This window comes from Oreochromis niloticus, linkage group LG20 (assembly GCF_001858045.2).
Source record: "Oreochromis niloticus isolate F11D_XX linkage group LG20, O_niloticus_UMD_NMBU, whole genome shotgun sequence".
Lineage (NCBI taxonomy): Eukaryota > Metazoa > Chordata > Actinopteri > Cichliformes > Cichlidae > Oreochromis > Oreochromis niloticus.
In genome coordinates, this window is record NC_031984.2 from 25,603,714 (window position 1) to 25,892,071 (window position 288,358).

Genomic DNA, 288,358 nt, shown 5'->3' on the forward strand with positions numbered 1-288,358 from the left:
AGGGGCTGAATAGGGCTCTTTTCTGTCTCATTCAAATACCGCCAGAAAGCACTTTCATTCTGCTGATAAAGTAGAGTGTGTGTGTGTGCTGGAGCAAGAGAATGTGTGAATATGTGGGTTTGCATCTCCGTGTGTTTGCCCTCTCTCTCTCTCCCTCTGTCTCTTTCACTGCCATTTACACTGCGAACAGCCAGACAAACAGACAGATGAGTGTACAGCTCGACTGACGCCTGATAAACAGAAGCCCCCAAACTCAGACTTCACATGGAAGATATATATATGTATATATCTGTAAAATGAAAGTACAAAGGTACAAAGGACAATCAAAGCTATAGCAAACTGTAAGGCAAAAGATGAGGGAAGAGACACATTACTGAGCAGACAGGGAGAGACCGATCAGTAAAGGAGGAGTCCTTGGCACCTGCTTTCCTGAAATTAAGCGGGAAGCGAAAGGGAAGAAAAATAGTATGTCTACAGACGAGACACATTTAGAGAATAAAAAACAAAAAAACAGGGCAATAAAGGTCAAGAAGAAACGAAAAAGAAAGAAAAAAGAACTGGAGGAACAGTGCATGGGGATAAAGTAGAAATACTTGCTCTCGACCTCTTCCCTCCTCCTCCTCCTCCTCCTGTTCTCAGGGACTCGGCTGGAGTTGCATTCCAACGCGTCGCTCTCAATCCCTGTTACTCCCGGCAACACAGTTCCTTGATCTGGTCCCACGTCATGCCGGGCAGAGGAGGAGGAGGAGGAGGAAGAGGGAGTAGGATGTGAAGGTGGGTGCCTCAGAGAGGGAGGGTAAGACAGGATGGATGAGAAAATGAGTGTACGCAATGGGAGGAAGAAAAGGAGGAAGATGAAGAAAGACACAAGAGAAAAGCAAAGAGAGGAGAAGGTAAAGGAAGAAAGGAAGGAGAAGAGGGTAACAAATGAAGGGGCTGGGGGTGTTAGGGATAGTCACAGATGAGGGAAAAGGTGTGAGGAAGCAAAAGAGGTGGCAGAGGATATGAGAAGAGGACAGAAGAAAAAAAAAGAAGTAGAGATAAGATCAAAATTTAAAGGGAAACGGAAGCTGGTGAGAGGAGTGAAAGTCGGACAGGTGAGAAAAAATAGGAGCGAGTAAAAAAGAAACATTACCACCCTCCCCATGGCATTCCTTCCTAATTCTGAAATTAAAAAGGACAATCACTGTTAAGGCTCATTTGCTCCTCTTGAGGCCATTAAAGTCAGATGGGTTTGCTCTGGGCTGCCTGCTTTATTAAGGTTCAATAAACTCGTGTTAAGGAGAAGAGAAAAGTGGAGACAAGGGTAGAGTAATAAAGAAGACGGAGCGGTGACACGAGCGCACATGGCTGACGTAACATCTGGAAAGTTGTGGCGTTAGTTTTAAAATGCTTGCACCAGCAGACAGGTGGGATCCTGCCCCATCAAAATCACACGTAAAGTTCACACGGTTAAAGGCAGCTCTAATCCTTTTATTTTTTTAAAACTTTTTTGGACACTGTCTGGCAGAATATTGTGCTTCGGTTGAATACCCAAGACGAAAAGATGTCTTAATCGCTTTTTAAACCACTTTGAAAATGTTTTGAATCACATAGATCACAGCACAGCTGCCTGACAACTAATATATAGCTAATATATACAGTATCATTTAATAAACGAGCTCTAGAATAGAGTTTGTGGCCACTGGACGGCAGTGGAAATAAGCTGTGCGTGCAACACTGACAGTTAATCACTTTTTAAAAATGCGGACTCGTTGCAAACAGTTGCTGTTTGCACATCCGGCAGATGGGGAGGAACATCGTCTTTCATCCATCCCATTTACCAGGAAGGCTGGTGTAAATAATGGGAACGCTGCAGTGCAGTTTGGCAGCACCACAAACATGACCTAAACCAAAACAACGAGCTGAAAGACACTAAAAAGTTCCACAGAGCTAAAGGGCAGTATTTAGCCCATTCGTAGCTGTGGAGCCGTAACCTGTGGAGCAGACCAGCAAGACGCCATCCTATTACAGTGACCTGAACGTAGCAGTAACACATCAAGACATGCAACAGGTCTCTGAGAAGGGTGGGAAAGACGACTGTGAGCTAGAAAGCACTGAGGTAAACAAAGCAAGTGTCAAAGCCTTTAGGAGAAAAGGACCAGAAATGCATACTTTTTGCTAGAGCTCAAGGATACACACCAAGGATGTGTTTTGGTGGGAGTAAAGATAGCTGTTGTTTCTTTTAAGGCGGCACCTTTAAAATAACAATACAGACTGCAGCGGCTTTAAAAACAGACTTCATAGAAATGCCAATTTCCACATGGCAGTCTAAGCAGCAAGGGTTTGCTCATAGGGGTCTATAGGTTGGCTCGCCACGCGTCACAGACAGTTAGTCTTTTTTTTCTGTCCAAAGACTCCCAACAATCCTTTAAGCAGGGCAGAAGAAGCAAGCAGGAAAATCATCTGCAGATGAAAATGTGAAGATTGGTGGTACGTTTGACCTGCTGTGCCCCAAACACGAAACATATAGGTCTCTTAAAAATAGCATTACATGGAAGTAAGTCTGCTTTAATGGCTAATAATCTGGCACAAAGACATGACAACATGAAAATGTCCCCAAAGATGTGCCCTGATTACATGTTAAGCAGGAATCAAAGGCAAATAATCTCATGCAATGAGGTAGACCAGTTGTTTTTGGTGGAAGTAAATATGAGATTGTGTGAAAGTGTCCATCTGCAGTAAAATACTCTGCACATAAGTAGACGTGAACCATAATGAGACCAATTTTGGGCTGCACAATGGCCACAATGGGCAGACTATTCAACAGTAATGGCTGCTGTGTGCTTCTTCCGAGGATCCTAAAATAGTAAACCATCTATCCAACACACCAGGAAGGGTTATAGCAAACAGGATTATTGCAAATGTATTATTGATCCACGTGTGTGGGTGTTGGGGGGGGGGGGGGGGGGGGGGGTATGGAATGGATTATACAAGGGGAGGACTAAGGTTAAAGGGCAACTCATCTGGGCTTTCACTCATTTATCTTTATCGTGATTACGCCACAAACAGTGACGGGTATTCAGGCATTTGCTAGAAATCGTTTCTTTTCTCAGCTTAAAAGCTTAAAAAAAAAAAGAGCAGAGAAAATACAAGAGAGTAAATCCTCAGAGAAAAAGGAGCAGAGTTAAAAAAAAAAAAAAAAACCCGGGGAAGCAGGTGTGACAGGAGAATCAGATTCCTCCTGTTGACGACAACCAGTCAGCTCCAAATGTCAAATGATGTCACTACCCAGTTCTTATTTTAAACCTCAAACACTCGCATTGGTTCGTGCATCTTAAGGAGCCGTGTAAATACCAACGTTATCTCAAATAAAATGATAACTTCACATGTATGCAGACCTGAATTGGTGAGCACGCTTTTTAAACTTCACAGCTGCTCGGAAATATTCATGCATGCTTCACCGAGAGTATATTCTGCATCACTGAAAGGCCACAGACAGACTTCTCTCACATTTTGACCATCTTTTCAGAGCAGTAATGGACACCTTAAAGTGGCCTCTGCTTGGATTCATCACAACAAATAGCTCAGTCGCCCCTTCATAGATCAAGTGCAAATTGAAGAAACCGTCAGAGATAAGAGATGAGGGACTATAACAGTCCACTGATATTCAGGGGAGTCCATTATGATCATTTGTAGCATCAAACAGGCAGTTTGTAGTGATAACAGTTGCCATTTTGCTACGGGCTATTCACAGCATCACTAATTTAAGCTTTCACAGCTGAAGTCCTGAGGCCTGTAGTTCAGGATACCCCAGGTATCTTTTTGTTGTCTTGCTTCACTAAGCCTAATAACTGCAATGCCTCTTGGCAGTAGATATCAACTCAATGAGTCGGCTCAGGTTTTTTGAAATAACTAAGAGGGAATTCATTTGAAAAAGGGCGGTGTTTGCTGCATGTGACCAATCACAAACATGCGCACGTCTAGCTTTAGGGCAGCATATGTCACAAATGAAATGCATAATCCAGACCCAAAGCAAAGAAAAAAAAAGTCAGGAGGTAAAGCTGGCTAAAACTGGTCTATCACTAGGATACAAGTCCATGTGAATATAATTACAGCTGTGTTTCCATTAAATTGGATGTGTTCTGATGTCACAGTTTTTCTGAAGTAGTTTTAATGTCATTCACCTTGCTGCATGCATGGTAGTGTTAGCAGGTAGCAAACAAGTATACAGTACTGTGCAAAGGTCTTGACCCCTCCCTCATGTGCAAATATATATAAGACAAAAACAGAGTTTGTTCAATTCTAACAAGTTTTACAGTCAATAACTGGTCAACTGAAGGGCGAGATGCTTCTCTCAGGTCCTGTGTCGTGTCTGTTTTTTAAGGACATGACTTTTAGACACTGTTCATTCATTCTAGATGTTTTTTTTTATGCCTGCCACTTCTTTGTCTTCAAATTTTTTAAAGACACACTGCACACCACGCTGAGATATTGCTGTTTATGAATCACCTTTTTGGTGCAAAAATATAATTCTATGCCTGTTAAACTGTGTTATGTTTGGCTTTTTTTTTAATAGATTCAACAAAAGAAATGGGGAAAATTCTGCATTTTGTAACAGGCTGTTAGTAACAAAGTGCCTGAAGACACAATTTAAAACTGATTGAGCTGCCTCTTATGTGTACACATAACATTAGTTTGTGCCTTTAGTTAGTTTCTTTTTGTATGCCTGAATAATTCATAGGACATCGTTGAGTACCTTAGCATACAAAATGGTGTGAATGGACGAAAAGAACTGGACTGGACGTTTTCAGTCTAGTATAAGGAAAAGCCACCAATGTTGAGAAGAATTCTTTGACAGACCTCCATAAAGTCTGGCGAACTGTTGCCGAAGAACACTTTAAAAAAATTACAAGTCTAAAGAAAAGAGGGGTCACTCACGATTTTTGCAAAGAACTCTAAAGGGACAATTTTAATCATTATGTAAGCATCATCTTATGGGATCAACAGAAACCTTTAGCAGTTGACAAAGAAAAAGTCTCCTCCATCTCTCATTTTTAGACAGTAAAGAAAAGTCAAAGTATTTAAACAGCCTCAAACCTTTCCTTTGTATTCGAGGCATCTAGTGTCCTTTGTCTGTGTGTTGTGTGAGTTTCTGGGCATTATTTTGTCTCTAGCAGACTGGGTTGTTAGCGACACCAGCACCCAGCACATAGGTCTGACTAGGGCAGGGGTCTGCAACCTTTAACACCCAAAGAGCCACTTGGACCCGGTTTCCACGCAAAAGAAAACACTGGGAGCCGCAAATACTTTTTGAAATCTAAAATGAAGATAACACTGTATATGCTGTTTTTTACTTTTGTGCTTTGTGCGAACATCTAAAGTAAGTAAGTAAAGTTTATTTATTAAGCGCTTTTCGCAGACAGGCAGTCACAAAGCGCTGTACACAAATATTAAAATAAATAATACAATCAATTGACATTATACACAATGTAAAAGATCAAATGTAAATAATGTAAAGAATATAAAATACGTAGATCAACAAAAGGCTTGTTTGAACAGAAAAGTTTTTAACTGCTTTTTAAAAGAATCCACAGAGCAACTAAGGTGTGTTGCTTATGTAATCCATGAAGTGCTACAGAGAAAATTACATTTTATTTATGTAATTAACACATTTTGAACTCTTAAAGAAATATAACAAAAGGAAAGACACCCAGCTGAACTAAAATGATCCATGTAGCAAACAAAAACTGTTGTGAGCTGCCACCCTTTTCAGGTCAAGGCTTTTGGAGTCTTTACCTGACTTTTAAAAAGTAATTGGAAAAAAAGCACTATGCCACTAAAAATAAATAAATAGATATTTGCAAAATTCTGCCTAAATATCTATTTTACCTTGTTAATGTGTGTGGCGGGGCGTGGTCTGCAGTGCCGCTGCATGGGAGTCGGACGCACCTGAGCGGCACCCGCAATCACGCCTCGCCGCCTTAAAGTCTGTGCTCTCTCTGCTGTTGTGTTGTCGGGCTGTGAGCTGAAAAGCAACCGTGTGTGAAAAGTGGTCAATAAAGAGATGCTGAAAAGCATGTCCATGCAAACATCGTCGGGTCTGCCGTGATATGTTTACAATGAGACTTCTGGTCCCGAACCTCGGCGCACAGCGTCTGCAAATCGGGGCTTTCATCTTTACGCAGGACTGTAAGCTGTCATCTGTGATGCGTGAGCGGTGTTTGTTTTTAACATAGTTCATGGTGGAGAACAGCTGCCGATATAATGTGGATCCGAAGATCCATAATTGGCCTATCTGGGGTTGAAAGTCTCGATAAATGCATGGCGTTTCGGCGGGTACACCGGCTTCCGCGAGTGTGACGCTTATTTTGAGCGATGAAAAAAGTATTTAAAAGTAGAATGGGAGGCAGAGCCTTCAGTTTTCAGGCCCCTCTTCTGTGGAACCAGCTTCCAGTTTGGATTCGGGAGACAGACACTATTTCTACTTTCAAGATTAGGCTTAAAACTTTCCTTTTTGCTAAAGCATATAGTTAGGGCTGGACCAGGTGACCCTGAATCCTCCCTTAGTTATGCTGCAATAGACGTAGGCTGCCGGGGATTCCCATGATGCATTGAGTTTTTCCCTTCCAGTCACCTTTCTCACTCACTATGTGTTAATAGACCTCTCTGCATCGAATCATATCTGTTATTAATCTCTGTCTCTCTTCCACAGCATGTCTTTCATCCTGTTTTCCTTCTTTCACCCCAACCGGTCGCAGCAGATGGCCGCCCCTCCCTGAGCCTGGTTCTGCCGGAGGTTTCTTCCTGTTAAAAGGGAGTTTTTCCTTCCCACTGTCGCCAAAGTGCTTGCTCATAGGGGGTCATATGATTGTTGGGTTTTTCTCTGTATTTATTATTGTGCTATCTACTGTACAATATAAAGCGCCTTGAGGCGACTTTTGTTGTGATTTGGCGCTATATAAATAAAATTGAATTGAATTGAATTGAATTGAATGAAAAAAATAATAAGATATAATTTTATTTTTATATTTCAAAATTACAATAATCTTCCAATTTAGAACTACAAGTTAAAAAAAGAACTAAACACAAATAAAATGCACTTCAGCGAAATACTTCTTCTATTTTCCCAAACCACCCGGAGCCGCAAAATAAGGACTAAAGAGCCGCGGGTTGCCGACCCCTGGACTAGGGGATGGAAATAAAACAGAAACAAGGAAAATCCCAGGAAGTAGGTCACAGATACACATCACAACACAAGCTGCTTAAATTTAAAGGAGACACATGAAAATTCTGGGGTTTACCAGCAGTGCTAACATGAGGATGCTCAAGTGAAACTGAGGATGATGCAGGACTTGTCACCAGTATAATGCTGATCAATTATATTACTGAATCAAAAGATGATTTTACATCTGCTTAAAATTTACTGAGACATTCCACTCAAAACTAAAAAACACTCACATATGTGATGGTCAGCAACTCAACCACTTCATGGCTGATTTGCTGTCATTTCCAATCACCTCCACTTTGTTATAATACCACTAACAGTTGACTTTGGCATATTTAGAAGTGAGGAAATTAGTGGCATGCTATCATGGCACCACTCTGGAGTTAGCTGAGCTCCTGAGAGCGACTCATTCTGTTTGCATGCCCAGGTGCTCGATTTGATACATCTGTGGCCACTGAAGTAATTGGAACTCCAGAATTCAAAGATCTGGATGGGCGAGTGAATATTTTTGCTAATATAATGTATATTGCATGTATATGTCTCTAAACAAAACTTGGACACACACATCCATGAAGGAAACATAAAAAACAGCTATACTAGCCTGAGGGCTGTGTTTCATTGTTAATATGCATTTGCAGATGATGCGACAAGCAGCAACAAAACATAGCTGAGCTCTACAGCTGTGATCAAACACAAAGCCATCAACTGGGAAATTTCAGAGTTTCAGTTTCTCTGCAAAGGAAAACACCCTCTTGTCTTACCAGAGTTGAACAATAATATTTTATGGTGTATAGATTTTTCTCGGTAAGTAGTCCTGCAAAAGTCTTCCTAGCGAGAGTCTGCTCACCTCATTAGAAGGATGTATTTTGAAGAAGCTAACTATGACGGTGTTATTTTAACCTTCCCCTCAATGCCCTTATCTAACAGGTGAGGTTATGAACTGAGAATAAACATCTTTAGGTGGTGAGGCTGTGTGCTTTCATATATTACTTTCACATCTACTGTTGCAAAAGATCATTAGTGGAAGAGCAGAATAATGCAAAGAAAAAAACACAGTGAAGAAAAAATAAAAGGATGCATCCTTTGATCACAGCTTTAGGCTTTTGATCCTTTGGAGAGAGAGAAAAAAGAACTTGGAGAATTAGGTTTTAACGTTCCTCACAAACTCTGGGTGCTTCTGCGTGACTGCGTGCTCTGTAATTATACACAAAACATTAGTGGGGTAAAAGAAGGTAAGGCGGGAGAGGAGGAGAAGTGAGAAAAGACTGAAATAGGTAATGGAGGGGGGGGGGAAACAGGACAGAAAATGAATAGTGCAAGGCAGAATTGAACACAACAGAAGAGAATAAACTGCAATAGAAAAACATGAAATATGAATAGGCCCTTGATGATATTCCCACTCTATCTGCCTGTCAGTGGGACTTCATTGATATTCAGGGGAGAGCTCCCCTTCTAGCAGCACATATCAAAAGGCAGTGTTATGATCAATAAACATGCCATGGGAATCAAAGCTTTTTTCTTTGATAGCATTGGTCATTTGCCCAGAAACTGTTTGGAAGTGGGAGCCGGCTTTGAAGGCAGTGGGGTATGAGTCATTGGTTACATTTACAAGAGAGCAGAAAATCAGATTTTTAACCTTTTGTGGGTCAGCTGAGCCGGTGATCCTCTCGTCGCTGTCTCAACAGCAGAGAATCAGATGCCAGGAAGTCTCATCTCTGCTTACACAGCCTTGAAAAGAACAGCTGTAAAAAAAGAAAGTTGGGATTGACTGTAAAAAATGTCCATAAACAGCTTCTACCCTTCGGCGTTTTGATTGATAATACTGCAGTAATAACAAATTGTGTGACATTTCTAAGTTAACCTGTGGGTTTAGGATTGATTGAATGTTTGGAACTGCATGAAAATTATGTATATAAAATCTGTAAGGAAATACTGCACAGTGGAACCATTTCCCGAAGTTGTGCTGTGTCATTCCCAGGAAAAAAAAAATCATTTATTGAAACGTTTTATCAGGTTTTGGGGGTCCAAAGACTCATGAAATTAATCTCACTGACACGTAACATCACATTTTTGATTAAAGAAAGATATTGGGTTAAATGCTCAGTATGGCAAGAAAATCAACTTCCACAGACTTCCGAATGTCCTTGAGACATCACTCTGAACATGTAGCCTGTCTCGTTTTCTGTAACCCAGCGGCATCGCTCTAGGGGTGGCAATATCTGTCTGTCAGTCCACCAATGTGGTTCTGACTGAAATAGCTAATGAATGCTGGATGGGTGTCCTGAATGATCTAGATCTGCAATAAGATAACGGTTAGTCGTAACAACTAAGAGTGATGGGAATTTATGTGCAGCTCAGTAAAGCCACTACAGTCAGTGCAAAACTGTTATTTCCTTGCATAAATAGGAAGTCAAAGACAGCGAGCAGAAGAAAGACCCTCCCTGGAGAACACACAGGGCATCAGTGACAACAGATATGACACGATTACATCAAAATCAGCATAAATAGGAGGAGCGGGGGAGAAGGTGGGTTGCAAAGGGCCTTGCAGCCAGGCGGTAACTGTAATAAGGTTTCAGCAGACTAACACGCATTCTCTAGATTACGCCCAATTAAATTTCTTTTTCAAATCCGTGAGCATCTGCATCGACTTTGAATGTAAGTAGTTCATGTGGATTTCTGTTAAATGTGAATTTCCATTTACTGAAAACTGCTGACTGTAGTTTTCAGATGCAAGATTCAGAACAAATTTGTGGTTTCCACTGATTTATCACAGTTAATCACCATATAATGACAGACAGATTGGACACATTTACCACCTTGACCTCATTCAGACAGACTTTGCTCTATCCAGTTTATAAGTTGATCCAGTTTTATCTTGATGCAGTAGAGCTGGTCTGAATATGGCAACTGACTGTGGGTATTCACAGACCTATCAAATGGAACAAGATCACAAGTTCATTACACACGGTTGCAATAATTTTGGTTGTGTCGTGGCCTCCGAGCACTCTTTTCTGTAGTCTTACTGTGGTATAAAAGCAAAAAGGAACTTGTTGTAGCACGTTTGATGATATTCCACCTTAGCGAACCAAGAGCTGACCATGAAAAGCAAATCAAGGCACTAAATTACTCCCAGTGCACCTTCACAATGCTTTGTTATGCTGTTCAAGCTGCTAGCCATCAAGACTTTCACGCACAAAGCCGACCTGAACCTGGAGTTAGAAGAGCCAAAATCTCTCCACAGAAAAATGTGCATTAACACATTTGCTAGACATAAAAGTTTAAGATTCACTGAAATGCTTTACATCAAAATTTGGGTTCTTAGCAGCCTACTGTTTTCTTTGATTGATGCCCAACTCTGAGCACATTTCAGTTTGAGTGCCTTTGAATGTCTAGCTTCTCTTCAAGCTGAGTAATTTTAAATGTAACTTTGACAAGCCTGTAGAAGTTGGAGGCAGTCCTGAAAATATCGAAGATTTATAATCAGGAAAAACTCTGCGGCCACAGAGCGTGCAAAGAGAGGTCAAAACATTTACTGAGGTGGTATTCTGAGCACTTTTAGTTTATACAAAACTTCAATCATCTCCCGGGACGTCGAGTTAGAAAAGAAATGGGGCTTCCTGCAGGTTGTTTAGTATCAGTGCAGGTCTACGTGTCTGTGTGTTGGCGTCAGATTGTGAATGCACAAAAACTGATTTTGAGAGTGTAATGAAATTAATTAAAACAAATGACTACCTCCAAAGTAGATCAGCACCTGTGCTTTGAGAAATTGTTGTCAGCGATGTGGTTAATACCTGATTTCTAGTTAATGAGCTAAAAGATGCAAAACCACAGGAATCATCCTGCATTACACCTACTCCATTTCCTATCATTAACATAGACTAGGCCACAATATCAGGAAACGGAGCAAACTACTGCAGACATCCATCTCTCCAAAGAGTTTCACCATCTTTTCCTCAAAGGATTCTCAGAGATTCACACATCAGATCTGATCAATAATTAAACAGTAAATGCTTCTTTTCAGTTACACTCCTAGTCCATCATCTCATCCTTATGATCAGTTAAAGCTCAAAGTAACTAAATAAGTAAGCCTATGGATGACTCACATTGAGTCTGTACTGTATACACTTCCTAACTCAGCTTTGTAGTCTCCTTGTTCTTCTCTGCTTCTTTCATGCACAACTTTCACTCAAACAAGAAAAATCAAAGATCAAAACTACAATCCCTTTTTTTAAAAACACTCTGCTCAGCCTTATTAAAGATCTCTTATTAAAGTCGGCTTCTGAAGAGGCGATCAGTCCCACAGTCTGCCCGGCTGCTCATCACACTTCTATTACCGCTGCAGCCAAATGTTGCTGCAATTACTATCGCTGTCATGGCTAACACAAGTGGCACAATCCTGGTGATTAGAGTCAGGTTTTCACACACTCTCATGGAAATGCAGACACACACACACACACACACACACACACACACAGTTGGTAGCAGTAACTTGGCTTAGCGGACGCTCCATCGATGTGCTCCACTCAGCCACCTGCTGCCGTCTCCGTACCTTCGTTTCAGGCTGGAAGATAACAGTGCCGGAGACATTAGACATTAGTCATTAATTGAGCTTAATAGTCTCATTGTTAAATTGTCTGAAACCAACCTAATGATTATGCCAAGCTCAAGAGCACTAAACACCTGGCTGCTATAAACCTGAAGCCAAGAGTTTCTTAATCTAAGGGAGGGGACTAGAAATGGGTCACAGGCTCTCCTCTGCCTGGTCCATGTGTGGTGAGAGCAGGTAACTTTTAATGAGCCAGCGACAAGGCTGAAGTTGAATTCACAGTTTAAAACTTTATAAACACATATTCAGAGTCGATGGAAGGTTAGTGAGAGCGTGCTACGGTCCTCAAATTTGATACAGATGACACTTGTGCAAAGTTCTGGTCATTTAAACCCAGTTGAGATTTAGAACTTGGGCTCAACTTGGCTAAAATCAGAATTAGGAGTAGGATTAATGAAACTATAAAACTGCTGTAATTTTTCTCACAGCCACAGTAACACAAAGACATATGACCATGTGTGCCTGGAGCAAAACTCCAATTACTACAGCTGTGACATTGTTGCTTGGCAGGACGGTGACAGATGTCACAGATGAGAGTGTGCACATACATTAATGCATGTATTCCCCGTGTCAGCCGGACGGCTACTGATTCTGCAAGCTGAAATGCGACCAGTGATAGTAGATTGGATGAACGGCCATGTGGATGGAGCGAGGGGGGCAATGCGAGGAGGGATGCATGTGACTGAGTGATGGTGGGGAGGGTTATGGAGGGTTACTGGGTGGACGACTGCCCACTCTTTGTGCTCCAAATCCGGGGGAATCTGCTAGCCATTGTGGCTCTCTGCTTGTTCACCAGCCAGAAAGCTGAGAGCGGGGATTTCAGCTCCACAGAGCCGATGACTAGCAGGCTTTTTTTTTTTTTAAATCGTCCTCTGTGGGCTTCTCACTTGCTCTTTTATCCTCTCTGTCCTTCTTTTTCTTTTTTTTTAACTGTCTGCCTGCTTTGTTCTGGATACAGTGCATAGTCAGCCCCAGCCAGCTAAAGTATAATCTGTGAGTGACTGAGGTTAGTGATCCGGGTTTTTCAGCGTGATTTAGGTTTTTGGTGTATTATTTGGTGATAGTTTATGCCAGGCAGTATAGTGCCATGTTTTTACATTTGCCCCTGTTTAACCAGCAACACAGAAACAGCCTGTGTGCATTTAGACCAGGCTATTTAATTGAGTAAAAAATCCAGGCCACATCCTCTTAGTACCTGCACAGCATTCTTCTCCCCAAAATTCAGCATGGAGTAGCCTCTAAAACACTGTGAGTGTCAGATGTAAGGCGTGTCTCAGCTCAAACAATATAAATAAAGTTCTTTAGGGTGGTCATATAGAAGTATAGAGGCCTTCTATAAGAATATATATTATACATATGTAAATTAAATTCTAAATTCCAATTTTTATATCTCCTTAACAATATTTGAAGGTTCTGATCTTTATTTTAAAATGTCGGGGAGGGTCACAAGCTATTGCACTCCTAATGAGCCAGTTGATGGTCTGCATGACAGTTTGATATGGGAGGTGCCAGCAGCAGAAAATCACTACAGAGTGTGGTAGAGAGCATCATTACCAAGAGCTTTCCTGCCATTAAGAATCTCCACCTCCAGCAGAGCCTGTGTAAGCCCTCCACCTGACTGCTGCCACAACTGTTAGATTTGTCATGTACAATAATGTCGCACACATCTCCCTTACCCCATGTAACAGGAACATTTGTTTGTTCATTTGCTGAAATTTGAACAAACTGCTTTAATAAATTAAAAAAAATTGTAATTCAGAGTTGGATTTGCAGGACGGATGTGGTGGCTGTAGCTCAGGTGGTAGAGCAGGTCACCTACTGATTGGAAGGTTGGTGGTTCAATTCCTGGCTTCCCCTAGTCTGCATGCCAAATATCCTTGGGCAAAATACTAACCCCAAATTGCTCTCCGATGCATCCATCGGAGTATGAATGTGTGTGAATGTTAGCTAAAAGAAGCACTTAGACAAATGTGCTTGTGTGAATGGGTGAATGCACAAGTTGTGTAAAGTGCTTTGAGTGCTCAGAAGAGTAGAAAAGTGCTTTATAAGAACCAGTCCCTTTACCATGTATACTTGTAAATTCAAGAATATCTATTTATTAATCCCTTATCTTTATATTTCTTAGAGGATGTTTATGAATGCCCCATGTCTGTATAAATAGGAGGGTTACATCAGGGAGGGCATCTGGTGTAAATCTGTGCCAAATCAAACATGCAGATCAATCTGCTGGAGTGACCACTTGGGAAATAAAGGAGCAGCCAGAATTACCTTCCAGTTTTTAAATAACTTACCCATCTGGATTTGCTTCAGTCTACACAGCCTGTGTTTGTGGTGTTGCTGGAACTTTGGAGCAATATGTTTTGCTCCTGAGGCAAAGAAGTTGGTGCTTTAGTTTTGGTGTGTTTTAGGACTCCACATTCTCAAATCATCCACATCCTGGTTCCAAAAACATACCTGGCAGTGCCCACAATGGGGAGGACTATCAAAAATGAGGACTTAAAAACCGGAAGATGATGGCAAAGTGGCTACATCCATCTTTTGTATACAGTCTGTGGCTACATCCATCTATAAATTGTTTTCTTTGTAAAAAAAAAAAAGCTGACCATAAATAACAGGTCAGATCCGACATGAAACAGTCTTTAATTCGCTAACTCCCCAGTGCAAAGTCTGAGTAAAGTCTCATTGTACCTGTGTGAGAACAGCCAAGGATACCAACTGACGAATTCACAGAGATGGAGTAGGCATCATGCGCCCTCCCCCCTTCCTGCCTGCTCTGTGCAGGCAGCACCCTCACATCACCATTCAGAGTGCTTTAAGAAGTCAGGAGCAGCTGAAGGAGACTACCGCTGCGTCCTACACGTCACACGACCTGATTTTCTACACACTTTCTAAAACTCGTGTTTAAATAACTCAAAAAAAAGCAAAAATAATTTCATTATTTATCAGTTGAGATTGTACCCACTGTCAGGGATTGACAACAGCCAGTTGTGCAACTGCCTAATGCATCAGAAGCACATCTATATAAGCATACATACACTTTAGTCAATTGAGTAAATAATTATGCTAAAATTAGAAAAAGACTTGCGCTCAAGTCGAAAACAAGCAGATGTATCGTTTAGGTTCACTTCAAGTGGAGTTCAAGTTTAACACATAAAAGCTTGTAGCTTGTGCAAAGATAATGGAGTTTGTGCAGTCAGAGGTCAAAATATTTACTCATGTGGGATTCAAAGCATTTCCGGCTCTGCATGACAGACATGTGGGGAATAATCAGTTGTGAGTAATCGAGGAAAGCATCTCCGGGGGCAACGAGTTAGAAAACAAATGGGGCTTCTCGGTGGTTTTGTCACATCGGTGCAGATGTGTGTGCTTGCGCGTGCGGGTTTGGTTCCAGTCTCGTGCTGGGCTGTCGCGTCGCTCTGCTCCATTTCCTGCCTTGCTGCTCTGCGGCCTTTCACCGGCCCAGAGGAGGGGGGATGCAGACGTGAAGGGAGGTGGGATGGATGCCCATTCTCCCTAAAAAAGTAAAAGAGACGTAAAAGTGAAGCGGTGGTTCACCATGATGTGGAGAGGGAGGGCCTGAATTACTCCAGTAATTGCAGAGATTAAGGTCTATGAGTGCAGTCTTTAGGTGATGTTGCAATCCATTGACAAAATAGAGGCAGTTTAAGTTTAAGTGAGTCCAGCAAGACTGAAGAAGGGAGGTAAGGACAAAAGGAGGGAAAGTTCAGAGTGAGATTAGAAATCACTTTAGCAGATTAATGCAACTGTGAGATTAGAGCAGTTCTCCAGTTTTAATGACCAAATATGTACAATAAGACCATATATAGTATATGGAGAGTGGGTGTTAGCAAGTGATAACATAGCTTGTTTAAAGCAGACATGCAAAACAAAGTAGGAAATAAAAGTGCGAATATAACGTAGCAGAGAAAAGCAGCAAAGTAACAACATGACTTATCTATAAGATGTCAAAAGCATGAAAATAGTGAAGTTAATACAAATAAGGAATGAAAAGCTAAAAGTTAGAGAGACAGAATCGATGAAATTCAATGAACAGGAAAGCAAACAGGCTGAACAAAAAAGTCTCAAACAGTGAATCTCAAAGTGAGTGTGGTAGGAATGAATTTAAAGAAAGACACTGTGAAGCAGCACGAGACGCAGAGGGAAAAAAAAATCAAGTGTAGCAGAGAGATGAGCATGCCGCTGAGGAGAGGGAGACAACAAGTGGCGATACATTACACATGGAGCTTTTAACTGGAAACCGAAGGAGCCTACGCAGCGCGGTGTAAAGAAAAAAAAAAGGTTAAAAATTGGAGGCATGAAAGACGCAAAGCTGAATGCGTGCATGTATGAGTGCATGTGTGTGTGTGTGTGTGTGAGATCCTGCATGAGCCGTGTGGAGTGTCGGCTGCATGGCTGAGCAATTTTTGTCCAGTTGACTGGTTGTGTGAGTGTGTACGGCAGGGGGTCCCAGGGAGAGCTTTGATCATTACCGAGTGTGACAGAAGTGTTCTGACAGAGAGGTAACCCCCCAACCCATCACACACACACACACGCGCACACACACACACACGCACACACTACCAGTAACAGCATCACCATGACCACCACTAATGTTACTCCTATACATGGGCAGAGACGCTGTGGTGAACCTAAACTGAGTTTATGACCCTTTTCGCTGATTGTTAGTCCCGCTCTTTGAAAATGCACTCAGCTAATAAAGTATAAGCTTTTTCATTAGAACTAAAATCATTAAAGAAATGTACTAATTTTCTTTGATTTGTCTGAACACTCAAGTGTGACAATGGCTTTGCTTTTATAGACGAAAACATTTTAACACATACTTACAAACTATGAGTGGCGAGGTGTGACCATAAAGCTAACTTTAGAAATGTCAAACAACATACCTGATTGGACAAATAAGCCTTTAAAGGCAGTCTCCTTGGCCAGCCCTGCAAACTTCCAGCACAGCTGCTGTTTCTGGACTGGATGGTAAGTCCCATTTTTTTTCCTGTTAGACTTTCACCTCTGGTTTATCCAAACTGCAGCCCCTCATAATTAATTTTATTATAAATTAGGCCAAAAGAACTTTAACAAATTTTGGCTTAAAGGAGAGGGCAGTCATCCTAAAAGGTAATGATGGAGTCATTTTCACTTCTTCTCTAATTACCAACAACCCACTAAATGAGTTTTCAGCCTTATCTGGTGCACTAATTTTGTATCCATTATACGTGTTAAACAGAAAATCCCCTGTATGTGGGGCCAAGCAACATCAGCAACACTGGGGTGTAGTGCTATGGCCACACTATGTAATGCTGTAGGGCCTAAAGGGACTTTTGCTAATAGTGGATCACTAATAAACACAGGATTGTCTTCTTCCACTTATCCAGATCAGGGTGGAGAGAGGGTCTGTAAGCATAACTCTATTTTTTTTTCCTGATATTAGCACGAGTATAATTTCAGCATGATATCCATGTTTCATGCTTATACATCATTACAGTTATCATCTCTGTCGGTATACTTTGTCAGACGTAATTCACACACACACATGCATGAGGCTGGACAGTAACGTACCCATGTTGCACACACTTGTACAACAATACGCTATGTAAAAAACAAGATGCCCAGACTTCTGTCTGTTCTACCTGTGGGACTCCACCCAGCTGGACATGCCTGAAACACCTTAGAGGTGTCTAGGAGGCAACTAGTCAGATGCACCAAACTCGCTTTACTAGCCTCCTTTTAAGTGTGGAAGAGTAATGACTCTACTCTGAGTCCTTCCCAGATGACTGAGCTCTCTAACCAGTCTCTAAAGAAGAGTCCAGACATTTGAAAGGAAGCTCATTTCAGATCTTATTTGGGTAGGAACATAAATTGATCAGTAAATCGAAAGGCTTGCTTTCATACTCAGCTACAGCGTCTGCAGTTCTGCAGACATCGCACGTATTGACACGTCCTTTGCTGAGAACCGTGGCCTCGGACTTCATCCCAGTGGTTTCACACTCAGCTGCAAACCGCCCCATTGCAAGCTGGAGGTCATCGCTCGATGAACCCAGTAAAACACAACTGATGTGTAACATGTACATGTCTTTTGAATGGCATCACCAAAATCTTCATCTCTAATCACACCTATCACCACTCTGGCTTAACCGACCTTTCTTTCAGCAGCTCAGAAACCCTACTCACCACATATACAGTTTCTCACACACATATAGAAGCAGATAAACACACACACATAGCTCTGCACTCTTTAATTGTACTGTAAAGAAAGGCAGAGATAGGAACTTGAGACCACTGGACCTAAGCGTGCTCCGTATCTTGGCTGCACCTAGGTAACTGATTATGAACTTAATCAGTAATAACCCGAGTTATTGTTAGCAATACATGTCAAGTTCTCGCTACTGTTGGGTGAGGATCGAATAGTCCTCAACAACAGACCCTATGCCCCATATTCTAAAAAAAACCTTCCAACAAGGGATGTCTGATCGCATCCTCAAATACCCTCAAGAAGATAAAGAGCTGGTCTAGTGTTCCACAACCAAACAAGATGAAGACGTTATTCTATTGGATCTGATGTCTGACTAATGGAGAGACTTTCCTCTCCAGTACTCCGGTGTAGACTTTCCCTGTGAAGGTGGAACACAGCCTCCTGTCCCTGTCCTAAACAGGTGGATCACCCCGCCGTCAACACAATATTGCAGAGGTACATCAACCAGGACAGCCTCACAACAATTAAAGCCTTAAGTGACTCAGGGGCACCCCATCCACCCCACACCAGAGCCCCGGCTATTGAAGTTTTTTTTAACTACCTGCAGTGAGCTCAGCCATAGTTATGGATGAGTCCTCCCACTAGTCTTCAGACTCTGCTTCCTCCACAGAGGATGTGTCAGTGGGGTTCAGGAGACCCTGGAAGTATTCCTTGCACTGCCTGACGTTATCCTCAGCTGAGGTCAGCAGCACTCCATCCCTACTGTATACAGCATGAGCAAGGGTGGTTTTCCTGATTCACTTCACTGCTGTCCGAAATTCTTGCTTCATGGCCTCATGGAACTCCTCCCACGCCTAAGTTTTGCTTCGACTACTGCAAAAGTAGTACAAGCTGTATCTCGTATAACTCAGAAACATTGTTAAAGCAAAAATGAAAATCAAAGTGACGGCACAATTCTGTTTAAAGTTAAGAAAATCCTAGACGAGTTAAAAAATGTTCCCGCACTGCCTGAAGTGCCAGAATAATCATTTGCACAGTGCTGTTTACAGCTTGCTGTACAGTAACAGTGTTAACTGTATTAATTTTCATAGTTCAATAAAACTGCCCCCCGAAAAGGATCAAAAGTGACGATAAAGAGGATCAAATCATCAGACTCTGTGAAAATCCCAGCCCACACATGCTTTCACTCCAATAATAGAACATTAATTTCCCAATTTATTTTGTCTCTAGTTGCCAGCCTGCCAGTCCTTCAGGTGTTTTCATTGAGGTTCAGGTTTCTCAGACACTCTGTGAACTGGTAATTAGTTTCTCCTGGCGTTCAGTCCCATAGCTTCTGTGTGTGTGTGTGCACGCGCATGCGTGTGTGTGTGAGTCACATCCAGACAGAAATCAATTTCAGGCGGAGATCTATCAGCTTTTGTAGCCAGCGATCCAATCATCAAATAATGCATCTGATATCACGCTGTCGAGGTGGTCTGTTCAGGGAATGATTCACTCTCTCTCCCCCTCTCTTTTTCTTTTCTCCTTCTCTCTTGTTCACTTTCTCATTCCCTATCTCGCTGTCCAATTCTTGTCTCCGTCACCCACACACCTGCACTATCTCACACAATCTGTCTCTTTCTCTCTCTTACACACAGCAAGATGGATAGTGTTTGGAAAAATGACTTCACCTGTGTATTATCAGGGGAAAAGCCCTCCCTCAGATTCTTTTACGCTGTTAGATATCATCAGCCTGAAATGTTTACAGCATGCCAAAAGATATTTTCACATCAGGTGTTGCGATTCATTTTTTTCCCCCTCCCTCCTAAACCTGATTTGTCTAACTGTAATTCACTTAGCAATTTTCTACATTTCACAAAAAGCAGTGACAATGCTCCTGACTGTGTTGCCAACAGGTTGAAATCGCAGTGATAATACAGAAGAAAAGCAAAAGCAAGTATGGCTTTTGGAGCGCCCGTCTTAGGACACCGGTGCAGAAGTGTTTGTAATAAATGTTGGTGCTGAACTAAAAAAAGCTAACGACAGCGCTAATAGCTCTCTCCAGTATTCCTATCTATAATAATAAGGTTGTGCTGAGTTAGTCACTGAGGTCAAATGATCTGAAATGCTTTTATTTCTCAATTTATACATTTTAAATAGTTATCATAATTTCTATTTTTTATCAGCCATAGTAGACATGTCCAACTGGGACAATCTCTTAACCCACATATGGTTGCTGGAGTCTATCCCAGCTATCACAGGGTGAGAAGCACCATACAATCTTAGCAGTTGCAGGTTTAACCATTCATGCTCACATTCACACCTACGGCCAGTTTAGAACCACAATATAACCTATTATGTCAGCACTGAGGGCAGGCTGGGGGGTTTGTACCAATTTCTCTACAGGAGGCTTTGGGAGGTCCCTTCTGGTGGACCTACCTTCCCGGGTTCTCAGTTCCCTGCATCTGGAAGTAATGAGTCATCAGAGACCTCCATATTTAAGGACCGGTTGTGGCTGTGATTCTCTGCCAAACTGTTCTACCTACCTTCATGAATCCACGTGCTCAACCACCAGAAGAACTCTCCTGTTTCTCTTTTTTCACTTTCCCGCTCTCAACTCGCCCTACTTTCTGCACCTTTCACATTGCTCCCCACCTCTGTGAGACTCAATATGCTCTGGACTCAAACCACCATGCTCTTTACCCGACTCCAGAACCCAGCCTGCCCACAGACTTACCTCCTCTCTTCCTCCACTCTGGGAGCCATAAATCCTCCCAGACCCCCGCATCCGACTCCACTCCCTTCACTACTGCACCTCTTGAAAAACTAAAATAGCTCCAACAGAGAGAATCAAACAGGGTGATGTGGCATGGAAAGCTTCCAAAGGTTGCGTCAAAACTGGGTAAATTAGAATAATTTACTGCAGTCCTAACTGTTAAAAAAAAGTCTTTTTGACCATCAGTAGAAAAAACACAACTCTGCTAAATGTTCTTAAGATTAACACACATCTATATAAAGCAGGGTGAACATCTGTGAATCATTTTTATCTTTCAATAAGGGGATGGGAAAGTCTAACATTAGGATGCGCTAGTTACTGTTTTCTATTGAATACATTTTTAGAAATTGTGACCTGAATATTATTTTTCTGAATGTCTTTAACTGAATGACTGACTTTCCTGTCTTTTTCTTTCGTTTCTTTCCTCGCCTCAGCTCTCACACCAAAAGAAACCAATGATCATTTTATGACAGTTAAAAATAGAATAATGGTTCACACAGATTGCAACGTGATTGGAGAATAATGTGTTCAATTATTTGTGTGTGTGTGTTTTAAAATAGATGAACACAAAAAGTGGGTAAGGCACATCTTTTCTGAGAGTGCACCTTTCAAAGGTCTCTAGAAAACATCAGTGGGTACTTCTAGATTAAGGTGGTTATCCTTCAACTAAAGGGTATTTCCCAACTGTTAAACATCACGGTGTTAAGGTTAGGACAATGCACTTGATTCCAGGTAAGTGTATTTAATGGTTGTTGACCTCTTAGACTAAGCAATTCCTATGCTGTGTTCTGTAGAGCTTTCTCACCCCTCTCCTACCAGTCGGTAGAAAGACTGTACTAAATGCAAAAGAAAAAACTGAGATGCATTGACTGTGAACAATATTTTACCAAGAATTGTAGAATTAATCAAATCAGGCCCTAAAAAATCAACACTATAATTGTGTGATTTAGTGCAGTGGACCAGCACTTTACACAAAATACCACATTATTACTAGACAGATTAGCATAACATTTCCTACAGATAGCTATTGCCCGAAGAAGATGAATCTTAGTGACTTTGTTGATCTCATGACTTTATAACACAGACAGCCCTTAATTTCAGCATCTGAGGCAAGATTAGATGCCCTAAAAATTCTACTGGTATCTATTTTGTGATTAAGACAAATACACTGTTCCTTTATCTCAGCATTAGTGTATGAAATTAACCCATTAAAGCTGATTGTGTATTTAAGCCTCTTCTGTTTTTAATTAATTTTTTTTCATATTTGTATTGTATTTGCTATATCTTTGCTACATCATTTTTTTTTTTTTTTTGCAATTTATAGCTTAATAATGTATTGTACAACCCATTAAAAATTATTTATGTATTTATTTATTAATGGGGGGGGGGGGGGGGTCAAAAACCTGTCAAAAGCTCATGTATCAAATATGATACACTTGTGCGGGGGTCGAGGGCGGTCGAGGGGTTCACAAAACAAATATGAAAAATAAGACATTTGCATTTCATGCCTGTTAAATGATAAGCGGATATCTGAATATTTTCAGATGCAGATCAATTGAACATTTTTTGTAATTAAATCAAACCTGAGAGCTGACATTAAACTGCTGACATTAAACACTCCCCACACCACATCTACTTAAATAAATACAACACACAAAAACACACACACACACATTTACAGCATTACCACTCTATGATACATTTTCAGTGTACTTCAGAGACTAGCATTCCTCTGAGTGTTAACAGGTTTTCTTCCACTTGAATGTGCATGCTTCATGTCTGTGTGTGTGTGTCTAACTCAGGCTGAAGGGGCATACACGTGCAGATTGGCATCATGTGTGCATTTTTGTGTAAATGCATGGTGTATGTGTGTGTTTACCATCTGTATATTCAATGCAGTGTTTGTAGCAAATGTGTATGTGCGTGTACATGTGTGGCTGTTATGAGGGTTAAACATTGATGTCATAATGCATTGAGACAGATAGCCTTTCCCACTGTGATGTCGTCATGGTTACCACATGAAGACAAATGCTGTAAATATCTCTATTTACCATCAGTTCAGCACACACACACACACACACGTGGACAAATGTTGATGTATGCAGCCGCACGCACAACCCCCCCCCCTTTTCTTCCTCACTCTCACATTTTGCTAGTGTCACACGCGAAACATGTAACAGCACATATAAACACGTAAAGGACTTTGGCACATACACAAATTCACCTTTCGCTTCAGCAGCCATCCCAACACACTCTGTCCTACGACACACAATAATCTTTGGATCCCAGTGAATTATTATTCACTCATTTCTACACATCACTCCTTCTCTCGCTTCATTTCCCTCCTCACTGGGAGACCGGCCTGTCAGACAGAGAGAGACAGAAATGATGGAACACAGTTCACGCTCAGACGACTGAATGTATAAGCGAATGACGTGCAACAGCTAAACAATGGGGAAAATGGCCCGATGTCCTCTTTCATATATTTGATTGCAAAGCGTAAAAAGTGTGCATCAGAGCCAAACCACTCTACCACACCTCTGCTAGAAAAACCTCGGCTCTGCATGCTGGTTTGTTTGTTGTTGTTTTTTTTTTACATATGCCTGAATTCACAATTAAGTAGTTCTCACTTTTGCGTTTGTTTTGATCATGGTGAGTCATGGATATTACTTATTAAACAGGCAAACGCAAGTTGCTGCTGCACATCAACCTAATGGCTCCTGTATGAAGATGAATGGTTAAATAAAATGAACATAAAAGCAGGTTAATCAAGCAAGCATCCTGCTTGATCACAGAGGATGCGAGGGGAGATGCAATATTTTCTTCTTGCTGTAACATTTTTTTATTGCATGTATTAAATGCTATTTTTTTTCCTTGAGCCTCCCTCTGCTGTGGCTGTAATGGTTGTTTTTATCTTAGGCTGGTCTCTCGCTGGATCGAGTTGTTGTTTTTGAAAAACGGAAGGACAACAGAGTTGGAAATAGACTGCTGACGTTTCAGTGATTGTGACTATACAATGGCAGAAGGTCACTCGTGTTAATCTCAGTTTGGGGTATTTCAGTTCATTTCCACATTTTTCTAAGTTTATTTAGATTATTCGTTCCATGTAGGGGTTTATACATAGTCATGTGGCACTCTGACATTTCATATAGGACGTGAACTGGTTTAGACGGGAATGGTTTAGACATTTGAGACAAACTGGGAATCTGCTTCTTCTGTGTAATTTTTTTGTCACATTATTCAGCTTGGATGAAAGGTGTGAAGCAGTTGTTTCAAATATATTTTCCAGAAAACATCAGCTTTGGGGTGTAAAAATGACTCGCTATAGTGGTAAATTTAACTGGTGTGGTGTGTTAGTCACAGAACGAGAGCTCAGAGCATCAAGATTTTCGATCTAGCAGTGAATGCAAAAATAAATCCCAAACAAATGCCCGGGTCTAGAGTTGCCATCCTACATACAATTGTTATTAACTGCCCTTCTCATAACTGTATAGTTGCTCAGCAAAATGTGTGACTCTCCGCATCCAATATATATCTGATCAACGATATAGAAATACAACACAGAGGAGCTCGATTTTGATGCGATTTATATCCTTTAAAGCCAAATTTAAAGTCAAATTTTATGAAAATGGAGAGTTTACTCACCTATCACCAATCATTTTGATTTCCATATATGACTTTTAATTTCTATCCTATTTGCAACATCTGGCTTTTTTTAATTGCTTAAAAACATGATGTGCAATTTATTAACATATTTCAGGCAGAACATCAACATCACACTGATGATGTAGAAGTCTTAAAAGCTCACAAAAACAGTATGCATCAAATATGATACACTAGGCATAAAGGGGATATGTGGCAGTATGAGTTCATCCCTTTCATGTGCATACGTGGAAAGACAGAAGCAGGGAGAGAACCAGCGAGACCCCCGATAACATCACAGAACAGGCATCAGTGACAACAGATATGACACTGATTAAGTCTGACAAAGGATGTAAAGGAGGAACTGGGCTGGAGGTGGTTTGCAAAGTGACTTGATGTAAAGCAACTCTAAGTCAAATATTGTGCCCTGCAGTATGTGAGGATGGGCAAATGGATTCAAAGCAGGGTATCAGCTGAGCCATCAGCGCTGATAGAGACAGACTGATCTGCTGGGATTGTGGCTAAGCTTGACTTTGTGGCTCCATATCCGAGCTAACGCTCTGACGTTGGATGACTGTTAGCTGGCATTTTTTTCTTGACGTCTAGCCACAGTCAAAAATACCACAACGTACTTCGACGTCAATTCAAGGTGCATATCGAGCATCGCCTGAACATCTCTGTTAGACTTTCTAGCAAGAGAAAGTTTGTGTTCAAGGATTGCTTTTTACTATTCACTGAAGGATTACAATAAAAGGAATCTAAAACCTTCTTGATTGAGAAAATAAAAAGCAAAACAAGCTTGGACTTCAAAAGTAACTGAAACTCACAGTCTCGTGATTTGATGCTTTTGAGGGCATTCCTCAACATATTGAGTTGGGTTTAAGAGAGAAGAGAGGCACCATGTTCACCTAGCAACAAATGACACAGAATTTAAATGCATATAAAATTAAATAACATAAAAGTGCATGTATACATATTAAACTTACGCACCCAATCCTTGTTTTGTAAAGTCACTAAAAATGTGTGCACCCTGGAAAAAGAAGAGTTAAAGATCCGACCACAAATGTATACATAACGACCACCTGCTAACCCAATTAGTTATTTTTTAAAAAGAACAACGACAGACTCATTATGTTCCTTCATTGCAATAATCTAGTTGATATTCTGCAAGGGAGCAAAGCCAATGCTTGTCCATCTACGAGTCACTTTTTGCTGTTTTGCCATTAACAGGAAGTGATGTCAGGGTCAACCATGTTTGCTACGATGTTGCCCCTTTGCTATTCAGGCTAATCCACTCAAACCAAAAGTTCATTATGTCCTATGCTTAACACTGTTAAAGCATTTTTAACAACTTCTATACTTACCGCATGCAAAAACTTTGATGCATGTTAGTCCTCACTGATTTAAGGGGTGACTCATATGTGGCACTTTCCCAGCTCCATTTTAAAGTCTGAGACAATCTGCTGGGTGTCACGCTGTAACTGGTGAGCACCAAGAAAAACAAAGCAGGAGAAAGCAGTGATACACCCACTAATTTTATGCAAAACAAGTTAAATGAAAGCGAGACATGTGGCACCATAGTTTTGCTTGAAAAGACTTTAAAAAATGTCAAACAGCAAACTCTTTCTCTACAGAAAACCGTAGTTATCGGCTACAGTAACTACATTTTCCTCCTCCGTGTAGAGTGCAATCAAAGGCTCATACAGAGAATTGACATCTGCATATTTAAGAAACCCGCAGCTTTACCAAGCATCATAATGATTCTCAGCTCATTCTTTTTAGCTGTTTTGGTTTATTGTGACAAACCCAAATCAATCAACCAATAACCAAAAAGTCATTGATATGAAACAAAATGAGACATTTCCATTACACTTCTCTTGACTACTGCTTTGAACGTGGAAGTGCATTTTTGTAACTGCAGGGGTAAAAAGAAAAAGAGGCCTATAAAAGAATAATGGCACCAAAAAGCATCACCCTTGGACCGAGACAGTGGTTATGCTTCACTATCACCGTGAGGTTAAAAAACATTTTCCAAGTCATATATGATCTCCACTTTAAGTTTTGTTTTCTTGCTTCTAGGAGTAATATGTGACAGCGCCTTTTCATAGGACGCGAACAATCAAAAAACACTGCTGTTATCTTTTAAAGCTCAAAGCATCCTTGACTGTCCTCGACAGAGACAAGACAGATTTTTTCCATCCTGCTTTTCTCTTTGATTTTTCACTGTCCTTGCCTTTAGTTTGGTGAGATGGTCACATAAGCAGCTCAGTGTGATTGTGAATGCAAATGTCGGTGCTCTATAAACACTATTTATGTTGCGCTTTTGTGTGCGTGCGCGCGTGTGCAATCAACAAAAATCTCAAGTATATATATGCACAGATCATTACATTTACTCACACGGCAGGCGCGGCATAGGAGAAGAATAGAGAAAAGAATAAGACCTTGAGTCAGAGAGGGAATAAGAAAGAATAAAAAGATGAATTTTGAAGGTGGATTTGATTCCCTCAGACAACTCCAAGGAGACTGACACAGGTGGAATATGAATGAGCGACTGTGTGTAAAGGTGTGCGCACATAAGTGTGTGCGAGGAGCGGGGAGGCAAGCAGAGCCAGTGGTGGTAGAGAGACTCAGAGAGTGAAAGGAGGAGACGCTGAGAGAGAAATGTCAGTGAGTAAGAGAGCGAGGAGAAAAAGAACATGGTGAGGGGGGAAAAAAGAGGACGAAGAGGTAAAGAGCCTGAAAGGAAAAAAACATCCTGATGGAAGCCGGGAGAGATTGCTAAGCTAATCACAGAAGACAATAAGGAAATGATAGATAAGAGGTAAAGAAAGAGTGACATTAAAGAGAAGGGAGAATTACGAGAAAGAATTAGACGCTATAAGACCAAAAAAAAAATAGACCAACAGGAAGGTTGTAGAAGAAAAATCAGACACTGGAGACCTAAAGATGGAATAATTAATACACCTCAAAACAACTTATTAAACTAGCAATGATGTTCTCCAACAGTGCTGGTTGTTTGGGCAGGAATCCTTAAAATAGATTGACCATAAACGGCCTTTGTAGCCTTTCTTTCAGGCTGGTTAGGTTAAGAAGTCAAGTTTCTGTCATCTCTGAATAGAAATGTAAAATGTAAAACAGCATAATGGAGATCAAATCTGATATAATTGCATCAGATGAAGAGGATGAGCCACAGCTAAATGGAGCGGACGAAAGGTAAAACCGGTCGCTTAATGGAGAAACGATGAGGGAGAAAGGGGAGAGGATGGTGAAAGGCGAGGAAAACACGAGGAGGGTCAAAAAAGAAGAGAAACGTGTGGGAAGGTGACAAGAGGACAAAACAGAAAGACGGTGTGAGAAAAGGCAGCCAGATGAGCACAAGAACAGGAGGTAGATAGAGAGAGAGGGAGTGAAATACTAGGCAGACAATCAGGAATAAGGCGAGACTGACAGATCGACGGGAGGGAAGATGGTCTGGGGATAAAACCGGTCTCAGAGATCATTTGACGGGAGATCAAAAAAGTAGGTGATGAGGAGCGAAACGGCGCAGATGAACAGACGGGGAAGATGAATGCAGGCGAGAAGTAAAGATGATGAGATAAAAGAAAGACGGGATGGGGGGGCAGCGATGGAAGACTTAAGTACCTGTGGTGTCACCTTTGTTCGTGCATGACGCCACCTCTCTGCAATAATATGATTGGAGACAGAGCAGGCTGATTCAAATCCCCAAATTTCACCTGTACTATATATAGCTGCACGATGTTTTGTTTTTCACAGCATTTCAGCTTCATTAAAGGCTCAGCTTTGCCGTGCAGGAGACAAAGTGAGACAGAAACAGGATGCGCAAGAAAGCTTACACTACTCAGGACTGAGTGGAGGCAAAATTTTTCACCTTATATAACAAATTTATGGGCCATAAATTTGTGATAAAACTTTAAACAACTCAGTTGAAATCTTCTCAGAGACAGACAACCATCCTCGCTCACATCCTCACTCTTGCGGCCAGTTCAGGATCGCCAATTAAATTAAACTAACGTGGGTGTCTTTGGGCCGTGGGAGGAAGCCAGAGTGCCTGGAGGGAGCCCATGCAGGCACAGGGAGAACATCCGTTTCAACCGATAGGACATTTTTTGTGTGAAGTTTGGATTACCATATCAAATGTTTGGAGGTAGAGCATCTGCATTCTGGGTACTACAGAGTAAGACTTGGCAGAACTGAGGAGAAAGAATCAAGCAGCTACCACTGAGAGTATGACTAAGACACCTCACTCAATCTACAACATGGCTGTTCAATTCAAATTTAAGGAGGTCTAGTTAGAGAAAATGTCCTAAAAGAAAGGTCTGGAATTTCTGGAGCCCATCATAGCTGTCACAGGGTGAGAGAGACATAGTACGCCCTGGACAGGTCTGTCGAAGGAGTAACACAGAGACAGAAAACCATTTGCATTCACAATTACGGTTAATTTAGAATCACCATTTAACCTAAACCTCATTCATGTGCATGGACTGTGGCAGGAAACCAGACAACCCACCAGACACGGGCAAACTCCACAGAAAGGCCCACTCGGAGAGGGCGGTGCAGCCTCGGGATTCAAACCCAGAACCTTACTGTGAGGTGACAGTGCTAAAGACTGCATCACCGCGGCAACCTTCTTAACTACATATCACGTGTACGCCTCTTTTCCCTGACTTCTTTGAAGCCCTACATCTCGACTGCTTGCTGAGTCTTCTGTTTTCACACGTGCTCTGAAAAAATGATTTGATTGGCAAAGTACAGTCACATGGGATGAATTACAACGCAATGTGTGTTTCCTGTGGTCTGGGTCCGGATCCAGACCATGATCTGATGACTGAGGATCTACAGCAGGGATGTTTGCTTAAATGGAATAGATACGAATAAATAAAATTGGAAGTGACATTTTGGCACAATGATTACAAAATGTGACAAATATCTGCTGTTACTGCCTATTTTGTCAGAAATCTAATGTTTATTTGGTCCTGTAGATACTGGATCATAATTAGTTTTACACTATTTAGCTTTCCATACTCTTTAACATATAGTAACTTGACTTAGGGATACATGTACTCTGTGCATAATTTTGATTTTTCAGAGAAGAAAAATGTAACAAAGAAAGTCAGCTGGAATTACATATGCTGCGTTGACATGGCAGTGGCCAAGTCTTTGACACATTACTTTCACGCCATCGTGAAGGTGTGAAGAACATGCCAATACCAGCAGATATCAACACGTGTTTGCAAAAGCTGTAGAGCCCAGGCAAAATGGATATTCATATTTATTAGGGAGCATAAATCCTCTGTGGTTCAGATCTGGCTTCTGTTAACGGCAGCATTTTATACAAAAACATAAACAACAGGAAGTTTAGTGCTGATTAGTTTGTCTGCCTTTAGAGGAAAAAAGGGTCTGCTGCTATAAAACGTACAATTTGAGATTTTTCAGGATTTTCTTCGATCCAGAGATTTTTCTTTTTTATGTGATGTTTTATAGGAGGCAAGTTTTCTGACCCGGAGGCCTGCAAAATCCATTCAGTATCCTTAATAAGATTTCAAAGATCCATGGTCATCAATCTTAAAATGAGCCTGCCTTTATAAATTTTAGAAAAATTGACTTTTTGAAAGTGCAGCGAACAGCAGGTGAAGAGAGAAGGTGTTCACCTCTGCAGACACACAAAGGAGTGGTTCATCACTCTTCTTGCAGATTCAATTTAGAGGACAGCTGAGGAAAGACTTCTCTTACTTCCCATTTATTTAACATTTGCTGAGGACGATTTCTGCTGATAACTATATGATTATGAGCCACTCCTGACAGTCTGGCCTGTCTGCGCAGTAACAGACCTCCAGGACATCCTGTCTGAAGGTACTGAGTGAAGGTCACATATTACAACCTACAAAACTCGGCTCAGTCACATTAATGTGTTGAAGCCAGGAAGTAGTGACTCAAGAAGTGGTGACAGCTGTGTGGGCGGAAGAGCTGTGTACGAGCTCAGGCAAAATAGTAACATAAATCCCCAAAATGCCCTTTAGCAGCGTGCCTGATATTTGCCGCTGACATCGAGTTAATGTTTACAGTGTTGTTTGCCTGTCAGTTATAAGGACATCTCAAAAACTTGTTTATAGATTACTGCTGGGAACTCTGGGAATGTGCCGCACAACAGTTTGTTCAGATGAAGGAACAGTTGAAGGGATTTTGTTGAGTTTTCTCATTATCTCATGAACAGCTGGATTACACAAAAATGAGCCTGAAAATTAAAAATAAATATTATAAAATTAGTCATGTGTTACTTCAAGTAGCAGATTAAGCTCATTAAGCACCCTTGGAAGTGGTTCGGGTTAGTTTTCAAATCCATTATAACATCCAGTAACTATTTTTCAGCTACTGCTAATCGCCTCATCTGCTACAGCAGTTTATCTACAATCTCTCAAACGTCCTCAATGCCTCGTCTAGCTTCAAGTCCCACGTTCAAGGTGAAGTAGAAAAAAGGTCTGTTATTGTGCCTTTAAAATGAAAAATTTATTTAAATGTGCCCCCTATCGAGATTATACCTGTAGGCCTTGGTCACAGGGGCCTAGAGACCGGTTTGTGGGTGCCTGGCAACCAGCAGTCACAGCAGAAAAATGAGCTTTCCCAAATCAGTGTCAAGCAGTTTTTAGTGGTTGTTGGAAGCTGTTAAATCTGTTATTAAAGCCCCAATCACACAGGCCTCGAGACCGGTCTGTGAGCTGCTAGCTACCAGTCACTAGGGAAAAATGTCTTTCCCACCTGGTTGGCAAACGGTTGCAGTAGGTTGTTTGCTGTCTCTAGCTGAAGGTGGTTGCAAAGATGAGGATAAAGCAGCACCAAAATCTTCCATGAGATGATGCTCATGCTTTAGTTGCTCATAGTTGTAAGACCCAGCTAGTCTACAAACACTCGCTAAGTGGTGGACAAACTGTTTAAACCGCAAATAGAAACTGGTCACCTCCAAAGTAAAAGCCCCATAGTTTGAATCGCACTGCTTTCAGTGGTAAAGGCTTTTACTTTAAAGGTGAATGTTTTTCATTTTTGGTTTGTGTTGCATTTTTTCAACGTTGAGATGACTCTGTGGTTAGCTAGTGAGTGTTTGCACGCAACTTGGCATCTTCCATGCAAACTACCGCCGCACCCGGCAACACCCTCCTTAAGACTTTTACCTAGCGACACTCAGCAACTGTAGTCAACCCACAGGGTAATATACATTTTTCCCTGGTGACCAAGGGTTGCCAGGTGGTCACCAGCTGATCTCTGCACCTGTGTGCTATAACGCTTTGTGGCTCCTGCTATGTTTGGATCACTCCCAGTGGATCTCCGATCCTTTCCTTCAACTTGAGCTACATTTTTAGGGACGACAACAAAGTCACGTGGCAATGAGCAACACTTATGTTAGTGTGGGCAAAAAAACCAGAAACGTTTCTATGTTGTCACTGTGCTTTGATGGTGTGCATAGCAGCATGTGCCACAGTTGTTATTTACACAAGATACCTTTCCTCAGATATCTGAAGATTGTGTTACTTGGGGGAGGTGGTATTAAAATATGTAACCCAGCCTTTAATGCTGTCCTCTTATTAGTCAGTCAGTTTAGCCCACTCTGTAGAGAAAATTGTTTCTGCAGTCCCCTGCAGCCGGTGCTGGTACTTGCAAGCCATGATTTTTTTTAAAATCCTTCTTTGGTATTTTTTTTTCTTTTACACTTCTTCTACTTTGTGATGAACTCCAAAGTGGTTCAGTTTCCCGTTCAAGCCAACTTTTAAGCCAATCAGCTTACTGTACGTGAAGGATTCTCTGTAACCTCCACACTGTTTGAATTCCTATAATCCTTCAGCATAGCCAAAGAGCAGCAGGACCAGAAAAAAATGCATAAGCATGAATTTGACTTATTCTGGAGAAAAAACTCGTCGTGTAAAGCCCAGTAAATGTCTCACAAAAAAATAAAAATCTGATGAGCATGCTCCTGATCAGTTTGTGCCTCCTCCACATTGCAACAGTACACACATTTCACTGCCTGTATCAAGAACTGCAGCTGCAAAACAGAACAGCCTGCTCACATTAATTGTCATTAAGAAGCTGTAATCTAAATGCCGTCTATGATCGGTAGCGGCGAAACGTGTTGACTCACATAAAGTGACAAAGCAGTGTTTTTAATGAAAAAGGAAGCTGCACTCATGTCAGTCTCTTTCCTTAAAGGGAGTCCCTTTGTTCCCTTTATAGCAAAGAATCGCAGACCAGCCACACAGATTAACATCAAGGTGTTGTTGTGGCTTAAAAATGTCACCTCCAGCTGTTATCTAATGCTGCCCTTTGGCGCTGCCAATGCTTAGAACCCACTTTAAATTTGAACAAACTATGCAGACCTCTTCCACTCATTAAAGTTCGCCAGTTTTTTCGATAACAGTGAGAAACCTGGTGGTCTGGGTGGGACTGAGATACATCATCGTTCCCTGTAGTGACAAAACATTTTTAACAATTTACCTTTTACTAGGTGGATGAATTAATTTTAGCTGGAAGTCGGATCCCTGAAAACAAACTATTATAGTCTCAGAGTGAACTGAGCACACAAGACTCAAAGAAAAAAAAGTGGAGGGACACAGATAGGAAGCAGAATGCAAGAGAGACAGAGGAAGAGAAGAAGAAAGGAGGAGAAGTGAGTGAAAGTGAGTGCTGCACAGTGTTAAAGAGCACACCTGGTTTGTGTTTTGGTGATCGACTCGTATCATTGGTGTGTAGGAACAGAAAAAACATGAGGAAGGAGAGCACGGTGGGGTGGGGGTGTAGGGACCGAGGGTGGAGGGGGGAAGCAAGAGAGGAGGGCGAGTAAAGGGAGTAACGGTCGTCTCCATGGTGAAGTACTGGTCACCATGGTTACCCACAGAGCCCGGGTCAGCGGCTCCAGGAATGTGCATGCTGTTTGCACACACACACACACACACCATTATTTTCTCCCCTTATGTCTTCTGTGTGACTTATATGTTTGCGTGTGTTCGCGTGTGTGTGCATTAGTGTGTGTGTGTGTGTGTGTGATGACGGATGAGTCCTGTTGTCAGAGTCACAGAGGGGTGTGAATGTCTACACTTCAGGGGGTAGGAGAGGAGGTGTGTGTTTTCAGTGTGTGCTAAAATGAGACAGGGGCGCCGAGTGTGTGTGATATTTTATCTGTTTAGCTTCCTGTCGGGGATACTGATACATGTTTGCATCTTATGTGTTGTCGTGCGTGTGGTTTGTTTGTGTAGGTGTGTGTGGCTGGGTCAGATAAGTTCATAGCAAGGAGGGGTGACGAGACATCTCTGACTCAACTGATGCTGCCACATGCAGATGCCTGTGTGTGTGTGTGTGTGTGTGTGTGTAACACAGCAAGGAGCGTGAGTTAACCAACGTGCACTGCTGGGCTGCCATTTCTGTATCAAAAAACATCCCCATCTTCTTGCAAGCAGAGGTTTAGCACACACAGAAACACACACACACGCACAAATGTTTCCGCCTCCAGACACGCTCACCCGAGCACAAAATCAGAAGTTCAAGCAAGAAATTCACTCACTATTTTCCCAGCGTCCTTCCACTACATTTAGGCAATTCACGTGGTTACCACGACACGCAGGCATGCCACAAACATGCTCTTACATGCTTTAATGTATTTAGATGCATGGGGCTGTTTCTGTGTCTCCTATTGGAACCAGTGTGCCACCAGTTTTAGGAAAACTAAAATATATTCCAGCAGACTGAGTATTTGTACCTTACTTGTGGCTGCTAGCCCACTTGTTCTCAGGTAGGCTAGCAGCCAATGTAGGAGAAGAGCTAAACGAATGGACCTCTTTCTTCTCAGTTACAGTATTTTAATGTGAGCTTGCTTGGGTTTGAGATCAAATCTTTTGATTTTCCACATTTTCTTCTTCTCTTGTTTTAGAACATGCAGGTTTTACTTCTTTTACATATAGCATGAATTATACTTTTAGAATTCATTACACAGAGACTTTCAAAAATGCTGAGTTTTAGTTTGAAAACTGCAGGATTGTGTTTAAATTTGGAGAGACAGAAACACAGTGATGTATCAGCCTTTTGTGATTTTTCTATCTCGTTATGTAGGTATCCCCTTCCCATTGCCATGGTTTTCTTTTGTCAGTTCCCCTATAGATTAATATATTCCTGCTTTTTCTTTGTGACAACCTTGAACTCCTTTGTGGTACTGTCTTGCTGTTTGCCATTGTTCTTTTTGTACTACTGTTGCAAGCAACATCTTCCTCTTTGTTATGGCACATTCATGTATCTGTTTACCAGCGTGTTAGCGGCCTATAGATGGAGATTATTTCTGAAAATGTGCTAAAACACTTGTCTCTTGCAATGACAACAATCTTGCGAAATTGTTTTCATCTTGGATGTGACATTAGGTAAGAACATGGCCTTTCCTCTAACACTCAGGCCAAACCATTTTAATGATCTGTATGACTAAATTTACCATCCATGCAGCTGTTTTGTTCTGTAAGTAAGGTTTATTTATAAAGTGCTATTCAGACACATACAGCTACAAAGCGCTGTACAAGCAAAATAACAAAAGCTTGGAATAATTTCAATGAAATATCTGTATTTGTACTGATTTATTGTGTCCTAAAAGCCTGAGCAAGTTATCTGTGGCTAGTAGTTCTATACACATTGCATTAATTGAGTTTTGTTTAAAAGCAGCAACATTAATATGTATCACCCTGTTGTACAAATAAATAAAATACAATATAACAGATAATTAAGATATCGTTAATAGTGTTACAAAACCCAGTGAAAATACAAAATAAATATAGAATAAAATAAAACATAATTGTTTATCCTCCTGAAAACTGAAGAAAAAAAGGGATTTTTTTCAGTTTAACTTTTTTGTCCACTACAGAGGACACAATGAATAGGCTGCTTCTCAGGAGGATATAATAGTAATTGTATAATTAGCTAGCCAAGAGCTAACGATTTTAGACCATTAGTCTTAGTTTTATATGGTGGTCATGGTGGCAAATTAGCAGCAGTTGATTATTTTTGTAATTTCCACTCATTACATTGAATGTTTACCATGCATTGAGAATTAATTGCTCAGCTTAAGCATGTATGGTAAAGGATTATCAGTTGAGTGGTCAATGGACAATTTGACCCAGAGGAATCAATCAAATGTGTGCAGTGTGATGTTTTTCATGGGAACATCACTGGAACCACATTTTCTGGACAACAGCGTCCATCAAGAATTTTTTTTTTAAGTGAGCATTGAATGGAAATATTTCTTTATAAAAAGTTTTGTGTTTCCATAATCCGTTTCCGTGGCCTGAATATAACCTGAGTTTTCTCCGTCACTGCTGTCGCTGATTGAATTCTGTCTGAACTCAGTTTGAATGAATCAGCACACTGTGTGGATTTCTCCATCAGCTGACACAGAGGTCACACAGAGTTGACTTTGGATAACAAACGGATAACACTTCTGCTTCACTTGCTGGATGGCCAGTGGAATATTTTAACTAACTACTGCTTCAGCTCTGCTGCCACGAGGACAAATACAGGAAATCTTCCTTTCCTCGTGTGAGAATGCTTGTATTTATATGAGATTTTCACTTATTAACCGCCTTTAAACACTCTGTCTTTCCACCCTACTTCAGTGAAGCTATTTTGTTTTAGGTCCTAACTTTCAGAATGAGTACATCACATCTTTAGGAGTTTTTAAACAATGTAAGGGCAGTCATGTGCTGTTAAAATTCACCATATGATGGTAAAAAGCTGCATTTTGTAGGTCTGAAAAGAAACGATGATAAGCAGTAGGACGTAGTAAGCATGCAAAAATGTTACAAAGACATCCACCCAGCTGAAGAGTGCCTGATGAGCACTTTACTGCCTCACAGAGGAGACTGTCCCTTTAATAAATGATTTTGCTATGTTCTGTCCATGCACTGAAAACTAACAAGTTTCATGACCTGGGGGGAAAGCAGACCTATTGAAAACGCTCTTTAAAAGGTCATACATTTACAGACATCAGCAGAGGGAGTGGGGCAGGTTCCCTGGTTCTGCGATAGTCTTATGTGGGTCTGAGGTATTTTGAAGGTCATTGACAATGCACAGCATGCCTCGTTGAGCCAGCCAGAGTAGTACGAGTTCTCAACCCGCTACCCTTTACCACTCTGACAGAAGATTCAGGAGGGATTTCGACTCCAGTAAGTGTTGCATTGTTCAGGCACTTTCACCCCCATTTTCACACATCAAAACCTCAGATTTATTTGAGCACTAAAATGTTTCAAAAGAAACCAAAGATAGAAAAGAAATGTGTTCCCAGTGAACAATTTAACTCCCGTTGCTTGTTTGAGGAAGAGCTAAGATTTTTTTTCTGTTCCTGTATGTTTTCCACTTTATGTGTAGTAATAGCTCTGGCTTCAATTTTGCCATTTTATTGTTCAGTTCATATGTTAGCTTTTCACTGTGTAAAGTCCTATATGCAGGTACCACATTGCAGAAAGGCACCGAAAACAAGAAATTGTGGAGACAAATAGGTGGACTTAGATTCTTCATATTATATTTAAGCCTATAAATATTCATACCCCTAGCAAATTTTGACTTAAAGTTACTTTTATTCAATCAGCAAGTTGTTTTTTTTACTGGAAATGACATAAGTGCCATAGGTGTCTCCCAAAAGATAATAAGACGATGTACGAGAGGCATTATTGTTATAATTGGTATTATTCACATTTGAGCAAAAAGTGTCACGTCCAGAATTATTCATACCCTTCACAAACTGTCACAATCTCTGGGAAAATCCAAAGTTCTGTACCATTCAAAATAGTCCAAGCTTTTCTAAAGCATCCTAATTACCCTGATTAATTGGGAACAGCTGTTTTAATCAACTCAACAGGCGAAAAACAGCAGCTCTCTGCTGTTGGTTTGTGGACAGTCATGGTTAAGACAAAGGAGCTCAGTGAGGACCTGCGGCTGCTCACAAGTCAGGAAAGGCCCTATGCAAATGTTTTCAAGTTCCAGTGGCTACAGTGCAAAGTATTATTCAAAAATACAAGATGTTCTGCACTGTGGAAAATCTCAGAGGACGCGGTCGAAAGCCAAAAGTGACACCTGTGCTGGCCAGGGGATAGTGAGAGAGGTGAAAAAGTATCCAAGGATCACCACCAAGGCCATCCTGGTGAATCTGGGCTCTGCTGTTGGCAATGTCTCAAGGCAGACAGTCCAACGGACACTGCACACTGCTGGGTTCCACAGATGCGGACCAAGGAGGACGCCACTTCTCCAGATCAGGCACACAAAAGCTCGCTTGGCCTCTGCAGATGCTCATCTGGACAAAGAAGAAGACTTCTGGTCTCTTGTGTTATGGTCAGATGAAACAAAAATTGAATTGTTTGGTCACAATTACGTTTCCTTCATTTGGCGTATAAAAGGAGAAGCCTTCAACCCAAAGAACACCATCCCCACTGTCAAACACAGTGGTGGGAACCTAATGCTGTGGGGGTGTTTTTCAGCCAATGGACCAGAGAACCCAAACACAGTAAATGGCACCGTGACACAAGAGCAACACATGAAGATTCTCAACACCAACATCAGGCAGTCTGCAGAGAATTTTGGCCTTGTGCACCAGTGGACATTTCAGCACGACAATGACCCAAAACACACAGCAAAAGTGGTGAAGAAATGGTTAGCAGACAACAACATTAACATTTTGCAGTGGTCCAGCCAGAGTCCTAGAATCCAATTGAGAATCTGTGGCGGGAGCTAAAGATCAGGGTGATGGCAAGAAGATCCTCCAACCTGAAAGATTTGGAGCTCATTGCTAAAGATGAATGGGCAAAAATGCCTGTGGAGACATGCAAAAAGCTGGTCTGCAATTATAGGAAGCGTTTGCTGTAATAGCCAATAGAGGCTTTTCTATTGATTATTGAGAAGTGTATGAATATTTCTGGACATGACACTTTTTGTTCAAATGTAAATAAAAGCTGAGAAATATTTTTTTTTTTTTTCCACAATGATGCCTCTTGTACATCTTTTGGGAGACGCCTGTGTCATTTCCGGTCAAAAAAAACTTGCTGGCTGAATAAAAGTAACTTTAAGTCAGAATTTTTCACTTGAATTCTTAGCTCTGTTATTGTTTTATACTTAAAAAAATATATATATTTGACAAAATAGTTTGATCAGTTGAAAATCAGTAAGTCCCATGAGCTACCTCAATTGATGCTGACCACAGCTCCATTAAAACATCTGAATCCTTGATTGGAAAGTTAGTGTAACTTCAGATGAGATCAGAATTTGTTCAGGTTTTTATGGAAATATACAGGGTGTACAAAAAAGAAACGTTTGATTTCAAAAGGCTATATTTTTCTAAAGTAGAAGGTTGTGGTAAATTTTAAAATACATGACTGAATATAGGTTTTACATACAAAACTTGCAATTTTCACAAGTGCTCGTTGTGTCCTCCTCTGGATGCATGGCGTAAGTACGTACCATAGTCAAAGTCATCCCATACTTCTGTGAGTATTTCTGGAGTCACTGCAGCCAAGGCTCTTGTTATGCTACCTACTGGCAACCAAGTGAAACTCACAAATCCGCTGTTTCTAACTGCACGTGTTTCGATCATAAACGGCTGCAGAATTAAAGCGCTTTGAAATCACATCATCCTTTATGACTCACCCTTTATTTCACATTTACCTGAAATTGCTCAGTCCTATTTCTGTTTATGTATTAAATGCATTATTAGGTAAGCTGACAGCAATGCACATGGCACGCTTTACCTCGCTGATTATCATTTCAAACAGTAAAACTGCATCTAATTAGTTACTGTGCAGATTTACAGCACAGGGTTGCTGCTACTGACATTGTTTTTTTTAAAAACGGCTTGTCTTGATCTTGACCTTGGCCCAGCTGTGACACGCGACTCTGTGGCCCTGCGAATGACCTTTGACCTTTCTGACATCATTCATTATAAGACTCTACCCGTTGTGCGTTTTGTGAAAGGCCTTTGAAAAGGATCTGAATGGACCTCCTACTTCACCTTTATTGTCACTCTATTCAGTCTTGATGTGGGCCCTCAATGGTGCATCGGGCGCCATCTGTGAATACAGTAGCTCACTCTGCATGATAGACACTGGAAAGCGTTAAATACATCAACGTGGACAACAACAGTATTCCCGAAAAAGCTTCGGTGAGGGTACAATGCCACGTGAGGCCCCTTCAATTAAATCTCAGACAAGAAACTGAAATATAATGTCTCTTGTGGCGCCAAGATGGCCCCTCTGTCAGTATTTTTTTGTTCCTGTGTGCGTGTGTGGGGGGGGTCACATTGCCTGCCTTCAACGACAAAGTCAGGAATTTAAGTAGCATTTCATTGATGGCCATTACCTGCTCTGAAAGAAAGAAAGAAAAAATGTCACAATTAGTTTCAGTCGATCAAAAGTTTTATCGTTAACGCCGCTCGAGGAGTCACCGTCATCTGGATTGTTTGCCTTCATGGGGGCGACGCTTTTAGCTGTATGCACAGTGGTACAAAAGAGCAAAATGGCCGTGTTAATTTAGTCTATTTATTCTCACGGTGTTTGGCTGAGCTGATGATGACAACGCTGAGTGCCCAGAGTTAGCTCTTTTCTGTTTCTGTCACACTTGGTTTGCCTTTGTTTTGACTGTAAAAAGCTGGCACAGAGTGATATATTTGATCAATGAGATTGTTTTACTTCAGCGTGTCTCACCTTTCTAAAAAAATTATACTTCAGATGAAAGAGTGTGTATTTTGATCCTTTTTTTCCCCCTGTGCAGCAGCCTGCTGTGTTTGAGGTAAACAACATTCCAGTCCATTTTCAGCCCTGGGAGGAGGGCATGAACCATTAGCTTCCAGAAGCCAGCCCGTTCCCTACTGTCTGTTGTCCTGAGAGGAGAGAGCTGGCTGGCAGGCAGGCAGGATAGCTGGCTTCCTGGTTCATTGGCTGGATGGCTGGCTGTTACACTCTGATGGGCAAAGATGCCAAAAAAGTGGGCATGAAAAAGCCTGCAGGGGCTTGAGAATAACAGATGATACAAAACAGATACAAAAAAAAGAAAGAGAGCGAGAAAGAGAGAGAGACTACTAATTTAGATGCAATTGTGAGTTTTAGGTTTTGTGTGAAATTTAAAGCTGCATACATAAACAAGACAGAGTGAAGAGTGTCTTCAGGAAGCAATGACTCATGAATCTGAGCTCCACAAATCAACCCAAGATGCAAAGAGGGTCTGAAAGCTGTGATATATGCTTTGAAAATAGCAGTGTCATTTGTATCTGCGCCTTAATGAAAACAAGATTGCGCTGTATTACAAGGCCATTTTGTTTTCTTTTTGTCACACATCACTTGTCCTTGGCTGCATTAATGTAGAGTCTCATAAATTGCACTTTTTAAACAACTGGCAGAGGAAGCTTAAGATTTCAAGGTAATGCGTTAGAGGGAGGTGGGGATGAGCTGAATTTAAGCGGGCAAAGCAAGCATGATTTTCCGTGCATCACAGATCCGAACATTTCATCTTGGTTTTAATTCCTATCAAAATCTTTTTCTATATATTTTGACATTCAGCTCTACTGTTTGTTTCCCTGCTAACGCAGTCACACTTTGTGAGTCGGTGATCTAATTTTTTTGGTCTCTTATTTGGAGGAATCGTGCCAGAGCACCTGTGATATTTCCAATACAACTGCAAGAGCAGTTTCAGCTAAAGCACCGGGAGAATTACACCGTAGCGGAAGCACAGAGACCAATTAGCCCCTTGACCACACACAACAAACACACACTTCTGGAGTCAGCCAGGTCTGATGCAGCGTCCTCTCCGGACCCAGCTAGGTTTGGCTGCAGACACGCAGTATTTTGCTCCTTACTGTTGAGTACTCCTAACGCCTTACTCCTAACTCCTTACATTGTGTTGTTCCAGCCAGCTGGCACAGAGACGCAAGTTACCGAGCAACATGCGGGGCATAACTCGGGAGCTAAAATGGCTGCAGTGTAATGCTATAAAGGCCAAAGTGTGGGTAAATGAGTGCCACTCTGCATTCTGGCATGAAACTGCTCTGTTTGTAATTACAGAATTGTGGGACTCTGTGCGCTCTGGTCTAACCAGTAAAGAGCAACAAAGCATTTGAACACTGCCAAAGTCCCAGGCAGACGTTTGCTGCCTGTGCACCCCAGTGGAACTGACTCTTCTTCATGTCTGCAGTTTTTATGTTTACGTGCCAATTAAACCCATTCCAGCTGAATACGACTCCACATCTTTCCAAGTTGTTCATAAAGGGTTCTCTTTCTTAAACTTAACATTTAAATTGCTCGTCTGATATTACAAGCATCCCCTCGCTACTGTTAAACAGCTCTGACCTGTCAGCATGGGGACACGGATCTAATGTGAGTTGTTTCTGTGGATGCTTGATTAGACTGGAATACGGTTAGTTTGATGTGATATTGTAAGGTTTTAATGTTTTGTAATTTACCTCAAGATGTTTCTAAGTAGGTTTTGCTGTGTGGCACGGCACATACTGTTTTTTCCCATGGGAGGCTGCAGCTGCCGGGGAGTGAAGTTCTACATCGATGTTAAGTTCTCTGCTACACATGCCATGCGTGTGAATGTCTGGACTTGAGGTTTCCCAGCAAAATGTTGCATTGTAGCATGTTGATCAGTTATGCGCTTAATCTGTGATTTTTAATATTGTGGCTGGATGTCCACGACGGGTGAGAGTGCATCCAGGATGTGTCAGTGATTCAAGTTCTTTTGGAATAACTGCAGCAGGTGATAGTACAAACCGCTTCCCTTGTGTGACCTTTTGGTACTTTAAACCGAATAAAACACTGCTGTATTGTTCACAGATAAGTGCTTCCTGTCTGACAACAGAGATGGGCACTGTGGCCAAAATAGCAGATAGCAGCAGGGTAAGGTAAAGTGGCCAAACAGGCACTTTGGAGTTGAGTGCTGCTCGGGCTTCCTACTCGCTGTAAGCGGAGCTTAAGATTGTTTATTCCACTGCAGAGGGAAAGACTTTCTGCTCAATATGATTACCTGCTGAAAATCACAAATTTACTGTGGCTGCCTTTAATGAAAACTCTTATCTTTAAGTTAGAAGACCTACAGGAATCCACCATGCTACTTGGTATTCCTTATTATAAATTAGCTAGCAAGACAGAGAGACACAGACAGTCCCCGCTACCTTTCTTTTTAAATTTGTCATCCACTCAGCATACATCAGTATAAGAACACTTCAGCAAATTACTTAAAACTGCTGCCAGCGAGCAGCATCTGTCAGAAAGTTGCGTCGTGTCTGGTTTCAGTGTGCTGCTGCTGAGCCTTCTCCATCAAACACACAGATGGGGCATCACTCGCCTCCTTCTTCGAGTGCTGGTTTCTCAAAAGCTGAACTGCCTCTCTAAAGTCCCAAAGATGAGCTTCTATCGAAACTGTTGCTCTCTTCAGAGCGTCTCATCTTCTCTCATCAAACAGCTTTTCAGTGTTTGCTGTGAATAAATGACTAAGCACGGTTCATCTCACCCCAAAGTATTGATTGGACCTGCGACGTTAACGTGGGATGTTCGATCTAAAAAGTAAAAAAAAAATAATTGAAGAGTGAATTTCTTTGTTTTTTGCTCTTCTTGCAGTGCAATCACGACACAGCCAGAGAGTTTGTCTTGTTTGGTCACTACAGCAACGGGTCGGGTTACTTTATTGCATTTGCCTTTGTTTATGCCCAGTTACACAATTACCAGCCAGCCAGTGTGTATTCACTGTGAAAATATTTTTCCAGTGGAGTGCTTTTCCCTCAGTGGTACACACCATTTTGCAGCAGTTTATTTGCTCCCATTCAATGGGAATGTCAAACTAACACAAGCCATGTGAAACCCAAATGAGCAGTGGAGTACGGAAACACTACAAAGTTCCCAACAGCAGCTTAAACACCAGAGACTGACCTCCACCACCAAATGACGCCATAAGTCACTAATGCAACCTACTACTACAACGTTTTAAGCAACCTCTAGTTGCCTTGTGGATCATATGATCAATGCTGAATGTGTGTCTGTCTGTTGCCTTTAAATAGGCTGACTTTCTAATGCATTTCTGTGCAAAATGCTAGACCCATACCCCCATTTCTTTATGTTTTGAAATATCTGTTATTTACTGAAATGTGCAAACTTACATGCAAGTATATAAGGGAAAAAACTGAGTTTGTTCAATTCTAACCATCTTGAAAGTCAATATGTGGTAGGACCACCTTTATTCTTCATCACAGTCCGAACTCTTATGCAGCTTTCCTGTCGTTTCTTTAAGTAGTCTTCAGGAATAGTTCTCCAGGCTTCTTGAAAGATGTTCAAAGCTCCTCTTTGGATGTTTGCTCCTTTTGTTCTGTTCTCTCTTGAGATGATCCCATAATTGTTCAGTAATGTTGAGGTCCAGGCTCTGGGGAGGCCCATCCATGACTGATAGTGCTCCACAAGTATGCTTTTACTGCATTGGCAGTGTTTGGGATCATTGGCGTGCTGAAAAATGAAGCTGTAGTACAATCAATTAGACTTTCTATATAGTTTTGGATGGTGAACCAAAATCTGATCCTATTTTTCTGCGTTTGGTAATAGTAACAGAAACCATGACAGAGCCTTCACTGTGTTTTACAGATGGTGTCACGTCCGGTGTGGCAGACGTGTGGAGAAATAGGGAGGACCCAAGATGCGGCAGCTCTGGTGCAGGTGAGTTTATTTAACAGAAGGAAATACAAACAGCAGTGGCAAGGGTGAACTAAAAACTAAGAAAACCTAAACTGGAAAAACTAACAGAAACTAACCGTAAACAGATATGCAGGGAGGCACAGGGAAATCCATAGGAAGCCGGAGAGACGTAGGGAGACCGAGGGAAACAACACAGACGAACCAGCAACGAGGACGAGGTAACACACACTATAAATACACACGCCAGGAATCAGGGGAAGGGAAACAGGAGGGGAACACACCTGGAAGACATCACAACTGACGAGGCAGGGGAAAACGTAAACAGAACACACTGACATAAGACACAGACCTTCACAATAAAACAGGAACTACACATACAAGGACACACACGGGCCGAACAGAGTAAACAGTAAACAGAGGAAGAACAGAACCAAAATCACACTAAATAGAAAAACACAAAACGCTGGGTCAAACGGACCCAGGATCATGACAGTACCCCCCTCCAAGGGCTGGCTCCCGACAGCCCAAACAAAAAGGCACAACAAGACAAAGCACCAGGCCAGGGCGGGCGGAGGGGGCCCAGGAAGGAGGGTCCGAAAAAAAACAAAAAACAAAACAGAAAACAAGGAGCAAAAGAGCCCAAACCAGTCCAAAAACACAAGAAAACAGTCCAAGAACACAGGAAAACAGATCAAAACACAAAACCAAACCATAGGTCAACAAGAGTCCATAGAACGTTCAGGGGGTCGACCTGGAGGTTGACAACACAGGAGCCAAAATAGGTCAGGGGGCCGGCCGTGAGGACGGCAACGGCGGCGACGTGGACGCAGTTCAGGGGGCCGGCCGTGAGGACGGCAGCGACCCAGGCGAAGGAGGTCAGGGGCCGGCCGTGAGGACGGCAACGGCGGCGACGTGGACGCAGTTCAGGGGGCCGGCCGTGAGGACGGCAGCGACCCAGGCGAAGGAGGTCCGGGGGCCGGCCGTGCGGAAGGCAACGGTGGGGACTGAGGCGGAGGGAGTCTGGGGGCCGCCCACGATGGCGATGGCGCCTGGCCAGCGGCCTGGAAAGTGGCCGGTTAGCTGAAGGCGAAGACACGGAGGCTGGGCCAGACGGGGCTGAAGACACGGAGGCTGGGCCAGACGGGGCTGAAGACACGGAGGCTGGGCCAGACGGGGCTGAAGACACGGAGGCTGGGCCAGACGGGGCTGAAGACACGGAGGCTGGGCCAGACGGGGCTGAAGACACGGAGGCTGGGCCAGACGGGGCTGAAGACACGGAGGCTGGGCCAGACGGGGCTGAAGACACGGAGGCTGGGCCAGACGGGGCTGAAGACACGGAGGCTGGGCCAGACGGGGCTGAAGACACGGAGGCTGCAGCTGGCGTAGCTGATGAGGCTGCAGGCGGCGGCGTGGAAGCCGGAGACGAAGGCGCTGCAGGCGGCGGCGTGGAAGCCGGAGGCGAAGGCGCTGCAGGCGGCGGCGTGGAAGCCGGAGGCGAAGGCGCTGCAGGCGGCGGCGTGGAAGCCGGAGGCGAAGGCGCTGCAGGCGGCGGCGTGGAAGCCGGAGGCGGTGGCGCTGCAGGCGGCGGCGTAGATGGTGAGGCTGCCGCTGGCGTGGATGGTGAGGCTGCAGCTGGCGGCGACGTGGAAGCCGGAGGCAGTGGCGCTGCAGGCGGCGGCGTGGAAGCCGGAGCCGGAGGCGCTGCAGGCGGCGTGAATGAAGAGGCTGCAGCTGGCGTGGAAGCCGGAGACGGAGGCGCTGCAGCTGGCGTGAATGAAGAGGCTGCAGCTGGCGTGGAAGCCGGCGACGGAGGCGTTGCAACAGGCTGGACGGATCCCTCGGACCCTCCAGCGGAGACAGGAGACGAAGGCCGGAGCGGTCCTCGGACCCTCCAGCGGAGACAGGAGACGAAGGCCGGAGCGGTCCCTCGGACCCTCCAGCGGAGACAGGAGACGAAGGCCGGAGCGGTCCCTCGGACCCTCCAGCGGAGACACGAGACGAAGGCCGGAGCGGTCCCACGGACCCTCCAACAGAAGCCATAACTAAGCCAGCAGTCATGGAGGCTACTAGCTGACACAAAGGCGACTGGCAATGCACTGAGCACTGGCTCTGCCCAGGCAACGCCGACATGGTGTGGTTCTCAGGGGGCTGCTTAAACTTCAGGGGTCCAGAATCAGCTGGGGACTGAGACCTAGCCTCTGGGGAAGCCCTGGAGTGGCAAACTGTGCCAATGGCGGTTAAACCGTGAAACGCACCCTGAGTAGATATAAGACTTTCTCCCTGCATGGAGTGAATGGGTGAATCTGGTAATACTGGAATCTGAACTGCAAGTAACGGTGACACTGGAGGCACAGGGGCCTGACCCACAGGTGGCACTGGAGACTGAGCTACGGGTGACACTGGGGGCACTGGAGACTGAGCTACGGGTGGCACTGGAGGCACTGGGGCCTGGACGACAGGCGGCACTGGGGCCTGCACTGAGGGTAAAGCTGGGAGCACTGGAGACTGCACTACAGGTGGCCCTGGAAGCACTGGAGACTGCACTACAGGTGGCCCTGGAAGCACTGGAGACTGCACTACAGGTGGCCCTGGAAGCACTGGAGACTGCACTACAGGTGGCCCTGGAAGCACTGGAGACTGCACTACAGGTGGCCCTGGAAGCACTGGAGACTGCACTACAGGTGGCCCTGGAAGCACTGGAGACTGCACTACAGGTGGCACTGGAAGCACTGGAGACTGCACTACAGGTGGCACTGGAAGCACTGGAGACTGCACTACAGGTGGCACTGGAAGCACTGGAGACTGCACTACAGGTGGCACTGGAAGCACTGGAAACTGAGCTGAGAGTGGCTGCGGGGCAGCTAACTGAGCTGAGAGTGGCTGCGGGGCAGCTAACTGAGCTGAGAGTGGCTGCGGGGCAGCTAACTGAGCTGAGAGTGGCTGCGGGGCAGCTAACTGAGCTGAGAGTGGCTGCGGGGCAGCTAACTGAGCAGACGGTGGCTTCTGGGCAGCTAGCTGGGCTTGAGGCCACTGAGCGGGCGAATCGCTGTTCATTTTAGTATCAGACACACCAAACACAGCCCCAGAATAAATAGTCCCACAGTCCAAAAAAGAGTCCTCACTCACCACAGCCGGCGATTTAAAAGTCCGAACGTCTGGCTGTGGGGTGGCGCGCCGGCGGCGCGATCGTCGTTTTTTCCCGCTGACGGCTCCGACGGACCGGGCAAAACCACATCCGGCGGGTTGGGCAGCGAGGAAGTCGTGGCAGAGAGAAGGTGTGGTGTGAGGTGGAGAAAAGCCTGCATGGTCGGGGGAAGCGACTCCAATAGCCAGGGCAGGCCGGAAAAGAGCCGTTGTAGCCGGCTTTCCACTGCGTGGCGAAGCTCCTCCGGGGGGTGTTCTAACCACAGCCCGAGGAGAATCTCCACATTGTAGACAATGTCGTCCCGGAGCTCCTCGGACGGGTTGACTGCTGCTGGGTCCATGGTGGCTGGTTCGTTCTGTCACGTCCGGTGTGGCAGACGTGTGGAGAAATAGGGAGGACCCAAGGTGCGGCAGCTCTGGTGCAGGTGAGTTTATTTAACAGAAGGAAATACAAACAGCAGTGGCGAGGGTGAACTAAAAACTAAGAAAACCTAAACTGGAAAAACTAACAGAAACTAACCGTAAACAGATATGCAGGGAGGCACAGGGAAATCCATAGGAAGCCGGAGAGACGTAGGGAGACCGAGGGAAACAACACAGACGAACCAGCAACGAGGACGAGGTAACACACACTATAAATACACACGCCAGGAATCAGGGGAAGGGAAACAGGAGGGGAACACACCTGGAAGACATCACAACTGACGAGGCAGGGGAAAACGTAAACAGAACACACTGACATAAGACACAGACCTTCACAATAAAACAGGAACTACACATACAAGGACACACACGGGCCGAACAGAGTAAACAGTAAACAGAGGAAGAACAGAACCAAAATCACACTAAATAGAAAAACACAAAACGCTGGGTCAAACGGACCCAGGATCATGACAGATGGCTGCAGACACTCACTGTTGTACCACCTTCCTGACCTTCTCTGTACATGTTGGCAACAGTTTGAACCAAAACTTTCCCATTTGGATTCATCACTTCATAAGACCCGTTGTCATTGATTATCAGTCCATTTGTTGTGTAATTTGACTAACCTCAGCCTTTTCTCTTTTCCATACAGAATAACTTATACACAAGTTACATTTAAAAATTGGGTCATTGCTAATTTGTATGTTATGTATAGACACAAGACTGGTTTGCCCTTTGAATGATTCCTAGGTCAGTGTAAGCAGAAGTAAGCTGCTTAGAAACAAAATATAAAGAAATCAAACTGCACCATTTGAACACTGAGAGCACAAAGAAATAAAAGCCAAAACTTGTTTTGTTTTTTCCTATCAATCCTTACAGCTACACTTTTAACACGATCAGTTTAGGTTGCCATAACGACTGAGCCCCGCTGAACTGCTTGGCCCCCTTTATCGCCGTGTGCAGCTATATTTAAATCAATTAGTACTGACTCATAACATGGTGGTGGTTATCAGGCCATATCAAAAAAATCGGTGGGGAAGCATGTCACAGTATTTTATTATCCCTGAAATCAGCACTGGAGTGCATCTGTGGCGGTGACACTTTTCTTATGCTGTCACACAAACCAAAGCGAAATTCAAACAGCGTGCGCCGCGCCTGCTTTAACGAAACAAATGATGTAAACAGTCCAAACAAACCACTGCACATTCGCTCGTAACATGCTTGGTGTAACCAGCGTTAATCCTTTTGTACTTCTCCTTCTGTGTGTGTGTGTTTGCGTCTCTGTCTGCCACTTTCTCGATTCAATTTCTCAGCTTGAGTCTCCGCGCTGGCACGACTGTTAGCCAGACGAACCACCGCCAAAGTGGTTTACTAAAAGTAACATTTCTTCCAGCATTTTTCCCCCATCGCCGTTCCTCCCTCCTGTTTACCCCTGCCAGCCCCCCACCACCACCCCTCCAAGCCCCCTGCCGTCCCATCTTGAAGACAGAGTTGCGTTGCAGGCTCTGTGCTCCTAAAGAGCTGAAACTGTCGACTGGGGAAGCGGTGAAATGGAAAAATTTAATCGCATTAAGAGAAAAACCTTCTCTTTTCATTTGTAAATTCCTCGGACACGCTTTTTTTTCTCTCCACGCTCCCCCCTTCCCCCTTACAACTACCTCTCTCTCTCTCTCTCTCCCTCTCTCGCTCCCTCTCTCTTTCTGTCCTTAGCCCGACACGGCTGCTGGGCTCAGAAAACATCCGCCTAGACTTCAACACACACACACTTATACATACACACATATTCAGTGCATGTAGGAACACACATTCAAACACTCAAGTCCTCACTTTACTTCAGCCGAGGATTTGACAAAGTAGGATGGAGGCCTATTGGATGGTTGCACACACACACACACACACACACACACACACACACACACACACACACATTGTAATTCCTTTCCTTTTCCCCCTTAAACGAGACAGAGATCAAAGACCATTTCAATGGCTCCTCCTTTACCCCTCCCTCCATCTCGCTTTCCCTCATTCAAATCATTTAATGTACTTCAGCAGTCTTTCTTTCCTGCTTTCCTCTCATTCTTACTTCCTTCTGTGTACTTTTCTTTTCCTCTGCCTCCCTCCTTCTTCCTCTCTTCCAATAATCTTCCCTGAATTTTCCCTCTTTTCTTTCCATTCTTCTGCTTCCTTATTTCTTTATGTGGAGCCATGTTCCGGTTGCATGTCGTGTTCACATCCGCCTTCATTGTCATTCAGCTCCACAGCAGCCCTACCTCTGTGACACACACACACACACACACACACACACACACACACACACACACACAATCTTCATTCCAACACTACCCACATTCCCCTCCTCTCCCCTCTCCGATTATTGACCTCTTTCCCCTTAACGCACACAGAAATCCACACACTGCTTCCATGGGGACGAGCCACCTGAAGAGTGCTGAGGATTAACAGACCAGTTCAAACAGTGTCAAGAGCTTTTTCTCTCTCTTAACTCCACGGAAGAAACCCCATCACCACACAGACGCACACGCACGCACGCATGCACACAAACCACAGACAGCATCTTGGGAGTTTGCTTCCAAAACGAAACACGAACGAAGTGAGGCTTTTCTGTTACCGAATTATCTCCGACGGAAAATTAAACTCATCGGGGATTAAGAGTTGAAAGTGTTTGCCTCTGTGAACTATCACCTTTAAGGCTGCAATCAGGCGTGTTTTTTTCCTTCTCCCTCTTGCAATTACAGTTTAATTTAAGTTCAACTGAAAGAAAAGCTTTCTTTTCCAACTCCAAGCCATCCTTGAATTAATGAAGATTTTATTTAAAAGCATGGCAGAAGCGCCCTCGGAGCAAAATATATTCAGCAGCGTGTGTCTCGTTCTGAAACGAAGCATGTTTTACGACTATCAATGCACTGGTCATTTTGTCACGTCTTGATTCTTTAGTTCGAGATAACAATACACAACGTGCCCCCCCGTCCCTCTTTTCTCTCGCTCCCTCTATTTTCTCTTTGTACATTAGCTTTAAACTCTGCTGCTGGTGTCCCCGCTGAACTCGATGGTATCTATTGTGTGTTAAAAAGACCGGTTAGCTTCACATTCCTGCTGGATACTGTCACACTAAAAAGCACAATGGAGGTGCTTTCACACTGCAAATCTTTTAGTTAGGAGCTGCAACGTCAGCCAATCTGTAATACCACTCACTCTGATGTGTGTGTGTGTATACATGTGTGCACGTGTGTGTCCCTGCTCATCTATTTGCTCCCTCTGCCTTGTTCTCTCTCTCTCTCTCTCTCTCTCTCTCTTTCTCTGGCCATCAGAGGGAGCTCCCAGGCAATAAGATCCACAACAGTCCACCTTCAAGTCATTTCGATAACAGAAATAATCTGTTTACACTTCAAGATGTTTGCCTTTACTGTCAGATGCCTATTATATATATAACATTTGTGGATTTTGATGCTGAAGCAATAGCATTCAAACTGCCACAAATGCCCAGTAATGGCTTCTATTTAGTAACGAAAGGACCGTTATGGACAGAGCTGCAGCGTTCACACTGTGTGGCACCTGATGCACAAAAGCACAAAAATGCTGACAGTGTTCTGTCCTTGTTCACAGCTTATCTCAACAATGGTGCCATTGCTATATATATATATATATATATATATATATATATATATATATATATATATATATATATATATGGAAGAAGGACGGTAGTATATGTAGTTTATTGTTTTCCTTGATCATTTTGATGCAATTCACACATTGGGAATGTCACTCTCACTGCTGATAATGAGGTTCTCAAATCATAAAGACAATAGAACAATACAAAAACAAAAGCAGTGTGTACAAACACAATGACACGGCTTAATGTGGATGGGGAAATGCGTTCCTGATTTGAACTGAATTGCATCAAGAGTGGTGACAAAAACATTCATTTTGTGAGAATTGCATGAAAGTGGCTGAGAAAAACCTAAAACCCCACACCCAACCTGAGTTATGTTAGTGACCATGTCCATCCCTTTATGACCACAGTGCACCCATCTTCTGATGACTACTTCCAGCAGGATAACAAACCATGTCATGTGGCTGAGATCATCTCAAACTGGTGTTGTTGTCTGTACTCGAATGGCCAATAATCACCAGATCTCGTGCCAATATCATGTCAGTATGGGTCAAAATCTCTGAGGAATGTTTCCAGCCCCTTGTTGAATCTATGCCACGAAAAATGGCTAATAGAACGATGTCATAGCCTCTATGACTGTTTGAAGGTGGTATTCAGGTACAAAACAATACCCAGAGAGGAGCATCTCAAAAAAGGTCTATACAGTGAGAAGAACACTTAATTTTTTATACATGGAAATGATATATTAAACTAATATGAAATAACAACACTTCATATTAAATAACTTGCTGTTCTTGAGGAAATAAACACCACCTATCAGTCTGTATCATATTTTGCACAATGCGAGCAGTAAAAAGCTGCACCAACATCCAATAATGGGCTAGCCGGGGAGGTCTAACAGCTCAATTCATGCCCTGCACGCACCTCTCAACTACAGTCACCACACTTGAAATGTCTGCATGACATTGAATGCACTCACACAGCTACCACACTGAGTGCCAGTATGGAAGTGAGTGTCTGTAGTGAATAGATGTTTCAAAGAGAATCCCCACTGAGTGAAAATCCCAGTCAAACCATTCAAATTTACAACATAATTCTCAGAGCCTGCCACACAGTACATGTTTCCTGCTTTCACTAAAAGATCCAGCCTCTGATTTCTGATGTTTTTTCATATATTGTACTTTCTATGCACTATACTGTTGCCATTTTAAAGTCTATGCCAGTTTGAATAACCACTGAGATTTTATCAGCTGATCAGGCCCCAGGAGAACTTTGACAAGAGCAAAAAGGAAGGTTCACACATTTCAGAAGACCCTCATTAAGACAGTTTCATGCAGCTGATCTTGATATCCCAGGAGCATTACTCTGTGAAATGCACCGAGACACCATTGTCCATTGTTGTTCATTTAAAAAGCAAATCAAACCCTGCACTGATTTCACGCCAGCACTGAGAAGAGAATCGTTTCTGTCTGAGCTGGTACATTCTGGAAATTACCATATTTTGCAAATGTCTAAGTAAAATGTTCCCCCTCAAAGCCATCCATGACCGTGATGGGTGCAGTACTGAACGGCACTGTGGTGCTGTGACAATAAGTGTGACAGCCTTGAATTTACTGGAACATAGAAAAATGTTAAATATGTTGGACTTTGGTAAAAGGTGACATGTACTGCAAGCAAGCTACCAAACTAGCAGCTGTCACCTTGGTAATGATGTACACAAATCCTGGATTGCACTACAACATTTTTTAACATGTGTTTTCATGATCAGCACACTGTGGGATGACCATCTCATGATGTCATCAACTGATTTATGGACGTCATCATTTTGGCCATTGTCATCTTTCTTTCTTTTTAAAAAAAAAAAAAAGAAGAAGTTAATTCTGCATCCCTGAATAAGTCACAAGTTGGAAATTCCGAGTTCCCAGTCAGAAATTTTTGTGGAACACCAACTTAAACCTGTGCTGTCAGTGTTGTGTATCACTAAATAAGCCACCCACAGAGCACTGATCAGGCTCCAAAACAAATCCCGTTTTTCCTCAGTTTTTCCGGACCACGCTAACTCAGACGTGACATCATTCCTGAGTTCCAACATTCAAGAGTTATTTGGAAGACAGCATAATTACTGTGGATGCAACATATCTGTATGAGAGGGTGGAAGTCTGAGTAATCACCTAACAGTAGGATTGCACCAATTCAGATCTTTCTATTTCCTTGACTGTGGGTATCAGCGAGTAGCCCACAACTATAAGACCAAATCACATTCAACCCATATGAGAAATAAACACTATACATCCAAGAACAAATATTTACTGACTTGGACTTGAATACATTAACTGTATAGGTGTTTTACAGTGAAACGGAAACATATAAATAAAATGCAAAGTCCCTCCTATGTGCAAACCATATTATATACATGATAAATGCATTAAAATGCTCCAAATGACACCCTGACCACAAATACTGAAGAGAGTTTCAGTTGTTTCATTTAGACAAAGAGATGAGGAGCAGACATCTAACAGCCCAGAAAGCACCCAGCTGTTAAAAAACCCACTTCACAGAGCCTTAACAACAGGTGGATTCACCTTTTTTTCTTCTAAATTGACTCCTGTCAGGTACAGCCGTTATGAAAGAGGAAATTAGCACTAGAAACAAAAATTTTTTTTTTTGCACTCGGCTGTAAATGTGTTTTTTTTCTGCTCCATTCCTGTTCTGGGCTCATTTTTCAGATGTTATTGCTTGCATAAAACCCTTCTAACACAATTTCCATCCCATGATTCAACATGTCTTTACAGGACCCAACCCAGCATCCCTCTCTGTTATATGGGCAGACGCTTAATGACATAAGTGTTTTATCAATGACTCCCACTGTGCAAACTAGAATTCGGGGTAGCGTCTGCATCCTGGAGATGTTCAAATACCACAGAAAGACACAAATTATTTGATATTATTGTATATCATTTGTAAAAATCTTTGCATTGACAAGAATCTTATCCACTGCTTCTGACAGCCGTTGAGCTTGGGATCTTGGGGTTCTTCCAGCTGTCAAATCCCAATTTAACCCCAGCGTGCTCAGCAGTTTGAGAAACACTGGTTTAACCTTAAGGTATTGCTGGTGAACTGCACATAAGCTGTGTCCTCCGAATGCTCCATCTGCTTCACTTTAGAGAGGGCAGAAGAACTCGTCACGCCAGCATAATACATAGTACAACACGCCGTACGTGTAAACACGTCTACCTGCGATATACATGAAACCAGACGAGCAATGAAAGGAATCAAAAGAAGCACTGGCATAATATAATAGAGTCTAAAAACTTTATTAAAAAACCCACAGATGTGTTATGGCCGCAGGCATGCATACTGTACATATAAATTCACACCTACAGTTTAACATTGGCACACGCAGTATCACATAAGTAGAGCTGCAGCTATGATGGTTGCTGCTAAAGTTTCCTTATTTTCCCCCACATGTTCATCATAGTCGGATCACTGTTTTAAATCAAATACATGCAAGCTTTATCAAAACACTTCATATGTAACTAATTCAACTGTAGGTATATGTGGTTTTTAGAATACTTAATGTGTACCTGAGGGACACATTAAGTATGTTAGTAGCTTTGATAGCCACCGAATGAGGATGAGCTCACTGATCAATAATGGAACTCATCAGCTATGACAGCATGCAAAATATAATGAATAGACGAGTAGATATAAACTATAATTAATGATTCGTAAACATTATTAATGAGTATTAAAGTTTAATCAAATCATAGAAATTTAATTTCAAACATTTTTTTGACAAAAACCCCACATCTGGACTCAAGAAGCTAAACTCAGGATCACGTGGTTCCCCCTCCTTCCTATTCAAACTCAGAATCAATTTCCTAAAACACACAATTTTTGAAGAGTTAAAATTAAATGCTAATTTTGCTCAAGTTGGCTACCCCTGATTCTCAAATATGAATATTTTCACATCAGGGTGGTACAACCAAAACAGTAATCAATTTACTCTTAGGCTCTCATATAAAGAATCATATTTTTGGCTCAGGGTTAGCCTTTTGGTTGGAGGTAATGGCACTTTTCATTTTAATGTCCCCCAGCAGAGCTCTGAAGATTGGCTTTGAAACAATCGGCACTTATTCGTTCATGCAGCTGCAGACTAAAACAATATTTCAGGCTCCCACGTCACTCTGTCACCAAACCACAATATCAGAATTCACTACACAGAAAATGAGTCAGTGAAATACTTCCCACTTCCTGTATCAGTACTGGTATGTTGATTCAATGAGTACCCAACTACTGTACTCATTTGTTCATAGACTTTTTAAAATTAAAATTAACAAAAAAGTGCGACTGACCAACAAGTCAGTCTGAATAGTGATTTTTCAACTTACACTAAGGCTATGGCTACTTAAGCAAAAGCTTAATATTCTCAGCACATGAAAAGAACTACATACACAAAACAATTAGCCTAAGTTTTCTCATCCAGGTGATCCAAATGATTATCTTTATATTAAAGCATTATGAAAAGCTGCAACAATGTAAACAGGCTAAGTATGTAGTTTTGCTGTTTTATTTTTCTGATATGTTCACTGGTGTGGTCCCTGACTGTCACGTTTTTCAGCTTTAAGCAGTGTTTCTCTTTTCATTTTTGTCTGACAGTGAATTTTACCATAAAATTTAAATATTATTGGTGGAGAAGTAAGGAGATGCTGCATGTCTTGCCGAGATAGAGATTGCGCGAATGCAGTTTGCGCCTTTGGCACGCACCCTGCAGCGAAAGAAGACGATCCATTTGAATCAGCAGGTAAAAATGATCCTCAGGCCACCGGTTCTCTGTTGCACAGTGAAAGTCTGAGGAGCACAAGTGTATGTTTTAAAATATATAAAAAATCTTCAGTTTTTCAGGTGTATTTTTAACATTAATTTATTATTTCTTCTCAAATGAGGAAGTGACTTATTTCGAGCTAAGTATTCACGAAAGGTATGATGTGTATAGCACAAATATTAGGTAGCTGACATGCTGCTGTGATAGCTACCATTTCCCAGCATGCATTTAGCTTTGGGGTCATTACCTCATGTGTTATAATATTTTTTTTTTTAATGAAACAAAAGTATAGATGTGAGTATATATGTGTAACTTTTCAAGTGTTTTATGCAGGTTATTAATAAAAAAAAAAAGAGCATTGACAACAGCATCCCTATGAGCACAGAGATTTAAGTGATCTATCAGGACTGGAATGGAACAAAACCTCAGAAGCATGCAGAAGAGATACAACAACCGGAGAACTGAGAAAGTCAGGAGCACGTGACACAGATACAGCGCAGATACTGAGATAAAGATACACAGCATGGCATGTGGTGGATGCTTTTATCCTTAGCTCCCCACAGCGCGATGCGGGAATTTTTAGTGCAGAAGGCCTCAGTGGGAATTAGCAAAAGAGGTTATAAGATGTAGGATCAGCTATGTATCAGATACTGTAAGCAATGCACTGAACTCCACAAAAGTACGCCTTCACAATCAAGATGCAGAATGAACGCTCATACATAAAAGATTATTCGATATATGGTATTTTCAGAGTTGTAACTCGGTGGTAAATTATTGATATGTTTAGAATGTATTCATCATAAATGGGGTTGCATTTAAATTGTATGAATTATATAACAATAACAACTAAAAAACATTAAAACTGTTGAAGAATTCCCTACTAATCCAATAATTTTATAGTTGAATTTCCCAGATTGGCTTACCCAGCAAAACTAAGACCTAATATTTAAGGGCTACCAATTCCTATCCTATACAAATAAACAAAGAGAGAGGTAAACTAGGAGCGGGGGAGGATGACACAACCTGAATTGCAAAAGAAAGCTTCAAATATTCTAAGAACGCTTCGTGCAGCATGAAAAGATACAGAGCCTTGGACTACACAAATCTATAGACCAACAGCAAGAAGAAAGGGGAATTTACAGAAGGAGTAAGAGAGAACAGGTGGTATTCTTTGACCAGGTTATTAGCTATTATGTGCAGTGACAGCCCTAATGGAAAAAAATGACAGGTAGCTAAAAAGAGAGAGATGGAATGTGAAAGGTATGGCGCCTAAATAAAGGGCTGGGATAGAAACATATAAGCGATAAAATGGAAAAAGAAAAAACGACAAAGACAATGAAGAAAAAGATGATGGGGAGAGGACTAAACAAAGGAACGAGAGTGGAAAATTGGAGGATATAAATGCACATTTTTTTTCATGCAAGTGTAATCAGCCTCAAATACAAGACGGGCCAGTCCACTGATCCATGATTTATCCCAAGTTAGATTGAAAGTGGCTTTTCATATGTGTTCATATAATCACGTTGCTACTATCAGTCGAGGATTAGTGTTGTTGACAGGGTCCGTACATACCTGCCCACCTCGGGTACTTGAATGATGTTTATCTACTTTCTGCTCACTGTTTCACACGTGAGCACAGGAAGAAACATAGAGAAAGAGGACACAGTAGTTTATTTCTGCATCACACCAAGCCAGACAAAGCTGGTGTCTCCCTGTGAACCCTAGATAAACAGGGATCAACAGAGGTAAGCGTAGAACAACAGAGTCAAATGTGGAAGAATCAAGATTAGGGAGAGAGGGATTTTGGTGGGAGGGAGTGAGCTGGAGCAGAGGGATGGCTAAAGGAGGAGAGGGGAAGTTAAAAGGAAGTTAAACAAAACAAATCGTGTTTAGGGTAGGTTAGAGGACAAAAGGTGACTGAGGGGAAGAGGAAGAGGAGAAGATAGGAAGGATGAAGAGGGAGGACGAAAAGACGGAAGACAGGTGTGATCCTCCACAGCTCGGGTGTTTATTCAGCCAAGAGCAGCAGCGGTAGAGCAGGGGATTATGGGATTACAGTCGGTGTCACTGGTCATGTGAGTCGACATGGACGCCATTGACCCCGCTTACTTTTAGTAAGGAAGCTTAAGTTGGCTGTGAAGGCGAGGTCAAACATGCACGCACATGCGTGCGCACACACACACATTCACACACACACTCTTGCCCACGCATCTTTCTATCTGGCGAATGCACCGTCAATGTCTAGCCTCTCTTTCTGACAATTTTTTTTAACACTTTTATTTTCTTTTTTCCTTTCTTTTAGATTTTCCAACCCTCTATTTCCTCATCCTGATACATATTCCCTCTCTTTTCAAATGTGCTGTGGAATTTTGTAATTTTGCTCCCTTCCTCGCACTCTCCCTTCTGGATGTCAGACTTTTTTGCTGCATGTTATACATGCACAGCTCATCCATGCCATCGCAAATCCAGTGGGATTCCATGTTTTTTCTATATGGGAGATTAAGGAGTAAAACTGAAGACAGAGGAATCAAACATTTTTGTGCAGGAAGAAACTCTCACATTGTCCAGTGTGTGAGGACTAAACACGGGAACAATGTTGGTCTTGGTAAGTTTGTTTGGTAAGTTTATTTATTTAACATGAAAAAAAAAAAGAATGATTTAAACCAAAATGCAAATACATTTAGCAAAAGCATGTATTTGAGGTGCGGGCAACAATATTTTAGCCTCAAGTTACTATATCAACAAGTTGATGGTATCAGGTAAAAAGTTACGTGTAGTTTAGCAGTAGTTGGTTTCACCGCAGTAGTGTCTGTGCAGAAACTGTACAACATTATGATAATTTTTTACAATTTATTAAACAAAATCTGCAGATCTGAGTTGCATGCCATTCACTTAGAGATTCCAGGATAATGTGCATAATATTTTGTCATTTTACACACTAGAACTTTGAGTAAATGTAGAGTAGCCATCACTGTTACATTAAGAAAAACTTCTGTGATGTAGTTTAAAAGTCCTACAACAAATATGACAAATATGTAAGCACAAAAAATGTATTAAAAGTTTATAACACTGTAAATAGTCGGGAGCAGATTTGGGCATTTATTAATGTATTTGAAATTCTAAAGTTTTATTTAGAGACCCATAATTGAATGCCGCATATCAGTAGTCACTAAAAATACTGGTAAATACTGATACAATTTAACGATGTACAAGGTCGTCACTGGAGAACTTTCAATTGTTAAAGAGTATTTTAACAATAAATGTCCTGATAGCTGATCAATAACTCGTTTTCATTAATCAATTTAATCTTGTATTTTTTTATATCCAACGTGTGATTCACATGTGTGGTATCTTATTATATATAACAAAAATATATGTGTCTCTATACATTACTATTTTGTATTGGGCCCCTGTAGTGCATCAAAGTATGTCTACAAATTCAGAACTGCATTAGACAGTTTGCATTTCAATAATAATAATAATAAGGGCCAGCGATCTTTTTTTCTATGTAAATATATAGATATTGCTATAATATTTTAAAAAAGGTCTTTGAGGAACATTAACTGCTTAACAATAATCTTTTTCTTTATTTTGAGTGTTGTATTGCATTAATAAGTAGCACGACTCCTGAACAAAAGCCTTCTCAGTCGGTAGTCATTAGTTCAGGCAATTTTTGACCAGCTGTTAAACTAAAATGTATTCATTTAAAGATTTGTTTGTTTGTTTTTAGTGCATAATAAAGCACCTTGAGCTGCAAGGGAATGAATGTTATAAGTAACAGAGGTAAACCTGAGTAAACACAAATATGTGGGGCGATCGTGGCTCAAGAGTTGGGAGTTTGCCTTGTAATTGGAAGGTTGCCGGTTCGAGCCCCGGCTTGGACAGTCTCGGTCGTTGTGTCCTTGGGCAAAACACTTCACCCGTTGCCTACTGGTGGTGGTCAGGGGGCTCGGTGGCGCCAGTGTCCGGCAGCCTCGCCTCTGTCAGTGTGCCCCAGGGTGGCTGTGGCTACAATGTAGCTTGCCATCACCTGTGTGTGAATGGGTGGATGACTGGTTGTGTAAAGTGCTTTGGGGTCCTTAGCGACTAGTAAAGCGCTATACAAATACAGACCATTTACAAAAGAACACCATTTATAATTAACAGACTGCTGTTTGGACACCAGGAATGCCAATGCATCTTTGGGTCACCTTCTGCTGTTTTAAATGTGCCATGTAAATAAAAGTGACTTGACCTTTAGAATAAAAGTTGTATTTTTTGTACACACAAACAAGCTGCCTCTCAGTGACACCAACAAAAGCAGCAGTCATTCTGAATGTTTACCAATGTCTACCAGGAAGGACTCACATTAGAGTGAGTCCCCACACTAAGTGGCTAACGTTAGGCAACATCCGTGGTTAATGATAAGTGGGGAAAATGCTCACCTTCAGAGATTGCGTGTCACCTTCTTGAGGTCGTTGCCTGCTCTCTAACCTCTAATGTGGAAGGCCGGATCCATAAGCTTAGAAAGAGACCAAATTAGTATTGAGCAGAATTGAGTTGAGCTTATTAGTGCGGCTTTCCATAACATGATAACCTGTGCCCCCCACCAGGGGCCACAGGTTATCATGTGGCCCCATGGGGAAATATATTGCCCACCCCTGCTCTAACCCTTTAGAGTTCCTGCCCAACGTGTGTCATTACTATCATCATATAAATAATTGAGTGCTTCGTATGAATGGGTTTTTTAATTGTTACTGTGGTTTTGGCTGATTTCCTGTCCGAAGTGAACACTGTCAGTATTTGTCTTCATTGAGCAAAAGTACATCAGGACAGACTGGACAGTGCAACCATAAAAGATGAAAAGGAACTAGTTCCTAAATATGTAAAAAAATATGTCCAGTATTTTATTGTTATTGAAGTATTCAGCCACTGCACAGCTGAATGAGATTTGGTTGCATTAGCTCACGATGGTGAAACTGTAAAACTGTTTTTCAACTACAGTGCAACAAAAGAGGAACTGACCCACGAATACAGCAATAAAAATAATGCACATGTGGCCTAACTATTTTTTGCACAGCTACAGTATTCTTATTTCAGTAGCATATTGCACTTATGGGCAATAGAAAAGTATTACAGCTGCAGTGGGGTCATTGTAAGTGCAGTATGCAAGAAAATAAAACTGTTCCCACCATTAAAGGTAAAAAGGACAGCGAGTTTCTAATATGCAGACAGTCTGTTGTCCTGAACTGTAGCCAACTTGAAGTAGTCAGTGCCAAAGATAGATATCAAGTTACAGTTGCCAGGTTTTTAAATGACAACTAAATTTAATATTTTACTCTGTGTCTTGTTCTAATTAACTTTTTATTAATCAAGTGCATTTTTTAATTGTTTTTTTTTTTTTTTTTACCTTATTTGATGATGACAAGATCAAATCTGAGTCTCAGCAGGTAAAAATAACAGATTTCCTTGTGTGATTGGCACAGCATGATAGCGTTCACGGGACACGAGCAGACAAATTAAGTGTGAGATAAAAAAAAAAACTCAAGAAACACATCAGAAAATCACGGACAATGATGGATTTATAATAAATTCATTAACTCCATTGTGGCTGAAAGACCCAGTAAAGAAAGGAAACATTTTATGAATAAAACAGCAGTGTAAGTAAACTATAACAATCAACTAAAAGGAAATCAACCTCCCCTACACACAAAGCATTAATTTTCTTTTTTTTTTCTGTGCAAATCTTTTGTGTAATATAAAGCCGACACAGGAAATGTAACCCTTACAGCTGCAGTGCTTTTACTTGCTTGTAGAGGTGGAGGGTTCAGCATCGCAGACAGCAGAAGAGTTAACATAAACAAAGGCTTATTGACGACAGATTAGCTGGATAACACATTTACCAGTCACTACTAGCAGACAGACAGGGATTATATAGAGTATTATGGGATTATGGTTATGGTAAAAATAAATGAATAAATCAGAGACCAGCTTTGTAGTACCAAAATACCTTGAAACAATAACGTGTGATTGGGAGTCCATGGTGTAAAATATACATTACATCACTTAATGCAAATGCTTTCAGTTTTTCACCACTGACACACCTTTTGAAAGACCTTTGGTTGCATTTTAGAGTGAAGCCCACAAATTGTTATGAAAATATTTGGATTATATGAGGTTCCAGGAAATTTTACTGGGTGTCTGCTGTTAGAAGCTAAGATGCATCAAAAACAGCTGGAGGAAAAAGTGCATTAAAAAAGGTTTCGGAGAACAATAATAGTTACTTCTTATTGTCTTAACTGCAGGGCACTGCACTGTGTAACCTTTGACCTCCTTGGAATTATGCATTGATATCTTATAGTTTGTTTAGCATTTGTATCGTATAGTTTATACATCTTATTTACTCTGGCAGGCCAAAAATGGGTCGCACACTCCAATATTTTGTTGGATTGTATTGGATAATGCATTTATTTGTTGGTTGCAGTTGCAGATCATCTATAGTTTGATGACTTTGATGGCAGACATTGAACATGGCATTGTTTTTAAAAACTAATGCTGTGTCACATTCACGTCTGTACAGAGCTGCGTTAATTTTGCTTCAAGATCTTGTTTTGATGATGGGAGAGTCGGACCATTGAGTAAAGTCTTCTCTAGTTCATCCCAAAGATTTTTCCAGATTAAGATCTGGATTCTGTGATGGCCAGAACATGATGATTCATGCTCCTAAAGCACTCTTTCACAATTTGAGACCAATGAATCCAGCTATTGTCATCTTGGATCATGCAGAAGCCATCAGGGCACTGATGGACACACCTGTAGAATAGGTATTCAGAGTCAGCTAACTTACTTTTTGAGCATCACCTTTTCCCGCTGCACCCTATCAAATTCAGAATAGGCTGACTGATACGTGGTTTTCTTAAGGCAACACAGCTGTTAAGGTCCAATCCCTTGATATGTTTTCCAACATGACTCTTGCTAACTGCATCACTTAGAGTTAAATGATCTGTAGCCAGCGGAAATGTATTCATCTCTGCAGTAACTATCCATTTCCCTGTTTGGTTTCTCAAAACCAAGTGGTGATTTCTATTTTTTATTTTTTGGTCACGCAGTTTAGTTTACCTTAAATCAATGAAATGCCTTGAATACCTTGTACTAAAGCAGGAATATGATGAATTAATATAAATGATTCATTCTGTCTCAAGTGAACCAAGCCTTCTGCACGGCTGTAATGACTTCTGTGAAACTGTCCAAACCTTGGATCATAAAGAGGTAAATCAAAGATGGTTTAACAAAAAAATATTTAAAAAATGTAATGGTTCAAGATGGAACGACCATCTTGAAAGTTGAATGAGAATGGCATTTTCTTCTTTTTTATCACAACGAAAGTAATCTATAAGCTTTATTATTTCTTTATATATCATTAGAAGTTCGTCACTATTGCAACTTTAATTATGTGCGCTCAAGTACTGTATGTGACTTTGCATGAGTGCTGGATTTTTTATTTTTATTTTAATCAGGCAGGCATTTTCTGATTCATATTGATGGTAAGAAAGATAGCTGAAATTTTCAGGCTTTTACCTTTAACACTTTTGAGGTATTCAAATTCAAACTTTCAGATTTCAATGTACAGAGAAAGGCTTGAATCTTTTAAATAATTTGATATGAATCTAAAATTCCACAGCAATCTTTATCAATGTTAACATTTATCAACATTACATTTTTATGCAAATCTGAGATAGTTCAGCAGGAAATGTTCTCCAAATTGGCTCATCTGAGATGGGATAAGATGTTAAGTTGCTGTTTAAAAATAAATTGGTGAACTACTGGAGTCTGTTTTCTCTGTTTTTCACAAATGCACATAGTGTAGCTTTCTATCATAGCTGTGCAAACACTGTACTTTGTGTTATTTGTTAAAACGGGGGTGTGTGCAGACATCACTCACGCTCCAGTTTTGTTATGTTAATTTCACATTTCTTACTCGCTAAGTCGATCAAATGTATCGAAAATTAAAAACGCCAGATGTATAGAAGTATTGAGGGCAGTGGATGCTGTGACATCCTTATGCATTTATTTGCAAGCAGCATATTAAATGTTGCGGGAAGCTGGTGGCATTTAAAATTCTACTTAGTCCCCAGCAGGCACTCAAATAGTGGGACATTTCCCTTTTTAATGGCTTGTTAGAGAGTATGCAGCTATCTGTGCTCCCGAGAAGAGTTGCCACTGCTAACAAGCAATTGTTGGAACATTTTTCACCAAAATGTGACAAGCACCTGGTGAACAAAAAAAAAAAGAAAACGTCTGGAAAACACAAGAATGCAGCAAGCCCTTGTTAACACAGAGGAATGGGACACAATTTGATAAAGTGAAGTAAAACTGACAAACTTCCTTTAACTTATTGCAGATTTCTCTTGTTAATTTAGATTTAAACTGTAAAAGGATGGCACTCGTTTGGAGAGGATTACCTCTTACAAAAGGCCTAACATCCAGCTAAATGACACGCTTACCTTTGTTATACATACTAATAGGCTCCTGAAGGCTTTTATGTTTGTTTAAGAGCCGTCGTACTCTTAAGATTAGAAAGATTAGCCCTTTTCGTTATTATTTATGTGCACACAGTCTGTCAGGTTGCTTTGCAGTTTTTAACTGTACAGCTGCCAGAACATGTTACTGTGTATCAGTACAATTCACTGCTCCGAAAGACCAGACAGTATTTTTGTTTTATTCCAAAAGCTCCACTGGATAAATGGTTTTCACCCTACCTTGAAACAACCCCTGGCAGAAGAGGTGCTGCATCTCAGTAGGATCAGCATAAATGCATAAAAAGAAAACAATTGAGTGCAGAGACATGCACTAAATAGACAAAAAGTATCTCCTAATTCTTGAATTCACGTGTTTTCAGTCTCATGGCAACAGGTTTATAAAAATCATCTAGCCATGCAGTCTGCCTTTACCAACATTTGTGTAGTAATGGGTCATTCCTAAGTGCTACTAGATATTCCATAATCAACTGTAAGCGGTATTAATGCAAATTAGAGGCGTTTAGGAATTACAGTAAGTCACCCACAAAGTGAGGGTCCATGTAAAGTTACAGCGTGGGGGTCACTGAGTGCTGAGGTGCATAATGCATAAAAGTCACGAGTGCTCTGCTGACTCAATAACTGCATCGCTCAAGATGTCCTTTGGCATTAACATCAGTACAAAAACTTTATAGCATGGGTTTCCACAGACAAACAGTTGCTGTAGGTGTAATGTGTAGGTGCCCCAGTACTGGCTAATAAATACACATGCTTCAAAATATGGCACCAGCATCACTTAATATTTTGATACATATAAAAAAGTGAGGACTGCAATCAGTGAAACCAGCTTCTCACAGTGCTTTCTTTGGGTGTCCTGCATTGATATTGGAAATCCCAAGTTCCCAGTATCCATGGGACCATTTCAATGCCCTGTATATACGCACTGTATATAAAAGATGAGCATTGCTTCTTGGTGTGACGAGTGTGCTAATGTGTAAGAAACCCCTGGCTCCAAGAAATCTATGAGGAAAAAATGACTCCACTTCTTAATTTATTTAATACTGTAACAGCCTCAAGTCTTGTTGAACACAGCATCATTTTAATTTAGTAAATTATACTCCAATTTATGGTAAAATAGACCATAAAGCAGGGTATGCTTTAGGGTATGGCTACCTTGTGTGAAGTCTCTGAGTGCGCATAGATTCACAGACAAATCCACCGCTGGCATGTCAGTCCTGGTCCAAGACGAGGGTTTGGAGGCAAAAATTTTATGACTTAAAATGTCAAAAAAAACCAACGTGTAATATATCCACTCCTTATGCCAGAGCACAGATGCAGTGATGTTGTCTAAAGTCACATATCTCTGCATGCTACCAATTTAATAGACAGTTTGCCTGGCATCTTTACCCCCATTAAAAATTTATATTTTGGATTTATATCGTGAGCAGATCTTGGTGCATATCTGTGTCAGTTCACACGGATAATGATGCTATGGTGTCACGGCAGAAGTATTCCTCTGCCACTTTTAGCAATGCAGAGTCTCCCTCCATTATCAGTTTTTCTGCCTACACAAAAAAGCAACACAAGTGCTGTTTTCAGTTCTTATTAGCTCATATCTTGCGCTGCCTGCTGAACAAGAACACTCCTTCAGAGTACGACAACAGTGTCTCTCCCTCCCAATTGGACAAATGTTTCCATGGACAGTTCTCTATTTTCCAGGTTTTGTGTGTGTGTTTTGTTTTTGTTTTAACAAGAAGCTGCAAGAGATCTTGCTCTCCCCTCCTTTTCTACAGAAATGTAAAAGGATACCCGGGCATTCATAGTTCATTATTCCTGAGCAAGCCACTCACCCACACCAGTTTAGACTTTTAATCACTATATTCTTATAGCAACTACTCAAATAATTCAAAACTTCATGCACATTCACTGGCAGGAAGCAAAAGTAGCACCCCTTGTGCCGCTTCGAATTGTGTTAATCTAAAACAATAAAGCGTCCCACAATAAAACAAGTGAATCTTTAAAGGCTGGGGTTCAAACGTGTGCTTAAATGTGGTCCTAGACTAACTAGACTTGAATTTTCTCCCATATCCCCCCTCAGTTTCCTCTAGCTATCTGAACTGACAGGATAATTTGGTGCATATATTAGCACTTCATTACGATCCAAATTAGCTGAGTGAGTCACACAGTGGTCACACTGAATAGAAATTAAAATGTGACTCATAAAGTTACTTTAAAGAGTGTTAAAAATGAAAAAAAAGTATTTTACTCCATGTTAAAGATAGCAAAAGTATTTAAAAGTGTTTATAGCATCAATGAATTTAAGGGTGAAATAAATATTTGAAACTTCTTATCTACTCTCTCAGAACCAAACACTCTTGTAACCTAACAAGATTCTCAACTACTCAGCGTAAGCTGCTGGTGCCATGTGTGTTTGTGTGTTCAGCATTTCAGTGAGTTAATCAGAAAAAGACTGTATTAAGCTTGCAGCAGACATATCCAAAGATGCTACGGGTTTGATTGTGGTCTCTTTCTGAGAGCAACAGTGAGTTACAGATGTGACCTGTTGGTCTCAAGATCTCGTGCCTGCTTGTTGCAATGGTTTTTGAGAGCTCCAGCAAGCAGTGACCTCCAGCTTGCACTGGGGTGGTTTGCAGCTGAGCATGAAGCGGATGAGATGAGAATTAGCACCTCCATATCAGAGGCCATGGTTTTCAGCCAGAAAAAGGTGGAGTCCCCCCTCTGGGTTGATTGAGTTGCTGGCTCTAGTGGAAGAGTTGAAGTACCTTGGGGTGTTGTTCACAAGGGAGTAAAGAAGGTTGTGGGAGACTGATAACAGATTGGTGCGACGTCTGCAGTAGTGCTGCACTGGGAAGAACTGAATGTGAAGCGAAGTTATCCATTTACTGTTGACCTATACGTTCCTTTCCACACCAGTGACCAATATAATACAGACACAACCGGTGAAAACGAGGTTCTTCCTGGGTCTCCCTTGGAGGTAGGGTGAGAAGCTCAGTCATTCAGGAGAACTCAAACCAATAGTAGGCAGTTGAGGTGGTCCAGACATCTGATTAAGATGCCTCCTGGGCACCTCCTTAGTGTGTGTGTTTTTGGGAATCCTACTGGCAGGAAACCCCAAGGCAGAGCCGGGAGACATGATTATGCAAATTCCTCGGTGTCGTTCCAGTCGAAATGGAGTAGGTTGCAAAAGAGAGGGGCATCTAGACATCTCTGCGTAGACTGCTTGAAACCCTGCGACCCAGAAAATGCATCTATGAAAACATGTATTTTACATTCTAAGTGCTGTTAGTGAATGGGCATTTTGTCAGTGTAAAAGAAGAAGAGCAGGTTTTGTACAATGTGACTGATACATGAAGACTGAATTTTACCATTTAGACCTTCAAAAAGCCTTTTCAGCATTTCTGACTGATCATAATTAGTACTGGTTATTAAGTGCAGTCAGCAAAGCTTATGTATTAACAAATAAGATCAAAGTTTCCCATCCTAACTGTTGCAACAAAATGAATACAACTGTGAAAAAGATGGCCATCAAGCCAGTTACAGTCCTGAGAAGATGCAGTGTCAGTGAACACATCTGGTGAGGGGCGGTGGGTTTCTTTCCATCTGGACTTTCCTTGTAAAAAAGAAGTTATATCAGTGTTTAGCGTCTCTCACCAACATGTGGTGAGTGTTCATGAGCTCTAGCAGATGGGTAAAGTGCACCATGAGGGCATCATCAAACAAGTGGAAAGCCAATTCAAATGTTTACATTCATGTTTAGGATCCACAGATATCTGGGAGAGGTTATTCCACAGTGACAATTCTTAATGTTTCAAGTGGCTCTAATGAGCTCAAATTACCAACAACAACTAACTGACAACAAATAACTTGTTCATCACTTGCTGCATACAACTTGATGGTGACTTTGTTTAGCAACTGCATCTCTTTATAGACTAAAGTTTAACTCCTGCTTTGTGTTTTCCAGGAACATGATTGGCTGTGAGGGGCTCAAGGAGACGAGAACCTGAGAGGGAACTGCTTCAATGGCGTGGACCGAGCCACGGTCTCATCATGACCCACAGCCAAAACCAAAACTGAAACTTTACCATCTCAGAACTCACTCTGCTTCTTCATCAGCTTTCTTTTTCCTCATGATTGCTGCCTTTGCTGGCATCTGTACAGCTGCTCCACCCCGGCCAGCTTTCCCCCCTCTCCTGTCTGGACAGCCTTTTATTATCTTCTGGGGTATCCCTGATTCTTCCTGCTCTGGTCGGCCAGATCCCGGCTCTTTCGGGATGGAACGGGACGGCCGTGTCGCTGTCTTTTATGAAGATACATTGGGGAACTACCCTTACTTTGTAGATATAGACACGCCAATAAATGGGGGACTACCACAGCACACACGGCTGGATACTCACCTCCAGAAGATGAAGCAGGACTTAGAGGAAGCTTTACCTGCCCCAAGGTACCTTGGTCTGGGGGTACTGCGTTGGGCTGAGTGGGTCCCTCAGTGGTCGAGGAGTCGAGAGAAGCAAGCGTTATATGTGGAGGCATCAAAGAAACTGCTTAAGGGTTTTTTTCCTAACTGGACCCCTGCAGAAGTGGAGAAGTGGTCAAAGGTAAGGAAAATCCAGGGTGGTACAAGTAAAGAGCCACTATGTCCAGAAGAAAAGAGGATGAAAAAGTAAAAATGCTAAGACGAGTTCATTTTAAAGTTCAGGGCAAACCGGCAAGAAGCCAACTTTGTTTTAAAAAAAAATGTTTGATGAAAAATGCAAAAGAAATGCTGCTACTAACAGCCCCACTATGGTCTATTTTGCTTTTGGTCATCACACCAAAGTTGCATCATTAAGCTGGCAAGATTTTAAAGTAACAGTGTAATAAGCTATAAAGAGAAAGACGATGAGGAAATGTGAGGAAGGAAAATGTAGAAGAAAGTCAGACTGAAAATTTGGTACTTATCTCGTGAGTGTATTTTATGTGATGACTCACTTGGACAAAGTGATCCTTGGCATCATTTTGTAGCAAAGAGATTATCATTTAATCCTCAGCGTGGCCTTAGAAAATGCACGAGTTGCATTAATTTAGACAATTTGTGTAAACATAAATATGTGTAAATAAGATATTTTTATTATACTATATGATTTTTAACCACATATTCACAGTTAGCAACTCTAAGCAGTTGTATTTATGCTAAAATGATTTCAGATGTATTTGGTGTGATATCAAGGCCAGCATGAAAGAGGCGTTTTAGTAAAGGCAGGGAATATTGCTAATAAAATGTCGATAAAACTATAGTTTACCAACTATTTGTAGTAATTTCTTAATAAATTATTTTTAGGTAATGTATTTTTTAAAAAAGAAAAAAATATTGCTTTTGTTCTGTCGTAGGTCTCTTCCTGTAACATTATAGTTCTACTGGGTAAACAGTGGCTGGAGACTGCAGCACAACCAAAACTATACACCCAAACTATCTCTTACAATGTACATACAAAGAAATTCATATTAAACAGACATTTACATTAACTACTTACATTCAGTCCAGACAGAACCTCATAGATTTGAAACAGAAATTCAGAAATTCATAGTTGCTCCAGGAAAGTCATTTAAATTGCAAAATGACAGAGGCACTCTGTGACCTAGCTTTTACACAGGAATATAACCAGGATGCAACCAGCTGGGTCGAATCCCCTATTGCAAAGAAATGTGTCACAGATGAGTTGTGTTTATCAGTGCATTGGCCTCTTCTGGGGAGGCCAGTCTATCACCTATAGTGTTCCATTGTGTGGTTTTCTATCCAGCCAAGCTTTTACTGTATTGGCAGTGTGTTTGGAATCATTATCACACTCAAAAACAAACCTGATGCCAATTAGATGCTTTCTAGATGATACTGTGTGGCTAAAAAAAACCAAAAAACCCAAATCCTCAAATTTGTTAAGGACACACTGCACACAAGGCTAACATATGCCAAGTTTTCTTCCAATAGCAGTTTAGGAATCACCTTGTAGGTGCAAAAATACAATGTCATGTCTTGCAAACTGTGTTATATTTGGCATTTTTCATAGATACTAAGAAATAAATGATGTGCTTTTGTAACAGACTGCTAGTAACAAAATGCCAAAAAATACTGCTGATACTCCCAAGAAGTCCTGTTCATTCATCTGATAACAGCTGCTTGTACATTTCTGTCATCTTGTGGTATATTTTGTTGTTTATCATGAAATAAAATATGTCGGGATGATGATGTGCCCAAAGTTTTTTTAGACAACAAAACAGAAATTTCGCTCAAAATACATAAAAGATCTGCTCATGTTTTCACAGGTGGACTTCGAGGCAGCAGCCCAGTCAGTAATGATGGAGACTCTACGGGAGGTCAAAAGGATAAGACCCAAAGCATTATGGGGCTTTTCCCCTTACCCTAGCTGTTACAATAGCGACCCAACTCAAACCATGTTAGCCAATTACACCGGCCAGTGCCCCCCTGCAGAGATGGCTCTTAATGACGAGCTTTCGTGGCTATGGAAACGAAGCTCTGCCCTCTACCCTCTCCTCACCCTGGAGAAGCTGCAGGTCAGTAACTTTTCCACGTGTATGTTTTAGGTGAACAGTTTTTGTTTGCTTGTAATTGCTATTATGTATTGCTATTATGGCCCACCTTTAATTCTATGATAAAAACTATGATAACAGAAAACATTGTGTTTAGGGAGCACTGAAAACCTAATCACTGTCATGTGTACTTCAGCTTGTCTGTTAGACAAGCAGAGGGAAAACTAGGGAGAAGAGAACAAGTCCCAAAAACTGTTCTCCAGCTCAGTCTCACTTCTTGGGCTGTCAAAATCTACCCGACTGTAGAAAGGCAGCTCCTAGTGTAAAACCAAAAAAAGAAGAAGGTCACGTCTGGTTTGAAACCTTTTACCTGTCAGAGTTAATGCATGCCAACATCTCTGTGAGCTCAGAGATACAGTACCGAGAAGAGCCAAAAAAAACCTGAGTGTTTTTGTATTTGACAAAGACCATCCAGTTTCAATTCTAAAACGCTGCGCCGTAAACACATGTCCACGTCAAGAAGAAAACTGGAAAAGGAGCTTTGATCACCACAAGATGACACAGTTTATTTCTGTTAAAAGTGTGTGCATTATGTTTGCTTTTTTATAGAGTGGGACACCTGGAGCCAGGCTTTTTTTATCCAGTCAAATAAAGGAAGCACTACGAATATCTTCTGCGAGCGGGGCAGAGTTTGACCTTCCAGTATTTCCTCTTGTTAAGAGTGTTTATGCCTCAACTAACACTTTTTTATCACCGGTAAGACAAAAGATACGAGGACATACGCTTGTAGTGCACAGCAAACATATTTTACTTAAATAGTCAAGCAAAACATAAATAGATGAGGTGCAGAAAATAATTCCAGTAACATATTCCAGTTTAAAATGTAATCTCAGAAAATGTGTTTTTCTGTTGTTCCACAGCTTCCTTATGGGATTATGATTCATGGTGTAATAAACAGATACTTCCACTGTAATATGCACTATATATTACAAAGCTGGAATGGGGGGGAGCCATTGTATTGACCTTTCATATCTTAATTTATTGCACATTTTCTTCTTCTTTTTGTTACAGGCTGATCTGGTCAGCAGCATAGGAGAAAGTGCTGCCATGGGAACAGCAGGAGTTGTCATCTGGGAGAGAAGTGAGACTAAAACAGAGGTACACACTGTGCATAAAGACCACAGTATGCTCTGCACCCTTATTACTTCTGAAAAAGATGGGACACTGTGTGAAATATAAATAAACAGAAAACGATGATTTGCAAATCTCATAAACCCATATTTTACTTACAGTAGAACATAAAAATATGTAAAACTGTGGAAATTTAAGAAAAATATTGGCTCAATTTGAATGTGATGGCAGGGGTGAGGGCAGCAAACGTCTAGAAAAGGGAAACATTAGGTTAATTAGGTTAATTGGCAACAGGTCAGTAACGTGATTGGGTATAAAAAGAGCATCTTAGATCTTAGAGAGGTGGAAAAACATTCCACAGCGTAAAACTGTGAAGACTTTTAGTATCGAATCATCTACAGTACATAATATCATCAAAAAGAGTCCAAAATCTGGAGAAATGTGTGGGTGCAAGGGACAAGACCAAACATCAGTATTGGATGGTCATGATCTTTGGGCCCTCCCACTACCCTGAATTACAAACAGGCTCGATTCTGTCATGGAAATCAGTGCATGGGCTCACGAACACTTCCAGAAATCATCGTCCGTGAACACAGCTCACACTGCCATCCACAAATCCAGGTTAAAGAGATATGTGAACACGATCCGCATGTCCTCTCCGGGCCAAAGCTTATTTAAAATGGACTGAGGGAAAGTGAAAAACTGTTCTGTGGTCAGAGGAATCTAAATTTGAAAATCTGTGTGGAAGAAATGGTCCCGTGTCCTCGGGACTGAAAAGAAGCAGAACAATCCAGCTTGTTATCAGCACTCAGTTCAAAAGCCTGCATCCCTGATGGTATGGGGGTGCATTAGTGATGGGAGCTACAACCCTAAATCAGACACGAATAGGACAACAGTCCTCTCTCAAAAGTCCAGCAACTGGTCTCCTCACCTCCCAGACTTTTGTGCATATATTTTTATCTCTGCATTTCAACTTTTGTGGTGTGCTACACCGCTTTACTTCATAAAGGAAACTTTCAGAGAGTTTCTTCCATTTTCCTGCTTACATCAGACTGCCTCTCTTTTCCCAGAGAGAGTGCCAGGAACTGGCTGAGTTTGTCCGTAAGGTCCTGGGACCCTACTCCATCAACGTTACCACAGCAGCTCGACTCTGCTCAGCCTCCCTTTGTCAAGGAAGAGGTAGATGTGTCCGTCAAAATCCAGAAAGCTCTGCCTATCTCCATCTCCCACCGCCATCCACAGTGGCTGAAAAGGTGAGAAAATGCTACTTAAAGCCATTTAAACTTCGGCTTCCTGCATGTTCAGAAATGAACTATGTAGTAATCGCAGTGAAATCATGCTTGTGGAATAGCTGACAAACACATTGTGGTACCGGAGGCTATACAATAAAACCTAGATTTCTACAACTGATTCACAAAGTCTGCTTACTGTAGTTTACAGGGACGCAGTGATGCACGTTCCTAACCTGCTGCATGTTTGAAAAGTTGTAAACATAAAAGCTAATTTTGAAAAAAAAATGAAAGAAAACCAGGTATGCTTTATCAGGGGGAATATAAACTAATCTCAGAGGGAACAAAAACAGCAGGGAGTTTGACCGCTTGAGGATATTCTGTGTTCAACAGACAAGAAGACGGCAGCTAAGATGCAAAAGAGGTGGATCCAGTGGAGTCTGATCCTCCACAATAGGAACACCGTGTTATTTCTCTGTAAATGACTAGATCAGGATTTCACAACACTCACTACACACAGTTAGGTGCATACACCTCATGGCAATGATGCTTTTTTGTAGTTTTGCCTCTGCTCACCATAACACTGGATTTTAAATCAAACAATCAACACGTGATTGAAGTGTAGACTTTCAGCTTTAGTTCAGCTTTAGTTTTCGAAAAATTTTGCATTAACTATTTATGTATAGCCCCCATATTAGAGGCTCTATTATCAAAAAGGCAGACTAATGTAATTTTAAATATTATATTAATGATTGTTTTTAACACTTGGATGAAAATCAATTGGAGTTTGAATACTAAAATCCATGTACATTACCCAGCGCTGTGATTCCTCCCTTGAGATGCTCTGTTATCTTTTTACTGCAGTCATCTTCAGCTGCTGCTTGTTTTAGACTGTCTGTATTCAGTTTATTCCTCCGTCGCTGATAATCACGCTCTGTTGGGTTGAGATCAGTTGACTGACTTGTTGCTTAAAGAATCTCCCATTTCTTTGCCTTGAGAAGCTCTTGGCTTGATTTTGCAGGACGCTATGGGTCATTGTCTATTTGCACTATGAAGCGCTGTCTGATCAGTTTCTCTCCTTCTCCACACTTTTCTCTTTCCATCATTGGGAAGAGAAAAGTGTGGAGAAGGTGTCATGGTTGGTTAGCTTCATCTCAGTCTGCGTGCTTCTGGGGGGGGAAAGAAGTAGGCAAACTCTTTTAGATGTTTCCTGGCAAAGTCTGACCTGAGCCTTCTGGTTTTGAGTGCAATCAGTGATTTGTGCACATTTACATTCGGGAAGGTGTCTCTTGAGTGGGCCTTCACAATGATGTATCTACCTCCTCAAGAGTGTCCCTTACTTCATTAGGTATTGTGAAGGAGTCTTGCTTAACCTGGGAAGTAATTCTGGCATCATCTTCTTCAGTTGGCTTCATGATTTTTAAGCTGAGCTGGCCTGGGCATGGGCTTCTTTTTAAAAATGTAGCAAATCGTTGATTTGGTCATTGCTTAAATATTTGTTAGCTCTTCTTTGTTTGTCTCATATTGACAGTTTCAGTCAAAAGCTATCAAGTAAAAGGTTGAGACTTGGAAATGCCTTCAGATCTATTGTCTGATCTATTGAGTAGTTCTTAAAGTGCAGAAAACTTTAGACCAATACTCCCAATAAACTGCAATATTTCCTGTGAGAGTAAATACAGTAGTGTTTGTTACTGATAACATAATTTTCTGCCATCAGTCTCAGGTGGAGGCAGCGAAAGCCACGGATCTGCCGGACACAGACACTAAGACAGCTGAACCGGATCCAGCTGAAATCTGGAAGAAAGACTTCCAGTGCCAGTGGTATAAGACAGAAGACCAGGATGTCTTAGACCTGCAGTCTCCCAAAGATGGAGTGTCTCTTGGAGGAACACTGGAAGCAAACGCTGGAGGTGCAACAGAGACTACAACTGCCACAACAAAACGTGCCTCTGTGACAGAATTTAGTGGGAGTAGCACAGCTGGTACTGGAATTCCAGCACCTTCACTGGAAGCATCGACAGATAAGGGTACCAATCCCCCGAGTGCCCCAAACATCACCGTTTTGCTGTTGCTGGTGCTTGGAAGCCTAAACCTGGAACCTTAAATTTTGAACTGAACAGCCTTCCTCTTGGAGGACTGCACCAAAACCACATGTGTGAGCCCTTCTGAAGTGCCCTTGAGCAAAACATCCAAACCCTGTCAGGTGCAGATGATTAACCAAGTGTGTGATCTGAATGGTGCATCATTAAGAAAAGGACAAACTATGACCAGAGTTGAGGGTGAAGACCTACCACTGGTTGTACCAGCAGATTCAGGTTACACTGACTGGTTGGATTTAAAGAGAAAGGAGAAATGACTAATAAGCCAGAAAGTTATCCAACCTCGCTACGCACTGGTAACGTTTGTAAGCAGTAAAACTGCTTTGAGGTTTGTCTGTGCATGTGTGTATGGCCAGAGAAGACCCCAAATACTCTGGCTCCCCTTGTATTTCAAGAAATGCGTCAGGTTAAAGGGGCGGTTCAAAAAGAAATGTTTTATTTTATCATGAAATAAAAGAACAGAAGAAAACACACAAGCAAAAATGTCAGTGACTGATTTCATATGCATGTAACGAAGGCTGCTGTTAGTTACGAGTGTAGGTGATCCATGGTAAGGGTAAGAGCAGAAGCCTGGGCAATAAAACCAGAACTATTCACATCCCTGAGTCATGGTCCGGGTAAGTGAAATGTCACGTTCTTTTCTTATTTTGGGAAGCTCAACTTTGAATCTGCTTTTAACAGGGAGTTTATTTAAAGCTTCACATGAAGAATTTAAATGCAAATTTCCTACACAATGAATGTGTATCATCCTTGGGCTACATATTTACCATATTAACACACACACACACACAAAAAACTCACTTAAGCTTTACATATCATAAATGTTAATACTGCTGAGATGCAGCACATATTTTCTGAGTGCTTTGGCCTCCTCTGCCTGAGTTCTGCAGGAACTACACTCCTCCACACTGGGAAACCATCACTGTAGGAAAAGCTCAGTTGTAAAGAATAAAATGAGTGAAGGCACAATTGGTTTGCCATTTCACATTCAGGGTCACTGCATTTCAAATCTGGGCTACGTCCACACGTACACGGGTATTTTTGAAAACGGAGATTTTCCGTTTTCGTTTAAAAAAATAATCCCGCCCACACGTAAACGCAGAAATGAAGGAAAACGCTGCTAGGAACATGCCAAAGCAACAGGTGGCGATATATTCCTAACCGTGTAGAAATGTTGGCCAATCAGAAGTCTAGAAGCCTCGGTAGGAAATAGTAAACAAAGATGGGGCATAGAAACAGAACCGAGTCATATGTGTGGAGGGACAGTAACTATGTGTGTATATGTAAGCATTTAAACACTGCAGAGAGTACAATTAACAGTAACAGTATTGTAGAAATTCATTTCACCGAAACAATAACGTGGCGCACAGTGTGACGTCAAAAAAGGCGCACACCTTTGACGCTGCGTTTTCTCCGTTTTTCTTGTCCACACGTAAATGCAAAAACGGAGTTTTCGAAAATATCCACCCTGGCAGGCGTTTTTAGAAATCTCCGTTTTCAGTGACTGAAAACGCCGTTTACGTGTGGACGAAAGGTGCAAACGCATAGAAAAGTCTGCGTTTTCAAAAATACCCGGGTACGTGTGGACGTAGCACTGGGCTCAACGCCACATTTTCATGGTTTACAAAGTAAGCAGTAAACGCAGTACTCCAGACAAGCTGCAAATTTATACACAGTCTTGTGAAAAAGACTCTGTGCTGTCCTGTGAAACCGAAGTACACTTGATGATCCAAGAGCTTGTACAACCATCTTTAGATAGTCTACAGTAATCGTTTTCTGCATGACTCTCACATAGAGGAATTTTGTTCCACTCTTCAATACAACCTCGCTTCAGTTCACCAATGGTTTGGTTTTATGCACAGCTCTCTCAAGGTCCTGCTAAAGCATTTCGAAATCTGCAACACTCTCATCAATGGATGGCCGGGTTGTTTGGGTTTTTTTTCAGTATTTCTTTCACATGTTTGTTGCTGTGCTTCAGATCATTGTCTGTGCATGACCCAATTCTAACATTTGACTCTAGAATACTTTGGTATACAGACGATTTCATGGTGGACTGCAAAACAAGCCCAAATCACCACCCCTCCACCACTGTGCTTGGCAGTAGGTATGGGTAGGCTGTGGTTGGATTTCACCAAACGTGGTGCTGTGTATTATAGCCAAACATGTCCACTTCGATCTGGTCTCTCCAAAGGACATTGTTCCTCAAGTCTGATTGGTCTTTTTTAGTCATGAACTTTAACATTAACATGTTAACTGAGGCCTGTAGAGTCTGAGTCAGAACATGGCAAGTGGCTTTTTAACCCTTCACAGACTGATAAACAGCAACAATTGCTTCTTTAAGATTACTGCTGATGTCTTTCCTCTTCCTCATTATATCATGCTTATTCGTGACCATGTGTGTTTTCTTAGCAGCACATGACTGCTACTTACACTCCTAAGTCCTCTTGCAGCAGTAAAGATGCATTTTTAGTCACAGGACTGTTTTAAACAGGACAGTAACAGAATACTGGAGGTGGTGTTCTAAAAAAAAAAAAGAAGCTCCAAATGTTTGGGGTTTTTTGCAGCTTCTGTAAATTTATTTTTCAATAAAATATACAGTCAAGACAAAGGGTATCTAAATCATTTTAGTTACAGAAAGAGATCATATGTACACAGGTGCCTCTGATTGTAAGACAGAATTTAAAAAACAAAACAAGAAAATGACATTTCCTCTCTTACATCACAGCTCTATGTCTCTCTTGCCTCAAATATCTATCAAGTCTTCCAGTAACATTTTTTTTTTTTTTTTTTTTTTTTACACTCTCCTACAAAACAGCATTTACATCTTTACACACATGTACTGGTATACGTCAGTATAACTGAGGGAACCTGGATGAATATTAACTTTACTATAAAGCTTGAAATTTTAATAACATTTCCTGGCTAAAACCCTTTCCAACAAGGTTCGAGGGACGTAAGAAACCAAAGAGCAGTTTTACACAAACAGCCATCATAACCAATTGAATGTATTTTTTGGCTTGATCTTTACCGCACTGATGAAAACAAGTGCAGAGCGGCATAGAGGGGCACGTTTTGCAGAGTTAATGCACTGCTCCGAGTTCCACATCCACATATGACACTTCGTAAAGATGTTTAAAAGTGATTTAATGGCTGAATTAAGCTTCAATATGATGTTCAAGATTAAAATGTATACTTACCTTGCTTACAGTATTGCTCAGGCAACATTTTAGATTAAAAATGACTTCAGTATTTGGTTTAGATCAATCTTGAAGCACTACTGACAGAAATGTATGCAGAGTCCAGTGTAAGACAACCAAAACAAGACTCCTCATTCCAAATGACATCTATAATAAGGTTCGCTCTTAGAATGAAGATCTTGAACACATACTCTGATCTAGATTAATCCTACAAGTGCAATTACAGCAGACTTTTCATTAAATTAAGAAAGGCTGGGAACAACAGCCAGGCGACGCTGGCTTCATCGTTCGGTAAATTAATAAATGCTTAAGTAAACCACCTTAGCTCACATCCACAGGCCGTAGCTCTTTTTTGTTGTAACACTGTGTCCACTGTTCCTATGCTGACATTATAAAAAGTTGCACAACAGTTTATCTGCTGTCTGAGTAATTTCTCTCCGACCCTTCGATGCAATCAAAAGCCAGAACTGTGAATCCAAAATTCAATTTTAGCATTTGATTTTCCAGGTTTCAAACACATTTATTAAATGCAAAAGTAAAACAGAAAACTACAAAACCTCCAACTTTAGTCATTCACCACGTTCAGCAGCTGATTTAAGTCCATAGCTGGCAAAGCCCCCACAATCATTCTTCAAGAGAAGTTTAATGGATTTAAAATGTGTTTTTGAATGGAGCTATTCTAATGCATAAATCATTTCTTTAAATTGAGTGAACAGGAACCTAACCAAACACGATACAATTAATGACACCGAGCAGTGTTTTCGTAGTTACTCGCCTGGAAATAAAAAGACTTTCAACAGCTTCAGATTTCACTGGAAATCAATCTTCGCTTTTTGTTTTTTCTCGTTAGTCTCAGTTTTGTTTGGCTGCAGTGGTTAATTTTTCTAAGTGGTTTCAGTCAGAGCTGCATAGAGTGTAAAGTGTTTAAACCTTGGAAATCGAGTTGTCACAATGTGCACATGAATCTTGTTTTATAAAATCACAGCCACATTGAGTCACGACTATAATCATGAGGGGGACAGACTGAAAAAAAGAAGACTGCACACTGATCTGAGCCCTTGGTTTGTGTTTGATGACAAGATGAGATGTTATCTCTGGCTACAAGTTATGGAAGCATGTAAGTCATGAATTTTACTTAATCCAGTCAGTCTCTTGGGTTGCTAATGTAAGCTAGCCAGCTGTCTTCAGATATCAGGCTGATGCCGTCTCTGCACAAACAGTGCTAACGAGAATGAGATCAGACATTCAGCCCTGCGTGTGCTCAAAGTTAGAATGCTTCTATTTTTAATTTACGCACAATAATGCTGCCCCTTGATTGTGTTTTACAATTTAGCCTATCAGATGCACTTTACTTAGTTTTACAGTTTTATAGGATGTAAGAATTTAGGTTCTCAAGCTCTGATGCAGCTGAATAATGAAGAATTAAAATCAGGAGATCAACGTCACTATCCAGCCCCATAAATGGCATCTAAAAGTCAAAGGAAATTAAATACCTGAAGCTGTTAATCTTATATGTAATATTTAAAGCCACTGCAAAGGCTGCACAACATACGTTTCCAGTTATGTACTCAACATCATCTTGGACTGCACTGACAGAGTACGGACTGTACTGGTTCCCAGTGACACAAAATTTCAGTGTTTTTGAACAAGCACGCATGCTGAGGAAACTGAAAACACAAAACACGTAAGGACAAACAGACATGACACAACTGTAATTTAGCTTGCAGTGAAAGAATCTGATCCTTGTTGCATAAGATTAAAAAATAGACTTTCTGTTCCTGTGCAAAAGTCACCGCCTGCTGAGCAGTTTTTATTGCCTCTCCAGTGGCAGAGAGACGGAGAACGAAACATCACCTCCATGTGGGGAACAGAGGTTAGTGCAATCTGAACCAAGCAGGCTGGACGGAGACCAACTCACTCCTTTTAAACGGTGAAGTAAAAAAAGAAAAAAAAAAAAAAAAGAGCCCATTTATCCCACCTTCTTTAAGGATCTGTCCATGTGCATGTGTCCAAGGTACAAGTGTCTCTAAAACTGGTTAATTTGTGAGATTTTGTTTCTTGACAACTTGGATAGCGTAAATGTTGTGAAAGGGAAAAAGCTCAGCCTGAAGAGCGAAATAAGCACAGTTCATCTGAGATCTCACAACACAAACATGAGGAACGTGTAAGCCAGTCCAGAGGAACTAGGAGTGCCGATAATCCAACATGCCGAGCAGCAACGGTTCCCGGACTCCACGGGTGTCTTCGCTGCAGTATGTGTGTGTGTGCTACCTGCACATGGGTGGGTTGGTTGCACACATGCGCCTGATGCTTGACCTTTGCATCTGAGATGTTGGTTTATGGTGTTACTTGCAAATTGCCTCTAGAGTGTCAAGGGTGCGTTTGATATCGCGTATCTGCGTAGCCAGGTTGTGTATGGGCTGCATGGAACGATCCAACTCCTCGCAGCGAGCCATTAGTGTATACATGCCCTGTGGAGGCAAAAACATGGACGACAGAATTTATCAGAAAAAGGAATAATTTGTACTTAACAAAAATAATGTGAGGGGGTTGCCCACTGTGGTCCTGATTTAAGGTTTTTCCTCATTAACAGTTTTTTTTCAGGTTCACAAGTTAGGAATGCCGTCTGTTAAATCATATTTCTGTAAAGTGACCTATCATGTAGCGACTACAATACAACATCCAACCCATAAATGCAACTCGTGTCCAAGGAAAATCCAGCAAAATGACATGATCTGGGCTATCACTATTATTTAGCTAATAGTATTAAAGGTTGCTTGCTCTGGTGGACCCAGCAAACAGCAATCTTTACTTGTCAGGTTATGTGAAAGGAACAGACACAAAAACACAAACTACATTTCACCTTTATACTCATATCTACAGACTCTCCCAGGCTGTCCACGGAGTCTCTGTAGGTCTGGATATATCCCACACTCAGAGCTGTCATCTGCATAAAAGAGCGGGTTAAGAGAGAGATTAAAGAATAGCACAAAAACAAAAGGGGAGAAATAAAATAGTAACATAAAACATGAGGACCCTGTAATATATCTACATATACCCTCAGCAGTGCTTTTACAGGGTTAGACCCCTTTTTGCCTTAAGAGCTGCCTTAACTCTTAATGGCATAGATTCAACAAGGTGCTGGGAACATTCATGTCAACATAAAAGCATCACAAAGTCGCTGCAGATTTGTTGGCTGCACATCCATGATGTGAAAGATGCTCTTTGGATTGATATCTGGTGACTACAGTGAACTTGTGATCTGAGGTGTTGATGGAAGGCAGGAAGCTTTCATGTTGTTTATGCCAAATTCTGACCCTACCGTCTGAATCCAAAGCAGAAATCGAGACTCATCACCAGGCAATGCTGTTCTCAGCTGACATCTGTGACACCCATACACACCTTAAACTACTACGTAATACATAGACTGCAATGACGTGTACGTGTTACACTTCTGACTACTAACACTCACATTTTGGATGGTTCCATTGAGGCTCCGCATCATCACCTCCACACTGTGTGCCACTTCCTGGGTGTGTCTCTGAAGGTCCAGAAGGACGGTGGGATCAATGGGTGGTATATCCGCTGGTCGCCGTGTCAACCCTCGACTTCGGTAAATAGGACCCGAACAGTCCGCTAGTGAGAGTCATCATAAATTAGATATACAATATAGAATAGCTAATATAGAATATACTTTTTTAGATAACCCATTAGCAGAATTATCTATAAAGTGTAAAGTTATGGACACTGGTGGAGGAGATAAGCATATGCCTTCTGGCTGAAATGCAGTGAACCAAATTCTAGTCAGGGTGCAAAATTAAACTATAACTACAGTGAAGAAGGAAAAAAAAAAGAAACACTGAATAAAATGAAACATTTGTATTTGGTAGTTGTTTTAAAAAGACTGTTTCTCAGAAATTGAAACAAATTATACACTTAGCCAAGAGTGCCATGAGTAATTAAACCTTGGATTAAACAAACCCCAGTCAATAAATTGGAATTTAAAAACAAAAACAGTTTCAACCTCTGAAAAGTTTCTGTCGGGCTGCGGCAGGACCTTTAACAAATCCCTTCAGTCTAAACAAGGTCTGTGCGTCATCAATCTTAATTGAATCAGCAGGTAGAGAGAATGAGCTGCCACAGAGGACATATTGACTGTGGCCCTGTGTTTAAATTGAGAGGCCAGTTTAGCTGACACTCTCATCCAGGAGGGTTTCTGAGTGAAGGGCAGGGGTTCTGTGTCTTACTCCAGCAAAATCTGACAAGACGGATGGCTGCTAATGCACAAGCTCTGCTTGGGCGACCTGCTGAACCTACAGAGAAGATTTAATTTCTGAGACAGCGGCACACGTGTGGCATTTTGAGGAAAAAGAAACAAAACTTTTCCTCCTGGGGTTGGGTCTCCATCGTCTCCCCACAGCTCAGACTTAGGCTAATTTAATCACACAGGAAAATTGGAAGATGAGGAGAGGGGAAGAACAAAATCACCTTTAATTATTACGCTTATAAAATCTTATGCAGAGAGGACTCTGAAGGGAAACAAGCACTGGTGGAGGGTTTCACTAACCAAAAGTGTAACTTTTAGAGATTTTCCACACTGTTCTCAATGATATGAGCATAAAGCTTCATGCAGAAACATTTCCTGAGCATGTAAGAGAATCACTAAGACAGGCTAAACCTGATAGTGTTCACACACAGTGTAGAGTATCTACATGTTAGAATGGCTTGTTGCTTCATGTTGACACCATTACTGGCATTATTCACGTTTTTAGCTTTGCTGTATTTCATCATTTGCTGCAGTAAATGCAAAATATTTCTGTGGTAACTGAATATGATGAACAATTTCTGTCTCAGAACTGAAAACTTTCAATTTTGACTGTTATATTTTTTAAAGTGTTGTTTCAACACTTAACTACTCTTCAACTGTAACGATCTGTATATATGGCGCACTTCCTAACTGAATGAACACATCATCCTTCCTTGAGTCAGTCACATGATTTTTCACTCAATCTATTGAGACAGAAAGTAAAATAAATAACTAAAAAAAAATAGCGACTACATGAATTGCTTAGCTTGTACCACATTAACATTGTATGATAACAGCGAACCAGTCAACTTCAGCTACTGCACGCTCGGAGGAAAAATTATACATTTATTAGAAATGTGCCGATCGATAGGCCAGGGACCAGAAAAGGATGATTTTCAGCCTTCTCTGCTCTGACGAGTGCCAGCTGGTGAGACTCGGGAATGTCCCATGCATGAGTCGGTCTGGTTTATGCATGGGCAACACATGCACAGCGACGCACACGAATAGTCCTGAGCACATTGACAGCCATATGCTACCATGTTGTGGAGCATGGAAGCTCTTCACTGTGAGTGAAGACACAAAGTTTGCTAAAGTAAACTGTAAGGGGGATCAAACCTAACCAGACACTTATATCAACCACACCCAGCTGAACATGGGCATTATAAAGTAGCTAAGAAAGGAAAAGTCACCAAAGCTAAAACTACTCAGAGCTCTGACCCAGCAACCTCAACATGAGCAATGCCTCAAACCAGTAAAACCTGTAAAAAAAAGATAAAATGGAATTTGTCTGACAGTTATTCTTGTTACATAAATCTGTTGCACCTGCCTTTGTTTGCCTGAGGTAAAATCTACTATCAGAGATCTAACAGCCAAATATTTTAGTGAAATCAAGCAATCATCATTATATGTTAACTGTGCCCACGCACAGAGCTGTAAACTATACAGCTTAGAGTCCACACTCATACATCTATCACCACATCTGTCTTTACTGTGGAATTCTTTTCTCAAGCAAATCTGAGTTGCAAAGATCAGATTGTATGCATTTGATCAACTGACATTGAATGACCCCACAGGCCATTAAGGGATTCATGTAAGCCGGTTCATAATAGGATAACCAATCATGGCAATTAATTTGCTTAAATTAGTACCTCAATTCCAATTTACTTATTATGGTCTAAGCTATGCATTAATGATGACTAGTCGCTGACTGGGCGTGTTTGCCTCTGCAAGGAGGAGCAGGCTGTAAATCTTAAAGAAGACAACTGTCACTGCAGTTCAGTCCCACCAGCTATACAAATACCAATAACCAGTTGAAATGCCACATTCTACAGCGGGAGAGTACAAGCAGTCATGAAAGAGCTCTATCTACATGTCCTCTACACCAGCACAAACTGTATGCAGTCCACACATACAGTATGCATGTTTCTTCTGTTTGCACTTAGAATAAAAAACTAATACAGAAATACAAAATGTTTTCATAATTTACAAAAAAAAGGGGAAAAAATGTGTTTGAATAATGTCAATTATTCCTCTGACTCTTTACTCACAGTCACTGCAGTCCAGACTAGGCTTGGAGCTCATTTTGATCTTCTGCTCGAGGTTTTTTGTGATGAAGTTAGTCAGGTCTCCATCGTGACTGACTGTACCCTCTAGTTCCAAAGCCGAGGAGATGGTGGCCCTTCGGCCCTCTGACTGGCCACTTCTGCCCCCTCCTCGAGCCCCTGAACCACCTGCAACCAATATCAACAACTTGTGGTTACAAAACACTGTCGATAGTCAGTAACACAGTTCAACGTGGAAGAAAAGCTAAACAATGGCACAAATTCCACTTCTTTTTACTTCACTCTGGTGCTTTACAGAAAAAGATTTTATACATTTCTCAGTTTAGAAAAGACACGAAGAAAAAGCCAGACCACGGGAAGATGCACATCTACCTCCACACGCTTGACTAATTTCATCCAGGCTCTTGCTGTCCTGCATTCCCCGCACATTGCGAACCCAGACCTGGGCCATGATGTGAGGAGGGCAAGGGGTATCATCTGAAGAAAGAAGAGGAGGTGGAGGAGAAGAAGAGGTGGAGGTACTCGGACCAGGGGCTGAAGATGAGTAGCGTTGTGAAGACTGGAAATTTTGGAGAACAAATAAAAAAATTTAAAAAAAGTAGAGAAAATTTACTGAACCATGTGGAGCTACACATATCTCCTGTCGTTTACAGTGGCCACGCTTTTCTTTGATAGACGGCTTCTTTTCTCAATTTTAGGTTTATTCACTCTAAAATAAGGACAATCATCTTGTCAATCATTGATAGTCAGCACGCTGCACTTTATTTTAATCCTACTGAAATTTGTCTGAAAGAGGTCATGTTCTGATGACTCAGCTACATTTATTTGCGCTGGCTTTAGTTCTCATTACATCTGCTGACATCATTCTCTCTTCCTCCTTTACCCTCTGCTCTCTTTGGTACACACAATCTAATAAACCTGAAATGTCAGAACAATAATCCTGCACTCCACTCACTTCCACCTTTGTTCTCCTTCCGGCGCGCTGATTCTCCAACTTGTTTTCATTCTTCTCATCCTCCTCCACATCCTGTTTCTCTGTCTCTCCATCTACATCCTCCTCTTGGCTGTTGGAGCCTCCATCTGCAGTCTCTGCTTCTGTCTGCTGCCTGTCTGTGGTGACTGGGTGTCCTTGCTGAAACGAGTCTTTGGACTGCCTGTGCAATGCTGAGTCCCACAGAAGAACTGCATCAGCAGGGTCCACAGTCTTAGAGGCTTCATCAGGAATGTCTTTGTCTTTGGATCCTAGTTCTGTTTCTCCTGTGCCTGTCACTGTGGGGAGGGAGGGGTTTGCCTCCTCAGGGCTCTGTAATGATAAGCTAGAGGTTCTCTCATTCATGTCCATCTCTGTGTCCAAGTGGCCTTTCCCATGGTGAACTCTAGTTTCCATATTAGCATCAGCATGGTTTTCTGTGTGCATGTGGGACTCATCCACAGATGCCTCCCCGGTACCTGGTACTCTACTTGAACATTTCACTGAGACCGGAGCTTGAGGGCCGTTCTCCAGTGCAACAGGTGTCGCTACCCCGTTTGCCGTTTCTGGCACTTCTGTGCCAATCACAGGGGAGAGACTCATCCCTCCGCCTGCTGATTACAAAGAAAGAACATTACTGGAAACCTGGAAGTGACTCTACCTTTTAAATCTATAATTAAATTAACTGGTTTTACCATGAGCTAAAAGGGTTTTCCCACATACCAAAATAACATTTTTTATACAAACCATTTTTTAAAAACATCAACACATCTCATCCCCTTATCCTTCCTTAATCATCAGCGCTAAACACTAAAGTACATTAGAAAGGATTCCTCACCTAAATTAGAAAACGTTTGGTCAGAAAATTAGTAAACAAAGTCAAGAGTCTGACCAAGCATTCCATGCCATCTTTTGCTACAGTATTGAGTATTCAATGGTTTGGCCAGATCTTACTTGAGAAACACGAGTCAGGGGGTCAAATATCCATCAATAGGGCCTGATGATGTGGGTAGAACCTATGAATTCTATCCAATGGATTACTTACATATACAGCAGTAAAGGGAATTTTCTAGATTTTTGAGCACATGGGATGCAACAGAAAGGCACAGCAAACAAAAGTTTGCATACAATCATAATGGACATGAACGTCACATTAATTTTGGGCTTTTAATGATCTCCTTGAACTGGTCTTTTACCAGAGTGGAATGATTCCACAACAAACATCTTTAATAACTTCAAAATAGAAAAATCGAGAATTGGGTGTAAAAATGTTAATTTCTTTGTGATTTCTGACCACAACTGCACATTATCAAATGTAAGTAAGAATATAGTAACTACATTTTGCCACGTAGCCGAATAATGGCAGCTGTTTATGGTTTGTCTTGATCACTTCGATGCATCAGGAACATCGTTCTCACCACTCCTAAAGCAGTTCTCAAAACAGTTAAGGCATTTCTCATAACACTGACTGAACTGTGCAAAAGACTAAAACAATCAAAAGTTTTTCACGTCAAACCAAGCAAAGTCAGTCGATAACTTCCGATCTGTGACCAATGAATATTGTAGGGTGATTATTGCTGTGTGTGTAACTGGCCTTGCTCCTCCCTTTATAGTTGAAAAAGCTTTAAAACTGATATGATTTAAAACACTAAATCTATGCCAGACAGCATTAAGGTAAGTGAGTGATCTGAAGATCTGACTGTCAAAAGTGTTAAAAACTGGTTTTGATGAATCAGAGTCAAATGAAAAATGCATCAACACAATGAGAAATTGAAGTATGTGTAGAAACAACAGCAGTGCGTAGAAACACAATGAGAAATGCTTAATGTGAGTAAGGACACTTACGTTACTGCTGTAAAGAGAAATCTCTAAAGGCACAACCACAGACAACAGGAGAGGAGTACATCGACTGAATTCACTGACTCCTCTACAAAAGCAGAATAAGTGAATAATGTGGTTGGTCTCCTGACCTCTCATATGACGTACAAGACAATGGAAACAATTAGACTGTGAGAAGAAGGGGACTGCTGTGAGAATTTTCCAAAGATTTAAACACGTCGGTGTTTGCTGACACACTTATGGATCATAACAATTTTCCATAAAGACTGAAATGGCGTCATACTAAATGGTTTAGCTCAATACTAAGCTACCTTAGTGTTCATATTAGCTTACATTTCCAGATTTTAAGACAGCAACGCCCGAAAACTACGGTGTGACAAACAAAGAGGAACTAAGAAAAAAACCCTGACAAGCATAACTGTCTGCCAGCGCTGAGGAAGTTGTCGTAGAGCTGTCAGAGTCGCCTTGCTAGCTCCCTTTCAGCTGCCAGTGCAGTTAAATGACGTTAGCGCAGCGCGGCTAACATTAGCAGTCCAGGCCTCCAACTCCCAGAACACTCACAGCTGGCTTTTATTGTTTGACACGGCTACATCAAAACGTACAGTTAGTGCTAACCTTCGCAGTTACCTACAAACAGGCTCATACAGCAGCGCTACAGAGCTCCGTTAGACGATAAAAACACTCACCTGAGGAGCTTCTATCCTGACAGATGTAAGCAACAACCGAGTCCGATGAAAATATCCTTCCGCATCAAGTTCCGAAAAAAATGTTCCGGCCTGCAAAAGGCATCATTAAACAAATAAACATATATATAAATTTTTAAAAAATATCTGTCAGCACGACTTTTTGGGTTTAAATGTGAAAAATAATTTGTAAAATTTCATTAAAAAATGTCTCAGACTATCCTGTTATAAAACATAAAGGTTCTGTTACTTCTTTGTACTTTTGTTTCTATTTAATCTGTTACTTAGATACTTTGGTTTAGTATGAATGGCAGTGAGAGATGTCTTTATCAGCAGGACAAGCTGTAAAATGTATCAAAATACAGCAACACATTTTCCACATATGTACAAATGGACCACAAATGTCTTTGTCAGGCAGATTCTGGCACCCCTGCTTTAAAGAAAAGCGGTTGTGTTCTGAGTGTTCTTATGTTTATCAGTTTATCAGCATCATTTCGTTCCTACATGTGCTGAAACTCACTAAACCGTTTATCCACATGATAATCCTGCATTTCTCTATTTACCCCAACAGATGGAGACAAACACCGCAGGTCTCCAGCCTGCAAAGAAACTTCCCCGACTACAAGCTACCTGTTGGTGATTTTCCTCTGCCAAATACAGATTGAGGTGGACCCTCTTTTACCTGTAGTTATGGCCTATGACCAAACCACCCCAGTGTTGTGGAGCTTTAGCAACTAAGCAAGAAGCAAGTCCACTAAAATAAACTGAACAATAGCAACAAAAACTGAAATGTTGGTTACCTTGAAGGTGCAATATGTATTGTAATGTTCATGCCACATAAGCCAAGTGTCAGCATGGTTTGGCTTTGTACTTCTCTTCAGTTACATATCTCCAAATCTAGTGTAAATAGGCAATCATGGAAAAATTTGCACCACTGCGTTTGCTCTAAGCCTCAGTTTAAAAAACCAAACATTGGTTTGTTTGTTTTTTTGAACAATATTGGACATAATTTTAGCGGATGGTGAAATAAAATTAGTAACTGAGGATAAGTACAAAGCCAAAGGGCCCCCAGTTTTGCCTGGTTGCCTACACTGGAAGTCAGGACAGTGTCTGTGGCTTCTTAAATCTTTAAATGTGGTCAGAAATGACAAACACTGCTGCAGAGGAGGAGAGAGGAGTCAAAACCACACAATCACCACATCTGAGGATCTCGTATAATTTCTAATCTAAGCCATCCATCCAGGCCAGCTGCGTCCTGTCTCTTGGTGAAGATTCAGCTGTTTTATCCAATTTTGTTCTTCTCCTGATGTGACAAACATCAAAGCCTGTGGAATTTACCTAAAGACTAAAAGACTTCAGAAATAAGCCAATATTCAAGGATTTCCCAGTAGAGCACTTTGTAGTCACTTTGACTGTTTCCAGGTTTTGTGTTTCTTTTTTTTTAAAGCTATTAATGCCAGTGAAGCTATTTTAGCATATTAGGAACTGCCACAAGAAAGGCACCGTTTAGGAAAACGAGGAATAAAAAAAGCAAATTGAAGGCACATGGCTTCACACACATGTGGTTTTTGCATAATGAAAGCTGGAGACTGCATGTTGCACAAATGAAAGTAAAAGCCTGTAAATCATTATCCCACAAGTCACAGATATTAATTACATCCATACTCAAGGGGCAAGATAACTGTGCTCTTCAGATGACTTGAATTAAATCTGCTCTTCTTCATGTGAGGCAATTTCTGCTCACGGCAACCAAAACTGCAGCTGAATTTATCTAGTTTTGTTCAGTTTAAACATAAACTTTAACAGGGTAACACTTTAAAACTGTAGATGAAAATTATATATCCACCCATCGCCCCCAACTGGTTTTTCCTTCCAACTGTTGCCATGTGTTTGCCCCTGGGAGTTCATCTGATTGTTGGCGTTTTCTCTGTATTATTGTAGGGTCTTTACCTTATAATATAAAGTGCCTTGAAGTGACTGTTTTTGTGATTTGACTATGCAAATAATTAAATTCATGAATTCATAGTTAATTAAACATTTTCACAGTTTACAACAGTAAATTGGTTAGCAGTTTAATAATTAATTTGCAAACCAATGCAAACATCTGGTTATGAAGAAGCAAATGGTGCTTATAAAACTTGGTAAACTGTTAACAACAAACATGGCTGGATGGTTAATACACTTGCCATGAACACTTCATTAGGTACACCTGTTAAACTGCGTTTTAATGTCTAATCAGCCAATCACATTGCTGCAACTTGTAGAGATGTAGAGACTTTCTCAAATGACCATCTCGAGGGTTTCCAGAGAAAAAGAGAATATCTGTTCTCTGGCTGAAAATGCCTTGTTGATAACAGGGGTCAGAAGAGAATGTCCAGACTGCTTTGAGCTGATAGGAAGGCACAAAACTCACACATTATGACCAAGGAATGCAGAAGAACATCTCTGAATGCACAACACATCAAACCTTCAAAAAGATGAGCTACAGCAGCAGTGGGTGCCACTCTGTCAGCTAAGAACAGGAAACTGGGGCTACAGTTTGCACATGCTTACAAAACTTGGGCAATAGGAGACTGAAAAAATGTTCCCACATATGATGAGTCTTAATTTCAGAAACAGCATGAAAGCTTTAATCAGTCCTACCTTGTATCAGTGATATAGGTTAGAGGTATGTGGGGGATAGTTTCTTAGTTACCTGAGCAGAGTTTAAATGGCACAGCCTGTCTGAGTATTGTTGCTGACCATGTCCATCCTTTTATGACCACAGTCAGTGAAGATAACAATAAATTCTCTGCATTTTAACATCCTCCACAGTCACCAGAGTATAAAGCACGTGGTGGAGCTGTGTTGTGCACTGTGTTGGATCTGAGCCATGAAGAAATGATACAGCTCTGAAGACAAAAGGAGGTTCAACCCATTACTGGCAAGGTGTAACTAATGAAGTGGCAGGTGAGTATAAGGTTATAACACTCATTGTGAAGCACACAGGTGAGATGTGGCTGGCATTTATCACTGAACTGTGAACACAGAGACCCCGTTTTGTGTTTCGTTTCTTCCACAGGTTAGTTACATTTTCCCTTGTTGTTCACTTTACCTTCAACTTGCTGTTATTGAGACGCCAACAAACTAGTCGAAGCCGGTCAGGTTTAGGACAAAATGAGAACTGAATTAAAATATGACTAGCTTTTAGTGAGGCACTATAGGGCCAGGGATCCTACAAGGGTGCTTACAAGCCCATCACAAACATGGACATATTTAAGTACAGCTGTTACATAGGAGAGAAATTGTGGTCTTTGGGAGGCAGCTTCAGAGCATTTTGGAAAGTGGATCAACTAAGTGCAAGACAAAGTAGAAGACATAATCAAACAGAGGCATCTGTGATAATGTCTGCGTTTCCAACAACCGTGGTGTCTTTAGAGCTCCAGTGGAGTCACTCCAGAAAACCATCGGTGGCAGTTAGCTGGAAAATTCAATCTTAAGCCTGAGCAGACAATTTTATTCAGCATGAGAACGTCACTGAATGGGATACTGTGGTGAAGTGCACAACCCCCTTATTACACCTAAAAGACTCTTTTATGAGCGAAATGGTGAAAAGACGTCTTTCTGGTCACCAACCAATTGGGGGGAAAGCCAGACGAGTAGATGAGTCATTCTGTGTGGCAAATTCTAAAGTTTCCCCTTCTGAGACTTTTTTTTTTTTTTTAAGCATGCACTAGTTTTTGGTACATTTCCCAAGCATGCTGTTTTTATTGAGCTCTTGGAGGAAACAGCTAATACCAATAAATGCAAAGCCATTTATGTCACCACATGTCTCATGTCTTGTCACCACATCGGTCACACAGGGAGTCTAATTTGCGTGTGGTGGTTAGCACTGTCGCCTCACGGCAAGAAAGCCCCCCATTCAAATCCAGTCTGGGGTCTTTCTAGATGTCGTTTGCACATCTGCAAGAGATCCTCATACAGTTAGGCTAATTGGGGATTCTATATTAACTGTACATGAGAATCATGCATTTCCTCTGCTGGTTGTTCACTGTGGTGCACTGTGCACACTCTGCATGTGTTTAGTAAAGCTTCACAAATTCCTTATCAGCCATGTGAAACTCTAATATGGCACTCTGAGCTAAATTCTACTGACAGCATGCTGATATGCTCACACTGATAAGACATGCTGACAGTTATTGATCAGTGTTTTCCATCATCAGCAACTTATGTTTGTGCATAAGCATGCTAACCTTTTCAGCCACTGTCACTGAACGTTTAAGTTTTTAAGTGGTATACAAAGCACTAATTTTGCCATGACAAAGAAATGTCGGAGGTCATTCCGGGTCATATGTTATATGTCTTTAACAAAAAGAATGACACTTTATCTTCTAGATCTTGAGGTATTTCACTGGGTAAGTCAAAATTTGTGAAATTTTGAGCATTTGTCCTGCTGGGAACTAATGACAGTAGAAAACAGTCCTTGCTGGGAACCAACCAACCAAAGACCTTGCAGCAGGTCTGAAGACTAGACTGCAAAAAGATTGAGGGATTATTATCCTAAAATTTTTAAGTTACTAACTAAAACATCTGAAAAATTAACTCAAAATTGAAACAAAAAAAACTTCAGCTATTAAGTTAAAATCTTGAGACAATTTTGACTAACAGATGTCAAAAAAAAAAAGTTTTTGTTGTTCAGAAACATAAAAGAGAGCCAAACTGATATTCTGTACGTAGCTAGGTTGATAAAAAGAATCTTAACTTTGCTCTCGGTGTTTCCTCTGCTTTAAACATGCAGTGTTTGAAAGGCCACACAAGAACATAAAAACTTTTGTCTAAATGTTTTGTTAGAAGATGAAGTCATATCAGAGTGAGTTTCAGCTGCTTGCATGCCAAAACAAAAAGTGTTTTCTAAAAGTTCCACTTCACAGAGTCCTTCATAGGGTTTTTGTTTTGTTTTGTTTTATAGCATGACGTGAGTAAATTGACACGATGTGTTCGAAAAGACTGTAATCGCTGATGATAGCCAGATGATCCCTTTTGCCTTTAATGTATAGCCTAATAAGAAACCAAATGAAATATAATTATGGAATCACAACTTTGTCATCCAGTAGAGGTTTGTAAAAACCCTGGAAAGAGAATGTTTATTTCTTAACAAAACACAGGATTACAATAGACTAACTTCATATAAATGCACGGTTCTCTATTTTCCTAGACTTTTTTTTAACCAGTAAAGAGTTCTTGACCTCTCTGTTATCAGAAGTTTTCCAAACAGCAGAAACAAGCAAAGTCAAGGATGTTGAGCATGACTGGAACGCATCTCTCGCCAATCAGATTACTCAGCATACCAGTTGTTTATCACTTGATGAGAAACTAGTGTATGTGGTCGCTTTGGCAGAGACAGATGGTGATTTGGTATTGAACGGTATGTTACTGTTTTGGAGTGAAACCGGTGATGGACAGAATGCATGAAAAATAGCATAGCTGTAATGAATGCCTGTAATACAACTATGCACTGCTCAGTGTCCAAATCTGCCCATACGCTTCTAAAGGACACGTGTCCTAAAAAGGCTGAAAAGCCCTGGGGTTTAGGACAGGGTTTAGATGATTTTCCATTACTTATAATTGACCCTTGCAAACTATATAATTTACAAGTAAAAGCTTTATATTGCAAACTTTGTAAAACAAAACCACCGGATAAAAAAAAACGCTGAAAAAGAAAGTGCAAAGGTGCCCGTGTTGGATCGGTGTGTAGCTCAGAATATGGATATTTTTTGTATAGGCACACTAAACCACAAGACACAAGCTCATTTGAAAGCAGACCTTTATACATATTTACAAAAAGAAAAACAAAGTCTCTGCACATGAGAGGAGATCCACTGATGACAGTTTCATTCTGTCTGCAGAGAAGTCGTTCTGGAAAATCACAAGAGACGAATGTTGGCACTCAGATGTAAATACAGCATAACAGAGTGAGGCCATTGTAACGAACGAGCAGCAGCTCTGCACCTCATCTTACAGGAAAAGCATTAAATGTTTAAGATGGTCCTCCATAAAAATGTCTCTGAGCTCTGCAGAGAACTTTCAGCAGAGATGGGATTCGACATAAAATATACACGTTACACATTCATATATATACACACAATATCCACAAGGCAGGGTCATTACAAGCACAGTTAGGTTTATCTTTTTAATGTTTCTGGATCTCTTGAATAGTAATTCAAACAAACCCGGAGAGCAGTCGAAATCAGCAAGAAAAATAGAGTTGAAAGCTTTGCTTTGTTAGACTGAGGGTGTGTTTTCTTACTGAGCAGAATTCAAGCCTATATTTACCATCTGCATGGGTCTCTGGGGTAAAATGTCCATTTAACACATTGCAGTTTGAGAGGCTAGCTGCATTGCCACTATTTTTTAACCTTTATGCTAAGCTAAACTAGCTAGTTAGTGACACTTGCTTCATTTGACCTGATTATGGCTCTATTGCTCAGCTCTATTAAATGCTGTTATGTATTGTGATTTGCGATTCTATCGTAGTTTCTTTTGCAGTAATGGATAGCCATTTGTCGTAAAATATGGGCAGATATCCTGCATGTTTTTTTTAACAACAGGCGTGCACAACAATGGCTAATTAGCCATTAATTAGCTTTAAATCTGTGATAGAATACATAAGTGATTGTGGTGTTAGCATTCAGCAGCTTCAGTGGCAGTATGCTAACTGATAAATGATACAATATTATGTGATGAGAAAGCTACAATCTCTGGCCCTCTTCCACAGCGTGACTTTTATGCTGTCTTCCTTCCCTCACCCCCCCAACCGGTCGCCACTGCCTGAGCCTGGTTCTGTCAGAGGTTTCTTCCTGTTAAAAGAGTTTTTCCTTCCCACTGTCACCAGGTGCTTGCTCACAGAGGATTGTCCCACTGTTGAGATTTTCTCTCTAATATTATTGAGTCGTTACATTAGAATATAGAGCGCCTTGAGGCGATTGTTATGCTGATTTGGCACTTTAGCTAAAACTAAATTGAAATTGAATTAATCAAAGCTTTAGTCCTGTTATGATGATTATTTGCCAGCTCTGGACATAAACAGTAAAAGCCCAGCGACATATTTCAAATTTTCATGGGCGCAGGAATCTGCTGGAAAACCAGCTGTGTGACCGATCAAAATACTTTACCAGTAAGCTATTCGACTCTAAACGACTCTAAACAGCAGCTTAACAACAGGCCAAATCCTGATTTCATTTTAGATTACAGCTGCAGGGTTACACTCTCTCACACACACTTTCATTTTTAAGAATTGGCTGCGTGACACTTGGACAGCTGCTCAGTGTCACACGCTCCCTTATAAACGAAACTCAGAATTAGTTCAGTGCTGTGACTTCTTTCATGTGGCCCGAGCCAAGAAGCAAAGAGCCAAGACACCAAGAAGCCAAACCCATATTAATTATCTGTGGGCTCTCTGTGCTTTGTGTTGTTCTGGTTTATTCTTCTTAGAGCATCAAAAAATATCTCGAATGTATTGCAGAGTTCCACGTTTGGAAGATTTAGTGGCACAGCCCCTGAACTTTCTGTCAGCTACTCTAAATCTGATCCCATTAATGTCAAATACACAAAAAGACACACAGATCCTTAAGCACATAGAGAGAGACGAAGCATACAGCTATAAGAGCAAAGAGACTGGGATCCAGCAGGACCCAGCATGGTATATATTACCGTCAGTAATGTGTGCTCAGCATCACCACTGCTGGATGATATTAAATCAGGGAAAACTTTGAGGCTGTTATTATTGGGCTTAACCATGCATGTAAATGCTCGTTCTTCCAGTATAGCATATAAAATTCGATTAAGTTTTAATTTAGTAAGTTTTCCCTCTGTCCTTTAGTTACACCTTTCTCTCTCTATGATTTAACTGGAACTCGTGCCATGTGATCCACACACAACAGCAGTACTGTTGAGCTCAGGCTTGATGTTGGAACTTTTAGTCTGCATCCAGCGTTCTGGGAAACATCAACAACGAGAAGACAAGCAGAAAAAATATCATATTTTAAATGCACATTTAGTTCCCGCTGCCTCAGACTGAAGCAGCGCTTGCTTTAGATGCCAATACGATGGGCAAGATTTTAAAAACGAAAATAAAAACACTTCCACTGGTGAATGTGGGAAGGTACATCAACTGGTAACAATCGGACATCAGACATACGTACAAAGACAGAACAACAAAGACACTCATGTCAAAAAAAGTATCACAACTCCTCAAAGAAGTAGTCTCACACCAGATTAAAATAATAAATAGCACAAAGAAGGAAGTTAAATAGAGATGGAAGTAGCTGTGTTCGTTTAACATTTTAAGAACAAATCACAATTTACTGCCTCACAAAGTCACTCAAATCCCGCTGGCCAGAGTCCATTTGACGCCAGTCCTGTTTAGCACTTTCTCCAGTTCCAGCTTGGTATAATAAAGGCGTCTTTATGATCCGCTGGGCCTGCTTCATAATTTACAGTCAGATGCCATTACCAGCTGGGGCTGCAGAACCTGCAATAATGTGCTCCACTCTTCTGTGTTAGTCTAATCCACTGAAATTCACCAACAGGTTGAGAAACATGCATTTCTGTACAGTTTTCTTCTCGTTCGGTTTACAGTTTGAACCTCTTGTTCATGTTGTAATGAAAATCTTTTAAAATTCACTCTCAACTTCTTAAACGATAACCTAATAGATGTTGAATAGATAGAAAGCTTGAAAGCGCCCTACTTTAGACCAGCGGACGACACTCAGTTCTGAATATCAAAGCGGAGTTTCTGTTGGAGTTGGTGTTCAGACGTGTCTGCACCTTTTTCCTAAATTTGTACAACGTCCACATGTGGGACTCCAGACACACTCAACCAACACTTTAAACAGCACGGAGCATTTTTTTTCCTTCTTTTGTTCACTTTGTTCCCACACCTAACCCAAACCGCTCTCTGTGTCGTGGCACAAAACCAATGGCAGCTTATGCCCGTGAGTCTTAACCGAGCCAGCATTGCAGAAGCAAACACTGAGGAGAACATAATGGAAACATCTCCTGTAGCGGGTCTGCACGGCTGCAACACAGAGCACTAATGTCCTGGGAAAGCTGATCTGTAACCTCATCAAAGCCGTCGCCATGCTTTTTCTCTGCCTTTCATCTCCATGGTCGCAGTCAGTCATCTCGTGGTCAGACCCCACCTATCTAAAGAAACCAACAAAGCCCTTACTGCAGGGAAACCGCCTGAAGGATTATATGTTATATATCCATTAAGTGAAGAAAATTAAAACTCATCAGTGCTATTTGCTGCTGCTCAAAATAAAAATAATCAAAGTTTCTGCAGAGTTAAACTGTTACCTTGATCGCTAACAGCTTGTTTTGGATGTTTTAGCCCTTTTCATTATGTATCACTGCTGTACATCCTAAGTTTTAAGATGAACAAACTCTTCACTACAGAGAACAGTTTGACAGCTTTCTTTTTTGTGCTGTTTCATTGGGTTCCAATGACATTTGAATGGTATTTGACAGTCTTTCAGCAAATACATATTTGCCCTTCTGTCAACTTCTGTTCTCTTTCCAACAACAAAGAAGCAGTTTGAAAATTAATTCCTCTATGCCGGGGGAAAGAGTGTCCTTGAAATTGAAGCGCAACAATTGTTTTGCAAAGTACTTGGGAAAAAAGTACTTCTTCAACTTCAAGAACATGACTTTGAAAAAAAATGTCTCTCTTTCCACATGACAAAATAAATAGAAAGCAGTTTTTTGCCTGGAAGGTAGGAAATCAATCTAAAAAACATCTGCTCTGTTTTGAGGGATAGCTGTGATTCCTAATTAATGGGCAAAAACATGCAAAACCACAAGTATGGTCCTTTTCGGGACAGACGGATGATTTTTCCAAATGCTTAAAATCGACTTCTGGAACGAGACTCGGATTTTTGTTTTTATTTTTCTCTCTCTCTCTCTGTAGAGCGTCCAAATCCAAAGAATCCATTCAAATGTCCTTGTCATGACTCAGAGTCAGTCAAACTTAGGGATTTGGGCATGCCGTTTATCCTTCATTCAACATGCGATGCAACCTAAGCCTTTTCATTCATACAGTCATTTGTCCCAGTGAAACAGTCCTTGCTGTCCAGATCCTGTACATACTTCAGTCACTCGTGTGTAGCTTAGCTTGTTTGTCTCTATAATGAAAGGACGCCATGTTTGTTTGTAGATAAGTGCATGCGCATGAAGTAGTCTCTGTACATACAGTATGTGTGTGTCTCAGTGTATAAGTTAACTGTGTATGTGTACATGTGTGCATTTGTGTGTGTGTGTTTGCGTGTTTGTGTGGTTGTTGAAGCCACTGAAAATCTGCCCTCCCGCTCGGGCACGCGTTCAAGCACTCCTCGGCGCCCTCTGCTGCGGCTTGCTCCTGCTCTTCCTCCCCGCTGCTCTTCCTCCGCCGCCTCCTCCTCCTCCTCTTCCCCCACCATGCTTGTGCCTCTCTTTCTCCTTGTGTGGCTCCGCCTTTGTGTCACCATGGCGATGGTGGTTGCGCGGAGGGCGGTATCCCAGAGCCTTGCAGTGCTGGCCGAGGTTTCCGGGGTGAATCAGCGCCATCACGTTCTCGTACCACGGCTGGGTTCCGGCGCTCTGATAGGACGAGCCCGACCAGGAAGCCAGGAGGCGATTGGCAGAGGGGCTCCAAACAGCGAGGCGCACGGTGACCGCAGTCCAGTGGTAGCCGTGCTCCTCCACCTGGCAGTGGTAGACCCCGCCGTGAGACAGCTCGGCTTGACGAATCAGGACGCCCCGCTCGATCACCACCAGCTGGTCACCAGTTACCACCTGACGAGAGATTTTTGGAGAGGAAATTTATGGCTGTAAAAGGGATTTGGAACATAAATGAAAGCAAAAGTGTAAAACGTGTGACTGCACCTGGTTTAGTTCAGCGCTGTTCTCTCCAGCCTGTTTGTACCAGGTCACTGCAGCATGTCTGGATCTAGGCAAACACTCCAGGTAAGTGCTGTTACCCTCTGCCACCATCATCACCCTCTGTTCTGCCTCCACCTGCAGCCCGGCTAAATTAAAGAGAGAAAAGGTGGAACGGGTTAAAGATATTTTACATATGCGATGGCCTGGCGACCTGTCCAAGATATAGCCTGCCTCTCGCCAGTCTCAGCTGGAACAGGCTTTAGCCCTCTGAAACCTTACTGAGGCACTGGTAGTGCTCCATAATGGGGCCTGAGCATAGTTCAACAGGTAAAGCAAAGACCCTGAATGGAAACAATGGAAGCTGCTCACCTCCCTGTCTGACACACTGAGTCAGTGGATCCTCATCCTCTCCTAAATGACGAGCATTCCTCCTGCGGACAAGCAGAAACCACAAGCTTATGTTAGACAGAACGGACAGCAAGTGAGAGCAGCACTAGGGGAAAGGTCACGCATTTTGGGGTCACACTTATCATGCCTATATGCTGTCAACACAAACAATGCCAGTAAGAAACATAGTTTTAAATAGCTCCATATAGCATTGTTAATTTGACCTTCAGATCAATCTATTGACATGAACTCACTCTATACTCAGAATTCATTTAAAACTTTTCGAGCTATCGTGTTTAAAGACAGAACGACACACACGCAAAACCATGACCTCCTTGGCAGAATCAATTTGCTCACTGGGGCAAAAGTCAGGATGTCATCATAAACAACCTAATCATAGAAATTATGGCCAGTTGTGATACTTAGTAAAGAAACAAAATATTAATCATGTGGAAAAAATGCCTAAAATCTAATCAGAAAAATCTGAGCTTAGGTGTAACTTGAACCATGTTTCTGACTATCAACAAATGTGGTTTAAATCAAATTTGGGAAGATTGATTCCACATTGGTTCTTTTCATAATAAAATAAGTTCAAGTCGTAAGGGGGAAACTCAATCTGCTGTAATGTTATCAGTGCTGTCTGGAGCTGGATAGAGCTGGTATGTCCTCCCTACCTGCGCACGGTCGGCATATAGGGGCTGCAAGCATGTCCGTCCCAGGTGCAATAGGGGTCCCTGGCCAGGCAGCACTCAGCGCAGGCCTGACCGTACAGCTCACACTGGTAAAGGGCCAGCTGAGACACACCCTCCTTGGAGCCCACAAACAACCACTGCTAGAGGAGAGGGGGTGGGTGAAAGATTGAAATAGAGATGGAGGAGAAAACAACGATGGAGGGGGGAAAGCAGAGACAATGTGGGAGAGCCAGAAGAGAAAAACAAAGGGGCATCAAGTTCACTCCCCTGCAACACGGACACTTTGACAGTCACCAGAAAAAAAAGCAGATTCATCTCCACTCTGTGAGTCACAAATCCAACTCAAGCTGTAACAATGTCAGTGGCCACAGAGAGTGTGTGTTTGCATGCGGGGTGGAAAACAGAGAAATGTGGCGATGCTTGCTTTTTATAATCTTCATGTGTGTGTGCGAGCTGCGGTTTCGTTTTCTTTTTTCCCCCCTCATGCCAAACTGTTTTAATAATGCAAGGTGCATTTGTGTGTGAGCATCTCTTCATTATTGCTCTGACTGAGGTGAGGTAACCATGGCAACTGGTGATGAAGCCGTCCTTGGAGACGCAAGGTGGAGAGACGAGTGAGAAGTGCGATGTTACCGTGTGTGAGTGCGGCAGTTTGGAAGTTTGAAAGCGAGTCTCGTCTGTTACCTTTTTCTTTGAGAGTGCCATGGCTGTCACCGGTGATTTGTGCTGTGAAGGAGACGGGAAAGGAAAACTGAGAAACACACCAGGTTTATACTGAAGCAAAGATAACAGATAGATAGATAGGGTTTTACAAAGCACATACTTTAGAATACAGAGCAGGAAAAACACAGTCAGGTCTGACCACAGATATCTCAACCACAGCATTCAGGTTGAACCCAAAGTTTTTTTCCTTCATTTTGCTTTTTGAACCCAAAGCAGAGTTCATTCTAGACCAAAATGTGGATTTTGTGAACTGTGATCTTCTCTTTTTTGGTAACTATGTCCAGCTGCAGTAACTTGGTCTTGGTAAAGTGACAAGCTTTAACCCTTTAAATCCTGAAACATGAGATAATTGAAAAAATGGAGCATTTATTGAACCTTCTGATTTAAAAATGTTTTTTAATATTAATATGCATAAACTAGTTTTCATTTGTATCATATTTGTTACATCTGGAAAATTTTTTGTTCAGCTCATTGCTTAAATAAATTGCACAACAGATTTTTAAGATGTAGAAGTCTAAAAGAACTCATGCATCAGATATGATACACTAGGCATTACGTGGTTAAATAAAGGTATTTAGTGCATTGCATTTAAATATATGCAGTACTTTAGTGGTATAGTATGTGCATAATTATCTTTGCATTAACCAGAGCAGAATGGTGTCTTTGCACGCATGCGTTTTCTTACTGTTCAGAGAAATCCATGCATTTCCATTCATTTCCATATGGCATGGACAGATATGGAATTCGTCACACTGTGTCTGCATGCACTGTTGTCGCGCAGGCTAATTTGAAAAGTCTGTGCTGCATTATGTTGTGACAATAATGTACATTTGGATCTAGTTTTGAGAGGTAATTGAATTTTTTTTAATGGAGCAGGAATGAATGGATGCAGCAAGAAACGCATAAAATGCATAAAAAAATCTGTAGATAATGAGCTTTACTACAAAATAGACCAGCTCTTAACAAATCTGAGTTTTTTAAGGTTTCAACCTGGTTTTCCTTGCAGAAAAAGCTTGCAGTACCTGAAACACCTGCATCTGCTCCAGAGTGATCTCCTGACTCTGGCCGTGCTCCCTGTGCAGATGGATTGCTTTCATAACGAGTCCTGAGTCTAAAGACAAAAATAAATAAATAAATAAATCATTCACCATATTTAATTATGAAAAAACACTTTAAAATGCCAGAAACACAACCTTCAACATCACATGACCTACCTGTACCGATGAACAGGACGTCGTAGGTGCCATCGACAGCCTCCACTCTGTCCACCAGCAGTTTGGTGAACTTGTAATGAACACCCACCCTGACCAGGAGGGGTCGCTCTCCTAGCGGCAGGACATTTTCCTATAAAAAAAAAAAAGCAAGAATGCATCACATTAAATGTGAAATCTTTGACTAATAAATTTGTTCAGCCAGTCTTGCTATTCATCATTAATACAGCAAAGGTTTCATATTCCCTGTGATGAAGCGGTGCCCTGTTGGCAAGGACTGCTAATTTAATTTCCTATGTTCACTTCAGAATTTAGACAGAAATAGAGAGGAAAAAACGGCTTGACCTGCTGTAAAATGCGGCAATCTAATTAAGCTAAACTGGCTTAATTTAATAAAGTGAAATATTAGCCAAACCTGCAGCAGCGGATGAGTCCTGCTGAAGAAAATGACGTCGTCGGGATATTCTCTGGTCGAGCTATAGCTTCCATATGTACTGCTCGGACACTGACAAAGAAAGAGAGAGAGACAGAGACTGAGATCATAATGTTTCCAGTATTTCATTTTGAGCATTCTTATATGGAAATTAAGCACAATTTTGCAGAATTAAATGACCCTCCATCAAAGACAGCATATTATTGCGAATATGTTACCTTGGTAAAAAAAAGTCACCTGGAGAGATAGCGGTGGTATCTACCAGTTTTGAGTATGAACTTACTGTTCCTGGCCGTGGATAGGGCACCTTGCCTGTAAATTCTGCCCATTTATACTGAGGCCCCTCCTTATGCAGGAAGTTCCCTTTAAAGGCTCGAACCACATCTTCCATTCGGTAAACACACACCGCTGAACCGTTCAGGATATCACTAAGGAGAAGACAAAAGGAGAGCAGATTCAGACATCAGATAGGTCTGAAACAGAGCATACCTTTGATTACTTTACTTGATATACTGCAAAGGTCTTTAAGCAGTAAAAGGAGTACTGTATTAGGAGCTGTGACTCATTGTGGCTTTTCAGCTTGAATGCATCAATTAAATGAATGCGCTCCAACCCAAAATCCAGCCTGGGTGAATGTGCTGCTTTCAGCACATCGGTCCCCACTGTAACACATCCCATCCACTGCAGTTAAGATCACACATTTCTGGAGGATTTGTGGCAAAGCACGCCCGAGCTAGAGATTCCAGCAAAGCAGAAACAGAACAGATAGAAAGGCCATGTTATGCATTCATGTCAGCCTCTAAATTGTGTTTTTACAAGTTGGGGGTGTCACCTTTACGCTTGTAAATTTTCCTCTTCCCTATTCTGTTTTGTTTATAAGTGGCTTCCTCTGGAAGCTCACCTGCACAAACATTCCTCCACCTGAGCAGACCTCAAGCTTGTAATAAATGTGACAACAAGGCTATCAGTGGGCAAAATCAATTAATCTAATCGGCTGTCTGATAAATTATGAATCACAAACAATTAAAAATAAAAGCGGAGAGCAAAATAAAAGCAAAGAACTGTTAACACACTTGCACTCATCACACACATAAAAACCAGCACGCGTGCAGTCGTTACTGTACCAGAGAGACAAGTCTCCTTTCAGAAGGAATGACCTTTTTGCTCTTTTCCAGTTCTGTGGTTGCGACCGCACCCTTGGTGATGCTTTGGATTTCTGTTCCCTGCTGAGATTCCACACACTTTCCAAAACCCCAAAAAACAGACCAACTCCCTGCTCCGCCATGCCAGATGCCGTCATACTTTTGCTGCTACTGTGGAGCTCTGGCGTCCAGCTTAGAAACTGTGTTATTCTCTGGATATCTAACATCGTCAGTGGAGTGGAGAAAATGAGAAAACGCAGCCTTTTTCTTTTACTTTAGTTAGGCTGCTCGCTGGATCATTTTTACTAGTTTTTCAGACAGAACCTGCTTTTTTCATGTCTGTGTTTTTTCAGCAGACATCTGCGTGAACTTTTATGAAAGCCTGTCTCTTCGGACATCTGCCTTTTTTGAACTAACAGCCTTTGATGGTCTGAAAGAATATTTTTGCTTCTTCCCTATTATGTCTGTCTGCTTGACATGTATGCAATTTGTACATTTCCTAGACTTTAACAGAAAGCAGATCTCCTATGGACTGCTTCATAGTAGCCGTTTTATAAAGGGTATTTATTATTCCTTTTTTCAGTCATGTAAGCTAAACATGGTCAAAAGTTTCAAATAATCAGGCCAGCAAATGTACAAGTGATCCTGCAAGCCTTACTTCTGGCTCTTTGTGACATCATTGAGAACATATAAATTGGGAGCCAATCAGAAGAAAGTTGGTTGAAAGGCCCTAAAGCACTTGTCCTCAAAAGCATTTTTTTTAAACTGTGAGTTATGCAAAGCTGCTTTAGAGTCTTGTTGAAAATCATCAACTCCCTACTAAAGTCACAAATTAATTTATTTGCAAGTTTGTCCTCATGCACTTCTTTCATTATCTCAAAATTGCCTTTTTGTCTATTTGTGTGTGAAAAAATACAGTAGAAGTCAAGTTGTAACCTTTCTGTAACACAAACACACACACAGCTGGACACAGATAGAGAAACTGTGCACTGATGATGACAACTTTGTAGGCTCATATAAGCTCCATGTTGTTCACATGAATGGATGCATTTCATTCATGAGTCACGGTGACATGAGACCCGGCGGGTGGTGTGTATCTCACAGCGTGTGACATCAACATCTGACACGTGGCAGTGAAACATGGAGCACTCATATCCTGTCACAGACGCTCTCTTGACTGGCTGTCATCGTGTGTCATCTCAGTACAGGACAGTGCAGATGATCATTTATTCAGTATTTGAAGAAAAAAAACTTTATACTTTTATTTTCTCCATATTTTAAAATGATCACCACTAAAAAAAAAAGCTTCTTATATCACATGTGTAAGCTTCTTATTTTAACTTGTTAAAAATGACATGTTGAGGAGTTAATGTGTGGGTCAACAAGTATTTATCGTTAAAGATCTGATGCTTCTGTCATCTGTTTTTAATTCAGTGTCTGGTTAGTGGTTTGAAATTCTCACTAAAACCTCATCAGCCTCCACTGTCATCGGCAGTTCAATTTACAGCTGGCTTTAAACTGCTTTTAAAACTTTTATTTAAACAATTACAGCAATTCCTGCCTCTGGGGCCCCAAGAAACCCAATGCTCCATAATAAAACTGTCACCAAAAAGTATAACTATGCATACCACGGATCCTATTTCAAAATAAACTGTTGATAAAAACATCTAATCTTTTTCAGGAAATCGTATTCATCATGTAAATGTTGAGTACGCAGTTACTCTTCTCCTCTCTTCCACTCTTTTGCACTCCATTTCTATTCTTTTTTTTTTTTTGCATGGCTTGATCAATAAAGAACTAAATTCTAAGGACTAAAGTCCTTCTAAAACTAGTCCACCCAGTGTAAAAGTGAAGGGACTCCCTCCCATCTACCACCATATACTGACATTTTCCACACATAAACAAGGGTATGCAGTTTACACACTACCCATTCAAGTTACTCAATTCCCATGATTTCTGCTTTACAGAGGCACATACCTTGAAGTGGTAAACAGGCCGTAGATGAGAGGATTCTTCTTGTCTTTCCCGTGGAGGATGAAGATGTCCTCTGAATGGAAAACATCCAGACATAATAATGAAAAGAAGGGAGGGATAAGGAGAAAGACAGGGAAGGGAAATGGAAGGGGACAAAGACATAAAAATGTTAGTCAGAAAAGATCAGAATGATGTCTGAATTACGGAGAAGTTTTGGAGAGTTGCACAGGACTGTGTAAACTCTACGTGTCTGTATTCATGTGAGCAATGCTCATGAGTCTGTGTAACAGTCTATTTTCTTTATTTGTGTGAATGTGTGTTCGGTTTTAGGTACTTTGTATTCATTATGTGTATGCCCGTGTGCGTATCTGAGTGTGTGCATCTATCAGTCTGACTGTGTGACTAATAGCGTCGGGCATGCTGGCAGCATGGCTGACTGGCTGCTTGTAATGAATCTGTAGCCATTAATAACCAGCCGCAGTGGGAGAGCCGAGCGCTCCGTCCGCCACAGGAACACAGCACCTGCTGTCACACACACTAACACCACACCTCGGTCTCCACTCGTCATTTCAGACACAGCGGATCACACACACACACATCTGATATGTTTTTCTCACTTTGGCGTCGCTCTGATAGTGATCCGCTCATGGAGCGCAATCAGGTGTAGTGCAGATTTGTTTTTTTAGCTCTTTCCATCTGTCTGCCTTCGACACCTGATAGCTCAGCGGCCATCACACCGCATTTGAATACAGCAGGTAAAACTATGGGGTCTTTTTTTTTTATGAACTCGTAGATTTAAGTTCAAATGCTAAAAGTATCCTCAGAAGTGTTAAGGAAAAAAAGAAAAGAAAAAGTGGGGCAGCTGTGGCCCCATCTACTAATGGGAAGGTCGGCGGTTTGATCCCTAGCTCCTCCGGTGTCCTCGTGTCAAAGTGCCCTCGGGCAAGACTGAACTGCAAATTGCCTCTGATGTTTTCATCGGAGTGTGAGTGAGTGTGTGATATTTAGAAAGTGATTAAATGTTTTGTTTGTATCTTGTGTTCCCATCAGATTCAATGTAAGTCCATGAAAAAGGTTACAAATACGTTGGAGGTCCAGAAATGGTGCCTTAGATACTGTGTGTATGATAAAGGAAAAAAACGACTCTATGACTACAGCTCAGGAGTGTAAGGCTGGCAGATTCCCAGCTCCTCCAGCCTGAGTATGGAAGTTTTCTTTGGAAATATGCTGAACCGTAAAAAACTGCCATATCATCACTTTGTGTGTGACAGTAAAGGTGCTGAATGTATAGCATAAAAAGCAAATGAGTCAATACATCTTGAGTTGTGAAGCACTTTGAAAACCAGAAAAGCGCTAGAGAAACAGTCCATTTACCACAACGCTCATAACTTTGATTCATGGGGGAGTAAAATACGAACAAACTGATGTGACATGAACTCACAATCAAATAAAACAGACTGGGAACACATATAGACTGACAATGGAAACATTGTGTCTCGTATGAAGCACCAGTGGTTCAATACTGACAAATTGTGATAAAACATTAAAAAACAACACATTAAAAAAACTAATTAATGTTCCTGAAAGTTTTGCACAGTTTGACTTTTTTGCCTCCCATATTTCCACTTGTGTTCATCGCTGTGTTATTCAGTTGCCTGCACTTGCAGCTCACACTAGACTTTGGCTTTCACAGTTTATTTAAATCAGAATAAATCAAAGGTTTTCTGTTCTGCACTTTTGTCTCAGATAAGAGAGCAGGGAATGTTTTATCATCCCATCACAATGGAGGAGAATGGAGCCCTTTGTTTTCCCTGCAACACGCTGTGATAATCTATAAATACATGACTCCTAGGACTCCTTTCTTTTTGCTTCCTACTTTTGTGTCCAAATAGCTTTAAAAGTTCCCGAAACTCTACAAACAGGTTCGACCCAAGGAGTACTCAATGAGTGCCCCGTATGTCTCTACTTTTATTCTTCTCCTCTCCCATGCAGAGGCAGATATGTTGTTGTGGTGTTGGAGACGACGAAGCGTATCACTGTTCCCACATTCCTGCCGTTCCTGCTGCTTCAGGTGGCCTCCGTGGAACTACGGCCCTGCAGGAAGGCTAATCTCATCTCGACACAGCTACACACACTTGCAGCTGCCACACACAGTGGCAGATTTGGGAGCACACAAAGAGAAATAAAGGCATGTATAGCCACATTCATGCACCCACACATACCAAATTGTTAAACTGCAGGGAGCAAGGAACATTGACTCAAACTCGCATGGTACCGATAGACACACAAACACCCACACAGGCCCCTCAGGATGGGGAACAGAAGAGTATGGGTAGTCTGCTGCCTCCAGCGTATCAATTGCTCACTCCCTCTTCCCTTTAATATATCACTTCTTTGTTATTGCATTTTATTTACTGCTTCTTTGAGCTCTTCCTGCCTTTAAATCACAATGTAGATGCCCCCATTTGTGTTATCACTCCTTTTACCTCTGTTCCTGTTTCCTATCACTCCCTAATTCTACTCATATCATCCCTCAATCTTTCTTAACAGCCTTTTCTCCACTTTCCCATCATTTGTTCAAGCTTATCTTCCACTCTCACATCTTTCAAAGAATGCCTTTCATTAATCAAAACCTTTATCATCTGTTGGTTTACTTTGTCTCTCTGTGTCTACCTGTTTTTCTTTTATGGCCTTCATGCATTATTACTCTGGATGATGTATATCCTGAGCATTCAACACTTTCATCTGAAGCTCCTCGAAGTTTTGTTCAAAGAAGAGATGAGTCAGACTAAAAAAGAAGGGCATTGTAAGATGCACATCTACACCCACAGAGCTCAATTTTATAGTCACACAGCCACCCTGGTGGAACCCTTCTGAGTACAGATGAAAGGCCCTTTAAAATGTAGTGGAAACAAGTTTACCAGGTGATGGGATTGCAGTCAAACAGAGCAAAGAACAGATGAAACTCATCTGGAAGTGCAGCCAAGCTGGCATTGGACTTGTAGTGAGATACACCACATTTGGACAGAACAATACTTGGCCTTATTAAAGACTAATGCACTACTGCAGGAAAAATACTTTTAATGTTGTAATCTAATGTAATGACATTAGGCTTCAGTCACACAGGCCTATTGGTCAGAAGAGGTAGACGGTGCTCAACTGAAAACCTCTGTGTGACTGGCCTGGTTGCTAGCAGATTGCCCACAGTTCAGTCGCCTATAGTTTGTACCCTGACTTGTCTGTCAGTAGTTAGCAAGTATTTTGCTAACCACTAATAAACGACAGCAAACAACTATTCCACAGCGACTTGCCAACTGGTGCGGGAATATGCATTTTTCCCTAGCACCCGTAGTTACCAGGGAGTCAGCCCTGTGCAGTGGGGCTTTAGCAATCGATTTCTCCAGCAACCACTCGCAACATTTTTCTGTAGCGACCTGTGGTTACCAGACGATTCCCAAACTGAGCGTAAAAAGTGTAAAAAGTGAAGTATTTCAGAGTCAGTTTCAAGCCAAATAAGAATTGTTTTCCAAGTCAAGACCAGTAACTGTATAAAAGACTTACTAACATCAGCATGCTAACATGGGGTCAAGTGAGATTAGGTAGATTCGACATGCTAACATCCACTTGTTAGCACAATACCCAAACTAGTTTTGCAGGTATTGAGTGAAAAAGTGCTGGAAAAGAAACATGATTGATTCCTGTTGATTGCATGACAGGAAGTTAGAGGTTCATCAGAGTTGTTCAGAGGGAAAGTACGAATGGCTGTACCAGATTTCAAGGCAATAGACTCATTTCACAGAAGCCATTTTGAAATACAATATGTAAACAAATTCTCTTCACCTAAACAGGCAAGAAACTTTATTAACGTCATTAGTAACACATGTATACATGCTGTTTCAGGTCAAAGTGACTGCCATGAAATATGCTTATTTAGGATTTGTTACTGCTCTGACATATTTCAGTGTGGATCAAAAATGATCAAACCAGCTGGTCTGGCTAGCATCCACAGAGCTGCATCTCCAAACAATGCTCCAACTATTATGAATGTAAGAAAGAACAAAGGTTTCCAATTGAGGAAAAAAATCCCAGTTTACTTTGTGGTATTTTAAGACAGGTAAAAATGAGGCCACACAGCACGTACAAGTAAATACATGCATTTTTTTGAAAGTTCTGAGTAAACTTAATACAAACTCTGGTAAAGCACTGCAGGGGAAAAACTCTGAATCCTTGCCTTCTGCTCGAAAGTTAGTCTCCCTTTCTTCTTCGCACCTCACTGTGCATGCAGCTCCACATAAAAATGCAGTTCAAATTTAGAAGACGCAGCCAGCGCAACATTTTTCTTTCTTACACACTTTGAACAAGACGTCTTAGTTATTTACGGCTCAGCTTGGCAAAACTTCACTCTTATCGCTCCGTGACGAGTTTAAACCTCGACTGATTCAGTGCTGTTCCACCTACATCCCTCGCATGTTTGATTTAGTAAACTGGAGTGGCTTCTAATGTCATTAATCTTTGATAGAGGAGGGATAACGCAATTCTCAGAGATGCATTAATCACAAATATAGTGCAGAAAATATGAGGTCACTCTGCTTCTATCTGCAAGACGGGCTGACCAGGTGAGAGTGTTTGACCACTGAAGCAGGAAGGAGTGCTGATTTGGTGTTTTTGCTCATGTTGCAGTTAAAGACGACAGATTCATGGCTTCTTATCTTTTTTTAAGCACAGCTTCTTCACTCTCTCAGCCTCAACCACTATCTTACACTCTAAGATGTTTTCTTTTTATCTCCTCCTGAATCATTTTCTCTCCTTTTTCTTTCCATCTCTTTATCTTTTCATTAGTTTTCTCATCCCGTGCACCTTTCTGCTCAAATCCACCTGGACATCCCGGGAGCCCTCTGGGTGTATGTCATTCTCTTTGTTTCTCACTTTCGCTGTCCCTCCCAGTCCCCCACCCTCCCTCCCGCTATCTCTTCTTCCCTCTGTCCCCCCCGTCCATCTGTCTGTCTGGCCTATTTTCTCTGGAGGATTGTTCTTGTGTCTTCTTCTCTAAACAAAACGAGGCTGTTTTCCCCCTGAGGGAAGATAGTCTTGTCTAGCCCGCAGACCTGCAGCCCCAGCCCCTATCTTCTTCCTCCTCCTCTTACCCCTCATCCTAATTGTCTGGCCAGTGCGCCCTCAGGCAAACTCCCATATTCTCCTCATTTCTCCACTGTTTCTTCTTTCCCTTCCTCTTCATCCAGCCACCCTGAGTGCCAACACCTAGATCGTGCGTCCTTCTTGCTTGTCACCTTTCTGCCAACTCCTCTTGTCTCGTCCCTCCATCTTACAGTAATTTGCCAATAATAGCCCTGCCTCCATCCTATCCGGTCCTTAACCCTCTCAGCTATTGACCCTATTCCTTCTGACACTCCATATTTCTCACTGTGATGCATGTTTTAGCCTCTAGCAACAGCTGTTAACTCAGTTTTGCCATCCATGGCCAGACTAAGATGCCAGCTCTCCATCGGTGGTAACAAAGGACGTTTGATACCACTCTCTGTGTCATACAATGTTTTTGCTCTTTTTTTTCGCTTCAGGATCTAATTGCACACCAATAAATATACATCTGAAATCCAGTAAATTACACTGAGTTTACTACAAGTCAAATATACAGTGCAAATCTATAATCTCCTCCATCTCCACCTTCAGTCTGCTTCATCCTTCCCCATTAACCCCATTTCCCTGCTTCCTTCTCTCTCTGTCTCACTTCAGTCAGCCTTCACACCCTTTTAGATTCACTTCACCTCACTCATCCAATCCTGGTCCTTAGAGGGAAAATATATTTGTGCATGGCCTGCAGCAATTCTAACTCTCTCTGACCATTATCCTTTCCCTTCTGTCAGTCCTTTACATCAATCTATATTTTTCCTTTCTTCCCCACACCTTGGTAGCGATGGCTGTTACACTAACCCCGGGACTTTACACTCAACACATGCTTTAATAAAATATTCTGTTCTTCCTAATGTAGTGAAAATGTGAAGAGGGATCAGAGAAGTGATGGCAACACTAAAAATCTGAATGCGCGAGGGTAAATTTCTGCCTATGCTTCTACAATTTCCACTTTGGAAGTCTTAACCTTTTGAAATGCTAAATTTGGAACTATTCCTTTCGTTTCTCCCCATTTTTGTTTGGTCGTAAGAAGAAAATAAAACGCTTTTCTTTTGGCGATTACCACTCCTTTCTTCATCCCCTCTCTGTTTTCTTCATATGCCCTGCCCAGAAGCCAAATTTATTTCCAATGATCTCTTAAATCAGATATTCCTCTCTCCTGCTCCCTCCCCCTCCTTCACCTTCTCTTGCACAGTGTTGCAGCAATAACGCATTGATGACAGCTTCCACATCCCTCCTCATCTCCCTCAGCCCATCTTTCTTTGTCCTTCTCATGTCTGGTCAACACCACGTGCTACAACCTCTGCCCTCATCCTGCCTGTCCTACTAGATCCCCCTCCTCCTACCCTCCTTTTGGCCATCAGCCCAGCTCCTCACTTTCACTCACTTTCTGTCCATCTCCTCTTTTTTTTCTCCCTCTGATAAACTGGGCTTCCTTTCAAGTGTTTGCAGTCAAGCGATGATGGATTAGTAAGGTTCAACGGGGGAGTCAAATCTGCCTCAGCATCACAAAACATGTTTTCCTAACCAGTTTGAACAAATGGTGTTTGTCGACAAGGCAATTAAGCATTAAATAGTGGAAACACATTTGTCAGATTAACCTGAAAGGATTGGGAAGGCTTGGCAATATGTGCAACTGCTTAACCGTCACTTCATATACGGAGGGAGACAAATCTTTCCCTCTAGTTTATCTTCTGACCTTTTTCTCCATCTGATGAGGGCAAAAAGACCCGGAGAAGATACGGCTGACCCAAAGAAAGGTTAAGGTCATTTCAAAAACGTCCAATATATAAAACATCAATCTCCCAGAAATGTCAAACTTGCTGTTTCTGGGTTGTGGCTCTCATACATCACTGATGTTTTTTGGATCGCTTACAACAGCTGACTGTTCAGAAGGTCATCGTCGCCATCATCTAAAGCTCATTTTAAATTATATGTTGATTTAAAAAATAATTAAATCTACATTTGAGCTTAAACAAGAGGCTTGCCTGGCCGATGTGTTTCTCTGTCTCTCGTCACTGTCATGCTTTTATACCATCCACAAACTCTCCCAGTGACGCTCTTCCTCCCCTGCACTTTTCCTGTCTGTGGGAAGCGTATGGGTGCTGCCTTATGTCTGAAGCACTGAATCTTACGCACGCAGACAAAAATAGACGAGGAAAATGGCTGAGAAAATCGAAGTAGCTGCAGTGTCAGGACACAGAATCCGGCCACAGAGGGTTGCCTGTCTCCAGCTCTAAAACCTCATAGCATGACTCTCCTCCACAACAACAACAACCACAACAACGGGGAAAACATCACTGCACGACACAGAGTCCTTTCCTGTGAGGGACTCGGCTTCCACTCGACTGTTTGACTCTTTGAATAATTATGGTTAAGTGAGGTCTGATTTTTGTTTTTCTCACACTAGCGTGGTTGACAACAAGAGCTCAGCATTAACACTTACACAAGTGAACAAAAGGCCCTACAGCTCCAGACACAAAACAACTGAACAATAAACTCAAAGCAGTCCGGTGCTGTGAGTCAGTCCTCGTGGCAATTACAGCCCAAAACAAAGCCGACTCTGAGGGTGTTCAAAACCCTCATAAAACATGTGAGTCAATATCGACAAAAATATGCTAAAGGAACAAGAGGAGAATAAGCAATTTGCAACAAGTGCTCTGACAAGCTTGTAGAGCAACATGTGCAGCTTTGATCTGATTCCCCTGCCTGTTGAGTGACATGACATGCGTTACAGAACTGCTAAGAACACAAAAGGAAATTGATTCTCTATAGCTGGGCTAAGTTTAGATCCAAAAATGTGGTATCAGAGCTCAGGTTCAAATTAATCCCCCTCAGTAAAGGTGTGGAGAGCTTTATCATCGTGTTTAGAATAAAGGCGCCAAGGTTAGAGAATGATTGTGGTCAGAAATGCAAACATTTACTTTACATTGGAAATGGTAAATGAAGAGTGGCCGCCAATCCATCCACCCCAACCTCCTCCCTGTGCTGATTTTGACACTCTGTAACAGACATGGGCCATAAAGTAAATTAAGAACTACACTCTGGATAACTCAGTGGAAACATGGTAACAGGTCACAATGAATAATATGAAAAAATCCATCTAAACTATATATATATATATATATATGTATCAAGATTTATATAAGTCTATCTCCACCCATTTGTCTAATCTGTTTCAACGCTGGAGGGTCAGTGATGAAACAGACCAGACTGGAATTATCTTGTGAGCTAGACTGAGATCATTTGCTAGTGAAATTATCACAGCTACTAGAGGTTTAGCTTTGTCATGCTACAGTATCATTTTTCAGGTCTCTCTTTTTAATGGAATATCTGGAATTGTGCGAACACTTATTATTTATCTATTCATTGCCTTTACAGGGTTATGTACTCATAGTGTTACTTAAAATGGTGTTTTTATGGATTGTTTATAAACCATTCTGTATTTAATCATTGGTTATTATTAAGCTCTGGCTCTCTTCCACAGTGTTTTTGTCCCGGCTCCCTGCCTTCTGAGGTTGGTTCTGCAGAAGGTTTCTTCCTGTTAAAAGGGAGTTTTTCCTTCCCACTTTCTCAACACGGGCCTGACTACATTGTATTGTCTTTACCTTACAATATAAAGCACCTTGAGACGACTGTTTTGTGATCTGGTGCCACATAAATACATTTGGATTGAACTTAATGGGTGTTTGAATGTTGTTAATAGATTTCTTTTGTGTCTTACAGAATTAGCAAAAGTGCAAAAATGTTCAACAAAAAAAATGTGTCTGGTGTCATGCGCTGCTCTGGAGGGACCTGCAGAGCGTTGCGAGTTTATGGGATTTGTAGTGTTTCTATGTGGCAGAGCATGGCATAAACACAACATTGACAGCATTCTTAACACTATGGGTTAATCTCCTGTATATGCAGGTCGTGGTTTTGTGTGTGTGTGTGTTGCTGAAGTGTATTCACAAACAAATTTGTATGCAGCCTTATCAGATGGTTAAAACATGGCCAGAGGCATGCTGGGTAGAGATGTTTATGCTCTTGACAAGTCTGAACTCTTTTGTATACACAGACAGGCTGAGGCTTGAGTGTCTTTGTGTGTGTGTGGTAACAGCTGAAAAACAGTGTGTGTGCTTTCAGGTGTTTGTTATTGTTGAACATGTGTTTGTGTAATGGTTGGACTATGTGAAGGAGTGTAAAATTTACTGTATATGTTAATGTACTGTATACATTCACACAAATGGTAACTCTCCGAGTGAGTCACTTAGTTTACTCTAAGTGTGCTCTGTTTACACAAAGAGCGGAGACGAGTAACCTAAGCAGAGACAAGTCCCAACCTCACACTGTCCCACTGTTACCATATGTCTAACTGCCTGTCTCAAATTTACACCTTTTTTCTTTTCCTAACAAATACCTAATCCCCTAAGGGCCTAGCAGGAAACACAGTGGCTTCATAAGAAAGATGATCTGCTCGAAAACAGGGTGGTGCAGTGAAAGCACGCCGGGCTCGTAACTCATGGATCAAAACATTTCTTTGTTAACTGTTTGTCTTGGCAGTTGATTAGAGATTTCAAACACTCGAGGAACTACATTAGCAATTTAGTGTTCTTTGGGCAAACTCTCCCTGCCAAGAACACCCATGAATTTCAAACTCCAAGCCTCTAATTTTTAATGCAGACTTTTCACGAAAACCTTGCAGTCTCAAGAGCATTAGGTTTGTGGGCTGAAGTCAGGGCCAAAGAGGAGACAGTTTTCTGCAGAGGAGTGTTTCACACTCCATACAAGCCCACTTCTTTTGTGATGGTGGAAGTTAGATAAAGGAAGCAAGTTCTAGCTCTCATTCAGTTTCCTCAGGAATCCAAACATCTGTCCGTGGCTCAAGGATCTTCATCTGGACTGTTATTGCAGACACACCCATGTTAGATGACATTTAATGAAGACCCAAAGCCATGGGCACTGTAATTCCATGGCAGCAGAAATTCAAAAATATTATTTATTCAACAATTAATTCCATTTTGTTTTTGCAGCACACCGCGAGGTTTATGTGTGCTAAATTTGCAGTAAAAACAAAACCGATTTGCTTCATCCTCCTACGCCTTCCTTTTTTTAAAACATCACCATGCTTTCCTCTTTCTGCCATCCACCCTTTCCTTTTCATAACTTCCAATCAAAATATGAAATGACTAATTCTGAGCTGTATGGGCAGAGGCAACTTTAAAGAACATAATCCCGCCCGCCCGCCACAGAGGACTAAAGGTGAAGTAGGAGTACATGAATATTAAGTTTCCACTCAAATAAAATAGGGAGCTTCATTTGTAAAAGGCATCCTCTACACAGTTTCTGTACTCTCCACCACCAAATTACAATGGTAAAGATAGAGATACCCTGATGCAAGCATCGGACCTACTGCTGCATAAATTAGTGTGCGGGGGGCTAGCAGTAGCAATGAATTAACAGGCTGTATCATCAACTGCAGTTATTTACTAATGCTTTCTACTAAGGCACAGTTACATCGATGTTGAAATGTTGATGTCTTCTATAAATGAATAAAGATTTCTGTAGTAAAATATTTAAAACGCTAATATTGTAGCTCCGAATTCGGCTAAACATCATTTCCTTAGGGATCAATAAAGTATTCTGATTCTGATGAATCAACCCAATTACTGTGGTGGTGCCTTTTATTGGTGTTTTAAAGCTTGCTGATTGCCCATTAACATTAATGCCACCGTTTTTTAAGAGAAACTCAGAGTTGTGCATCTGCACATCTGTGAGCGACAAATTCACACCGGCAGCGTCCAAGTTCACAAATTCAGCATCTCGCACCTCTCACAGACCTGCTGCTGCACGCACCCACACTCAGAGCTGACCGGAGGACTCTGATGTGAAAATTCTCGATAACGAATAAACCCATTGCAATGAATGTTGCTGTGGTAACCAAGGCTGAGGCACGAAGACAAACCCAAGGTGACCGACAGGGCTGTTGGTCACCGTGGTAACAGTGGAGCTATGCAGGCATTTACTGAGGCAGTGGTTTTTAAGTTTCCTTAAGTGTCTGCGAACTCACATGAAACACACACACACACACACACAGACTGGCTGAGTGCCTGAACTCAATTCCTCTTTTAGGAAACATTCAGGGACAGACCTTCAGCTGTACGACCAGCGGTTAAGACCTGTCGGATGTGATTTTGTTTTAGCTTGAATGTGATGTGTTTTGCCTTTTGATGCTTTCATGTGTGTACTCACGGAGCTGGTCGAAATGTGTCTGTAAGCCATCTGGTCCTGGGACTGAACAGACCATTCGAGCCTTCTGGAAAGTGCTCCACTTATTGACTAAACTCCTCTGGCCTCCGATGTCGTTCTACATGAACATTACAAAGAACTGAATTAGATCTACTATGATTACAGAGGTAGCAAACATACAAACAAACGAACTTTGCATATTTAAGCTGGCAAAAAAATTCACGCACACACAGTAACATTGGCATGAAGCTCGCCACGCTGCCAAGACTGCTTGCAATTATGGACAATGACTCCCACCCCCTCCATAACACACAATCTGAAGAGCAGTTTCAGTAACAGGTTCCTTTAACCTCGCTGTCTGAGGGATGTTACAGGAGGTTGTTCCTTCCCGCAGCTATCGGGCTCTTTAATTCATCCACTTGGGTCAGATCCACACATGTGGAACAGAATTAATCACACCTCACCGCACCCTGTCACTTTTGTACATGATGACTTAAATTTGAGCACATGCTTGTCCTTGGATATTTATACCATATCTCTATATTTATCTATTTATCTTAATATTTATCTATCAATATCTCTGTTTCTATACTCTTTTTATACGAGTGTTTGATGTTTATTGTATATTTGCTGCTATGACAACTCAATTTCCCTCTGGGCTTTATAAAGTCTCTCTGATTCTGATTCTAACAAAGCCATGAATGTGCAAACACACAACAGTGGAAGACGCAGTGATTGCGACAAACATAAACAGTCCCTCATACATTTCAGTGATACACAGATACACAGTTGCCTGCTCTAACACACACACTGACCAAACAGCACGTACATACTTTCCCATGGAGGTAAACATATTTATGTAAGCTACATGCAGACGTGTTCTGATGAGAGTGTCCAAACTACACATACCCTATCTATGCCAAACAAACATGTCGCTTACCTTGCACACACGTGCCACTCTGGAGTAGAGCACCTTGCCAGCAGCACCTTCCGCCTCCTGAGCGCGCTCGGTGAAGAACACGTAAACCTTATCATCTTCTGGATTATCAGTTTCAGACAGCGGCGCTACCCGCACAAAGTGGGCATCTGGAGGAAAGTCCCACACACACACACACACACACACAAACACACACACAGGCAAATTATAAGAAATCAAATGTAATACAGTCCGGCTACACTGATACAAATGTAACTAGAAAAATTTGCATTTCCTGCGAAAATGCTGTGTGGATGCCTTAATGCTGAAGCTGTCTGCTGAAAAAAGCTGAAAAAGTTGAAAACTTGCAAAAAGTTGTATGGCGGTGAAGAAACTGAAAATTCTGCTGAAAACAGGTGAAGAAGCAGAAGTTTTTTGCTGAAAAGTGGTGAAAAGCAAAAAATTCTACTGAAAAGGGTTAAAGAAGCTGAAATTTGTACTGAAAAGAGGTGAAAAGAAATTTTGCCATGAGCAGGATTCGAACCCGGCTCTCCTGGTCTCAAAGCAGCTAGTCATCTCACTGAGCCAAAATCATGCTAACAAGAAAGGAGATGGAGAGACTGACAATTCTGCTGAAATGAGCAGAAGCTGCTGAGAATTATGCTGATAAGAGGTGAAATGGTTGAAAATTCTGCAGAAAAGAGGTAAATCAGCAGAATTTCTGCTGAAAATAGGTAAAGCAGCAGAAAATTCTGCTGAAAAGAGGTGAATCAGCAAAAATTCTGCTGAAAAGTGGTAAAGAAGCAGAACGTTGCACTGAAAAGAGGTGAATCAGCAGAATTTCTACTGTAAAGAGGTTTTTGCTGAAAACAGCTGAAAGAGCTGGAATTTGTGCTGAAAGGGGGTAAAGATGCTTAAATTTGTGTTGAATAGAGTTAAAAAAGTTTAACTGTAAACTGAAAAAAATTGTTGCCATAAGCGGGATTTGAACCCTCCCAGTCTGAGAACGGCTGCTCATCTCACTGAGCTAAAACACAGCTCATCCCGGCGAGCAAAATCAGTCACCCCATGGATAATGTGGAAGAAATGGGCAAAAAATATTGCATAAAAAATTCAATATCTCAAAAAGTATAAAAGTTATGAGCACCAAAAGTCATAGCAGGAAAGAGCAGAAAGAGCAGAATTTTTTAAGATTTGAATGGTGAAAATAGCACAAAAACTGAGGGAGTAGTTAAGCGGCAAAAAAACGTACGGAAGCAACCAGAATAATAAAGAACTAGAAAAATTTGCATTTCCTGCTAAAATGCTGTGTGGATGCCGTAACGCTGAAGCTGTCTGCTGAAAATAGCTGAAAAAGATTCTGTTATCGTAAGGAGCACATTCTCAACTAACTTCTAATGTCAGACACAGTTTTGAGTTGTTCGACACAAAGGAAGACTTCAAAAAGGAAGTGGTGCTTTTCTGCACTTACCCTGCAGCCAGGTGGAATCGTACTGCTCAGTGCGGATGACACGACGGCTGCCAAGACTACGGAAGAAGGCAGAGTCCCGGCTCATGAAGTCTGAGGTGATGCCGGCATACAGCTCTCCATCTACACAGAATACACAACAGGATTCTCATCAATAGTCATTGAAAGACATCCAAGTCATGGCTCTCCTGTTTTAGACATCCTCTAGAAATTATATATAACTTCCACAGTTTGATGGGTTTTATAACAGCAAAGCATCACTTTTGCTAAGAACGCTTTAAACACAAACCCATTTTCAATCTAGTTTTTCTTTGATAAAACACCTAATTATGCATATTCAGATGATTCATTTCCACCTACAGGTTATATTTTGTTGTTGAGAAAATAAAGTGCATGATGGTGCGTGTATTGTTTATTAAAGGTGAGGTTTAAAGAAACAGTTAACTTACCAACGACTGCAGAGGCTGTTTTCTGGAATGGATCGTAGGGACATTTGCCTTTCCCGCACTCTGTCTGGCCGTAGGAGAGAGTCTGATGCTCTGACTGTCAAAGAAATCACAGATGTCACTCATGCAGAAAGAAGACAGATCAGAAAGCTGCCCTAATTTATATTGCAATCTCAAGTAGTTTATCCACTGATGCAGCAAATCATCCAGAAGCGGTGGTAGAGCGAGTCATCAACCAGTCGGAAGGTGGATTAATCCCCACCTCCACCTGTCCATGTGTCAGAGCATCCTCAGGCAGGATACTGAACCCCGAGTTGAGCCTGATGTCAATGTCAGTTTTATTTCTACAGCATGTGTAAGCAACAAAGCAGACCAAAGTGCTTTTCAAGATAAAACCATAGATCAAGAAAATAGATACAACAGAATAAAACACAAAAACAAACAAAATAAATACATATAATCTGACTAAAACTGAAAAAAAGACACAGCAACATAAAAAACCTACATACATGCATAAAAAGTACCAGTGCATATATAGCACCATTTAAGTGAGCCCAACTACCCTGCCACACATGCACTCAGTGAGCACCTAATTGAGGCTAATCGGGCTAAGTGGAGGGATTTTAAAATGTGTGAAGCTCAATGTTAAACCAGTCAGCACCATCGGCACCTCTAAGAACCATGTCTGAACCTCTGCTGTGATCTCACATGGTCTTTCATGGGATTAACTGTTTTCTGACACACACACATACAGACACACACACAACTAAGTGAGATGAGTGAGAAACTTCAGAACCAGCAGCCTATTTTTGGGAAAAAACGATAACCCACATGTGTCATTATGATGAGAAATTATACACCGACAACAGCAGGCAGGTTTGACCTCTACAGTTTCATTCACCATCCATTGCATTTGACATTAAAATGTCAAATAACATAGCTAAGGTGTCTGGTAGCCCACACAGTGCAGCATCAGTGACGAAAGGAAATTTGACATATCACAAGGTGAACCCTGGTGGATATGGGCATAGGGGCAGACACCACATGATATTTCAGCTGCTCGTAGGCATGCGTATAGGGGCTGGAACTCGAAGTCTGAAAACACAGACATATTGGTGGGTGGCAGGAAAATCAAGGCATCCAATACATATATTTCAATTTTTTTTAATGCACACAGCCCTCAAAACCTGGATAAATGAGTAGAGCATCATTGATGAACGTTAATTTAACATATCGCAGCCTGAACACTGCTGGATATGTGGGCAAATGCTAGAGCCTTTGCATCCACGGGCAGCACTACAGTTAACATCAAAGTGCTGCTTGTATAAAATTGCAGAGAATAATCCAACTGATTCTGATTTTGGATCAAAATGGAACAAGTAATCTATGTGACTTTGAAAGAAGGGGTAACTGTTGTTGGACAGATGGCTTCAGGCACAAAAATTGCTCGACTGGCTGCTGTTTCAGAAGAATAAGCGAGTAAAGTGGCATAAATGTGGGAACTACATCAGCAGACAGTTTGGAAATTACAATCGACTGTACACGTGATGACCGTGATGGTTTTGGATTAGTGTGATAGGTAAGGAAAAATGCGAGGAACAAAAAAAGGAGCTTCTTCAGATTTCAAGGAGAGGGATTTGATAGCAGGGCTTCAGTGAATATCGGGTTTTGATGGTCTGGTTCATTTTTACCAGACCAGAAAGCTAGCAGTCTTTTAAGCACAACCCATTCTTCAGCTTTATTATTTTTAGGAGCAGTAGATTTAAGTCTGGCAGAGCTCACGCCTCTACAGATACCATTTTCCATCCAGCAAAGTCGCAAAAGAAAATAATAATACATATTTTCCACCTGCATATATTATCTGTATAGTGTATGTAAATGTTTCTGTAGTATTACCTGATGGAAGAGGCTGGTGGCTATGAAAGCACAGCGGGGGTTGAAGGCCCCGGTGCCGCACACATACAGGTGAGTCTGGTTAAAAGGCTGCAGAACGCGCAGGAAGTTCGCACACTCCAGCTGGACAGGGAGAAACAGGGACCATAAAGTGAGGAATGATGGATGACACACATTATTTTGCACTGATGCTTAACTGTTTCCTATTATTTGTTTGAATATCAAACAACAATATGACTTGCACTCATTTAACTCTGGCTCAACTGACAAATTTTCACACCTTTCATATTGAGCTCATTGTGAAGTCAAGAAGCAGAAAAGTAGTCCTAAAACTTCAGATGTGACTGATTGTTCAGCACGCCCCACCAGACGTCTGCCAGTACTTGAATCAACTGAATCTTGATATGCCTGCCTGCATGAAAACTGTCTTGTTTGTTTACAGTTCCCAATGAATACGATACATTCAGCTTTAGTTCTGCCCTTGATGGTAATCTATCATCCTACTGTATTGCTTTATTGCTTCATAACTCTAGGCAGTTCTTGTATAGTATTATCAAACAGCAGTAGGAAGTAGAGAAAGGACGAAAACGGCTGATGTGGTTTGACCGGCAAGTCACTGATTCATATCTGCACGCAAATGTGTCCGAATGTAATTCTTTTCCCTGCGTTGCTTAAGTCAGGGTAACGCCGGTACTTACCCAATCTTAGCGTGTTTGCGTGTGCATCTGCGAGTGTGCATTTGATTACCTCTGGATCCTTCCCAGCCATGAGACATTCTTGGACGCGGTCCGGACTGGCTGGCCAATACAGCTACAGGAAGAAGAGAGGGGGAGAGAAAAAAGAGAGGGACAAAGAGATTTCAGAAATGTTTTTATTGCTCACTCTACATTTCCGATAAAGGGCTTCGGGGGATTGGCAGGTGCTTTATGAGGGAGCGTGGCAGGGATAGTCAGCAGAACATGACTAATCTAGAAGAAAGAAGGAGATGATTTTCATACCTCTTAGCTCCAAACAGATAGTCAGCTTTAGGGAGGAGAAAAGAAAAGGCCAACTGGCAGCATTGCTGACTTCTGATAATGGGCCAAACTGCCAGAGCAGAGTAGATGACTACAAGTATGACTAACTGACATACAATCCTGGCCATGCCTACACACTGTGAATGTGCACTGCAATGCAGCTATTATCACTCATCTAAATGACTAAATGACTGTTCATTAAAATTATACATGGCTGACAGTATTTAGTCTGACTGTAAACGCTAAACATCGTGTTATTATTTGATTTGTGCAGTTATAACATGATGTTATTATGTTATCTTGCATCAACAGAACAACTAAAGCAGCCACTGTAAAGGGTCCAAGGTGAACCAAACAGGGTTCTGGCTCCACAATTTCCTCTCTGTTGTGGTCACAGGTAGTTTCTTCTTTAACCAGCAGTTCTTATTGGACACGACAGGCTCTAAGACAGGGAATCAAACTTTCGGTGACCGAGTTCCAGTTCAGGAAGTTTATGACTTAGGCCACATTAACCTGTGTCAGCGCAGCGGTTCTCAGACTTTTTCTGAAGATCGAAAAAACTCATGACCCATGCCCCACATTTTTTTATTGATAACAATCATAAAGACTCCATGTTGGATTTTACTTAAACAAAGGTGAAGGTTATCAGTGCAGCAGCATCAGCAAAGCCTTTATGAAGATCCCTAAAAACCCCCCCAAAACAAGTCATATTCATTCACTTTAGTTTCACTTCATATTTTTCTCACAGACCTGTAGTCTGCTGTGATGACTAAAAGAAGAATAGCTCTCACAGTCTCATCCTTTGCTGTTATATCATGATATGAACCGGAGATGAATGAAATACAGTCGTGCATTCCTTTCTTGCATCGTGTGGGCTGCCATAAAGCCCACACGATGGATTTTGAAGACCCTGGCTCAGAGGAAGATATATGGTATTTACTTCACTTTGTATGTGAGCTCTTTGATAAGGGCTTCAAGAAGAAAATAAATGACATTGCTCCAAAAAATCTTTCCACACTGTGTAATGCACAAATGAGAGAGATCTGTGCCTTTTGTGAAGAGTCAGAGAATAATCGAGATCTACATGTCGATGTCTCTTTTTTTTCCGTTGTTGTTGTTTAAGCTGTGAGAATCAGTGTGGTGTAATAAACCCCTCAGGTTCCTGTTTTTTTCTTTGGGTCTGTTTAGGTTTGGTTGTGTGAGGTCATCCTGGGTTCAGGTAAGATAATCACACATGAAAAGGTACATTTGTAACGTGAAAAATGGATGACTTCACCCTTTAACAAACTAAAGCAATCAGAGAAGTGTTTGTCTTGCACTTGCTAGCTTAATCACATTAAACCACAGTGTTTGCTTCAGTGTAAACTTAATCAGCGTATAATAAAAACTCTATAATGGAGAATGCTTTCATGTAAAGCCAGTAAGGGAGGAAACAACAGAGGCTGGGATGGTGTGCAGTGAGGGAGAGAGTGCGAGAGCGAGAATGAGGTGAGCCTTAGTGTCAAATGGCTTCTACATGACTAATCTAAATATTTCCCTGAGACAGTCATTCCCCTGGAGAGCAGAACGGTGAGACCAAGATGTAATCGATACGATAAGCGAACGTCTGCACTCGCCACTAAGTACGTGATACGCAAACTGCTGTTCGGGTGTCAGAATTAAATTTAAGACCTCAACTTCACACTGCATTAAAAAAACTAAATGTATATATAAATTGTAACAAGTGCACTTTATTAATTAAAAAAACACATCTGTGCACTGATTGTAGTTTTTATCTCTCTTTTTTGTATTTGGGGTGAATGAAGATGTGAAGAAGTGACAGGAGCTTGTAGAAAGTGATTGATGACAAATGGCGGTGGTTTCAGGAAACAATTTTTGGATGTACACTAATTGTTCCACGATGCAGTCATTCCCACAGAGGCTGGTGCAGAGCTGAGACCATCAGATTAGATTAGAGACCGCAGACCCCGTTTATCTCCGAATACCACACACTGACAGGAACACGGACCACCACTAAGGGAGTCTCAACAGGTAAAGGCTGCGGTTAATGGGATTTTACCCCTCGGTGAAAAACATGCTGGTTGTCAGTTTATACGAAACAGAAGATGTAAATGTGGGTTTTTGGAAAAAGGGAAGAAATTTTAAAAAGAAAAAGGAACAAGGGGAAAAAAGCTAGAAAAAATGCAAAATTTCGGTACTTTTAGAGTCGTTTTCAGGGCCGAGAGAAGATTGAAAACAGAGAAAATGAAAGGAGAGAAGAACAAATACTGTATGCAAACAAAAAGCTGCAAACAAACACTCAAACCCCTGGTGACCCTTTGTGTTACAGCCGCTGCAAGCTGTTGACTCACACAGAAAGAATGCCCCGAGTTTTTTTTGTTTGGTTTTTTCCCCCGATCGAAGAAAAATGTGATTTAATTGTTATAATAAATTATAAGATCGTCTCTCACACTGATTTTTATATAACAGAAAAACCGCACGTCCACTATGCATAAGTGTGGTTAAAGTCGGGAGGAGATAATATAAATAAAAACAGGATCCAGATTGCCTCAGGCAGCATTGATAAGAAGCTCTGAGAAAATAAACAGAAATCTTCAGAACATGGCACTGAGTGATTTTAACACCGGGGGGGGGGGACTGCACACAGGCTGGAAAGGTACAAACAGCCTATAAATACTGGATGTACAAATATGTAACTTAACAGCCCGCACAGAGCTGAGTTATGATTTGACTGTGACGATCTATCCTTATGCTGGCTGAATGCCTGACTGAGTGGGTGGCTGGCCAGCGCAACTGATGGCTGTCTGTCAGTTTCGCTGGTTGTTTGTCTGCTGTTCTACCTGTTTGGCTCTCTGACAGCTTCCATGCACGTCTGACTGATGAGGGTATTGATTTGATCCGGCTGGGCAGGGTTAAGAAAGCCAGCACTGTTCTGTGTCCTTGCTGTGACCCTGAACTCTACCTGACTGGCTGGCGAGCCATTAACGTGGCTGTCTGGCTGTCTCGATACCGTGCTAAAGCTGCAGAATGAAACTAGATACTGTAACAAAACTTCCACGTCTAACAGCTACCACAAAGGAGCGCCGCGTCGCGCAGCAAATCTTGGGTTGGTCTGAATATTATTGTGACACTTCCACATTCCTGTGTATTGCTTATGTGCTGGGCAGAGTCACTTTACTTTACATTTCACTTTACTGATACGTGAAAAAGCTCATCAAATCAAATATTGACCCGTTCAGTAGTGTATAAAATCTAGAGATGCGCTTGTGCAGTCTTGGCACAGCAAAAATGTGGTGTGCAGCTGACCTCGTGCAGTCGTTTCTCATCTGAAGTTTAGCTGTTCTCGTCTGAAGCATAATACCTCCGTTTTGGTGCCAACAGAGACAATCGTGCCTTTGAGCAGTAAATGTGGAAAGCAGAGGAAGTTAGGATGTAAGAAACGTGCATAAAATAATTTTGGCTTGAATGGAATCCATTACAGTCATATCTGCTTGTGTCTTCTTTTTTTAAAGTCTTCTCCCCCCTTGTTTTTTTAAAGCGTAGCCCCTTCTTTCAGTGTACATTCCCAACTTCTGTACTTTTTTCCATTTACCAGTGGCTAAACTAAATAATGCTAAGTGATCAGGTCAAAAAAATCACCTTCTGCTCAAAAGGTGGACAGCTTGGCTGCCAAAGGAGAAAGCTGAATAGAGGTGGAAATGTGGCACAGCCTCTTTCTGCTTTTTGAACACTGTTTCTGTCTCCATGCTAAATGGAAATGAATGGTAAGTGAATTGTTTGTTGAGCTAAGAACCACAAAACAGGGTCAGAGGAAGAAAAGCGGAGCTTTTGTGCAGCACAAGTAAGGAATTTGACAAAGATAAGAGATTAGAAGGGATATTAGAAGGGTGTGACTTTCCTCTTAAACCATCAGCAATTAGCCCTATTAAGTCTCTGACACATCAGCTATCTCATCTGCTGTCATCTGACTGTGTGTTTTATGTGTGTATTTTGTGTTACATCTCTTGAGTCTACCTTTCCTTAAATGGTAAGCAAATGTGTGCTCGCGTCCTGCGGTTCTAACCTTGCGCGGGTTTTGCGTTATGTCATCCATACTGGTAGACAGAAGGCCATCTTTCATGGCCACATAAAGACGTCTCCTGTCTTCATCGGGCAGCAGGGAGTGCAGGTCTCCCGCCATCAGGGGTAGCGTGAGCAGCCGGCCATTCTGGATCAGCTCTGAGAAGAAGAAAAAGGAGGGAAAAAACACAAAATAAGGGTCTCCATTATTATCAGTTTTTAAAAATATTCAAGGGAATCTGGGACAAAAATGGCATTAAACTGAAAGAAATCTGTTGTTTGCAATACAAATTACTTTGTCTTATTCATTAGGCATTGTATGAAGAAGTGTTTCCACCATAGAAAAGGTGCAACAGCCTCCGTGCTTTTTACAGTTTTACTAATACATGACAAATAGTTTTTAAGTATTTGCAGACATGTCTGTAAACTGCTGATGACCAGTGTGCTAGCAACCAAAGCAATCTCGAGGAGAATTTCATACAGCACAAAGTAACAGACTGTGAGAATTATTAAACCTAACTAAGACGCAAATTTTCTCTTAACAGATCATCACTCGGATCATCTTTGAGATAAAGTGACGTGTTGCGCAAAGACACAGACTGTCGCACACCTGCAGCACCAGTCACAAACGGAACTGGCAGTTGTTTGTTTTGCTCCCTCATTTTTTCTTAGCAGGCTGGTCACTCTGTTCAAACAAAGAATACTGAAATGTATCTCTCGTGAATAAACAAACGTAGACAAACAATACTTGCACATCTCTAGACAGACTGGATGATAACAACCGGATCTGAAACCTCAGATAATGAGAGCACAGAGTGCATTTTTTTTCAGTGATTGCACTACTGCACCATGTAAACTATGAGAAGTATGGTGTGGGGAGATCGACCGATTTACGAACAAGGACAGAAATTGCACGTCTGTCTGTCTCGTGCTAACTTTCATATTTTATCTGCCAAGTCTTCTTTTGTAGATCGGATTTGGCTCGCAAAACTAAAGCATAAACATATAGGCTTTACAGCAGCAGGCGGGCATGGCTTCACACATTGGCAGCTCTACATAGCAGTGAGGAGTAGAAAGAGCTTATAAAACTTGTTTAAACTTAAAACCCCCAAAATTTGGCCCACAGTGAGAGCAAACTGCATACTCTTATTTATCAACCAGGCTCTCCTGCAGTGCTTTAAACCAAACTGAGAAGGGATGCACAAAAGCAAATTTCCAAACTAAATGTTCAAACCGAACCCAAAGATGGATTGGTGTAAATGAAAAAAGAACAATTCAACTTCCCTTTGTCTCGTTGGCAGAGAGCACGACTTTATTAAAACCATAATGCAGAACTTTGGATTGTTTGAGCTGTAAGCGTATATGTGGTGCAGTTGGTGAACCACAGTATTTTTTTTTTCTTCAAGCAGTTAAATCTGGCCTAACATTGCGCATTGAGATGCATTATACACAACAGCTGTATTTCCACTCAAAGCAGGGGTTTTGGGGGAGCAAAATAACAGTCGCTGTAGTGGGAAAATAACTTCCTAAAAAGTTGGTAGATCCCGTGGGAAATGACCTGATGGAGGCACGGTTAATATAATGTTTCCTAGTGTGGCAGGAGTGTGAATATGTATTCATAGTTTTACTACCAATGTAAACTAACTTTGTACAAAGCAAATGCAGAGTTGTAACAGGAAGCTAACTGAATTATTTTTCTGTTTGTACAGACACGGTCTCGATCAGATTTCAGTGTAATCTGATAAAGCTGAAACCTGCTTAACTTTTTGTCCGTTTTGCCAATTTGTGCCATTCTCAAGTTTGAGCAAGCAAGCAAACACTGGTTTGTAGAGCTCAAAAATAAGAAGGAGGACAGAAAAAGCAAGTGACAGAAGGCGAAAATCCCCGAAACTGCCATACTGTGTAAAGGACACTGGATAACATTCAAAAACAAAGAAGTGGTAAGCAGCAAACTGGGGCCAAAGGTATTTGTCACAGCTGAAGTTAACACTTGTTTGTTCAGGTAACAATAAGAGTGTTTAAATCTGGTGATACTAACTAGCCACAGTGAGCTGCTGATACGTTTTTGTTTAAGTTTACTTCCTCTTTGTTCAGATTGACGAGCTGCAGAAATGCAAATAGCTGAACAAAAGTCTCAGTTTGCACTAGAATTGGAACAACTTCACTTTCATTAAGCGGCTCTAAAGTGCAGCTTCAAAGAAAACTTTGCATTTAGGCCAGATTTTGAACTGGAAGACTCCTCTACAGGTATTCTGAGCAGCTTTCAGATCAACCTTTGGTACACAAACGAGGGAAATTACACATTTAGCCTGATCTGGAAATGCCTGTGCATTTCCCAGAAGTGGTCAAACAATGTGGCTGGGTGATGTCTATGCTATTTGGCCCAGCCTATACCTCCCCACTGGGGTTCACAATGCCAGTACTGACAGAAACACTTGAAAACACTTATTAACTGTATAATACCCTAAAACCAGCATAAATCAAATCATTTGCAATAAAACAGATAGCAAACTGTTGAGCACAGAAGGTGAAATTCCTTAAGAATGAGAGCCCCAGTGTTGCATAGAGGGAGCATTCTGTAGGGCTGACTGTAAGTGGGCGGCTCAGTTAAGGTGCCTTAAACGCTAACATTCACGCAATACAGCTGCTATTTATACTGAACATTAGAAGTGGGTTTTCTCACTGCTGTTAAGCAGGCTTTGGAAAAGTCTTCAGAAGCATACATGTGCAGTCTGAAGTTCCTGTTCAACCATTTCTTGATGTGTTTTTAACATCTAACAGGCAACAAAGAGTGTGCGAGTCCATCACGCTCAAGTAATTTTACAGAAACTCGAATCAGATCTATTTGGGCCATGTCCAAATTCATCAAAATGTCTAACACGGCGGAATGACAGGTTCCCACAACTGTGTCCAATTAAGAAGTTTCCTGCTGTGAGCCCGTGTGACTTTTGTTCCCAGTTGGCGTGTACAGTCATCGACTTTCTTGACGTATTCGAGCAAGCAAATATTTGTTCCTTTTTCGAAACACCGACTATTAACAGAGGTGATCAGCAAAGAATTGCACACATTTGACCTTCACTGCTATCGTGCCAGGAAAAAGTCCAAGCGGTCCAAAAAAGATCAAAACTACAGTTTGCCAAAACTAGGTCTGCTGGAAGATTGTGGTCTGAACAGATGAATCTAAGATTATCAGGCCACAGTATCAGCAGACGTTTTTTAGACAAGCATCGCCCACAAATTGTAAAGTGTGTTAGAGGGGAAATATTTTTGGGATGCTTCACTGCCACTGGGACTTGGCAGCTTGCAGTCATTAATTCAACTGTGATAACAGGATAGAATAATGTGAGGCCATCTGTCCAAAAGTTTAAACTCAATCAAAATCAGGCCTTTCAACAGAATAGGAGCACAAGCCGATCGACCATGAAGGTTTATGGCATGGCCTCTTCAAAGCCCAGATTTGAATCATACTGACATTTTGTGGGAGGATTTAAAATCAAATTGAAAAACCTACTTGCAGCTGAAGGAATTCTGACATCAGAGTTATGCAAAACGACACACAAGAAGTAAGCAGAAAAAACTAGCCTTTCAATCCAAAGAGTAGCACATGAGAACCCTCCAGAATATTCCAGTTGTTAATCTATTTATTGAACAAATTACTAAAAAACAGACTGCCTTGAGGCGTTCTTTCCAAATATATTTTCTGTAAGTGCATCTTTTTTGCATAAAAAGGTAATTGTTGCAATGTTGTGTTCACTGTGTTACCACCTGAGACCTGTGACGTTCAAAGTGCAGTGAAACCCTGAAATGAAAGTGAGAGGGTAAAACAGCAAAGGTGAACGAAGTCAGAGGAAAGGAAGAGGGAGGGGAGACGGGAGAAGAGCGACAGCGAGGAGGGAAGATGAGAAAAATGACACGGCAAAGTGACAGCAAGATGAAAACGGTCTGATGGGTGGAGACAGTTCGGAGATGAAAATGAGAAAAATGTCAAAGCACAACACGATGACAGACAGTTGAGAAAAGGAGGGGGCGGGATGAGGCAAAAGGGCAGGAACAGAAATCCTGGTCTGAGAGATTAACAAATACTGATGGGTAATGATGACGAGGACGGTCGATGAGAGCAGTTGAAAGAGTCTGCCTGTAAAAATAATACTGCAATGATGTGGCGGGGCAAATGATGGACGTACGGAAGGATTGAGGAAGAAGTGGAATCAGGGGAGAAAGCAGGACTAGGTGGGGGAAGAGAGCAGCCGTAAGCGTGACAGAAAACTATCCAATAAAAAAGTGAAAAATGATGGATAAATAAGTAGATAGAAGGGGAGAACAGCAAAAAGGCAAGATGGGAGACAGCAACACTGCTATGATGACAAGATGAAAAATGGTGATTGGATGGATGACAGGTGGGGGAAAGAGCAGGGAAGACAGTGACTGTGAGAGAAAAGAGGAAAACAATGGCAAGAAGGATGAAAAATACAGACAAGAGAAAAAGGCAAAGAACAGGTGATGAGGGAAAAGAGAAGGAGAAGGAGGAGGTGACAGAAGGAACGCAAGAAAAATGCTGAAGACAGAAATGAGAGGAAGCACAACATGCTGACAGTCAGGCAAAAAAACACAAGAGATGGATGAGCAGAAAGGAAATTAGGGTAGAAAAAGAGAAGAAGACATGACTCAATGGAAATGGGAAGATAATGCGAAGCAGAGAGCGAGCCGCAGTAGGAGAGGAATGGCCTTGCACACTAAAGGTAGATAGCAGAAACTTATACTTGAGCTCAGTGTGAAATCTCCCCGGGTACTTTGTTAATATTCAGCAAACGGTCAGAGAGGTAAATTGTTTTGCTTCACACTGATCTGAGCTTCATTAATCCCAGAAGGAGCATCAGCAACACAAAGAGTGCAACACAATCGGGACTTTTAGTTTGTTGTGCTCAAAGTGTTTGACGTAGTTGCTGCTGACAAAAGATGCAGACGAAAGTCCTTAAAAAGCCTTGACCAAGGTTATAGTAACAGATGACTGCCACCTAACCCACCACCTGCATCCTAACAACAGATTTCAATTCAATTCAGTTTTATCTATATAGTTCCAATTCACAACAACAGTCTCCTCATGGTGCTTCATAGTTTTCATAACTAAAAACTACAACAATCAGACAAACCCCTATGAGCAAGCCCTTGGCAAGAGTGAGAAGGAAAAACTCCCTTTTAACAGGAAGAAACCTCCAGCAGAACCAGGCTCAGGGAGACAAAACACCAAGTGCATCATGGGAAGCCATCATCAGCCCAGCCCAATTACAGCGTAACTAACAGAGGATTCAGGGTCACCTGATCCAATCCTTACTCTATGCTTTATCAAAAACGAACATTTTAAGAATAATCTTAAAGTAGAGTGGGTGTCTGTCTCCTGAACCCAAACTGGGAGCTGGTTCCACAGTGGAAGGAACTGAAAGCTGAAGGTTCTGTGAAACATTGAAATGATTCATGCAAATTATGCAAAAAAAAAAAAAAAGAAAGAGAAGAAAATCTGTTGTAATCAGTGCTAATGAAAACATGCCCCTATTTTTTATACCACTCCATTCATCACTGCCATTCTGTTTTTATTCACTGGGCAAACAGTGAAGTGTTTTCCCCTTAATCAGCAAATGAATGGTGAGTAGTGCACTGCCATCAGCTTCGATTGACTTGAACTCTTCTACTGCTATTTGTCTTCTATTACATCTGACAATGAAAATGAAAATAGAACTGAGTAGCTCTACCCAAAAATACCGTGCAACATTCATCAAAACACCAGAACGGAAAGATGCACATCTTGGAGAAGCTTTGCGGCACTTTCAAGTGGGGCCGTGTTTACATTTGAATGTGCTATTCGTGATGGCACTCATTTCTTGATGCATGCTCAATTAGCCAGTTGATCGTCAACTTTCTGGGATTGGCACTCGTTAATTTTCAGCTTATAGTCTCTTTTCTTTACACATTCCTAAAAGAGCTACTTTGGGCTGCTTCCTTATTCACGAGGGGTCGCCACAGCGGGTAGCGCTGCATGTTTGATTTGGCAGATTTTTCACGCCGGATGCACTTCCTGATGCAACCCCGAAGGGATTTGTGTCTCCAACCCTACCGAATTTCAAAATAATAATGATAAGAAGACATTCACTGTTTTTTAAAAGTGGTCTATTTATGTTGAATATTGAATTTGAAGTATGCGTACTCAACTTCACAGCTTATATTTAACAGAATGGTGTTTCTTCTTCAAGGCAATCAAAGCCTGGTGGATTTCATGCCTTGCTCTGCCTATTCAAGCATCCAGCACTTCATTTGAATTACAGCGTGTGCGCCACAAGAGCAGCATGACCTTGCTTAATTCAATATGAAGGGGGGGGGGGGGGGGTTAAAAAAAAAACTCAGCCTAATTGAATATGAAACCACCTCTGCAGTAAAAAATACCATTCAGCATCACAAGATCCTATTGGGTAAGACAGGCTGAAAACTACAGCTCATAGTTTGGAGTTCATTAAATCAGCATTATAACAAGGAGGATGACACTCCAAGATGGGAACTGAGAGTGGATGTACCAGAACACACATGCACACACGCGCACGCGCACACACACACACACACGCATATGTATATGGTTGTGTGTGTGCAAAGATGGAAAGTGGGTGCAGTGGGTGAGTCAGCAGCACATGTTTAATGCTGAAACAAATTTAGATCTTTGCATCCACACAAACACGTACCAACCCATTCTCTCAGATTGGTTACAACATCCACCCACCCACACACGCACACACATACACACACACACACACCCAGGAAAACTTTGCACCATTCAGACATCGACCATCTTGACCTCACCACGATGAATGGCTCTTATTCAATATGGAGAAAAAAAAAACACATTCTTTCTCCACCATACACACACAAACACACACACACGCACACACACACAGACACACACACCCTTGACTCAGTCATGAAGCACCAGCTGCACCCACCCCACCCTTACTCATGGGACAGTTGCCTTGGTAACGGCAACCATGCCGACATAATTTCAAAGCTGGGGGGGGGGTTGGGTCTGTGTTGTGTTGAGGGGTGTCTCTTGGACTCTACACCCCCCTACCACCCAGGTCTCTTATACACACACACACAGATGAATAATCTGGTCCACACCTCTCATCAACGCTTTGGCTAAAACACACAGCGAAGTCTGGAATGATGGAGTGTTGTTCCAAGACATCAAGCCATTTAGGTAATGGGAGGGCAAACAAACACAGACAAGCTTTCATGCATACCACTGACCACATGCATTCACAGATATTTCACAATGCAGCAAGCATCGTCTGTGACCCTGTCCGCCTGTTTGTCTGCCCCTGACAACATTCAGCAGGATGTTTACACACAGACACCCACCATGACCAGAATCTCTGGCCATTATCAGCAAAGCGCGGTGATGGAAAGTCAACCAATTTCACCTCACACCCCCATAAAGCTCCTGAATGGAGGCATCTGAAAAGTCGCAGTCAGAGCGCAAGAGAATCACGAAAGTTTTGTCCGTGGCAGTTTGTGAAGAGTTTATCGACCCAGAGGCAATACGCTTTTCGAGACAGCGGTCTTTTCAGAAACTCGGAATTACAATTGATTTCTTTCTTTTTTGTTGTTGTTGTTGTTGTTAAACGGATTCTCTGCTCCCTTCAAATCAAACTGAAAGCTGGAAGAACCATCTGATATTGATAGGGAGTTGTCATGTGGCACACAAAGACGAGCAAGGTGAGAAATACATCAGATGTGGATAGCAGGGCGTAAAGTAGAGAGTGAAGGTAATTACTGTTTTCTCCCTCTCTTTAACCTTTCTTTGTAGTGACGTTTCATAATAAAAGACTTACTTACTCTTTGACCATGTTCTACTATTCTCACTATTCTAAGTCTACCAAGCAAACCACTGATCACAGAAATCTGATGGATTATAGTAGTTATGGCACTATAGAGGGAGAGACGTGCTAAAAACTGCATTACTTCCTCAACCCTGCATACACCTGTATAGTGTTATCAAAAGCCGTCCCACTGAAGTGACGTGAGTCTTAAAGAGACAAGACAAAGCAGATAAAATTAAAAGTGTAACTCTAATATATAAAAACAGAACCAACTACTTCTGATCCATCAAAGCACTACAATCTGCTCTTTTGCCACACACTCAAACACACACAAATGCACACTTGCCAGTGCAAGCTCTTGCAGAGTTCAACCACTCTTATCAGCATCAAACTGACAGGCAGGTCAATGAGGGTCGTGACCTCTGATCGGAGCCAATTGGCCTCTGACTCCTGTCACTTGGAATCAAAGACGGAAAAGGTTAAGATGTAAAAGAACAGACACGCTAAGACATAAGCCTACAGGTCAGTCCAGACGCACACACACAGACACACAGATTTTGTCTCTGCGTGAATGGTTCTTTTATATTAGTGCAACAGTCTGCCCGTCCTTATTCGCCTTCTGTGAGTGTTATTATTTACATACTATTCATTTTGAGGGTCTGTGTGTGTGTTTCTATGTGTGAGTGGCTGGATATTTTTGTCCATGGTGAACATTAGATTAAAGGTTGCTGGTCATGGGAGCTCTGATGGACCTTGATATGATTAGAGCAAATGTGCGGCGTGTGATCCGGCTAAGAACATTCCTGCATTGCACATATCTGACTCACACGCACGCGCACATCATATGCGCGCACAAAACATTGCATATTATGATCAAACGAACATGATTTTTTTGCCGATCAAGCTGTTTTCAAATCCAATTTAGCTCGATGGTGTTTGTTTAAAACGTTTAAGGCAGAAAACGTTAAGTATGTTTGTCATTCTCTCTGTTTTACAAGCCCTGACGCAGCAAATTATGCTAACCATAGGCTCTGTATGCATTATGTCATTTGCTACATAGTTCACAGACGACATTCATATGACACTAAATAGAGACTTCGAAATGAGTTCTAATTTACTTTCTATAAATAGCTCGGCTATAGATGTCAGGACTACACTATAGGGATTGATTCAGACACAGTGCAGTGACTGGTCTGCACTCTGCAGCAGAGGTAACCTGCCGTGTACGTGTGCAGCTTACGGCAAAGAATGAAAAATCACTGAAGAAACAAATAAGTGTAAAACTTAAGTTTTCATGACACCTCCTCTTACAGAGGATGGTTACTGGTACTAGTTACAGCCTGTCAGGAGCTCTGTTCGGAGCTAATTTTCTTGTGCAGAGAGTATTTGTCTTGGCATCTGTCTTCTGGAAGTACCTTTCATAACAAATTTAGTAGACGGTCAGAAGCGCTGCTTGTTACATGAGAAGAAAAAAAAGGCATAACTTCAAAAATGAACAGATAAGTGGCCCGTAGAGATTTCTGTGTGGGTTTATCCATCCACTTTGGCGTTCCACCCCAACAGCCACATCAGGAGGAGGAAGAACAGAAGGGAAACATGGATAAAAAAGAAACTGCAGTTCCTCAAATGGTCACTTAAGGCTGGATCCAAAAGGAAGTAATTTATATGCCAGTGAATACAAAAGACATTTGTATTCTACAGTATGAGAGTTATTTGGTACTAATATTATAAGTTCTAAGTTATTTGGTGCTAGTTATTTTGTACTTCTGTAAAGCACTTTGGTCAACGTTGCTGTTGTAATTAAATGTGCTATATAAATAAAACAAACTTGAACTAATTCCCCATATGCCCACACATTGTAATGCCAAACTTCAGAGCTGAAATAAATTGCTGGAATTTACAGCCTGGTACAAAAAAAACAACAACAACATCTATACTATAGACAATATTTCAATTCATGACAGCTTTAACAGCTCATTTTGACTGCAGGTGGAAGCCAGCACAGGTGGCTGTTTGATTTCCTGTCTGCTAGGCCTCACCTCCACTAATGTGAGTCAGTGAAGTACTACTTTATGGCGTCTTCTGAAGCTTGGTGGTTTGATCCTTGGATGCTTCAGTCTCCATGCCAAAGTAACCTTGGGCAAGATACTGAACCCTGAGTTGCTCCTAATTCACTCATCGGAGTGTGAGTGTTAGAAAGTACAAAAGTCTCTTAACACTAATTACCAGGTATGTGTGTAACACTCCTACTATTTATGGATGCAGCTTGCTAACCAAATTTGCTGGTGCCAGATGATAACTTAGCTCTCTGATCTAAATATGGGTCACTGCCGGCTCCAAAGAGAAGACGCAGTGCTAAAACCAAGTCTTCAGAAGGGCCTGGCCCACAAACCAATGGGTGACATCATGGTAGGTACTTCAATTTTTTTTTCTTTCTTTCTTTTTTTTTTTTACATATTCTCTGCAGCTCTAACTTTATGACTTATTTTGTTTGATGTTTGAGATTTCCTCTTATGGACGTGCTCTGTGCTCTGAGCTCAGGTGGACTGTCAAGGTGAGGCTGGCAGCCAAGGTGCAGGGATGACACTGAGAAGCATCAATTTGACACACGGTACAGCGAATGTCAGCACAGCTTTTCCATGCCAGCATCAGAGGAACAGATCATGAGTACGTGACTATGCGCACCGCTGGACAGGTGAGCTGATTTCATTAGTGAGCAGGAGGTTTCAAGAACGGAAACTTTCCCTGCTGAGTGAGGAACTTGCAAGCTATTTCAAGAAGAACAGAAGAGGTCTGTAACTCTTTCAAAAGTTGGTACTGACACATTTGAAAAGTGAGTGGCATACAAGAGAAAATTGAAAGAAAAAGATGATGAAAGAATCTAGTTGCTATTTCAATCATTATCTCACTCCCGGGAGTCCAGCTTTGTTATTTTCCTGGTGTCTTATTGCAATCTCTTCCACATCCAGACACTCCACTTATAGCTGCGTGCACACACAAGCGACACTTATCATTAATCTATCCAATTATTATCTCACGGCCTAAACCATTGTCCATTTATAAGCTGCATACAGTGTGTGTGTGTAGTTTTGTGCAACTGCCTTTGTCTGTCTGTTCGTCTACCCGCTGAGCCCTGGGGAACTTTAGCTGTCTGGTGCGGCGTTCCCAGGGGGAGGACTTTGTTAGCTGCGCCATCGGGGAGGGGGTAGTCTTGGTGGGGGCGAGGAAACCGGGGCACATTTCCTGTGGAAATGGGGTTATCACTTCACCAATTACTGGTGCAATTACAGTGGGAGGCCTGCAGAAGCCTGGGAACAAAGCCCATAGGCACACAGATGGGCACTCGATGTGGGGACACACACGAGCAGTATGTGCGCACACAAAATCTTTTCTAGCTCGCAATAAAATCTAATTGTCTCCTTGTTTTTTCTCCCTTTCATGCCAAGTTCTCGCTACTTTACATCTCGCACAAAGCCCGACTGTGTTAGAGAGGGTGATCGCGCCGCCTTAAGCTCCCACTGAGTGTCAGAATCCACAATGAGCAATAATGATGAATGAAACTCTGACGTCCGACGTGAGGCGTCCCAGATGCCGAATTAATCGTCTGCAAAATAACACGCAGTACACAACATGAATCTGGAATGCCGAGCACTGTTCAACCAGACTGCACATAGACTCAGCTGACATTCAGTAATCATACCTTTGTCTTTTTTAAAATCTTTTTGTTTAATAAGAGTATCCTCTCCTTTGAGGGGCCAATATTCCCTTCTTAATTTTTCTTACTGTTCCGCACAGGCTCAACTCTTCTCTCACATCGAAACATATGCGCCCACACACATACACGCATACATACCAGAGCGGAATTATAGCCAAACACACAGACACACACTATATCTGGACTGTGTCACCAAGAGACCAGACCCACGTGGATAGCTTGACCTTTGACCCTAGAGGGAACGATTATTCATCATCATCATCACCAGACTGTTCGTTTAGGTCGCTGTGCCGCTACGCGCACACACTGGAGTCCATCCGCTGTTTACTTTTACCCTAATTTGTTTTTTTAAATTCTAATTAATGTAAATGAAGGATCACTGAGAACTCATTGTTTTCGTCTTTTGCTTCATATTCTCACAGTTATACGCAGCCTAGTGTGGGGAGCTGTCCAGTGCAGACCAATGTTCTGGGTTAACTCATTTGCTAATGGCAACAAAAACAAATCTTTTGCATTGGACAGCTGAAGTTGGTCTAATTTCCCACCCTGAGCTTCACAATCTGAAACACAAAGGACCTTAAAAGACATTTAGGACTGCTGAAGTTAACGCTTAGCTCCTGTTTCTTAAAAAAAAGAACAGTTTTGTAATCTGTTAATAGTGGAGAAGTATAGATTATAAGCTATTTGGAGCAAATAGACAAAAATCCAAAAGACGTGATAATTTTTTTCCTCCTTCAGATTCAGTTGAGTCAGTGTGACATCTGTCTGTGATTCTGCTGACTCTGAGTCTTCAAGTTCATGACTCTGCAGTGGGCTCGTCCAAAGAGGAAACAATCGCCCTTAGTGGCCTGGACTGGTGACAGAGTCTTAAATAAAATCACCACTGTGTTGTTTCATAGACTGTGAGGCAACACATCACTGCAGATGAGGTTGCTCTGCAGCACAATCGTCATCCACACTGACCTGTTAATGTAAAAAATGGCTACTAGATGTGTAGCGTGCTTCATGGATATTTTTTTAAATGGGCAGCCATGAAAACAAGTAGCTGTCCCCTGACGGTTATGGACAGCCATGATGTCTACAGCGATTTAGAGGCAACTTTGAGGGTCAAACTCTCATCATCTCTGCTGTTAAGCCAGCCCAGATGATCAAACGCATTATCTGTTACTCTGCATCCTCTTGCTTCTTAAACAGGAAAAGGAAGTCTGACTTCCAACCTTTTGTGGCACATGTCTGATCTTTCCGCTGCTGCTAAAACAGAGAGAATCTCATTCTTGTGGTTTCTGCTTCTTTTGCGGAGACATGGGAACGTCAGATCGGTAACATGAGAGGTTAAAGATCAGCTGTAATCACAAACATTTTTAAAATACCCTCAGTGAGCCTCGACCTTAATCTCAGCGAAAAGTCCAAATTAGAAGTCCTTCACAGTCAGTCTCACAACAACTGACTGAGGAAACGTGGTCGAATGATTGTAGATGTCCTATGCTTTCGTTCAAATGGGGAAAAATAATTAAAAACGGCTGTTAATGATAATGGGCATAGAACAGAAAGTAAAATCCAGACATAATCATAGACTATAGTCTCAATTACAGATGGATTTTAAGAGAGAAAACTTTAGTTTAAACACAAATATACATTTCCAGCCACTTCCTGTTAATATACCTCTCTATCCTCTACATTTACACTCATATCCTCCATCTCCAGCTTGGTCTAAACTACACCTAATGAGGTAAACTAATGGTCAGAGTAGATCTTAGCACTATTGATCCCATCTGCTTCTGGCTTGCAGCTGCTGAAGACCTCAAGTGTGTTTTGTGGATTAAAATCCCACAATACCACAAAAATACTGCTAACGTGAAGGAAAGCTGTGAGAAATATACATCTGGACAAAGATGAAGACCAAAATCACAGAAAACAGCCCAATAAAACTTTTCCCCCTCCATTCATGACTCTGAAGTGTCAGCTCATTAAAAAATATTGAGCTTCTTTTGTTGTTTGCGTCTTTACTGAGTTTCCCCCTGTCTGGCTTTCAGTACACAGTAGAACAAAGTTAAACTCCCTAAACAACACCTGAATAATGGGAGTAAAAATTCAGTCTCACACCGCTTGAAAAGACTTGCTGACACACAGAAAGAACCACAGAGGAATGGTTGGAAACTCAGCTCTAGCTTATTGACAGCAGGTCAGATTGGAGCAAATTAATACTTGAGGGAAATTGAAGAAATATGAAGCTTGTGGATTTTTTACTTAATGACTGGCTAAAGATAGCGCTCACATATTAACACCAGAAACCTCCGGAGGGTAAATTTACAGCATGTCCACTGTTGTCATGGGTTGCTGTTGCCAAAGCAAGGGTGTAATTAGACTCTGTTCACCGTCTCTGTCCAGAAGCAGGAGAAACCCCTCAACCTCAGAGTCCCTTAATCAGGGTTTTTTTAAGTCTTAGCAAGTACTTAAAGTTTGGTGTAGGTCTTCCAAATATTCTGGAGGAATCATGTTAAAGAGCAGAGGAGCGTGAAGTCTATTCAAGAGCCTAGCAGCTATACTTTTCAAATCAGTCTGCAAGCAGCTAGTAAATTAAGGCCTTCTTCCAGAGAAAAGGCAGTCTTAGTTGAGTCTTTTATGAAGCGTGGGATGAGCAAACAGCTGCCGTTTGACTTCAGCAGTGACAGGCAATGGTTGCGCCACCATTGGGGCCTGGTACCATTAAAATTAATAACAGAGAATATCCGGATTCTGTGCCAGATACCCATCCCAGTGAAATCCAAGTCTCAGCAACATCCTCAGCCCAGAGCCTGGAAAGCACTGGCCTAGATAGAAACAGATCTGAAAGAATAAATGAATAATGAAATATCTCATGATTTTAATATCCCTCTGAAGGCTTTTGTGCTTTATTGGGACACGCGGAAAAGAGAAAGGTGAGGCTGGAGAGAGGGGACGAACTTGTGCACGCCAGTCAAGCGAACAAGGAACAAAACAGATATCTGTTCCTAACCTGGAATCTCAGCACAGCAGTGAAGTAAAAGTAAGCCGAGGTCGAGTGCTAACTGTTTATCTGCTTCTCTGAGCTGGAAAACACGCTAAGATATATTTATACTTAATGGTAATCCATTAAGCTACAGATTAAGCTAACGAGCCTGAATAGCACTAAAATCTGGAAATAAAAATCCATGCTGAACTGTGAGGTGAGAACATCAAGTTTAAAACCAATAAACCGTCCTATCTTTTTGGAACAGCCTGCATTTTCTTTTTACAATCTCTCTCTATTCATTTAAGGCAAACAGTAGGCACATATGCTGACAGCTGCTGGTTTGTGTGTCTCACAGACAACACAGCTGCATAATAAAAGTCCTTCTGCGTTATCAAAACCAGTCAGCTCACGGATGGGCAATGCCAGGGCTTTAACCGTCCTTAAATATCACACAGATACAAATGAAACTATTTAAGGATTTATCTTAACTATAGCTTTTTCTGTAGCAACATTTTCTCTCTTAGAAAACCCAGATTGAGTCCCGCGGACAAGCGCACGAGCAAACATGCATCTGGACGCTGATGAACTAATCTACTGCGTATAATAACCACGCAATTTGCATTTTAATAGCATGCGATTTAAAACGACTCATTACGTTCACATTACAATGTGGGCATTTGTCCAGAGAGAAACAGCGGGATGAGTGTAAAATGCCCGGATTACGCCCCATCACAAGGAATCAGCAGTTTAGAGGTGAGCCATCAAAGCCAGTGTCTCCATTCACACCAAGCAAACTCTGACTTCATTCCAATTCACTACAGAGACTGACTGCTATTAAATGTCTATGGCAAACCAATTGATGAAGTGAATGCCACATGAATAAAACATGACTCAGCCTCTGTGTGAGTTAATAGGTTCGAATTCACTTAGATAAGCCAGCCACAGCTCCTCTGAGGCTTTTATGAAGTTTTGCTGTGGTAATGTGGCGATGATGATATTCTCATCCTCACCACATCATCGTGATGCTTCCTTTAGTTTCACAGTTGGAAAGGTGGTTGGTGCTGATGCAGCTATAAGGGACTGATTTCTTCTTTAGGAACTTGTAATGATTGTGTTTTTGTACACATACACATTCGTGTAGCTGCGCTCGGGTATGCAGCGTTACTGTGTGCGTGAAGTCTCACATGCTGCATCCAGAGTAATTATTTTATAGGGTCTTCGTGCAGCAATCCACCAAACAGGTTTCACCCAACACATTCCTAAGCAAATGTGTACGTCTGCATGTGTGCGGGGTACACAGATCGTATCTATAACTGCCATTTTCCCTCAAGAAATGCGCACTATCGCTGAATGAATGGCCGGGATAATGGACTCATTATACACAAGTGTGTCTGTGTGTGTATTGGCGAGTGAATAACTGGGATCATTTAGCCATTAAGAGATAGGTGGGGGTTAGGAGGTAATCAAGCGTGTATTTAAGTATTTAAAGCTGTTTTGTTTTTTTTTAATTCTGAGACACACACAAAGCTGTTTGGTCAGTTATGTATATATATATATATATACATAGATATATATATATATATACTTACATATATATATCACTGCAGTTTTCAGAGATACTGCAGGATACTACATGCCTCCGAACCCAGTGACTGAGAATTCAAGTCACATCTGTTGTGGTTGATACCAAAGTTGATAACACAAACTGTCTCCACATATACATCCAGCCAGAGCCCCAGTGGCCTAATGGATAAGGCACTGGCCTCCTAAGCCAGGGATTGTGGGTTCGAGTCCCATCTGGGGTGAACGTGTGGAGCTTTTTAAAGTAGCTCAGACAAGGCTTGTGGTTGTAGTTAAAAAAAAGAACAAAGTAACATTCACTGTCAGTTGGAAATAATTATCTCACATGCTCTATCCACCACAATCTCCTCCTACACTGCCTTGGCAACTTTATAATAACTAACATCTTTTCTTGCTGCTGTAAAATTATTACAGTGACTTTTTGGGGCATTTGCTGAATTAACCCATACTGTTTTTCCTTGAAATCTAAGAAAACACACATCAGCTTATCCAGTCATTATTCTAGACACAGACTCGGGATTGTGAATAGCAGGCATGACTGACAGCAGAGGAAGCATGCTAGTTCAATGATCCAGGGGTCAATAAGGCTAGTGAGCGCTAGCATTGTTGCTTTACTACGTCACTGCTTTTGTCCCATGGTCCCAATGTTGTTCGCCCTTTTACATTCTGAACTGCCTCATCGGCAGTGCTGCTACTGAGGCACCAACCCAGTGGATACAATTTTTTGTTTTTGTTTTTTTTTTTGTCTCCTGTACCTTTTCCTTCAGTCGTCTATTTTCCTTCTATTACTTCATCATCAATTTACTGCTGCTGTACCACTCACTTAAGTCTGAGGGATGCTTTTGGTTTCTGCTTCAAAGCTCTTTGTAGTAGCCAATTTTCTCCAGTGATAGGGTGAAATACTTCACTTAAATGTCAGCCTCTACTGTTTTTTCTCTTTAAGTTAATCATCTGCTGTGCATCCCAAAGAAAAAGGAAAAGCTAAATGTACAGTGTCTCTAAGCGGCCAAAAAATATTTCGAGTAATTACAGCAATTCGATGACAAAAAAAAAAATCTCCTCCCTGTGTCTGAGGAAAACCTCTGTGGTGATGAGAAGGGAAATGACCACAGTATAGAGCTCCCACAGAGAGGCAGAAAGAGCGTGCACGCGCACACACAAACACAAACAAATGTGTACAACAGCATGATGGTGGGCACCACAGTAAACACATCATACTTTTCTTTTTGTTCTCTTTCCAGAGACGAGCATATTGACCACTGTAGATAGGAAACACACACACAGACACATATATACATACGCACGCCCACACCTACACCGCTGCTGTTCAAAGATGCGAGGATTCGTCTCAACACAATACACAACAAAAAGTAAAATGGGCAGAGATCCTGGAAATGAAGCTGCTCTATTTAGGTATATATGCAGAAGCCTTTAAACACATGCACCAACACGCCAACACTCACACACGCCATATTCCTGTCCAAGAATATGCAGCCATATATATTCAAGGACATGCAGGCACCTATTGTATCACAATCACTCAATCAAAGCTACTCCAGATTCCATTAGAGCCAAACTCCCCCCTGGGAGAATCCAAAAAGATTCCCCTTCTCCCTCTCTCTTTACTTTCTAGGTCACAATTGGTCGACTCCAGAATTAAAGTACGGATTCTACAGCATATTTCGGCTTATGCAAGGATGTGTAATCAGCTGCTGTCGTAATCAACGGTGGCTCCGGTAAACATGATTAAAGGGAGTTGAGTTTACCTCGCTGTAACTAAAGGCCTCAAAAATCCTTTTCATTTGAAAGGGATTCGCCAGAGCCGCGAGGGCAAACGCTGAAATCCAAATCCTGTTTTAATTACAGGATTTTGCTTCCACAAAACTTTTGACCGTCACGTTTGTTATCCTCAAACAGCAAAACCCCAAAACGGGTCAAAGTATTAAGTCCTGTTCTATTCAGTGGTGACAAGAGCATCTATAGCTACAGTGTTTGTTACGCACACATCATCCTTGAGTCCCCTTGTTTCTTCAGTGAGGCAGACCCCACCCAACTGCTGCATCCACGAGGGTAAGGTAAACAGTAAAACTGGAGCAGCTGATGCAGAACAGCACCACCTTGTAGTAGCCAAAATCAACTCCGGTTCACCAACGCATCAGCCTGTAACCGCATAGTTCATGCGACATGCTGCACAGTGATACAAGTGCATGGAGAAAGAGAAAAAATAGTGTAATGCACGCAGAACCACAATGCAGTTCTCCACCGATAAACAGCTGAAACTTCAAGTGGCTACAGCTGTCCTTTCCCTTTTTTTATAAGGAGGTTGTGTTATGTGTGTCCTTCCACCGCTGCGTGGACCTCACTACAGCGGACAGATCGGCCCGGGGCCAAGAAATAATTAATTCACTGATGATCTGAATCTGGGATTTCTGCCATGAGATAATTATTTCTTTGTTAGCCATAACTGAAACTAACAGACAAGGACACATTTCCAAATCCTGGAGGAGGGGGCGAGGTGGGGTGACGGGAGGTTTGAGGCGCTGTCACGGAGAAGGTCTTTCGAGTTTGAAACTTCATTAACGAAGTGCTTCAAAGGGGCTGGCAAAAGATTTGAGCTTGACAGGAAATTAATCTCGAGTCGATAAAGTAGGCTTTGCACATGAATTCTCCATGCTTTCGTTATGCTTTAGAAAAACTTCTCTATTGATAAGGATAACACTGTAATTGGGTATTTTTTCCGCTGACTGTCGTCTGCCAAAGAAGCAGCATGTACAGGTCTTCTCATAAAGCTGTTCATTACTCCGAGTAGAAACCAAAATACAACGGGAAGAAGAAGCAGCATGACTTTTTGTCTGACAAAGTCCCAGGTTAGCCAAGAGAAATCAGAGACAAACACTAAAATAATTACCCAAACTGCCAGCAGCAAACATCCTCCACACTATCCCACTTGATTGGCTGGTTCATCTCAACCTGCCGTGCCTTCTACAGGTACACTTTCATACTATTTTCTTGTGCAATAAGAGCTGAAATACTCTTATGAGTGCTGCATTTAGATCGGTTCTTTCTTTTCTTCTTTTCTCTTCCAGACTTTTGTTTTTTATGTCATTTGCCACGTCTGACATGTGGTTTTACAAAGACTCTTAACTTTCAAGAATATGCTGTTATTATTCAAAAGTGACACAAGGACAAAAGCGCTACTTTTCACTTAAAGTGTCAGACCTCACAGTGAGAGGAGGAAGCAAGGTGGGGCTAAAGATACGGCTGTCACACTCTGAACCTGACTACTGGAGGATGATTGATTAAATACAGGTGGTTAGAGAGATGGAGGACAATACAGGAAAGAAAAGGGCTGATGGAGACAGGTACATGAACAGAAAGGCTTTCTATAATTTATACATGAATTGCATAACAGTGTGTGGGCATTAATAGAAGAACAAAGAAAGAAAAGTGGGGAAAAAAACGTGAAGCGGTACATGATTCCAGCCACCTGCATGTACGTGTGGGGAACCAAGACCTGAAACACTAAAGGAAACATGAAGAGGAAAGCTCAGAAAAGGACGTGCTGCTTCTTACCAGAGTGTGTGAACTGCAGTCTGGGTTGAGATGCTCTCCACGCTCCTGTCAAGGTGGCACCGAGGTGGGCAAACAGGACCGCCACCACCAGCAAATACATCCTTCTCCTCATCGCACACGGGGAGTCCAAGTCCGGGTTCAAATCTACTGAATTCTGGCAACTGACACACTAACTCAGTGTAGTACTCAGGGAAAGGGCTAACCTGCCTGCCAAAGTAAACTGTTAAGTCCCAGTCAGTGATGTCCAAGTGTGTCAGGCTTAAGTCCAGATCCTTAAAATATTTCACAGTTTTTCACAGGAAGGTAAGAAGTAGCACTCACGCTCAAACTTTACCATCTTTGTGTCTGCGATGCTATCTGTGCACGCACGCGTCAGAGATGGAGGCAAAACGTACTCCAAGAAAATGAGTGAGTCGTCTCTCTGCTGCCTTCTCACAGCTTGACAGCTTTCTACTGCTCTGTCTCTCATCCCAGCTCCTCGCTACATGTGCTCGCTGTCTCCCTCCCTCCCTCCCTCTCTCTCTCTCTCTCTCTCTCTCTCTCTCTCGCTCTCTCTCAGGGAGAAGGAAAAAATCTGAGATCTTTGTGGCCACACATATGCAGACGTGCTCGCCTATTCACTCCGCTCCGGGAAAACCTTGTTAAAGTGGAACTGAGAAAGAAATCAGCTTTCATCTTTATTCACCATTCCCTTAGTCTCTCTCCCGACCTTTCCTTATTGCGCTTACTCTCTCGCTCACTCTTTTTCTTTTCTTCTGATGGCTTTATACTTATCAAAAAAAAATTTAAATGAGAAAAAGTGGCTGATAAAAGATTATGGAAACGGATTTTTTTTAAAGCAACAGGTATAGACACATGTTTATTGGGTTAACCACTCAATGAAAGTAGGTTTTGAGAATCGATTAAGAATAAATCTACTTTTTATGAGACGTGAAAAAAGCTTTTTAGCGTTTCTATGAACTAAAAGCCGGCAGGTTCCAGTCTCAAGACTGCGTTCAGGTGAGACCAACTCATGAAACACAATCAGGGGCCGAGCCAAGAGGTGCACTAAAAGTAAACGAGTGAGATCTTACAATCAGTTCCAAAACAACCCACGCAAAACACCAAACTCTACCCCTCAGTCTCTTTCCTTATCCTCATTATTTTCTCTTTTTCCACTCCTAACCCAAATGCAATCATTACCGAGCCCGTGCCTTCTCTCCTGCTCTGTTATTTTCATTAGATACCGACTCACTGGAGTACAGCTGCGCCGGGCTGAATTTTTCACCAGCTCAAGTTCAATCACAGGCTAGCGGGGACGATTTATTCATTCTCCGGGATAAATAATGAATTTAGGTTACGTGCAAATGAACAAGTATATGCTCCCTCAGAGGATTTCTGCTTTGTAAATGATTTATTCTCCGAGCTTGTTTGTTATTGCATAATTAGTGCAGGTTTTTCTTTAAATATGACCCAGCGGTTTAATTATGTGATTAGATGTCCTCTGTCTTGGTGTTTACACAACCTCATAAAGCTTACAGTTCGTAGAGATCAAATCTGGTCAAACCCGCTCATTAATTAAGTTATTCAATTAGTGAAGGAGAAAAACTCTGTATCTATAGAGACTCCCCTTGTGATGACACTATGCACTACTAAAGTGACCTTGGGCAAGACGTCACTGCAAATGCATCTCTTGGTAATTAAGTGATTCTTTGGGGCTGTGGTCAAGGAAAATAAGCATAACTGAACTTCAGATATATTCATGTGCTGTTTTGTATCACTTAGAAACAATGCATGATTATTTCTGCAGTTACAGTACAGCCAGCAGTACTACTGCTTACCTCTCATTATAGCAGTGTCAGTCCTTTTTTCACCCATGCTGAGATCACCTGCAAGTAAAACAGTGCATATAGTAGTGTTGCTTTTATACTGTTATCATGTCCTACACCAACTGCCCGGGCTAGTTTTGTGTTTTCGACAAACAGGTAACACAGGACAGAGAGATCCTATGCAATAGATATGCAAATGTATTATGTTTGGACGTGTTGTATCACTTGTGTTTTGGTTTAAAAAAATTGCATAGCACTTTATGATACTGCCCTCCAGATTTAGCATTCATTTACAAAGTCTTTTATTTGAATTTAGGGTATAATCACACCTACAAAAAAAACAAAAAAAAACTTAGCAGATAGTACACTAGAATAAGGAGGTAACAATACAATTTTTTTTAGAAAGAATTCAAAAAAACCTTTTACTCTACTTTCAATACTACAACTGTTGCTATGGCCTTATCTTCAAAAGGCAAGGTTAAGTGTTATAAGTGACCCCTCAAAGTAATGTAAGCATACAATATACGATGGGGAGATTAAAACCACTCCATACTTTGGCCCACATCCCTAAAAAGGTCCGTTGTCCATACAATGTAAAATGGGGAGGTTAAGCTTCTCCATAATGTCATCTGTACCCCTAAAACGTAGATGTACACCCGATGTAAGAAGGGAAGTATAAGCCATTCCATAATTTCTAATACCTAAAGAGAAAATGTGTAAAATGAAAAGCTTAAAAACATTAATGTTGCATCCATCTCTTACCGGAACCTTCTAAACCCTCAGGTCATTAAGACAGGATAATTAGAAGCTCGTTGCTAATCCTGCCAGAGTCAGTCTGCTTGTTAATTGCAACTAATGACCTCCCAGTCAGCCTGAACAAAAAGCCTCCGATTTCTCTTTGACACGTTACGTCATTTGTCAATTAGCATCCGAGCTCTGGCTGCTAAGACCAATTGTTAGTGGTCTTGGATCCCACCGCAGCTATTCTCTGCAAACCAGGCACACACAGACACACGTCCATTAACTCATGCACATTCCCCGTGTTTCGTGGAGTGAGAGTGCAGCAGTTAATGAGCAGCTCATAGTCGTCGTGTTCTTCTGCTTGGCTTATGGACCCCTATAAGGCAGACATGACATGAACCCTGATGCCAGTAATTGTAAATGACAGTAATGGTTCACAAGCCAGTGTAAGTGATGTAAAAACAAACGAGCATCAGCTTCATTTAAGTGGCTTTTTGATGCAAATAATCACAGACTGAGAATCAACACCAGAGCTCTGAAGGGTCAAACGTTACAAACTGTAGCCATGTTTATTTACTGCACTATGGGATATAATGGGGCTGGGAGTAATTAGAGTCATAAAGTCATAATTAGCTTGAACCATTATTCCAAGCTAGGTCACTTCAAATGTTATATTACTGCTTGCTTAATTATTGCTTTCAATGATAGCAGTGTGTATTTAACTCCTTTATATACAGGTTATGTGCCACATTTGTCCTATAAGAAAAGTTTTAGGGTGCTTGTGTGACTTTCATATTAGCATAAACTGCCCGAATCGAAACTATAAACATCTGGAAAGAAAGAAAAGTTGATCATAATTTAGTCACGGTGCTAAAGTGTAACCCTGTCTGTGCCCTAAACCTATTCAGTACACTGGTTATAGTGCACTTACATCAGAGGGGTAGGACTATGCTGCCACCTTACGTTTCTTCTTACCGTTTACCTGAATGTTATCTCGTTATCCCGCGAGACTCTGGACACGGTAATCTCTGGCGTTTCACCAGCACAGTTGTAATGACGACTTTGTACCGCTAGAGGTCAGTCTGACATTGTGTGGCCTGAACTCTTATAGCGAATATGTAAGAATATAGTAAGAATATGATAATAGTCATCTCAGAGTGGAGTAATTCAGATGTTAGAATAAAACATAGAGCGCTTACATAGCTAAAAGTTATTACTGTGGTTGTATCCTCATGAATGGTTCAACTTTCATTTACGACTGCCGTTATTTTGTTTTTGGCTATTTTAAATTAGACTAAATATATTTTTTAAATTAGCCAGTCTGGTTTAATCCCACGGTGAGGTCGGGATTTAAATTCTTTAGCAGATGATATGGAGTATATGGCAGGGTGGAGGGTGTTTTGGAGGGAGTGGACTTGACCGTTCTCGTCCTCCGCGCTCCCATCATGATGTGTTGGAACCTTTTGTGCGGGGGCGCGGCTGTCGTGAGCGCGCTTTGTTGGGGGATGAGCGGCAGCTGTTAGTGAATTAAAAGTAGATCCAAAACATTAGCATTTTTATGAAGTAACAGCTAAGACACACAACTGGCAGCTTTATTCTTCTTCTGTTTTTATTATTTATTTATTTATTTTTATTTTTTTTAACTGTGTCGTGAATCGCAATTCTTGTTCTACCGGAGAAACAGAGACCACTGGTGACAGGACACCCAGCGTTTAAAAATAAAACTTTTGGAAACAACGAGAATAGGTGGGTGTATCGATGAGTCACAATCACGGGGAAATCCTTGTCATACCCTCCGTCCAAAGTCATAACAAAAACTACACACCAGTCTCTCTCTCTCACACACACACACACACACTGAGGACCGAGCACCCAGTCCTACCACTCCAAAGCCACCACCGAAGATCGTCTAATTGAAAGATGACTATCGGGAAAGTATAAGGGTGTGACAGGCAAATCTGGGCAGCATCTGCCGCATGGATGGCTCTGCTAATTAAGAATAAGTAAATAGGAATTGTTACGAGTCTCGTCATTTTATGATTCACTGCAGGCTTGTTTGGATGATGTATACGTGAAACCACTCAGTCAGTTTCAGCCAGTATTGGTTTTTAGAAAACCTCAACACTGTTCATGAATGCTGATTAAAGGGGAAATGTTTTTTTTAAGAATGAAATGAAGTTGTTTTAAACAGGTTATATAACCACAACCCTAGCCACGCAAATATTTTACATTGTTATTACATAGTCAACACCATTTATTTAAAACCTTTAATTATTCTATGGATAAAAGCCAAATCTATTATGATAAAGATAAAGCTACCTAGCATCATATAATTACTTAAAACTAGCTCACATCAAAGTAATAATAAATAAACAATTAATAAATAAATAAACAATTTAATAAACAAAATAGTAATTATAATAATGAATCTGTAATTATAATCTAGTAATATGATCTAACACTGGCAGATTATAAGGGCAAATGTAAAATGAAGGCAGTAGCATACACAGCAAACTAATAGTACTGCAGTAGTTTAATCCATAGTTGTTTATTCACTGCCGAGACAACATTGTTTTGAAAATTAAATGCTTCTCTTGTGAGTAAAAATAGTTCCAGACTGAGGGGCCAGACATTTTTGACGTCAACACTGTTGTAGTCATGTATCTTGGGCCAGATTTAAATTGCAGTGATGCTCACATGAAATGAGATCTTTTCCTGTCAGGAAGTTGACAAGATGGTTTTTGTTTTGTTTGTTTTTTCAGTCTTATGAGAATCATCTTAAATTACCCTTGGCTGATTGTGTTCAGTGGATCTGGATGGAAGAGGGTGGTACACTGGTCAGCACTGTTGACTCACAGCAAGGAGGTCCTGGGTTTGAACCCTCTGTGGAGTTTCCCTATGTCTACGCGGGTTGTCTCTGGGTACCTCGGCTTCAGTGTGACGTTCAAAGGCATTCATGGGATTTAGTTAATTGGAGAATATAAATTTGCCGTAAGTGTCAGTGTGAATGGTTGTCTGTGTTCAGCCTACAGTAGACGGCCTTCCCAGGATGGCCTGTGACAGCTGGGCTTGGATGGATGGACCTCAAACACAATGTTATGGCCTACAAATTCAAGCCAGGGGCTATAGCTTGGTTTGGGGTTAGCTTTTACTGAAAGATTATCACTAACTATTTTTTTTTTTTACATTTTTAAAAAACAAATGCTAGCTAATGCTAATGTAAAACATAATGTGAAAACTTCTGCAAGGAAGGAACAAGAGGTTTAGGCAGGGTTAAATGCATTTTCACACACTTCTCTTCGAAAGTCTCCTCTATGTAAATGGGATCAACAAAATATTTTTTAAAAACAATTTAAAACTATGTATTGTATCGTTATCGCGTCTAAGAAAACAAAGACAATTTTAGGTGCATAATTAGACAAAAAAAAATGTTGCCTCCATGCAGATCCGCCCTTGGGCTGTAGAACAGTGAGTCTGAAAAATGATGAACTTCAAAAAGAGCCTTTGGAAATGCAGCAAAGTGAGAGGTCTTTCCTTTTTCCATGCTGCCTCCCTCACAAGCCGACCGTTTCACTGCAGATAACACGCTCTTGTGTAACCCGCCCTCTTCTCTTTTTTCCTAGCACCTATTGGACGACTCCCTTTTTCTTCCTCTTATCTCATTGGACAGGCGGACTAGGCAATGAGCTCATATTGGTTAAAAATAGTTGGGCCCGTGAGTGGCTAAAAATAGAGCGGTATATAAGGCCGGCAGTTCAGCCGCGTTGCTCGCTAGTCTTCCCCGGCTGTTAGCCGAAAGGGTAGGGAAGGAGGGGGAGAGAGGGAGAGACCGACAGAAGAAAGAAAGAAAGAAAGACGGGAGGGGAAGGAGCCACACAGCAAAAGAAAGAAAGCAGCATCGGCACCCTCCCCTTCAGCTCATTCCTCTACAAGTGTTGCGCTAGAGACAGCGCGTCTTATGTCTTACATGCCACCAGTTTTGGGTGGAGTAGGCAGTGACGAACTTCCTTCCTTCCTCTTCGACTTCGTGGGTTTCGCTCTGAATGCGTCTCTAGAGAGCCCCAGTCCATTTCCATGCCTAGGCAGCAGAGATCTCACAGTTGGGGAGGTGCTTTTTAATAAGTCGGGAATACCCTTAATATGTCTGTTAAGTGTCTGTCTGTATAGTCATAGCTGGTGTAGCTCTGACTACAACAAACTACAGTGGTTCTAACAATGTTGCTTCCTGTGTGTCTGTGTTGTGTTTGCCACTTTGCAAGTGTAACAGCATTTTAATACTGTTATTGCAAACTTTACTGACACTGAGGCTGTGCCCGTTTAGTGACAAACAGGAAACCGATGAGATCATGAGGGCAGAGTCGGTGAAATAAGAATAGAGTACAACACAGCTTATTGTTTCAGGATGAGGCCCTCTCCTACAAAAAGGTCCGCAGTCACGGAGGTCGGTCCTTTGCAGTCTGGGAGGCTCAAGTTGACGTGGTTCCTCTCACATCCGCCCACTGTGGCCTTTGTAGTTCACTGTTGGAGACCTCCTCCTACCTGTATACTAGAGGCATATTTTCTATATCATTTCATTTGTCGCCCTCCAACCATACCACACAATTCTCCCATATATGCTTGGTACTGAGCAAAAATCTTAAAGTACCTCTCATTTTCTTATGTTTTGGAAATGGGAAACGGGTGCAGAGATTTATGGAAATGTGCATGTAAATACAGTATATAAGGCAAAAATAGAGTTTGCACAACTCTAAAATCAAAATCACCTTTATTTTTGAACACCGCCTGAACTCTTAGTCAAGCTTTCTTTTCTTTTAAACAGTGCAGGACATTCAAAGCTCTTCTTTGGATGTTGGCTGCCTTTTGTACTGTTCTCTGTCAAGATGATCCCACACTGCTTCAATCATGTTGAGATCTGGGCTCTGAGGAGGCCAGTCCATGACTGATAGTGCTCCACTGGGTGTTTTACTGCATTGGCAGTATGTTTGGGATCATTCTTGTGCTGAAAAATGAAGATGTGGCCAATCAGACATTCTAGATAGTTTTTCATGGTGGGTCAAAGTCTACTTCCATCAGTTTTCTACAAGCACCCCAACACTACTGGCTAAAATGCAGCACTAAACCATTAGAGAGCTTCCACTGTGTTTTACAGATGGCTGTAGACACTCACTGTTGTACCTCTCTGCTGACTTCCTCTTTATATACTGATGACAATTTGAACCAGAAATGTATACTTTGGATTCATCAGTCTATTAGACCTGTTCCTGCTGATTTTCAGTCCAGTTCTTAATGTGTAACTTGTAATACCTCAGCCTTTTCTCCCTGTTTTCCTTCATTAAGAATGGTTTCCTGATAGCCACCCTTCCACTGAGACAGTTTCTGATGTGCACACTGTGCTAGGAGATGCCAAGTTTTTGGCTAATAGCTCATTGTTTGTGCAAGAAAACTTGTCTAAAGAAAAGCTTTGGAAAACCTTCAGAAAACTCAGAACTATAGGTCGAGACCACTTTAGAAAAGGACAAAGTCAGCCTGCTTGGAAACAAAATAAAGAAACGATGGTGCCTCAAGACTTTAGCACAGCACTGTTTTTAAATAATAAAGCAGCCGGAGTTTCTGATATGCCCTCCTTTTGAAATGTCATTTTTTAAAAGCCTTTTTCATCAGGCCTGGCATTATTATGCTACTTCTGTGAATATTAAATGAATGCTTAATTTCTGTTCCTGTGGCCTCTTGCACTCTAATGCCCGTGGCGATCATTACTCTCCAAATCATGATTTCTGTGTTCACATTAAAGTGTCTGGCAGCACAAGAAAGGAACTGACACAGGCAGATTTTTTTTACTAGTATTTAGTCCACGCCGTTTGACTGCTTACATGTGTTAAACACAGAGGTATTTTTTTCTTTAAGTTACACAAAGGCGCATGTAGGCTCAGCTCCATGCGAGTACCATCCTGCTCATACATTTAATCCATTTTATTCCTGGATTTCCACTCCTCCACGCTGCATTACACAACCACTGCTGGACGCCGAGTGGCACCACACTCCGCACACACTCGCAGATTCTCGATTACTTGCCCCACAACATCCAGCACCGTCCCACGCAGGCTGAAACTGCCTCACCTCAGCATCCCACACACTCTCTGCAGCGCAGGCCTCGGGGCGAGTGCTGGCACATCATCTCTGAGTGCTATGGTGTTACTTTCTGCTCCCCAAGCAGCAGTCATCCCAACGACTGGTTATTTATCAGGGTCGTAATCAAACTTCAGCGAGAATTAGCTTTTTATTTAATCTAAGCTCATTCTGACGTTCGGGTTTGGAGAGTTATCATTTCAAGGTGCAGTGGGAATGCAATTTCATATTTCCATCCTGAGTTGAGACTTATCAGTCTGAACTGATCTCAGACCACAAAGTATAAAATAATGACCACATTCTGTAAGTGTGGATGACTTAAAGAGCAAGAGCATGACTGAAGCTTCCTGTGAGAGACTCAATCCTAAACCCTGATCACCTGAGCTATATTGTGAGATTGTTTAGTGCATCCCCCACATAACATTAAGTTAGTTTCTGGCTGCAGCAACCTTGATTCGAGTCTTTTGCTTCATGCTTTCTTTTCTTTTTCTGAAATGTACCGCTCGAGTAAAGTCTTAAAAAGGGAAAAAGAAAGAAAGAATTGGTTCCTTTTAAAATGCTCTATTGCATCTCAAGTCGTTTCACTTCCCCTCAACTGCTGTCTGGAGTTTTCTCTAGATTTCCTGTGCTGGTTTTACTTTCATGTATTCAGACATAGTGTTTTAATCTTAAGACATAAAGCAACCAGTACATTAAACACTAAACCATCAATCCATTTATATTACATGTTTATTGACTGAGCCAAAGTGCTCTTCCCCAACCTGGAGACGATAATGAATAGGAGCTGTGTGTTATAGAAAGTAATTTATTACACAAACCAAAGCTAGTTTACAAATAGTTTCCAGTCATGTGCGTGTGTATAGCCTAGTATGAACAAACCCACATCTTTTTTTCCTTTTTTTTTTTTTTTTAATATATTTACAGACTTTGCATACAGCTTGGTTTTTCCTGTTCCTTTGTTTAAATCACTGCTTCAGCATCCAAAATAAGGACTTAAAAATACAATAAAAACTAGAAATAAAAATGATTTGTACATGAGACTAAAGTTTGCTTTCCTTTTTTTGTCTTTTCAGCTAACAGTGTGTTCAAAAACAAACAAACAGGAAAAAAAAAAAAGCCAGCACTAATTGTCCTAGCGATGCTCTAGACAGGCAGCCGAGAGGCCAGCCTTTCTCCTGACTGCCCAACAACAGCATTTGGCGGGATGATTGATTGGTTATTAAAACCAACTGTAAATCATCAGAAAGATTCAGGTAAAGCACAGAGAGAAGGAAAAAACAAAAACCTAAAGCAACATAAGTATTCCCTAGTCTTCCACCTCTTATTTTTTTTTAAATACTGATAGACAACATATGTTTATGACATTTTTTTTTAAAGAAGTTGGAAATAAAGTATAAAAACAAACACCACAAGACTGGTTTCTAGAACAGGCTCCTCCCTGTAGACCAGGAAGAAGAACAGGAGGGTGCAACACTTTCACAGAAGAGAGCCAGAACGTGGTAGCAAAATGCACAGTAAAGTCAGGAAAGGTTGGTGACTAACCAATCCTCAGACTGGCCATGCTTACGTTTTCCTCTTTCTTTATTTAAACAAAAAACTATTAGCAGCAGGTGGTTATTTCTTTGACGTGGATCACCTGCATGTTATACGAAATCCACCTGGCTGACCAACCTGACAATTCTGGCATTTCTATGCACTGTTCTGGGATAAAAGGGTCATGTCACTTTGTTGTTTGTCTCTCAGATGAGAGTTACCAACAGGTAACCCCTTAAAAATTTACCTGATCTGCTTAATGTACACATGACCCTTCTACATGCCTACACAAGCACACACACGTAATATTCATAGTCATTCATCCCAAATAAGGAAATCAGTGGTGCGCATGTAAACATTACTCTCCTCTCCTTGTTCTTTGTCCTGGTCTAAAACCAGAGGAGGATGAGCACCAGCGGCCAGCTGTGGAACAGGAAGGGATGGGAGCAGAGCCATGGCAGTTTGCTCAGGTGGGTCTACGCAATACAGGAAGCTACCTTTCTCTTCCAATGGGACCACAATTCACCTGCCACTTCCACTGATTCAGTCTGAAGAACTTAAATTTTAAAGAACCCTCAGATGTGAACTAAAGTAGACAAACCAGCTGCAGTTAAGACTCCAGCATGTTTATGCTCATCTTGCCTGGCCACCAAAGGCCCACGGCTGCTAACCTGGAAATAACTGAACCTGGCTGTGTTTTCTAAAACACTAAGATGATCTGAAGCAAGCAGACTGTGATAAGATACACTTCAGATCTCGTTTAAAACAAGCAGCTAGCCTCAAATAACAGCACTCAACATCAGGTGTCTGCAACAGATTATCCAGTAAGAGTAGAGGCTCAATGTGTTTGTCACAGAGTCTATAAACAGAGGATTAACTACAAAGAGAAACTAAACGGCACGTGAGCATGCTCCATGCCTCTCCAATAACACAACCCACCTGACAGCATGTGACTACTAGTTTAATCCTATCAATAAGACAGTTTTTCTTCCATTGGATTGAAGTGCTAGCTAATACACCTCAAATTTGTTTCAAGCACCATTCTGAGGAGCACTCAATTTATTTAACTGGCGATTTGTCTCCTATTGAGGGCTGTTTTAACTGACCTACAGCATATAACGAGCAAGATAAAAGTGCAAAACTAGGAAGTGATGCCCTGGCTTCCCTGTCTTATCGTGGCCACTTCAGAACTTCATACATCCCATCCCTTCATCTTCCAAACTTCACACCATCTTAGCCCTAATTCCAGGCATGAGCACCTGGGGATGAAGTCCACTGGTGGCCTTTTACAGTGGTACTCATTTACTGTGCTGTCCGTTTCTCCCTTCCGTCTGTCTGGTCATCCATTCAGGAAACTTAAAATTTTGTTATTGTCCCCAACTCCCTGTAATTCATGAGCAACTTCATCAGGGTTACCAGTCAGCTAGATTTTACGAAGGACTCTTAAGGATCTTTATCAGTGTAAGTGGCTTGTTGAAAAGTAACTGTTCCAGCGTTTGGCTGGTCGCTGGTGTAAATTTCCCACCCAGATGGTAAACCCACAGGTAAAGAGCCCAATGGTTTACAGCGGTAGTCGTTTACCATCTCCCTTCCCTTCGTCTCCCCACCTGTACTTCGCCATCAAAGCCTTTCAAACCCAAGTCCCAGGGTAAATTCAGTCCAACAAACAGCCAGGTTACAGCGGTAGTCATTTACTGCACTCTTTTCTTCTTCCTCCCCCTCCCTCCCTCCCTCTCCCATCTTGTAATCCCTCTGTCCCTCCCAAGCCCTATCCCCAGGTATAGTAACCCAGGGTGAAAACAGTCCAAATATGACGGCCAATTTACAGTAGCACACATTTATTGCTCTTCTTTCCACGACGGGCCTGCAGTGCTGCCCTGGTGGCCATCTCAAACACCTCCCGCACGCCATCCTTGGTCTTAGCAGAGCACTCCATGTAGCCAAATGCTGCAATCCGCCCGGCCATGTCTCGGCCCTCTTCTGACTTCACTGGCTCCTATTAGCCGAGAAAAACAAAGTGGTAGTTTAGGAAAACACATATTCTAGATAAGTGTTTAATCTCAAACAGCTTTTGCTACAGTGACTGGCAGAAACGCGGCACCACTAATTCAAGATCTAAAAATCAGAAGAACACTTAAGATTCACTCTCATTTAGTTCAGAACAAACATGTTAATTCAAACTAAATAAAAAGTCAGGCACCTGTTTCATCTTGGCCAGCTCTCTGCGTGTGTGCTCGTCATTACGCAGATCTTTCTTGTTTCCTACCAGAATGATGGGAACGTTTGGACAGAAGTGTTTGACCTCCGGGGTCCACTTCTCTGGAATGTTTTCTGTAATGGACAAAGACCAGAGACGGGAGGCATAAACAAACAAATAATTCAATTGTTTAAGTGTTATAACTGTCAGACTAAAATTTATGCCTGAGGTGACAGCCCCCCCCCCCTTTTTTTTAAAAATCTTTAAGACATTCTCCAGTGATGATGTGTCCATCCCTGCCCTGTTCCAGTGGACTTGTTTATCTTTTTGTAGCTCTCTGTATCTCACTTAAAGTAGAAACAAAGTACTATTTACCATATAATCCCATTTTTTCATAGGAAAAGTGGGCACCACAAACCGTCATTGCATTCTTTGCAAAAACAAAGCAGTTTGATGTCACAGCAGCTGCATTTACATTTAAATGTGTTAGCAGAGTAAAATTGGAGGATGTCAGCGTTCTGATTAGTCTTTAAAATTTAAGCTTATGCAGACATGATTAAATTATGTTTCTGAAAAGAAGAAAGAGCTCTGCTTTTATCTCCACTGAGTATCAAATGTAGTCTTACTTAGTCAGCAAAAAAAATGTTGCTTTGAAGATATATGACAATCTTTCATGCAATAAGACTTTGTTTTATTACAACTATAATGTCCTCTCATTGAATCTTATTTAATTAATCTCTGGCAGTTTAATTTTCTGCTGCTTTTATCACTTTTATGTACAGCCATTTCCATGTGATCACGGAAGTGCTGTTAATAATCATCATGAGGAAAAAAGATACAACTTTATGTTCAACAGCAGGAGTGGATGACACTACATGACAAATGACTTGTTACTCTGCGTGCACACAAATGTAAGTAGTTCCTCTGCAAAGTGCACAATCAAAACAGTCCAGAAATATCTTCTATTGAAATCAGAAATGTGGCAAACACAAAAGAGACAATTGGTTTTATTTAAGTCATGAATGTATGTAACTGCAAGAATGTGTTTGCTTTGTACACACCCAAGCTGTCAGGGCTGTCTATGGAGAAACACATGAGGATGACGTCAGTGTCTGGATAGGAGAGAGGTCTCAGTCTGTCATAGTCCTCCTGACCTGCTGTGTCCCAAAGAGCCAACTCCACCTGACCAACATTGAGAGAAGAGAAGGCAAAGAAGGACAAAAGATGAGATTTGATAAAAGGAGAACAAGGAATTTTTTTCTTTTTTTTTTAAAAAGGATCAAAAGGGGATGGAAAAATGTGTAATTTTCATCTTGATCAGCATAACTTTTACACTGAAGCCAGCAAAGAACGTGAGCAAGACCCACAGCAGACAGTCTTGACAACAAAGGCTTTTTTGCAACCTTAAACTGGCAAGGATTACTAACATAATCACTAATTATAATTTGAAAAAAAGACCTGAAAGAGTATTGATCTATGATATGGAAATGATAAATTAGGATTTGCTTTTTTTTTTTTTTTTTTTTTCCCTTCCCCCCCCCTTTCTTCCCAGATGTTGCCATTAGATAGTTCAAATATTCTCTCCACAACCTCTCGAATACCCAGTTTGAAAGCCATATAAAGCATTATATTACTAGCCAGACATAAGAGAACATCCACAAGCTGCCTATAATCAATCACCTTCAAAAAGCAATTTTAGTTTAAATTAATATTTCTGCAAAGACTTGGTACATGTAATACACGTGCCAAATTTGTAAGAGGTAGGGGGAAAAAATACCAACAAAGTGCTCACATAAATTGTGCTCTTGTTCATTCCGAATGTGCAATTTAATTTCAGAGACAATAAAAAACATGCCAGTGACATAACATCTTCTCTATACAGAATGCATATCTAAATGGTAAAAGAAGGCATTTGGAAAAGTGTCACACTTCAAGAAGCATGAATCCTTTGCAGCAGCACAGGAGGTTAGAAATCAGACAGCCAATAAAGACTTCCCGTCCCAGAATCCTATTAACCCACAAAGAGGTCAGGACTCATGAGTTTGTGACTGATGAGGCTGGCTGCCGCAGTTATCTGGGAAGAACTAACTCCACCCACACAGGATATGTGTGGAGTGCTACATAATCAAATCCACTGAACTCCTGAGCAGAGTGTCCTACTATATTTTATATAATCCTCACTTGCAAACACAAGAGCTACAAACACGATGACCAAGCTGAAAAAGAAACCAGACTTAGCTGATGACTGCTGTTGTGTGAAGGAAGATGTGAAAATGGAATAGTACATTTTTTCAACACTTGCTCACTTGGCCCTAAAGGTAGAATTAAAGCACTGAGCATGATTAAGCACCGAGGAAATGAGTCCCAGCACAAAAACCAGTGCAGATAGTAAGGAAGGGAAAGATGTGCTGTGACATTTAGAAGACCCGAGACTGAGTCACCTACGTTAGTAAAATATTCAACAATAAATTAAAAAAGTCTCTCTCATATATATATATATATATATATATATATATATATATATATATATATATATATATATATATATACACACACACACTTATTTTAATTCAGGTAAGAATCTTTAAATGGCATTTGTTCACAGAGTAAAACAGTCACTTATAAAGATGGGTCAACAGGTCTAAAGCATCTACCCCAAAGCACAGGAAATTAAGTATCAGTAGGCAGTGTAGTTGTTCCAATCCCTGCAGTTGTCTCACCTGTTTGCTGTCCACCTCTATGTCAGCAACATAGTTCTCGAACACAGTGGGGACATAGACTTCAGGGAACTGATCTTTGCTGAAGACAATTAGAAGGCAAGTCTTCCCGCATGCTCCATCCCCCACTATTACCAGCTTCTTACGGATGGCTGCCATCCCTGGTGGAATACAAAAAGGAACATTTTAATCAGGGAACCACAGGAAGAGCGTTGCATCAAGTATACGTATAGCATGGCATTACAACATAGCATCGAAAAGGCACTGACTGTAACCACTGGGAGAATTACTCTCCTGTTCACAAATAAAATTTGTACTACTCAGGTCTTGTTTGACTGCCCATTTCGAGCATGAGAACAGAGGAAAATGTGAAAGTTCAGTCACATTTGTGCCACATAGAAGGGTAGTGTTGCAAGGTGCACCTGAACTATGCAACACTACACTTAACACCTTTAAACCACATAGCTGAAAAGCAACTCTGTCTCAGAAGCCCCCCCAGAGTTGTGAAATGGTTAATGAAATTAGGAAAAAAAAATTTAAAAGGCAGAAATATATTGGTATCACTATTCAAACAGATTTGAAAACAGGGTATACTTGATAAATTCAAAAATGGCAAGTAAAAAAAACAACAACTAAAAGGTTAATTATGTTGTTCACATTCTCAATGTAAAATTGAGTAAATAACTAACCCACTTTCATTAATAATCCAATGTCTTGTGCATGTAACATAAGAATAAGTGTAGTGTTTACACTGTCCCCTGTTCTTCTAACTGCACTGCACATTTTCTGCACTACCTATACACAACATCACAAAGGCGTTGCGTGGTGCACAAAGATGCGAGCTACTAGGAAGTACTGAGTCAAGGTTCCAGTAATTCATTACTGTAAATGACCCAACAAGCGCACCAGTGTGGGTGTGAGATGAGCTTGCCCAACAGAGTTAAAGGAAGTTAGTGCAAATGAGCAACATGCAGTCTTGTGTCACTGGTTTGCAGCAGCTAGGATCAGTCCATGTTGGGAAATTGCATTCAGCTGAATGTCACAAAGACAAAATGAGTGCCAGTGTTTTGGATTTTCTGCTGAACTGGCCACCGATATTTTACAATTATTTAATATGCACTGCTGTTTAAACTATGGAAAAGGACTATAATCTTGGCCACATTTAAAAAATTAAAAATAGAAACACAAAACAGGACAAGAGAAGGTGACTTGACTTCATTTGAATAGGAAATGTGTTTTAAAATGCTAGGGTTGTTCAGCTGGACACACTGAAACGCTGTCTTTATTCACTGAGCACACATCAAACATAGCTCATTTGTCATGGTGGCCCTGCTGCTTAGACTTTCACACCAACACAGTACATGTACTGTGTACTTGCTAACAGCACAAGGACAACAGGACCTCACATAGCAGGGCTAATAAATCACATCCCTGAATGGATATTTCCTCCTTGGTTTGAGAAGGTATAGCAGTGTGGAGTGCCAATCATCATTCTCTACCCTGCTATCTCCATCATAGTGAGTCAGGTGGAGGCGTGGTAGAGAGCAAACTGCTTGACACCTCTCCTGTTGTCTTTCAATCCGTCAGCTAAGATGCGGTGTTGATCTGCTGCAGTTCTGGAGATGTAACAACGTATTTCTTTGTTTAGCTGGCCCCTTTAATCTGCTAGGGTACCAGAGTTTTATTGATGTACCATAGTTTAATAAAACCCCAGCTGCATGAAAATAAAAATTTATTAACATACCATTTTATATATATATATATATATATATATATATATATATATATATATATATATATATATATATATATATATATATATGTGTGTGTTCATCTAGTAATTTGCATGCAACTGAAATTTCGAAATACATGCTGCCTACAGTCTTTAGTTTCTGGCAACAAATTCAGTAAATTTCTGATGAAAAGGTAGCGTTTTCCTAAAGCACAGCACATATGGACATGGGGCTTACTTCCACCACTAAGATTTTTTCCACAGAATATATTCATCAACCAACAGTAAAATTCACACATGCTAGAGTTCCTGTCACTCGCTGGCTATGCTGCTCTTCCCTGGGGGCTTCACACTCTCACATTTTTTAAAATTTGCTTGCCGAGCAGAGCAACTATAACAGAGCTGTTAATGCTCTGGCCAGGACTGGCTTGTATTGCGCTCAGGAACAAATTGAGTTGTCTTCATCTTATGCCCACCGCTCTGCTCAGTTAGCCCCTTCCCATAGAAATGAAGAAACAGAGGATGAAGCAAGTGAACATAAATTAGTTCATAATTATGTTACATATTTTTGTTTCCTTTTCAATTTCAGTCCTACTAGTTATCAACTCTAAAAAGCATGGAAAGCATCTTATAAATGGTAGATGAATTGTCTAAGTAGGACATCGGCGTCAAAAAAAAAAAAAAAAAAAAAAAAAAAAAATCAGACCACCCCCACCATGACTTGAGGACAAAAGGAAAAGACAAGAATTGGGGCAGCTGTAGCCTAGAGGTAGGTATACAGTCAATTTGCCCACTAGGTAAAAATGAGTATATGTGACCTCCTTTTGATGAATGCTGGTTATGCGTCTATGACCAAGTCCTTAAACGTACCAACCATGCTTAATAGCTAGCAGGGGTCTCTGCAGCGGAAATGATATAAAGCAGGTTTTAGCTATTAATTTCAGTAAATACAATTATCACAAAGTATGACCTAGTACAGAAGTGCTGTCAAAAGATTAAAATAGGTTGATTATTAGTTCTTAGGGTGAGAGTACAGCAATAATGATGGCCAAAGTACAAAAACTACAGAACAATGTTGCCCATCCCACACATGATTGAAAGCTAAAAAGCGTGTTTATAGATTCTGGAGCTGTGAGCACGCTAGGATCTATGACGTAATGTTGTCATCAGACAATGACTGTGACGCTCTGTGCAAGTTTCCACATACCTGCCAATTTTTTAGGACGTGTAGATTGTAATGTAAAATCTCTAGACTAATGCATCAAGTAAACGTGCACCTTTCAAGCGGGCTTCATTGAATAATGACTAAGTGCCCTTGGTGTCTATAGATGTACATTTAAACGACAGGATAATTGCTAGTTAATCATTGTTTTTCTAAAATCCAGATGTACTCAATGAAAAAAATAAAACTTGAGCATTGTCTACAGGTTTACAACAAACAGAATGTGAAATGAACATTTTCACACATCATCATCATCGACTGTTAAAATTTAGGCAGCCCAGATTTCATAGCCATGCTAAATTTAAACATGTTTGTCAATTAACAGGAGTGACGTAACAAGTCTTTTTCCAAAACACCACATTCTCGGACATCGACATCATGGTGATAACGCAGATAGTGGGAGAGCTGACAGTCACTAAAGATAGTATATTGTTTGAGTTTAGCAAAACACGGCTGGTTATGCAAGCTGTGTTGCATGCTGGATGAGCAGCAAACCAAGGTAACATGCTACTTCACTTGTCATTCATAATCTTGTAGATGGTAAGGACTAGGCTACACGTGCAAATCCCCACCCCATTAGCGTGTTAGTCAGCAAGAGTCTATTAGATTAACTCAAAAGAGAGACGTTGACAACCAACAAGATCAAATTACAGTGAAGAGTACACAGAGGAGCAGAGAGCAACAAATGACAACTGGTTATATATACGCTTAGCCAGCAGTTTTTTGTTAGTTTGTTAAAATATTATATATAAAAAAACCAAACAAACAAACAAAAAACCTCAAGTAAGCATTTCTGATTACTTGTGAAAAGCAGTCCTGTTTAGACACACAACCACTTTCAAACACAAAACACTTCCATAATGCTTTCACACGTCAGTGTGAAGTGAAATGCTATTCTGTCAGCATTTTCACTTTGTATGACACAGCCTTAAACATTACTGTGCACCTGATGATTCTTTATCTTGTTTGCTAGAAAGAAAAAAAAACCCCAAAAACCAAAACAAAAGACAACAAACCTTTAGAAAATGCCACGGTGGCATCGATAAGGTGTGTATGCTTGGCGAGGAAAAAACCCACAAATACATTCTGCAGGGTGGAAAATTACCCCCACTTAAGGCTGGTTAACTGACTGCTAGCTAGGGCTGCCACGATTAGTCGACTAGTCACGATTACGTCGACTATCAAAATCGTCGACGACTGATTTAATAGTCGACGCGTCGTTTGAAGCTTTCTAAGATCACAAAAGACGCAGGAATAAGTAGTAGGATTTAAGAGTGTAATAACGGACTGAAACAGAAGATGGCAGCACTGCATTTACAAGGATGCCAGCTGCCATTAAACCCCGAAGAAGAAGAAGAAGTAGCTCTGTCCCAGAATTCATAGCGCAGCCCAGCTCAGTTTCCAACAATGGCGGCAGCTAGTTAGAATAATAACAGTAATATTAAAACTTTCTGGGTCACAAAATAAACGTTTAACATATTTTCAGGCGAGAATGTAACTGTGTAAACCTCAAATATCTGGTCAGTTTATCAAGACACCACATATTTTCAAAAGCGCTCCGACATTTTCGGAGACGTCTGTTAACTACTAGCTCAATAGCTAGCCGGGGGCAAGGCTCACTACAGCCCGTGAGAACATCGGACTCCCGGCAAATCGTTTTCAAACCCACCGCCGTCTTTCGCTACTCAGGTTTAACATACATAAGTCACTTAGATAACTTAAAAATGTTATTGTTTGGCTTTTTTAGTATTTAATTTGTTCCTGAGTAAATCGGTTTGGCTGAGATTAAAGTTATAGTTTTTACACAGCTGAATAAACGTCAAGCAGACAACTGGTTATCAGAAGTGTGAGATGCTCCAGAATATACTCCGGTGTCCTGTTATATTTTAGATAGCAAGGAGTTTATTAAACTTCAACAAAAAAATCTGCAAATTTCATTAACATTTAATAAACTATCATCTTGTCTTTATTTTTAGTTAGCACATATCTTAAACACTTAAAGCTGTAAGCTAATGATAGTTATATAAGAGCAGATGCATACTGGCGCAATAAGCTGTACGTTTTACGTTCAATGGATGCATGATCTGATTAGTCGACTAATCGCAAAAATAATCGGTGACTAGTCGACTATCAAAATAATCGTTTGTGGCAGCCCTACTGCTAGCTGATAAATATTTCAGTTTCTGACAGATACTTGGCACAAGCTTCTTCTGTGACCTAACATGCATTTCTTTGGGCTGCAATTTATTATCAATATGTACAGTACATACATAATGGAAAATTGCGGTATAAAAATATCCCCTTTAAAACTGCTTGGTAATGTATGCGCTATTAGTTTGCTAAAGCACTACAGACTTTAAAACATGTCATAGATCTTCAGCTAATGAAATGACTAGGCTGCTCACAAGGGCTGTATTCAAGAAGAGAAATATTTGCATTTCAGCGATTTTTCCCCTAACATAACCTGTACTTAATATAGGCAGTAGTCACCTGTTGTAAGCAGTTTGGCTAGAGATACACGGTGTATGAATTTACTTTGGAACTCAGGTCATAACATGTCAAAGTAACAAAGAAGAGTTTGTTATACTAGCTACCTTTGGTCAAGGCAGCCCTTTAAATTATGACCTTACAGTATTTGCTCATCGAGTTAGCTGTCTGGCCATGTCCCCTGTGATCTAAGGATTCTGTCTGTGTGAAAGATTGAATTGAAAAGAGCGTCTTCACACTGGTCAAACCCATGTTTTTTTGACTGGATGCCATCTCAGCCTACCAAGTACAATGTTGCTGAACTTGATTCAACATTGTGTGCACTCCAGTTTGTCCCTGCTGGTTTGCTAAAAGTGGCTAGACAGCCATCTGTAAATATCAGACCGTTGTCAGTGTAAACAGTGCAGATGAATCTGTACGTCACGGTTTCGGTTTTGCCCTGTATGCGATCAGATGATAATTCATTTATTTTAAGGGTGTAGCATTTCTTTAAACCCACGGTTCAGTTCATCTCTCATTTTTCAGGCAGGTACAAATCTAGAGGAAATAACTATTTATGCCACAGTTTTTGATCATTTGATCATAAACAAAATAAAATAAATCCAATTTTTCTTTTGAATTTTCAGTGCATTTCATACTTGAATGAACTTTACCACACTTAATGTTTTAACTAACAGCACTAGCAGCTCCAGATCAGTATCACAATACACGAAGATAAAACCACTGTAAGTTACTGTGGGAGCAATTTTGGTCTCGGTTTTCAAATTTACTTTTAAAGTATGCACATATGCGATGCCCTTTCAAGCCCAGTTTTATAAACAGGAAATGTTTTTTTACAGCATTGAACAGATTAGCCCTGTAGTGTTATAAACATACAATGAAACACACATACTATAATGTGTACTTTACACAGCATTAAATTAAAGGGAACAACATTGTGGGCCTTATTAATACAATACATGTAGTAGAAATGTAGGTTCCTACTACATACTACATTCTGATAACTGTTCATTGATAACTACATCTTACTGAATTACTCCGCAAACTGGAGGCACAGTCATCAATCATCAATTAAAATTAAAAAGAAAACCACAAGTAAAAGCACTACTGTCAAATTTCAAAGGCTCAATCAATTCTTGTTAACAACAATTTCAAAATACATTTCAGTTCTGAGACTCCAGTTACCATAATCAATACCAGAAGCTTTTATTAGCTTAGGTTAAGCATACCATCAAGTGTATGAGACCAGTTGATCTACAGATAAGCACAGCCAATAAAATTACTGTTAAACATTTAATATACACCATTTTAAAAATTCTTATGGTAGCAACTGCAATTTAAAAAATAAAATTAAAAAAATTACAGTTTCTTTGGTACAAATCTCTGGAGACACTATTGCGGATAATAAGGCTGCAGAACAATTACCAATAACCAGCACACAAATTCCAGCCACCCATTCATCACCATCCTAAACTCTGGGCTTGTCTTTGTCATCACGCATGTACTGATATATATGTGGTATGGGTAAGAAGTCTTAATCGGTATGAAATTATTTTGACAAAGATGACCATTTATCTAAATTGGATGCTGTTCAAAAGCCATCATCTTCCTCTATTACAGTGGAGAGGATATGAATTTAGTTAACAGCTTCAAGGGCAACAACGCGCAAGTCCTGCAGTAAAACCTTGCTCGTGTATTAGGAGGCAGAATCAGCGTGATAGAACCTTATGAAGAAATAGGAGTTACCCAGGAGGCTATTCTACATCGAAAAGAATAATGTCAAGAAATATTTACTCTGATTATTAACATACAGTACTTTAAAACATAAGTCTGGGTGTCAATGATTTATATGCTATACAACATGCTATGCTTTGAGATTATGGTCTCTGGCTCCAACACTGGATTACATGTAACAGTTTCTCATTATTAGTCAAAGAAAAGAAAAAAAAAGAACAGGAAATACTTCTGTCAACTTGACAATTACATACACTGCTACAATTTCCCCAAGACTGCATTAGATCTTTAGTTTTGATTTTAACTGTCAGAGAACACAAAGTCACACCCATGATACTGTCACATCAACAATAACCATAACGCATAAATATGATGATGGATCACTTTGGTATCACCAAGCAACACCCATGTGGCGGGTTAGAAAGCTGACTTCTGCTATATATGGTCGTCCACTATAGCCAAGGTACAGAAAAAGTTGTGTGTCGCCTGTGAGAGCTCGGAGTGTTAAACCAAACATTTTTTTTAACCAGCTAGACACTGGGTGGGTCACCAGAAAGATGGCGTCATCACAGAGGCAACAGATGGCTAGTGTGTCCGCAGTGGAAGAATGGGTGGGTGGCCAACATCCAAACTACACACCAAGCGAGATCCACACATAACACACGTACGATTTACCAGAGGTAAAACCTTCTCGCCACAAAACGTCTCAAAAGAAAACACAACTCTTAAAATGCCCTAATAAGTAGAAATGGTGCGCCCAAGTACAACTGACGCCTTCTAAAGCGTACAAAATGACGAGAAATATGAATTTTAGGTTTTAAAGAAACTGCAACGCTCGTTCATACCGCCCTTCTTATCTTTAACTCGTTACGGGAAAATTATAACCCGCTTAACAGCCATACTAACAGACAGTCAAAAAAGAGACGCCGGAGAACCGCCTGATCAGCCGAGGCAAGTCAGGAAAATCGCCTCATTGTTTGGTTAAGACTCGACAATCTAGGCCAATCTTTGCGGTTCCATTTTTAAGCCTTGCTAAGTTTGCACAGTTTGTAAACAGTGCCCGGTAGAGCCTGACAATTTTCTTTAGGGGGAGGCGGAGGTCGAAAGACTTTCTACGATAAACACACACTAGTTTTTTCTTCAGCACAACTGAACAGCAACTGCGGAAGCGGCACTAAAATAGAGGTCGGCTCGGGGAAAGGCTAACTCAGCTACCGTAAGCTAACATCGCTAGCTTTTAGCTTCGCTAGCACGGCCTCGCTCAGCTTCGGGCAACTTTAAAAAAATATTTCCATCACTTTTAAAAATAACAGTGCGAAAGAAACAACATTTCATCATAGTCGGATATCGCAGAAAGTTGTTTACCTTCAGTTTATGTGCCTAGCAGTTGGGTTTTTCAGTGTTTCTCGGACCAAAGTTGTTTTTCCGACCAGCCGACTCGCTCGCTGCTTCCTCCCGTCTAAATCTGATACAATGAATTACTTGACGGGAGCGAGCCGCCAAGGTTTGTAGTTTCTAGCAGAGGGGGAGGGGTGGCGGGCACGAGCCTGAGAGCCACACCTGCGCGGGCACGACTTGGTATGAACACTTGTGGAAATGTGTAATGTCGGTGTACTATGTAAGCCATAAACACAGTCTATTTTCACATGTGGAATCTTTTTTAAAAGACTTTCACTCAGGTTAACATGTGTTTAAAAACAGCGTAAGTGTTTCTGTCCAACCAAAAGACTTTTACAAGGGTTTCCAATTACAGGTAATCTAAAATAATCTTACTTAAACCACTACGCGGTGTCCAAAACGACTGACTCCAACATTTCCTTACATCTTAACAGTAACTCGTGTTTTTCCTTAGGTTCCAGCAAATTTTAGCTTTGGGCTGAACAAGTGACAGTGGCCATTACTGTACTGGTCCAGTATAAAATAAATGATAGGGTTATGCCCCTACGGGCGAAAATATTTTAAGAACAGAGTTAATTGAACCCAAGTTATAGCCTTAAGGTCCAATTCTAAACAGTGCCTGAGCCAGAGCCTAACAGGAGAAACTATGTGCTTACTGCCCCACCTGGCGGTCAATTTAAGAAAAAACAAGCCAATTCAGACGCAGGGAGACTTAAAGATGTTCCTGTAAATATGAGAAACAAAATAAATATGTTACACTACAGGTTTTCCTCACTTCTGCCAAATTAATCACACTTTTTACTTTTGTAGGAATTAAGAGGTTAAGTATCAGCCAAGTCCTGCTAATAAATACTCCTGTGTGATAGTAGTATGCCAAGGAGGAAGTGCATCAACAATGATCTTAAAGAAGCAACTGTTTCTCCCCTTCATTCTGGTAAGGGTTATAAATTCATCATTCTACATGAGAAGGACTAGTCACTAGTGGAAAACATTCAAAACAGCTGACAGTCTTCCCAGGAGTGGACGCCACAGCAAATTCACCCATTAAGGTTGGGACTGTGCAATGCTAGCTGCAAAAAACCTAAAAGCTAAATTTAAGATTCTACAGGCCTGATGTGTGACTTATAGTGACATGTAAAAACAGTAACTTTTTCACATGACTGTACTCTGAGCCCACAAATTCAATGATCGTAGGTCCACAGCAGGGTACCAATTACCACAAGAGTAATACACCATTCACTAACGTTTCATACAATCGCCTTTTATTTCATATTGAGATGAAGAAATATATTTGAAAACCAACAGAAGTCTGTGCAACTGCCACAGTACAGAGAAAGAAAGATGTCCTTAGTGTGAACGAGATCTGCTGGAGCAAAAGTAGAGACAGAGAAGGAAAATGGAAGTAATGAAAAGCAAGAAAAATAAACCTTGTGGGTGATCAACTCTGCCAAAAGGAGCGCAACAGTCTCATCTTTCTTAACCATTTTTATCCAAAGCTCATGAAGTTTGGTGTTTCCCAAAACAATGACATTTTTCCTAGGAATATGTTGTCTCACAAAGTGTCTTAAAGACTTGACAACCTTACATGTACAGCATCCCCCAAACACCCGAATGTACCTTACAAGTGATAATCCAGCCATATCAAGCGGTGATTATATTTAATGTCGTTGTTACAACTCTTTTCTCAGCTCCACATTTGTAAAAAAAAAAACACTCATACTGGAAAATTAAGAGAAGAAAAACAATCAGATTAATAGAGGCAATAGTTCTAAAAGAAGTCTTAAATTCTGATGTAACAATACACGAAGCCCTTCAATTACTCGTCTTCCAATTTTATACCTTTTTCATCCATCTCTCATGTGTCTCAAGTCAAGGAGCTTGTTTAAGACCTGAAAAAAATCTAACATAAAATTATGTAACTGGACATCCACTTGGGAAATGATTTGTGAGAATACATTTAAGGGTGAATGTAAGGGTTGAATGAAACAAGCTTTAAAAAAAAGTCAGCATGCCCGGCTGAAGACATGAAACGTGAACGGGGAAAAAAAGACTTGAACCAAATTTATGTCGGCCAAATTGCAATGCTAGCATTTCTGCAGAGCCTAAAAGAGAGGCCACTGTAATTTAACAGTGAACAGCACTGACATCATTCATTATGCTCTTCTGCAGTTTTTATAGTTTAACCCAACTGTACAAAGGGATTAGACACACAGACAGGATCTGCCTTCTTCGCTTTAATGACATTTCAATTCAAGGGGGAAAAAAGGAAATAAATAAAAAACAAACCATTGGAAACAGGACTGGAGGTGAGGTTTGGCTGAATGTCAGACTGACGAGACTCAGTCTGAAACCTCAGACTGCCAGCTACAATGCTCCATGGCTTTCAAACCACTAAAAAAAAGATAAATAAATAATATAGTACAACTTCACCAAATCACAGAACTTCACAGTTATCTGCAGGCAACCGCATTAGCATGTTTTGCTGCAATGCTGATTTTGTGATGCAAGCTGAATTGGGCAGCCAGTTAAGCTTAACACATACTTTTTAACTGTTTGACTATTTGCGGACTATCTTGCATGTAAAGGGTATGAAAATGACACCATAAAGCTGTAAATTGCACTGTAATTCTATGCAATTATGTACAAAGTTGCCTTGACTGTTTTTATCCGTTGCTACTATGTTTGATGGTAGGGTGCAGTGTGAGGTATCAGATGTCTGACTGCAGCTTCACCTGCTCCACTCTGAAGATCAGTCCCTGTGTCCGTTCATTCACAGAAATAGTAACATTCAAATTAATGTAGAGGCCCAAATCATCCCATGTATACACAGGCTTGCCAAAATATGAGCACAGTGAGATAAAACAAGAAAAAACAGGACAGCACACAGAATTCCATCCCTCTAATATGGCTTATCACTTCCCGTTCAACATCACATCTCATTCCATCAACAGTTTCAATTTATCATGCGGGGCGAAGGTCTGCAGACTACAGGCTATTTTTGCCATTTATTAAAAAGCAAAGAACCCAATTTAATATTTCAGTGTAAAAAAAAAAAAAAAAAAAGTGAAAATTTGAGTCCAGACACAGGGTTGACCGTTTTCTCTTAGCTTCTAAGACGTGCTCAGAATCACTCCTGAGCCACAGGTAAATATTTTCATTTAGGAGGAATTCAATTTGGTTGGCTACATTTATTTGGGGGTTTTTTATCGTTTGTTTGTTTTTTTTGTTTTTTAATTATTTTGAAGGTGTGGGGACACAGGAAGTCTCATTATGTTGACAAAACATTAAAAACAACCTATTTTAATATTTATTTTGAATACAAAAAGAAAACTATAAAATGGAATTACACATGTAAGACCATACTCATTTTTGTAGCTCCCTACTTTCCCTAATAATATAATAATAATAATCATCTGTAATTTTCTTAAATATTTTTAGGAAAGTAGAGGTAACTCTTAATTCTTAGCAGTTTACCCTAATCAGCTTTTAGTCTTAATGTTTGGCCTGTTTTCACAGGAAGAATCAGAGACCGAAGGAGGGTGTAAATATAACCTCATGGACTTTTGCACTTCTAATCTAAAGTGATTAAAAAAAACATAGTTCACAGTCCCAGCTAGTTGGAATTTCACTGAAATTACAAGCTCATGATTATGAGTGCAAAAGTATTTTTCCAAAGTACGGTTTCAGTTTGACATCATTGCTAAACAATTCATTTGCTTCAAATGACTCTAATCAAAAAGGACAGGAGGGAAATTGCCAATTCAATGATTTGATTGTTTCCACAACAGCATGCAACAGCTACAGCGATGACTGGCAACACAATCAGTGAACTGATGACCTTTAGGTGTAAATGAAGTTCATGTTTATTTAGATGAAATAATTTAGCTGTCTATCAACAACCCTAGAAAACGATTCACCACGAGCCAGGTCTGGAACTATACATTTAGAGATGGTAATGCTACAAGTCCAAAGGATGTGACTGAGAGACCTGTGCCATGTTGACTACTGACCAGGACAGCAGTCCTCTGTTTGTGGAATAATTTGTCCTCATGGGCCAGTGCCAGAGGTACAACAATTATAAAACTCAAAATCGGTAACTCATAAATCAATAGGATTTTCTTTAAATCCCCACTAAGACTATTTGTTTATCCTCTCTTTCACTTTTTCCACATTTCTAATGGTGCAAATGGATAAAAGAAGCACAGACAAGGAACACCTTCCCTTCATTGTAGGCACCCAGATAAAAGAACAGCACTTGCTCACACATTTCAAGCATAATTTCAGATTCTTGAATGCAGAAGTGTAAACAGGTTAGGATCAGGAAAGAAATAAAATCAGCTTGCAAAACAAGAAAATCATCCACAGATCTGTGTGAGTGTAACACCACCAACATGTCTTGTTAGTCCAAAAAAGTTTAATTTTTGTTGAATTAAATAAGTAACTGAATAGACTAGGGGGGGGGTCCCCACATTTTGTCCACTGACAAAAAAAAAAAAAAAAAAAGGAGGGGGGTAATATGTGGTTTGTATTTCTGCTTGTGATTCCAGAGAGGCATCAGGTGGCAAGTTAACCTGGTCTTGAATTTTTCTTTCACCTGGCACTTTTTAAAATCTTGATGTTTGGTAACACAGTTCATCAGCAGGGCAGACCCGCAGCAGCTTCTTTCCTGTGGTCCAGCAGTTGGTGCTGAGTAACATGCTTTTCATGCTTCCTCCGTTCCACATCTGGTTCTATATTTGGAACCAGTGAACCCAAAGCTAATGTGACTTAGTGCTTCTCGAATGGACGCGCTACAGTCTCTCATCGAGAATCGGGAACTCAAACCCAGCCTCTGTCACTGACAGCTTTCCCCACAGCGGAAAATAAAAGAATGAATATGGCTGCTCTGTAAAACTTACAAAAAAAGAATATCATAAACCCATTTCATTATTTATTTAGAAAGCAAAAAAAAGAAAAGAGAAAAAGACACATGGAGCAGTGAACAGATTTCTGCAAGCTGGGATTAAGTCTGGAAAAGAAAGAATTTTTGTGACTTTCTCTCGTTTGTATGCAGGAGCGAGCCAAGAATTTAGTGTTCAGTCTGCCCAACTACACTGAGCATTTACAACCATCGTGTCTCAACTGAAAGCACTGTACAGTCTTTTGGGCTTCACAATGATGCTGACAGAGTTTGAGTGTGCACGGTTGTTTGTATACACTGGTCAAAGGGGTGTGTGTGTGTGTGTGTGTGTGTGTGTGTGTGTGTGTGGGTGTGTGTGTGTATACGCCTAATAGCTGTCACTGAATAAACCTGTATACTAGTCAGGAACTCTGAACACACCAGTATACTTGTCAGTGACCTCAAACAGAGCGTGCATATCTGTACACTTGTGTTCTGTTTGCTATGATCTTGAAGGTGCATCCTCAAAGCTGATGATGCTGGACTCTGGGTGCTGCACTCCGCCTGAGGAAGGTGCTCCGCCACTTTGTGACATCAAGGATGAGGAGGTGGAGGAGAGGGAGGCACTGATGGCTCCCCCTGCTGTTCTTGGTGTGGAGGAGGGTTCACGTCCGCCTGGTAGAAGCGGCTGTGTGTCGGTTCTGACCTCATCGTCATCGTCGTCTTCCTCGTCATCCATGCTGGGCCAAGCAGACTGGTCCTCTACGCGTTTTAGACGCTCGTTCAGAGCTTTCAGGGCCAGTTGTCTATAAGGATGAGACAAAGAGAAATGCTTTGCTTCAATGATTTCAGAGCTCAAAACACTAAACTACTGACATAACTGAAGTGAGTAATGTGTCTCTATGGGATTCTTGTAGAAACTTTTATACGTACACACTGAGAGTCTTTAAAGGTAAAGACTAAAAAACTGATAATGTTGAACAATATTTAAATTCGCCAAAATAAAAAATACATATAAAAAATAAGCAACATCTACAAAGTGGGCCCCTGAGGGAGTTCCAATAACTTGGCACCTTGACACCAGTTTTTGTGTCAGGCAACATCAGACTCAACCCAAACACTGCTTTTCTAACTGTAAAATAAAATGTGACTATTTGAATGGTGCCAAAACAACAGAAACATTATGTTTGCACTGCTCTAATCAGAATTACACCCATTTTAACTGGGTGTAATTCTGATTAGACTACTGCATACTGCACTAATCTCACCTTTCCCTGCTCTCAACAAGTACACCTATCGTCTCAAACATATCAGGGAGTCAGTGGAAACGAAATATTAGAAATTACGATGATTACATCATTGTGCAATTAAAGCCTCCCAACAACTGTGAAGCTGAACATTAAGAGAAAGACCGAATCTGACGCAAGTGAAAAGCACCAATGGAGCTTTTTACTTGTGTCAACTCATTTTCCCAAAGTTGGTGGTTAAGTCAAAAACTACCGCAAATGTACAAAACTACTGCTGACTCTTTGCTCTTCGTTTCCTCCATGGTGCATTACCTCTTATACTAGTTATGCCGAGGAGTGACGCAATAAACAAAGAACAGAGTCACACTGAATTGAGTAGATTGGCCGCTGTCACGACACCCAATCTAGCTTTTTGAGTCAAGATCTGACATGTCAAACTGAATCCATCCATTCCTAGTTATGACAAATCAGTACTTACTAGAGCTACCTCACCAAATTCTCTGTTGTCCTTTAGGATTGCTTTTGTAAGTGGGAGTACCCAAATCTAACAGTGAAAAAAATAATCCTAAATAATGTTTTACTTAACTTTTGCTCAAAAGTCAACTCTAAATTTATCAAAATGTCAAAGAAGTCATTGCTGTTGTGGGGGATTTATTTCTCTCCAAACATGTATCCAGAAAGTTGTAAATGTATAATTCACAATTGTTTGCATATCAACAAAGATATAATCTAAAGTGGTAACAGTAACTTGTTTTAACATATCTGTGCTTACACACAGACGTCACTGAACACACTGGCAGACTTTGCTATTCTAGACAAAACACACATGCCACACCCAGTCTTTTCTTTGGTTAACTACATAGCTACTAACGACTACTGTAATATTGTAGAAAACTAAATAAATAACTGTATCATGTTAATGATACACGAGTGTTTAAATTAATATGCAATTCTTATTTTGTACATTTTTCTACAGTTACGATTACGGTCTCTTCCCTTAATTTGTAAATTTGCCAAACATGACACCAAACACACACAATAAAGTATATTTTGTAGCCATCCCATTAAAAATGTATTATTAATGAATGTGTATTGAGAGTCTGACATTTTAAGAGCCATAACTCAAACGTTCTCTTTTAATAGAACGGCATTAGAATGCCATTAGGAACCTATTCGCACCATTTATTTAATGATGCAGGGACTGTTGGAGTGTGGCCTTAACGTGGGCATTTTAGACCATAATTTGAAATATAAATAGATGAAGACAAAAATAACATTTTATACAACACTTTACTGAGACAAACTGAGGCTGGTTGTATTCAATGCTTCACTTTCAGTTTAGTGTATGAGGACATATGTTTACAGATGTAAATATTTAACTCCTTCTTGTTTGCGCTCACTCACCTCCTCCTTTCTGCATCCTGGGGGTCTGTCCCTGGTAAGCTGATGGTGATGGAGGAGGGTGCTCCCACGTCGTATCTCTTTACCATCTTCCTGCACACCTTCATCTTTACCAGGGCAGAGTGGACGAGCCCTGCCAGCAGTCCCACAGCTGGCTGCACTGCCTCTGGGAAGAAACTTGCGAAGGCAAAGTGGTCTGACATGTCGCCGCGGCCCCGGCTGTGCCTCTGGTAGAAGCGCAGGTAGACCCAGCCAGACAGTGCACCATAACTGTATGAGGCCAGGGGAGCGGAGCTGTCAAGCAACCCAGACAGGCGCAATAAAGCCAGGAAGAGGAGGACCAAAGCTGGTGCTGCTTTGAGTCTCACCTGAAAGGAACAGAAAGACTTTAGTTCTAGTGACCAAAATCTTCGAGAAAGCTACCATTTTATAAAAACTTGTTGGCTCACAGTTCTCACAATCTCTTTAAGTGAGTTAGATTTAGGAATGGGGAAAAACAACTGGTTAGATGCCGGGTAACAAGCAGAAGTCACAGTCAAAGTGTTTCAACAAATGTTACAACAAAGTTCCTAACCTGGTCAACTGAGACCAAGAGAGATTTGAGAAGTGACCCAGTTTCACTCAAACTTGCAACAAGCACAAAAAGCAAAAATGAGGGCAAACTAAGGCAGAATGGCCAAGATGTTTCAGAAACATATTGGGAACATGCCGCTAAAGTGTGTCTCAGCAAGAAAAACTAAAACCTTATCTGGACACAGCTGCTCGGCAGACGAGCAGGAAACCTAAAATATAAATTAAAAGACTGGACTGTAGTCCAAATGTCGAAGAAAATCACATGCTTAAAATGGGGAACAGAGGCCAACTGGAGAAAACACTCAACACCTCAGTCTGTAAACTACATGTGCTTACACAGTGAAAAGTTATTACCATATAATGCCAGTAAAAGCAAAAACTGGTGACAAAATGACACTTGGATGAATGAAACCTCTGAAAACGTTTCACATTTGCAACATGATTTTTAAATTAATATACAGATGGCAGAAATATGACAGTTAAAAAAAAGTTATGTCCCTCCTCCAGCATAAACTACAAACAGACCACTTTTACAGGCTTTGGGAAGATGACTTACAACTGTTAGCAAACAGTTGAGGCAATAAATCTGTGATATCTAGTTGACAGAAATCTATTGGGTTTTTTAAAATTTATCACTTGATACAAATGTGCTTGCGTAACCTAAACCCAGCCTTGTGACAGACTGGTGACCTGTCCTGGTCAGTCTCCTCACACCCCTGAGTTTGAAAAGTTGAAGTGGATGGATGAATGAATAAAGCCCAAATAACAGACCTCTGTAAAAGACCTCTGTGGAGGAGGTGCCATAAACTTCTCTATGCAGGAAAAAAAGGTAAAACACCAAGTCCCCATATAATGCAAAAATAACACAAAAGACAGAAAGAACTGTTTTTTTTTTTGTGTGTGTGTGTGTGTGTGTGTGTGTGTGTGTGTGTTGGGGCGGGGGGTCGTTTATTTTAAACACAATTACAGATACAATCTCATCAAGAATTATCCTGTGTTTGTTCAGACTGTGAAAAGTTGCTCAGTACTCTTTAGCCAACAGTACATCCTGTTCCATGTCTTTTGGCAAAGTGAAAGGTAAGAGAAAGAAACACCTGAATTTTGCATTATAAAACCACAAATGATAACACATATCATACGAAGCCAGCAATTTTACACTGTACTCCACCATATACACTTGGTTTTATTCTTCAATATATGCACTCCTATCAAAACCAGAAATTCCAGCTTTCATCCAGTCTAAAAAAGTGATTTTGAGACACTAAATCTTACATATCTACTAATAATTAATCACTGTTGCACATCTAATGGCAAAGCAAGCAGTCTGCAGGTAATACTCCTAAGCTTGTATTAATCCAGATACTTTTAATTCGACATTGACTGGTGTTATATTGATCTGTCACGTCCAAAAAACAGAGAGTTTATGCACATATTCTAGAGACTAGTGGTTAGCTTTCCATTGTTATTTGTGCGCTTGTTAGGGTACATACTCAGTTCATCTTTACACCTTTTTACTCCTCCCTCTCTTATTAATTAGGCTCACCTGTGGCACTCTGAGCACTGTAGTATCCCCCATGGTCTGCTTCAGCGCCACCAGGACACCTCCCAGGAATCCGGCTGCTCCATGGACACGCACAGCAAACAGGAAGTCCAGGTCAAAGGTAGCCACATAGGTGAGGAGGTAGGAGAAGCCTGCTAACAGGCCTGCAGACACGTTAACCACAGCGAAAAAGATCAGGAGCTCCAGAGCACCCCACAAAGGCTCCAGCAGGCGCCCACAGGCCATTACTGTCCCCACATTGGCTGCCACACCCCAGACGTGCTGCTCCACCACTCCATGGGTTACCAGCGTCCACACCCAAAAATTGGGTGGAAAAAGGTAGCCCGGGGTCACCCCCAATGCGTATGGAGTGTCGACAGCCCATGACAGCAGGTACAGCAGTACTACTAAAGCACTTATAGCTTTTACTACTACACTGGTGCTGGCAAGGGCGGCCAGGAAGTGCTGTCGTGCCACAGGCAGGTAACGATTCATTGTGGTCAGTTATGAAGAAGGTCCTCTTTGAGCAACTCGGCCCAAAAGAGTAAAAAAAAAAAAAAAGCAGAACTAGTTGCCTGTTGTTGTAGCAGTTCTTGAATAACGGAGTGAGGTCAATGATGCCAAGCAGAACAGGAGACACCCGTGGGTCCTGACAGCATCAAAATCCACACTTCTCTGTGAGCCTTCATCCGGATAATATCTGTGAAGTGGGCATAGGTAACTTTAGTAATCAATACATTTAGCTTCTACTCTTCCTACAAACGTTTGTTAGCAATTGTATTAAAACTCATTAAGGGGATTTGAAGCGTTACAGCTCATCTACCCTTCAAAAGGAACAGTACAGTGGAAAACAACCAAACACGCTGATTCTTACAGTTTAACAAAGTAACAAACTTTGGGCTTCAGTAGATAACATTAGCTGGGACATTTTAATCAAGCTGGCGACCTTCAGTGGGTGTAGACAAAAGTAGGGCAAGCTTACAAATCACCACCAGTTACCAGACAGGTGCTAGGAGCCAAATATGCCAACAATAAGAGAAGCAAAAACAACCAAGTAGTAATTTCTTAAGAGCAGTCTGGCTGAGCTAGCTTGTAAACACTGATAGCTAAGGTTAGCTGGCTGTCAAATTGAGAATGTATCCAGGTACTTTACTTTATGTCCACTGAAGATCAGAAGAGGTTTCGTGTGAGTGTAAGACAGAACAGCTAGGGCCAGTAAAACCTGGTCGATGAAAAAGCCCACCGAGCCCCAGTTCTTAGTCCTCTGCGCTCTCGGCCCGGGCTAGCCTGAGGGTTTCCCGTCGCTAGCAACAGGCCCTCAAAACAATATTAAAGACGTTACCGGACCAGCGTCAGCTCTCATATAGTTCATAGTCTTTCTCATACGACCCTAGCTTCATTCGTTTATTTTAATGTTCTTCTCTCCTTTCAAAGCAGGTTGCCAGACAAAATTATGTTACCTTACCAGGCACTTCTCCTCCCAGAAAACACCACTCAGCTAACTGACCTGCGCTGTCTGCCACCGTCATCAACAATCGGTGAAAAAACGCTGTCGCGTAACTTCCGGACAGCATTGTACTCTGGGATACTGAGTTTTTACACAATCATTTCCGTAAAACGAGTCTGTAAATGATGACTTGGCATTTCTTTTGCCTACGGTGAAAACTATTTCATTTAGTTTACATTTACTTATATACGCTATTTAATTTGCACTATATTTTAAGTTCAATATTTCACATTTTTTTATCCTACCTTTATAGTACTTTTACTTTAACCCTTTGAGGTTCACACCAAGAAAACTGCAATTAAAAATTATTTCTTTGAATTTTTTATTCATTTAGAACAACAGTAACAAAGAGGATTTTTTTTTTCAAACAACTCCATAGTTTTTTAAACTTAGGCCTCTACCAAACGATTGAGATTTTCATTCATGGTAAAACTGAATACAAAAAATATTTTTAAAAGCTTAACAAAACAGTATTAAACTTCTGTAACTTAGCAGCAGAGTAGACTGAACAGATACAAGAGAGTTGTAGTGCTACAGAACCAACAGCAACTGCAATGTAGAGGCGTTAGATTTCCTTTATTTCTGGTGATATGCAACAGAGCACTGCTGGTGGGCATTCAGGCACAGAAACACTTTGCACTTCTGACATTTCCACCTTGACACTTCCTTTGGACAGAGGTTACACCTGCCTCGGTTGTCAGAGTGAAGTGGCAGGTGTCCCAAGTTGTCATAACGCACATCTGGTTGTGGATGTGAAGGTCTTGGGGTGTAACGTTTCTGCTGAGGCAACATTTGAGGTGGAGAAGAAGATGATGGTCAGCCAAACGTTGATGGTAGTTCGTTGACCTGCATCAAACTGTGGGCAACTGCAAGATGAAACCTTTTGAGAGAGAGCGGTTTCTCATTTAGTAGGGCACAGTCCCTCTTGTGAACAAGCAAGGCATTTGAGATGCAAAGGTCAAGGATGTAGCCAAACATCGGAAAATACCATTGCCTTGATTTTGCAGAAGTCTTGTACATGTGGACCAGCATGTCTGATAGATCAGAGATCTAGATAAGAGATATTCATCTCCTGTTGAAAAAAAAACAACCCCACAAAGCAAGAGGGAGACACAGAGGGCAGCTACACAGAGGGAAACTACTAAATAACCAGGGAACTAAACCGGGAATACAAGAAACTCAAAACAGAAACACTAGACTCTATAGAATAAACTAAAGACTAACAAAGTGAACGTTATACATAAATCATAGTACAAAATGACAAAAATACAGGAAAACTCAAAACACAGGGTCAAATGACCCAGGACCATGACAAACAACATCATGTACAGTAAGACAGGCATGAAGAACAGCACTGACCATGAGAGGCTTTGAACAGATGACACAGCATATATACGACTTTAAGAATGCACAAGCATCTACCTAAAATCTATTTATTTAATCTATCATCTGTGATATTATTATGTACAATTGGAATGTATTGTTCACCTCCCTTAAATAAACAGGCAGCTTTAAAGTGTGAAATATTCATATACAAAAACACATACAAATTTGTCTATTGTCTCAGTGGCTGATAGCTGATAGCCACAGGCCTCAATGTGAGCTTGAAGCCATTTATAATGTTTAAGTTGTTTAACCTGTAGGTGCTCACAATAAACAGATTTTGAATGAAAGCCAGGGAACTAAAAAAAAATCACAAAAAAAGTGTCTATTCTTTGTGCCCGTATGGATTATTCCCTCTTATTACCATGATTTCCTCCTAAGGCAGTGGACCCCAACCTTTTTTGCACCACGGACCGGTTTAATGTTAGTCTTTAAGGTGGCATGGATAAAAACAACAAAATAAAATGATACGACCAAGACAAAAACTGTGGTATTTTGTAAATATAATAATAAACGCATATTCACTGTAATTCTTAACTACAGGTTTAACAGTAGTTCGGACCAATCCGAGCCACAGAAGCGAGGGCAGACAAACAAACAAGCAAAAACCAACAACAACAACAACAACAAAGAGGATTAGAGGGAAAAGGAGAGGAACGGAGAGAGGTGTAGAGATGACGGGAGGATGTATTTGTTAGCTTCTGTGTTCATTATTGGATGCCTTCTTTCTTGCCATCTGAATGGAAACAGCTGCTCCCCTGTTAAGGCGGAAACAAGAGAAATTTTGGACATTTCTGAGCTTCCTGCTCGTAAATGAAATGCCCCAAATTAATTGATTATTTCTCTGCGATTACAAACTCTGTGTATACAGTCTTGGTATCAAAATAAAGCTAAAACTTGTGAAATTTCATCAGAGGTGTAAATATTGCAGCAGATATTACTGTGTCAGAGTTACTGAGACTGGAACACAGAAAAAGTAAGATTTTATCCTCGTCTAATTTTTTTGATTAATTTTTTAGCATATAACCCTTTTAAAAATATGCTTCAATTCACATTTCATTCCAGAAACACAGTTACCAACATATAAACATCATCTGTGCAAAGATTTTTGTTTCTAAAGTGAAACAGTTAAAAATTACAGCACTGTCAATACATTAATATCCAGACGTTGTACAAAAATGTCCAATTTTGGCACACATTGGACACCATGTCAGTTGAATTTTTTAGGTATTAAAGAGCAGAAATGATTTAATTTTATTAACAGGCCTAAAAATGCTCGTCACTTCAACCAAGGAAATCTGTCAGTTCATGGACATGGCATGTATGATGCGGTGAAGGCATTTCAAGTGAAGCTGCTCTTATGGGAGTCACAAATGCACCGGTGCAACTTGCCTCACTTTGCCTGTTGCCAAGTAATGTTGAACCAAGTTGGCACAACCGTTGGCACAACAGTGTTCCCAAATTGAGTGCACTGCGCACTGAGTTTGCACGGAGCTTTTGTGACTTTGAAGCACACAAGGAGAATTTCGAGCTGCTTTGCAACCCATTTACAGTTGATGTGGAAACTGCACCTGTGCAGATACAGATGGAGCTGACTGAGCTGCAGTGTAATGGGACACTCAAGGCAAAGTACGACACTGAAGGGCCCGCACAGTTTATTTGTTCCATTCCTGAATCAATGCCCCAGCTCCGTGTACATGCGGCTAGAAATTTGTGTATGTTTGGTAGCACATATCTGTGTGTCAAGTTCACAGGTGCGGGACTCAAAAGGCAGGACTCAGAACAGGTGCAGTCAAAAGCCAAGAGGGTTTTATTCACAACACCAGTGCTATAAACATATGTACAGTGGGGTCAGGAGAAGAGGGGTCCAAGGATTCCAGGGTTAAGGTCCAGGGCAGGGAACCTTAACCCTCTCACTCTCACTTGCTATCCTCTGTGAATACTTCAATCACCAGTTCCACACCGCGCTCTCTCTCTCATTCGTGCTCAGCAGGGAAAGGTCCAGGGGAGACAGGTTCCGATCCAGGAGAGTCTACAAGGGAGAAGGGGACAGACGTCAGGGAATATTCAGAAACACAAGGTCACAAGAGACAAAGCTGGCTGCACTAAAAATGGTGAGTTTAACGCTCCAGCGAGGAACACAACTCCAACTCGGCCTTAAATAAGGTTGGAGTCATCCAGTGGTGATGAACCACAAGGGGTGAGTGTGCGTGAGACCAGGCGACCACAGGCAGTCTGGGAGGCAGGCAGGAACCACGTCCAGGGATGTCACAGATGGACACTGTGTGAGAAGCTGTTTTCAGTGATGAAGATTAACAAAACAGCAGACAGGAGTCGTCTCGCTGATGAACACCTGCAGTCCATCCTGAGAATCTCTACAACACAAGACCTCACACTAAACTTAGACGAACTTCTTGCCAAAAAAAGATGCCAAGCATCCGGCTCTGACCAAATGCATGGGAGCAAAAAAACTGAAGGTTATGATTTATTGTTATTTCAAATTTTGCTGAAAAGCAGAAATTTTATTTATATTTCCAGTTTGTTTGTTTTTTTGCATCATGTTCATAATTTGAATTTGTATCATTTAGACAGTAGATATTTTTATGGAGAGCAAAATATTTAAAAAAAAAATTTTCTAAGTTTATTTATTGTGAAATAATATTCCTGTCTGTTTTTATTCATATTTATATTTTAAAAAACATTGTTTTAGTGTGTTTAACAAATGTTTGTGTTGTTTGGCCCGCGACCTAAAGTGTGCCTTTTGTTTTGGCCCCCTGTGCAATTGAGTTTGACAACACTGTTGTTACTTGAGTATAATTTTTGGACACTCGACCCACCTCTCCTGGTGACAATTTTATATACACCCACGGCAAGTCTCTGCAGGCACTTGAGACCGAAGTTTACAAGGAAGTTGTAATCATAGGGGTCAGTGTCTGGGGCAGAGCTTGCAGATGTCTGGCAGGTCATCACAGGGACTGGAGAAAACTCGCCTGGCCTGAAACTGTCAACTGGCTCCTCCTTAGACGGCAGCTGGTCCTTCAGGACATCGTGGCCTCGTCTGGATTAAGGAGAAATTACGATCAATATTCACAAAAACCTCAGTGAGCTTTTGTTTTATGGACAATGACTGTGACCCCTACCTCTTTACAAAGCCCTCCAGCAGGCTGTGCAGGATGTTGCTCCATGTTTCCAACTCACCAGACATGCCCTGTTTGGCTTGTAGTTAGTGATCTTCCTAAAACGTTTCCACGTTAGGGTAAGGCCCGCCCTTCCTACGCTCATTATTACCCTGCCTCACAGAGGCCGGTTAAGGCCTGCTGCCCCACCAGCTCCTGCGCCGCTGTCGGGGGAAAGAGGGCGGGGCACAGTCTTGGGTGACAGGCAACCGTTCCTGACATGGGTGGAAACCTCTGGAGGCGGTGCTTGTGAATCTGAGGAGAAAAGAAGGGTTGGATTTAAGCTTTAGAAGAATTCAAGCATCAACACGGGCTCAGTTTACTGAAAGAACACTGTAACGTCAGTAATACAGCCGGACAGCGGATGTGCTTGTTTGTACAATGGAAGCTGGGCCCAGCAAACGGGGGCATCCCTAGAGATGGTCGGGTCGAAAACCCAACTTTTTTATTAGTTTATTTTTTTTATTCTATGGTCAAAGAGGTTCGGAATTTAATGCATGTTTTTATTTGTGGGAGAGTTTTCAACCAGACCAAAAGGGCATTAGCCTCGGTAATTGCGCGGACTTACAGTCCAGTGCCAGGAAATTGTGCGAATAAGCGCCAGGTTTATGGTTTTTAGCACTTTGTACCGAAGCAAAGGCTGCAGAGGGAACGCACGGCTGCAATAGGTGCTGAGCTCAGCCAAACGGCCAGTGCCAATTGGTCTGAGTGAAAACTCAAATTTTTATGGTATGATTTTTTTTTTTTTTTGAGAAATGTGGGAAAGTATCCCTGAAGTATGTTTTTTAAAGGAAAAGAGAGATGTCGAAAAGACTTAAATCTGCTGCTGTGTGTGGGATGAATGATGAGAAGAGGTGTGTTAAGATGTGGGAAAAGTACTGTTTTTACTGAAACAGAGAATGAAAGTGTTAATAAGTAGTAATGGAAATGATATTAAATAACTGTTTTAGTGTCAGTTGCAGGTAGGACCTGGATCAAGCTCCTCCACGAGCACAGCGGCAGGAGCAAAATGATAGATTAACATAATTGGAACCACACTCAGGCTGTGTTTTGGCTGAATATTTCACAGCTTTACCTCCATGTACATCTTATCCTGAAAAAGAAGCTTCGGGGACTATCAATCTCTCCCTGAAGACAAAACGCAGAGGAAAAATGAAGGCTGTTGTTGTTAATATGAGAGCACATGAAAATTGAATTGAAAATTGGGGCCGACTGACTCGTGGAGGTTGAGAAAGTGTCCGGTGCAACAAAAGATGCAAAATAAGACACAGATATGTAATGTGAGAATGATATTGTGAAATAATGGAACACATTTTGAAAAAAAAAGAAGCTCATTATTGTGAAATATGCCGTCTGCGGAGCAGGTATCCAGGAAAACCAGTCGATGGTAAACGATAAGCCAATAGGCGCAAAGGTCCAACCCACTCACACTGATTGATAGACAAAGTATTTCTGCTGAAAAGTCGCATTATGAAATAAACAGGCCATTGGGAAAAACGGGATTTTGAAATAGAGACTGACTTTGAAAAGAGGACATTTTGGAATAAAAACGGCTGGAATTAAATAAAATGCCTCAGCAATAATCTCTGTTATTGGGAAAAATACTGACCATGAAATAATATTTCACAATAATAAGTACATTTATATAGCAGAATGCAATATATTTCACGATAATGAGCTTTTTTCCCCAAAAAATGTGTTCCATTATTTCACAATATCATTCTCACATTACATATCTGTGTCTTATTTATTTACATAGTTATTTATTTTATCATGTCCTATTTATGTCTTTGGAGTTCCATACAGATCATGTTAAATTAATATTAGGAAAGTAACTGCTACTTTGCAGAGTTCTAGCTAGCCCAGTTTAACAAAATATTTTGATACAAATGCGACTTGTTTTAATAGTTATCATGTTACTTGTACTAATATCAACCTAAAATCTAATATTTAACCGAATAAACTTACCGCAGCAGCAAGAAAAGATGGCGACCGAAGATTCTGAAATGCGCTGCTCCACAGTAAATGAGGGTGTGGTCTAATTTAACACTCAGAGGGTTAAAATGCAGCAGCGACTAAAATCCACACTAACACTTTTCAGGAATCAACTCCCGATGTGTTATTTTAACTCGATTAAATGTTGAACTAACTCGGAACTCTGTTGAATTCAACTAACCCTCTACTGCATGACTTTTTAATTTTGGGGGAAAAAACATATTTCTCCCTATTTTGGGGGAGCTTTGGGGTCCCTAATAATATATCAATCATAAAGTTTGACACCTGCCCCCCCCCCAACAGATATTGGTTTGTTGCTTCAAGGCAACACTGTGCGACAAGGGTAGTCAAACACCAAGCTATTCTATAATAAGTTTTATTAGTACAACAAGGATTAACAAATAAATGAGCAACAAACAACATTTCACAGAACAATAAAACACCAAAATACATCCAACATTTGACCCTAACCCCATGCACACGTGCACACACACACACACATCACAAGTCCCTGCCTGAACCTTACCCTAACCCTGACTCAAGCCTTCACCCTAAAATTGAATGATTTACCTTGCAATTTGTCCCCATAAAGTAGGCGAGACCACACAATGTGAGTGTGTAAACAAATTTGTCCCCACAAAAATAAGTAATACACGACCACACACACACACACACACACACACTAACACACACACAGACACACCTGACCCCTGAGCTCCTAAGTGTCCCTGAAACCTGATTCAGGGATCCACTCCTCTACTTCACTGTCACTCCATGAAAGCTCACTGTCCTCATTTTCTGAGGCTAGAAAGTGCACATTGCCTTGGTTTGCTTGCATAAAAGGCTTTTACGTCCATGTCCTGTAATTATGAGTAGATTGTAAAGTAAAAAAACATTGACTATGATCATATAAATGGACACAAACACATCTCTACACACATATGCTAATGCATTATATTGCCTGAAAAAAATTGGGCTAACTGCACAGTGTTGCCTTGAAGCAACGAATGAAAATTAACAGTTTTACTGTATAAATACATTTAAAAAAGTAGAACAAACAATCAAATATGCTTCTTATGCTTTCTATGAGATGTCTCTCATGTAGTGCAGCTTGCAGAAAGCCCCCCCCCCCTCAAATGAAAGTCACACCACCTTCAACTCATCATTTTATTGGAAAGAGATGTGCCTGGTAGCAGTATTTGAAAAAAAAAAAGTGGGGTTTTTTTGAAGGGCCAGTGTAAGGCATGAAAATGTGGTTTGCTGCCTCAGGGCAATGCTATGCAGTAGAGGACTAACACTGAAAAATCAACACTCGCATCTTTGCTGTGAAGCAGTGTTAAATACCCAAATTATGACTGAATAACAAATAAAAACAACCAGAGACATATGCAGTGATAGTTATAGTGTTTTCGGGTCATCCAAAAAATAAGTACTACCACACTTACTCAATTTTCCATTTTACTCCATTGTACATTTGAAGTGGAAATCCATACAACTTTGATTTTTACCACTAATCGCATGTTAATTTATTTCGGGCTTTGACTCCAAATACTCTAATTCAGTGGCACAACTTAGTTCAAAATATTACAGCTACAGTGCAATGATGGTGGGGGTGACTGCATTTTGTCAGAGGGGCCATTTGTTCCTGCAGTGCAATAATGATGCCACTTATCCACGTATACCTGTATAAAGGATATGGCTGAAATGAAACAATATACTACCATTTCTTATTTAGACACCACAGAACACTAGAAATAAAGCTCGATGTATTCTTTACATTATCCACTGTTTCTTCTTTTGATGACAGCAATAAAGTAAATGACACATAAAACCAGCCCAAAGCTGAAGTTTACATCTCTCTTGCGACTTCGGTGGAAATGTTCAGCGGTCATATCTGTGGAAGCTTGTTTCTGGCCTAGATTTTTTTTTTTCCTACGTTGCTTCGTTCTTGAGTAACCTTGTTCAGAGGATTTTCAGAACTTCACCTCTGACCTTGCCCTTAAGGTCAAGGTCACTGAGCTTGGGCGTCTACACTGCCTTTTACACCTGAGGGGTAAACGTCTGCTTGTTTTGAAAGTTTCTCCCACACACAAGTAGTATGAAGTAGCACATGCAAAGCTGACCTAAACAAACTGAAGGCTGATTCGACCCTCCGTGTTACATCGAGTCAGTGTCACCAAAACGGAATAATCAGATCAGAAACTAGTCACTAGCATGTATGAGGTGAAAGAAATTAATAGAGTAAAACTATCAAATTCAACTGAGCTTTTTTACTTTCTTAAAACTGCACCATTTTTTCTGTTTTGCTACTTTGGCTTATTTATTTGACACTCCTGGTTATTATTATTATTATCTACAGTTAAATCAGTGTAACTTACTCTTCATGACTGAGGCAACAGTAAAACCTGACTATTTTATATTTAGAATGAATATGTATCTCAGTTTTAAAGAAAAATAGACGTAAATGACTTAAGGGTCTATCTAACCTAAGAGAAACCTACTATTTGAAGTGCTTCAGGCATTTTAACACAATTAAAAACACACTTAGAATAATTCTAGCCGTAACTTCAAGTCTCACTTTAGATTACACATGCATAAAATTGAAGATTAACATGCAAAACTGAGTTACTTCGAGACAAATATACTGCAGCACCTCTTCCAAGTGTGTCTTCTTCAAATCTGTTGTAAGATTTAGATGCCCTCAGTTGCCTGTCACTATGTGTGAGTTTCTGTGTGTGAATAACAAATAAAGAGGGCAAGCACTGCATCGGTCACCGCTGATATAAACAAAGCAGGAAAAGTATGATTTAGAACATGTTTCTTTTTATTTACAAACTTCAAAAAACAAAAAAAAATATGATGTAATCCAAAGTCATACACATTGTCCACACAACAAGCTTTGACTGGAGCCAATCCTCAAAGACAGCAGATTTAATCTTCTCCTCGGCTAAAATGGAATTCAGACAGTCGGCTCTGCTTGCCCGACCAACTCGATTTGTATAAATAAATATGTAAATTCAAGTAGAAAGCTGTGAAACTAAAGAGCAGTCAGTCTGCGCAGCAAATGCTGAGCTGACAACCAAACAGTTCAACACTGAGGAAAACTTGCTCTTTTGCCATCACGGGGTGATGACACGCCTGGACAACTCTGGTGATATGGTAATACAGCACAGAAAAGGGGAGAAGCACTTGATATTGTTTTTTTATTGTTGTTGTTTTGCTTTGTTTTTCCAGATGATAAGTGGGTTGGGCTGCCTCGGTTTCTGACCCATTACTTGTGATTGAGCTAGCATGCACATAAATGGCTCATTTAGCTCAGATTCAATACTAAGATTTGCATCTCTATTATCTGAGCGCACATAAATAGGAAATGATTTCAACACTGTGCAGTCGCTGAATATCCCTGGTGAGTTTTTTGGTTTTTCATATTAAACGGCTGATCAGTTATTAGATATGATTTTAACTCTATGCTGTCCTGGATATTAATGTGCTTAATAACACATTGGTTGGTCCACATCAAAGTTCTGCACAGTTTCACATGTGTTGGGTCAGACTGGCTTATCATTAGTTCTTAAAAAACAAAAACTGTAGTAACAATACTAATATGACTGTAAAAATCTTACAAACAAGATAGTGATGAAACAAATGGAACCAAAAAGACATTGTAAAAAAATAAAAATACAAATGAATAAATATGCACCGTCATAAATAAATTAATTTGGTAAATTCAAACATTGTAGAGAGCAAAAATGAAACACAAGTAAACTTACAGTTTCAGTATGGAGAACAAACACATGGAAGAAGGAAAAAAGGACAGGTAATGCTGAGTCTTGACTTGACGTTGTATCATGTTTAACAAAAGAGCTAGTGGTTTTTAAAGCTCTTCCTGCAGCTGTTTAGGCCGAGGGGGGTCAGCTGGAACAGCCGATTGATAGTTTACATCTAGAACCGGACCGATATGGGATTTTTAGGACCGATGCCGATATTGGTACCGATATTGTTTACTGATGCATCGGATTTGAGGATTTAAAAATCTCATATATCAGCCGATATTTTTTTCCTTTCACGCACAGAAAACAAACAGATTTCCCCAAGTTTTTTTATTTATAGCTATTTATGAGTCTTGACCAACATCCAACCCTGCAGTTTAAAAATAATATTGTTTTGTTGTCACAAGTAGCGGATTGCTCCTTTTTGCTCTACCCAACTCGTCAGCTGATCTGCTAGTAGTTCCAAACACGTGTTACCTGCGAGTGCAGACTGTCCTCTGGTGGACAAACTGTGCAATCTCTTATTTTAATTTTCCATTCATCATCCATTATAAATGCCAAAACTGAAATATTGGCAAAAAATTAATATCGGCTGATATACACAATATATAGGTCGGACTCCATTTATAGCAAATTCAAGGGGAAATTGGTCACACTATGAAGCTTTTCTAGCTTTCACCCAGTCAAACACAGATTTGTATCTTTTTACAGTGTAAAAATGGATATGTACGTCTCAACTGCAGCTGTGAGGATGCTGTAGAGAGAGCGTGTTTCTGCAATGGATCGTTTTTATTTTTTATCTGCTCTGCATTATTTGGTCTCTTAAGACACAATCCTCTTTGATGGAGGTTTCTGATGTGCTGTTTCCTTCTTTTTCCTTTTGGCAAAGCTACATCATCTCTCCTTAAAAAAAAAGGTTTGGTTTCACATTGACCTCTGTTCACGAAACGAGATGAAACAGAGAAAGAAAAAAGAAAAACAGCAGAGCAGAGGTGAAATCTCTCTCAAAACATGTTACCAAACAGAGTAACATGAATCTAAACTTTTTCTTTTCTTTTTTTTTTTAATGATTCCTTTTGCAACCCTTAAAAACACAACACGCAGTTACAAACACAGTAATAACACGAGCGTAACCAAAAGTCCAGGTTGCAAGCTCAGTTCCTCTGGGGTTGTACAAGTACATATATAGGCTTGAGTGAGTGTTTTGCATCGTTTTTCACTAGGCTACAGTAAGACTGTGGGTGAGATTCAGAGAGCCACGGCGACTGTCTGTCTCTCTTTACCTCGCCTCTCTCACAGTTAACATTCAGAAAGATGGAGGCAAAAAGGCATTTTCTGTTGGTTGTTTCTCCGCTACAAGGAGGACACCTCACTGGGACACAGTTTATTTTTTTCCTCATTTTTACCTGGCTGTCGTTTTTTTTTAGGCAATCAGAGATTACATAAATAAAAAAAACACGCACAAAAAGAAGAAAAACAAATCTTCCCACATCTGATGCCTAAAGAGAAGGAGTCTTTTCAAAAAGGCCTGGTGTAAAGGCATTTGATTAAGCGTACATTCTTTCATTAGTTTTTAAAGTTTCAGTGAATATCTTTCGTTTCTTCTGTATTTCAATATGATCCCACATCTGTTGTGTGTTCCTTCAAGAACAAGATCCTACAATACACCTGTCCTGGCAGTGAGTTATTATTACGTTCAGTCAAAAACGCTCTCTAAAACCTCTGTGTGATCTTGTAACCATTGCGTTTGCCGTTTTAAGAAGTGTTCAGTAGCAACAAGTGATGAACAATACCATTTCAGTTATGAAATAAACTGTGCTACCAGCTAATGTAATAGCAAAACCTGTTTCACAAGCAACTCCAGCTCCTCTTTTTAATTAGCTGAAAGCAAAAGTCTTGACACTTAGCAAAGCTGCAGAGCTAGTATCTCTAAAAGTCAACAGTATAACTAGTGGCCGCTTGTGGTCACTACAGGCCCATACTCAGCAGTACTCAGTCCAGTGATAAGCATCTTAATGCCGGCATTGGACACAAAAAAAAGAAAAAGAAAATTTTTTTGGAAGCTCAAAATCCTCAAACCTTTATTTTCTCCATCCCTTTGGAGGGTTTTTAAGCCTTTATCAGGATTCTTCTGATATTCAGCATCAAGATTATCTCTCTCTGTCCAGTCTCTGTTAAATCCCCATTCAGACCGTTTCTTCAAGGCAAGTAGAGATGCTCAGGAGAAACACTTCAGCAGGGCCTCAGATCTTAATCTTAAATGTCTGTCATTTTTTCCTCATGTCATTTCATTTCATTTCATCTTGGCCTCTTGGAAACCTGCATCCTGGCAAATGGGCTGTCATCATTTTATGGTGACTATTACAATTTCTGAAAGCATTCTCACAAAAGGACATTATTCTTCTGTCACTGTCCCCTCACCTCAATTACATCATCTTCATCTGAGCTGCTGATGCTGCTGACATTCCCGCCGTTCACCTGCACCGGGCCTCGCTGGCCCTCGGACCGAGCTGAGGGGGAGAAGGAAGAAGGGGAAGATGAGGCGGAGCTGGATGCAGCAGTAGGAGGGTATTGGGACAAGAAACTGGCTCCAGCTGGGCCGGGAGTAGCAGCTGGACCTGACACCCCTCCTGGGAGCATTGAGCTGGTGTAGAGGCTTGCTAGAGATGGACTATACGACAGAGGGAAGCCTGGTGGGAGCATCCCAGCCATGCCTGGCATGTTGGAGCTCAGCATGAATGGTGGCAAAGCTCCTGAAAGTGAACTGGCAGCTTTAACTGATGGAGAGGATGATGTTGAGGAGGAAGATGAGACTGTGGGAGCGGTGGTTGTCGTCAGTGATGAGGAAGGAGAGGAAGTGGGAACAGTGCCGGCTCCGCCCATGTTCCACCCATGCCGATCTTGGTACATGTAACTGGGGTCGCTCAGCTGAGTGTGGGGGGGCTGGAAGTAATGCGAGCCCGCCCCCATGAAGAGCGGATGCCCCAGTGAACCACCCAACATGGCGGAGTTTAGACCCATAGGGGGGAGCCCATAGCCCCCACTGAAGGGGAAGCCCTGCGAGGCCACAGGGGCTGAGGAGTGCTTGCCGGCAGAAGGCTGCTTATTGGCCCGCTCATCCAGGGATGGGGTGGAGGCTTTGCGCTTTGAGCCCGTTCTCAGATCTTGGGCGGCAGTGGCATCCATGTTGGGCTGAATGACATTAGTCACAGAGGCATCATGGTGGCTCAGATTTCCACTTAATAACCCGCTCCCACTGCTGCCATTGGTCTGAACCAGTTTGGTTGAGGGCAGGCTGCTCACGCTGCTCTCTGGCGGATGAACAGCAGAGCCTGCTGACCCACCAGCTCCTGCGCCGCTCGTATAGCGCTGCAACTCGTTAATGATCTCCGGGCTGTCGGGGGAAAGAGGGCGGGGCACAGTCTTGGGTGACAGGCAACCGTTACTGACATGGGTGGGAACCTCTGGAGGGGGTGCTTGCAAATCTGAGGAGAAAAGAATTGGATTTAAGCTTTAGAAGAATTCAAGCATCAGTTTACTGAAAGAACACAATAAAGTCATTAATATCAGTGTGCTGCGTCTCTGAGATGGTGCGTAAATACAGTAACTAGGGTTACATGTATTTAGAGGAGTTATTGTAAGGGAATCATCCTACCTTTGGGTGGTGCTGCTGAACTCTCCTCCACCGACTTGGCCTTATTAGCTGCTCTGATGGCAAAGATTCGGCCATCAGATGTCCTGATGTAAGTCCCTATGAAAGCCACAGGTAAACAAAACCATTATTAAAATTAAATGAAAACATTTCATTATTACATCTTTTTACCCGACTAACTCGACAAATACCAAAGTTTTTTTTTTTAATAATCTCTTCAATAATAAAAAAAACACAATTCACACAATTATCTGCATTTTGTGACCACCACACAAAAGAACTGCCATGTATAACAAAGCGGTATTGTACCTTTAGTGCCCCTGATGACATGGATACTCTCTCCAGCGGTGATCCTGGCCTGGACATCTGTGGAGTTGTTGGTGCCTGGAATCACTATGTCTATAAAGAGATAAAGAAAGACAATCAGAGTTTATGGCCATAAAGAAATAGTAATCTTTAGTACTGACAGAAAGAACAGAGATAAAATGGAGTGCATGGAGAATCTGCCTACCAGTGGTGGTGACAATTTTCTGTACAAACACGCCAGCTTTCTGCAGGCAGTTGACAGGGAAGCCTCCGAGGCTGGATTTAGATGAGTCATTGCCTGGGGCAGAGCTTGCAGATGCCTGGCGGGGCATCATAGAGCCTGGAGTTGACTGGACTGGCCTGACACTGGCCACTGGCTTCTCTTCAGTGCTAGTGGGAGGACGCCTGAATAGACAGAGATTTTCTTTTTTTACTCTTGATTTATGACTTGTTTTTATTTTTTTGAAGGAGGGTTTACTTGATAAATGCTCAAACATTTAAAAAAGATTAAGTGACAAGTGATAAGAACTGGATTTACGGTAGCTTGTTAGCATTTATACTGGGATTGTAGATGTCAATAACTAACCAGTTTCTCTGGCTAAAGGCAGGGATGTTGGTAAGGCTCTGATCACTGGCAGGGTAATAGTGAGCGTAGGAAGGGCGGGTGTATGGCACCGAGGCCTTCTTTTCATCCTCGTAGCCCTTCTTTGCTGCTTTCTTCTCTGCATTGCTCAGCTTCAGCTCCCTGCGGTCTATCAGCAGGGACTCGTGGGGGAATGGTTGCTAGAAAGGAGGAGGTTGAAAGGTGATCAGTGTTCTGCTCCAAGTTTGCACGATTACCTCACTTATGATGCCCTCATCCTATACATTTATATATTTACCAGCTTATACCAATTAAATCTAATAAAATTTATGAGAACACCAACTGGAAGATTCTCTGCTTTTCAAAGCGAGCCACAAAAAAAGAGTGTAATTATGTTGTGACTCATCACCGCTTAATCTCCAGAACCTCACAAGCTGTTTAAAATAGTGTCATAAATGTAAAACAAAGCTTCACTCTAACTCCTTGGCATAGTTCCCATAGTTCCAAAAATGGATTTTAGTTGGCAACTATGGACACATTTGGATGTGTAATGACAGCTAGGGGCTTATTCAATTAGCAGAGAACTCTAAAACATGTCAGGAAAGCTTACTTAAGGAGACTCCTGTCTGTAGAAAATGAGTTTTTATCTTCATCAAATCGTAGTGAACAATGGAAAAAATACACAATGGAGTGCAGGAGCGTCTATGCTCTATTTGTAATCGCCTCTAGAGGGCGTATGGGGACAATATGTTTCCTCATACCTTCGTAATCAGGTGGGGATAGAGGTGGAGGGCCTTCCTGAGGACGCTCTCCATTCTGTCATTGGGCTGCAGATGGATGCTAGATGGGTCTGGTTCCTCCTCCACAAAATGAAGAAGAGACTCAACTTCTCTCCTGGTGAAGGTCAGCACGGGGTTCAGGTCATCCACAACACGGTCTGATTGACAGAAAGGAAAGAAAAAAAACAGAAGAACTAAGATATTGAGGTAAAATTGTTTGAAAAAAGATTCATCTAAGGATACATGGGGGAAAAAATGTAGACAGAAATGACTAAATTCGAATGGCCTCGATGTATTCGTCTCACCAGACGAAGCTTACAGCAAACACTTGAGACACTTCAGTGTCAGACGAGAGCCTCTTGGCAGAAGAGCTCTGACTTTACCTCAGAGCTTATTATTTAGTTTTAGGGGTTCTGCTCACACAGAGGAACCTACACTTGGGGTTTTCAGTGAATTTCAACACTGACAGATGTTTGACAGAGCTGTCATCTGAAGGGAGTGAAATTTCCATGAAGTGAGGATGATGGAGGTTGAATACAATCTCCATGTCTTATAATTTTTCCTTATTTTTTTCCCTTTCCTCCTCCTTTTTTAAAAAAATTTGAGTTATTTCTGGTTAAAAATACAGGAAAATGTCTGTGACAAATGCTCCTGTATGCAATGCATTTTTAAGTAACTTAAGCGTTACCATGGACTTATTTTAGGAGAGGTTATTTAAGTGCAGCTCCGTTGCAATTCTCTGCAATGTTTTTTCACGTGTTTCCGACTCACCAGACATGCCCTGTTTGGAGATCTGGCGGTCGTAGATCTTCTTCTCCAGCGTAAAATCGCACACCAGCCTGTAGATGTGGCACGGCTTCCTCTGCCCATAGCGGTAGACACGGCACACGGCCTGGGCGTCGTGGCACGGGTTCCAGGAGGCGTCAAAAACCACTACACGGTTTGCCCCGATCAGGTTCACACCTAGACAACCAGCCCTGACAGGAACAGACGAGACATCAGTAAGCTGATTAGTCCTTTTAAGATTTATGACCTATAATAATGATATAATTAGTGTGGAGATCGTGTTACCTGGTTGACAGCAGAAAAACCCATGCGGAGGTGTTGGAGGGGTCATTGAACTGGTTTATCAGTCGCTCTCTCTCTGAGGCAGTTGTGCTTCCATCCAGTCCTTCAAAATATCACACAGCAAATGCAAAGTTAACTCATATCTAAGAGAGTTCTCATGTTCTTTAAGTTTTATATTCTTGTTTCTCTTCTCTTCCTGTTTTTCCTCTGAATGTATACCACTCGCTTGCTTGTTTCACAGTACAGTGAAACTTTATCCTTCAATATTTGAATCCCCATATGCTGTTATATGGACTGTACAGATAAAGTACAATCTATATAGAGACAAGTTAGAGCTGAGGATTCATATTATAAGAGCTCAACTAACCAGTGATGCAGTTAAAAAAACCGTTAACTGTAATTTGATCTTGGGTGACAGATCTTTATAAATATCTGTGGATCATTCTTTAAAATTCAAGTTTCTAGTAAAACATAAAGAATATAATATGAATATAATATTTTTAAAAATCCATTACGACACATGAACCCCACAAATACAACAGCTGTAAATGAAAACACTGGCTTGCAGAAAAATGATAAATCAACATATAGGTATTATTTAATGAAATAAAAACACCAGCAGGTGGCAGCACTCATGGCAAGTCAATGAGAGCAGCAGCACCCAAATCACTGCAGTCAGTTCCCCCAAAGAGAACAGGCTCATCAGTTCAGCATAATTAGCGGCTCGGTTTAGCATATTACAGAGAGCGGTGCTTGTCTCCAACAAGTTATTACATTGTACCCTGAACCATATCTGTTTTGCACCTCAGAAACCTCGTGATTACTTACGATAGTAGTTGAGGTTGCGGACCCAGTTTTGATTGGGTCTGTCTCTGCTGGGCACATTGGGTGATGGAGGCACTGGTCTCTTAGCCAAAAACTCCTCGATCACGGTCAGCGTGGACAAACTCTGACTGCAGGGAGGCAGACAGACAGGGGGGGATAAGAAATCTGATCCATGAGGTGCACGAGTGTAAATAATGGAATGCAAAGTTGTTGAAAAGTAAAGATTTTTATTTCTTTTTCTTTCGAAGCAAAAATCGGGATCCTAGCACTTTTTACGTCTTTTACCTGAAGACGAGGAGTTTGTCTCCCTTCCTGACGCTCTCCTCTATCAGGTGGAACAGCAGAACCATCTTTGCAGAGTTCTCCAGGATGCCGGGCTTGTAGTCAGTCATGATGTCCTTTGCCTGTCCGTGTGAGAAGACAGACTGTAAAAACTGCTTGCAGATCAGCTTCAGAGGTTTTTCCTATTTAAGCAGTTTCACTGATTTTGAAAAAGTGAGGTTACAGACGGGAACTATGGGCCAGTTTTCTCACATCTGAACACAGCACGGACTATTTAAAATTTCATTTGTTAACTGTGATTAGATCGCACTTTTCTATTTGAGTCTTCCAACGTACCCATTCATATGTGATGACCTGATTGGCTTTCTCCTGCAGCTGGTTAAGGCTCAGGCCCCCGACGGGGTTAGGGTTGTCCAGGTTCTTGGGCTTTTGATTGGGTGCTGCCGGACATCGTCCTGTAGAGGTGATGTCATCAAGGTCTAAATCCTGGTCGCTTGCCAGGTTTTCCTTCTGCAGAGCCTCGTACAGGACATCTGGATGGTTCCAAATCTGAAGAATAACGCAAATGTATATTTAGAAAAACTATATATAAATGTCATTATCGTCACCAGTGAAACAAAGTTTCTGAAGAGATCCAGACACACGCTCGCACTCCTCACCTTGCAGCAGACGCAAAACGCTTTGAGCGGGTTGAGGCTGAGCCAGCCCGTGTTTCCTGCCTCTCTGAAGCGGTTCATGAACTCTGTGTAGAGCGCCCTCTGCAGGGGACACAGACGTACCAGAATCACATGCTCCTCCTTAGAAGGCAGCTGGTCCTTCAGGACATCGTGGCCTCGTCTGGATTAAAGACAAATTACAATCAATAATTGCAAAAACCTCACTGAGCTTTTGTTTTATGGACAATGACAGTGACCCTTACCTCTGTACAAAGCCCTCCAGCAGGCTGTGCAGGACGTGGCTCCTGTACCTCATCAGCTGGATGTCCTGAGGCGTGCTGTCCACACACTGGCCGTTCAGAATGGGACGCTCGAACATGTTGCTGAACTCCTGCCGCGTACCTGAAATGTGCACAGGGTGTAAAAGCTGCAGTTTTGACTTTAACTGCTAATGCTCGTCTGCTGAAACGAGGCACAGGTTGCTCCGTACCTAGAAAATCGGGCCGGACAAAGTCGACCATGCACCAGTATTCAATCAGGTTGTTCTGGAGCGGGTAACCGGTGAGGACCACACGGCGTCTGGTTCGGATGTTCTTTAGAGCCTGCGATGTGCTGGCGTGGCAGTTCTTGATGCGATGTCCTTCGTCGCAGATCACCACGTCTGGACCGGGCCGAGCCAAAGCTTTCTCGATACCTACAGAGAACAAGTGAGGATATTTTTAATTTAATTTGCTATTCCGACTGTTCTTGCACTGTAATCTGAAACTTCTAGTCTTTGCATTTCTCCTATTTTTACTTCACGTCCTCTCATTCCTGTCCTGCAACCTCTATCATCTTTCCCAGTCTCTCCAACCTTTAAGTAGCTCCTGCTGCCTGTCCTCTTCATCCAAGTCGATGACGACAGGTCCCGCTGCTTTCTTGCTCTTCTTTTTCCTTCCAGCCACGAAGCTCTTCTTCAGTGACAAAAGGCGATACATCTCGTAGCCCATCAGCAGCACGCCCCCGTCCCGAGCCCAGTCCTCCACCACCTTGGCCCTGGCTGTAGTATTCCTGGATATCACCGGAAAGTATCAGGTTGGTTACTGCTTGTGTTTCTCAAAGGTAAGACAATGAAATAATTTTTTGCCTGGCAGCAATCCACAAAGTAAAAGTGTTTTCCTAAAAAGATAACATTCATTACAGTTCAATAAAAAAACAGAAAAAAAGAGAGAAAGAAAGCTGGAGGCATGTTTTCCTTTGAGTGATGATCTTAAATGTAATTTGTAGCACCTTTAAGTGAAACCTATGAAAAAGTGTGAGATGTATGACTAAAGGCGAAGAAAATGAGTCAAAGAAAGGAGGAAATCCTGTAATAATATCAGATTATCTTATATTAAATAAATATTTTCAGACATTCACATCCGCGTGAGAATCGGAAAACCTTTTCCAGCAGAAATCCAGCAGCTGTTGGGAGGGAAGATACCGGAGAGACGGAAGAAAGGATGGGCCAGACGGGGATTAAGCTCACAGGCCGACCAGAGGGTCAGCTTAGTCTTTTTGTTTTTTTTAAAGACAGATAAATGAAACACTTCCTGACTGCTTTGACCCTGCTGTCTGTGTGAGGAGAGAACCTGCAGGATTTTTATTGTTTTTGGTTCTTCCTCGATGATTACATAACATTTAATCAGTTCTCATTCCGTCTAGTGTGATAGAGCAAAACAACAAAGACGTGGTTGTGTTAAAGCACCCAATCTTAAAAAGGATTAGGTTAAAAAAAAGAAAAAAAAGCGTGTTTGTTACTCACTTGTGTTCATCGTTGAGGATGTGAACCTTAAAGGTACGTGGTGTCACCACTGCGGGATCAGGATCTGGAGGTAAAGCCTCGGGGGGCGGGACCCAGGTGTTGAACTCTGACAGCCAGTTCTGCAGCGTGTTCACCTGGAACAACAAAAAATATATACATTTAAAAAAATCACCAAACCCTCTTATAGCTTTGTCATCTCATTTCTATAAGAATTCTGTTCACGTCATAAGAGTGACAGCTCAGAAACCTCACTCCAAACAAAGGCAACAAGCGTGTTCCCTTCCAGCTTCACAAGTCCAGCAAATGTGGTCTGTTTTTTGTGTTTCATTTTGACTTTTGATGCAACATCATTTTAAGATAATAGAACTCAAGGATAAATACGATCAATAATTCATGCGAGCGTGAGCTGCAGAACATCTTAACATTATTTATTAACATGCCCTTTTCTCTGAGTTACTCTTCACATCAACTTTTCTATCGATCGAAAGCTCGCAGGCAAAACGTGTGTGTCTATTCACTTATATCTTTTGATTTAATCCACTTAGATTTTTCTCTTCTTCCATATATCTGAGCATTTATTGAATCCTTTTCCCCGTTCTACTACACCAAGATCAAACCCGCGGGTTCTTACAGGTACGATGGCGAGCACGGTGTGAGCCTGGGTGTGTCTGAAGAGGACGTCGATGAAGGAGATGACCTGCAGCGTTTTGCCCAGGCCCATGCTGTGGGCCAGGATACAGCCGAATCCACTGCTGCTGCTGAAGCGCTCCACCGACTCCACCAGGTTATCGTACAGGAAACGGATTCCCCCGATCTGAGAAGGAGGAAGAGGCGGCATAAGAAAAGCAGAGAGAGTGAAGCTCCGGGATCAGGATTTAAGGGCCTTTACAAAATTGACATCAAAGGACTTTTTAAACACAACAATGAATAAATTCTCCTTTTTTTTTAGCATTTTCAAAAAGTTACAATAAGTGCTGCTACATTAGTACCTGATGAGGTTTCACTGCTCTGGCCAGCTGAGGCGACAGGAAGAGGTCTTCCTCTGTAGTCGGATGGTTCAGGTTGACCAGCACCCTCCCCCGGGCGTCCGGCTGGTTGAGGGCGTCGTTGATGTGGGCGCCGCTCGGCTCGCTTTCTTCTTCCTCAGCTGTAGACTCGCTAACGTGGACGATGGAGTCGTCCTCGCCGGAGCTCAGATCTATGACATCTGCGCAGGGCAGAGAGAGTACACAAACACTTGCATATAACAAAAATTAAATCTAGAGACAATAAAAACTAGATATAAATATATATTTTTTGGAGCTGGAGGAGAAATTGCAAACTGGGGAAGTTATTAATTATGTAAAATTGGTAATTCTACTAGGCTAAATGATAAGGACTTTAAGAAATGGTGCATTTCATGCTGTTTTTGTAGTGAGCAGGGCTGTTTCGCTTTTGAGACACACAGAATGAGAGAATGTGAATAAACAGGCCCAGTGGCCCAAGTGCCGGAGATTGAGAAATCTTGCAGCAGCTATTCCAATGAAAACAAGCCCTCCTTCTTTTTAATGGCCTTCATACATTCATGTCAAGTAACAGGGGTCACTGGTCGCATCTTGTGCGACGCCGCTTCAAACGTGAAGGTTATCGTGCGTGCGCGTTTGGAAATGAAACGACCGAAATCCATATCTGATAAAAAAAAGGACTTCAACGTCAGCGGTATCAAGTGGCGAAAGTTACACAAGCTGGCAGCCTGTGAGGGCACAACGGGAAGAGGTGGTGTGTGTGTGTGTGTGTCAGTATGTTAGTGTGTGTGCGCAAGAGAGAGAGAGAGGGAGAGAGAGCTTATATAACTGCAGTGAATGGCTGGTTATACAAGTAGGATTAGAGTGGAGGGGGAGACTGGTTATGCAACCCAAACTAGAAATGTCACTGTGCCACTGTGGTGAAAGTGTGTGTGTTTGTTATGTGAGTGTGTTCTGGCTCATAACCAGGATTAGCCGGCTTTATTGCTCCACAGACCCACTCTGATCTGCCCCCCACACACACAGACACACACTCTCTCCTTTCATCTCCCTTCCCCTCTCCCCCTTTCATTTGCCTTTTTTCCTCTTTCCTTTGCTTTTGTCTTTCTCAGCTTTCAAATCTACATATTACCCGTCTCTGTTTATCACGGCCATCTCTCTCGCCCTCTCATCCTCATTTGTTTGTGTTGCAGGTATGTGTGTCTGCGGTTTGCCTTCATCTTCTGGCCCTGACACTGAAATATATGTGTTTATACCAAACTGTGCGCGTGTGTGTTTATCCTTGAGTGGCTTTCTGAATGTTTGTGACTCTGTGAGGGTGTGAGAGAGTGCGCACTCGGGCAATAAGGGAACAGTACATGATGTACTCTCTGAAGGTTCTAAATATTCTGATGCACATGGCAGCTAATCTACGAAAACACCCTGCACTATAACTCACACACGCACACACAGACACACAGCCTTTACAGGAAGCAGGGGGAATTTTGACCTCAGTTTAAATTGGTGCTATAAGACTTTTAGTAATTAAGTTTAAATGTTTTTACAAAATCCTCCCTAGAAGGATTCTTTTCTTTTTTCTTTTTTTTAATCTCAAGTAAAGTAATCAGCAAGTTTTCATTTGAAATAATGGGACGCTTCCTTTCCAGCGGCTCTACTGAGGCAGCTGCGAGAGCGAAACTAGAGCTGCAGTCACAAAACAGAACCAGTACGACTTCCTGTAGTTTACCGACGTGATGTTGAACATAAATGCTGATTTCTGTTCATCTCTGCAGATGAATGGACACCTAAATATGTGCTGACTTGTGGTTTCTGGAGTAAAAACCTCATTCGATATTCAAGTTCGAGCTGTCTTTCAAATCTTCCTTCTTTTTTTTTTTTTTTCCTGGAAATTCAATCTGTCGGGTCTTTTACTGCGTCAGCTTTCCAGACCCCTGGGCTCAGAAAGCATTTTGAAACAGAGTGTGTAATTTAATAAACGCATGCCTGTCATGAGGCTATTCAGGCTGGTTTGCTTAATCTTTAAAAGGCTGATGAGATGTGAGGTTTTCACCAGACAACGTCAAACTGCTACAGTTGCAAGATATTTCCTGTTGATGGTCAGTGTGCGAAAAGTTTTAAAGACTGAATGTCACCGACCCCCCCACACCCCTCTTTAGAGACAAGATTGAACTTTAACATTATGTTGTATAAAGAAAAAGAGAAGCTGCACTCTGTGGATCTGCTGTTTCTCAACACCGACTGTAGTAAAATGTTTTATAACTTTATGATTCTGCATTGTGCAGCCTCACCGATGCCTTCAGTACCAAGAAATCCAACAGTAGGACAGACACTGTGATGTAACTGCTACATGTTTGAATAGAACAGATGAGTCACTTTTACATAAGTCATGACAGCAATTGTGCAATGCCTGATAGCATAAACGGACAATACTTCATTCTGCACTAATAAGGCAAACCAATTAAATAACTCAAAGAGGAAGTCTGCAGGCTGTCACAGCTGAAACTGAGAGCTTGGAGAAGCTGCCAGTCCTAAAAGTGAGTTTGATCCTGGAAGTTTTAAAGACCCAACATGATTTTGAGCTTATAACCAGATGGCTTAAACGTAAAATCCAAGTTTCTGCAAGTTGAATCTGCCCTCAAACCTCTGTTAAACGTGATGAGGAATGCATGGGAAAAGAAATACACTAAAATCCTGAAAAACAGCACCTAAAAGTTGCTGCACACTGTGGTGTTTGGGCTTTGTAACATTAAGGATCCGTCTTTTTAAAGGTTTTGGCCAGTTAGGCGACCATCCCCTCTACGATTATTCAATGATACATGTAAAATACACCCTGGGATTACAAGAAAAGGGTCAGTACTCCAAGTCTTTGTCCACAAAATGCAAATTGTGTTTAGTCAGCTTTAATGTTTTGGTTTCCAATCCGCGTTTTTTTTCCTTTTTAGTGTTTTTAAAAAAAATATACCTATATATATTTTTTTAACACAAGCATTTTTGAACACTTCTTCTAAAGACTGAAAAGGACAGATGCTGACTGAAAGAAACCTCCTCAAGTATTCACTTGAAATGTAAAACAACAACAGCGTGCAATAACACAGCTAAGTAACGACTCTTCAGTCATAAAACGCACAAAAAAAGGAAGTTGGAACCAGACAAACATCTTGTTTCTGTTAGAATTTTCTGTTTGTTTTGAGAAACATCTGATTTCAAGTGATGTTCTTTGACAATAAGAATAAAAGCTTTTGTTCAAACTGAACTGAGCTGCTGGTTTAAGTTGCTTAAAAACACTTGGCATTACTTTTTTTTTGCCTTCCTCTGTCTGTGTGTCTCTTACCTGTTTTGTTCGTGTGTTGTGGGCTAACAGAGGCGGGTATGTTAGCCTTGCAGTCATCCTCACTGATGCCCGTGCTGCCCGAGTCCACACAGATCACCTCCCGTCTGCTCGAGTTCACTTCCTGCTGCGATGCTGCTGACGTCGCCGATGACGACGCACGCGTTGTCACATCGCCTGGAGAAAAGGGAACGCAGGTGAAGTTAGTATTGGAAGAAGATTTGGGGACAAATGAGGGATGAAAAGAGAAAAAAAACAGCTGTGACATGAACAAAAAGAAAGCAAAATCGAGAGTCGGTTTTCAGAACCTTGATACAAACTTGAAATTGCGGTTTGTCGTACAGTTTAGGCAGTTACTGTCTGATGGAGCAGCGAGTTTGCATGTTTGTGTACACACTCTCACCAGTTGTGTATTCGGGCAGCAGCGGTACGGGGAAATCCTGTTGTCTTTGTTGCTCCAGACGTCGCCTTCTCTCCAGCTCCTCCTGCTGGGCCGCTTTGGTCACTGCCTCCAACTGATGCTCCCTCAGTAACTTCCTATGCAAACACAGCAACAAATCGGTTTGCTTTTATTCTAGTTTTAGAATTTCCCAAACTGTAACCATACAGTTTGCACTGTGCACGTGTTCGATTGCTGATGAATCATTCTTCTCACATTGGAATACTCGCAGGGGCTTAATTATGATAGTCACACCATTGCTTTCTTTAAAGCTACATTAGTCAGCGTTTAATAATAAATTGGAACCAAGAGAGCTGTGCATTGTGAAATATGTGACTCAGCGAAAAAGCCACAAAGAATTATCAAAGACTTTTTAAATGTTTTGTTTTGCTTAGGAGGAAAAATTACTGCCAGGCTCATTCGAAGAACCCCATTTGTTTTGTGTCCTCATGTTGAAGGACAACCCGATTTACACTACCTGCTAGAACAACACGGGAAAGTTAGCTTGATTTCTTCAGTCTGTTCTTTTTCTAGGATGGAATGATTGGATAGCATACATAACTTGGTCATCTTTAATAAATTGGTTAAATGTCCCTCGACCAGACCCTTTTGGTAGCTGTCAGCAAGTATTTTTGTCATACTTCTGGCTGAATATTTGATCACTCTTGGTAGATTTAAAATGTGTTCATTTAAATTGGTTTTCTTGGAACAGACCCAGCTTTTCTGTGTAGTCCACAAATTTTCAATAGGGTTGAGGTCAGGATTTTGGGAATGCCATTCTAATGTAATGACTGATTACATTACAGTCAGTCATTAAACGGACCAAAACCAGGTTTGATTTGTGTTTGGGATCATTGTCAAGTTGTAAAACTCAACTGTATCCAAGTTTCAAATATTTAGCTGTGGATCTGCTTCCACTTTGTGCAACGTACCAGTACCACTGGCTGTAAAACAGCTCCAGAGCATGATGGTACCGCCACCATGCATGACAGCTGGGACAGAGTTCGCAGGTTTGACCTTTACTCTTGTCATTGTGGCCAATTTTTTGTCCAATCTGACCACAAAACCTCTCTCTCTAGAAGACAGAAAATTTTCACCACAACTCTGACTGATTAGGCTAGCGGGTAGAAACCTCACTTCTGCTGTACTGCTAGCACACTAAATGCATTAAGTGTTTGCTGATGTTGTTTCTGAATCCTATATTTCCACAGTGGGTAAAAAGCTTACTGGAATATGGGACGATGAAATGAACATTGCGTCTCCGGGCTAATTTTTTTTTCTAAGATGTCAAAAGAATTGAGGATATTTAGAGAACTCAGTGCAGTGTTCACATTTACACAAACGGGCTTCAGTTTTGCTATAGCCTCCAACTAACTAAATTGTAAAGCTGAATAATTTAATTATTCAAAAAAGAAGTATTGAACAAACAAATCACTGTTTAAAAAATGTACTACTTTGAACTGGCAAATAAAACAAGAAGTCCTACACCTCTTATTTACACAAATAGTTAAATATATCATATGTACTTAAAGGCAGGGAATAAACCAGAACTTCTATCCATGACACATGTTAGAAATTATATTAAACTGGCTGTTATGTAAAGGCAACAGCATATTAGGGGTTGAGCTATACCATGTTTATTTGCAGCCTGGAGTAATAAAGCTGCAGACTGAGCATATGTATGATCAGTGATAGATTTCAATAGTAACTGGAACATAGTTTCAAAATGAAATTTAAGATGAGGGAAGAGTAGAGGAAAAAAAATAAATGATATATATGTACAGTAGGACAAATCTTATTATCCAGCCAGCAGTGGGTGTTAAAACTAATACAGTATGAGTTGCATAAGCGGCGTGAATGTTGGTTTGCTCTGCCCTTCAGCAGCAACTTACTCGAGGGATTGTGCAGCAATCGCTTTTATCTCAAGGTTGACTGGTTGCTGTTTGGCAAGCAAAAACTCAAGACTCATTTTTAAAAATCTGGTTTTAAATGGTGTGAGTCTAAAGTAAGCAATCCCAGAACCCGTCTGATATCTGAACATCTGTTTTCATAGCTGCTTCTTACAAGAAAAAGAAAAAACAGCTGAAAACAGTGGGATGTTGCATGAGGCTGGATGTGCCCATCCACGCTGAATCACCAGTAGAAAATGGATACTGAAGTGTGTTTCTTTGATGTGTGTGTTTGCATCACTTAATCTTCAATTCAACATTCAATTAGTACCTAAGTTGCAAAATGGATTCTGCCTTTTGTGACAAAGCTGATCGTAGCTCAAATAGGACATGATAGAAATTGGTTTCTGTAAGTTGCCTCTGTCTGAACTGTGACTGAGACCAGAGTTAACTCCGTGTCTTCTGTACCTGATGTTGCGTCTCATGTGCGCAGGTTTGGAGCTCCTCTTCTTGGTTCCTGTCAGGGCCGAGGGAGGGGTGGGGCTTTGGCTTGCCGGCCTGGAGTGGGGTCTTGACCCGGGCTGGGAGGAGGGAGGGTGAGCCGGCGTCTCCGCCGTAGGTGAGGTAGATGGGGGAGGGGTGCACTGCCACACAGCAGGGTTGCCGCCCTGAGCCTCATTCTCGGAGCTGAAAGAGGCGCTGTGGGACTGGTCTGCAAGGGGACGACAAGAACTGTCAATTCAGGTGTAGAAACAAAATCTGGATTACTAGCAGTTTATAAATCAGTCTTTCAAAATAAGATGCTAAGAAAATTCATTCTTCCACACGTTTTTGATGCTATATAAACAATGCAAGAAGAAAATGAAGTTGTAGCATCCAGTGCGATGAGTAAAAAAAAGTTTAAAACTCATACAATATAAAATAGATTCTGAATGGCGTTCCCAAAGATCTTTACCTGCTTTGTAGTCAGAATTTAATGGTGTTGTCAAACTGTTGCACATAGGAGACTGACAAACCACAGCAGTAACGCCACCATCTTAATATTGTGCAGGTCAGAAGATTGAAGGGTTATTTACTTAACCTGTCAGTGATTTTAATGTTGTGGCTACCTGCTACTTCCCTCGTCATATATGGGGGGAAAACACAAAATCAAAAATCAAACTGTTTCAGGCGCTACTTTCACAAACGAGAAGCATGCAGCGCTAATGAAGGTCAGAGCCACAGAGGATTTTGGAAAAATCCAGTGTCTGCAAAGTCACAATAGCTGAAAGGCTTGTATAACAGGGTGTTTTATAACACTTTGTTGACTCCGGGGAAATGGCGTGAAACAGCTTTATATCTCAAATAACTAAAATAACCTAATACATTAGAAACTTCCATATTCACAGCACTTATCTGTGCTTATCATTAAGAGGTTTCTTTTAGCCATGTGGAGCCACCTCCTCTCTGTTCTCAGAAATGAGCCTACACGGAGCTGCACACCTATTAATTATAACTGCTGGTGTCATAAATCTTTAAACTATTACAGTGATTGCAGCAATCTCAAGTTGAGCGTGCTGATCCTCCCATTCGGTTGTTTTGTTCACCTTTTCCCTTTTGTGCTGGTAAACACATTTGTCCATGTTCGGACAAAACAAACCGGAGCAACCACGAATTGAAGAACTAACCTTCCAAATAGCAGATGACCTGCTCAGCTAGCAGCTCCTAGCCGCCACAAATAATTAAACTTTATTTAAATGGGTAAATATAATGTTGGTCAAAAGTTTTGTTAGCAATTATTAGATTGTGTAGTTATTGCTTTTGAGCTTCTTTCCAATCACGGCTGTGTTTAAAATGGAAACTTTGACCAATGGATGGCAGCCTGTCAGGACTTAAGTTTTCAAATACAACGAACAAAGTTCCTCTTACAGCGCAAGAGTCGAAACAGTTTTCAATCCAAAAAAATCACAACTGCGCTCCGATTGCTCAATTTCAATTCATCAGTGTTTTTTGCAAACTTGTCTTAAGTTCCACTTCTGTTTCTTCTACTCTCAATCTGTCTGGATTTCACTTTCACCTTTCTTCTTCTTCTTCTCTCCTCCTCCCTCTCCCTCTCAGTTGTTCTGCCAGAAACACACTGAACCAGATCTGGGGCTTATGTAAGAGCTGGATCATAAATATGGATGGCTTATGAAACACAAGACAGGACACAAACATTGACACACACACACACACACACACTTTAGAGGACAAGTGTTCACATAAGAATACGAATCAATACATAAATATCCAATGCACACATGGAAATGTAGATGGCATTCCAGCTAAGAATCTGCCTGGACAAACAAGGAAATGCTGCCAACACACACACACACACACACACACACACACACACACACACACACACACAAAGAAAGCATGTTCAGTGCATGATACCTGGCAGCATCAGAACGTGGACACGCATGCGCACAAGCAGACAGACACACATCCTTAACATAATGGAAAATGGAGGCTGCTATGAGCTCACTGCGAATTGAAAAACAACTTACATAAAACGCCCCTTCAGTCCATCAGTGCGATAACAAACTTCTCGATCTGGCTGCTAATGACACCAGCTCATCTCAGCCCTTAGCGTGTCTGCGTGAGTGTCGTACGCTTATGTGTCTCATGTTACCTCTAACAGTGAAATCAAGTTAAGAGTGGAAAAAACACTCAATGCAATCACAGCTTTCAAGGGTTCACAACCTTTTTGAGATTTGAAGATACAGACCGCAGCCAGATTACAGATTAAAAAAAAACCAAAACAGGTTTCTCCTCACAGGAATTTCCACACAACTATTAATTCACGTATCCGTGACTTCTCGTGTGTCGGCACCAGGTCAAAGTCTGCCCTCATCCAATAGAAATCATCACATCTTTAAAAGACACTGACATACAGTTATCTATAAACACTCCCCCGGCTCCATAATGAACTGTGATGACTTTGATGAACTCGAGCGGGTGAACTTATTTATATATTTTTTCAAATCAAAGTCAGCCAATACTTTAATTTATGACCAAATACTGGTAAACTCATTCCCAAAGCATTATCAGGCTAGTTGCCAAAACTAAAATGGTGAACATGTTAATCATTATCTCACCATTATATCAGTTTGTGGTCATATTAGCATCAGGTCAAAGCCCTGCTGAGCCAACCTGCTGCCTTACAGAACCAAAAGCCTGCAGACTGCACAGCGCAGACAGTAAGCTTTGAGAAAGGCATAAATGAAGATAACAAAGCACACTACAATAAAAGGGAATAAATGAAAAGTTCCTGACTTGAAGAGCTGGAATTTTACAAAAGCCAAGGAATCAGACACCCACTATGACGTCTGGTCAGTCGTTTCTGAAGCATCGACATCTTTCTATTGTTTGGCTTTAATTGCTCACCGTGTTCACCACATGCTTTTTTTTTTTCCATTCACTCGATTACCCTGTCTACCCTGAATTTCCCTCCCTCCAACCTTACACAACAGTTATATAACAGATCCTGAAATGCACAGAGCCTCAACATCACCACAAACACACACACTGAGGGGGTGGGAATAGCAAGGGAAATAGCAAAGGGGACAGAGATGAAAGTGAGGTCACGACTGAAAGGGAAAGAGAGATGCACTTCAGTGCGAGACGGGAAAGACAATCACGGACATGTTAAAAACAAAGCACGGTGGTGAAAGGCACTCACACACACACACACACACACACACACACACACATTCTGGGAAGCAGGGTTGTTTTCTTTGGGGTCAAGAGGACAGGACGTTCAGGAACCGTTTGCCACAAAGACAAATATGATTTTATTAGTTGATAGACACACCCGCCTCCACACATGGCGTCACACTCGATTTGCGCACTACCCCATCTTGAGGTGACTGTGTTTATCTGAGATCTATTTCAAGTATAAAGTTTGCTTTCCTTAACAGTGAATGAGTGAGCAAGCGCGCACAAAGCTCTGAGGGCATATAAGGCCAGGGACTGGTATGCACTGCTGTGTTTGTTCTGCCCTCACTGATGCTGTGAAATCCATTGTACTAGCTCTGTCTGTATAGTGACAGTATAGTGAAGTCAAATGAAATGAACAGTTCCAATGTTTTCCAGTGTGTGTGTGTGTGTGTGTGTGTGTGTGTGTGTGTGTGTGTGTGTGTGTGTGTGTGTGTGTGTGTTTTAGTACATATCATGCAGCACAAACTAATAAAATTATTACAAATAAAAACCAAAAAAATAAAATAAATAAAATAACAACACTCTGGCATAGCACACCTGTTTTCTCTTAAGTAATAAAAATGTGGTACATAATTGCCATTTCCAGTAAAACTTAAAGGGAGAATGAGAATTCACTGGAAAGGGCCATTAGCAGATTGGCTACAGTTACTGAGTCCAAACATTTAACGGCCCTTTAATGGTTTTACTGGAGAAATTCATCTTGTTTTTATGGGAAAAGGACCTCCGGTTGGCTTTGAGAGCAGCTGGAAGACAAAGAGAGACAAAAACAGCATCCGGCTCATGGTGCTTTGCTGTTGTTTACCGTCTGATAATGTGTTTATAATCTTGAAGGTTTGAAATGGCAAAAAAATTCAATTCTCCCATTTACTGTTTTTTAGTGCAGTGTCAAAGAATAAAGTACGTTTGTTTAAAAGATTACAAAAATAAACTTTACTGCAGAGATACTGTGATTTGTTAAGTAATAACTGAAGGAATGTTAACAGTAGCAGCTTTTAACACAAGCTGCTATTCAGCCATGTCACTAGTTTCTAAGGGAAGGGAAAAAGATTGCACATCTACAGAATATTTATCCACTGTCTATATCGTCTCATCGTGTCACTAGAATATTAACTGTTTTTTGTGTTTTTTTTAAACAGGTTTAAACTCAACTTTGACAAATTTGAGATGTCAAGGTGAAAGCAGAGCTGGGACTTTAACATGAACAGAAAACAGAGCACTGTGCAGCTGTAACAGCGTGTTTCGGAGAGCGATCTGGAAGCTGTCACGATGAAGTGCCTCTCACATATACAGGAAGATGTACAGACCCATACACAGACTTGCGAACGCACACATGGGGGGAGAATCTCGTCGCATTACGGCCCGACAGGTTATACAACACGCTCACATAAATGTGCAAAAATAACTTATATAACAGATAAACTGTTCAATACTCCCTCTGAGGGCCTGAGAAAGCAAAAGCCTCTCCTGAATCATGCTTTGCTAACGTACACATGCGTCTTGAGTGCTGTGCACATAACTCTGTGAGGACGAGTTTGGAAGCACTCCAATCAAAATAGCCAGCGAAGATAAATGTCATCGGCTGCAGGAAGTCAGACACAAACATATTACATAATGCAATATGGATCGTAATTGCATCAAACAGCCTTCACTTTGTGCCTCATCACCTGATTCCCTCCAGTATCAGCAACTCCTGCCAAACTGCTCACAGATTCAATTTCTCAGGTCTATTCTCCATTACGTCTAAAAACCAATAACCTGTCAGTTACAAGGGAGCAGGAAGTCCAGTTTGGGTAGCATATTACCATTTGGTGGCTTATTATTTCCATGCTACTTTCCACTTCAGCTAACTAAAGATTTTATCTATGATTTCTGATGAAATGAACATAAATAAATATCAATACTAAAGATTAGTGTTGCCATGAGTAGGAGAAAAGCCAATTGGTATTAAATAAAACAACATGATATCTAAATAGTGGATGATATTCTAGATGTACAGTTTATTTCGCAACCTAATGACTTCACTTGAAGACAGAGGTTTATATGGCAAGTGCTGTAATTGTAAAAAGTGGGATTTGAAGGGTTTAGATGGGCAAACTAGGAGATCACACCATTTCAAACACACCTTTTTCTGCATTATTTTGGGAAGATTTAAAATCGACACATATTGGACAACACATATACTCATAGCAACATATCTATACACATAGCAGACCAAATATACTCACTCAAAAGAGCACAAACATGTGGTTATACCTGTAAGAGTTTTGGAGGTCCATGAGATGTGGTAGACTTGCATATCTAACGCAATAACGACAGAGTTTGTCACACACTGAGAGCGTAACCCCAAGTGTCACGCAGCTTCTATTATCAGTATGTTTTAATTAAATGATTGCTTGGTTCACGAGAATCTGAAAACTCTTTCAGTTCAGAACATGAGTTATAGCAACCCCCCCCCACCACCACCACCACACACACTTCAAATGCAGTAACTACACAGTTTCAGTTCTGATCTAAATTCAGCGTCCAAGACCCGCCCACCTCATTAAAAAAACCCCTCCCTTGTGCAGAAGGCCAGCTGAGGCGTTATCTCAAGGTGAGAATCAGAGTTGGAGAGCTGACTGTTGCTAGGTGACTGATTTAAACCATCAGTTTGCTGCGGAGCCACGAGGAGCAGAAAACAACTGTGACAATATGTGGGTAAAATTAGTCAAAGCAAAGTGTGAAACATGGTGAAAGCTCAACCCCCGTCACGACAGAGCTGGGAAAGAAAGTAATTAAGTGTCTTGATGAAATGCTGACTCACCGGGATCAGCGAGCGTCACAGAGTGAGCAGCACCCGCAGCACATTTTCTGAGCCATTAATTCGTTCAGTTGGACACTCCCTGTGGGCTCGAGACCCAGCGCTCCTCACAAAAGACAACACAACATGTTCTTGAGAGATACGAGCCTCGACAGAATGCAAGGCCACCGGCAACAGATTCATGGTTGGTGTGTCCGTCTGCGCACACTCGTATGTGTCTGAGTGGGGTTGCAGAGAAGAAACATCTTCTGCTAACCAAGTTTATGTAACCACATCAATGCATACAAGTGTTTATATAACTCTTCGCACTGTGCTGACGAACATACAAATGTAAGTGTGCCAAAGAACTGTGTGTGTGTGTGTGTGTGTGTGTGTGTGTGTGTGTGTGTGTGTGTGTGTGTGTGTGAGTGTGTGAAGTAAGTGGTAACTCCTCAAGTGTCAATTTCTTAAAGTGAGGAGGCAGAAGAACAGGAAAGGTTAAAACTACAGGGTTAAAAAGAGTAACCGAAGAGAATTAGCTACAAATATGTACTAACAGCAGTATAACGCATCAGTCCCCTCATAAAGTCTTGTTTTTCTCTAGAGCCATTAGTGGTACAGGCTGTTTTCTTGGCTTTGAAAAAACTGACAAGTTAGCAATGCCAAGGTTTTGCCCATAAGTGAGAAAAACAGATGACGGATTGCAGATTCTTCTGTAATCTGTCTCCGCTTCTCAAAAAAAAGAAAAGAAAAAAACTTCTCTGGAAAAAAAAAAAAGATGGATAGAAGTCTGGAACTGACGATGACCCCAATTTAGTTTGAGATCCGACACCTGCATGAGATTCAATTGCATCTATAAATCATGACCTGAGACATCTGAGGGCGAGCTTAGAGAGATGCACACAAACACAACCTCACACAGGAAATATGAGGTCCTGACCTACATACCAACTTCCATCAAGTCAGACATCCAAGGAATGGTGAGACCTGAGGATGTTTTTAGGGTTTAATGTGCTTTGAAGATTTAAACATTAAAACTTTTACTTTCCATCTTTTTCTTGCCTCGTAAAAAACAAAAAGAAAGGCTGAAGTGGACAATGTGTCTGTGCCGCGCCCCGTCATTGGCCAGCTGCTGTCTGTGTAAGCAGATTACAGATGATGGCACATATTTACTACTACACAGTGGAGAATCCTCCGCGTCACACGTTTTACGTGCACACAGACGCAAAAACACAGAGAGGACAAACTGTATTATTATTCAACAAACGTGGAATTCCAGGAAGTACATAGAAAATGGAAGAATAGAATATTTATAGTAACAGAGCATCTAAATGATTCATCTAATCATCTCATTCTAACGCTGTCCTGAGAGGCTCAGCTGGACAAGTGCTGGTGGAAAACAGAAACAATTTTAAACCCCTTTACCATGAACCATAAATATAACTATTCTCTTGCAGTTATTCACCATGTTCGCGAAAACTGCAATGTAAATTGTGTAACATCACAGACTTGTAAATGTGAAACAGGGCAACTTTATGACACAACAAGCATTAGAGGCAAGAGCAAATAGTAAGCCATGCTTAAATAAAAATGCTTTTTTGTAACTGGCAAGTTTTATTTATTTGAAAAGTGAAAAGCTATTTGAAATGAAGTGTTTTTAAATGCAATTTGCAATTTAGTATTGATTTTTTTTATTATTATGACTATTCTTGATCATTTTTTCATTACTTTTTTTAACTAAACCTTTGTTAGAGTGCGTACTAAACATTTGAGCCTACATTTGTTTTACTAGCTCATCATTTTGCAGGTGTGTATTATGGTTATAAGTCTTTATTCACTCTCTCCACTCCAAATACAGCACTCTACACGAAATCGGAGATGCACCATCTTCACACCTGTCCTTTCCTGCTTCTCATTTTCTCACCTCTCCCCTTCCCATCTAATCCTGCTTCCACCTCATCGCACTCACCTGTCACTCGTTCTCCTCCTCCTTCGCTGGATTTCTTTCCTCATCAGTGAGTCTCACTTGTACACAATTGGCCCCATGCTGACATCCATTTATAAAACAATTTCTGCTGTCATTAGAAGCTGTAATTCCATCGGTCTGACTTGCAAGCTGATTACTGGCACGTTGTTTCATATCAAACAACAATGTGCTGTATGTTTTCGCTGATGATGCTGATGAAGGTTTATCCTCTACTAAAGAAATCCTGATCAGGACAAGCATAAGTGGATGGATGCATGGAGGGAATTTAGGCAGTCAAATATAAAAAACTAATGGCTTGGGTGATTTTTTTAAAATAAGCGCTTATGTGTAAATAGAGATGAATTTGTCAGGGTACATCCAAATATAATCACAGAAAACTTATAAGGCTTCGGTCACACAGAGCTATTGACTGATCCGCTACCCCATGGGAACCTCCAGTCTCGAGGGAAAAATGTGCATTCCTTAACTGGTTGCTGAGTGTTTGCTGGTGGTTTGGAGTTGGCTGTTGCAGCAAAAACTTGCTGGGGATTGTTTTGGTCACTGGCAGCCTGCAGCAGTCACCTGTAATTTGCATGGAAAACTTGTCTGCAAACACTTGCTAACCCACTAGCAGAGTGGTAGTAAAGCTTGAAAAAGTGTAATTCAAACAAGATAATGCAGGGCGTTCACCTTCAAAGTAAATGTGTCGCCTTACCTCAGCAGCCAGCTTGTTGCAACTGGTGCGCCTTAAACTTTGAAGTCAAATGGTCTCTGTTCTGTTCTGGTTTCTTAGTTTCCACATTTTCACTACAACTTAAAAAGTAGTTGGCAAGTGTTTGTAGATGAGTCAGTGCCTTCCATGAAAACAATGGGTAACCAAAGCACTCTGCTAACGACCAAAGAAATCATGAGGACGTCTCATATACCTCTTTGTGACCACATTCGCATTCCAGTATCAGCAAAGAGGATGGGGAATACACATCTGCCTAGTGACCCAGTTGAAAGATGGCCAATTATTAATCTCACATTTAACTGGGGGCTAAGATTTTGCTTCACGCCAAGTGAAAGCCGATGCAATTTGTAGAATTTCACTTGAAAATACAGAAGCATCACAAGTGAACTGAAGGAAATTTTTTGCTGCTCATTTTTTAAATGAAAAAAATGCTGAAATCAATCTAAAAAAAAAAAAATCTTATTTCCTATACCAGAGGTTCATATTTTTTCTTTTAGTAGTAACCTGCCAGAAATCGAAGGCACTCTGAGCAGAAGAAATGAAACCATCCTCCTACTTGTTTAACTGCTTCAAGTTAATCTGAGTTGGTATTGCAAACATAGCTTTAGAATTGAGATTAAAAACACAGTTTCAGAGAGGCTTGGAGATAAGATCTACCTTCATATAATGGCCGCTAAATCACACCATCAAATGTGATTTAGGCTTGGCTTGTGGCCAAACTATTCAGAGATTCCTAGTAAACTAGAACATGATGGAAAATATGTTAAAAACTGACAAACTCAAAACAAAAAGTTTGATTGTTATCAGAAGTAAATAACAGCTTCCAGTTCAACATACTGTTTTGAGCTGAAACGTAAATAGGGGATCCAAACTGGAGATGGGTCATGGATGAATATGTTGACAAGGTCAGTCTGCTGTGTAAAGAGTTAAAGTATATAAAAGACAAAACTTCTATTTGTTTTCAGGTGGCGGTCCAATAAGACGACCCGCTTTATTAAATGACTTCCTGGCTTTCTCATTTACGCAGTCTGAGCCTCACAAAGGGAAAAAGTTGCTCCCCAACAGACAGCCAGGCCACCGCCGCTGAGGCTGGTCCGACGAGAAGGGACGCTTATGTAACTGCTGCCTCTGGCTGTTACACAACCAGCATGTTCACAAGAATCTCACGTCCTCCACACACACACACACATTAAAAGATGTAACGCATTGCAAGCACACAGAGCACACTCGCAAGAGCTGATGGTCTCAGATGAACACAGCGACGTTTAAAGAACATCTAGACTTTGAAACACACACACACACACACACACACACGCAGAGCGATGAGTGTGTCGGCATGATTTTCCACCTCGCTCCTGCTGTTCAGCAGCGTTCGTGCTGTTCTCTTAAGGCAAGGAGAGTGTCAGAGATTATTTAAGGTGGCTGGATGGAGCACAGACAGTGACGCTGGTGCACAGACTGCTTGGAAGACCAGACCAACAGACAAACTATAACTCAGAAAATGCAGAACTCTTAAACTTGGCCTGCCAGTTAGATCTAGGGTATTATTTCTGCTTTTTCCATAGTTGATGACGGATGGAATAATGTCTTGTTCCATCTATTCATCCACCTTATCAGCATCTGCTTATCCAGGTAAGAGCGTACACTAACCAGGAATTCCCAGACCTTCCTCTTCCGATTAACCGTCGAAAACACATCACCTAAGAGAAATCCAGGAGGCATCATGTCTGAACCACCTTAACTGGCTCCTGTCAATGCAGGAGAGGAGTAGCTGCACGCTGTATATGCTTTTGTATTCTTTCACTCACTAGCCACAGATCATGGCCATGATATCAGGTAGATATGCAGACTGTAAATGCTTTCTTCTTCTGCAGTTCTAAACCTTTATAAGGTCATGTGACCAAATCAGAGATCTAGGCATCTGTAAATGATCATCAGTGCAAATTCTTCATTAACTTCCCGCCAAATTAGAGCAATTTATAAGCTCATCATTCAAATAAAAATATCGTCTCAGAATTTTTTTCGTTGTGGTTTATTGACCCCACCCAACCCAAATTACAGGCAAATGCAGGAAAGTTTCTCAAAGTTTTTAAGTTGTTCTCCCGAAAGACTGACCGAGACTTAACTGGGTTACGTGCTCGCCTTGAGGAAGAAAATAAAATCTCAATACTAATGCTGAGCAACACGCACGCACGCGCACACACACACACACCTCTCTTATGTAAGACACTGCCCTGAATGAGTTATTAAGGCTGCTTTATTAGAGCGATGCAGGTGAGTTATGAAACGCTCCTGTTGGCAGCGATTCCGACGAGTGTGTCAGAGAAACGATGAGGCGGTGAGACGAGAAGAGAGAGAGGAAAAAAAAGGAGGTGGAGAGACAACGGCCATGTGATAAAGACGGCACAGCAGAGGGGGTGAGACGAGGTAGAACAGGCTGTTAGTAGGCCAGTGTGTCACTGCTGCTGGGGAGGGAGGAAGAGGAGGGAGGAGGAGGAGGAGCCAGAGGAGAAGGAGAGAACATCGGGATGCTGTGTGCTGGTCACACTATAGCCTGTTACATAAAACCCTTATTGGCAACAGTTTGCACACAGTGTGTACTTTCAGCCTCTGAACGCCCTGTGAGATATCTTAGCTTCTCACATCTGAGCAACCCAAAATCTTAACACTTCTGCACACAATGAGAAACGTTTCAGCTAATGAACTACCCGGTCACAGCCCCTCCGGAGGTGGAAAGAGAGCAAAACTCACGTAGCCATTTCCCATTACTCCTCTTTCAGTACCAAGAAACGTTTCATATTGTGAAACGCTTCAAGCTACAACGCAAAAGCACTGTTTCCTCTTCAACCCATAACGACTATTTAATTACACATCAATACAGGTAAAAAGTCTGATTGTGAAGTCGTTATTAAAGAGACTGAAACAAATCACATTTTATAATCCATCCATTATTCTTCCACTAATCCAATCCCACCTATTACAGAACGACAGGCCGGGTACACCCTGGAAACATCGCCAATCTATCACAGGCCTGTTTTATAATCATTTGTATATCATTTCAGGGACTTCTTGTTAGAGAAAAGATGTGTCCCTTTACATTAACCAATCAGGTTATCAAAAAGAATCTGAATAAATGATAACTGCAGACTGAAAAAGCTTCTTTAGATTTCTAAGCTTGTTGTAATCTAGCCAATATTTAGTAGCAATGTGAAATAATGTAACCGGTATTGTCTTAGTGCAGGCACCACACCCATGACGTCCACTATCTGATCACAAGACTTTGTACTGTAACATTATACAGCACTGCGGCCATTTAATGAGAGACAGAGAGAATAGCTGGGGATTAGATGAGGTAAAACAGGACTTGGAGAAGTGCAGCAGAGGATACACACAAAGTTAAAGAAGATCTCAAGTTTATGGGGTATAATTTCCTAAAAAGGAAATCTGCTACCTGTTTTAAGCTATGGTCAAATTCTTTAAGACTTGAGAGAGAGGAGGAGTGAGGATGGGAGAAAGATGAAAAAGAGAAGTCACTCGAACCTGGAAGGGGAAATTTTACAATAAAGACAACAAAGAAAAGTGCTGTTTGACAGGAGGAACCTGAAAGATGAAAGAACATTTAATAAAAACTGCTTTTTGACAAAGGGAGCATTAACCATGTGTCCATCCTCAGCACTGGGGCGTTATGAAAGCAATCAGACTGCACGTGCTCCTGGTGCTTGGCCCGGACTCCAGTGCTGGCCTGAACAGGACAGGTTGTTCCTGCCCGGCATGCTGAGGCCAATTACAGCTGAACAGAGCAAGCAGTGCAGAACGATGGAAGAACAATCAGTACAAGCCCCTTCCTGTTTTATTGTACGACAGACGTTTTGCTGCTATTAAAATGTCAAATTTGTTTTCTTTTCACGGGAAACCCTCTCGCCACTGATGGACACACTGTTCTCAAATACACGCACAACAGATTTAGGGAAGAACAGTGTGTCCTATTCTTTTTACCCTTCATCGCTATTTGACACAGCACAATCTGAGACATGACGAGATATCTAGTGTCTCTTTTCATAGTGAGCCAAACGCCCAGAGCGATCCCAAGAATTACGAGCATGCAGACAGTTATTTCTCCGAAAAGGATTTTCTGTGAATGCTTTTCAAAAGGGAACAAGAGGAGAGTCAGTGGGCCATGGTGCTCACTAAGCAAAATTAAAACACTGTTTTTAAAGTCTAAAAAAACGCTTACGTGATCAGGCAGGTCCTGAATTATGAGCTGGCGACTTTTTCCGGAGACATTAACAGTAGCTGTTTTAATCTCAACAACCGCTGTTAAAACATGTAAAAATCCCTGCAGCTGCACACACACTGCACTGTTTTGTCTTTTTACTGCAGAACATTGGGCATAAAATGAAACAATGACTGACGCGACGTATAACTTTACCTTGAATAGTTACATTCCTATTGGGCACACTGCGGGAAGCCATTGTTTGCCTAAAGTGCCCCTGGAGGGCAGTGTCTAATTTATCGGAGCTTTTGGCATACGTGCAAAGACATCCGGACCAAGATTTCCGTTCACTGTTTGCAAATGTACATGGATCTTAAAAAGCTAATAAAAAGCAGAACAAGGACAATCTAACAATAGAGCTTTTAGAGCCACTCTGGATCCTACTTCATCCACACGATCACGTTTTTAATATCTGTGAGCCAACTTTGAACTGAGCGCATGTGCAACAACACTCACAAATCCTTCCACTGTGCATCTAAATTCAGTGAAGACAGCTTCAAATTAAGACTTAAAATCCTGATCTGACTGAAAACAAACTATTAAAATTGATCTAACACAAGATTTGAAGTTTCTGATTATCTTGTGGTTGCTGGATAAACAGATGAAGAAATGTGAAGGAACTCAGAGCCTTCATTTTCATTCATTCCAGCTACAGCCGTTTACCCCCCTAACCCACTGGTCTGCTGAACCATATGTTTTCCTGCCTCCACATGCTCACACTTCCAGCGTGGCCCGATCCTACCCCCGTCCGCCAATCACGGCACTGGCATTGGTTTAGGTAACCGTAGAGACAGCCAATTGGAGGCAGGAACTGAGATGACAACACGAGAGAGAGGCAGTGGACACGAGTGGGAGAAAGACCGGCTGAAAAATGGAAGGAAGATAAGCAAAATGTGACGAATCAAACAGAGAGAGCAGCAATCGTAGACGGCGACTGAGAAGAGAAAAATACGATGAAACCAGAAAAGTAAATAGAAAGAAAGTGTGCTCAGATAGACTGCACACGCCTAAGGAGGTATAGATCCAGTGTTACACAACAATGTTAAGTAACTTAACGACCCTCAATCAACAACTGCTGCACATTCTAGACACTTCTCAGCTGGTTTTATAACATCAAAGTTCCCCATTTCTCATCATCTTGCCGCTTTTAACTCATTTTCCCCCCTCCGTGCACCTCCTCTCTGGCTTCTGTTCATGCTGCCTCTCCTGAAACAGGATGCAGAAAGGAAGCAGCTAAGTAACACTGTTCGTTATCTCATCAGATAAACTTCAGCGTGCGCGTGAAGCTCTCTGTGTGGCGTTTTCTTCCTGTTCTTAAAGCATAGCCCTATATCCAACATTTACCTACCTCCATATTTTTCCCTCATTTCTTTCTAACTTTCTCCCCAAAGATTCATCGCGTCCACAACCTCAACACGGTTCAGGCGAATTATGTCACCCACCTGCAAATGATTCCGATTCATCCAGAAGCAGCATGGTTATCAGAAACAGAGGAAAAGCTGGTATCCTCTGCCTCCCTGTCACACTCTCAAAATCGCTTCCCCTTTCAAGGAGAAAAAAAACTTTTAAAAAGAAGTAAGGAGGAGGTGGATCTTCCCTCCTCTTAGCCTGGCTTTACACTTAGGTGGCCTTTAAGTTGACTGCCTCAGTGACTGACTGACTGACTCTCTGACTACTGGTCCACCACTGTGTGCTCCTTTCTGGTCAATAACAATGTGAATGTGAGGCAGAGGCAGCTAGGAAGGCTGGCAGCTGAAAACTTACATAACCCTTCATGCTGGAGCTGGGGCCCTGCTGAGGGGGGACTCCTACCACCGATCACCCTTCAATCTCCTCCCCTCCCTCAACTAAAGCCAAAAAAACCAAAAAAACTGTCATATTAAACCACTCCCCCATAAACAGAGTCAGGAATACAAAGCATGCACAGAAGCAGGAACCATTTAAGTGTTCGTTGATGATTAAAGGCGTTACAACATCTCAGCAAGGCTTATAAAAGTTGTTGCCTCAAAGATCAAATTACACATACATGTACACACAACCACACGTCAGAGGATTAACACGCGTTACGACAAAGTCACTTTCATAGACTCTCAAACTTTAAAATCCTAGTGAGTGATAATGGTTATACTAGCTGCTGATAATGACCATCATGCCTTTTACTGCACTTCAGGGCCCAAGGCGCACTCACATAAAGGAGACGTTCTGATGCGTCATTTGGCTTTCCTGCACAAAACAGATCCTTCGAGATCAGTTTAATTTTACTGATCTCTAATTCTATATCAGTTTACTTTGTGGGTCACAAACTGATAGCTTAGTTTGATCCTGAGTGGAGCAGACTGGTGAAAAACCAGTTTCTGTCAATGAAAAGAAGTTTACACATTTAATCTCCTGAAATATCCTAATATAAGAAATAATGCAATTTCAACAGTACGTCTCAGTTTTTCCACTGTAAATAACAGAAATCTGTCAGCATGACTCTTTGGGCTTAAATTGTAAGAAATAAATGTTTAAATTTACAGAACAATATCCTGTATCCTGGTCGCTCATGTGAGCCTGTAGTTAGGAAACAGAAAGTTTCTGTTAATTCATAGAAAATGTCAGTTTTTTTGACTCCTTGTTAAAAAAGTTACATTTCTAAAGTCAACATTGAAAACACAGGAACTTTTCTGTTATTTAATTGTTTATCTATTACTTAATTACTTTTTGTATAGTATGAATAGTCAGTGGGGAGGTCTTTATCCCCCATAAGCTGCAAAACTTATTAAAATACACTAAAAAGTAAAAATATGCCCTCCTTCATTTTCCAAAAGAATCCAATGGGCTGGATTTGATTCTGGCATCCAGGCCTTATGATTGACACCCCCGGTCTTGAGGAATACATCATGGAGAGATATGATGGGACACAAAAAATATCGAGGCAATGCACAATAAGGGTGTTGCAAAATAAGGTGAGCGAGCAATGCTGAAGTAAACTGCTGGAAATTTATAAGAGAATATGTTTATTTTCATTGCGCTCTATTTTTAATGTGTACCATCAAAAAACACCTATTTATATACTAAGTGCTTACAGATAGTATACTGAAGGAAACATGGAAATTAGTGAAATTAATTTCACTGACTGAATATTCTAATAGTATTCAGTCAATAAATTCAAATAATCAACAACTCTTTTTAAATCTGTGCTTAAGTTTTGGAAATCCCTGTTTATAACAGATCTGAAGCCACTGAAGACTAAATAAATACTTTAGTGACCCATTAACTTCACACAGTTCCACACAAAAACAACACCCGTTCATAGGCATCTCCTCGCTCCCACGTGAGATTGTTTTAAGTGTTGGACAAGTGACAGAGTTGGGACCCCGCGGTGACCCCACTGTGTGTGTTTGTGTGACAGAATAGAGAGCGTAGAGGAATGCCTCGGCAGAAATCTGTGTCAGCATCTCTGAAACGCCTTCAAAATAAGATCAAAGCTCACATCATCCATTACTGTACACACAGAACCCTTACGTGTGTTATAAGACTGTCATTACTACTTCATATGCGTTTCTGCTAAGAAACTCAAAACTGTTACACATTATATTCAACATATTTTATAAAGACAGTCCAATACTTAAAACCTGTTATTTACTGTTATACTAAGAGTGGCCTCAGTAAAAGAATGGCTTTTAAATGTGTCGTTTTACCTTCCACACATTTTTAAACGCACATGGAAACATATGAGAAGTTTATTTGTGGATCTGAAACACTGTTGAAATCGCCGAGTGGCAAACTCATATCTATTTATATGGAGTAGAGTAAACAAGCAAATGTGTCTAATTTCTACAGCTAATGAATCCAATTTGTTACATTTTTTAACAGACCCGAGGGAACACTGTTATAAAAACTTACAGGAAACCCTTCATCCTGGATTAGATGGCTTATTACCCCAAAGACTGGAAGCTACTTATACTTTACAAAAACTGATTTAGGACCAGACACTTTTACATCAACCTCTGCTTGAAAACAAGAAAAAAAAAAAAGTGAATCAGAAACAAAAACAAAGTCTTACATAAATAAAATGACACAGAAGTCCTTGAAACTTGAGGCAAAGATACTTTTTTGGGGGGGCAGGAACAGGAACAAGGACAACCCCTGTGTCTATTTCATAACATGCCTTATGAAACCTCTGAGCTCTGCTCTGCCTCAACAGCCCAGCTAAAGACTTGGCACTGCACCTCATATAGGTCAGTATGATAGAAACGCCCCATGTGTCTGCATTCGTACTGATAAAAAGACACAGAGCAGAAGATATTACTGGGCTGACTGAGAGATTACAGAACAAAACACACGTGTGTGGACGAGACCAGTTAACCACAGAGAGAAAGCGGTAGAAGGAATCTCACACTGAACCAGTCAGTCAAAAGGTTTCAGCTACTCACCCATGTCATGTGGCTGCAACTTTCTGTATCCTACTCTGGTGAGAGATTCATGCCTCCTCCTTATCACTCTCAGAAACTTACTCCAATCTGTGTGTGTGTTCCCTCTTCATACAGCTTACACACTTCCTCACTGTTCTGTCTGAACCGAGCGTGTCAAAGTGTGTGTAGGTGTCTGTCTGTGTGCGCGTGTGTGTGCGAGTGTGAGTCTCCCAACACCTAGCCTCGTCGCGCAGCTTTACCGGCGCTCCACTGAGGACAGAAGGCCATCGGGACAATTACAAAACAATGAGTCGTTGAAAACTGCCCCCGAGCGTCGTACGTAGGAACACCCCCGCAACGCCACTGCGCAGCTTTTCCTGTCTACCTCCTCCCGCCTCTCTCTGCTTCTCCCCTCCCCCAGCCAACCGACACAGGAGCCAGTGTGTGATGTCAGCAGGACACACCCACTCAAGGGAAGCTGCCTTAGGTAACAAGGGTAATGGGGTTCAACCAGGAAGAGATGGACAGGGATGAGAAGATGAGAGGAAAAGAAGCGGATGAGAGATCGGGAAAGGGGGAAGAGGAGAAGTGAAGAATGTAAAATGATCCCTCTGATAGTTTATGGCAGTTTTTATTGTGATGATTCTGTTTTGCTTTTCCCCCCCAATTGAAAATCAAATCCTTCAAAACTGATGTCAGAAACATTAGATTGGAGGATCTCTCTCGGTGTCCAAAAAGCAGACTATTTATACGATCGAATGTGAATTTGTTTATTGGTTGGGATAGACTGGAGCCTAGTTTAGTAGTAATAAATGTGTAAATACAGATCTGACAAGCTAAAATGGTAACATGATCACAAATCCATTTCAGCCTGATTTATGATTGTGGACAGAGAGGGTAGGCGATCAATATGAACCGATAGAGAGAGTGATGCTGGAGTCAAACTATGGCTGCAAAATGCAAAGCTGAAACAAGGACATGAATAAAGTCATGTGGTACTGCTTTCTGTTTGGAAAATTCTCTTTTTTTTGGCTCCTCGGGACAGTATCACACATCATTAACACTAATAAACACATCGTAAACACCACAACTGCAACAAATGGCAAATTTCAGTGACACATAAATGCAAACATGTCAGTGCAGATGAGACGAACTGTGGGGAGAAATAAGAACCATGGAGGTGGGGGAAGAAAAACACAAGCCTGACAGGGTGGAGGACAAGAAAGAAGGGATGGAATAGAAAACAGCTAGATGTGTAATGAAACGACAGGAAAAGTGGAAGAGCGTGATGAAAAGAAGGGGAAGGGGCAGTTTCTAAACATTCCTGAACCTATATTGGTCGTGTGGGATTACCCTTCACAGATCACACACGCATAAGGTGAAAGGTCATAGCCCACTCACATGGTTACACATACTAACCCACATTGTAAGGAAGCCTGGGGGGGGAGGGGCAGCAGAGTTGAGGTGGGGGAGGAGAGAAAGAGCAGGCAGTGACAGCGGGAACGTGAAGCCAGGACTGCCTGGGGACATACGAGTACGCTCATGCACGCACACGGTCACCTTTGCCACACTACCACAGTTACGGTATCTACCCGAGCTTGCACTTCCCTGTTTACATAACCCAGATTGACCAACAGAGGGAGGAGAGAGAGAGGCATTTGTGCCTCGTTGTTTTCAGGAGCTAAATGAAAAACTGAGATCCTTTGTGTGTTTGGAAAATCGAATGATATACGTTGGATTGATGTCATGAACCATTTAAAGCGTTGTATTTATGTCGATCATGAAAGCAGATTGGCAGATAATCTTTTTTTTATTCCTGAGTAGTTTGATGAGTAGGAAAGTAGACTGGAGGATATATTCTAAACGCTTTTAACAATAAATAAATATAGAAACCACCTTGCTATGCCATAATGTTACACTGCATGACCCATTTTACATAACAGAAGAAGAAAAGCAGCCTTTTTAAATCCACCCAATATTATAGTCTCACGCTAAATGCATGTGTGTTCAGTGCAAAGTCCGGAGACAGCGTTGTTGCACAGTAAACAGCACCAAGTTTAAGAAAGATTGAGAGAAATCACAAGCTTCTGCTAACAGGGGAAGATTATGGTTGTTAAGAGATTAGAGTCCCAGGGTCAACAAAGAAGATAACTGCATGCATTTGACGTCTGATTTTTCTTTGGATAAATACTGCTCTATCACCATTTTTATCCACATGCTGAAAGTCAAAACACAGTCAAAACTGGATTCAAGAAAGAAAATGCCTGTTGAAGTCTAACCAGACCTTAGCTGATCTTCCTACCTGTCGGCTTCCTGGTACCAGAGTAATTACTGCTTTCTCTAGTTTTTAGTTTTCTTTTGACTTTTTCTCTTCGGTTTAGTTTAGCGTCATTGTTTTCCATGGTTGGTGTTTAGTTTAGTTTTATTTAGTTTTCAGTGATTTTTTGGCTTTCTTAGTTTTTATAATATTGAGGACATTTGATAGAGGCAAATTTTTCAAAAGCTCAGAATGGGTCTTAAAATAATCACAGCATTTTTTAAAGGTAGATCACATAAGCGAGATGATTTTTTACTTCATTTATTTTGCGAGTACACAATATGTTCTGAAGCAGCTATTTTCAAAAGTCTGTTTAATTTTATTTTATTTTCGTTAATTTAAATGTTTCTTTACCCTAGTTTTAGTTTTAGTTTAGTTTCAGTTGACCTAGTAGCAAATCTGTGTGATGTCATCTGAGAATGGTGCAACAAATAATTTCTTGCATTTACTGCTCGCATATGTGCATCATGTGTAGTTCTTGCATGCTCTATTCTGAAAACTCCCCTTTTCTAAGCCACATGGAGTATTTCCAGTAGTGGGAGTGTGCCTGAAGTGAACCGTTTCCTACTGTGTGCTATATTACAGAAAGGAAATGTGTGAAAAAATGTCCAGCCCTGAGACTGCCAGAAGGTCTTGTGTGAAAATGGCTTATGAGGCAGGTGCATATGCAGGCTCATATGCATATGATTGCTAGCCATGTAGAGATATCCACTTTACTGCTTTACTGATGTAATCAGCACAGCCTGCAGTACCTAAACTTTCAGTGTAATCAGTGTCTCCCATTTACCTGTTATTCACAGTTGGAGCAAAGTCAGTTCTATTTTGGTTCCTTTTAAGAACCAGCCAACATATCTGAGAAGCAGACATCATGTTGCAACAGAAGCTAATTAGCATGAGATGAAAATCACAGCAGACAGAATCTTCTTCTTCAGAAGCCACAGGCCCACCAGAGGTTGCAAGAGTGACTTCTTAACAAAACTGACCACAGTTTTCTAGACTGGGGACCCATCACTTCCCTTCTCTGACATATAGCACAGGTGCTCCTCAGGGATGCACACTAGGCCCACTTCTCTAATGGCGGCAAACCAACCGACAAAATCAACTTAGTCATCGTGTTTTCAGTTGACACATCAAGATTAATACACAAAGGAGATGAGTCTGCCTACATAAAGACTGTAAACTTTCATAAAAGTGCTCCAGCAGGAACCTGGCACTCGATACCTCCAAAACACCTTCAGACTACAGAAAAGCTTCTATCACACTGACATCAAAATACTGAACCCTATATCTGCACTTTCACCACTCAGAACACTAAAATATTGCTAAAGACCATGAAATTTTTTTTGTTTCTCCACACGCACATTGACAAAATAAAGGCTTTTTATTCTATTCTAATTGGTGTAGTGTGGCGCCATGCTGCTGCAAAATGGTTGGCTACATACATAAAGTAGCCCTGACGTTAACAACCTAGCAAACCGTAAAGGTTTCTGTGACTTGATTGGCAGATTAATATAAACATTTATTTGAACGACAAACTTGGTTGGGGCCATTTCAGAGACCTGAAGATACTATTGGTAGACGTTTGGTTCAGACTTTAAAATTAAAATATGACATTTGTTAATTCATTACAATGATACTTGAGAAAACAAGAATAGTTCAGTAACCACACGGGAACTACTCAATTTATCTAACGATGAATGAATTCACGTCAGCTTAAAAAGATTGCAGGAACCTTGAACAGGGACCAAAGGGACCTGGTGCTTAGACTGTTTTGTCAGCTGTTGTTTCGAAAGGACAAAAACAAAACTCTAGCACCATCATCTCCCCCCAAACAAGGGAGACATGTAGAATCAATGCCAAAGCACACTGGAGTGGTTGTGAAAACACGTGCCGGCCTAAAAAGTTACCAACACATTTCATTTTGGTCTTTCTTTTAATTTAACCAAGACTTAAATTTCTAAATTGCCCTCTTGTGGCATTCTGGTCATTTATAATGTAAAAACACCAGAAAAGCCTCATCTTTGATGAAGCCATGACAGCTTATTTCCAATTCTGCAAATAAGTGAGAAATTACATGGTTTAGATATGTGTGAAAATTATTAAATCCAAAGATATATCAGGCAAGAAAGTCACACCTGGATTTAACTAAATTAGGTAAAAGCCTGAATATGTGATTATTTAAGGTTTCAGCTGGCACCTTGTTATTTAACCCTTACTGATGAAGTTGATGTGGAAGATGTTTCCTGTGGTTGCACACGACATGTTACTCTGTTTTAGAAATGATCGGTCTAGATTAAGCAAAGTAAACAACTATGGAGATTGCTGTAACTTCGAAAACTGGGAATGTCCAATATATTATTAAAACCTGGAAGGATAGCAGTGAACAACCATCTTTCAGATCATTCGATCTGAATGATCATGATCGGAGATATATAATCGTAAATAATATATCAATTATAATAATATATAAAATAAAACGTAAATAATCAACAGTAGAATTTATGCCTATGTTTAATAGTGAAAGTACAAACATTTTCACACACAATGTGAAGAGATTGGTACTAAACAGCTGTGTAGCCTTCAGAAAACCACTTATCAGGGAGGCTAATCCGAAAAAAGGCTTTCACTTTGATAGGGAGCATAAAGATTGGAGTCAGGGGCAAAGGGAAAACTTAATGTGGCCTGAGGCACCCATCATTCCTACTGCCCAGCCTACAAGCCTGCAGGAGCAGTGTTTTGATCTGGGGTAGCTTCAGTTGGTGAGGTCAAGCTTTTGTAATGTTATGTGCCCAAAAAATGAGGTCAGCTGACAACTTGAATATACTGAATGAGCAGGTTTTTCCATCAATGGACTTTTGCTTCCCTGCTTTTTCATTCAGGAAAAAGCTGGTCATTCAGTATGGCCAGGTTTTTTTTTCCATCTGTGGAAATTTTGGAGGGCTGCTGATCTTCCACAGGTGGTTTGGGCATCTGATTAGGATGCCTCCTGGGCGAGGTGTTCTGGGCATGTCATACCAGGAGGAGGGCCTTGGAGTGGGTCTAAATCATCCTGCAGGGTTAGGTCTACAACACCAGATTTCACTGGACGTAAGACATTATGCCCATCAACACATTTAGAAGTTAGATACGTTTTGGAGAAGAGTTTGCACAGCTGACAAACTCTTCCATCATCAGTACAAGATCTTGACGGAAATCTGATTCCCCTTTTTCTCGCTGCCCAAATCCTTCTCATCACATTCTCTGATCTGCCAGCTCTACTAACGCTGGATGTCGAGCAATAGCAGGCATTACAGAACAAAGTCCACATTTGGAAGTCACCAAAGATGAGTTTGGGTCCTTATTTCAATTTGTTTTAATTTGTTGATTAATACTGCAGTTGATTTTTTCTTTTACTCACTAGTATGTTTAAACGTGCTTTACAAACTTCCACGTGAGATGAGTTTGGGGAGAAAGAACTCTCTCTTTTTTTGCATCTCGGTACCAGTGCCAAAGGAACCCTTGACTTGCCAGCTGCATTGAAAAACACCAACCTTTGACTCCTTTGGAGCAAAAATAGACTGAACTATGTGTAGAATAAGCCACATATTTTGGAGTCAGGATGCCAAAACCGGTTCTACACTTTTATTAAGTGCTGTAAATGCTATCAAGTCAAATCAGCCTTCTTACTAATGCAAAGGTTAACTTTGGCACAGAAGGATTTATTCAACATCCTTACAATTTATTAGTCAGACTTGAACCACGACCAGAAAGCCCAGTTACGGAAGAGATTTCCAACATGTGGTTACTGCCTGAAAGCTGTGACCTACCTGCCGTCTCTCCTCGAACAGCCCGAGTTTAAAAAGGTTAGTTTAGTTGAAACCCACATCTCAGCACAACAAAGTCACAGAGAAACCATTTTGAACCGGAAATTGAGGGCAAAAGCCATGATGTTTATTTATTTATTTATTTTTTCTAATTTCAGGACCTTGAACATAAATTGTCAGAAATCTATGGTTTGTTTTTTCTTTGTTACTTTTTCCTATTAATTCATTAGGAGATACATGAACCCCTGATATCAATCTCCAGTGTTTGGATTCTGCCCTCTTGACTAAGAAGGGATGAGTTTTTCTGAACATGCGTTCAGATTATAGCAGCTCGGGGACCACAGCTAACACATGATTCAAAACAAACATGCAGGTGGTTTTGCTAATGAGCTATTGTAACTTATAATCAGTTTGACATCAAGCCAGCCTGTTACCTGATCTCAAGTCCGCTCACGCACAAAGTCTGTTTCTCTCTTTGACACACACACACACACACACACACACACACACACACGGATCTGGCAGTCTGGTGTGTCAGTATGTAGACCAGCTGGTGTTACTGTATCACCTCCTACACTTCATTCTGTACCGCCCTTAATCAGGTCACACAAACACACACACACACACACACACACACACACACACACACACACACACACACACACACACACACACTTGATGTTATGAAATGTGTTTTCATTTTCCCCCCCTTTCTCCTCCTGCAGATATTGTGCTCATTCTCTCTGACAAATCTTTCTTTCAACTACTTACTTTTAATCCTACAACATCATTTAATCATGGTTTAGTTTCAACAAAATCCAACCCCTGTACTACAGTTCACTCAACTACAGAGGGAAATGCAATTATTTATATACAAGCAACTTTATGTAACCAGTGATTTATTGTTATTGCTTTGCTATTCCTGCAAAATGAACATCTAACATCTTTAAAAGGGGGTGATCCACCAGTTTGAAAGAATAACTGTACTGTAATGGTGAGGAGCCTGAACACCACTGTACAGGATGTTACCTGAATGTGACAATTTGTGACATTTCTTTTTGCATGTAGCATCAGCTTTGTGACAGCTACATTCATTTAAATAGGTGTATAATCTTGAATAGAGTCAGCAGATGTGACATATGATAACATCATGCTGACCAGGCAAGCTAACAAGCTGATATTGGTTTAATAACATGAAATAACATAAAACGAGGCTAAAAATCTTAATTTGAGCTTTGTGATGATTCTCTGATTTCCAGTATAGTAATCCCAGCCTGCATGTTAGACTCATGATTTAGCCAAAGCTGCCCGTATTTTAAGCTGTTTTTTCCCCTCTGTACCATTGTTCTTTCTCTCCGGACGTTGGAAATGAAAAACTACAGTCACAGTCCATCTTACGAAAAAAGCTACCTGATGCTTAACTTATCTAGCGTGGGCAAAAAAACAGGCAATGTGTTGCATCTGGTAGCCGATTAAACCACCAGGTGTCTGTAACATTCGCCGCAGAGAAACACGTTTACCTCTTTTTCTTCAGTTTGAACTACAGCGATGGGGAGCGTGCTCTGCTTAGCAACGCCTACACACATGCAGGGGAGCAACAGGCTAATTAACAGACTATTACTCCCCTGCTCTCTGGTGTGTGTGCAAGTCTTATGAAAGATGTGACTAAACCTCATGACAGCTTCATCAGAACTGCCAACAGAGCTAACAACATGCAGCGCACACACCGCAATCTGTTCACACACAGACTCAAAAAACACATGCGCGCGCACGCACACACACACACACACACACACACACACACACTGACCCAGAACAGGTATCCCTGCAGCGCAATGCTGCTGAAGATGGTGATTTTATTTTAGAATAGTGGTCCCACCTCCCCAGGTCCATTTCTCAATGTCACTTTTTGAAGAATGGCCTCTGTAGATACTTATTTTAAAACCTTCTCTTCTTCTCTTTCTTATTTAATGTGCATATTCCTTCAAGTTTTCTGGGTCAGCATGCTTTCTTTTTCTTCATTAAGCGCTGTTCTCAACAGCCTAAGCACTTTCCCAAAAGGTAGTAATGAAAGAACGCATTGATTAAAAGTGATTTTCAAAACAAAATTTATGGATTTTACATAAAAGATTTTATGCTGGTGCTATAAAAATCATGCTTACACCTATAAACAGGGTTTTATAAGAATATAGATAGATTGATATGATAATAACATTTTTTGTCACTTCATTTTTTAAAATCATAAAATCCATATCATAGGATCTCTGGGACCAAACAAGTCTTCCCTTCTTTGTGTGACTACACTGTGTGAACTGCGACTATAGAAATATAGAAATTGGTAGGTCTCAAGTAAATGAGACGAACCTTCGAGTGACTTGGAAATTCAACTATCACAGTGGCCAGAAGAAAATGTCTATTTATCACAAATCCAGCATGTAAAAACCTGCAAATACAATACTGCTTTAAATCAGTCTTCTTCATTCATTTGTGTTAATATCCAATCTTGAGATAGATGCTGTTCTGAAGCTTTAAAAAAAAATAATCTGAAGAGACTTTATGCCTGTTGTCTCTACTAAACATATTTCCACCTAAACGAATAAAAGACTGAAATGTTGTTATATACCTGCCTATGAACAACAGCCTCTCTCCCCATCTGCCTCTCTTTGGTGTGCTATGAAAACTTTCCATCTCTCTCAAGCAATATTTTTTTTTTTTTTTTTTTTTTTTTTTACAATAAATTATATATTTAAATTATTATGTGTGTACTTTTCCCACTTTTACATAGGGGAAGCATACTAGAATAGAAACTGCAAAATTAAAGCACACATAGTTATTTTCATGGGCATTTAAACTCATATGATGACTCCAAATGACACTTTTCTAAAAATACCACGCTGAAAGCGTAACATCACAACTGTATGTGTGTTTTATGTGGTACCAGTGATGTGATCACCATAACAACCCAAACTTCTCCAGAAAGAAGACAAATTATTCATCAGTTCCTTCAGTCAAAAAAGCTAATTAAAAGTTTTTAAAAAAATCATGTACATCAGAGATTTTTCACTGACTAAGTTGCACAGAGTGTTAGCTCAACAGTGAATTTCTCCTAAAAATATATCAAGAATGAATCATTTCTGTGATCAATAACAACAACAACAAGTTTTGCCAATTAATTCTGCACTCCATCTGTACAATGGTATTGACATATTTTCTGTTTAATAGTCCTGTGACGTGCTTAGTAAACTCTCACCCAGGCTGTCAGCCCTTTCTTTGCTCAGTGTTTGCTCGGTTTGTGCTGAACCAGTCACATGAATGGAGAAACTTTATAGCAGCTGCTTGAAAGTAGATTTTCTTTTACATGCTTTAGAACTAATAATTAAATTATTAGTGTATGCAAGGATTAAAAACATAAAGCTATAAGGAGGACAAAGTTACACTAATTATTTGAAGAGAAGAGACAAAAGCATAAAGATAAGAGTGGGAATAGGAGAAAACAGGGGAGGAAGAAGAAGAACAGGAAGAAAAAAGGGGATGTCAAACCTGGAGGAGTAAACTGTCACAACTCTGAGGGGGCTGGCGTCCTGGTGACAGTTGTTATGGTAACTATGGGACAGACGCAGGAAGCAGCAGGGGGGGTGACGATGTCACAGGAGCAAAATAGACTTGCAAAGTGGGGAAGATAAACATGGAAATGTGTCTTCTCCATCAGACAGTTCTCCTGTGGGTCGATAGCCCGAACCAAGAAAGAACTGGATTAGATCAGTTACAAACACGCTCACTGCCACACATCCGTTAGAGTCGGGATTGGACCGATCTGAGGTGCCGATCTCATATCGCACGACTAAAAGAAGACACTTTTTAGGCAGGAGATAGATAATACACTAAAAGGTAACAAAAGATTTTCAGCTACATGAGCACTGTCCATCCTAACCTACAACATACATGTACATGTAACTCCAACTCGAAAACAAGTCACCTTAAGCAGAGTCATGGTGACCTGTTGAGCACATGCTTTCAAGAGTATAAAAAGAAAGTCTTGTACATTCAGCTACAGCTTACAAACTCCAAACAAACTTGTTTTCACCCATCAGGACTTTTTACCTCCTAAGGTAACCTCACAAAGCCAGTTCTGTCGCCTTCGGGCGTCTGCCAATTTTGCTGATATGCTGGGTCAGTTATACAAAGTGTTGCACAACTGTTGTGGTAAAATGTTTTATAAGCCTGACCAAGCAGGGACGTGCAAGGACCTGAACCCCCTTTGGTGGATGATTAAGCGTCCATCATCATCGCCCTCTGCCTCACAAACACAGACACTCTTTCAGAGTCCACATTACTGCAGAGCTGCCATTACAGCTATATGGTATCTAACAGAGTCCTGATGTAATTAGGACAACATGTACAGCCTCTGTGTGTGTGTGTGTGTGTGTGTGTGTGTGTGTGCGCGCGCGCGCGCGCGCGCGCGTGTGTGTGTGTGTGTGTGTGTGTGTGTGTGTGTGTGTGTGTGTGTGTGTGTGTGTGTGTGTGTGTGTGTGTGTGTGTGTTTTAGTTCTCTGCTGCTGCTCAGCCCCAAACATAACAAGCAATCTGTCACATTACAGGGTTATCCAACACTGACTCACAGTGATGAGAAGCCCAAAAAGGTCTCCACAGGCTGGAAACTTCAAGCACGATGCGCTTCTATCCACTCCCAGATCTCTGATTCCACAAGACAGATTCGGCCATTCAAGGATTTATTAAACGAGCTGAAGACCTGCAGAGATACAGTACTCACCACTACACGCCAAAAAGCAATTTCCCCACTGACCACCGGAATAAACGTTACATTTGTAAACACAGCCAACTACATATAACATCTTCTTTACTTACACTTACTCACACTTTTAGACTTAGCAGAGCTGAGGCTGAGACTTAAGTGTAGTTTAACTGACCCCAGCTTGCTGTTGTTAAGCAACAGCAAGAATCTCCTTGAATGGTGCTTCAGGCTTTTGGAGGAAAAGAACAAAAAAAAGGAAAAATTAAGAGACTCATTTACTTTCTCCTTGGGTGTAAGATGTGAATACTGACACACTGCTATAAACTGTGTAACTGGTAGCTTCACTTTCACTTAGCATATAAATACAAGCACAACAAATATTGAAATGGCTGTTTTTTAAAAACAAAATTCACGAAATTGGTTGGCGAGAGAAATTACTTCTTAGTTAACAGCAGCAACTAGGTGTAACGTACTAAGCTAAACTAAACTAACCACCTGAATTAACCAGTATGTGGATATGAGGCTCCCATAAAGCTTCTTACACTAAGGAAAAGGCTAAACGAATGTGCTGACCTATTTTAAGGCATCCTGTGTGCTCACAGCCAACCTAATATCCATCCAAACAGTCTCATGTTAGCAAAGTGGGTGTTCAACAAAGTCCAGTTTTGTAGGATACAGATATGACAGAGGTGCCAATATTCTCACTCTGCTTAAATCAAGAAAGGTCATTTCTAAACTTTTAAAGATGACAAAAAAGGCATCATCAGGATCACTTTGGGGGTTTTTTTGTTTGGTTTTTTTTAAACAGATGCTACCTTTTGTTCTAAATTCACAAAATGTAAAAATTCAGCAGATGTTACGAAAGATTTTGTACAGTACAGTGCAAGTCTTGAGACGCCCCCTCATTAATTTATATTTTGCTTCCAAGGAACTCGACTTTGTTATTTTTGAAGTGGTCTTGAGCCACAGTTCACCAGGCTTTCAATGTTTTTCTTTCAACACTGGCTGCTTTTTACTCATTTTAGGTCCAGTCCTTGTACATGACCATTTTCAGAGGAATGTTTTTTTTTGTTGTTGTTGTTTTTTAAAGCCACTTAAGACTGACCTATGAATCATTCAAGCATAAAAAAGTCACTGAACTCATCAGATGAACCGATGTTGTGTCTACACAACAGAAAAATTTGAAAACCAGTTTTAACCTGCACCCTTAGGGACTTGTTGCTAGCAGCCTGTTACAAAAATGTACTTTAGTTGAATATAGGTAAAAGGCCAGTATGACAGGCACGAAATAGCATTCTTGAACCAACAAGGTTATTTCCAAAGAGCTAAAAACATGGTATAAGATGAAGAGATGAACAGTAACTGACAGCCCTGTCCTGAAAAACAGGTCCAATGGAATGATGAATCCAAATGTGAACATTTGGATTGGCTCCCCGGAGCCCAGGACTAAACACTACTGAAACTGTGTGTGACAGAGAACAGAACAAAAGGCAGAAACATTCAAAGAAGAGCTTTGAATGTCCTTCAAGAAACCTGGAGACCTATTCCTGACAGAAATGACAAGAAAGCGCTGCAGTCAGTCATACAAATATTGATCTTCAAGCTCATTAGAATTGTACAAACTTTGTTTTTGCCGTATATACTGTATTTACATGTACGCTTGCACGTTTCAATAAATCGCTGCATCTATTTCATATTCCATCCCCTTCCGCTTATTCTTGTCAGGGTCGCGGAGCCTGGAGCCTATCCCAGCTGTCTTAGTCTACGTCCACACTAGCCCGGATAGATTTGAAAACGGCGTTTTCGTCTGAAAACGCTCCGCATCCACACTATCGTTTTCAGTCGTTCTCACAGAGTTGTGCGTCCACATTGAAACAGCTGAAAACGCTTACGTTCCAGTACTGCGCATGCGTGAAACGCCAGACGATTTGACCTGCCTCATTTCTGTCTGCTGCTTATTTACTTTCCGGCTCTTTTGAAACGTCGCGGCAAAATGTTGAGGCAAAAAGCAATGGGTTTTTTAAATGGACTAACAATGAAGTGGAGTGTTGCTGCGAGTAACACAAAAGTACAAAGTTGCAAAAGCGAGTGAGAATTAAATAATTTGAAGAAAAGCTATCTGGAGCATGTACAGACTGATATTAATCTTTAATAGGGCTGTCACAATTGAGAGCAATCAAAACAACTGCTGTATAATGCCCTCCGCTATCTTTGTTTAATTGGTCACATGACTGCATCACATGACTAAAATGTGTCATCGTTTCCGAAAAGGCTCCGGGTTCACTGTCCACACTGCGACGCGAAAACTGCGTTTTCAAATGTATCCGCTTTGGAGAGCGTTTTCAAAAAGCTGCGTTTTCCTTGACTGAAAACGCGTCTCAGTGTGGGCGGAAGGCCAAAACGGAGAGAAAAAGATGCGTTTTCAAATGAAAACGTATTAGTGTGGACATGGCCTTAGGGCGAGAGGCAGGGTACACCCTGGACAGGCTGCCGCGGGGCTAACACATAGAGACAGACAACCACTTACATTCACACCTATGGGCAATTTAGAGTTAACCTATCCCCACTAACTGCATGTCTTTGGACCGTGGGAGGAAGCTGGAGTGGATGGTATTTCCTATTCTGTTAGCAAAATGTAAAGAAATGATGGCTGACTCAAGACTTTTGCACAGCACTGTACATTTTAGGATTTACATTTTAACAGTTAAAGTGCCAAAATGCTGTCATACAATAAAAAACAAAACAAAACACAAAATATCTTTATTCCAAAATTTAAAATAAATCCAATAAAAATGCCTTAAGGCAAATCCAACATGTTCACAATTGGATTAAAACTTCAGGCTTAGAGGCGCCTCTTTATCAGCACTGTGGATGAAGAGCCTTTTTGAATAAACTTTACTGGATTTGTCAGTTGACAGAGCAAGCAGGGGCATTGCCCTGCTGTTACAGTAACAGGGAGAGAGAGCAAAGACAGGAGAGATGGTGCAGGTTCTGGCCATCCAGGAACATCAAGCACGTGTTAACAAAAACAAAGATTTGAAAGGAATGAAGGTACATTTAAAGGTCAGAAACCAAAGAAGACAGAAAAACAAAGAGCAAAGGCACTCACGAGGCAAGGAAGGAGACCTGTAGTGTAGTGTTTGTGTACACACACAGTGGGCACTTGGTTAGCTTTGAGTATGCTCAACTATACAGTCATTATGGTTGGGTGGTAAACAAAAATGAAACTGAGACAAAAGGAGTCAACCACACACATTTACATGATCCCTTCTCTACTCTTATCCTTAAACTAAACCCAAGTCCTAACCATAAGCTCAAAGGTAAGTCCCCACAAAAATCAATGTCAAGCCCAGGCTCATCCTCTAATGACAGACGCACACAAACACACACACACACAAACACATTGGAGAAAAAAGGAAAAAGAAGAATTAAAATTCAAGGACACTTATTTCCTCAGTTAACCTCCCATTCTTTGTCTTTGCTTTTACAACAACAAATTAAGACGTCAGATCAGTCAACAATGAGTTTTTAGATTTCGGTAGAAATCCTAAAACATGTAAAAACTGCAGGGAAAAAACATTAACTTTGCCCTTTGTGAGGTCACTGAAACACTATGTCACTGAAGTTATCCAATCAAAGTTTAAATCATGCCTCCTACACACAAAACACACACACACACCTCTGCATTTAATAGAGCTAATAGATGATTCACCGGGTTATGTAACACATACTGGCAAAAGAAGAAATAAGAGAAGAGGTGGAGATGAGAGTTTGGTTTGTTTCCTGAGGGAGAACAGAACAGCAGAGGCTGCTGAGGAGAGCCGGTCTGGTCACACACAGAGAATAAAGCTGCTGGGTCACTTCAGTTATTCGGTGGCTTCTGCGAAAATGTGTCCGTTTACATGTGAGTCAGATGACAAAGCAGAGAAAGTAGCTGCTGTTAATTTGTGTCAGATGTAGACTCGAATAACAAAAGAGAGAATTAAACTTTTCTCTGCCCACCCACAAACTCTGTTTGAGGCGGCATCGTCTTTAGATTCTGTTAAAAACTGCAAGTCATTATATTTATAGGTGACTTTCACAATCATGCAGATTCAGACGGCTCTGAAAGATGAGGCCACTTGAGCCTGGCTCCAAAAGTGAGTCAATCCCACTAGACTCCTCTGTTACAATGCTCCTATGTTACATAATAAATCATGTTTATAGCCCGCTACAGATTACTCTTTAAAGCTACTTTAGGCCTTTATAATAACTGCCCTGGGGCCTAAAATTATGGGCGTGGCCACTCAGACTGAAAACTGTATGGAGTTGCTAGCCGTCTGCTCGGCTTCACCTCTGCTAATTCCACTCAAAGAACTGCATCTCTTGAAAGCATGTGTGGTGTTGTTGCCTTTTCATTCAAATTCATTACATTGCATTAAATAGATGCAATGTAAATGGATTTAATTAATGGAGGCTGTGCTCCAGTTTTACCAGGTGAAATTATAATGTTCTGTTTGTATGTTATTCAGCATTCATTAGCAGATTTCATCCATAACAGTCTATGGGTGCACTTTGCTAGCCTTAGCCGATAACACAGCATTCTAGGCTTCAATCTTAAAAAAAGAGGGGGTGGGGGGGGGGGGTACTTTTGACTCCAATAAACAAACAAAACAATAGATTAACAAAACATGGTGGCAGCCAAAACACTAACAGCAAAGCACCCCAAACCACTGTGGTCCATCTTTTATATACAGTCTATGCGTGTGAAACACCACTGTACAAATCTCTAATGGTACCCTAGAGAGAAGAGCAAGCATATCACAATGGGGCATAAAATCATCTCTGCAATCTCCCGGGTCCTGATACTAGATTAAGCTGGAGTGATATCCTTCCTTCTGGTTGTGTGCAATTAAAACACCCGTGTCATAGTCAAGCACCTCTATTCCAGCAAAGAGGAATGCAAACGCTCCTTCAAGACTTGCAAAAGCCATCATGATAGAAAAATGTTAATAATCACCCATATCTTTAAGCATGACACCCAATGTGCTGTGCATTGCTGTTTCTGCATATTGTTTTGCAACTTCTCTGCAAAAGATCCCCGAGGGACTACACTGCTTTGAAGACAGACCTTTAATCTGTTTTTTCTTTGGTTTCTTTGTTTTTTATTTTACTCGGCTTCATCAGGTATATATAGTGACTGTTTTATAAAAACCAAAAAGTCCCTAATGACGGCAATTAGCTATTCTATGATGACTGCAAACCTCTTGAGGCTTATTGCTTTGACAAACAGTCGTTTAGTTTTATTAAATATAAACTGAATTATTTTACCCAGAAAAAAGAATTCTGTGAAATTTACTGAAGAATCTGCAGTCGTTTGTAATGTGCTCTTAATTCTCGATCAGTGAGGTAGAATGTTTCTTTTATCAAAGTTCCACAGTCCACTTTAATTCTGCATCACACACATTTCTTTTTTTTTTCACTTTTTTTTAAAAAATTTTTGGTAAAACGGCTACTTGTACTTGTCATTTATGAATTCAGAGGATTATTTTGGTTTTTTCAGATTGAAATCCCGAAACCCGACTCACTTGCACCTTTGTAGAAGAAAACACAGGCAGGCGAGATGGTCTTCATTCACTAACGTGACTCACCCAGATGACCCTCATCTTCATCGTCTCCGTAATTGTCTTCGTCCGCATCACTGATGTAGCAGATCTCTCTCTCCTTCCCAATGAACCACTCGATTTCATCATCAGACATCCTGACCTAAAAGGCCGCTGCTACCTCAGCATGGCCAGCAAATCTACACCTGAAATATAGAAAACACGCAGGAATAAACGACTGTAAACACACACATGCACACAAACTGACAGAATACATTTTTTATGGAAGAGAAAGTGATGGCTCTTTGTTCCTTGTGCCTCTCAGCACAGTTTGAAAAGGAAGATGTAAGGGGTCATTGTTTTTATCATCGACCTTCCTCGCTGCGTCACAACACACGTCAGTTTATGTTTTCTGAAATGTTAAAACCTACCTACAGCATTTTGTGCCCTACTGACACACAACGTCATCAATCCTTTATATGTACAGACACACATACATTATACAGTACTAATAAACCGTTAGAAAAGAGATTATTTAGCTCTGTAATCAGCAGGTAGTTAAATCCTTTAAATGCTCTAACTGACTTTGTATCAGTCCAGTTTTCATCTGGTGCCTAAAAACACATATAGAGGGTAAAATCTGTCACACAATCTCAGTGTTTTCCAAAATATGGGAGGTAACTTGGTCATTTTTATTCTCTGGTCAGGCAAAAAACAGCTCCTGGCTACTGATGCACACTGGGACAGATCAGAAGATTTCGAGATATCTGCAGAGGTGATCCAATCTTCTAGCATAATCGTGTTGTAATAAATAAAAATGTATGCAAAAATACAGCTTATTTCATGTCAGCCCACTAATTAAATATAAAAAACTAGTGCCCCACTGTTTAAACCCTTTTAGCTGCATCCAGGAAAGGCAGGTAAGGGGCTCAAATACAAAAAAAAGAAAAAAAAGAAAAAGCTAAACGATAAGAGAGTAAGGCTGCTCAATTCATCAAATTTTAATCTCGATCACCATTTTGGCTTTCCACACTTAAATGAAATGATCGAGCGATACTGAAAATGCATGCTTCGTTGATAGAACGCAAAACAGACGCAAATCAAGCGCTCCCTAAATCCTTGACTACGTGTCAATCACATCCAAGTTTGCAGTCTGGATGAATAACACTAAGTTAAAAGAAAGACAGACAACAAAATGTAAATGTCTGAAACAACTAAATAATTGTGATAATCATTTAGGCCATAATCATGTAGCCTTGAAAGAGAAGGTGTGGAAAAATACAATGTTATCTTAAAATCAGGCGATGAGAACATGGATTTAACTAAGACAGGATATGTGCTTTTTAAAGGCGCTGTGAGAGAGACATTATAAGGATTTTGACCTGCAAATGAAAGAAAGAACTACAGTGCAGATAGACAAAGCCAGAGAGAGCGAAAAAGCCACAAAGAGAGACCTAAAGGGCTCTCTTTATCTCTCTGTAGGAGTTTCTAGGATGCTTTTAAAGGTCCAGCTCTCAGCAGGAGAAAAATTACACCAACGTTGCTCACAGGATCACAGAGCAGATGTGCCTTTCATTACCAGGCGTGGGTCAGTAAAAGCAAAGTTTAGCTCTCTTTTCCCCCTTTTTTTGTTTTATATCAATATAATTCTGCTACAAACAAGATTATTTAATCACTATCTAAAGTTTCACTGCCACAGATATGATCATCACTAGCCACTTATCCTTACCGCAGAAATCTTGAGCAATATTATGAAAAAAAAAGGCTTCACAAAAGTGTCTGACCAGTAAAAATACATCCTAAACCTGCATTTAGCAGCACAAGCTAAAACCATGACCTTTTTTCTTCTCTTGGATGAAAACGAAGGCTTTAAATAATGCGCGCCCACTCAGACGAGTCCAGACGCAGCATTATCACAGCAAGGCTCACTCTTGATCACCTGCCAGCTCACCTTGCATAACTTTACTCAGCACATTGCACAACAGGTAGCTCCAGCCAAGCCGACTTATTGGTCCCACAGGTCGATTTACCAGCTTCATAAAGCAAAGCTAAACATCATGGACTGGTTTGCTGGGACTGAAAACCAGCAAGCAAAGATCCTGCGAGCTCACTTTGATTCTGACATTTTTTTTTTAACTTTTGAAATTATTTGCTGATTTTTTTCCCCCTTAAATCTCTGATGGGAAAGACTGAGATTGCAGTGCAGTTGATTTGACAGCAGCACGGTGGAAACCACAGTTATCATCATCCTCTCATTGCATCTCATTCACTTGTGATCAGTCAAGAAATAAATGAAATCTGCAGCTCATCTTCCCATGAAAGCTCCTCAAATCAGCTCAAGGACTCACGCCGGCAGTCACAGCTGCACCACTGATGAAGACAGAAAACGCACTTTCCTGCTGAAACTTACTGGCACATTTCCACTTTATGGTTAACAGAAACCACCATTAACAGTTGGTAGAGGATAGGATCTGACCTGTGGCCGACCTCTCACTCGGACTTTCTAGTGACAATGCAACCAATATTCAATCTCTCACTCACACAGACACACACAGAGCACCATATACTCTTTTTACTTAATGTTTCCCTTAAACATGCCTTTTTGTAATGTACCCATCTTAAACAAAGCAAGAGTTTATCTTCAGGTAATTTCAAAATTTGCCTCCTTTGCATAATTTTCTCTATAAAAGTATGACACCGTTTTTCCAAACTAACCACTGGTGGAAGATCACACTGCTGCAAAATGAGAACAAGCATGTAGTACTTGGAGCAGAGTGATCTCTGTGATTTTAGGCTGAGAGGGTCTTTCTGTGTTCCAGTTAGTGACGCACATAACACGCCGTTTGTGCATCTACTCTGTTTAACAAAACTATCAAAAAAAGGCAGGATTCTGACGTGGAAAAGCCTGTGTCATGAGACTGCTAAAAGCATTACTTTTACAAAAGCCTCACTCTGACAGCAATTTTAAGTGATTATGAACACTGAAGATGTTGTCTTCAGTACAGAAAAAAAAGATTCTTTGAGCGTTAAAAGGTAAAATCATTAAAAGCAGAGTGTGAAGACGAGAAACAGGAAAAACAAATCATAAGAATCCAGAGCTGGAAAGAACATATAATTCTAATCTCAATCCCAATTTTGGCTTCCCGTAATTAAAAGAGCATGATCGTGCAATATAAAAAAATACATTTAAAAAGAGCAGCATACTCTGCCAACAGAACAAGTAAAACACTCCCTGAATAAGCGCCTGCATATGCCAATCACAGCTGTTCCCTGTACCGTGCAGCCTGAAGTTTCCTGGAGTAGTCAGAGCAAGTAACTCTAGATTAAGACAGATATACAATTAAATTTAAATGCCTGGCACAGCAGAAGGCAAAGAGCTTGTCACTCCAAGCAGATCACTCTCTGTTGTTTGGAAATACTTTGGATTTTGTGCAACTGATGTTAACCAGGAAGAAATCATATGCAAAGAGTGCTGCGGAGCTGTGTCTGCAAGGCAAAGCAACACAAATAACTTATTCAACCATGTGAAAAAAACCACCACAAACTGCGGTATAATTAATGCATGAAGGCCAAGAACACAGGGCAATGCTTGCTAACGTGATTTTATCCAACATCTACTCAGATCTCCATAAAAGCGAGCCTCTGCAGCATGTCAGGGTATACATCCACAGAGACACGCTGAGTAACGAAGGCTTCGGGTAAGTGTTCAACATACTGGGCGAAAGACATGTCACCACCTCCGGTTTTTCTAAACTGGTAAACGCCAAGTCTATGAGCCTTTTTTTTTTACCAGATAGTCCTGCCTTGGTAGCATTCTGCAATGGTATATTTATTTTTTAGTTTTCCTATATTCTGAGCACAATTTTATTCATTTTAAATTCAAAACATGTATTCACATCAATCCATGCAGGTACAATGAACTGAGTAAGACTTTATACTTTGCTTCTAAGCGATGCCCTAAAGGTCGAGTGAATAAATGCTTCATTTGTTGGCAAAGATGTTTTAATTTACTGTAGCAGAGCGTAAAAGTGAAAGCACTGCCCTGTTGATTTCATTTAGAGTCAAATTTTGCTTTTTCCCCTCCATCCCATCTTTCTTCTAAGAGCTGCACTGAATCTGGGTGAACAACGAGGACCAGTTTTACTTTGCTTCAAAGACTCGTAGGTGTTCTGTTCATGTGACAGTGCATTACACCACATTTTTCGCACTAAAACCAACGAGTAGCTGTGATAATAATCCATCTAGCCATCCACCGATCTTCTCCCACATCCACTCCAGGTTTGCAGTGGGACTGGAGCCTATCAGAGCTGTCATAGGGCAAGAGGCGGGGTACGCCCTGGGTGCGTCGTCAGTCTGCTGCAGAGCTTACACAGAGAGACAGACAACCATTCACACCTACACCAAATTCATAATCACCAATTACATCAACAAGCATGTCTTTGGGCTGGGAGAAAAGGTCGAAGTAGCCGTAGAGAAACCATACAAACACGGGGACATAGAAATGCCACAAAAATTGGCCCCAGCTGGGCTGTAGATTCAAACTCAGATAAGTTAAAGTACTTTACTTATATTTAAAAGTAGGTCACATGAACTCCAGCAGAAATACTGTACAGCTTGTTATTGGCCTACATAACTTAGAAGTCGAATCCAGCTCCCCTCCCCCCTAAAAAGGGGGAAAAAAAGCAGACACTTGATTCAATGCCATCAAGCTTTATGTAACTTTATGTACCAGTGGAAAGGAGGCCAAATTATTCTGTTTATGTCAGGCCTTCGGGCTATAAAATAACTGTTACATAACACACATGCAGTATATGTCTGCTACTCTAAGCAGCTCCAGCTGCACTGGGCAAGAAACTTTCTTCTTCCTCTTCTTACCTAAGATGACCCGTTTTACCATTCTGAAGGTGGACAAGACGGCACCTGTTCAAATATAATGCAATCCTATGCAACAGGCCTGTAATAACATTGTGAAACTCACATTCAGCCATTTTTTCCTAAGCCTGAATATCGATTGAGGACTGTGAAGGATACTTACAAAATTACAGGCTCACATTAAAATGAGATCATTTCCCACAAATTATAGCCTCAAGACTAGCTGAGGTGAGCATAAAGGGAGGATTTTTTTTCTTTGCAGCACTCTTGCACTAGATTTTGTTCAGGTGTTCGTGCTGCTGTTTGTAACCGTTTGTCAAAGCTAACTTGCATGTCTTACAAAGCTTGGCAGTGATCTGACCGCAACACACACCACAGATGAAACGCCAATGTGTGAGTCAACTTCCAGCTGTCAGAGAGGGCAATTCACTGCCTTTAGTCTTCTGTTTCTTTTAGCTGCTAAAGGAATGCCTGCTACCCCTAGTGGATAATGCACGCCAGGCTGTGGTTAATTTTGCCCATTCATATGACTCAGATTGGACCACACTAATTTTGGAGATGCAAAATCTCATACAAATCTTATGAAACCGTGCAGCTGGAGCAACACTGCTGCAGACCACAGTGTCTAAGTGCAACCCAAACATACGCGTGCACCGTCATTTAAAGCCTGGTGTACCACCTGAAAGAAGAGATGAATGCACAAAAAGATGATAAAACACTTGCAGTTTAAGCTGAGCTTTTTTCTTTGCAAAACTTTCAGCGTTTTATTTTCCTTTATTTTTTTCTTTTCACCTCCTCGTCAGTATTGCAAAGCAAGAGAAGAATGCAAAAGTCTTTCAAATTCAGTATCTGTAGAAAGAGTTCTTCCTTTGCACCAAAGCAGCTGCTGTGAACCTGTAAAAGCACAGAGACGGTTGAAATTCTCTTGAAAGTACTTGTATACGCAGGGTTGAAGATTTAAAAGAAAAGCCATTTGTGTTCCTCTTTCTGCACAATTCTACCTTACGTAACCTCAAACAGCAGGCCAAGGAGGGGTTCCAAGGACGTATGATTCAGCCGATAAGGCTTTGTGTAGGACAGCATTACTTTTGGCCTAACAGAGCGAGAGGTAATCTAAATTCTGTGAATATGGGAAGAGGACGCTCTTAATGGGAAAATATGAAAAGCACCGAAAAAACAAATAAAAGATACAGAGCGACGGTGTAGATGAACAAAGACGGGGTCCTGGCTGGAGAGGCAGGGGGAGGGGAGCAGTCTGTCTAATGTCCTACAAACACCACCCCCATGACCACAGGGGAGGGGATGAAGTAACCTAAATTTCTCTTGCTAAAAAACAAAACAACCCCCCCGAACAACACTATGGTCTGGACTGACATGAGATTACAACAAAGACGTGGAACCAATGCAGTTGTTATTAAAAGATATTATTATCTTACACATTTTTTTTTTTTGGTGAAGTTATTTTCATACTTATTTTTAAAAAGCCTTACATCACATTTGATGTTTTAAAAAAAATTAAAATTTGATTTTTTGGACATTTAATATAACTTATCTTGAAGGTTGCAAAAATAAAAAGAAGCACTCCAACAAGGGAGCTCACTCTCTAGGCTGTGTTTCATAAAAAAATATATATATATATTATGTTTTGCATGTATTCATTTTTTTCTCTTTGTTCTTGTGATAAAGTACCCACGCACATAGCATTGTATGCTGACTGTTTTTATTTCAGACTGTCTTTGCAACAGCTTTCCAGCTGTCCTCCTCCCGTTTCATGCCACGCACAGTTCTGTCATCTGGTCCCAGCGACATATTAAAATGGGGAGACATGATCAGATCATGGGGGTCAGCTGTATGAGTCAGCCTCCCCTGACAACACACCCTGAACCCACTGCTCCACTCCTCCCCTGCAGCTGAGCCACAAACCACACCCTGCCACAAACCCCCATCGCCTGACTTAGACCAGGGAGCCATCTGGCGTAGCCTACCCTGCCGGGAGAGAAAATCCACTACAGCCACCTGCACCCCTGGCCTATGGACCACCTAGAAATTAAAAGGCTGGAGAGTCTGATATCACCAGGTGATCCGGATGTTGGCATCCTTCGTGCGATGGAGCCACAGCAGCAGGGCATGATCCGAACAGAGGGTGAAAGGGCAGACCAGGAGGTAATAAGGAAGAGTGTCGACCGCCCACCGGATGGCCAGGCACTCTTTCTCTACTGTGCTGTGTGTAACCTGGACGAACACCATCTGGCCTTGCTCCGTCCACTGGACCAGATTGGGGCACCCTTTCAGGTGAGATCAGCCAAGGGGTCGGTCAGATCTGTAAAGCCGGGCATGGACCGGCAGTAGGAACGAGCCAGCCCCGAAGAACCGCCTCACCTCCGTTTTGGTCTTGGAATGTGCCCAGGATGCGATGGCTGCTGTTTTATCCACCTGTAGACACACCTGCCCACCTCCCAAGTGGTACCCCAGATACTGTACCTCCCTCTGTGCAACCGTATAATTCTTCAGGTTTGCCGTGAGCCGCCGCTGCGTCAGGGACTCTGGGACTGTGGCCACCTGCTGCACATGCTTCAGCCAGGTGTTAAGGTGGATGATGATGTGATTCAAGTAGGCGCCAGCGTAAGCAGCGCGTAAGATGCAGCACCTGGTCATCAGGTGCTGGAAGGTGGCTGGGGCTCTGAACAAGGCAAATGGAAGTATGACAAATTGGTAAAAACCGTACGGAGTGGAGAAACACGTTTTTTCCTTTGACTCTGCAGACAAGGGAATCTGCCAGTAGCCCTTGGTTAAATCCAGTGTCGTGAAAAAGCGAATTGTGTCTAACTGTGCCAGGAGCTCATGCAAATTTTCCCCTCATAACGTCCCAAATGTGTGCAGCTTTGCTGTTAGGTCCAAAACATATTGAATTTCATTTTTAGCTGGGCTTGGACCTTTCTCCCAGTTTTCTTTAATCAGGTCCAACACCCCCAAGCGGCTTTCTGCCTAATTCAAATCCCAGAGAAAACCCCATGGAGGCCTGAGGCACCTCCCACTCTGCAAACAACTTAGGGCCTTAACAGCGATCCCAATTGCATCCATCCTCATGAATGAACTTCCGAATCATGGACTTTAAAGTCTTATTCAGCTGCTCCATCGTCCTGTCAGTCTGAGGGTGGTAGACGAGTCAAACAGATTTAATGCCCAGTAATTCGTATAGCTCTTTTAGTGTGGGAGACATGAACTTATGTGCCCTGATCAGTCAGCATCTCTTTTGGCTCAGGAGATGACCTGAAACACCACCTGTGTCACACTCTTTTTGGAAATTGTGCGCAGCGGCACTGCTTCGGGATATTGTGTTGCATAAACAGTTAAAAGTAATACAAAGCGATATCCCCGTGAACTCCAGTGAAATGGCTCGATGAGGTCTATGCCAATGTGCTCAAATGGGACCTCCATTAATGGTAGTGGGCATAAAGGCACTTTTGGAATGGTCGACTGGTTCACCAGCTGTACACGCACCAATGGTGCGCAGGATGCGCACCATTGGTGCATGTCCGCCCGAATGCCCTGGAAAACCTGGAGAACCTGTAGACCTTAACTCAGTGTGTCCTTTTCTACATTAAGTGCTGTGTAGAGAATGTGACAGTGACCAAAACCATCAGGGTTTTTCATAACTGAAAAAAAACTGGATGACAAGTGAGGTACAGGCTCTGATCAGGAGTCGTAACTCAGCCTTCAGGCTGAGCGACAGCACTGCTAGAGTCAACCTGAGGAGGGGCTTTGAACAGGCCAAGGAGGAGCACAGAGAGCTTCCTCACAGTCAACAACCCCCACCAGCTGTGGAGAGGCATCAAAGCCCTCACCAACTACAAATGCCAGAGCTCTCCAACACCCGACAGCAGCCTGAAAATCGCAGAGGAGCTCAACCTGGATTAATATGAACTAGAAGCTGCCGCTGGTCTTGGTCCGCAGGGTCCGCAACTGAGAACAGGAAGGCTAGTCAAAGGGTAATTAACACTGCCCCCCCCCCAAAACAATCACTTGCTGCCCTCTGCCACCCCTGGAGGCAATCGCCAGAGCCTCCTGTCTCAGCACCCCGTTCACCACCTGTTTGACCTGCTGCCCTCTGGCCGGCGCCTCAGATCAATCAGGTCCTACAACTGCAGACTCACAAACAGCTTCTTCCCTTGGGCCATGCAGACTGTCCCCCCCACACTCAACCCCTGCCCACTCACCTCACCAAGTTGAGCCATGGTCTGAGAAACCCCCGTCACTCAGGCCACTTGCATACAGTCTCTATTCAGACGAAGTCTTTTGCTTTGCACTACTTCCAAACACATACTATACCATTATTATCACTTTGACCTTCAGATCAATCTATTGACCTTCAATGAGAGGTCAGAGGTCAAACATGACATGATATTTTGAATCTTTATATGCTACTTTTTGAAACATAATAAATGTGTGAATGATGGGCATTTTGAATTTCCCAGTATTATGCTGTTGTGGGTGTGAAAAAAAATCACATAGAAACTCTGGACTTAAATACCTCTAAGCCTTGCTCTGTCTTCATGTAACAGATATAAGCAAAAATAATTAAAAACACAAGCAAATAAATAAGTAAATACATTTTTTAAATATTTTAGCATATAGAACTGTGCAAAAATGTTAACGACCAAGTCATTTCCTTATATTTTGCTCCCAAGAAGCCAAAATATTTTGAAGTGGTTTTGATCAGCAGTTCTGAAGAACTTTTAGAGTTTTTCTTTGGACATTGGCTGCTTTTTCACTAATTTACAGTCCAGTCATTGTACCTCATCATTTTCAGAGGAATGGGTTTTTGGGGGGTTTTTTGTTGTTTTTTGCGAGAACATGCAAACTCCACACAGAAAGACCCCGGCCTTCTTGTTGTGCGGCAACAGCGCTAACCACCGTGCCACCGTGCTGCACGGTGCTGGTATGAGGATACTCCGGCTTCCTCCCACCGTCCAAAGACATGCAGTTTGTGGGGATAGGTTAATTGATTAATCTAAATTGCCCATAGGTGTGAATGCAGGAGTGAATGTGAGTGCAAATGGTTGTCTGTCTCTGTGTGTTAGCCCTGCAACAGACTGGCGACCTGTCCAGGGTGTACCCTGCCTCTCGCCCTATGACAGCTGGGATAGGTTCCAGCACCCCTGCGACCCTGAAAAGGATAAGCGGAAGCGAATGGATGGATGGATGTTTTTTTTTTTTGTTAGGCCAATTGACACTGAGCTATCAATCATTCAAGCATGAAAAAGGCACCTAAGTCAAGGGATGAACCAGTGCTGTGTCTGCACATAACAGACAGCTTAGCAACAAACCATCTTTTTTAAATTTAGCCACTTTGCTACTAGAAAACTATCATAATTTTCTATAATTCTTTCCTATTTCTTTGGTTGAATCAGACAAAAGCCAAAGATAACACAACTTGACGTTGTGCATTTTTACACCAACAAGGCATTTTCCAAACAGCTTAAAACAACATATCCTGGTATAGTGTCAAGTATTTACTAAAAAAAAAAGTAAAGACTTTGAATAGACAGAGGACAAAAGAGAAAGAATCAGGCCAGATGAACAGTATAGGTATGCAAAATGATGCAAAAACTGGACTGGAACAAAAAAACCTGTAGTGATAAATCCAGATATGAAATTTCTGGTTCAAATCATCATCAGTATATTTAGAGGAGGGCAGGATAGATGTACACTGGCGAGTGTCTATAGCCATCTGTAAGACACTGTGGTTAAACAGTACAAGTGTATTCCAAAACAAAAATGCTACTTACTCAGGCTTGTTTAAAGTACAGAATGCTTTCCTACATACCCTGAGACATCGTGTAATTAGCCGTTGAAATCCCCTGAGAGCGCGCGCCTGCAAGAGTAAAGTTAAAATGATAAGGAGGGGGGCAGTGAGAAGACAGCTGCTTGCATAAGCTGGCTTACATAAGATCTGGCTAATAATGCCACTGTTCAGCTTAGAAGAAAAAATAAAGTTATACAAGATGTATGCCAAGATGCAAGACATTGTACACACACGCAACTAATTTCTCCATCCCTCTCTTTCACAGAACTCGTAAGCATGAAAAATCACATTTTCTTATTAAACTTCACACACAAACTCTCTCTCTCTCACACACACACACACACACACACTTTTGTACTCTATACTAAGGCCCTTCACTGACACATTTATTTTCCAGTGTAATCTTAGCCCAAATCTAATATTAACCCTCCAAAATGTGCTCTAAATGTGATGAGGACTCTCACACTCAAACTGGTTTCACACGCAAAAAAAGGATGTAACAAGAGCTCACACATAAACGCAGTGATATTGCACCCTGGTTTCAGACGTCAGCAGTGTTGAACAGTGTGTACTAGGCCCTCATTATAAGCCCTGCAGGAAGCTCGATGCAGATTTTAAAGAGGGAAGGAGGGGGGAATGGTAACATGAATTACATAGAGTCAAACCTTCCCATAAAAAAACTTGTATTTAAGCTCTTCATTTAATAACTTAAATTAGAGAGGGCTGACACTGGCTTTTGTAAAGCTGTTCACTTGTACCTCCCCATCACATGTGTTTCAAAGAAAAGGAACACAAAAGACTGAAGCGTTTCTAACAACAGATCAGTTTCCTCCTTTGAAAAACTCACAGGCCAACACACTGATGACGCACTGCCCTGATGTCAGCTGACCGTGCACCGCACATTCCCCAAATGCAGGTCATTTGCAAGAATAATCAGACCACCAACGCTTCGGTTCACAGCTCTGAAAATGGATATTGTATAACACCTTCCTTTTATATTGAAGTGGCTTACAGACTTAGAAGATCTGCATCACAACCCCTTGCTTGTGTAACAGAATTACACAATACTGAAACCTGGTGGTGGCTGTGTTGGGGAGGGAGGCAGGGGGTTTACCAATCTAGTCAAGTTGCTTTCATCCAAAACAAGATGACACATAGTTCAAACACACACACACACACACACACACACACACACACACACAAAGTTCTTTCTACCCAATGTATGTCAGTGCAGATAGCTTTTATAAATAGAGTATGTTATTCTGTAAAGTGATCATTATGGATGCTCTGTTTAGAGGATGTACTGGGGTGAGCCTCAGCATTTTCCAGTGGCTTCACAGTTAGGCTGCGATTTATGTCTTCATTTGGAAATCTATTTGGTGACCCTTTGACTTTCTATGCTAGCGTCATCATCACCAGACACAGCTATGCATTATATGGCTGTGTTGCCAAAACACATGCTAATTACAGGACTGTGCAAAAGTTTTGAGCCATCCCCCATTTTTCTTCTAAAGAGCCAGATTTTCTTGGATTATTTCTGTGGTCTTGGGGAACAGTTCTCCAGGCTTTCTGAAGGACTTTCAAAGTTTTCCAAGCTACTTCAAGCATTAAAAAGCCCCCAAATCAAGGGATGAAACAGTTCTGTGTCTACACATAACAGGCAACCTAGCAAAGAACCAAATTTAAATAGTATCTTAAGGGCTTTGTTACTAGTAGCATTTGATAATAATCAAAGAAAAAACATAATTTGTTGCCATTTCGTTTTGTTCAGTCTGCATAAAATGCCAAAGATAACACAGTTTGACAGATGTAAAAATAGTACACAGTAATTCCCAAAGAGCTAATTGCTGAAAATGTGGCATAGTATGCAGTGTGTCCTTAAAGAACCTGTTGAAACTGGACAAATGGAAGACAAAAGAAGAAGTGGCAGGCCTGACAGCAGATGAACAATATGTCATGCCCTCAAAAGCAATGGAGAAAAATTCAGCAGACATTGCACAGGACCCAAGACATGCGTCTGGCTCTTCAATTCTCCCAGTTTCTTCAATGAAATTGGGAGAAAATGCTGAGGTATGCCAAATTACACAAGAACTGGACTGAAAAAAAAAAAAAATCAGTGATAACAGGTTTTATGGAGAGATGAATCCAAACATAAAGAAGCTGGTTAAGAGAAGTGTGCAACAAAGTGTGTCTACAACCATCAACAGAGGCTCTGTCATGGTTTGGGGCTGCATTTCAGTCAGTGACAAGAAATCTTGTCAAAACTGATAGAATTATGAACACAGAAAATACCATCAGATTTTGATCCACCATGCAATACCATCTGGAACGTAAGAGCAGTAAAAGCATATCTGGATAGAAAAACTCACAGTCGAACACCATCAGTCAGGGATTGGCCTCCACAGAATCCAGACCTCAACATTATTGAAGCAGTGTGGGATCATCTTGCCAGAGAACAGGACAAAAGGAAGCCAACATCCAAAGAAGAGCTTTGAATGTCTTTCAAGAAGCCTGAAAAATTATTCCTGGACATATTAAATAAAATACAAGAAAGCTTAAGAGTGTTCAGACTATGTGGAAGAACAAAGGCGGTCATATCAAATATCAACTCCAGGCTCATTAGAACTGTAAAAACTCTGCTTTTGCCCTTTGTTTGGACATGGTTCAATAAATCACTCCACCTAGTTCCTATTTTCAGGTGAAAAAAATGATAGGACACAGTGGCTTAAGACTTTTGCACAGTACTGCAAAATTCAATGCAGTACACACTAAATTTCATATTATAGTGTTAATGCAGGTACTATTAATAAAAAGAAATGTTTTCAGTCAGTAAAAACTAACAGTATTTTTTCATTAACAAGTGAACCCTGCTTGGTTTAATCTGAACCTCCACACACAGCAACCATTTTTCTAATTCTGTCTTTGAGCCTATAAATACCCACAACATGTACAAGTTTGTCCAGGATTAGCCTCATTTTAATTCTTTAGCTTCGAGGTCACACTCACAAATTAGTGACCTGGATCAATGGAACAATGCTGATCTGCACAGGCTTGCTTCACTGACTATTTTTAAACCTTTGGGCCAATCCCAAATGTTACTCACATCTAATGCCTGCCCACCTGATCTCTTGCATTGCAGCAAAGAAAACAAGAAAAAAAAAAAAAAAAACAGACTACACCCACATATGATCATACATATTTCATTAAAGAGCTCTTAGAATTGAAACAATGAGCATGGAAAATCTTTTCATTTATGCTGGAGAGTATTTAAGTACAAATATTGTAATTATTTCCATACTATTGTCACCAGCAAATGATGTACAAATTTTCAAGTTTAATCAATATTCTCATGACCAAGGTCCAGGCACTTAAAATGGTAAAGGGTTGAGGAGCAGCATGGGAGGTATCACATATCAGCAGGCCACAATGATATCCAATTGGATATAGCTGGCTGTGCTTCAGCCAATAAGGAAGGATTTAGTGGGTTCACCGGGTTTGTTTAAGGTTCATGTGCGGACACTAGAAGGGACGGGTCTCTTCTGTTTAGGTTATCTGTACTACCTATAAGGCACTCAGCACAAGGCAACTCAAAAACTGCTGGAACAAACCATGATAGCTTCAGCATGAAAAAAACTAAACAAAACTGGAGACCAAAGTCCAGAAAAGGGAAAAGGTGACAACATGAAGAAGAAAATCACTTTTTTCTTCATTGTGCAAAAACATGTATGATTGGAAATAGTTTCTGTAATGATATTTAGCTAAGATTCTATCGATGTGTGTGAAACACATTTAAATGTGTTTGTAGCAATCAAGATGTTAAGATGACTCAGAACCTTAACAGCAATCAGAGTCTCTGCGTCACAGAAACCACTCCAATGTGGAAGGGCCTGAAGACCTGTATTATATCTAATTCAGTTTTATTTATATAGCCCCAAATCACAACAACAGTTGCCACAAGACATGTTATATTGTAAAGTAAGGACCCTCCAGCAATACAGAGAAAACCCTGATAAACACACAGCCCCCTCTGTGCAAGCACCTGGTGACAATTGAAAGGAAAAACTCCCTTTTAACAGGAAGACACCTCTTCCTGTTAAAAGGAAGAACTAGGCTGCTAGGTAGAGTCAACCATCTACCACAACCAGCTGCGGGGTGAGGGTGGTCGCCTATCACTTGCTGCGGGTCGATATCCTGTAGAACTTTACTACAGGAACATCGTCAACCCAGGAGTGACATCACTCCAACGCCAACGTCCAAAATTCAAAATGGTGGATTATCTCTGGTAGAAACTGCACACTCATTGGTTAACCACTTGTAATTGACAACTCTTTAGCCAATGAGTCTACGGTTTCATACCTAAATCCTTCCTTGTCACATGCATTTTTTTTTTTTCAACCAAGATGACAACAGTGGCAACGCTCAGCAAGACGTTTGAAAGCAGGTCTTCAGAAACCAACAGGTTATGCCACAGTCGCTACATCCATCTTTTATATTGTCTGCAACTTTAAGGCGTAATCTTTTAAAGCCATGCTGGCAAGCCAACAAATGTTTATTAAAAGAAATCCAATCATATTTTCTCATCCACCTTATGTTATTCAAACAACACACAACCAATGGGGGGAAAAAAACAATTAGCAGAGAAAGTGCTAAATCATGAAGCAGACAATAGTTACTATTACTTTCTTTTTTCTTTTATAAGAACTGCTGGTACTAAATTATCACACAGTCTGGGTTGCACCCCCTTTTGCCTTCAGAACTGTGTTCATTCTTCATGACTCAGATTCAAGGCCCTGGAACATTTCTCAAAGATGCATGCCAGTCCATGATAGCATCACACAGTTGATTTGTCACTATACATCCATGATGAAACGCTCCACTACATCCCAAAGGTGCTCTATCGGACTGAGATCTTGTCATATGGACACACTTATTCAGTTGCTTCTATTAACAAGTAGCTGAATAAGTGTATCTAATAAAAGGCTTGTCAGTGTATGTTTGTGTATTCCTTTTGTTCCAGTAGGCCTACAATTCACAGTGTTTGAAAGTTTCACATTTTAAGACAGTTTCCTAATCTTGGCTACAAAAAGCAACCCTCAAACCACATGTTGACCTACAATCATGTTCAAACAGGAATCCAAGCATCTAGCTATGCACACACACAGTGCTGTAATTTAGATCGAACACAGAGAAGAAAGTAAACAAGATGATAGACAAGCAGCAGGTGTAGCTATGGATACTGGACAACAAATGACTAATGTCAACAATAAACAGGTGCATTTACACAGGCAGGTATCATAACCACTGCACACGCAGAGACATGCACAAAGAAAAAAAACTGAGAGGAGAGAAGAGAGAGCTTGCTTATCAGAGGTCACAGATCAAACATAAAAACAATGCTAACAAACACTGTTCTCTGGACTGCCACACACCCACGCAGTGAAGATGTATCGGGTCTCTAGGAATCTTCAACATCCTGCAAACGAATTCAACCTTTACCACTGGGTTAAGTGGAAGATGCACAAGTATAGCTGTACTAATAAACACACTGAAGAGGGTTGGCTGTCATAGACACTGCAATACTGCGGATCCTAAGCTGAACCACATCTGACCAAAATGTTTGAAATTCTCATATCTCAAGATTGTTTGCTTTAGTAAGCTATGTAGTTTATATTTGCATATGTACAAGAATTCATGGATTAGTGAAGGAGAGACTTAACGGAGAGTAAATTTTTAACCCCTGTGGGTCACTGTAGCATCATAGACTGCAGTCACACAGACCTATAGTGACCACTCGTGAACATCTGGTCATGAGAGATAAAGTGTACAGACCAGTCGGAGACTTCCACACAAACTATGGGTGACTGCTAGCAAACAAAGCAATTGCAAGGAGGTTTTGGGAGCAGCATTCTCTTTATGTCTCATTTCAACTAACTTCCAGCAACCCCTGGATGCAGAGATGGTCGCTGATCATTCTCCAGGCCTGTGTGGCTGGGGTTCATGATCCCAACGACAAATATAATTTAAAAATGTTTCAGTTATTCCAGCTTTTCCTCTGCAAACCAAGCAACTATTTGTGATTTTTCATCCTGTACAGTTTAAGAAATTTGACATTTGAGCAACTGCTGCAAAACAATTTCCTTTCAGGGATTATTACAATAATTTGTAATCTGAAAATGTCACAAAATATTAGTCACAAAATAAATGAATGAACTCTAATAACTGTGACAGAAATCCTGCAGTGCATAGCTTCAACATTATTTAAATGTAGTTTACAAACACTGAGATACAAACTGAGACCACTTCCAACGAGTTCACAGTGTGTCGCTGAAAAGAAAGGAAAAAGTGGCCGATGAAAACTCAGAGATCTGAACAGACTCTATCCTCTCGGATATCTAGCACTGAAAATCTGATACATCACAGCAGACTTGCAGTCATCAATACAACCCTTGACTCTGGGAGTAAAACTTACAACTGAGCAGGTGCTCAGAAAGAAGATGTTCAATCATTAAAAGTTTAGTAGGATGAGGCCCTGAAGGGATCATCTCAGGGGTGTGTAGGATTTTTCCACAAGACAGGCTCGGTAGTAACTTTCCATTAAAGGAAAAAGCAGTCAGGAGACAAACCCCTATGCTCAACTGTTTACCTTGCTACAGCTAACAGCCCACACGCAGCTGCAATTATACTGTTAGACAAGACACAGTGTAATAAATCAAAACATGACATCGAATTTTGAAAATGAGAAATATCAGACTCATAAGGAACATGAAGGCAGGGCTTCAAATTAATTCCCCACTGAATGTGTAAAGGCCTGAAGGGTATCCTACGAAGGAAATTCAACACAGCCAGGCTTTCTCTGCATTAGCTGACTCAACAAAACCCAAAACTCCAGCTGGAAATAACGGGTATCACGATGGTGGTTATCAGCTTTCTCTATTAAGCTGGACTGTCCGCTTCAGGCTCTGTGCGCGCCCACATGAAGGCGCCCTTTCAAGCATCATATGACTCTTCTCCTGCACAAAATGATCCCTATGAGTGCCACCGGCTCCAATCGGAGAGATTATCAGCTGATCATAGTAAAACAGTGACACAAATCTATAAAGAGCATAAAAATTTTAACAGTCAAGCCCAACACCGTTGCAAATACAAGAGATTAATATTGAGGAAAATCCTTAATCTGGTGATCGACTGCACAGAGCAGTAAAATTGACATTTTAATTTGAGTGAATTATCGCAGTGCCCTCTCAGAGCTATTTATTTCTAATGTGACTGCTGCACATTAGTCTGAAACTTTAAAGTGGAGACATTTAAACCTCAAATGTTCCTGTCCCACAGCCTAATAGAAGAGATGTTGAAATTGCTTTAGTTCACTGGCAGATCAAAGTGAACTTGATTAAACCAATCCGATCATAACAACACATACAAATACAGACAGACACTCATAATGCGCCCCAATCATCTCCACCACTTGGGTCCTGCCTTCTGACACCAACTCTGGGCGTACGGGCTGGTTTTGAGACTGGTTTTGACTGGCTGTTGGCTGCTATTTCCTGCACATACTGGAGATAATGTTTCAGCAGTCTGAGTTACACAAATAAAGATGGTATAACAAAGTCTCTCAAAGTTTTAAGTGCAAAGTGCCATCGTTGTAGCAGATAGCATGGTCACCCTGACGAATGGTGACATCACAACTGCTGCCACTCGCCACGCTTTTGCATCGATATGCTCGTCACACCACAGAGCCCTCAAAACCATTACAACCAGTGTGAAGAACTGAGTATAAATATCCTTTCAATGATATGATCAGTACAGGAGCTCAAGGACTCGCAGATCATACAGCAGGTGATGCTGCAACAGCTTGAAAACAAGAGACTTTGCCTCCTGTTTTGACTTCCTCTACTCTTACACTCCACTGATGCTGAGGGTTTTTTATTCTGACGGGCGACATCATTCGGGAGAAGCCACTCTGCTGCTGCCATCAGTTACATCCCTGTCTCCACATTTCTCTTCCCTGGCTGAGGTTTTTAGGCTCAAACATAAAGAGAACAGTCACAGACTTCAAACCACTCTTCCGCATGCAGTTTTAGACAGAAGTAACACTCAGCATGTTCACTGCTGTAAGCTAGACAGCAGCCCCTCTCTGCATCTGCCCCTCTGTTCTTTACACTCAATTAGCCACAAGAAGAAGAATGAGCCTTTTGCAAAATTTCACACTTCCTCCATCAATCATGATGTGTCACAGTAAAAAAGAGAAATTGCTGACAATTCCTCTATTAAAGATTTAAAAATGACATTTAGTTAGGTTAACTATTACAGTAGCTCAGAGACACATTGGCTCATCCACCCCACTCCTCTTGGTATTACGAATTTCCTAAAACATGAGAAGTGCCGGAGCTCAGAGTCTCAGCTCCGTCGTTCTTTCACTCGTTCTCTTTCCATTTCTGCTCCGCTGATTTACATTTTCTGGCCACAAGGAGAGATAAAGTAAAACCAAATCTCTAGTTAATCCAAACTCCCTGCTGTGATGTTTCACTCAACTCTGAAAATTAGCATCTGACACAGGTCAGAGCGCCCTGCCCGGCATCCATCACTTTCTATCTCATTGTGGTTTTTGTCCCCCCGTCTTTACAAGAAGCGTAGGTCAAAGAGACACTTACAACACTCACCCGCTGTTTAGGACTCAGTATGGGAAGCAGTGAGCATGACACACATGCCCTCTTCTATAACTCAAAGACAGATATTCTTTCCCGATTCCCTTGTTGGCACATTCATCTGCAGATAGTACATTTAGTGCACAAATATCTTCCATTCTTTATTATTTATTTTTTAACTACATGAACACATCTCACCCTAACTGCTTCGAAACATCTGGTAAGTGAGAACTAAAAGTGCATTTTCGACTTCGCCACCAGAACTATCATGCTAGTGCGGGGCAGTTCTTCCCCTTTTATCGTCAGGCAGATGAAATCTCATCTGGTGCTCAACCCCCATCACCGTACACAAATGTCAAGCAGGACAGCGGTAGCCACCTTGCTCCCATCACTCCTGCGCTGTTTCTAGGGATGTGTTCTTGTACTAAGCTGCCTGCTGAGCTCATTAGCAGGAACAGACCGAGTGATGTAAGGGTGACTGGAGAGATGAAAAGAGCGCTACAGGAGCGTCCCCAGATCATCCTTTCAAAATTATACTGAGAATCTGGATCTAAACAAAAACCCCTAAAATTGTAATTAATTAATCCTGACCTGTGTTTGAAGTATGCAAGCCTGCAAACAGTATTTTGTTCAAGAGAGAGAGAGAGGAAACAAAGGCCAAAACTGGACAAACACACACACGGCCAGATTTGACAAGTCTGGGAGTTTGCCACCCCCGATCATATCACAGTTTGAGTTTGAATCATTCCAGACAGTCTTAAGTAAGAAAAGACGCGATATAACCTTCAAAACGGTATTTCAAACTCATCTCCACCAGCAGCACAATAAGTTTCACTAAAAAATAACACACAAAAAACCACAACACTTGACAGCCAGTTAGTGAAGTGTTTAAGATTTATACAGACATGCTAGAGTTTTGCCTTTGTTCAGCTGGAACTTGACAGAATTTATTGTCTCTTTCCTTTTTTAAAAGTAAAGAGGCTTTGATAAGCTCAGGTTGCAAAACCAGAGTTTGTGCACTTCTAATGAGCTTTAACACAGCTTGAACTCTCTTTCTTCTCGCAGCTTTCTTGTCATTTCTTTAAGTAGTCTTCAGGAATAGTTCTCCAGGCTTCTTGAAGGACATTCAAAGCTCTTCTTTTGATGTTGCCTCCCTTTTTTTCGGTTCTCTGTCAAATATGTTCCCACACTGCTTCAATAATGTTCAGGTCCAGGCTCTGGGGAGGCCAATCCATGACTGATACGTGTTCTCTGGTTTTTTGTTTTGTCCAGATATGCTTTTACTGCATTGGCAGCATATTTGGGATAATGATCATGCTGAAAAAATTAAGCTGTGGCACAATCAGACAATTTTCATATAGTGTTTCACGGTGGATCCAAATCTGATGGTATTTTTCTGTGTTCATAATTCTAACAAGATCTCCAACACCACCGGCTGAAATTCAGCTCTAAACCACGACAAAGCCCTTGAGGATGTTAATTTCTAGTTCAGTTCTTGAGTAATCTGGTATTCCTCAGCCCTTTCTCCCAGTTTCCTTTAAGAATGGCTTCTTGACAGCCAACCTTCCACTGACACCATTTCTGATGAGGCTTCAGTGAACAGTTCATGCGCCAGGTCTTGCATTTTTTTTTTTTAATGCCCTTTAGGCACTGATTATCTGCTGTAGATAGTTTTTTAGGCCTGCCACTTCTTTTGTCCTCCACTTGTCTAGTTTCCACAGATTCTTTAAAGACACTGTACCTCATGCTATGTTACGTTTTCAGTTACTTGCTTTTTGGGGATCACCTTGTTGTAAAAAAATACTATGTTTATGTCTATCAAACCATGCTGTTGTTGGCATTTTCCACAGATTGAACCAAAGAAATGGAAGGAACTAGTTTTTGTAGCAGGCTGCTTGTAACCAAGTGCCTTAAAATACAAAATAAATTGCTAAGTTGTCCGTTATGTATAGACACAACACAAGTTCTTCCAGTGAGCTAGGTATCCTTTGTTGTGCTTTAATGCTTCATAGCCCGGTGTTAAATGGCATCCCTCTGGTCAGGTACAAGAAAACTTTGAGAGACCTTCAGAAAGCCTGGACAACTATTTCCTCAAGGAACAATTAGAAAGTGTGGCTCCCTGAAAACAAAAAATTAAAAATCCTCTATACTTTTGCACAGTGGTGTATGTGGGTACAGTTCAATAAATTGCCATACTTCTGCGCAGATGCACTTTCAACTTCCGTGTTAAGACAACTGGTATATTCCAGTGCTTACAGATGCTCACTGGTTCATATTTGAGGAAGCCTTTCGCGTCTCTAGATGGAGCTGTGCAAAGTCCTACAAACTGCCTGGAGTGATGTCATTTGGTAGAAGCTGTGCACAAGTGTGACAAATGAACAGAAAAGCAGTGGGAGAAGTTTAAAAAGTGGCTGTGAAAGATCCCGGGATTACCAAAGCTGAAGCTGCTGATGGTGCTAATCGCCAGCCAAATAAACAGAAAGCCTCACTTTACATAAGTCTTTACATAAGTCACTTTCCTTATGCTCTCCCTTCATAGCCTAACTGTTAAGTAACACCTAACCGCTTCTTATTTAATGTGTCCCACTGACTGCATCTCTGTGCCGGCTACTTCTTCCGAAGTCCTGCTATAGAAAAATTCACACGAAAATGAAAGCAGCGTGCTTGCTTGTTTCATAACACAGAAGGGGGGGCTGCAACAGCAATGCAGACAGGAGGAGGAGGAAGCGAAGAAGGGGTGGGGGGTGCAAGTGCAGCATGCTCCTCTATTGTCTGGAGCCTAATTGACGCTCTAAAATAGCCCAACAGGAGAGGGGAAATGCTTTTAGCAGGAAGAAAACATTCGAAAGCGGACATTAAAGCCGGCGTGTGCCTCTCACCTTCCGTCCCCGTCTCTGCGATGAGTCCCTTCAAGTAAGAAAAAAAAAAAAAAAAGCTTTTATTTGGGAAGTGGTAATGAGAGGCAGGGCAGGCTTGGCCGCTTTCACCCATTCATCGGTTTCTTACTGAAAGAGGAGGATCGGTCCTGTTGGTCCCTGCACGCGCTCTGCACAGGAAAAAAAAAGCCATTACGAAAGTTCCGGAAGTGCCCGAGCATCCAAAGTGTTGTGGGCTCCAGTGCAGGTTAGCAGAGGCGCAAGAGCTGCATGAAAGTTAAACTGTCAAATGTTATTTGATGCGTGATAGGCGGTTCATTTTGTTCCCCTCTGTTGCGTTATCCAAAAATATAATTTAGTACTTTTTTATTTTTTTTATTTTAAAACCATACTATTTATATATATATTCCAGCTACACCTTATATTTTGTAACTATGTAATGTGTTATTTAATTTTGTTCAGTGTTACTGCTCTTATTGTCTTGGAGCGACTGTAACCACACAATTTCCACAGGGATGAATAAACTCTTATCTCACTTTCAGCTCTAGCGTGCAGAGAATGTGTTAAACTTTTTCTCTGCCACCTATTAACAATAAACACAAAGAACATAAAGGCTTCCACCTGGCCCAAATGACCACAACTACGACACATTTTCAGTGTCAGTTCATCAGATGATCAGTTTTCAGGATTCAGATGTATTGCTTGGTCTATTAAATGTCACACACTTGCAAAGAGCATGGTTTATTTGAAAACAGAAATCAGAACATTTTTGGAATTAAAGGAACATTTTTGGAATTAAAGGAACATTTTGTCAAATCAGAACATTTTGTCTTCTGAACATTGTAATTTTGCTTCCAAACTGCAAACAAACACAAGAGTCAGCGAAGACTGGAATGAGACTTAAAACAGCTTCAGTCCACATTTCAGTCTGTTGAGGTCGCTGTTGCTCTAGCGGTGGCCCTCAGCTGGCCCGGCTGAGCTCTTCTCCTTGTCTTGAAAAGCTTGGTACTGGGCCTGCTGATAAGAGATCAGCAGCTCCCGAGCTTTTCTGTAGGCGTCCACTTCTTTCTGCCTGGCAACGAGCTCATCCTCCTGGGGCTCGACATCCTCCTCCTCGCCATGCGACTGCAAGTCACAGCGCTCATCGGGGGCTCCTCCCAGCTGTCTGGACCAAAACTCCTGCTGGAGCCACTCCAGGGCCACCTTACATCCCCTTTGGCACCATTTCAAAGAAGGAAGCTTCCCATGCATGATTTCGTTCCTCAGATCCACCATCCACTCGGGGATGCTCAAGTTTCCAGCCAGTGGCTTCAGCTGGCGCTCCGTGATAAGATTAACAAATCTTACCAGGGCCGTCCCGTACATCATAATCAAGTCCTCTCCGGTAAGCTGTCCGGACAGGTCCCGCATCTGGCAGCGCACGAGGTCCGCTGTGCAGTCCATGGCCACGGGGAAACTATCAGTGCACCTGGTCCTCCAAGCCGATATCCTGTCTAACGCAACCCCCTGCAGAGAGGAGTCCATCGAGTAAAGGTAGTCCCGAACCTGGTCCATCTCCGCTTTGGTAAGCCAGGGTACCACATGGCGGTTTTTCTCAGAGCCCTTTTTCTCCATTGTGCGCGGGAAAAGCAGCAGAGACCACTCGCAGATTTATATGACGTTCAGAGCTTCGAGTTTTACCGTTGCTATTGAACAGCATCCAGGAAATGACCCCGACGTTCGTTTTGGCTTCGTTTGCGGCTGACATTCACCCCGCGGGCACGCTGGCGCCTCCTGCTGGATGGGAGGATGGAACGATGGTAATAAGGCACACTTATTACTATTCGTCGGATTTATTATTCTTATTCTTATGACTTTTATAGTTTTTGAAATATTTAGATTTTAGTGCAAATTTAGGCCAATTTCTAGGCTCCTGAGATAGATTCTGCTTTTGGCACCATAGAAACAGACTTCATTTGTGGTGTGTTGGCTCTCTCTGGTGGTATACCGGGAGTAGTACGGCCTAAAGGTTGAATGGTGGGTGGAAAACACCATATCCCACAATTCATAGCACGCCTCTACAGAGTCAAACAATGGCAGACACCGCTTTGTTTTATATGTGTTTTAGTCGTGTTTTTAGGTCACAAAATAAACTTTTAAGATATTTTCAGGCGAGAATGTAGGTGTGTAAACTTCAAATATCTGCTCGTTTTATCAAGACATCCCATATTAGCAACAGTTCTCTTACGTGTTGCTGATAGCCGGCTAGCTAGCTAGCGCCGCTAGCATAGGTAGCTAGCGCCGTTAGCAACCCTTCATGAAAAAGCACCCAGGCTTGGCTTACAGTGAGGCGGCTGACTCTCGTTTCATCACCCATCGCTCACCCGATCGCTCGCCAAGGGTCTGTGTTTTAGTTGGACTTATTTTTTGTTTATATGGGCCGATGATGCTGGTCGATGTGGAAAAAATAACTGAGTTGTTTGGTGGTGGAGCCACAACAGAGGGCAGCTATCCACCGGTGTGTGACAGAAAGGACATGCCGCAAACGAGACATACGAGGCAGCAAGGCGACCGCTGATAGACCGGTGGTTGCTAACGTGGAGCTCAATCGTGGATCAGGGAAACCGAAGGAGGGAGCCTGAGGTGAACTGATTTTCAGGTAAGAAGTTATGAACTGCACTCTATTTGGGTCAGATATAAACCGAGTTTAGGTGTAGTTTATTTTCGTTGTGCTGACTTTTTACAATCAGTTATAATAACTTGTACTGGTGCTAGCTAGCACGATGGAGTTTCTATACAGCTGTGTGCATGCTAAGTTGCAGATGTTGAACTTTATGACAGCCTCCCCTGTCATTCTCTCCCCTGTTGAAACTTCAGTCATGAAACTGATTAATGATCGGCTTTTCTTTCTTGTTTGTTTATCGCACTAAACAACAGCAGCACGTTTAAGCTTGATCAGCTGTTGTTAGAATTCATTTGATTTTAATTTCTAGTATCAGCTGATGTTTGCTGGAGCCACAGCTGTAAAAACGGCTGTTCCAAACCAGGAGATGTCCTTACTGAATCATCAGAGCTGAACTGGTGATGGAGAAACAGGTTTACCCTTTAGGTGACATGAATGAGTTGAAGGGAAGTTATGCACTGTTTCTGAGAGACAAATAAACACCAAGCTCCTTTTTTGTGTAGCTGACAGCTGGTAACTGTGCAGGGGCGGATCTAGCAAAGCTTTTGCCAGGGGGCCAGGTAGGGCATTAACAGAGAAAGGTGGACACAAGGATATACTTTTCTTTCTTACTCTCATATAAAATATTTACCTTTTATTAAATAGTTATCTGAATCTTACAACCAAAGTTTGTATAACAATACACAAGATTGGCTGTAGACCATTGTTCATCATTCAGAACACTGTGTAAAAACAACAAAAAACAAAAAGTAAATGCGAAAGTGCATAAATATTTATTTTACGTGTTTGATGTGTGTGGCGGGGCGTGGTCTGCAGTGCCGCTGCAGGGGAGGTGGACCCACCTGAGCGGCGTAGTCTGTGCTCTCTCGGCTGTTTTTTGGGTGTGTGTCGGGCTGTGAGTTGAAAAGCTACAGCCGGCTGTGTGGGTACACCAACCATGTGTGAAAAGTGGTCCATAACATAATGCTTCAAAGCGTGTTCATGCAAACATTGTCGGGTCTGCCGTGGTACAATGGGAGTTCTGCTCATGAACCTCTGTGCACAGCGTCTGCAAATCGGGGCTGTACGAAGTCACCTCATCTTTACCCAAAACTGTAAGCTGTCATCTGTGAGGCGCGAGCGGTGTTTGTTTTTACCATAGTTCATGGTGGAGAATGGCTGCTCTGCTGAGGTCGTGGGTTCAATCCTACCTTGTTCAACATTTTTTTTTTTCACCACAAATTTATACACTATCACAGACCTGTAATTTATATTGCTAATTTATTACAATTCTGCAAAGTTTTATGATTTTAGCAGCTTTTCTAATATGGACCTCAGATTCTTGTTAACGCTCCATGGCAGAAATACATACAAGTACACAGCCTGATGAAGCAGACAGAAGCAGTACCTCTGATTGGTGGACTGAAATTGAGCAGAACCAGGTTGTTCTGTGCTGATAACATTTCTTTCAGCTAACAGTTAAACGTTTTTAACTCTTTCCAACACAAATTTCAGTTTTTTCGCCCCTTTTAGCAAAATTTTCAGTTTTTTCTGCTGTTTTCAGAAAAAAAACTCTTTTCAGCAGAAATTCTGCTCATTCACCTCTTTTCAGCAGAATTTTCAGAATTTTCACCTCTATTCAGCCCAAATTCTGCTACACAGCCTGATGAAGCAGACAGAAGCAGTACCTCTGATTGGTGAATTTGAGCAGAACCAGGTTTTTCTGCCTCTTTTCAGCAGAAATTCTGCTGATTCACCTCAGACTTTTTAGCCTTTTCAGCTGCCTTGAGGCCAGGAGGGCCGGGTTCGAATCCTGCTCAGGTCAACATTGTTTTTTTTTTCACCACTTTTTTAGCAAAATTTCGCCGTCTTTACCCCTTTTCAGTAGAATTTTTTTGCTTTTCACCACTTTTAAGCAAAAATCTCTCCTTCTTTCTGATATTAAGCAAAAATCTCTCCTTCTTTCTCCATTACATTTCTGAAATGTAATGGAGTTATGGTTAGCAGAGAGTTAGCTCGCTAGTTTCCATCTAAATATAATATACCAGGTTCTGACTGAGGGATTTCTAAAACAAATTAAAAGGCACAGCTCTGCTATCACTTCCGACATACATGAAGACAGGAAGGTAAGCAGCCGTGATGTTTGTAGGGTTACTGAAGTTTGGCTAGCTGGTATATAGTGATGTGCTATGTGACTAGCGAAACAGCTATGTTAGCATAACATTAACACAGTGATGAACGTGAAGTTTTTTTCCACTGGATAAGAGTTAAGGTGAGGGTTCCCGATGGTTAGGGACAAATGCAGTGGCATGGCAGGATGCTGTAAACGGACCAAACTTCAGTCAAGAGAACAACTGAGATAATCCATCCACATATGAGGTTAGTCATTAATGTGCTGCTGCATTGCCTGGGCTGTAGTTACATGGTAAGGTTTTAAAAACTGAGCTTTAAAATGAACAGTTGTAATAAAAACTGAGAGAGGCCGACAGTGATCACCTACTTTTTGTAAGGGGCTTGTTGAGATTAAATAGAACAAGTTACAAAGCATTAAAACATGTTAAAAACATAACAGCCTTATAAAATGCAGAGTAGTTTGGGCCCAGAAGTAGGATTCATCACGTCATCACTTAAAGACCGGATAGACACACGGTGGAGTTACTCATGTTTACTGTTGTTGCCACTTTCTAAATGTAGCAGGATGAATATTATATGTACTGGTTGATCCCACTTTTAGTCAGGCGCATATTGAGGAAAAATAACTTTGCTGGTTATCGAATTATCAGTATCTTTGGAAACATTTAATATATCGTGATGGTTTAAATGCTGAGTCGTTTTCTGTTGTAGAATTAATATTCATAATAATATTTAGACAGCGGCACTATAGGTGTTTGCAGTTTTTGCAGTTTTACAAGCCCTCACGGTAAAAATATGGAATTAAATGTCACTAATGGGCTCTTCTCAAAAAACATCAGCGTCTGTGTCACACTGATTTTGATCAACTGACTTATTTTATTGTAATCAAACCTATTTTGATATTGTTGTCTTGTTTTTCCTTTAGCGAGGTGGTTTCCTTCCACTTGTAGCAGGACCAGTACGTCTGCCAGCTCCAGGAAAAGCTCCCGTGACCAGGAAGACCTCAGCATTCGCCAATTCCTGCTGAATTACCGCAAACAGAAAGAACTGACAGAGGGCATTGGAATAGAGGATGATTATAACACTGAAGACCGAGGTAATAGGTCTGTCTAAGGGCCAGTGGAATATAAGCTATAGATTGTAGTGGTGGTTATATTAGATTCAGAGTGTAGAGGAGATGGATCATTGTAATTAAGAGTCATAGAAATCTGAACCTCACTGCTAAACTGGCGGTCTAACTGTACATGTGCTGCCATTGCAGAGGTCCCTCCCACTGAGTGTGAGGATGTGGAAGATGCTGGTAGTCCTGATGTGAAAGCAGAGCTTCCCTCCCACCTCAGCATCACTAAGGATGTTATGGAGCGCTGCATTCATCTGCTGTCTGATCCCAGCCTCAGGCTCCGACTCAAGGTAGTTTTATGTAGAGTCAACTGTTGGACTAGTAACAAAAATAATCATTCTTGTGAGGGTAGGACCGCCAGCGTTGGTACAATTCATCCTGTCAGAACTGTGTGGATGACTGTTCACTGGTGTAATGCTCATCAAGGAAAAACATTCAGTCTGGTCCAGGAGTGAAACAGAAATAAGTCTGTGCTGAAGTCGTGCCTGCTCAGGAGTTTGGGCTCTCAATGAAGACCTCAGTAATTAGTTTCAGCTCACATTTAATCAGGATCAAAACAGAGATAATTGTTAGGTGTGTTGTGCGTCTTTGTCTTTAGGTACTGGACGTGCTGGAGTTGTGCGTTCAGGTGCTGAGTGAGAGGGAAAATGAACTGCTGCCTATGGCTCATCGCTGCTGGCCAGCACTCCTGCAGAGACTCACAGCCGATGACCCATTAGCAGTCCTCAGAGCCTTCAGGGTAAGTAAAACAAACCTCTCTTTTCATTACGTGAGTCAAAATTATTCAAGTCGTCTTTATTTTTTTTAAACTCTTAATAGTGAAAGAATCAAAGATTGTGCCCAACAACAGTCTTATTTCATTCAGAAATAGTTCTATTATTTTTTGGGGGGGTTGTAATGTGAAGACTCTTTAAACTAACATTTCTTCTATCAGCACAGAAAAATCACTGTGGATGCCTTCTTAGAGGCTGCTTTTCAAACTCTCTCAGAGAATCACAAAGTAGGACTTTGGGATAAATGAAGCTGATAGTGTTTTGTGATCTTTGGTACAAGTGTCAGCTGATTCAACTTGTGGGTGTAAATTAGGCTACTCGTCAGCTCCTGTCATCAGCTGGAATATTTTTAAATTTGTTATTCATATTTTCATTGATGAGCTGACAAATACAGACACGTTAAGTCTGTAAACAGTTATTTATTCACTCAGAGCTGCTGCTGGAAAATTGTTTCATCAGCTTTTGGATATATACGAGTTTTGTAAATACTACAATTCATCCAGGAGTACACAATGGGAAGGTTTTATTGAATTTTGACAGCTTGCTGCTTTTGTACATTACATTTTTGTACATTACATGGGTGAAACATGAGGGGACTTTGTGAGGAGGAGGGTTTCTAAAGAGGTTCTGCCCAAGCTGAGCGCCTCTCTGGCACGGCAGGCTCCGATAAAGTGCCAAGGCTGGGCCTGTCTACACACACACCCTGGCCTACAAACTGCAGCTGGCTGTATTGCAGGGGCTGGGCTCACTGTGCCAGTGACTGGATCTGGGTGAGAGAATAGAGACACAGTGCTCACAAACAGCACAGTTTCACCAAGACACAACATGAGTGCATCATCCTGTAGAACTGGGGCCCGTTCTTCGTACCTCGCTTACTACATCCAAGATCAAATCATCGCGCTAACTTTGAGCTCGCTAATCCGGTTCTCCGAACACATCTGTTGTTGACGATTAGTATAGCTGGATGAAGTAATCTGAGATCACTGGGTGGCTTAAAAGGGGCTACGCATCGATAGTAGAAACATTGATCGGCAACCCTGTGATTGGTCGGCGAAGATGTCGAAGGCGCGCGCTCAGTATTTCACGGCAGCAGAGCAAGAACTCTTGATTGAGGGATATCAGGAGTTTCAGAGTTTAATTAAAACGCAGGGGAACACTGCAAAGGCTGCAAAAGCAAGGAGAGAGGGCTGGCAGAAAGTTGCTGACAAATTAAACTCGTAAGTAATTTATTATATTATATTACATTATATCCTCTTTCACATTAGAGCCACAACAGGACCCACTAGAACATGGGAACAAGTAAAAGTGAAATATAAGAATATTCTACAGAATGGTAATATTTATCACTTATATTGCTTTTAGTCTCTTGAAAAGAGACCATGAAATAATCTGTTTGTTTGTTTATAACAGCAACCAAGAAAAGGGCAGAGCAAATAAAGACAGGTGGTGGTCCTGCACCCCCTCGTCACACCCCGGCTTTTTGTACTGTGACATTTATTGACATTGTGGGTTTTTTTGTGTGTAGTTTTACATAACACTCCATCACTTTTACCTGTTCCCATGCAAGGGGTGACTGAAGCATGCACAGTAAGTTGGGATATATATATATATATATATATATACAGAGAGAGAGAGAGAGAGAGAGAGAGAATAATACCCTCACGGGAGAATCGATATCTCTCTATGAGCACACTGTCGCGCTGAGCTAAAGGATCCTGTCTATCCCGCAATATCCGCTGAATTCTGAAAACTCTCCTTATCAATCTTGCACCTTCCTTGCTCGCGTACAAACGGACAGGACATGGCTGCGACAGACTTCCCAAATCCACCTTCGCTTTTATAGTCGTGGTCTGTCATCTTGATTACACGAAGTAATTTTTATTACTACTCTAAAATATGAATTACATCTGGAATGATCAAATACATGTAATAGAATGATTAATAGTACATTTCCCTTTTTTTCGGAAATGACCTGTATGTATCTGTATGAAATCAATAAAAGAATCAAATGCTGCATTATCTTTACTTACATTGATAATATTTATTTATGGTAAAACAGTGGCGAAATATCGCTCTTGCTTTCGTATAACTGCAGCGGACATACCTGAGTGGCCGCGATCTAATCCTGTTTACATAAAGTAAACCTGCTCCCGAGCAGGTTTACGCTTACGGATCTGTTGCTATGACAGCAAGTCCCAGATGAGCTTCGGAGAACCGAACGATCCAAGATCACGCGAAATCGTCAACATTCAAATCCGGCTAACTTACTTAGCGAGGTACGAAGAACGGGCCCCTGTACCTGGGATCTGGCAATGATCAAAGCAGCCACAACATGGACAAATCAGAGCAAGACAACTATTCTTAGTTGACGCCTCACTTAATGGAGATTGGTGCAACATGAAGCCCATTTATGTAAAACCACATTGAAGATAGATGACATCTTATCTTATCTTATCTTATCTTATCTTATCTTATCAAAGCCTATTTGATCACAGGGCTGTAACTTTCTTGTAGGAATAAACTTTATGATTCTTCTTAAATGAATGAGTTATAGTCAGCTTTCTTCCTGTGAGTGAGACAACAGCAATACAAGTTTGTGTCTGTACATTAGTACAGAGATGAAGATGTCTCTATGCTAAGGTTAACAATTAGGTTGTTAGCCTGATTTGACATTAAAGCTGTGTGTGGGGAGATGAGTCGTCAGAAAAAGCCAAAAAAGTCAAAGAACTCATTGAAGCTCCTTCACCACCGGGTGGTGGTGAATGAAAATCAACCATTGGTATCACAGCATAAATCAGGGCATCTCTGTTTTATTATAAAAACCTTAAACTGTGAAACAGTTCGGCATCCTAAACACGTGACGGTGATGTTGTTGCTAAAAATGCCTCTTCACTGTGGCAGCTCTGTCATTAAACATATTTTAAACATGACTTTGATGATACGGACCACAGCCAGCTGTGCCAGCAGGATGCTGCTCAGGTCCAAACTGCACACACAGCTACGACTGCAAGCAGCTCTTCTTATACCCAACTGAGAAAAACGTGATTGTTCAATCAGCGAATGCAAAGCCATTTAATTGATAAGCTCAGAGAAGTTGTTGTTGTTGTTGTTGTTGTTATTTTTGTTTACTTTGTGCTCAAAATACGTCCATTAGCATGTTGAAAATATTCAATATTCACTCCCACTGAGGTTCATCGCTGACAGAGGAAAAGAGTCACAAAGGTGACAGAGCTGTCTGCAGCCTTTCCAGAGCCAGTGTTACATCTAACAGTGACAAGGACTGCAGTGTAAAGACAATTGTTTCATTTTGTAAGAAATCAGGTTGTTTGTGAAACTGTTCCTTTAACATAGCTTACGGCACTTTGTGTACAGCAAACTCTCTCATACAGTATAGTGTGCAGATACACGTTGTGTGTTTGAGATGCTCTTTGTGATTATTCTGTGAAGTGGCTTTCAGTATGTCTGTGGCTTCAGTTCACAGTGGGTGGGACAAGGAAGGGTTTAAAAAGGAGATTAACCAGCAGTGGTATCTTTACCCCATATTATTCGGAACCAGGATCATATTTTTAAAGGATTTGTTCTTTTGGATATAAAAGTGTCATTATGTTGCACGCACTGGACATAATCAGAAAAGAAGCATTCACAACTGTAACCATGTATGGAGCCAAGCCTGGAGCTGGACATGTAATGTGCCCCACTTTCCTCACATCCTGCTGCACCACTGCCTGCTGTTTCAGCCCATCCACCACCCCAGCATCCACCTGTATGCTCCTGGAGTTTTATGAGTAACATATTTGCAGGGAGTGATCCACCCGAAGACCAGGCACCGAGCTCAAACTGTGTTCTGCTGCTGTGATTAATCCGTGAAATTAACTTGGCTTTGTTGCATTTTATTCGTTTTTATTTTCTTTTTCAAGTTGATTTCTGTTGTAATTTCTGGATAAAAGGTAAAAGTATTACAATTTTTATATGAATAAAATATAGTAAAAATGTCCTGTGTTTGGTTTTCTCAGCTGAAGCAGACCTAGATGCTGTTTGTGAAGCCTGTCTACCCTACCTGAGCTCCAGACAACCCATCAGACTGCAAGAAGCCTGTTTAAGGTAAGTCTTTATTAAGGACCGCTGTAGTAAGTAACTCAATCTTTCATTTAGTTACTAATGTGTGTGAGTGTTACACACAGACAGAATGCCAGAAATTAAAACTGTGCCATCCAGTTGACATTGTATTGCCATGTTGGTCATTAATAGCCGCGTGACATGATTTATCAGTAAAATCTGAATTTAAATTGAATGCTTAACATCATATTTGGAGAGGTGCTGGGTGTTACACAACAAAATGTGACTTCAGGAGTCATTCATTGTCTCTGAACACTGAACATGAAACAAAGCACTGTGGCTATAGCTTTTGTTCCCTGAAGGAGAGGAACATGGGACCTGACAATTGAATACCTCAGGAATAATCAGGTTCCTGCATGTTCTGGGTAAAGACACTAGTATTCATGACTTTAACGTATATTACCTGTAATATAAGACTTTTAACCCTTTGCTGCAAACTTTAGTAAATCACTTTGTGGGCCTGATTTAAATATCACCCTCACTCATTTTGTCCCTTGAGAAAGGAACTTCCAGAAATACGCAGATGTAGTTCAGCAGTGGTGGCTAAAACCAACAGGAGCAGTTAGGCTAACTTCAGGTTGCCACACCACAGAGCTAACTAGCAATAGCTAGCAATCCCAACTTGGCAAAAGTGTTCCTAGCCAGGTAAAGAGCATAAAAAGTGAGGAACGACTGTGATGATGAGTTTATATGTGGCATATCATCACAGGTCAGTTGCCTTACAGGCGTGAATAGAAGCGTCTTCAGGACACGTAGGGCCGTGATATCCCAATACTGTGTGTACGAATCTGAAAGGGAACTCATTTCACCTTTACACTGGCAGCTGATGCAAAATGTGTGCACTGTGAGAGCTACAGTAATGTAAAGGACAGATGGAAGCTGTGAATAAACAAAGTAAATGAATAAAAAAATAGCTCAGAATGCAGTATGCAAGCAGCCTTTAATAACTCACATCATTCTGAATTATTGATCTAAGTGTTTGGGTAGCAACATAGCAGCCACAAGTAAAAACACATGCTTTAATATACTTAAGTATTTTCCTGCTTGGAGGTGATTTAAAAAACAAACCTGAAGAGAAAGGCAGTGTTGAGTTAATGAGCTTATAGTTAAACTGTTGGTTCGCATGTTAAAGCCAGCAAAAGTGGTTCAGTCTGTCACTTTGGATCATAGGAAGGTGTTTTCCATACAATAGATATTACATACAAAGCAAAACACAGCTCAGAGCTAATCCTATTCCTGTGTTTCTTTCCCTTTCCTGCACAGTGTGTTCCGACACTTAATCCAGGTGGATCCGGACACCTTCTGGTTTACTCTCAATGAGCTGCACTGCCGTCCTCTTACATCCCACACCACCCCGACCTCCTGCCGGTGCAGCTGAACGGCACGGGCAGGCCGAGAGACGAGTTCTCCAACAACGTGTTCAAACTGCTCAAGGAGGAGTTTGGCTCCGTTACTGAGACAGTTAACCAGCCAGTCAGCTAATGAGCTGCTGCTTGATGAAATTGACTCACCTCACAAACGGACGGCTTATTGAACCACGACTCCAACAGGTCAATTAGCTGAAAGAAATCTGTCAGCTGTGCCAAATAGTTGATCACCTAGCTCTGTGGAATCAAGAGCTACTCTGTCATTTACAAAATGTTACTTAGTCATCACCTTGATTATCTAACCTCCTAGCTTCTGCTAGCCCACAATTAGCCCACATTGATATATATTTGTCCTCTGCAATATTTTGGACATTTGTAATGGAGCTATTTATATATATTCCAGCTACACCTTATATTTTGTAACTATGTAATGTGTTATTTAATTTTGTTCAGTGTTACTGCTCTTATTGTCTTGGAGCGACTGTAACCACACAATTTCCACAGGGATGAATAAACTCTTATCTCACTTTCAGCTCTAGCGTGCAGAGAATGTGTTAAACTTTTTCTCTGCCACCTATTAACAATAAACACAAAGAACATAAAGGCTTCCACCTGGCCCAAATGACCACAACTACGACACATTTTCAGTGTCAGTTCATCAGATGATCAGTTTTCAGGATTCAGATGTATTGCTTGGTCTATTAAATGTCACACACTTGCAAAGAGCATGGTTTATTTGAAAACAGAGAAATCAGAACATTTTTGGAATTAAAGGAACATTTTGTCAAATCAGAACATTGTAATTTTGCTTCCAAACTGCAAACAAACACAAGAGTCAGCGAAGACTGGAATGAGACTTAAAACAGCTTCAGTCCACATTTCAGTCTGTTGAGGTCGCTGTTGCTCTAGCGGTGGCCCTCAGCTGGCCGGACTGGAGCCGAGGCCCCGGGGATGCTGCTACGTGTCGCGCTGCTCTCCAGCTCCACTGGCTGGTCAGACACAGTCATTATCGTATAATTGTCCACCATGAGGCACGACGGGTCGTCTGACTGTCCAGGAACTTTACCAATGGGATAGTTCTTCCATGAGACATTATCAGTGCACACCTGCCACGGAGAACCTCTGAGGGCAAGTGCTCTTTCAGCCAGCAGGTCTGCCCATTTGCGCTCCTCACTTGTCTCCGAGTCCATCGGTAAGGAATGCAAGGGACGGGCGTCCTGCTGGGAGTGTTGCATCTCGTCCAGCGGCATCTCCACAGTATATATGGGCTGCTGCTGCTGCTGCTGCAGAGGTGTGCTGGCCTCGGAGCACTCTGTCTGTGTGTAGATGGAGCAGGGCTGGACCAGCTTCTCCCTGGTTTCCTGAGGGGTGGGGTGCTCCATGTCATCCAGGATGAGCTGGTGCTGGTCCTTCTCATAAGAGATCAGCAGCTCCCGAGCTTTTCTGCAGACGTCCACTTCTTTCTGCCTGGCAACGAGCTCATCCTCCTGGCGCTTGACGTCCTCATCCTCGCCATGCGACTGCAAGTCACAGCGCTCATCGGGGGCTCCTCCCAGCTGTCTGGACCAAAACTCCTGCTGGAGCCACTCCAGGGCCACCTTACATCCCCTTTGGCACCATTTCAAAGAAGGAAGCTTCCCATGCATGATTTCGTTCCTCAGATCCACCATCCACTCGGGGATGCTCAAGCTCAATCTTTCCAGCCAGTGGCTTCAGCTGGCGCTCCGTGATAAGATTAACAAATCTTACCAGGGCCGTCCCGTACATCATAATCAAGTCATCTCCGGTAAGCTGTCCGGACAGGTCCCGCATCTGGCAGCGCACGAGGTCCGCTGTGCAGTCCATGGCCACGGGGAAACTATCAGTGCACCTGGTCCTCCAAGCCGATATCCTGTCTAACGCAACCCCCTGCAGAGAGGAGTCCATCGAGTAAAGGTAGTCCCGAACCTGGTCCATCTCCGCTTTGGTAAGCCAGGGTACCACATGGCGGTTTTTCTCAGAGCCCTTTTTCTCCATTGTGCGCGCGGGAAAAGCAGCAGAGACCACTCGCAGATTTATATGATGTTCAGAGCTTCGAGTTTTACCGTTGCTATTCGAACAGCATCCAGGAAATGACGCCGACTTTCGGTTCGGCTTCGTTGCGGCTGACATTCACCCCGCGGGCACGCTGGCGCCACCTGCTGGATTGGAGGATGGAGCGATGGTAATAAGGCACACTTATTACTATTCGTCGGATTTCTTCTTCTTCTTCTTCTTCTTCTTCTTCTTCTTCTTCTTCTTATTATTATTATTATTATTATTATTATTATTATTATTATTAAGTGTGCCTATGCCAAGAGGCACACTTATTAGTATTCGTCGGATTTATGCTTCATATATGTTACCTCATTTTGTGCGGCTGGATCTGGAATGGTGTGCTATGACTTTTGGTGTTTATGACTTTTATAGTTTCTGAAATATTTTGATTTTAGTGCAAATTTAGGCCAATTTCTAGGCTCCTGAGATAGATTCTGCTTTTGGCACCATAGAAACAGACTTCATTTGTGGTGTGTTGGCTCTCTCTAGTGGTATACCAGGAGTAGTACGGCCTAAAAGGTGTATGCTTGGTGGAAAACTCCATATCCCAAAATTCATAGCACGCCTCTACCAGTCTGTCACTTTGGATCATAGGAAGGTGTTTTCCATACAATAGATATTACATACAAAGCAAAACACAGCTCAGAGCTAATCCTATTCCTGTGTTTCTTTCCCTTTCCTGCACAGTGTGTTCCGACACTTAATCCAGGTGGATCCGGACACCTTCTGGTTTACTCTCAATGAGCTGCACTGCCGTCCTCTTACATCCCACACCACCCCGACCTCCTGCCGGTGCAGCTGAACGGCGCGGGCAGGCCGAGAGACGAGTTCTCGGACAACGTGTTCAAACTGCTCAAGGAGGAGTTTGGCTCCGTTACTGAGACAGTTAACCAGCCAGTCAGCTAATGAGCTGCTGCTTGATGAAATTGACTCACCTCACAAACGGACGGCTTATTGAACCACGACTCCAACAGGTCAATTAGCTGAAAGAAATCTGTCAGCTGTGCCAAATAGTTGATCACCTAGCTCTGTGGAATCAAGAGCTACGCTGTCATTTACAAAATGTTACTTAGTCATCACCTTGATTATCTAACTTCCTAGCTTCTGCTAGCCCACAATTAGTACTTACTGTACATTAACATTAGGTGAAAATGGAGCGCTACTGAGTTATGTTTGATTAAAAAGAGAAAACAAAAACTACAGTATCTGATATTTTTGGCTCTTGCCTTATTTTCCCCAGGAGGGAATCACAGCAGATGAATCCAAACACATTTTTACATCATATGACCTTCTTGATGTAACCCTCTCATTTATCCAGGCTTGGGACCAGCAGTAAGAGTATATTAGCTTTGGAAGCCCTGGGGGTGGCTGTCTCCTCCACCAAGGAGTCATTAAAAAAAATACATGAAAATTGTATAAATATGGTTACAGCTGTTGATTGTTTGTTTTTTTCTAAAGTACAAGAGCCGGCATTGCCACATAAAAGATTTCATTTTTGCTTGATGCAATGATCATGATGCAATGTGCAGAAAGTTAAAAGATTAAAGCTAATAAAACAAATTTCATTTGATTCAATTTTATATGTGTGCATGAACTAAGGTGTAAAGCCCTTTGGTCAGCTGTATCGCCTTCAAACCTGCTATAGAAGTGACATTGGACAATGGAGAAAGGATAAATTGAACTCATTCATAACCATTCATGGCCAGCTTGATCCAAGCGGTCCTCAGTAGCCATGACAACGAAGACCTCCCACAAATCCTGCTGGGTGCAACCAAAAGGGTTTGTTGCACACCCCGCAACCAAATATAATCCTATAAGGGTATTTACTCACTTTATGTCACTTCCACAATGTTATTATATATAGTTGTTGTATATAGTTGTTTATGTTCTAGTCGATGACGTCGTGTAGCTACTTCTAATGACTTTTAGGAAAGTCAATAGCGATTTTCCTTACTGAGAAGCTGGCAACACTGTTTCAAGCAGACACACATTGCCAGGGTTGTGGTTGGCACGGCTGACTGGGAAACGCCAGGTCGTTGATTGATATCATGCCTTGTATGGTGTCAGGAAGAGACACACACACACACACGCTTAACCGTCACGTGGTTAAGTGAATTGTGTGTATCCTCTGTTGTCAATAAAAGAGTGAGGTGGACGCAGAGGAGTTGGAGTTGCTTGGACAGGCGAGTGGCAGCACTGCTCTCCGACGCTCCCCTTGCAAGTAAAACGTACTGAGGTGTCTGTGTGGTTGCTTTCAGTAACAGTTTCTGTTTACCAGCAGGGTTGACTTAAACCCAACAGAATCATTGTAAATTACTTCTGATGTTTAAGGAAATATCTACACAGGTATGCAGAAACCCACTTTTACTAACAATCACTTGTATAGGAATTTCTTTCACCTATGTGTTAATCACGTTATTGTAATGCCTTGGTGATTTTAGCATGTCTGACACTCATACTTAAGACAAATGGTAGGGGGTGTAGTAGGATGTTGGGGGAAACAGGAACTCCAGAGGACCAGTCTTTTGTCTCTGCAAGGACTCTGGGAGGTAGCAAGGGAGTGTGAACCTTAAGGTGTGAAACAGCTGTGTACTGCCTTTTGTTCCTGGAGAAGGTATTTAACTGAGAGCCACACTACTCTCAGTGAGACTCTGCTGACCCTGCCCCGTGGTCATGTAGGCTCTCCATCAAGCTTGGTTGTCTGTTCTGTGTGTTTTGATTAAAGAATGTTAGCTACTGCTCACCGCTCATCTGCAGGCTTTATTTAAGTGGAAAACTTCCACAACAGAATGGCGCTGCGAGCAGGGTGGTCCGTGTGGTCGCTGAACAACGGTTCCGTGGACGGGCTGATCACCCCTGAGGGAAAAAGGTACCTTTGTCCTACCGGCTGTTGAAGCAAAGGAAATGGAGGAGTCACGGAGCCGTGTGTTTCAGCAACCACCGAGACCATCGATTTTGAGGGGACTCCTGCTGATGGGTGAGTTGTAGCTAACTTGTATACAGTCATGGGGAGTTTTTTGTCTGGCCGAGGGGGGAACGCTGGCCGCCCCGGAGTTCGAGTCTCCGGGAGGAAATCCTGGTGGTTTGAGGCCCCAGGCTTGTGTTGGGTACGGTCCATCACAAGGACATTGGCTCGAGTGCGCTGTTGGGGAGAAGCCGGCCCAGACCTGTGTTCGATCCAATTACGCCACAGGGACAGCGGTTCGGGTACACTGTCGGAGTCCATTTCTGCATACTATAGTGCGCAGAGTGGTGGTGTTCGTTCCTTGGTCCGTAGAAGGCAAGGGCCTCACGGGGGACGCCTCGTGTAGTGAAATGGGATCTAGATCCAGTAGAGCGGCAGACGTTCCACCAGGCGGCCAGGGACAAAACTCAATGTTTGACTGTATGGTAAGAACTGAGTAAATGTGTGGTGTGTAAGATTGCAGAGAATGGTTGTGTGGGAAAAGTTGATGTGTGTGTAAAAAAAAAAAAAAAAAAACAGTGAAAAATGGGAACAAAACAAGAAAAGGAAAAAAAAAAAAAGATTGTTTCCAACTAGCGGGAGAGGGTGGTACTGCAGGCCACCAGCTCCCCTAGGGTGGACACACAAGAATTTCGCAGACTTGTTGATGAAAATAAGCAAAAAAGGAAAATAAGCAAAAATAGGAAGAGGGTTTGGTGATTTTCAGTGTAGAACAACTACAATCTTTCTGGGTTTTTAAGAAAGGGGACTTCATAACCAGAGAGGGGAGACATGTTTCTTTAAGCAGTGATAAGAATGATCAAAATGTCTCAGTGTGTCACTTGCAGGTGAAGAACAGATCCTGATCAATTTTCCACGTGCAGCAGTCGGAAGAAAATTGTAGGTTAACATCATTTAGAAACACTCAAGCCAAGTTTTGGCTGAATTGTTTTACAGCTTAACTTCCATGTGTTTGTCACCCTGAGAACACAAGCTCCAAGAATCTCTCCCTGAAGACAAGAAATGCAGTTCCAGAACAACGAGATGGATATCAAGAGCTCACAGCAGGGTCCTGAGCAGTGAAGAAAAGTTGCAGCAGCAGCTGTGCAAGACAGCGACAGCAAGGAGAAAAATGGCATCATCATGACTGGATGGATGGATGTGCATTTCCAACGAGCTGCAACTTTACTGTGTGTGAATGGACCTTTGAAAAACTGTCTGAGTTGGACATTTGCCACTTTTGGAGCAAAATGGCAAGATGAGACAGTGGAAAACACAGGACAAAGCTGAAAGACAACTGACTCTCACTGGACTGCTGCAAGGGAGGAGAGATGAGATGAGACCACAGTGGAAGGAGCAGGGGAGAACATGGAGAACATGGCTGTTTTAGTGTGGGAACTGAAATTTGGGTTTAGGAAACTGGGAAGAAAAACGACTGCCTTGCGTGGAGAATTGAAAAGTGTCTGGAGCACCGCAAAGAGGAGAGGTACACAAAAATTACAAAAACAGAAAAATGCATTAATCCTACTAACACAAACACACATGCAATGAAGCTCATGAAGACCAAATAGCATTTTAAGCATGCATTGCTGTTACCATCATCTTGTCCGGTTCACTTAGTGGGTTAGTGGGTTAAGAAGTGATACATAGACTAGTGAACTAGTATTATTTTTGGGGAAGGATGATTGAATCATAGCAGGGGTGAACAGAGTGCTGCAGGGGGATCAGATGAGTCGAGACTAATAGATTATTGAGTTTGTTGTTTCTGATGTGTGGGGGAGGTCTTATCATGACACACATCTGGTTACATGGGGGGAAACAAAACTCATTATCTAATAGAATATTGCGGTTGTGTGAGGTGTGTGACTGGTGAATGAAAGTTTTGGGGATTTACTTGGCTGATGCATTTTCTTTGCATTTTCTTTTGGTACCACTTTGAAACTGCCAATTAGTTTTGTTTTGATCTATCATTCTAAGAGAGTATGCTTAGACAACTTCTAAAAAGAGGCCTTCATATTGTTTTGATTTTTAACAGTGCACTGAGATTTTTGTTTGGCAGTTTTCTCTTTTTCAAGCAGGCCTGCAATATCAGGATCGAAAGCGCTACACAACATGTTGAACAATCGCAAGTTTCTCCAAAAATTAGAATGGGAAAGCCACTTATTTGGGACAATCAGAAAACAAGTCCCTGCCAAAAAGGATTCGGCGAGGTAATCCAGTCTAAATTATTTTTTTCTTTTTTTGAAATGGCGTCATTGCTGGCAGTAGAAACTTATTGCGTCACGAGGTTCTACTGTCAGCAAATAAAAAATGGGGGCTGACTGGACTGACAAAGCTTGACTGACTTGACACCAGTATGCAAGATTGCACCTCCACCTTGACCTGACAAAAGGGTGGATGTATGTATGTATGTTTCTTTTTACAGGAGCAGAAAGGTGACAGCAACAGGTTGCATGACCTTTGGGCCGTGCTGACTTAACCTTTTAACTGCCACTTTCTGTGTCTTTGTGAATTTACCAGCAGTGTGTTATTCATGACCTTGTATTGTTTACAGTGCAGAGGTCACTGTGAGAAAGTGTGCATACAGATGCGCTGCGCTAACATCTATTTTTCCACAGCAGAGGGCTAATCATATGATCCAATCACATGATTTACAGCAGGACACATCGCTGGCTAATGTTTTACCTTTTCTTAAGACAGGGCCTGGAGTGAAGCTACTTCAGGGAGAATCCCTGGGAATCTTTAAGAGACAATGCATAACTTCATTGTGCATGTCTAATTGTGCTAAGCTGACATAGGGCAAAAGAGGGTTTTCCGTGGAAGCTTTCATTTTTAAATTGCAGGGACCGTGACATGAGAGATATGGAAGAAGAGACTGAAGTGCAGATCCAGACCACGACTGGGAGAGAACGCTTCAACAGGACCAGTGAGAAGCAGGGACCATCTGCAGGACAGCAGACAAACGACAGTGGGCTGCACCACTGGGCTTCCAAAGGATTGTCACGAGGAGATTTTGAACAGCAAAATCTTAAAATAAAATGAAAGGTTTCTACGTTGACGTTGAGGAAGACAACTAAGGTGTACGACGTGCTCTGCCTTAAATCTACAGCCACGTTGGAACGGAAATTGAGGGATGGAGAGAGCATGCCAAGCTCCAAAAGTGACAGCGCAAGGAAGATCAGCGTTGGAATTATGACTCTGTAAATGGCACAGACACCAGGAGCCATGATCGGGACATGGGAATGACCATCTAATGCTTTTTCACTTTGCCATGCAAAGTACTTTGACACTCTGGAGAAGACCTTTCCTCTGTATCATTGTTGTTGCCATTTGCATGTGAGAGCTTAGATTGGGGGGAAGATTAAAGATGAACAAAGGGTGGTGGGAGAACAGTGAAGTGAGGATACACAGTGTGAAACTCCTTTAAGTGTACAATAATGTTGATGTGATGTACAGAATGTCAGGAAAGAAATTCTGGTTTTAATGTGATTCTTGATTTAAGAATCAAAGGGTGGGATTGTAATGGAATTTCTTTCACTTATGTATTATCACATTATGTTATTGTAATGCCTCGGTGCCACTGATTTTTAACATGTCTCACACCAATACTGTAAGACAAATGGTGGGGGTCTATTTAGGAAGTTGGGGGAAGCAGACAGCTCCACAGGAGGGAATCTTTTGTCTCTTCAAGGACTCTGGGAGGTAGCAAGGGAGTGTGAACCTTAAGGTGTGAAACAGCTGTACTGCCTTTTGTTCCTGGAGAAGGTATTTAACTGAGAGCCATGCTAGGCTCAGTGAGACTCTGCTGACCTGCCCCGTGGTCATGCAGGCTCTCCACAAGCTTGGTTTTCTGTTCTGTGTGTTTTGATTAAAGAATGTTAGCTACCGCTCACCTGCAGGCTTTATTTAATGGAAAACTTCCACAACACACTCCTGTATATTGTAATCTTAGATTGTGATTCTTTCTCCAACTTTATCAGGTCAGATGGATAATATATGAGTAGAAAAACCTTTCTACAAAGAATAAGCCATTCCAGATGAAAATAGCATAGCTCAGGTTTTCTGCAACTGCATTTCAGAAACTGAAAAGCATTGTTCTCATCAGAGGAAGCATTACATTGAGAAAGTTTGGGGTCTTGAGCAATGACTTTTTGGGTTCAAAGGGATGAAAAGCTGCTGGAGTGTGTGCTAATTCTATTCTAATCTTTATTTATAAAGCACTTTTCATACAAAAAAAACTGTAGCACAAAGTGCTTTACATGGTTAAAAGCAGCCCAGCCCACCCTCCCACTCACTCCCCACACTCTCATTAACAGAAATGATCTTGTAATGTGGGCCCGCCCTCTGGTCTTCGTCAGCACACGAGCTGCAGAGTTTTGCAAAAGTTGCAAAGGTGAGATATTCTTTTTGGGGAGACCAGCGAGCAGGGCATTACAGTAATCAATGCGACTGGTAATAAAAGCATGCATCAATATCTCCGTGTTGGCCCGAGAGAGAATAGGGCGGACTCTGGCTATATTTTTTAGATGATAAAATCCAATTTTGGTTACGTGTTTAATATGTGGGATAAAACCAAGCTCAGAGTCAAAAATAACACCCAAGTTTTTCACTTGTAGTGAAGGGCATAGTGAAAATGCCTGTAATTTAGACAAGAGTTTCTCTCTCTGAGCCTCAGGACCGATGATTAAAACTTCAGTCTTGTCCTGGTTAAGCTGTAAAAAGTTTTCTGCCATCCAAGATTTTATATCTAGAATACAGTTAAAAAGGGCATCCATTGGTCTGGTGTCATCAGGAGACACGGAGATGTACAGCTGAGTGTCATCAGCGTAACTGTGGAAGTTCACTCCATGCCTCCTGATGACATCGCCAAGAGGGAGCATATACAAATTAAAAAGTACAGGGCCTAAAACCGACCCTTGGGGCACACCACATGTCATTTTATGGATCTTAGAGGAGCATGTGTCCATACACACCATAAAAGTTCTGTCTGAGAGATAGAACTAATGTCTATAGAAAAAGGTTTTATACAACTGGACGTGTCACTCTCTTTTCAGGAAAGTGAAAATTTGATCTAATCATATTAGAAATGTTGTGTTTCAGACACAGATGTTGCTAGATTTACTATTTTTTGTAACGAGTATAATATTTTGTATAAGGATAAGGGTGTTTATGTATGAAACTGGAACAAAAAGTGAAGATTTCTTATACCTGGGCGATCGTGGCTCAAGAGTTGGGAGTTCGCCTTGTAATCGGAAGGTTGCCGGTTCGAGCCCCGGCTTGGACAGTCTCGGTCGTTGTGTCCTTGGGCAAGCCACTTCACCCGTTGCCTACTGGTGGTGGTCAGAGGGCCCGGTGGCGCCAGTGTCCGGCAGCCTCGCCTCTGTCAGTGCGCCCCAGGGTGGCTGTGGCTACTATGTAGCTTGCCATCACCAGTGTGTGAATGTGTGTGTGAATGGGTGGATGTCTGCATATGTAAAGCGCTTTGGGGTCCTTAGGGACTAGTAAAGCGCTATATAAATACAGGCCATTTACCATTTACCGTGGTGTGTAACTCCCTACAAACAAAAGTGCAAACTGGGTCCAGTTATGTCTTGATGCATGCTCAATCATCCAGGTAACTAAATCCCAAAAGGTTCATTCTGTTAGATAAGATAAGATATGACTTTATTGATCCTACGGCGGGGAAATTTTTGTGTTTCCTCAGCTCAGGTACAGATAGCAGAAGGAAAATACAGAAAATACAAACAAATATAAAACATAGAATAGAATAGAATACACCTTTATAATCCCACAGATTAGAAATTTTGGTGTTACAGAGCTCTTACAGAAAAGGAAAATAAAATATAAAAGGAAGACACAGGGTGGTCCTA

General features: G+C 41.3%; 8 protein-coding genes, 1 long non-coding RNA gene and 1 other non-coding gene across 21 annotated transcripts; 3 read left to right on the top strand and 7 right to left on the bottom strand.

Annotated features, from left to right (window-relative positions):
• Positions 1–58,347: 58,347 nt before the first annotated feature.
• si:dkey-72l14.3 (Glyco_hydro_56 domain-containing protein) lies at positions 58,348–76,652 on the top strand. 2 transcript variants are annotated; one of them, XM_019349635.2, is made up of 7 exons: positions 58,348–58,744; positions 68,604–69,237; positions 70,940–71,188; positions 71,774–71,920; positions 72,236–72,322; positions 73,366–73,548; positions 75,242–76,652. In XM_019349635.2, the coding sequence occupies exons 2-7, from the start codon at positions 68,662–68,664 to the stop codon at positions 75,626–75,628; spliced, it is 1,629 nt and encodes a 542-aa protein (XP_019205180.1). In that variant the 5' UTR covers positions 58,348–58,744; positions 68,604–68,661; the 3' UTR covers positions 75,629–76,652. The 2 variants fall into 2 exon arrangements, with proteins under 2 accessions (XP_019205180.1, XP_003444877.2); XM_003444829.5 differs by having other exon boundaries at positions 58,348–58,731.
• A 1,743-nt stretch (positions 76,653–78,395) lies between these two features.
• borcs6 (BLOC-1 related complex subunit 6) lies at positions 78,396–88,775 on the bottom strand. 4 transcript variants are annotated; one of them, XM_013271094.3, is made up of 7 exons: positions 88,685–88,775; positions 86,145–86,773; positions 85,562–85,748; positions 85,175–85,357; positions 82,293–82,456; positions 81,684–81,767; positions 78,396–81,291 (listed from the first exon to the last, which is right to left on the bottom strand). In XM_013271094.3, exons 2-7 carry the CDS (start codon positions 86,760–86,762, stop codon positions 81,166–81,168), a joined length of 1,362 nt encoding a protein of 453 aa, XP_013126548.1. In that variant the 5' UTR covers positions 86,763–86,773; positions 88,685–88,775; the 3' UTR covers positions 78,396–81,165. The 4 variants fall into 4 exon arrangements, with proteins under 4 accessions (XP_013126548.1, XP_013126549.1, XP_013126550.1 ...); XM_013271095.3 differs by having other exon boundaries at positions 86,145–86,770; positions 88,685–88,774; XM_013271096.3 differs by lacking the exon at positions 88,685–88,775 and adding an exon at positions 88,005–88,655 and having other exon boundaries at positions 86,145–86,770.
• Positions 88,776–94,467: 5,692 nt separating this feature from the next.
• Positions 94,468–147,494, bottom strand: sema3h (sema domain, immunoglobulin domain (Ig), short basic domain, secreted, (semaphorin) 3H). 2 transcript variants are annotated; one of them, XM_005478371.4, is made up of 18 exons: positions 147,013–147,494; positions 127,318–127,472; positions 122,986–123,048; positions 122,242–122,361; positions 120,349–120,442; positions 119,903–120,022; positions 118,456–118,601; positions 117,519–117,633; positions 106,143–106,212; positions 103,307–103,451; positions 103,006–103,095; positions 102,594–102,723; positions 102,402–102,490; positions 101,341–101,382; positions 100,639–100,796; positions 99,947–100,008; positions 99,581–99,723; positions 94,468–99,490 (listed from the first exon to the last, which is right to left on the bottom strand). In XM_005478371.4, the coding sequence occupies exons 1-18, from the start codon at positions 147,122–147,124 to the stop codon at positions 99,038–99,040; spliced, it is 2,307 nt and encodes a 768-aa protein (XP_005478428.1). In that variant the 5' UTR covers positions 147,125–147,494; the 3' UTR covers positions 94,468–99,037. The 2 variants fall into 2 exon arrangements, with proteins under 2 accessions (XP_005478428.1, XP_005478429.1); XM_005478372.4 differs by having other exon boundaries at positions 100,639–100,793; positions 147,013–147,493.
• Positions 143,591–143,663, top strand: trnar-ccu (transfer RNA arginine (anticodon CCU)). The gene has a single exon. It is a non-coding gene; the product is annotated as a tRNA-Arg (tRNA).
• An 8,982-nt stretch (positions 147,495–156,476) lies between the features above and the next one.
• rhoab (ras homolog gene family, member Ab) lies at positions 156,477–170,832 on the bottom strand. The gene is made up of 5 exons (XM_003444913.5): positions 170,675–170,832; positions 162,138–162,295; positions 160,479–160,599; positions 159,421–159,551; positions 156,477–159,216 (listed from the first exon to the last, which is right to left on the bottom strand). The coding sequence occupies exons 2-5, from the start codon at positions 162,291–162,293 to the stop codon at positions 159,043–159,045; spliced, it is 582 nt and encodes a 193-aa protein (XP_003444961.1). The 5' UTR covers positions 162,294–162,295; positions 170,675–170,832; the 3' UTR covers positions 156,477–159,042.
• A 1,120-nt stretch (positions 170,833–171,952) lies between these two features.
• tmem115 (transmembrane protein 115) lies at positions 171,953–181,928 on the bottom strand. Of its 4 annotated transcripts, none has more exons than XM_003444827.4 (4): positions 181,855–181,928; positions 180,351–181,047; positions 178,238–178,602; positions 171,953–176,392 (listed from the first exon to the last, which is right to left on the bottom strand). In XM_003444827.4, exons 2-4 carry the CDS (start codon positions 180,840–180,842, stop codon positions 176,089–176,091), a joined length of 1,161 nt encoding a protein of 386 aa, XP_003444875.1. In that variant the 5' UTR covers positions 180,843–181,047; positions 181,855–181,928; the 3' UTR covers positions 171,953–176,088. The 4 variants fall into 4 exon arrangements, with proteins under 4 accessions (XP_003444875.1, XP_005478431.1, XP_005478432.1 ...); XM_005478374.4 differs by having other exon boundaries at positions 181,813–181,905; XM_005478375.4 differs by having other exon boundaries at positions 181,808–181,902.
• Positions 181,929–191,214: 9,286 nt separating this feature from the next.
• LOC100705676 (helicase ARIP4) lies at positions 191,215–265,734 on the bottom strand. Of its 4 annotated transcripts, XM_013271126.3 has the most exons (24): positions 265,322–265,734; positions 253,816–253,863; positions 243,165–243,322; positions 209,241–209,484; positions 206,848–206,981; positions 206,448–206,621; positions 203,102–203,319; positions 202,744–202,926; positions 202,113–202,246; positions 201,183–201,379; positions 200,820–201,023; positions 200,593–200,731; positions 200,333–200,510; positions 200,010–200,222; positions 199,677–199,795; positions 199,395–199,519; positions 198,570–198,669; positions 198,270–198,475; positions 197,481–197,656; positions 196,723–196,919; positions 196,342–196,541; positions 196,140–196,229; positions 195,834–195,929; positions 191,403–195,663 (listed from the first exon to the last, which is right to left on the bottom strand). In XM_013271126.3, the coding sequence occupies exons 3-24, from the start codon at positions 243,271–243,273 to the stop codon at positions 194,585–194,587; spliced, it is 4,515 nt and encodes a 1,504-aa protein (XP_013126580.1). In that variant the 5' UTR covers positions 243,274–243,322; positions 253,816–253,863; positions 265,322–265,734; the 3' UTR covers positions 191,403–194,584. The 4 variants fall into 4 exon arrangements, with proteins under 4 accessions (XP_013126583.1, XP_013126582.1, XP_013126580.1 ...); XM_013271127.3 differs by lacking the exon at positions 253,816–253,863; XM_013271129.3 differs by lacking the exons at positions 243,165–243,322; positions 253,816–253,863; positions 265,322–265,734 and adding an exon at positions 226,683–226,996 and having other exon boundaries at positions 191,215–195,663.
• Positions 265,735–266,043: 309 nt separating this feature from the next.
• On the bottom strand, positions 266,044–267,098 carry LOC100705412 (ribosomal biogenesis protein LAS1L). Its single transcript, XM_005478377.2, has one exon. The coding sequence runs from the start codon at positions 266,930–266,932 to the stop codon at positions 266,267–266,269; it is 666 nt and encodes a 221-aa protein (XP_005478434.2). The 5' UTR covers positions 266,933–267,098; the 3' UTR covers positions 266,044–266,266.
• On the bottom strand, positions 266,044–279,653 carry LOC109196197 (ribosomal biogenesis protein LAS1L-like). The gene is given in 3 exon segments (XM_019349679.2): positions 266,044–266,240; positions 278,348–279,153; positions 279,155–279,653. Coding segments are annotated over 2 exon segments (1,245 nt in total). The 5' UTR covers positions 279,620–279,653; the 3' UTR covers positions 266,044–266,240; positions 278,348–278,373.
• Positions 271,444–276,017, top strand: LOC112843224 (uncharacterized). Its single transcript, XR_003215416.1, has 3 exons — positions 271,444–271,502; positions 271,811–271,951; positions 275,999–276,017. It is a non-coding gene; the product is annotated as an uncharacterized LOC112843224 (long non-coding RNA).
• Positions 279,654–288,358: the final 8,705 nt, after the last annotated feature.

Coding starts and splice junctions, on each gene's coding strand:
- tmem115 (XM_003444827.4), bottom strand. CDS start 180,842: ATGAATCGTTACCTGCCTGTGGCACGACAGCACTTCCTGGCCGCCCTT. Junction 178,603..180,350: donor CAGTGCTCAGAGTGCCACAG/GTGAGCCTAATT, acceptor TGTTCCTTTCAG/GTGAGACTCAAAGCAGCACC. Junction 176,393..178,237: donor CAGGATGCAGAAAGGAGGAG/GTGAGTGAGCGC, acceptor TCATCCTTATAG/ACAACTGGCCCTGAAAGCTC.
- borcs6 (XM_013271094.3), bottom strand. CDS start 86,762: ATGAGTCTCTCCCCTGTGATTGGCACAGAAGTGCCAGAAACGGCAAAC. Junction 81,768..82,292: donor TCAATGGAACCATCCAAAAT/GTGAGTGTTAGT, acceptor TCTTTTATGCAG/ATGACAGCTCTGAGTGTGGG. Junction 81,292..81,683: donor CTGTAGATATGAGTATAAAG/GTGAAATGTAGT, acceptor TTGCCTCCACAG/GGCATGTATACACTAATGGC.
- rhoab (XM_003444913.5), bottom strand. CDS start 162,293: ATGGCAGCCATCCGTAAGAAGCTGGTAATAGTGGGGGATGGAGCATGC. Junction 160,600..162,137: donor TAGAGGTGGACAGCAAACAG/GTGAGACAACTG, acceptor AATGTTGGTCAG/GTGGAGTTGGCTCTTTGGGA. Junction 159,552..160,478: donor AGACAGCCCTGACAGCTTGG/GTGTGTACAAAG, acceptor TGTCCATTACAG/AAAACATTCCAGAGAAGTGG.
- LOC100705676 (XM_013271127.3), bottom strand. CDS start 243,273: ATGTCTGATGATGAAATCGAGTGGTTCATTGGGAAGGAGAGAGAGATC. Junction 202,927..203,101: donor GAGCAGTGAAACCTCATCAG/GTACTAATGTAG, acceptor CCTCCTTCTCAG/ATCGGGGGAATCCGTTTCCT. Junction 197,657..198,269: donor CTCCAAACAGGGCATGTCTG/GTGAGTCGGAAA, acceptor TCTGTCAATCAG/ACCGTGTTGTGGATGACCTG.
- sema3h (XM_005478371.4), bottom strand. CDS start 147,124: ATGAGGAGAAGGATGTATTTGCTGGTGGTGGCGGTCCTGTTTGCCCAC. Junction 123,049..127,317: donor TAACGCAAAACCCGCGCAAG/GTTAGAACCGCA, acceptor TTCTTCCTGTAG/CTGTATTGGCCAGCCAGTCC. Junction 117,634..118,455: donor GAGTGGCACGTGTGTGCAAG/GTAAGCGACATG, acceptor ATGTTCATGTAG/AACGACATCGGAGGCCAGAG.
- si:dkey-72l14.3 (XM_019349635.2), top strand. CDS start 68,662: ATGGCGTGGACCGAGCCACGGTCTCATCATGACCCACAGCCAAAACCA. Junction 71,189..71,773: donor TCACCCTGGAGAAGCTGCAG/GTCAGTAACTTT, acceptor GCTTTTTTATAG/AGTGGGACACCTGGAGCCAG. Junction 73,549..75,241: donor CATCCACAGTGGCTGAAAAG/GTGAGAAAATGC, acceptor TTCTGCCATCAG/TCTCAGGTGGAGGCAGCGAA.
- LOC100705412 (XM_005478377.2), bottom strand. CDS start 266,932: ATGGAGAAAAAGGGCTCTGAGAAAAACCGCCATGTGGTACCCTGGCTT.